Raw genomic sequence first — 288,358 nt, 5'->3', positions numbered from 1 at the left:
CACACAAGCTGACACCTTCATGACTTCACGCCCAGGAATCCAGCAGCAGATTCCTACATTATCTGGGTCTCCATCTTCCAATTCTGGGAGAGGGGAAGCAGTGGGAGGGTTATTTACCCAAAAGCATTTGTAGGAATATTTTTTTTCAGTCTATCAATCAACCAACCGTTGGATACCTACTTGTTTCCAGCATTGTCCTCGGCGCCAGAGAGGAGTTCAAAGAAGTGTAAGACATGGCCCCGCACAGCAGGCTCAAAGATTACGTGGGAGGGTTGGGTGGTGTACCAGTCAAGGTTCAGCAAGGAGAGCAAAGCCATGTTTCAGGGATAAGGGATTTGATGGGAATCAGACCTCACATAAATGTTGGAGTCACTTAAGAAGTGAAGTCTTGGAAGGTAAAGTCTGGAAGATCAAAGAAGGGTCACCAGCTAGACCACGTGTGGCTCTGATAGAAAAGTCAGAGCTTGCGGGGAAATCTGAGAAGCTGGGGTGGGCAGCCCCCAGGTGAGACGGCAAAGGGCGTCATGGAGGGAGGTTTGGGGAGCCATGCCTCTGTGGGTCCACGGCCTGGTACTGGGCTTGGAATAGCTACTGGTCAGCCAGGCCAGCAGCTGGGCAGAGGAGCTGGACACAGAGCAAAGGGGGCCTGGCACAAGCTGGGAGCCACTGGGCAGCTCTGCATCCGTCACTAGACGTGACCACAAGGAGCCTTCTGGGAGTGACGGCCATGCTTCACTCCCGGCATCCAAATCTCGTACAAATCTCTTTGGCCAGCTCTAACCCAGGGAAGGAAATTCAAGGAACCGTAGCTCCCAGCTTGACCACGTTGGCCCAGAACATTCTAGCACAGCTGGCAATGGGGAACTGTTTCTGAGCAAAGAGAATGGCTTGAAGAAGACAGAGAAAGCAGATGGAGTTCCCAGAAAGCTCCATGGAGGAGCGATGGCACTCACCGAGGCTCAAGGAAGAATATGATTTAGAATGTGCGGAAAGGAGAGGACAGTCAAATAGTTCCTGTTTAAATGTGGCTGCTTTTTTAATTTCCGTGTTGGTCCACGGTGTATACAGCTTTCACAGAACGCTGACTGGAGCCAGGGGCCCCTGGAGCTGGGGTGTAGCGCGGGGACAGAGAGATGGATGACGGGCCTTGTCCTGCCTGCCCTCCCGAGGAGGACTGAGCCAGGGTCCTGCTGCCCAGAGCTGGGGAAACGGGGTGTAGACGGCCTCAGCTTTGCATCCCACTGTTTCTGTGTCTCCTCAGAGACCACTCAGCATGCCTGCTCAAGAACAGAAGCCTGCTTTGAGAAGAATGAATTCTGTCTGGCTGCTTTTTAAGGGCAAATTTTCAAATAAAGACAGCTTTGCAAACAAGCAGCGTTTTGTTCTCCGCTGACCTCAGCCTATCAGCACCAGGGCCCAGTAGCCTGGATTACAGGTCCGATGAACTGGTGGCCCTGAGCACAGAGCGAGCAGTGCAGGGAAAGGAGGTAGAGCTGTGAGCTTCCACTGCGGCAGGAGGAAAAGGGGCCACCTCCAGAGGGGTCCCGCCATGGAAGGGCTGCAGTGGTGGCCCAGGTGCCTCACGGGGGTTGGGCGGGAGTTGCTTAAAGGGTGCCTGGGGCTCAGAGTTTGGAAAGGACTTCTGAAAAAAGGAGGTTGCAGCCAATGAAAAAATGGGCTCCCCAACGATGAATTCCAACCCTCAACCTGTTGCCATGTACCCCCAAAACCTCAGGAGCCTTCAGAGTCAGCACGTAGCATAGGAGCCTGGGACTCCTCTGGTCCCATCGTCCTGTAAACTGTGTCTCCTCATTTCATGCCATGATTGAAAGTAAGGGTTCTCCTGCAGGCTCCTACAGGAACATCAGGAGATTTCTTTGAAGCTATCTTTTCGTTATTTTTCAGGTCCTCTCCTCTAGATCGTCAACACTTCAATAGACTTTTCACCTTGCCAACCCCACATGTATGTTACTGCATGCGTGGCAGAATATTTTAGTTTGGGTGCTATACCACTAACCGGGAAAATTAATGTTAACATGCTTTTTAACTGGCACCAAGGAATATTTAGGTGTTTTCTGTCCCACTAGGTCACTAAGGTCTGACCCATTTCCGCTTCACAAAGGGCCTCGTTCCAGTCACAGACTTGAATAATTTATCTTTCCTCCCTATGTCAAGATAGTGGACTAGCTTTTCCTTTTTTTTTTTTAAGGAAGATTGGGTTTTCATCAAATGATCCTCCCATTTCGACCAGAGAGACATTGACATACAAACTGGCGGAAATACAAGGGACAGAGGAAGACATTAAATGACACCATAGGATGAAATAAAATCCAGACTGTGGGAAACTCTATAGGACAAATGATCCAATTTCTTCAACAAAAACAATAAAAATTTTGGAAAAAGAAATAAAGAGGAAGAAATTGTTATAGATAAAAAAAAAAAAATGATCCTCCCATTTCTTTTTTAACCAGCAGGGTAGCTGGACTCCCAGACCGGCTGGCACCTGGCTCTTCTGGGACACACAGGATTTCTCCCATCCCGTGGCCACCTGACCCCACAGAGTTCCACACCTTGCCGTTGGGAATGATGAACGTCCTCGACAAGAAAGATGCTGTTTCCAGTGGCCAAGAGGCTTTGACGTCCAAATCCCCATCGCTCGTTTCTGGAGACTACGAGGGGCCCGTGTGAGAGCACCACAGACTCAAATCTCTGAGCTGGGGGTCTGGCTGGAGTTCAAGTTCATGTGCCCACACGGTCCCTGACGACCAGCGCTTCCCTGTCTGCACGTGGGACCACCCTTGGCCCGCGGCCCCGCTGTGCTCGGAACTCACCTCTCTCACAGGCCGAGCACATATGAGGAAATCAGCACAACGTGATTTTTGGAGCCGTGAGAAGGTGCCAGTTCACATTTTCTCAGTTTACATCTGCTCAGTGGGGTGGTTCCTTCACCCACCACTGGCGTGAAGAAAAGCCCTCCTTGGTGAAGTCATTTGCCCAGAGTCTTCACTGCACCCGCTGAGGGGCTCTCCCCGCTCAGGGGAGCCACTGCAGGAAGAGAATGAGAGTCCTGGACGGAAGGAGTCCATGGAGATGGGAAGCCAAGGCCCCAGGTGGTGGCCTTTGACCCCCTGGAAGGGCAGCTTCCTCCCCGGCCTGCCCTGCCCAGTCTCACTCTGTTCTCCACATCCCGCTGTGTCCAGCCAGCTCCACCCATTCTCCAAGCTGCCAGAATTATACCTTTTCAATGTAGGTGAGATTACGTTATTTTCCTGCTAGAAACCACCCTCTGGCTTCCAGTGTCCTTGGTCTAAAAGAGGAGCTTTTTCAGAAATAGAGACACAGACGTAGAGAACAAACGTATGGATACCAAGGGGAAAGGGGGGAGGGTGGGATGAACTGGGAGATTGGGATTGATACATATACACTATTGATACTATGTATAAAATAGATAACTAATGAGAACTTACTGTATAGCACAGGGAACTCTACTCAATGCTCTGTGGTGACCTAAATGGGAAGGAAATCCAAAAAACAGGGGATATATGTATATGTATAGCTGATTCACTTTGCTGTGCAGCAGAAACTAACACAACATTGTAAAGCAACTAAACTCCAATAAAAATTAACTTAAATCAAAATAAGAGATTTTTCGGACCCCCTCCTCCTCTCTTCCCAGCCTCCCTGCCTCACCTGCCACCTGAACTTCCTTAGCTTCTTCCCTCCGGGCACAGCCCTTCCCCCGCTCTGGCTCAAACATGCTCTCCTCCCTGCTGGGCTGGTCCCCCTTCCCTCTCCCCCATCCTTCTGGCCAATGCCTCTGCCTAGAGAGGCCTTCATGACCTCTAACCCCTGCCTGCTGAACCTCCTGCATGGATTTTAGTTCTTCATTTGCCTAGTTATCCAACTTTTACCTCTCCCAACAGAACGGAAGATTCAAGTGGCCAGAGATTGTATCTATTTTGCCCACCATGGTTTACCTAGAGCCTAGTACCATTCCTGCCATGGTGGGAAAGGGTTCAATGATCATTTGCTGAGTGAACAAACGAATAAATGGACAAATGGTGTGGCCGTGACTTCTACATCCCGCTCCACCAGTACCGCTGGGTACTAGTCAAGGCACCGCACCTGGCCTCTCCTTCCTGGACTCAGGCCTGGTGTTTGTGGTTATGTCAGATTCGGCCCCCAGCCAGGAAATTTGCCCCTTCACCTCCACTCACAGCAAAAAGTGTGAGAATAACCCGACCCCCCTGTTCTAAAGTTAATGTCACCAGCGTTAGACATGGAAGGGCTCCCTTCCACAACATCTCCCCATTTCTCCCGCCCTCGTTCACTGATGAGCAAGACCCAGGACGGTCACAGAGGAGGTGATTGGATAGTCCATTCTAGAATCCTAGAACGCTCTAGAATCCCAGGAAGTTTTACTGCGGATGCACCGTCAGTCTCCCTCATGTGGTCGGCACTGTCCCCCTCCCTTGCTTTGGGTCAGTGCTTCAGATCCCAGGAGAGGGTTATTCTTATTTTCCAAGTCATTATTCACCTTAAGCTCTGATTTCAGAATGACTTTGAGACATAACAACTTAAGATTTAAAGCAATATTGATAAAGTCTAACTAAGCAGTGCTTTTGCCAGCTCTCCTGTGGAAACAATGTTTCCTTCATTTCCACTCTAAATATTTCATTTCTGGAACACCAGTCCAACAGGAAAACATGGCACTGGTGTTAATAGGTGCGCCTGAACACACTTGGGTAATCTGAGACTCTCTTCCGAGGGACTCCACGTCTGAGGGATGAAATTTGACTGAGGAAGAGGGATTCTCAATGACCACAGTAAATGAATAAATGATTTGATGACCACAAAAGGAATGAGTAGAATTTTCAGCCACAAGATAAGGCAAAGGAATTAATTGTTAAAAATGTGCATAGAAAAGTGTGTCTTAATAATAATGCTGTTCCAAAACAAAATTATTCTAATATAAACAGCCTATTTTCATATACAATAACAAAAATGAAGATTATTGGCCCCTATAGCTCCTTAGGGATTATTTGTCTGTGAGCAGCATATGAAGAAATCTTTGGAACCGAATCCATATAACAGAAAACATCTGTTTGGGCATCTTTCGATTACAATATGTTACAGGGGAGAAAAAACTGGGATTTATAAATACCAGTCTGACATGTAAACTGGCCATTTCTGATTTAAACGTTTCATAGACTTCCTTAGCAGAGACAGCTATGATGATCCTTTCAATTTTTCTTTTTTGCAATTCTTAAAAAATTTGCCTCCCCAACTTCTCATGTGGTGAATAAAGTAACCAGACATATAAACAAAGAATAACTGTGAGGCCAGGTTCAAAAACACTTGCCTATTAATTTGTAATAAGAGGGAGGAAATAGAACAACCAGGATTGACATAGTTGGAAAATCTTAGTCACATAATGTGAGTCATGATTTTCATTCTTCAGGTGGAGGATGGCAGGCTGTGAAAGGGGGAAGAGCTGCATCTTCCAACCTTTAAAAAGTCTGTGATCCCACGTGGCCTTCCAATGCTGTGTATTCTCCTCCTTCACAGCTAACTAAGCTCCCAGCCGTGTTCTCACCTGGATGGCCCCAGGCACTCGGGCTCCAGAAACTAAACTCTTCCCTGAAGTCTTCTGAGAGTCACCAGTGGTGTCCTGATGGCCAAATATGATGCATATAACACATAATGCTAAGACTTGTCCTGCCTCTCCAAATTCTCTCTACCTTGGTAGTTGTTCCCACTTCTTCTCCACCCTATCTGCAAATTTGTCATTAGCCTTTCACCCTTAAATCTTGGTGATTCCCAGAGCTATGGGCTGTGACCCCATCTGTCAGCCCCGGGGTGCGCCTAAGCCTGCTCCTCCTGCCCCATTCTCAACATCTCCACCGTGGTCCAGGCCTTCATCCTTCTCACCTGGACCACTGCATCTACCTCCTCATTGGCCTCCTCCACTCTAGCTTGGCATCCCCACAGCAACCCATCTCCTAATCATTCCCCAAATGCAGTCAGGACAACCAGCCTAAATGGTTTCTTCTTTCTCCCTGTTAAAATCCTCCAGTGGCGCTCCTTGGCCCTCAAGGTAAAGCCCAAACTCCTCAGCTTGCCCTTCCCCGTCTAGGCCCTCCTGGCCTGCCCTGCCTCCCATCCTGCCTTCCCCTACAGCCATCCAGCTCTTTTGGCCAGTGAGCAGCCGTGGCCTCAGCCCCTATCTGTTCCTGCTGCCTGGGATGCCCCTTTCCCTTCATCACCTCCTAACGCACACTCATCCTCTTAAGCCTCAGCCTATGTGTCCTTTTTTTCATGTCCAGTATTGGTTTTATGTGCCTTCTTTCCATTTTTCATTGATCAGTCTCACCCAGGTTTATGATTTTTATTCATCTGATCAAAAAAACACAACTTTTGACTTTGTTGATCTTCTCTATTCTGTTTTTTATTTCAGTATTTTCTGCTCTTGTTTTTATTATTTCATTTCTTCTACTTTCTTTGCATTTATTTTGCTTTTCTTTTTCTAATTTCTTGAGATGAGCACTTAGCTCACTGAGTTTTTTCAGCCTATAGTCTTTCCTAACATAACATTTTAAGATGAAGATTTCCCTAAAGGGAGTTGCTTTGCTTTGTTATATCCTGCATGCTTTGAAAAATAGTATTTTTGTTTAAATTTTTTTTGGACTAGTGAGTTATTTAAATATTTTTCTTAATTTTTAAATATATGGTGATTTTCCAGTTATCTTCTTGTTTTTTAATTGTGGTCATGTTATATACCTTGTCATTTTAATCCTTTGAAATTGTTGAGACTTGCTTTGCAGCCCATGCTGAGGTTTTGTAACTGTTCAACGCATACTTGAAAACTAGGTATATTCTCTCATGTTGTCTCTTAGTGTGTCAGCTTTTTAGTCATGCGTTTGAAATCTTTTATAGCTTTACGGATTTTTTTTTTTTTTTTTTTGCCTGCTTGTTCTATCAATTTCTGAGGGAAGTCTGTTACAAAACTCCAGCATGCCTGTGGATTTATCCATATCCCCTTCCAAGTCTTTCAGTCTCTTTTTGCTTCAAATATTTCAAGGACATATAATTAGATGCATATAAATTTTAAATTATTCTATCTTCCTGATGGATTGAATCTCTAGTCAAAAAGAAATGAGTCAATCTCCAAAAATTTTTTGCTTTAAGGTCAAGTTTGTCTGATGTTAATATAGATTTACCAACTTTCTTCTGGCTACTGTTGGCACAGTATAATTTTTTCCACTCTTTTACTTTCAGATTCTTTTATCTTTATATTTTAATTTGTGCCTTGAAAACAGAATATAATTTGGTTTTGATTTGTAGTCAAGTCAGAATATTTTTGTCTTTTAACTGAAGTATTTTGTCTATTTATATTTAATATAATTGCTAATATATTTGATTTTAAATCTACTGTCTTTCAATATGTTTTCTATTTGCTTCACTCACTCCATGTTCTTTTTCTCTCTTTTCTTGCCTTCTTTTGGATTGACTGTTTTTTATTAATTCATTTTGTATCATTTCACACTTAGTCCCTCATCAGTGACATGTCTCCCCCACTTTCCCTTGGCTCCCTTCTCTCATGTCCCTGTGTCCTTATAAAACCTATTCATCCTATAAATGGCTTTTGAATCCATTCTCACTTTTTATGCTTTCCATCCTAAAAAATCAAAAGTGGTTTTGTTCCTATATGAATTCAAATGACTCTTCCTTTCTTTTTTCAAAAAAAAACGAAAGCTCCAGTTGCATTAAACTAAAAGAGACTTTGAGAAACAATGTTAAGTGAGTGATTCATCATGCTGACATTAACTGGGAGAGCCTCCAAAGCACACAGAAGAGTAAATACCACTTAGAAAGACAACTTTTCATGTTTAAAATCATAATAATCATGTTACCCGTGTCCTCTTTGTTGAGGCTTAAAGTGCCAGGTTAAAAGTAATTAAGCTTCACACTCAATATAGAAATATATTCAGAAAGCCATCAATGTCTCGACTCTGTCTTTATTTTTATGATTCTCTAACCAGGACTGGCCCTGTTGTGAAAGAAGTGGCCCTGCACTGTAAATCCCTCCATTCCTCACTTCCACACGTGCTTGGCTTCCCTCCGCTCTCAGAAAAACCCAAAGGGATGTAAAACCCACAAGACTGAGCTTATTAAAGAAAAACCTCAAACAAAATCTCTACATTCCTCCCTTTTTACATATCTCCAAAGGAACCAACAGCCCTCAGTCCCACAGATGACCACAGTATTTCTATTCCGATGAAAACAAACACACTTTAACTGAGAAATCTTAAACTCCATGGCAAACAATAAATCAGGTAACTTCCCTCAGTAGAGACACATACTGGTAAATAATGAAGCAAAGAAAATTTCAAAGGGCATACATCCCCCCCATAATTCTCATCAGCTTTCCTCCCAGTGTCATCCACCCCACCTAACACCCCCCCCCAGTCAATAAACAACCTAAGTAAAACTAGCTGTTTCCTATGGAAATGTATATTTGTATAGGTGGAAAGAGAAATAGGGATAGAGACAGAGAGAGACAAGAGATAAAGATAGAGACGATAGAGACAGAAGAAGTGGGGAGATGGAGAACAATAAAAATGTGGTAAAGTGTTAACATTTGGGCGATCTGGGTGAAGGATAGATGGAAAATCTTTGTACTATTCTTGCAATTTTTCTATGAATCAAACATTATTTCAAAATAGAAAGTAAAAACAAAACCAAAAGCAACAACAAAAAATTTCCAAGGCTTCACCTTCAATTCATGAGCTAAAACACAAATCTCCATTCTCCAGCTCCTTTTTAAATAACTCACCACAAACAACATCACATCCTACAGGCAACTTACAAAGCAATCACATGTGTTGGGAGGTCCTTTTATGTCATTATGGTCAATCGTTCTTCCTAAAGCCTTGCCTTGCTGTCATGATCAGACTTTGGTGTTTTCCTGTTCTCTGTCAGAGATAGGTTAACAAATCATCTCCAGGCCAGGAGCTTCTGCAGATGCTCCCGACCAATAAGAAGAAGAAAAAAAAAGTTGAGAATTAACAAGGTTATCTTATAAAAGAGAAACCAAATTTTTTAGCTCACTAGCAGACAAGGTATGCATTAGCCTCTACTGATGTTTAGTGGTTACATGTCAAGGGATTGAAAAAAAGAATGAAGCAGAGATGCATACCAAAAATTGCACAAAGCTCACAGATGTATCCATGCTGTCACTTGGACACTGTCTCCTCTGGGCTGGTCTTGCTCAAGGTCAAGCTCCCCTACCGAGCTCCACATCCTGACCCTGCTCAGTCCTGCAGCCACGTCAGGTTCCTCAGACCATGGAAGCTTCAGAACGCCCATGTTAACTGCAGAGAGAGCATGATTTCCTCATCTACAAATTCTCACGTCTCAGTCGTTAATGCACAAACATCTCTCAGCCTCAACTACACAGACTTCATAAACTTTCTTTTGCTCCAGGTCTTTCTACTGCACAAATTCATCAACCGTAATAATTGGTGGAGGTGGAACCCTCACCAAGCCAAACAAACTCGGCAAGATGCCAGAAGCTTGCTAAGCCCTCTCAAGTGTGGCCGGGGGCTTACAGACTTTCCTGGGTTTAGGTAGGAAAAGCCATATCCTCCATGTTGAGGGCTCTCTGCATGAGTATTCCCCACTTCTTACTTTTCTTTTGTGGTTGCCTCCTGTCTTTCCTCTAGCTGGGTTAAAACCCATCCACGTGCTAAATATTTGCCTTGTTGGACCTTGGAGATTTCACATTTTATTTACTCACACGTGTGGGTTACAGTTATTCAGCAAAATGTGTCAATGGTCTGCCGCAGAGCTGGCATTGGGGTCGACCATGAGCCACATATAGCTCCTGCTGCCCTACAGCACATCTGTTCTCAGAAGTCACACTTCGGGTACGAGCATTTGACGGCATATCAGGTATCATACATTATCAGGTATCCGCATATGATAAGCATCAGCTCAAATAGTGTTGATTAACCCTCTACGCCCCCTCGCACTAGGCAGCTTTTTAAAGAGTGAACAAAAATGTAATGAGCACCTACAAAGTGAAGGTCATTGTCCCCAAAATGAGGGGCTGCAAGAGGTGTGAGACTCCCTAGCCTACAGGAGTGGGAGAGTTCAAACTCCCTTGGAGGAGATGAGACACAAATGTTTGAAAAAGCACCATTTTACGAAAGCCCAGGAGCCAGGAGCTCCCACTTCTTTGATAGAAGTTCGTGGAGGCAAAGCACCTTTCCTGGCAGAGTTCCAGACACCGTCAAAGCGACGGGAGAAAGGTTTCCAAGCCGAATTTCCCGAGGCTCTTCCACTCAGGCTACACAGGTAACTGTCTACCGCGCATTCCTCCAAAGACTGTGCCCGACCGGCTCAAAACCAGCTGCAGCCCAGATCGAGGCAGTGCGGGTCCAAGGGCGCACGGGAGCCCGAAGGGGGCGCGGGAGCCGCGCATGAGCCGCGCTGGGCGGTGGAAGGCAGCTTCGTACTTCTCTAGCTCCACGTTTACTCGCTCTGGAGGCGCCTCCCATCATCCCAGTCTGAGTCTCACCATTCGTTTTCTGCATTCCTCTCCCCAGCAAAAGGGGCAAACGATGCCAGCCCGAGGCACTGCTGCTGCCCTAGTGTCCCCCAAGCGTCACGCCAGCGCAATGACCCTGCCAAGGGCTCTAGTGCCCGCTGTGGAATGGGCTGGGGGGTGGGCTCAGGGCCGGACCACAGGGTGCTGTGAGTAACACACACAAGCTGTGGACAGTGCAGTCACCCCTCCGTGGGATGGCGGTACCGATCTCTTGTCACTTCACCACCCTGGTTCACCTTCATTCACTCCTTTCTTTGGGTGAGCTTTTGCTGAGGGCTTTCCTGGTCCCTCTGGACCGTGATTCCTGAGTGAAAACAGCTAAGACTCCAAAGGGACCCCTGCATCGCCGGCGCTGCCAATGGCTCGCTCTCATGCCCTCGCTAACTAGAAACCGCAGAGAGCCCGGCTTTGGAACCCGGAACGCTGGGTGCCTTTGCATGATTCCTTTTCCTCCAGGAAAGCAGACTCTCTGGAATAACTCATCCAGCCTGAGCTCCTGCTTGGCCCTCCGGAGTCTGGCCAGGCAGCGGAGCCCAATACTCACAGCCCTGCCCTTGACCGTGACCTCCACCCCAAGCACTGCAGGCCAGGCCTCCCAGAGCAGGAGCAGCGGGAGGGAAAGGAGACGTGGAGACCCTGTGGGACATGAACAGACTCAGACTCACGGAACCCCCAGCCCCTCCCGTGACCCCTGCCCGCACCTCCTCACACATACTGAGGCCTCCTTGGAAGGCTTCCGGGAAGAGGAGGAAGGCGGGGCTGCGGGCTTAGCCCAGGCTGAGTTGGTGTGGAGGTGATGGCCAAGGAGGGGGAACACTGATGCCAGGGTTGCCGAGGGTGCCGAGGCTTCTCTCAGGTTGGATTAGGGACCCCGAAGCCTCTGAGGGTTCGGGCACCTGCTCTCCAAGAGAAAGGCAACATAGACAGATGTCAGGGGCCATCCCAGAAGACTACAGGTAGAATGGGGACAGATGAGGCAGAGCTGGAGGAGGTGGCCGTGTGACACTCTCCCGGGCACCTGGCAATGGGGCCTTGGGGTCTCAAGTTCCCCCCACTTGCCCCAGCCTAGACCCTTGTCTCCCCCCCTTACCCACCTGACCACCACCAAGACCAGGCACTGTGGCCACTGTTGGTTGAAGTCAGATTGCTCTTCACCTTGGCTCCCACCTTGTCTCAGCTGCTAAGAGTCCTGGGGGCTCGAGAGGAAACAAGGAATTGCTGGTGCCGGCCTTTCCCTGGAGCCCTCTTTCTGCTCATTCTAGGCATTATTAACAGACTAATCCTAAATCTTCTGCTTCTTCTGGAACGCTGGGCTAAGGGGTAAAATCAATCAGCATCCTAAGAAGAGACAATCTTACTCTGGCCACATAGGCAGACAAGTCTGATGATTCCTAGTTTGCACCAGATCCGCGTACACTCACCACAGCTATTGTTTTCAGGCCTTTGCCTGCCAATCCCCTGAAGACCCACAGTGACACCTGAGGTAGAGGCAACCATCACACCTTCACAGAGAAGGAGATCAGGGGTCGGGGTTCTCAGCTGTAACAGGGCCTGTAAAACTCCACCTCATAATAATGTTTTGAAAATTAAATGAGATGGGGACGGAGATGAATAGGTAGAACTCAGGAGAATTTTAGAGCGGAGAAACTATTCTTTGCAAAACTGTACTATGCATTTGTCCAACCAAACCCATGGAACTATGCAACACAGTGAATCCTAATGTAAACTCTGGACCTCAGTTAATAATAATGCGTCAGGCTTCCCTGGTGGCACAGTGGTTAAGAATCCGCCTGCCAATGCAGGGGACACGGGTTGGAGCCCTGGTCCGGGAAGATCCCACATGCTGCAGAGCGACTAAGCCCGTGTGCCACGACTACTGAGCCCGTGTGCCACGACTACTGAGCCCGTGTGCCACAACTACCGAGCCTGCATGCCGCAACTACTGAAGCCCGTGCGCCTAGAGCCCGTGCTCTGCAACAGGAGAAGCCACCGCAATGGGAAGCCCATGCACTTCAGCGAAGAGTAACCCCCACTCACTGCAACTAGAGAAAGCCCGTGCACAGCAACAAAGACCCAACGCAGCCAAAAATAAAAAATAAATAAAATAAATTTATTTTAAATAATAATAATAATGTGTCAACATGGGCTCATCGGTTGTACCAAAAGTGCCACACTAATGCGAGATGTTAATCATAGGGGAAACTGGGCGGGGGGGATGGCGTGGTGTATGGGAACTCTGTACTCTATGCTCAATTTTTCTGTAAACATAAACATACACTAAAAAATGAAGTCTATTTCTTAAAATTAAATGAGGTAACATGCTTGAAGCATTAGCAGAGTGCCTAGCATATGAGCTACCGTAGTTATCACCCTTTCGCCTCCAGCCCAGGACTGGAAGTTTTCCCTCATGGAACCCGGGTGCATCAGAACATCCCCACCCAGACTTTACAGCCAATGAGGATATTTCCATAGGTCCACCATCCTCAGAGGCAACACTCCCTTTGGATATGCTGAAATGATGTGTCTGTGGCAGGTGAATTTTTGAAATTGCTAAGTATTCACCCTGTTTTTCTTGCCTGCAGGCCATGCTACCCAGCGAGCGTGTGACATCAGAGCCCCAGGCATAGAAAGGATTTGGCCAGAGTCACTGCACCACTGTCCCCACTGAAACACTCTCCCCTTGTGTTTTCACAAAATGCTGTCTTAATCAGGCTTCTCCAGAGATACAAGAGCAATAGGATATATGTGTTAAGAGATTTATTTTAAGCAATTGGCTCATGCAGTTACGGGGGCTGACAAGCCTGAAATTTGTAGGGCAGACCAGCAGGCTGGCAACTCAGCTGAGGTTTCCATGTTAAAATCTTGAGACAGAATTCCTTCGTCTTAAGGAACTTCAGTTTTTGCTCTTAAATTCTTAAGGCCTTCAACTGATTGGATGAGGCCCACCCACATTGTGGAGGGTAATCTTCTTTTCTTAAAGTCACATCTACAACATACCTTCACAGCAACGTCTAGACTAATGGTTGGCAAAACAACTGGGCACCACGGTTTAGCTAAATTGATACATAAAATTTAACCATCGCAACTATTGATGCTTTCCTAAACAAACAAGACAAGAATGGGTGTGTTTGGAAAATATTTGCATTTCAAATTCTCTTAAAGAGATGCCCATCAGAACGTTTCCATCTGACTGCCAGGCTGATGTGTGGATTCTTTGGTGCCCCTCTTGGCTTCGCCTCGTTATGTGGCCCACAACGCCACGTGTGCTTGGGGTTTGGGAGTGAAGGACACAGCACCGTGGTTTAAGAACCTGATCATCCGATGCAGAAATACGCTTGCCCGTAGGCATTATTTTGCATGCTTCCTGCAGCAACCAATCAGAGCTCTGTCCTGTTGCACCAATTGACTTAAGACCAGAACTTCTCCCCAACCAGACCCTGAGGAGCTGAAGTGCCCTCGCCTTGAGGTGGGAAGAGAGCTGGGGGTCAGCAGACACTGAAAGGTCATGGGCATTCCCAACAAACCCTTGGTTTTGGAACTCTCAGCCTTGGCCGAGCAGGACAGAGAAGCTCCTTCCCTTCTGGTGTCCACTGTGAGCTGCGACAGAGGGGTTCTACAGAGACCAGACAGAAAATCACGCTCGAAGTATGGAGAAATGAGATTAGGTCAGTTGATTATGACGTTCTTTGTACTGTGCCCATGAAGAATGGTGAGTGGTCAGGAGTTGCTGGAACATGGCCCGAGGTGGGTAGGTGGGAAGTAGGAGGCCATCATGGTCCAAACATTCTGAGGACACTCAGCCAGGCAGGGGTGTCTTTGTCTATAGGGCCAATCATAGGTGGGCAAGGAAATGAGCAGAGACGGGGTCCAGACAGAGATTGTCCTCAGGGGCTCAAAACTAATCAGGGTTCTGCCACTAGCCGCCCACTCAGCCTCAGGCAGGCCAACGTCCCCTTCCCCAACACGGCTGGCTCGCCTACCAGAGGAAGCCTCTGCTGGGTGGCCTCTAGAGGACCCTCCATCAGAGGATGGCCCTTCAGACGGGAACAGGTCTTGCTGGCCGAGCACACAGCTCACTGCTCCTGTCCTGGGACACAGAGTCTGAGTGCAGATCCCCAGCCGACAACCAGAGGAGGCCAATGGTGAGTTTCGAGAATCCTGGCAGGGGACAAGTCAATTACTGCCTGTCCTTCAAAGGATTAAAAATGAGAGCTCTTGGGCCAGATTGACCAGAAAGATTAACCTTTCTGAGTCTATTTCCTCACCTCGCTGCCTTCTCCAGAGTGAGGTCTGCAGGGTCAGACAAAAGCTGCATAGTGATAGTGGAAAGATGGTTACGTGTGTGAGAGAACTTTGAAACACTAATGCAGGCAACACAGGCTACCAACGTATTATCAACTGGACCAGACAGGGTAGGTATGGGCAGCTGGATCATTTGTTCCCTAAAAAGAGTCAGTCGAGACAGTCACCTTAGAACACAAGCTACCTGGGCTCATAGTTGGCACGTGCTTCGTACATTCTCAGTGCCCTCAAATAGGGTCTGCGGCACAGCTGACCAGCTTCTCCCAGCTCGAACCCTGCAGGGACTCTTATAAATCCCTCTCCTCTGCTAACCCCGCCCCCTCACTTCTGAAGATGTGGTTAAACCTCTTGCCCAGTGTTCTCTCCTTGCTGGCATTCTTTGTACTTAAAGCTCTGTAGGTTTGTCCTGTCCTTCTTGAAGGGTTCCAGTAGGACAGGGGGAACGTTCATGTAGCTCATCTGCCATATTTAAGTAAATATCACGCTGGCGTGTCATCCCTGATTTCTATTCCCTGGTGTAGCTTTGATTATTCTGTGAATTTTCAGGGAATTTCTGCTGGTAAAAGTGAGAGTGATCTCAGGAAATATTGAAGAACCAACTGCACTCTCTCACCCCGGAGAGGATGGCTCTGGAAAAGTCCTGTTTCAGACAACACAGTCAAGACAAGCTCACCTCTAAGGCAAGAAGCAGTGGGCAAGGGAGACCAAGGGCCTCAGCATCCCCTGCCCACCCCACCGGCGCTGCCACTCTACAAACTAGTCATGCGTGGCTGATCGATGGCTCCCTCATCCCTGACTCAGACAAGCATTTTCCCCTGGAACCCCTTTTCTTCATTCATTATTGTTTCATTTATTCAAGTAACTTTTACCAAGCACTTTCTAAGTGCCATGAATTGTGCTTTGGACTATGGACACAAAAATGAGTAAGACAGATCATCGCTATCATGGGACAAATATTACAGCTGAAGAGACAAACGTGGGAGCACATAATGTTGTCCTAGTGGGAGCTGAGTGATTGGAAAGGTTAGTTCTACCTGGAGTGGCTGAGGAAAGCTTCAAAGAGGAAGTGGGAAGGGTCAGATTGAATCAGACAAAGAAGAAGGTCAGACTGAATCAGACAGAGAAGGTGAAGAAATAGTGGACAGAGGAAGGGAGTAGACATAAACAAGGACCCCGAGTGAAGTGACTTCTGTTAAGTCCTATCACCTTGGTGTGAATTATGATGAATAGTTTAATAGGTCAGATCCAGTAAACAGCAGAGTACTGGGGGCTTAAAAACTAGAATATCCACATATCAATAAGTATGATACGTAAAAACAGAAAACAACAAGCTCTACGTTCTTATATTCAGCTTTGGTTAAGAATATAGTTGAAAGCAGAGGCCACAAGTTTCAACAGACCTTGACAGATTGAGAAAGCAGTTGACAAAGTTTATTTTGAGAATCCATGGCACTGAACTCACGGTCACATCTTATTACAAAGTTACGGCAGAAGGTTGGGAATAAGTCAAACCCCTCAAAAACACTCAAGGATATAAATGCTAACCAGTTTGACAAATTCTTATTTTGTATCTTGTCCAACTGAGTCTAGGCTAATTTGTTTGCAAGAAATTCTCCTGTGGGGACTTCCCTGGTGGCTCAGTGGTTAAGAACCCGCCTGCCAATGCAGGGGACACGGGTTCGAGCCCTGGTCCGGGAAGATCCCACATGCCATGGAGCAACTAAGCCCGTGCGCCACAACTGCTGAGCCCACATGCCACAACTACTGAAGCCCATGCACCTAGAGCCTGTGCTCCACAACAAGAGAAGCCACCGAAATGAGAAGCCTGCGCACGGCAACGAAGAGCAGCCCCCGCTCACCACAACTAGAGAAAGCCCGTGCGCAGCAACAAAGACCCAACGCAGCCAAAAATAAATAAATAAAATAAATAAATGTATTTTAAAGAAATAAAGATTTCTTTAAAAAAAAAAAGAAAGAAAGAAATTCTCCTGTGACATTTTGTTTGTAAATTCTAAAAGCCTTATTATTATCTTGTCTGTAATGTAACCTTTAATCTCTAGGCTGTGTTTGCTTTGCAGGGTTGTTATGGAGAATTGCATTTCCTCACTCTTGTTTGTTTTAGAAAATTGTATTTGTTATCAGAAGTTTATTGTACAACATTAGTTTACTCATCCAAATTATAATGTGCACATCAGCACTGTGTCAATTAACTCACTATCATGACCTCACTAATTTTATTCTGGAAAGTTCATCTGTATAAGTGGCTTGACTTTGCTTATGAATCAGAAAGTATCAAGAGTTTATCTTGGCTTTCACTCTACAGGCTGGTTTGAGAAATAAAATGGACCCTGATCGGATTCAGATTCATTCCTTTAAAAACAATGCAAAGTGTGTTTTCCACAACACAAATAGGTGGAAACTTCAGATGAATAATGCTATGGATGAATCTCATAGGCAGCTCTGAATTAATAGGTCTCTTTCAAACAAGAGCTCCTTTTTATACATTGTATGTACAGGTTTGCCCAACTCTCCTGAGAGGTGCTTCGGGAATAACCTGAGAGGGAGGAGAGGATTGTTCTGGAAGTCTGCCCTTGCTCATCACCAACTGCTGGACCAGAGCAGAGAAAAATGGTACTTCTTAACATCACGAGATGACACATTCCACGGGCGGGAACTATGTCTATCTTGTTACCACTGCATACCGCTTGGTAGCAGGGCTTGGCACACAGAAGGTGTGCAATAAATATTTGTTGAATGAATGAATGAATGGATAAACTAATTCCAACCTTCATTTCCTGTGGCATGTATTGAGCTGTAGAGCATCTTGGTTTCTTGTTTTTCCACAACACACGCAACCCCAGGCTCCCATGTTGAAGAAACCATTGTATAATGGAATTACCTTCTCATGGGGGAAGTGGAAACTTAAACAATCATAAAACATCACAGTTACAAATAGTTATCGTCCTCATTTTACTGACGATGGCTCACAGCCCAGAGAGAAGACACGGTTGCCTCTGTCTTCCTTTTTACCCCTCGTGGGACACCTGTTGTGAACCAGACACCAGGCCACATGCTGGGACCACCCTGGAGAGGTCACCGTCCACTAAGTGCAGAAGTTCCCAAGCACTGGTCCTCAGACCAGGCCAAGCAGGGCACACCAGAATCCCCTGGAGGCCTATTAAAAGTAGAGAGTCTCCATCAATGAATGCCAAAGCCATTGGGTGAAAGTGGTTGAGATTACAGGGACTAATATTGTCTCAAAATCTCTCTCCACAAAATCCCTATTAATTACAAGATGTAAAATCACTTTTCAGGGAGAAACCTGGCAGGGACCACCTTAACCAATCACCAAAGTTACCGTTTCCAGGAATGGAACTGATCAACTGCCAGGGCCTCTGGACTTGATGCACAGAGAAAGACACACTGTCACTCGTGTGGTATGACGGACGGCCCAGAGGGTACAACCCGAGCCCAATCACGAGGAATCAGCAGACACTCCCAAAATGAGGGACGTGTTGCACAGTCACTGACTTGTACTCTTCAAAAGTGCCAATGTCATGAAAACCAAATAAAGCCTCAGGAACCGTTCCAGATTAAGAAAGGCTAACAAGACATGGCGATGGAATGCAAGGCCTTGGGTTTCCTTTTTCTACAAAGGACATTGTTGGACCATTGGCAAAATCTGAATAAAGTTTTTAAATTAAATAATATTATTGTATTGGTGTTCATTTCTTAATTCTGATAATTATACTATGGATTATAATTCCTGGATTTTAGGGAACAAAGATATTTAAGGGTAAAGGGACATCATGTCTCACATCTGTAACTTTCTCTTAAATTGTTCAGAAAAAAACTTACACACACATAATCATGAACATATTCATGTGTGTGTGTGTGTGTGTGCTCACACAGAGGGAGACATAGAGAGCAAATATAGTAAAATGTTAACGTTTAGTTCCTCTAGGTGAAGTTATTTGGGAATTCTTTGTGTGATTTTTGTACCTTTTCTGTAACTTTCAAATTATGTCAAAATTTTTAAAACATTTACAAGTTGTCTACTTGGGCTCTCTCCTGGGAAATTTTGATTCACTAGTCCTGAGATGAGTTGGTGTTTTCATTTTTCATAAACACCCAGGTAATTCTGATACAACTGCCTACAGAAAAGGATTTGGGAAATGGTATGCACTGAGATTTGCTTACAATCACACAGCTGGTCAGGGACCAAGCCAAGACGAGATCCTCTCTTTCCCTCCCATCCTGGGCTCTTCCCACCATATTGCACTTTGTTAAAGTAAAATTAGGCACATTTTTAAGATTATCTCCAGTCAATAGGCATCAAAATTGTGAAACTAGGGGTAAACAAAAAAGAAGAAATGACCCATTCAAGTCAAATCCACTCAATGTTTGTACCAAAATTAAACTTTCCATCCTCTACTAACCCCAGAAAACCTGCCCCAGTCTCCTGTATTTCCTGCTGAGTCAACAATATTACCATCCACTCACTCACCTGGGCCAGAAACCTGGGAGAAACCTGAGACTCCTACTTCTCCATCAGTCTCCAAATCCTCCTGCCCTAACAGTTCAAATTCTATCTTCTTTCCCTTACTTCGGGGATGGTTTTGTTTCTCATCAGGACAACTGCAAAACCTGTGTTTAATTTTACTATGTCAAGTTCATTAATCTTTCCTTCTGCAGTGTCTAATCTGCAGTTAGTCCCATCCAGCAAACTTTTCATCTCAAATACTGTATTTTTCATCTTTAGAAGTTCAACTTGGATATTTTATATACCTTCCACTTCTCTACTTAATATGCTCAAGTATTCTTCTATGTTCTTAAATATAAGGAATACAGCTAAAACTATTTTAATGTCCTTGTCTACTAATTGAAGTGAATTGTTCTGTATCATTTTCAGATTTGCTTGCATCGACTGACTTTTCTTCTCATTATAGGTTGTACTTTCCTGCTTCCTTATAGCTTGATAGTTTATTTATTAGATTACAGATAATGTGAATTTTATCTTATTGAGTGTTAAATATTTTTGAATTTCTGTAAATATTCTAGAGCTTTATTCTGGGATGCAGTTAAATTACTTTGAAATAGTTTACTCATTTTGAGGCTTGCTTTCAAGCTTTGTTAAGGGAGACCAGAACAGCCTTTAGTCTCAGGCAAATTCTGCCCCCCGCGCCCCTGCCACTGCTGAGTCAAAACTCATTTGTGTACTCTGCCCAATGTCCCATGAACTCTAAGGCTTTTCCTCTCTGGCTGAAGGGAACACAGATTATTCCTACCCCTGTGTGAGCTCTGGCGTTTGTTCCTTCTGCTGCTTTCCAGTGGTTTTTTCCCCAGCACTTGGTAGAACAATTCTCAGGAAAATTTGTGTGCAGATGGAACCCTATGTTACCTGTCAAATGCCAACACAAGATAATGTCCAACTCCTTCCAAGGGTGGGGACAATCCTGGAGAAGCTAGCCCTTGCAGCATGGGCATGCTAAGCAGAGGAGTTGGACTGCAAGGGTTATATATTGTGTTTTGCATTCTCTTTCTACGTTGTGCTTTTCAGAATGCATGGAGGTGTTGGTCCACAACCTTGGGAAATTCCTGGGTGAAATGTGGAACTGGCCCTCATACATGAAGGGCAAGAAGAGACCAAAGGAAGAAGTAGACCACTATAGACTGGTAGGTGGCAGGCTAAATAAGCAAGGGAACTCACATACCAGGTTTGTCTTGGGCGGCCTCAAGATGAGTAGATCTCTGCCACTGCCCACCAGGATCTTGAAAGTTTAGAGACCTTAACAGGGTTCAGTTACATATACCCTCCAGATGGTCTCAGAACACATTTCTCTCTCAAGGCTGCACCCTTGAAAATGGCTCTGGCTGTGGGAATAGTGGGCAGAGCCTACATTCCAAGGGCAGGGGAGGGGGGTGAGCAATATTTTTTTGCCCAAGCCCAAGTCTCAACTCAACGACAGTCATGTCCTTCCAATTGTCTCCTCCAACAGGAGGTCAGAGCTCATACCTGCAGACAGCCAGGCCTGACCACTGCAATGAACAATAGACACCAAGCCACTGTCACAGTACTCACCACACACACCTATGGGGTCACACTTGCCCTGAAACGACAGTTATTTCCCAGTGATCTGTGTGTGTGTGTGTGTGTGTGTGTGTGTGTACCAGGAGTTCTTGGATCCAGAAACAGCACTATGTACTTGGCCTATACACAAAAAGAGCAGCCCTACCAAGCATCCTGCCTTGTGCCCCAAATTCTGGGGTTCAAAGTTCATGTAAAAAAAGAAGATTGGAGTCTTGTCAACCCCAGGAGGACTAGCTTTGTCTATATAAAATATGGCTCAGATAACATTAGAATCTTCAGTTCTTAGAATGGGAAGTTCTTTCCAAAAGAACGTGTCCTCGAACCTCACCAATTTTATAAACAGACAGAGCTGTTCTGGGAATTGATAAAATTCTCGGTAAGGGGATTGACTAGATGAATGTTCTAATATCAACCCTGCCCAATACGATCTCAAATGCAACTTACTGAAAGAAAACATAAATTAGCCATCCACATACTAATAGGATATTTCTTCATCCTAAAAAAAGAGGAATGTGATTGTTTTTGAATTTGGGTATCCTAACCAATCTAGGGTGAGCGATTCAAGTTTTTTGAAGTCAATTTATGGCCGGTGATGACAAGCGGAGAAGAGAAGGATGGTTGGTTGATTGAAGAAGAAACAGAAAAACAAGTGATTTCCCTCGAGAGCAAGATAACGTGATGGTGATGAGTGGTTACTTCCCCGGGATCAGGCATTTCCTTTCGGAGACCAGAGGAATAAGGAGATCAGCTTCCCATCACCCTGGGCAGTGAGGCTGGGTCGGGGAGATGGGGCTCCTGCCTTTGGTCTGGGAGGTCAAGAAATCACACGTCGTGATTCCAGTGCTGGTGTGGGTGTTGCGACCAGCTGTGTGTTTCCTCCACCTCCTTCCTCTCCTCTGACCCCAGTCTCCTCCCGTGCAGGGGAAGCGCAGAGAGGCAAGCGTGCAAACTCACTTAAATGCCTGGATTATAAATTGAATTGAGAAAAGCCTCAGCTATTAGTGCATGCCTCACAGAGGATGCAGGGACGAAGGCCTTGATGGGAGCCGATGGGCAAACACAGCAACTGCCATGGAAGGACCGAGTGAAGACACCCAGTCTGGAGTGACCTTCCGCTGTGCCCACAGAGGACTGGAGACCCTGCATTTACACCTCACCTGACCTTCGGGGCCTTGCAGCCATCAGTAAAAAGATGGCCACTCTTGGACACACGACCCAAAGGCCTGCAGGAAACCATTGCTATTATGCTCATTTTCAAAGGGAAAATTCCCTTTCTAGAGTGGGGATCTTTACCAAATTGCTTAGTTACCAAGTATGTGTTTGTAGTTATATTTATAAACTCAGTCCTTCCCTCTCCTATTTCAATCACCAGAAACCCTCTTGGTTTACTTCCCAGGCACGGCTTTCAGATCAGGCTGCCAGAGGTGCTGCTGTCTTAGAGCTGCACAGGGACAGCTGTTCCCCCAGCACAGCCATTGCCTTGTTCAGAGGCCAAGCTAACTCATCACAAGCTGTGCATCCATCGCCCCACTCCCTTCATGTCCCCAGTAGACTTGTGTTGAGCACCTACTGCGCCAGCCGTTCTGCTGTGCGCTGGGGATGCCTGGACAACGTGTAGTAAAACTTGACAACACACGAGGCTCAACCCCAGGGACCTGACATATCCTGATTTCTTTAATCCTCACAACAGTCCTATGGAGAAGACATCAATGTTCCCATTTTACAGAAGAGCCAATAGAGGCACAGACCACTTTAAGTAACGTGGCCAATGTCACAGTGTGACTCAGTGTTGGCGCCGCGATCTGACCCAGGAATTCTGATGGCAGAGCTCCTGCACTGTAATAAGGCCTCACGATCCAGCAGCAGGACCAGGACACACCCGTAGGTCATTAGTGCGGGGCAGCAGGCCGGGTGACGTCCTAGAGGTGGACTCAGGGGACCGTGGGCCACAGGCGGAACAACTTTACCTGGGGTCCTCTGCACTGAAGAAATGATGTCCCCAGTTTCTCTCACTGGCCTTTGAGCCCCAGAGCCATCATGACAACGTCTCAGATGTGCCCAGGGCTTCAAGACCAACTTAAGACATGCAGTGGTGAGCCAATGAAAAGTGGCCTGCAGTCTGCGTGCTGTGTGGACATAAGCCTCAACGTGGCCACTGTGCCTGTGGGTGGGTTCAGTACCTCCACAGCTTTCTTCCTGGCGCAGCAGAGAGGATGCGTCATCTAGAAAAAGTATCATTTAAGGCCGCGGCCCTGGACGCCTCGTTGCCCCCAAGGAGCTGCTCGGCCTGGCCCCTTAGCAGCTGGAACTTTCTCACCTTACCCTGTTGCTGAGCTCTTGCTCCCCACCCACCCTCTGGACCACAGCATCTGCTGCTGTGGACACACACAGGCCTTCACTCACAGACATTTATCAACACCTATCAGGTGCCAGGCGCTGGTCCAGGCGCCGGCAATACTGCAGTGAACAAAACAGGAGAATAACTGCCTTTGTGGAGATAGCAGAGGACAGATAACAAACAAAATGCCTAAGGAAAATATACCCCCTTGCTCTCCAAATCTGAACTGAGTTCCTATGTTCAAAGAATGTCAGTCAGACGCTGAGGAACGCTTGTGTAGAGTGTGATGATAAAGCTCTGCAGAGATGCAAAGCAGAGAAGGGTGAGGGGAATGCGGGGTAGGGGTGGGGCCGCAATTATAAATGGCCTGGAAAGGCTTCACTCAGAAGGGGTCTCTTGAGTAAAGGAGAGAGTGAGCCATGCAAATAACAGCAGCAAGGGTATTCTAGGCAGAGGGAACAGCCAGTGCAAAGGTCCTGAGGCAGGGGTGTGTGTGCCTCTCACGTCAAATGTTCCAAGGCTGTTGGAGAACCATCCAACTTTCTCCCCCTGAGCACAGTATCCTGGAGTCTGAGCGGCAAGCAGCAGGAGGGCTTTGCAGTCAAACAGAAGTGGGTCTGAAGTCTTGCTCTTCCACATACCAACCATGAACAAATGAACTTCAACAAATTCCTTCAACTTTCTGAGCCTTTTCCCAATCTGCCAAATGAAAAGTTACAGAACAGAGATGGAGCAAAATAAGGGGCAGTTACACATGTGCTTCAGGGGAAAGGAGAATCTCACTTTATCCCAGGGTACCATTTTCTGGGGCAGGGGGCGGTTTAGAGGCAGGATTCTAGAAGGGTACCTGGCTTCCTCATCATTCTGTTACCCACCTGGACACACCTACTGCCAGGGGTAATAATAATGACAAGAACCTCACCTACCGCCAGGGGAAGGATGTGCAGGCCACTAAGCATTGTCATGCCTGCTGCCTCACTGGGACACCTCAGCCACCTTCCAAGATTGGTGGAGGATCACCCTTGCTATTCTACTTGCACGTAAAGATGCTTGAACTGCAGAGTAGGGAAGTGACTTGGCTAGTCAGTGACAGAATTGGTAAATCAAGGCCATAAGATGGGATTTAAGGGCTCCAACAAAGGGCTCCAACAAAGAGGGTGGTGAACAAACAAATAAAATAAAAATAAAACGACCTCTTTCCTAACTTAGCTAAAGGTCAACCCCATCAGTGGTCAACTGAGACTCTTCTAACTTTGTTAGCTGGTCATGTTTCAATCTCATTTAATAGTTTATCTTCAGACTGCCTGCCTGGACCTATGCAGTTCTATCTGTAGAATCAGGAATCACAGCATTTCCAAGTTAGAAAGGCTGTTTGAGATCACTGAAACCAGCTCCCCCATTTTACAGATGACAACACCAAGGTCCAGGGAGGTTTGGTGGCAAGTCCAAGTTCCCTCTTCTACCAATGTAGAGCAGGGATTAAAATACCTCTGCTGTCTAGCAGTCTAAACTACTACTGCCCAAACCCTCGGGAACCTCTTCTCTAATGTCATGCTATTTTTGTACTAAACATAATATGCCCAGAGATAAAATTTCTGAAAACCCTACACTTAGTTCAGTAGTTTTAATCAAAACAGCCCATTCTCTTGTAACTTCCTAATTATGGTTTCTCTATTTGCTTCTGTGACTCCTTCACACTTGAGTATTTTTTACTGCCTTTTATACTCATTCTACATAAAAGAATCCCATCTATTTCTAAATGTGCCTTCTGTCTTTGACAGCATCTGTTGCTGACCATCCTATGACCTGATGGTCCACAGTGCCACCTCTAGACTTCGGTGTGTTTGAGGAGGGCATATGGCACCAACTTTGATAGTGATTTGAAGGAAGAGCTGAGTTGGGAGGAGAATAATTACGATTACACATTCTTTATTAGCCTTCCTTGTTCATTTGCTAAGAATAATGTTGAAATAAAACCTTCCAGGCTAGGAAGTTGCCTGTGAATGAACCCTTGGCATCACCCTTTTGAAGAGCCATCTCCCAGCATTCACAGATGTATGCAATTTTCTACTTGGTTAACTAATCACATATAAAATGGTAAAGCAAGTGCAGACCAACTAAAGAGAGATCTGAGGATCTGAAGTCTTCTTTTATTTAGCCCCACTGCCGACAACTCCGAAGAAGTTTGGTCCAATCACTGGGGCTCCTTTGTTAAGGACAGAAAGAATACTTCTTCCTTTGTAAGCAGTAATGTAAGAGCAAGCTTGTCATTACTTTGAATGACTCCTAAGTGTCCAACAGCTGCATCATTTTATTTGTTCTGAAAACTCAGAGGAGGCACAATGAACTCAACCAAAAGAGTGGGGATGGTGGGGGTGGAGGGGATTCAAGAAAGGCTTCCAGAAGGAGCTGAGTCTTGAAGAATATACAGGCACTTGCAGGCGAAGAGCAGGGGAATGGGCTTTCCAAGCAGAAGCAGCCATAGGGGCATGACAGTGGGGGTGTGAGGGGACCGCCCAGATTTGGTAGACGTGGCTTGTGATAGTCTTTCTCTGACAAGTGAAGGGACTCGAGCCTGTAGCAGGAGGGCCTCACTTGGGGTCCAGAAAGGAAGTTCTGGGAAATTTTGTGATCGTCTTAAAACTGTGTCTGCTTATTGTTCATAAACTTTTCAAAGACACATGTGATCCTCAATATTTTAAAATCAACTGCTGGAGAGGATGAGAGCCGTGGGGAGGTTTTTAAGGAAAAGATCAACCTGGTCATGTTTTTCCAGGTCTCTCTAGTGAGGGTGTGGAGAATAGACCCCAGGGGAGCAAGGCGGGAGGCAGGAAACTAGTGAGAAGAGTGATGGGGGGATCCCGGGGGAGAGGGTGGGGGGCAGGGGAACGAATCATGAACAACAGGAGGGCATGGCAGAAGAGTTTAGAAACTGACTGGGTGTGGCAGGCGGGAAAAGAGAGGAATCTGGCAGGGTCCCCTGGATTTCTAGTTTGGGTAAGAAGCATGATGGCGTCACCAGATGAGTCAGGGAAACCACTGTGAAACGAAGGTGATGAATTCAGCTTCAGACACTTTGTACTTAAGTTTCCCATGGGGAAGATGCTCAGAGATGATTAAAAATGCATCCAAAGCTTGTGGGGTGATCCGGGATATAGATAGAAAATGCCATTAACATGTATTTAGGTGCCAGTTAGAATAATGAAAAAATAAATTTTCTCTAGGGAAAAAATGAGGCAGGAGAATGCAGACAGGTAGGAGATAGAAGCCTGTGATACATCAACATTTAAAGAGTGGAGAAAAGGGCAAGTCATGAAGGAGGTGAAGGAAATGACCCAAGGAGGGTGAAGGAGGATCACAATGTTCGAAAGGAGTCAGTCCAGTAAGAGAAGGCTGAGAAATTATTCACTGGATCTTGCAAGTAGAAAGCTACAGGTCACCTTAGCTGGAACAATTCCACTATCTTGATTTAGATGGAAGAAAAATGGTTATGGGTTTTCAATGTTTGAAAAGTAATGAAGAAGAAACGGCTAGTGTCTTGGTCCATTCGGGCTGCTGTAACAAAATACCATGGACCGGGTGACTTATAAACAGAAATTTACTTCTCACAGTTCTGGAGGCTGGAAGCCCAAAGTCAAGGTGCCAACAGATTCGGCATCTGGTGAGAGCCCACTTCCAGACTGCAGACTGCTGACTCCTCACTGTGTCCTACATGAGGGAAGGAGCGAGGGAGCTCTCTGGGGGGTCTCTTTAGAAGGGCACTAATCCCATTCGTGAGGGCTCCACCCTCATGACCTAATCACCTCCCCCAAGCCCCACCTCCTAAGACCATCATATTGGGGATTAGGTTTCAACATATGAATTTGGGGGATGCAAACATTCAGACCAGCAATGAGTGTAAATCACCATGTGGAGAATGTGAGGTGAGAATGAAAGAGAGACAGTGGTAGCCAGAGATGGAGCAAAGCCCAAGGAGCTGGAGTGTGTTCATGCCTGCGAGGGGACAGTGAGAGAGGGAAAAGGACATGCAAACACTGGAAGGAGGGTGAAGCCCGAAGACAGGGGCCTCTGAGGAGACAGTGACTTTTGTGACATAGGTCAGTTTTCTTTTTCGTTTTTCTTTTGTATATAATTAAAGTGTGTGAATTGACAATGTGATATACGTATACATTGTGAAATAGTCACTACAATCAAGCTAATGAACACATCCATCCCCTCACATGGTTACCGTGTGTGTGTGTGTGTGTGTGTGTGTGTGTGTGTGTGTGGTAAGAACACTTAGGATCTACCCTCTTTGCAAATTTCAATTATACAGGACACTGTTGTAACCTATAGTCACCATGTTTTACATTAGATCTCCAGAACCCATTCATCCTGCATAACTGAAACTTGATACCCTTGACCAGAATCTTCCATTTCCCCTACCCCAGTCCCTGGTAACCACCACTCTACTCTCTGCTTCTACAAGTTCAGCTTTTGTAGATTCCACATATATGTGAGATCATACAGTATTTGTCTTTCTGTGTCTGGCTCATTTCACTTACTATTGACATAATGTCTTCCATGTCTACCCACGTTGTTGCAAATAGCAAGATTTCTTTCTTTTTTGAGGCAGAATAATATTCCCTTGTACATATAGACTGCACTTTCTTTATCCATTCATCTTTCAGTGGACACTTGGGTTGTTTCCCTATCTTGGCTATCATGAATACCACTGCAATCAACACGGGAGTGCAGGTATCTCTTCGAGATCCATATCAATTCTTTTGGATAAATACTCAGATGTGAGATGGCTGGATAATATGGTGGCTCTATTTTTAAAGTTTTAAGGAACCTCCATCCTGTTTTCCACAGTGGCTGCATCGGTTTACGAATCCCACCAACAGTGCTCAAGGGTTCCAATTTCTCCTCATCCTTGCCAACGCTTGTTGTCTTTTGTTTTTTTAATAAGCTATCCTAACAGGTGTGAGGTGATACCTCACTGTGGTTTTGATTTGCATTTCCTTCATGATTATTTGTATTGAGCACCTTTTCATGGATATGTTGGCCATTGTTTGTCTTTTTTAGAAAAATAGGTCAGTTTTCAATGGGAACTGGGGAGGGTTTTTTTTTTTTAATTTTATTTATTTTTTATTGACATATAGTTGATTTACAATGTTGTGTCAATCTCTGCTGTACAGCAAAGTGACTCAGTTATACACATATATACATTCTTTTTTTATATTCTTTTCCACTATGGTTTAGCACAGGATATTGAACATAGTTCCCTGTGCTATACATTAGGACCTTGTTGTTTATCCATGCTAAATGTAATAGTTTGCATCTACCAACCCCAAACTCCCAGTCCATCCCTTTCCCGGAACTGGGGAGTTTTAGAACCAAGTAGAACTTTAGAGTGAAGCCATCCAAGCCCTTCAATTGCTGGAAGGCGCTAAAACACATTAAGGATCTGGGCTGCCCAAGGTCACGGAGTAAGGGGGTGGCAGGCAGAGCTCTTTTTCCTCCAGGAGAGAACGGCTGTTCAAGTTTTCGTTCTTGTGCTTCTGAAAATAAGCATCTGAACTGCCAGTGGCAAGCTTCATGGGGTTGTAGTTGGCTGATAACCTTATATCTCTGCGTCCAAAGCTGAGTTAGCCACGCACGGCTCATGATCGATCACTCCCCAGAGACCATGGCCAGTGATATCTGCCAGGGGTCATCCCCACAATTAGTGTGGTTTCATTTCTTTGTCATTGACCTGGAAGAAAGAATGGAGAACACACCCGTCTAGCTTGATGGATGCTGCCGAGTGAGGCAGGGAAGTTAACATCTTGGAAGAGAGATGAGGAATTCAGTTACTTGGATGAGTTAGACAAACTTTTCGAAGGGGGAAAAACCCGAAAAAAACAAAAAACAAGACAAAGTTCGCCAGGAATGAAATTAAAAAATAGCACCACGTATGCACAGAGGATAAAGATTCTACAGGTAGAGCTCAGGAGGAAGAAATGCAACTATGAAAAGACAGTTGCTTTCAAAAGTCAGAAAATTACTTTTCCATTACCATCAGTTTTGGTCTCAAAATAGAAATAGTATTATATCTAATTTAGATCTTTGCTCTTCTAATTGAGCTTAAAAGAGCCAGGAATAAGCAAAAAAATGAAAGGAAATGGGAAATATACCCTACATAGGAAAGGTAAAGAATAGAACAAAAATGTTTGAGGACTATCACGACCGTCCCACAATTTTCTAGAAAAAGATATCATGTGAACATATCAATAAATGAACATAATGTCTTAAACTACTGTTTTACAGTATTCAAAGAATAAGTATTAAGGAAACTGGTTTGTCCTTCACTTTTTAAAAGAATTACTGAAGCCAGGAGCGGTGGAGTTCAGCTGGTCTACAGAGAAGAGCCTGTTGCCTGGAAGAGTTATCAAAATAGACAGTCAAGAGACAGTCAAGAGAGGCTGCAGAATTTCCTTCCCTGGAAATTGTTAAAAATAAAAGCACTTGGTTTACTGCTCGTGTAAATTCACATCTGGAGAGCAATTTGGTTATTAAATGTCTCAAAAGGCTTGTAAATATTCATATCCCTGACCCCAAAATTCCATCTGCAGGACTTTATCACAAAGCCTGAGTTGTAATTCCCACTCCTTTATTTAATGGTTCTGTGACACTGGATATCTCTGAGCCTGATGGATTTTCTTGATCCATTAAATGGACTAAAAATATCAAATCAAAAATTGGGTTGAGATAATCAAGATATGTACCTATGTATAACTGAATCACTTTGCTGTACAGCAGAAATTAACACAACATTGTAAATCAACTATACTTCAATAAAATAAATTATTTAAAAACAATCAAACAATGCATGTCCTATGTTTAGCATAGTAACTAAAAAATAATAAATGCTTAACAAATGATAGTTGTTTACAAGGCTATTCTTATATGCGTCCACTTAATTATGTAAAACTAGAAAATAATATTAATTGGATAATAGGTAATAAATTAAATATATATTGGTAAATCCATGCTATAACAACTGTTTAACTACTAAGATAACATCATAAAAGATTTGAAAAGTGGGAAAAGTTCATGATATATTTATTTGTGTATTCTGGTGCATTCTCAACATATGTAATTTATAAATCAATCTGAAAGCAATACCACAAAGTTTTCTCAGGGGTTTTATCTGGGTGGTGCAATAACAAGTGAATTTTTCGACGTTTATGTTTTCCTATATTTTCTGAATTATCTACAATGAACACACATTACTTTTGCCATCAAAAATTACAAATTGAATGTTCTATTTTAAATTTGGGTTCTAGAATTATCTAGCTTGCATGTATTATTAAGCTAGCATAACTCTGTTTTGAAAATTCCCTAAATATTGTTCAAAATAATCTCTGGGAAGAGGTTCAAGTTGGAATTTAGGGTTCTGCTTCAGAGCATGCAAAGACCCCCAGCCATTAAGTCCCCACCAGTAGCTACTAAGCAAGTGCCTGCGGGAGAGAGATGCTTCCCTAAGATTTAAAAATGAAGTGGAAAATCACTTCTTTCCTGTTTCAGAGAATAAGCCCGGAGTTTGGCATGAAGAAGTAGCTCAAAGGCTAGCCCCATCGCTACCTTTTTATCATTTGCATGACAGGGGGAACAAATGAGATTCTTAGAAGAGTGGCCGGGACCTCGTAGGAGACCAGTTTTGTTAAAGATGCGGATTAAGATTCATTGGAATAATCAAGCAAGCGTAGTGAATAAATCTCTTATAACTGAGCTGGGACAGGAGTCACCGGAAGTTGTAGGTCCCAGATCTATAGACTAAGGCCAATTGAAGATTCGCTCTGAGTTCAAATGTTAGACCAGTTTTAGATTCAATTCTTAGATAATTATTGGTTTTTGGTGAGAGCAATATAGAAGCTAAGTTAGGAGTCAGGAGTTTATTTCTTTTAACAGCTTACTCCATAAGAATATATACTCTACTCTTTAATGTTTGTATTTTTTAAATATAGTTTTCATTTTGTAATTGTGGTTTGGAAAATTCATTTTGTAAGTATGGTTTGGTATGATCTAGATCTCAGAACAGACATGTATATTACATCTTAGAGTTGGGAAGGCAGAAAGGGGCTCTGATGGCTGCTGCCCCCTGGTGGCAAGGTTCCAACACCGTAGACAAGGGGCACCTGTTGCAGAGATCCAGGTGACAGATGCAGCTTCAAGTTTAGAAACATCAGATTCAGGGATCAGTCACTGCAAATGTCCCACATTGATTTAAACACTCATCTTTATGAGACTTTACCACGATCCTTGCAGCTGTGTTCACGTCCCCGTATCTCTTGCTCTGTGAGGAGCTGGCCGGATGCTGCATTTGTGCTCGCCGCCTGGAGAGAGGCTGGTGAGCAGCCAGTGGGCAGAGCCCCATGGATGCTTCTGTGAAAGAGAGAAAACAGAGACACTTCCCAGAAACATGGTGAAAAAATCGCCACGCACAGCTTAGTGGCTAAAGAAATTCCGAAACGCAAGATAAAAACCAGGAGAGACAAAAGGTAGAGAGTTGATGATGTTCTCCTGCAGCTCCAAATCTCCACCTGTTCTCCGCCCGCTCCCACTGACCTTTCCTGCTCCACACATCCAGACACGCTCTCACCATTCACCTACCTTGAAGGCTTGTGACCTGAAGTAATGACTTTACTCCACCATTGCCCATCCATGGTGACCAGGAAGTGACTGGGTCCCCATGGGTCAAGGGAGTTGACTGAAGGGCACTGGAGGTCCATTCTGAGTGTGATCTATGCAGCGGTGTGACTAAGGTCAGCAGTGAGGACCACGACCCCAAGTGAACAAGAGCCCTGGGGGAAGTTCAGGGGGAGAGCAGAGACCAGGGGGATGACAGGTGGGCCCACCCACAGGTTCCCACATAAAGGAAACACAGAGGAAGTCTAACATTTCTGCCTAGGATCAGAACTCACATAGCACCGGGTGGCACACAGGCTGGTGAGGACAATTCATCGTCACCAAATCTCTATATACGGTTTATAATGGGAGCAGTAATGGTAGATGCAGCATGTTCCCTTCAGAGAACACGTGATGGGTTGCATGGGTGGCTATAAGTCAATCCAGGACTCAAGGTGAAAATGGCTCGACAGCCTCGTCTACCAGACAAAGAGGAATAAGTCATCAGACTAGGCTGACCTGGAATTGGAATTAAATGTGGAAAGAGTCGCCAGGATTCCAACAGAAGTAGGAGTCCTCACAACAAAGGCAGAGAGGCAGGAAAGGAAACCTTGAGGCTCTGGGGAGTCGTTGCCCAAAACTTCAACGACAACACTGGTGACTTATGTGCATTGATTGCTTACACTGTGAGCTTGACATTGAGTATCTCATCCTCCCCATAGGAAGAAAGGTCTATCGGGGTTCCCACTTTAGAGCTGAGGAAGCTGAGCCTCAGAGAGTAGCCTGTGGTGGCTTTGCTAGTAAGAGATGAAATCAAGGTTTACCCAGGCACCCTGACTCTAGAACTCAGTGGTTTTATTTTACTTTTTCCAGCTTTACTGAAGTATAACTGACAAATAAAAGTTGTATGTATTTAAGGTGTCCAACATGATGATTTAATATACGTATATATTGTGAAATGATTACTGCCATCAAGGTAGTTAACACATCCGTCACCTCACATGGTTACCAGTTTTTTTGCCTGGTGGGAAGTCTTAGACTCTCCTCTCTTAGCACCTTTCAGGTATACAACACAGACTTATGAGCTCTAGTCACCACGCTGTCCCTTAGAACCCCAGACCTTATTCATCCCATAACTGAAAGTTAGATACTTTTAATAACCCCACTCTACCAGCCCCTTCTAGGGGCCTCCCCACCACCTCCTCTGCATTTCAATCACTTCAAAAGTGGGCCCGGGTGTGCTTGCCTTGGAGAAGCAGTTTTCCGTGTAAATGGTGAAACCTGGTTTGTTTCCCTGCCCTCTCCTCCAGCTCCCTCTGGCACTGGTTACCTTCTACCCCCAGGAGCTGCATCCACTCTTGCTCAGAGGGTTGAGGAAAAGATAAGCCACATATTATGAGAAGTATAAAATGAAACGTAGGGTTAAACTCAAGTTCGCTTTAAAAAAAAAAAAGAGAGCAGATTGAATGGTGCATAATGGAGATAAAATGACGCAATACATGCAAGCCAAGTGATCTTTTTTTTTTTTAAACATCTTTATTGAAGTATAATTGCCTTACAATGGTGTGTTAGCTTCTGCTTTATAACAAAGTGAATCAGTTATACATATACAATATGTTCCCATTTCTCTTCCCTCTTGCATCTCCCTCCCTCCCACCCTCCCCATCCCACCCCTCTAGGTGGTCACAAAGCACCGAGCTGATCTCCCTGTGCTATGCGGCTGCTTCCCACTAGTTATCTATTTTACATTTGGTAGTGTATATATGTCCATGACACTCTCTCACCCTGTCACATCTCACCCCACCCCCTCCCCATATCCTCAAGTCCATTCTCTAGTAGGTCTGTGTCTTTATTCCCGTCTTGCCACTAGGTTCTTCATGGCCTTTTTTTTTTTTTCCTTAGATTCCGTATATATGTGTTAGCATACTGTATTTGTTTTTCTCTTTCTGACTTACTTCACTCTGTATGACAGACTCTAACTCCATCCACCTCATTACAAATACCTCCCTTTCATTTCTTTTTATGGCTGAGTAATATTCCATTGTATATATGTGCCACATCTTCTTTATCCATTCATCTGTCGATGGACATTTAGGTTGCTTCCATGTCCTGGCTATTGTAAATAGAGCTGCAATGAACATTTTGGTACATGACTCTTTTTGACCTATGGTTTTCTCAGGGTATATGCCCAGTAGTGGGATTGCTGGGTCGTATGGTAGTTCTATTTGTAGTTTTTTCAGGAACCTCCATACTGTTCTCCATAGTGGCTGTATCAATTTACATTCCCACCAACAGTGCAAGAGTGTTCCCTTTCCTCCACACCCTCTCCAGCATTTATTGTTTCTAGATTTTTTGATGATGGCCATCCTGACCGGTGTGAGATGATATCTCATTGTAGTTTTGATTTGCATTTCTCTAATGATTAATGATGTTGAGCATTCTTTCATGTGTCTGTAGGCCATCTGTATATCTTCTTTGGAGAAATGTCTATTTAGGTCTTCTGCCCATTTTTGGATTGGGTTGTTCGTTTTTTTGTTATTGAGCTGCATGAGCTGCTTGTAAATCTTGGAGATTAATCCTTTGTCAGTTGCTTCATTTGCAAATATTTTCTCCCATTCTGATGGTTGTCTTTTGGTCTTGTTTATGGTTTCCTTTGCTGTGCAAAAGCTTTTAAGTTTCATTAGGTCCCATTTGTTTATTTGTGTTCTTATTTCCATTTCTCTGGGAGCTGGGTCAAAAAGAATCTTGCTGTGATGTATGTCATAGAGTGTTCTGCCTATGTTTTCCTCTAAGAGTTTGATAGTGTCTGCCCTTACACTTAGGTCTTTAATCCATTTTGAGTTTATTTTTGTGCATGGTGTAAGGGAGTGTTCTAATTTCATACTTTTACATGTACCTGTCCAATTTTCCCAGCACCACTTATTGAAGAGGCTGTCTTTTCTCCACTGTATATGCTTGCCTCCTTTATCAAAGATAAGGTGACCATATGTGTGTGGGTTTATCTCTGGGCTTTCTATCCTGTTCCATTGATCTATATTTCTGTTTTTGTGCCAGTACCAAACTGTCTTGATTACTGAAGCTTTGTAATATAGTCTGAAGTCAGGGAGCCTGATTCCCCCAGCTCCATTTTTCGTTCTCAAGATTGCTTTGGCTATTCGGGGTCTTTTGTGTTTCCATACAAATTGTGAAATTTTTTGTTCTAGTTCTGTGAAAAATGCCAGTGGTGGTTTGATGGGGATTGCATTGAATCTGTAGATTGCTTTGTGTAGTAGAGTCATTTTCACAATGTTGATTCTTCCAATCCAGGAACATGGTATATCTCTCCATCTATTTGTATCATCTTTAATTTCTTTCATCAGTGTCTTATAATTTTCTGCATACAGGTCTTTTGTCTCCTTAGGTAGGTTTATTCCTAGATATTTTATTCTTTTTGTTGCAATGGTAAACGGGAGTGTTTTCTTAATTTCACTTTCAGATTTTTCGTCCCAAGTGATCTTAAACTTAACAACCCGGCACTTCTAAGGGGACAGTATTGGCTATTCTGGTGGTTTTTCTGTCATTATCCAATAAGCTAAAGAAAGACCTTTGGGCTACTTGCTTCAGCCAACTGCTACAATAACTGAATAATCAGTCCCACCATTTGTGGTTCTGTTACTAGCGTCCTTTCAAAAAGAGATCAGAACTATCCACTTATTAGCCTGATCAATGACTCATACTCACCATAAACCCTCTGGACAGCTTTAGTGGGCTTTTTACCCCCCTCTGAAAACACCTTGTTCTAACTGAACCACTCTGCAGAATTCAGTCTGTAATGGAGGAGACTGTAAAAGTAGCTGTAAACTTCTCAGATGAACAAGAATGAATGACAAAAATTAAAACAACAAAACTCTCTCCTGATCTGCGCAAAAAGAAGTAAATGAGGCAAAGACTTTTGGAAGAGGGAGAGAAAATAGGGCTGCAGAAGAGGCAAAGGAACAGAAACTTTCAGTGGGCGTGGATGTGTAGGAACAGGGCCCGCACTTTTGTCATGATTGTCACAGGGAGGTACAGAAGAGGAGGCTCCAAGGAAGGACTGACAGGTCATTTCTGTATAGAGTTTACTGCCAGTGCCAGTATTAGAAGAGACAAAATCCAAAATACCTGCCGGGGCTGCAGTACTTACCCTGCCTCATCAGCAGCGGTTGAGCCCATCATTCCTAGAAGAAACGAGCCATCCTCAGCTTCCATTCCTGAGCCAAACTCTGCATCCAACTCAGCAGGAGGATCCCTAGCTTAGGTTCTGCAAGCTTGAACACACAACTCATTCCAGACAACTTCCGCTGCACCGAGCGTTCATTCGTTTCAAAGCATTCACTCAAAGGTGTGGTCTTCTTCAGCAAAGGGCAACAGTTGCCCAGGCCGCCATCTTCCAGACAAGTATGCGGCAGGTTAAGGAGCCCTTGCTGGGAACCATCATCTCTAATCTTATCGTAGCTCCTGGACTTTCATGTGTTACTTTGCTGACAACGAGCCAAAGACCCAGCTGGAAATGTCTGTTTCCCAACCAGTATGTCTACAAGAACAGAACTCTCATCTCGAAAAAAGGGAACTTCCTATTTATCATGGAATTAGTTTCATGTTTTAAATGGGTCCATATTACTTGGCAAGCATTAAGAAATCTGTGTTTCTTTAAAAACAGAACTTTCCGTTGTACTGCCAAGGTAGGGATGAATCTTCTCTATGGGAAAATTCAGCCACAAAATACGTGGAGGACTGATCATCCAGATGTGCCGGGTGTGTACACTTGTAGAGCAAATAGCACTGTGCCCCCATTTCTCTATTTACAAAATAAGGTTGTTATCATCTTACCAGCCTCATTGTTGTTTCTATTTTTACACAGTAAAGAGAGGCTGATATTTCTTTGTAGAAAGTAAATTGGAATGACGATTTCAGAAATAAATACTAGTAAAAAAAAGATAATATTGTCATGATACATGAAGCCAGACGTGTGTCCTAGCATCTGTCCTAAGGTCAGAACCATGGACACTACCAAGGAAAATGGCAGACCATGGCCCTAACCAAATATGTCTTTGAACCTCCTTTAACCCCCATAAAAGGGTACAGCCTTACAGCTGCCACTTTTTAAAAGTTACAACTTCCTAGATTGATTTACTTGAGGAAATCCCATGGATGGGATAAATGAAATATAATTAGATGGGGCAAACTCAGCACCCTGCCATACAGATACCAGGTAAGCTCTGCGGGTACAGATACAGCGACATTATGGCAGTCACCTAATTCCTTCTCGGTGCCTGCCGCTGGCTGCCTTTGTAGTCCAATTCGTGTCATTTCTTCACTGGCTTTTGAATTACACGTCTCCTTTGCTCTTCTTGGTCAAGCAAATCTGTCTGAAGCTACTTTTGGCTGGCTCTTGCCCTTCAGAGTATGGAAGAATATGGTCCTTCCCCTCTTTCATGTGAACAGGAAGTCAGACTCTCCCCCAGCGGAATTTTCCCTCACTTTATCCAGGACCCTCTACGTGTGTGCCCTGCACAAATGGATTGACTTCGTGAAGATGGTCAGGCTCCAGCAGAAAACTACCCCTGAAACTTATTATGAAAAGCAGTTGTTAGGCTTCACCCTCAGTCAACTTTTTGTTTAGAGAAAACAGTGAGAGTTATTCACTTCTTCTTTGAAGGGATATGAACCGTCACCAAACCCCATGCGAGGCCTTGAGCACAGTCAGAGCTAAGAAATCTTTGCGTGCCCAGCACATATGTCAATTAAAGGTAAAGACTAGCATAACTCCTCTGTCTAACAGTATCAGTTTCTACTGGATCATCCGAGGCCTGCTTTTGCTCCTTTTGTCAACTTTCCAAGTTGCATGAAATAATCCTATTATTCTACCTACTGTAAACTCCTTCAGAGTTTTCTGTTCTCCGTAGTGCCTATCACACATCTTTGCCAATAGTATATAATGAATAAATTTAACAAACACATTAATAATCAGTGCAGTCAGAGATTCTTTTGGGAATGGTAATTTTATAAAATTATACTTGCCACAAATGTACACTTTCCAACTTTAACAACTTACCATGGCACTAAACAGACTTCCGTTTCCCCAATTTGCTAGTTGTTGTGTCTTTTGCATATATGAGCCTCCAATCTCTAGCTGGAAGATGTTTACAACATTCCCAGAAAATTCTTTGATTAATTTTAAGGCCTTGAGCTAATGTCAACACTGGAACCTGATTATACACGTAAATTTCAACAGAAATCGAGAGGTACCTCCCAGGGGCCATTAGCCTCTTCTTCCTGAGCAGAACCCCAATTTTTAGTTGGGATCATTGATTCTCCAGCCTTTCTAGCAGCTCAAGGTAGGCATGTGACTGAGTTTAAGCCAATGACATATGAGCAGAAATGCTGTGTGCAGCTCCTGGAAAGTGTCTTTGGTGGGAAGGGGCTGGCCCTTCTCCTCCTCTTTCCTGACGTCTAGAAAGAAAAGTTGTGTGGCTGGACCTGGTGATACAGACTCATTCCATTTCACCTTGGAAATGGAATTCACACATAGTAAGACACAGTATCGAAGGCAGCAGGAGTGCTGACACTTCGGGGCCGCCCACCAGCCCCCGACTGCCAACCTCTGGACTTCTACATGAGAGATAAAGAGGTCTACCTTATTCAAACTTCTGCTGGGGAGAGGGCTTCTCCGTTGCTCCCAGCCAGACCTAATTCAAAGCAAGCTCAACCTGACATAATAAGCCCTACAACCTTGCAGGTGTGCTCTTTAAGTTGGGGAAAATGTAGTGATGCAGATTATGCTTAATGAGTCCACTCGGAGGGACTCCATCAGTGTCAGCAGTTAAAGAAAATTCAAGTCCGCAGGGTCTAGCCCCAGGTAGAAATTTCTAGCATGCTTTACAATGTACAGCATAAACTGATTTAGCTCAATCCTAAGCTCACACCCATGTCAAAACTTCCCTCCCTTTAGGAGAGGTCCACATTCCTTTTGATGCTGGGTGAAATGCCTGTAGCTGCCCTCCAGCCCTGCCCGTTTTCCAAGTGGGACAGTGAGGGAGGCACTGAAGACCCTCTCTCCAAACGCAGTTCCTGTTCAAGATGAGCTCCGTTCCCGAGCCTTCGCCGGGGACTCGTCCCCTGCCCGTCCCAGTTCCTGAGACATATCATCCTTCAGAAATGAAGTTGCCTGAAGGGGGGAAAATGAATTAACGCTTTGTAACAGAATTCCCAAACAGTTGCAAGGCCCAGATTGATCCTTTGCTGAGATTAGTGAGAGGGGTAAACTGAGTATGGGTCCCCACTATCCTCAGACCCACACGGCCTATTCACAGGGCATCAGGGTTCACGCCCTTCGGAATACACACTTGGGGCTCCCTGGAGTCACTGGTCAAACATTTCTGTCTGAAACACATCAGGGCCCATTTATTAGCTGTAGCAAAGCTCCTAATTTCTTCTTTAAAAACAAAAAATCAAAAACTCGACTCAGTATGATTTCCCACATTCATCAAGCCACTGGGGCCCTCGCCAGTCAACTTCGGAGTCACCTGGTGCCCTTCAGATTACTAACAACACCCTCTGATTATTCACATACAAACTATTTTTAGAATACTGTGTAGTTGTTAGGGTGCTTGTAAACACAACGCGCCCCTGACCCCCTTCCCAGAAATAAGAAAACTCTAACCAATTAGACAGGCTTTTCTCCTAAACAGCGTCTGCTCTGAATCCCTACATCCTTCAAAACCTCCTAAGCATTCACCCTTCACCTCTCTCCAAGAGCAGGGCCCATGGACACATGATGTACATTCTCTTCACCCTACTCCTAAAGGTCCCCCCCAGGGCCTGATGCCTGCAAGGATGGGCCAGCGTGCATGCGGCCAGGGAGCTCGCATCTCCCTGCTGCTGGAATGATACCTCCCTCTTCTAGTGTCTCCTTCTGCCTTCCTCTCTCTCTCTGTTCTTCCCGTTTACAGAGAACCTCTCAGCCTCGTCCTCCGCTCCGTGCATTTGGAACTGGCTCTTCTTCGGCCCTGGCTCTCTTGTGCTTCCATGTTGCTTTCCTCCGGCAGGTCTCTGATTGCAGAGGCACCTGCTTTTCCCACCTCTCCCTTCTCTGAGCATCGCTGGAACGTCTCTCTAAGAAGATGTGGTTGTATGAGATAGACTGTGTTGAGGAAATGGGAAGATCTCACGTTTATTGAGCATTTACTATCTGCACATAGGACATTTTTTTGGCCCCTAGTACATTTTCTCATGTAATACTCACAGCCAATCAAGGTGGTTTGTATTGATATTCCCATTTTATGAAAGAGAAGAACTGGGGCTTTGAGTGGATAAGAGACTCTACCAAGATCATAGCATGTGCTGAAGTCAGCATTCAAATCCAGGGTTGTATGACTTCACAGCCTGTCTTTCCACTACAGTCTAAAATAGGATATCTCTAAAAAAATAAATAAAATAAAATAAAATAAGACATCTCTGACAAATACATTAGAAATTGTTACTATTTACCAGTTACCTAAAAATGCAATTCAATTAATTTTACTCTGGATCCATGGAATTAAGGCAGTGAGGGAAATAGTTTGTCTAATTTGGAAAAGAGAGAGAGTTGGGTTTTTGGAATTTTTTTAACTTGAAGTCCCTTAAGAGGGTAGCATGCCAATTTTCAGGACCAAGCTAAGAAAGAAGCATTTAAATCCTAATTTCATTTTAAAAGAATTAAGTGTTTTATTAAGGTCTAAAATAGAGCTTAAGACATAGAGTCCAAAGTTTAGCTATCCTGAATTTAGGCAGGAACAATACAACCAAAAAGAATTTAAGTAATAATCTGGATAATTGGGGGAAATATTTTGTAAATTTAATATATAAAATAAAGTTTGGCAACAGAAAATTCCCACTTCACATTTGTTATGCCAGCAGTGCCTTAGCTACATCCTTTTAAACTCATACTTTAGTTTCTAGAATTGCCAACTTCCTCTAACACCAATACTTATGGGAAAGGAAAGGACATTTGCTTTCTAATATGTGCCTTCTTTGTTTAAAGGAAAGGAAAGAAGGAGGGTTAGCCTAGGTGAACATCTCTAAGATTCTTATTACATATGTGGAAAATGGACTGAAATTGTCAAGAAATTGATTTCTATAAAACTGGGAGGTCTCCAGGCAGGAGTGACTGTGGATTTATTCTCAGCAGTTGAAGTCACTGGTTTATCCTTTTTCTTAAATTTTTCATCTTCAGCTTTCAGTGCTGTTGCCAAGTTCCATGAGAAGATGCTTAACGACACGTTACTGGGAGCAAAGGGCCCCTCTGTTGTATGAAAGTAATCTCCCCAGTCCCCTCCCCATAACGCCAAGGCCTTCAACAGACACATAAATTCCATTTCCGTATGTGGCCTGGAATGCTTGTTGTCATCACGCTATTGTGTCTGCTATAAATATTTGTGTTCTGGAAAAGCAACCGCTTATAGCTCCATAGGAAGCATGAGCGACCCTTGGCCTTTTCTCTCTTCCCATTTGTATCATCACCTCCATTTCCTTCTCTTCTGAGCAGCTTTAGGACTGCAGGAAATCCATAAGTGAACACAGCTCCACTGTACCAGAGAAAATTCCGGTCCCAGCCCAAGGCCCAGAAATGGGATTCAGTGGGGTCCTCCTAGAGCTCAGGCTTTATCTCCTCAGCATCCTGGGCTACAGCCTGCCCACGTCCCACCGGAGGAGAGAGGCAGAGAAGGAAGGTTAGGGAGGTCTTTATTGGGAGTGGGCGGGGTGGGACTACCATTAGTCCTGAGCCTCCAAAACCTCTTAATTCTGCTCAGCCTTCCTGCCTGCCAGATTCCAAAATACTGTTGGCTGTCTCACCACACCAGGGTGCTTGTCTCACATCTTCTTAAGTAAATACAGATCAGTGTTGTCATGAAGTATTTTAAACATACAGAAAAGTAGAAAGGATACTATAACAAACACCCGCTCTGCTCACCCAGATTTTTAAAGCACTGAGGACACAGAAACATCTGGGCAGGTGGATGTTCCAGATCAGCTTTGTAAGTCAACCCTGCCCCTGATTCACTCCACTGTCTGTTTTGGGCCGCCCAGGGGTTTGCATGGCATGTATCAGCTAAGATGTGTAAAAAGCATATCTAATTCTTTGAGCTGATGAAAGGTGCTGTGTAATAATGGTATATGCTCCTCCAACAGAGCTCACATCTGCTTTCACACCCAAAATATACCTGCAGCATCACCAGATGGAGGCCCTGAGGAAGGACTTCTTTTGCACGGATGCATCACAAATTGTGCTGACTTCAATGGTCACGATTATCCTAATTTGGAGCTGAAAGAAATCCCCAGGCACATCCAATGCAATTGTCTCATTTTACAGATGGCCAAAAAAATGACCCTTGTTTTTCCAAAGAAGACGTACAGATGGCCAACAGGCACATGAAAAGATGCTCAACATCACTAATTACTAGAGAAATGCAAATCAAAACCACAATGAGACATCACCTCACAGCTGTCAGAATGGCTATCATCAAAAAGACAAGACATAACAAGTGTTGTCAAGGATGTGGAGAAAAGGGAACGCTTGTGCACTGTTGGTAAGGATGTAAATTGGCGCAGACACTATGGAAAACAGTATGGAGGTCCCTCAAAAAACTGAAGCTAGAACTGCCATAAAATCCAGCTATCCCACTTCTGGATATTTATCCAAAGAATACGAAAACATTAATCCAAAAAGATATAGGCACCCCTATGTTCATTGCAGCCCCATTTACAATAGCCAAGATATAGAAGTAACATAAGTGCCCATCAACAGATGAATGGGAAAAGAAGACCATTGCATGGTCTATACATGCAATGGAATACTACTTAGCTATAAAAAGGATGAAATCTTGCCATTTGGGACAACATGGATGGACCTTGAGGGTATTATGCTAAGGGAAATTAGTCAGATGGAGAAAGACAAATACCTTATGATTTCATTCATATGTGGAATCTAAAAAACTAATAAACAAAAACAAAATAAATGAACAAACCAAGCCAAAGAAAAGCAAACACATTGATCTAGAGAACAGAGTAGTGGTTACCAGAGGGGAAGGGGCCGTCAGGTTGAGGGTGTCAAAATGGGTAAACGGGATCAACTTTACGGTGACGGATGGAAAGTAAATTATTGGTGGTGCACACGTTGTAGGGTACACAGAAGTAGAACTATAATGTTGTACACATGAAACATATAATGTTATAAATCAGTGTTACCTCAGTTAAAAAAATAAGTCTCAAAGGGGTTAAGTAGTGTCCCCAGGATCACATAAATACTTAATGGAATCAAGACTAGAAGCTCGTTCTCCAGGACCACTCAGTCTAAAGTTTTTCCTGTCATCACAAAATATTGCTTTCATGAAGAGTAAAGTGAAATCCATGTGTACTTGCCTTAACCATCGACAAAGCTAATTCAAGGAGCAAACGTGGTATTGGCTGCCCTGCCTCTTTTTGCAATGTTTGCTTCCTTTCAACCAGGTTCCTGGGCCCCAAGCTCTCTCCTGATTGCCCAGAATCAGCCCTCTGCAGTTTGTCCTCTGGGCTTACCTCACTTACCCCTTCAGCACCATTCTGGTCTCCTTCCCTCTGCCCTTTTCTGTGCCTGGCTACTCTGAACAAGGAGTAATCCCTAACAGTATTACACTGTTGGGTGAACGGCCCGCTGGTGGTCTTCAACCCTCACTGCACTAACACATCCCCTCCCACGTGACACCGAACCTCCTCCCTACCGTCATGGGCCGGGATCAGCTGACTGGGCCTTCTCCATTCTCTTTCCCTCCACTATCATATAATGTAAGGGCAGTATCCAAAATGCAAAAACACAAAAAAAGAAATAATATACTGTGATAGAGAAGGAAAAGACGTAGCTCATCCACTAGTAGAATAACCTAACACTGGAAAATAAAGAATAGGCTATAATTCTCATTCTTCTCTTGAGCTTATTTCCAAGTGACTAAATCTCCTGAACATTCGGTCAAGGCAGTGAAATTGAATCTGGAGATACCAAGAAGACTTTCACACCCACACTTTCATGTCAGGGAGAAAGAGGCATCTGGACTTCTGGTTACCTGGGGTCTTGATGCTCAACATGAATCCAGACTGCGTTTCCCAGGTGCCTCCTGACAGGCCCCTGCTCTGCTTGCACTGGCAGGACCTCACCTCAGGATGATAATAGTGCCTGACTCCACGCAGCCTGGACGATGGGGAGTAGCCCTGAGTCCTGGTCCGGAAAGCGGTCTGCCCATGGCATTCAGAGCTCCTCCATCAGCCACCCCAGAGCTCTGGGGAGACCTGATCTCCTGCCGTCTCTGGCCTCAGGCAGCTGCCCACTGCTTTCAGATGGACTCATGGGTTGGAGTAGCTGAATGCAAACATCCCTTTAACTTTAACATCCTGAGACTCTCTGATTCCATTTTTTGCAGAGCTGGGGCCCCTGATATTCTCAGAGGGGTTTCCCTGAGTTGGGTCCACTAGGCCCTAGAGAATCCCTCACTGGCCCAAAGAATCCCTCCTTTCTTCTCCTCACCTTAGTTCCCAAGTCCTGGCAGCTAGGCGAGAGAGGAGAAAACGTGCACGTGTCAGTGAGGGGACCCCCATGAAAGGGACACCTCGCCACCACTGACTAGAACATACTGGGGACCAGGCTGGTCGCTGGTCCTTTCTGAATGCCGCAGAGACCCTCATCACTCCCTCCATCCTCTCCAGAGAGGCAGGTTCAGAGATTACGCCGCCTCCAGACCCTGCCACGCCTGTGTAGCCTGACAAGTTACTTAACCTCTTCCAGACTCAGTGTCCTCCTCTAAACGAAGGAGGACAGTTAAACTTAACTCACAGGGCTGTTTGCAAAGAGTAACTGAGAAAGTATGTGTAACTCTCTTAGCACAGTGCCTGGTACCCAGGAAGCAAACAGTACGAGCTGCTATCATTCACCAGCGGGGCTCACAGAAGCTGAGGACTAGAATAATCTTAGGAGTATTATTAGATGGGTCCAAAGCCATCTTGCTTATAGTTCTCTCAGTTAAGCTGAAAACACTACCATCTATAAGTGTCCATTCAGCCTAATTCCCTTTCCAGAGCAGGCCCTCAGACTTGGGTTGTGTTTCACACAGTAGTTCCATAAATTTGGTGTAAAGCATCCTTCCCTTTCCTTTCCTATATTTTTCTTTTTCCAGCCCTTTGGATACTCAACAGAGCCTCATCTAAAACTGACTTTTGTAATCCAAAAGCTTGTAATGACTCATATCAAAAGCTTTCCCCTCACCTTCTCTCGTGAACTGCAGCCTCCCTTCTGACAGCTCATTGGTCCTCGAGAGGCAGGGGGGCCTATAAGTCATCTCAGGTATAGAAGCTAACGAGGGGCCACATCACCTGGCCTCAGTGACAGGGAAACAACTCACACGACGAACATTTTACAGCTGAGCTGAAGAAATGTGGCTTCTGCTCTGGATATGAATTGATAAATGGGTTTTCTTACTAGGATTCTCACCAGCTACCCTGACGCTTCTTGTCATAAGACACATATTCAGTATCCATTGATCCTGAGTCAGTTAAATTCAAGGAATCCCAAAATAAGGTTGCCGAATCCTTGGGTGAAAAATGTACTTAGAGGCAGTGCCACGTTTATGAAATAGAAATTCTATTTTCCAAATCATTTCAACTCAACACATATTTACTCAGCACCCTGTGTGCGAGGCTCGGAATAGGCATTTTCGTGTACATTTTCTTGTTTAACCCTCATACGCCCCAATAAGCAGATCTTCTTCTGTTTCAGTGAGTATTTCATGAAGGCAAAAGTGAACAACAGTACAGGGCAGGACCAGAGGCAAAAAAAAAAAAAAAACCAAAACTGAATTGTTATCAGTTCAGTATAGTATTCATACCTTTCTCAACTTACGTGATCTATGGAAAAAAAATGTTTCATTAGTGGCACTAAAATTCCATACAGTTTTACGTAAAAAGGGTTGATTAAAGTGGTTTTATTCTGAGCAGACAAATTTATGATAAGCCTTTAGTTACTATTTTATTTGCATTATCTTTTAAGAAGGCAGATGGGTAGTAGAAACTCAGAGAGGTCCTGTGAGTCACCGAGATTTTCAGATTTTAATAGTCCGCTCAGCGTGACCAAGACACAGCAGGGCCCAGGAGGGGGTCTTACTGTAGTGACTGTTAGACACGACTGAAAGCAGGACACACACGAATCCCTCCATCCCTCCAGGGGGTCTGCGTGGAGGCTGACCGTGACCCTGGGGTGCCGATCTCAAGTGGCGACACCGAGTTGTGAAATCTTAGATAGACCCGGGGTGGATGGACAGCTGCTGTCAATTAAAAACAGCCCAAGGAAATGATCGTTCTTATTGCTGGGTAATTTATAGCGCTCTCTCTGATCTTCTGCCCTGGGAACCATGTGCTTCAAGACATCTTGCACTGGGATGAGAACACCCGGCTACAATAAAGCCTTATTTAGGTTAGTGTTTATTGAGATGACTGGAGGCCTCCCCAGCCTGGGTAGGTGGGTTTCAGCAGGGTTTTGACAATGTTGGGAAAGCCGGTTCTCGGGTCTTGCCGTGTAAATAAAGACACATTTCTGTACCATCCAGTTGTGGGTTAGCCCCTTGGTAAGTTGCTGACATTCAGCTGAACTCTTGGGGGTTCAGGATCCATTGTTGGCTCCCCCTCCCTCCACCCAGCAACATCCTCATTTATTATTCATCCCTTTTATCGAGCTTTGCGTCCACATACTGTGTATGCTAATTTTGGATATTAAGCTAAATAAGGCATCAGTAGAAGGCAAATCTCCTGGTACAGATGGACCAAAAGAAAGATAATAATTTCTGTCTTTTACAGGAATTAGGCCATTGCTTCCTGCCAACAGTGCTGTGGTGGAAAGCTGCCTGTGAATAAGTATGTATGTTTCAACTTACCTGGGGTGCTATTCCCGACATGTGGACGCAGCAGGGCCTGTGGCCTTTGGAGGAGGTATCCAGGAGTGCGTCCTCCTCGGTGGCTGCCGAAGCAGAGGAAGGCAGCCCTTCCTGAGTCTGTGCACGCCTGGCTATCCTCTGCTTCCCAGTGGATTCTCCTGCATATTTGCTGATAGCAGAAAATGGCAGTATTATTTCTCACTGTAAATGGCAATTTCAACTCCCTGGTTTCTAACCTGCCTCTTGAGAGTACAGTCAGGTTCCCTTTAGGTGATCAACTCTGGGATTATGTTGATGCCTCAGGAAGAGGATAACCCTTATTCCCTGCCCTGGAGGTCCTGTCTGAACTGTTGGTCAGTATCTTAATGTCTGGTGGCTTGACATCAAGGTCTGAGTCAGCCTGAAGTAACCACCATCTTCCATACAGACCTGAGCTAGTCCAGCAGACAGACATTTCATGTTTGACATATGCCATCTTTTTCCAACTGATAAGTGCCTGCTCATCCTTCTAGCCTCTGCTCAAGTGTTAACCCCCTCTGAGAAGCCTTCTTGGGCTCTCAGGCAAAGTCTGGCATTTGCTTCTCCACAATCCCATAGCACTGCATGTATCATTAGCACGTACTGCTCTCTGTTGCAAAGTCTACATAATCAATTCTCTTCTAAAATATAAGATATTAAGGATGAGAGTCAGACTTCTTTATGTCTGTGCCCTAGGACCTACATAAAGACTGGCACATTGCTTGTACTCAACGAATTAACGTTTAAGTGTAGGGTTTTTAAACAGGGATGAATGGTTGGATCTTCTGGGGCAATTGTTCAAAATGCAGAGACCTTGGCCCTTCCCAAGACCTAATGGATCCAATCTCTGGGGCTGCATTTGGGTAACTGTGTTCTGGAGATGCCTTCTCAGATGAGTCAGATGCTGCCCATGATTACAAGCCTCTGCTCCTGAGACACTGCTCCGAATTTCATGCGCTCACGCTACTGACATCGCTCATGGTGTCTGGAAGCAGGAAGTCACCGTGAAGAACCCAGGTTCCAGAGCGAGAGGGATCTGGATTCAATTCGTAGCCTTAGTCTATGAGTCTATTGCCAACCAACCATAGGAACTTGGGCAAGTTCCTAAACCTCTCTGAGCCTTGACTCAGAGTTTGTAAAAATTAAAGGAGACTATGCGTAGTACATAGTAGACACCCAAGCTGGTGCTGATCGTGTCTGTAACAAATCAAAGTCTCGGGCATATTCTTTCCATCCAATCCTATCTATCATAATAATGATGATCTTTCGTATATTTGCAAAGCTTATTATTCTGCTCACAAAATGTTCACGTCGTTGACATCGTTTAAACATCTTAGTTACTCCGAGAAAAAACGGCAGAGAATGTCTTCTCTACTCACTTTATACATGAGGGAATTTCATTTCATGGAAGTGTAAAGATTAGTGTAACATTAGCTGTAAAGATTAGCTTTTCATTAGGGAGAATGAAAAGGGAGAGAAAGAAGACTTGATTATGATCAAATCAATGTAGACTTTTAAAGACTATTATTTAGTATATGTGGAAACCTACTGGCCAGGTAATTCAAAGACATCTTTCACTAAGCGTCTTTATAAGGAGAAGAATGGTTGGTAAGAATGACCCATGTTTACCTTCATCCTTGCTTTGCAGGTAAGGAAATATTCACAGATGTTATAAGGATGTTCCTTCTATCTGTCAGGCCCATCATTTGGTCTGATGGGACTGATGCCTTACACTTCACAAAGAGCTAATAGGTAATGGCTCAAGCAAAGAGATCACAGGAAGGACAGACATCCAGGCTGTGCTTGTGCTGATCCTCCTTCATCTTCTGAAGCCACGCTTTCTAGAAGATACTTGGCAATAAAAAATAGAAGAATAAAGATCGGGAGAGTTAAGGAGAGGCATCAAGACTGGGAGGGAGAAGGGTAAGCTGTGACAAAGTGAGAGAGTGGCATGGACATATACACACTACCAAACGTAAAATAGATAGCTACTGGGAAGCAGCCGCATAGCACAGGGAGATCAGCTCGGTGCTTTGTGATCACCTAGAGGGTTGCAATAGGGAGGGTGGGAGGGAGGGAGATGCAAGAGGGAAGAGATATGGGAACATATGTATATGTATAACTGATTCACTTTGTTATAAAGCAGAAACTAACACACCATTGTAAAGCAATTATACTCCAATAAAGATGTTAAAAAAAAAAAGACTGAAAACAGAACTGAAATACTTCAGCTATCTTTGATAAAGACCAGAAATCTCAAAGCATAAAACATTTTCAAACTTGCAACTGAAATGCAGAAAAAAAAATGAGTAGTAAGAAATGAAAGCATGCCCAAAGCATTGCCTCAGCTGTCTTGGTGTCCTCCCGAAACAGCGTTGAAAGTCTCTGTGCTGAGAGAAAAGCCGCATCTGGATGCTTTGGAGGCGTCCCTAATGACCTCATGCTCCTTCACTGAGCTCATCTTGGATGGCTTCATGAATAAGCAAATCATGTTTCATGTGCTGCTTTTAATATCCGTCCTTGTTTTCTGGCTTCTCTTGCATAACCTCCAGAATGATGTCAGTTCCAAACTTCCCTGAAAGACTATTTCTGGGGAGCTCTCATTTTGCCATTCTGATTTATCAGTAGACTCTGCTGAAGTCACCCCTTTGGTGAGTTTTTCCATGTCATGCTCCTCACAGGTAGCTGTGATGGAGACTGGCTGGTTGATCTTCCAGCTGCATCCCCTTCCCTCCTGGGCATCCAGCTGCTCCATTTCCCAGCATTAGGGGCACCCATGTGACTGAGTTCCAGGCAAAGGATGTGGGCAGAATGATGGACGCTATTTCCATTCTGGCCCATGAAACCCTCCCACATGCAATATGAGTTCTGCTTCAGTCCTGTTGAGTTTGAGGTGCCAGTGAGACATCCAGAGCTGTGTGTCTGGAGTTCAGGAGAAAAGTCTGAACTTGAGATCAAATCATTGACAGAGATGTGATTGTCCAGAGGCTGGAGAATGGTACTTCCAGAAGACCACCAGCACTTAATAAGTAAGGCTACCCCAAAAAGCCAGAGACGTATTCTAAGAAGGAAAGAGAAAAAGAAAAACAAGGTGAACTTTTCATGGAAATGAAGGAAGGAGAGAGTTTCCAGGAGGCAGTAATCAATAGTGACAACTGTCACTGAAAGTTCAATAAAATGAGGGGAAAAAAAGGTCTGTTAGATTTGCCAGGGCCAAGGTCTTTGACAGCATTGCCAGCTTCTGGTGGGGGCTGGGGAGTGGGGGCTTGTGGGTATAGAATACAGTCTTCAAGAGTTTGAGAACTGAAGGAGAAGACAGAGTGTAGACGGGGAGTGTAGATTCTTGATGTTTATGAGGGAAAGGAAGACAGAAGGAACATAGTACGGAGAAGGTATTTTAGTGGGAAGACAAAGTAAACTGGAAAATTGATCTGCATTATCATCCCAATTTTGTATGTGGGGAAAAGGGTGGATAAAGAGAGTAAGAAAGAACACACATACAAAAAAATTCAAACAATAATATACAAAAATGTTAAAGGTGATTATCTTCTAGTGGTAAGTTGATTCATGGGTTTTATTTTCCTTCTTTGGACTTTTCTATATTTTCCAAGTTTTCTACAGTGACTACTGTATTACATTGGTACCAATAACAGGTTTTGGTTTTTATTTTTAGTGACTCAAGCATGATTAAAAGCAAAGATCGAAGAGAAAGTGGTAAGAAGAAAAAGTGGGGAAGAAGAAGTTTGTGAAGCAAAATTGTAAGGGAGGTGGGAGAGCAGCAATTCAGCTTAGTGGAGAATGTTCTCGTCTGATACTTTATTTTCTCAAGGCTGTGGCTGAGGAAGAAGCGGGAAGGCACGGGCTAAAGAGTTCAGAGCTGGGAATTGACAAGAACATGGAAACACATGGTCAGCACTCTACCACGCACCCACCACCAAGAACCAGTGCCTTCCTGCCAGCAGCTTCTGATCTAGATTGTCCTACCTTGTCTCCTGGATAGACTTCTTGGGGCAGTGCTCCTCACTTGTTAGCTGTCCTCCTCCCTTCCTGCTACCAAAAAGTAATTTTCCTGTTCATCCCTATGTGGCCCTCCTCCAAGCTGACAGCATTACCTAGCACTCCATGAATTAACTCACCATGTGAAGCTGACAGTGTATAATGACTAATACTATTCCTTCTTACTGATGAGAAGTTGCATTTTAATAGAAGACATTTAGAGCCATGTGTTTTAATCAAGAGGTGGGCATTTCCACCTCTGTGGTGCTTGGGCAAGAGAGCCTTTTTTTTATTCCAAAGGAAGGGGAATGGTGGTTCCAGTTTTCTCTAAGCCCACCATCTAGGTAAAGGTGTAACTTGTTTCCATGTGAGGACAACCACACTGGTAGGTGGATTCTAAATACTCATCTGTTACAGACCACTTTAACTAACGGAAAGACAAATAATTGCATAAGAAAAGAAGATTGTATCCATCACATGTGTCTTTCAAGGACCAGGATAAAAAAAAGATCTTTTAAGAAAAACAAAAACTGAGAGAGTTTGCTAGCAGCAGAGCCTTACTAAAGGAAATCCTTAAGCATCTATTTCAGGAAAAAAGGATATTATTCCAGATAGAAAGAATGAGATACAGAAAGAAAAACAAAGAAAGGGGAAAATATGTGGGTAAATCTGGAAAAATATTGATATATAAAATAAGAAGAATAAGATAATAATAATAATGTTCAGGCTTCCCCGGTGGCGCAGTGGTTGAGAATCTGCCTGCCAATGCAGGGGACATAGGTTCGAGTCCTGGTCTGGGAAGATCCCACATGTCGCGGAGCAACTGGGCCCGTGAGCCACAACTACTGAGCCTGCGCGTCTGGAGCTTGTGCTCCGCAACAAGAGAGACCGCGATAGTGAGAGGCCCGTGCACCGTGATGAAGAATGGCCCCCACTCACCGCAACTAGAGAAAGCCCTCACACAGAAACAAAGACCCAACACAGCCAAAAATAAATAAAAATAAAAAATAAACAAAATAATGTTGTTGGGGAGTAATTTAAAAAATAGAAATAAAATACACAATAACAATACCACAATGTTAGAAGGAGTGATTGAAACTGAAGTATTTTAAGGACTTCATGTTATTTGGAAAGAGGGTTTAGTGTTGATTAACTTTACATTTTGATAAATTATGTATATTAAATGTCTATAGTAGCCATGTAAAGAATAGAAATAGAATGCATAACTCTTAAACTACCATAGAAAACAATGAAATGAGAAAAACTAACCGATCAATCCAAAATAAGATAAGAAAGGAGAGAGAAAGGAACATGGAAATGATAGAACAAGTAGAAATTATAAAATAATATAAAATATGGAAGTTATAAACACAAAATTTCAGTAATCACAATAAATGTAAACAGATTAATTTCTCCAGTTAAAGACAATAATTAACAGACTTTTAAAAAAGAAACACATTACAAACAAATGGATACAGAAACATTAAAAGGAACAGGGTAAAAATATATATGCAGATGAATACCAGTCAAAAGAAAACTATTGTGGTTATAGAAATTTTAGGAAAAAAATGGACTTTAAAGCAAACAGCATTGCTATAGTTATCGGGACACTACTTAATGATAAAAGATTTAATTTGATAGTAAGTTAAAATAATTCTAAACTATTATGCACCTAATCACAAGGCCTCAAATACATAAAGCAAAAATTGACAGAAAATATAAAAATAGATAACTCTACCACCGTTGCAATAGATTTTCATATCATACTCTCAGAAATTATGAGTCCAGGCATTCAAAAAATCAGCAAAGACATAGAAGATTTGAAAATAAAACAATTAAAAAGTTTAACCTACTAAACAGATAGAATATTGTACCTAATAGCTACTGAATGTATTTATAAAAACTGACCATATAGTGTGCATTATGCAAGTTTCAACACATTTAAAAGAATTGGTATCATACAGAACACATTTTATAGCAATGCTATCAATAAAAATTAATAACAAGGACATCACTAAAACTGCCATATATTTGAAATTAAGAAACACTTCTAAGTAATTTATAGATCAAAAATAATCAAAATGAAAACTGAAAATATTTTAACTGAATGGTAATGAAAATACTTCATATCCAAGCTTTCAGGATGCAGCTAAAGCAGAACTTAAATGGAAATTCATGGCCTTAAACATTTAGATTAGTGAAAAAGAAAAGCCAAAAATTAATGATATAAGCATACATCTCCAGAAGCTAGAAAAAGAACTGCAAAATAAATTCAAATTCAGTAGAAAGAAGAAAACAAAGATAAGAAGAAAAATTATGAAGCTAAAAAGAAACATACAAGAGAGAAGAACAAAGTAAGTCTTTTGGAAAGGCTAATAAAATGACAAACTTTGAATACAACTGATAAAGAAAAAAATAGAAATTATAAACACAATTAGGACATAAAAAACATAACAGAATATTAGGAAGGAAGTTTAGGAACAAAGTTGTACAAATAAAATTTGTAACGTAAATGAAATAGTCAAATTCCTAGAAAAATATAACTTAACAAAACAGAGTTAAGAAAAAATGAAAAACCTTAATAGTCTAATAAGCATTAATGAAATTATAAGCATTAATCAATAGCTGTTTCAAGGAACAGATAATTTACATTTTTGCACAAACTATTCTAGAATTCAGAAAATAAGGGAATGCCTCCTAACTCATTTTGTGAGGTCAGTATAACATAGATAGATGAAAGAGAGAGGGAGAAAAAAGAGCAAGAGAAGATAAACAATATAGAGTGTGATTAAGAATAAGGTGTCTTGGCTTCCCTGGTGGCGCAGTGGTTGAGAATCTGCCTGCCAATGCAGGGGGCACGGGTTCGAGCCCTGGTCTGGGAAGATCCCACATGCCACGGAGCAGCTAGGACCGTGAGCCACAACTACTGAGCCTGCGCGTCTGGAGCCTGTGCTCCGCAACGAGAGGCCGCGATGAGAGGCCCGCGCACCGCGATTAAGAGTGGCCCCCACTTGCCGCAACTGGAGAAAGCCCTCGCACAGAAACGAAGACCCAACACAGCCATAAATAAATAAATTAAAAAAAAAAAAAAAAAAAAGAATAAGGTGTCTTACAGATGGCCAACAAATGCATGAAAAGATGCTCAACATCACTAATTATTAGAGAAATGCAAATCAAAACTACAATGAGGTATCACCTCACACCAGTCAGAATGGGCATCATCAGAAAATTTACAAACAACAAATGCTGGAGAGGGTGTGGAGAAAAGGGAACCCTCTTGCACTGTTGGTGGGAATGTAAATTGATACAGCCACTATGGAGAACAGTATGGAGGTTCCTTAAAAAACTGAAAATAGAACTACCATATGACCCAGCAATCCCACTACTGAGCATATACCCTGAGAAAACCATAATTCAAAAAGACACATTCACCTGAATGTTCATTGCAGCACTATTTACAATAGCCAGGACATGGAAGCAACCTAAGTGTCCATTGACAGATGAATGGATAAAGAAGATGTGGCACGTATATACAATGGAATATTACTCAGCCATAAAAAGGAATGAAATTGAGTTATTTGTAGTGAGGTGGACGGACCTAGAATCTGTCATAGAGAGTGAAGTAAGTCAGAAAGAGAAAAACAAATACCATATGCTAATGCATATATATGGAATTTTAAAAAGCGGTACTGATGAACCTAGTGGTCGGGCAGGAGTAAAGACGCAGACGTGGAGAATGGACTTGAGGACACGGGGAGGGGGAAGGGTAAGCTGGGATGAAGTGAGAGAGTGGCATGGACATATATACACTACCAAATGTAAAATAGATAGCTAGTGGGAAGCAGCCGCATAGCACAGGGTGATCAGCTCAGTGCTTTGTGACCACCTAGAGGGGTGGGATAGGGAGGGTGGGAGGGAGACGCAGGAGGGAGGGGATATGGGGATATATGTATACATATAGCTGATTCACTTTGTTGTACAGCAGAAACTAACACAACATTGTAAAGCATTTATACTCCAATAAAGATGTGAAAAGAAAAAAGAATAAGGTGTCTGTCACAGATACAGAGAACACACTAGTGGTTACCAGTAGAGGGAAAGGGGAGGGGCAAACTAGGGGTAGGGGATTAAGAGGTACAAACTATTATGTATAAAATAAGCTACAAGGACATATTGTACAACACAGGGAATATAGCCAATATTTTTTTTTTATATTTATTTATTTATTTATTTATTTTGGCTGCACCACGACTTAGTTGCGGCATGTGGACTCATAGTTGCAGCATGTAGACTTCTTAGTTGTGGCATGCATGCGGGATCTAGTTCCCCAAGCAGGGATCAAACCCGGGCCCCCTGCATTGGGAGCGCAGAGTCCCACTCGCTGCACCACCAGTGACAGGGACATCCCTAGCCAATATTTTATAATAACTATAAATGAATTATAACCTGTATAAGGTGTGAATCACTATACTGTGCACCTGTAACTTGTATAATATTTTATATCAACTATACTTGAAAGAAAGGAAGAAAGAAAGAAAGACAAAGAAAGAAAGAAAGAAAGAAAGAAAGAAAGAAAGAAAGAAAGAAAGAAAGAAAGAAAGAAAGAAAGAGAAGGAAGGAAGGGAGAGAGAGAAAGAAAGAAAGAAAGAGAGAGAGAGGGAGGGAGGGAGGGAGGGAGGAAGGAAGGAAGGAAGAAGGAAAGGAAGAAAGAAAAGAAAGAAAGAGTAGGAAATAGAGATCCTTTATAAACTGTGCTTATTGAACAAACTGAAGGAGTATTTGAAACTGTAGCTGTACCTGTTGTCCTCCCTCAGCAGTGATTTCTGCAGGAGTGCCTCTGACAATTTCAAACCCTAAAATCGGATGCAAATCTATGCAATTCCAAGGGGGACTGGAAAGTTGGAGGGTCCTCTGTTCCACTCAAGTTATCACTAAGACATCTGCTTTTCCCCTACATATGGCCCCCTGGCTCTTGAGTGTCACATTTGGGACACAGTCATTTTTTTAACAAGGCTCAGAATACCTGTCCTGTCACACCCTGAGACCATGCCTTTCCGGGGTCCCGCCACTTTCCTAGGATGCTGTCAGGAACTTAAAGATCTCTCCCGACTTACTCCAATGTAATGTCTACTCCTATTTCTCCAAAATAAACTACTTCTTTCCTCAACCCTTTTCCTCTCGCTTGTTCTTGCTATGGTAGATATTAACAGCCTGCTACATGCAGTTTCTTAACCAAGCCTACCATAAACGCAAGTTACCTTAACCTCAAAGACAAAGAGAATTTAATTTTTTTAAATCCCCTAGGAGGGAGAAGAGAAATTTTTGTGTTCCATCCTCCTAGTGCATCAAAGGATGAAGAGAAAAATAAAACTGTTTCATTTCTTATGGACACCGTCCAGGCCTTCATTTGCTATCACACTTCAATCGTAAATATTTATTGAAATCAGTGGTGTGGGAGCCACGGGGCAACTGTGCCCTCCTGCTGTTTGTGATGGGGCAACTGGGGAGGGCGTGCTGATCGAATGCTTGAGATGGGAACACCTCCATCCTGTCCCTGTGAAGGAAGCCTGGGAAGGCAAGTGGGCAAAGGACAGACTCCACAAAAATCACACTAAACACAGTTGTGTAGACTTTGTTCCACTTAAAATGCACTGTTGACATTCTCTTATCATCAAAGCATATTCAGTCTTACTTGTAACGGTGGCTTAGTCATCCGTACATGTACATAACCTCATTTTGACAAAACAAGCCCTTATTGTTAGATATTTGCATTGTTTCTTATTTCTGGTTATTGTTTGTAACGCTTCAGTGATCATCCTTGTAAACAAATATGGCTTGTACCCTTGATATTCCATTTGGATGCATTCCTAGGAGTAAAATTGCCGGGCCAAAGGATGTAAGTCTTTTCTTTAAAAACACCGATAAGAGTGACAAAAATGCCCTTCAAAGGCTTGTGCCAATTTACATTCCCACTATCACTAGAGCATGTTAGACCAAAATCCTCAAAGGCGGATGTCTTTGTGTTCACGAACTCAACCGCAGTCTAACAAGATTTTCCTTGCAAGCATCTCTTAATCGGCTTTCACCACAGCATTACATGCTTCCAAATGCCAATGGTTTCTTCTTTTCCAGATGACAATACTCTGGGTAAACAATTTCTGAATTTGATAAATGGTAATAAACTGATATATACTGTGCATTTGCATTCAAATGAATAATCAAAGCTAACCTGTAAGTATCAAATACTTCATACCAGGCCTCGTTCTAAGCGCTATACGTGTGGATATATAAATCTTCACAATTCAATTAAATAGGTGCTACTACTTTTTGCAGATGAGGCATCTGAGACACAAACTATAAAACCTGACACCATACACACACACACACGCACACGCACCCCAAGATTTTTGTATTCTAGCTCATAGGAAAACCCCTCAAAATACCTGACCGTCAAAGTCTCTTCTGTTCTCACGTTAGTCAGTCCCTTCCCAGGTGGGGTCTGTGATGTCCTCATCTTTAACTGAGCTTCCTTCTCCCGGTAGCTGCCTGGTCCACACCATGATTGATTGAAGATCAATCCCATTGCCTTGGCCCCAGATCACCGGCCCCCTCACAGTGGTGATCTCCTGAAGACTGCTCTGCACAAAATCGGGGTGGAGGTCACCCACTGCCCTTGGCCTGAGGTCGTTTCCACGTCCGTGTCATCTTGGTGCTGGCACCTGGGGATTTTTTTTCTCATTCGACTGGAGAGTTTCCTGTTTCTTGGTATGATGAGTGATTTTCTACTGTATCCTGGAGATTTTGGGTATCACGTCGCCGAGGGCATGTGATCTTGGAAATGCCTGAAGGTACTAAACAGTGCCCATGCCACACTTCCCATGGAAGACTGCTTTCAGATGTCACTGATTTACCATGGCTCTCACAGGGACAGACCTATCAATCTTCTCGCAAGATTTTCAAAGATGGAAGATCACAAGGTAAGGATAATTTGTTCTTTCCCTCCAATGGGTGTCAATTATTATAAGGAAAAGAATCTAAGAAAAAATAACTTTAAATTCCCTCAAAATTCTCAAGTTTGAAACACACTCCTCAAAGGAAAGAAAGCCTCCTGTTTCTTGTTTCCATACCTCCGACCTATAAAGCAGGGAAAATGCAGAGTCTGCCAGGCCTTTTGCTAAGAGTTATGTACTATGACAAAGCCAGTTGTCACTGTCTACATGAAGTCATCTGGTCCTGAGCATGTTAGGCGCCTGGCTTAGAGGGGCGTGTCATTCCTTGAGCTATGGAATATTGTTTTGGCAAAAAGCAACTGGCTGTCTACTGTCACCCTTAGGAAACCATCCAATGCCTCCCCTCCTCCAGGTCATTGTAAGCACGCCTTCCCCTTAGAATCGCTCCCCTTGCCCTGGACATTCTCTGCCGAAACGTTCTTCTCCTGGGAGGGGGGAGGGGTGCTCCTGATGGAGCAGAAAGGTGTCAAGGTGACTGGCCCCTGATGAAGAAGCCTCTGTCTGTGCAGCAAGATGCAGTAGGTCCACAGCCCCGGCTGGCATCCTTCGGAAGAGCCGTTGGTGAAAGGGATGAGTATAAGGTGCTCTCAAGAGGGGCCAGGACTCCGAAGCCTTCCTCAAGCAGAAGGGCCTGTGCGCATACTGACGGCTCATACTTCTCCAGCTAATTCTACTTGAGAGCAAACTTGCCAGAGAAAACGGAAAAACACATCTTAGAGATAAATCAACATCAGTTCCAAGTTCCTGCTTCAATTGTTTTGCTTTGTGGTCTGCCCTTGCTCGTGATTAGATTGCAATGACCTACTGCTGTTCTCCTGGGTGCAATGATGAGGTCTGCCCTAGAGAGTTAACTTTCCACCTGGGTGGTCTGTCATAAAGTAGGTCCCCTTTTAGAGAATCACAGACGTTTAGAGCTGGAAGGAATGTTCTAGATCAATTACTCCAACACACTGCTTTTATTGAGGAAAAGATGAGGCCCAGAGAGATGACGTCACTAGCACACACTTACACAGCAATGCGGTTGCAGAGGCAGGAACGGTGCAGGGTCTCCAGAAGGTGCAGGATCCTTTCTACCTCAACACGGTAGATCCCTAGACTCTCTACAGTTTTTGGTTGAACCTATTTCAAATTTGGTTCCAAATGTTTTCATTTTAAATGGAGATACCTAAACATAATTCAAACCTCCGTGTACCTTTCTAAATTTCTCTACTTCTTTGGAGCAAATAATAGCCTACTTTAGAATTTAAGCCATCAAAATTTGAAGCATGCCTATCCTAACCCTATTCATCTGAAACAAAGGATTTCAGACTTTGAGATATTTGGAACTGATTTCAGGTCAATTTCTGGTTTGAGTTTAGCATCTTAAGCAAACGTTTCATGCGCGTCCTCTCCTTTGACGTATTTGGAGCCTGGAATTTGTAGTCATAAACATTCACCCAGCATGTCATCCTTATAACAAGCATCAATCTAACCATCATGGTAAAGATGGGATCAGTACGTTGGATATACTGATGACATTCTAGGCCAATAACAGAAAGCCAAGAAAGCAGTTACTAGATAGGACACATGTTCAACCTAATGTGGAACATGCTCAAATAACACACTGGATCTTGTACGTTTTCAATAAAGCAATAATTGGTCCATACCTGTACTAACAGAAAGATAGCTTTCATGTTTCTTAAAAAATATATGTTCTTTAGATAAAGGGCAATTGCTCATTGAATAAAATCTTTCACTGAATGTATATTTTGGAGACACTGTTTGTCCAGACTTGCTATCTAAGACATTGGTGTCTGTAGTGGGATGAAGGATGGCCCCCCCCCAAAGAGATGCCCACCCAGAACCTGTGAACGTGACCTTATTTGGTAAAAGGTTCCTTGCAGATGTGATTAAATTAAAGATCTCAAGCTGAAGAGACAATCACCAATTATCTGGATGGGTCTTCACTCCAACGATGTAGCCTTATGAGAGGAGAAGACACAGATGTGAGGGAGAATACACAGAGGAGAAGCTGGTGGGAAGATGGCAGTGGAGACTGGAGTCATGCTGCCACAAGTTAAGGAATGCTTGGAACCACCAGAAGCTAAGGGGCAAGGAAGAAATCCCCCTAGAGGTCACAGGGAATGTGGCCCTGCAGATATCTTGATTTTGGCGCAGTGATACTGATTTCAGACTTCTGACCCCAGACCTGTGAGAGAATCAACTCCCTTGGCTTGTGGCCACATCACTCCAGTCTCTGCCTCATTGTCACATCATCTTCTCTGTGTGGATGTCTAATCTTCCTCTGCCTCTCTTATGAGTACACTTACGATGGCATTTAAGACTCACCCAGATAATCCAAGACAATGTCCTCATCTCAAGATTCTTAATCAATCACACCTGCAAAGACCCTTTTTCCATTTACAGGTTCAGGGATTAGGACCTAATATCTTGGGGGCGGGGGAGGGGCAGGAATTAATCTGTCTACCATAGCTCCCAAATCTCATTGGCTTAACATAGCAAAGACCAAGGTGGATAAGTACCTTCCTCCACCTTGTGGTATGCCACCTGGGACACTTGGCTGCCGAGGTCATAGCAGCAAGGAAAGAAAAGAGATAAGAAAGGATTCCAGGCTTTTAATTACCTTCCCCTGAAATTGACTCACATCAGTTCTGCCCACAGTCCATTGACCAGAACTAGTCATAAGGACCCAACTTAACTGTGAGGAATGCTGATGAAATGGAGCAGGACCTTATGGTCCTTCCCCACCCCCGCCCCCATGTCCTCAGCCTGTCTTTTGTCTGTGGAAAAACTTTAGCCAAGGAATAAGTTTAATCAGAGAAATGAGAAAATGCAGTAACAAAGGAAAACAGTCCAACAAGACTAAATAATAATAGTTTAGTCATTAAGCAGAGTCAAGGACCGTTAATTCCTCCTCTATTATTTGAAATGTTTGCTTCATGAAATGAAGAAAACACGCATGAAATGTTTGCTTATGATGCTAAACTCAAACCAGAAATTGACCTGAAATCAGTTCCAAAAGGGCTATAGATAATATTCTGAGCCACATCCTGTGAGCTGTCTTATAGATACTGAAACGCCCACCAGGTGGAAGAAGTTAACTACGTGATGACCAGGCTGTAGCCGTGACATAAGCGGCCACAATTCCAAAAATTGGCCTCAAGAAAATGGGAAAAAACTGAGCCTGGAACTGAAGATTAACTGTACTTAAAACAATCAAGATGACACCCTTCAGAGCACCCCATGACCAATTTCAAAATGACGGTCAGAGCTGACTGTGCTGTTTCTGCATGTGGCCCCTTCCTTCTGCCTATAAAAGCTCTTGCCCCATGATCGTCAGGGTTGGGGGGAGTCAGCCTCTGGACAGGCGTCTGCCCTCCCCCCACCCAGTTGCCAACATCCAAAATAAAGCAAACTTTCCTTTCCACCAACCTTGCCTCTTTATTGGCTTTTGAGCGGTGAGCAGGCAGACCCCACTTTCGGTTACACTGACATATGTAAGGGGGCAAAATGGATATTTGGTGGGCACTAACTGTCTTTGCAACATGCTGAGAGGTCAGAAAATTATACAGAATCTGTGCCATGGGAGACAACTACTGCTTCTGTCACCCAACACAGTTCACTGCTCCCTCCACTACAGCAACCCCCTCCTTTGCAGAACTGCTCCTCCTCATGCCATGTGGTTCCAGTTTCAAAGGTGGCAACATTACCCAGTCTGTCCAACCAAAGTCTTAGTGTGGAATTTTCCTTTTCCATGTTGGAAATTGCACTAAAGTTGGTGCAATGCAATTTTGACACTAACTGCCCAGAGTTAGGTCAAATTTCATAGGTTAAGGGCACAGTCCTCTACAGATCACCCTCACTTCAGGCACCAGCTGCAAGTTGGGGGTCCCCAAGCCACCCATACTTCTGACCCTCTGCTACAGATACAGGGGTTCCCACCACCTCCTCAGGTTCGATAATTCACTAGGACAACTCATAGAACTCAGGAAAACACTATACAGCTTTATTACAGCAAAAGGATACCAACCAAGGCCAGCCAAATGAAGAGACACATAGGGCGCTATCTGGGAAGGTTCCAAATGCAAAGCTCTTGTGTCCTTGGGATGTGTCAGTCTTCCAGGACATTGACATGCTTGCCAGAGTTTTTATTGGGGTTTCATTTTATATGTATGTGATGGGGTCATTGGCTATGCGATTGAACTCAATCTCCACCCTCTTTCCCCCACGGGAAGTTGGGCTGATATCACCTGGCTCATAGCCCCAACCCTCTAATCTCATGGTTGGCCCTTCTGGCACGGCCAACCCCCATCCTAAAACTCTCTAGGGGCCAACCATGAGTCACCTCATTAGTATAAACTCAGGTGTGGTCCAAGAACCCACAGATGGATTACAAAGACACTCCTATCACTTGGGAAATTCCAAGAGTTTTGAGACTTTCTTCCAGGAACCAGGGACAAAGGCCAGCCAAATTCATCATACAACAGCTGGGATGATAAAAAATGTCTGTAGCTGCTGCTACCGGGTCACCTGCTTTCCACTCATTCCCTCTGCCCACCCCTGTCATCTACCACACAGAGGAAAACTCCTGTAATAGGAGAGAATAAAACCAACACAAAGAGGGAAGATGAGATGAGATACAGAGAGTGAGAGCAAGCCCTGACAACATAGTTTGATCTCTTCATTGCAGCCCTGTCTTTCCCCCTTACAGGAGTCAGTAAATCTCAACTCTTACTTAAGCCATAAGGAGTTGAACTGCCATCACTTGAAACCCAAAGAAATTAATATTCCTTCAGGAACATACCATCTGATTGAAGGGTGACATATACAAATGAAAAATTACATAATAATTTTCAACAGTTTAAAAATAATCATACCTTCATTTATGAGTAAGTACTGGAAGAGGAAGACAGAACTATTCTTCCCAAGGAAGGTCCAGGAGCTATGACATTTACCTGTATTCTAATTCTCACTTTATTCAACAAGATGCCAGTACTTGAAATGGCAGGACAACGTTACTATGAAACATATTTAAAGGCAGGAGGAACACAAGGAACTGAATTGGATCTTATTTTATACACCAAGGTGTTTCCCATCATCCTCAAGGGAGGGGAGTCTGTTGGAAGTACAGTGGAGTCATAAAATTCTGAAAATACATATTGCTTTTAAAAATATTAATGTGGGGCTTCCCTGGTGGCGCAGTGGTTGAGAATCTGCCTGCCAATTCAGGGGACACGGGTTCGAGCCCTGGTCTGGGAAGATCCCACATGCCGCGGAGCAACTAGGCCCGTGAGCCACAACTACTGAGCCTGCGCGTCTGGAGCCTGTGCTCCGCAACAAGAGAGGCCGCGATAGTGAGAGGCCCACGCACCGCGATGAAGAGCGGCCCCCGCTTGCCGCAACCGGAGAAAGCCCTCGCACAGAAACGAAGACCCAACACAGCCAAAAATTAATAAATAAATAAATAAGTAAATAATAAAAAATTAAGGAATTCCTTTTTAAAAAATTAATGTGTATCTTTCAAAGTAGATTAAAAAGTATATATATTTCAGTGAATGAGAGGTGGAGAGCAACAATGACAATCACAGAAGAAACAACATCTTCCTCTTCGCAAAACACTGGGAATCACTACTTTATACAATAGGTGTGTTTCTGAGAATCTCTGTGACACTCCTTGATTCGGGTCCTATTTTACCACTGATTATCATGACTATTTCAGATCGACAGGCTGCTGCGTTCAAATTGGCAATCAGCTGTGTGTCGTCTCCCCACCAGCCCTTGCTGGGCCAGTAAGTGAAGCAAAAGCAAGTACTGACCAGGCATCGTTCCTCCAGCAAGTATGTTTCGCGACCCCAGCAGAATCCTAATTTCGTAGTGGGTGTGATGAGTGGCGACAGGCCGGCAGAGCCCCACTTTGGGCACGTCTCGTCAGCGTCACCCAGAAAGCCTCCGGCCATGAGGGTGAAGCTGTCGGCTTCAGTGTGAATCGGCAGGGTTCTGGGAGACAGGCTCCACCTCCAGCATCAGACCATAGAGTCCGACAGGGAGCTTTGGTCCTAAGGATGTCCTTGAACCTGAGAAAGCTGGACAGGATCTGAAGCGCCTGGAGGGTGGGTGAGAGTGTGATTATTGACAGTTGATAGGCTCAGAGACTGGCATTTAGTGTCTGGCGAAATTATCTGTTGAATGAATCCCTCCAACTACACGCTGCGACATCCTTTGCAGTGCAAAGGCTCCTTTTGCTAAAATGACATCACCTCCATGGGTCTGTAATTTTGGTAAATTCTGAATCCTGGGAACAACATACCTCACACCTGAACTTTCCATGATGACCAAGTGCTTCCAGCACTGTGGTTTAGAAAACTGGAACTTCAGAACGTATACCAACAGCACCTGGGAATGCCAGCCAAGAACAGCCTGCCCAGAGGTGGGACTGGCAGAGACTTGAGAAATGAGGATAGTAAGTACCGTTTATTTGTGCTCACTACGTGCTGTGTTAGGAATTGTATAAATATTATCTCATTAATTCTCACAATGACCTAACGTGGTAAATATTGTTATGCTCATTTTACAGATGAGGAAACTGAGGCTCAGAGCTGTCACCTACTGACAAATAGTGGAACTAGGATGTGAGTGCTCGTTCAGCTCCAAAACCCACATTCCAAACACCTACTCCCAGGTAGCCAACACTGCTAATTGCCCTCCAGCTGCCACTACCCACCTCTTTAATACTTGCAGAACCCCAATTTTATACTAATTTTATACGAGCCAGCACCCCTTCTCCCCATGATTCAAGTAAAGTATCATTGGTCTAAGCCAGCGCTGTCCAAGAGAAATGAACGTGAGCCACAAATGCAAGCCACATATGTAATTTTAAATTTTCTAGTAGGCACACTGAAAAAAGTAATATAATAGAAACAATTAGTTTTTATAATCTGTTTTAATTAACCCAATATATTCAAAATTTTATCATTTCAATATGTAATCAATTTTTAATTATAAATGGAATCCTATAAAATTATAAATATAAGGTCAATAAAGAAATGAAAACAAAGCCCATGGAGAAGAGTGATGCGGTGAGGAGGGTGCTGCCTCAGAATGGTCAGCACAAACTTCGAGCAGACACAGAAGGAAGCGAGGAATGAGCCATGTGAATTCTGGGATAAACATCCGAAGTCGAGGGAAAACCAGGCGCAAAGACCCAAGGTGGGACTTCTGGGCTGGCGGGGTCTGAGGAATATCAGGAAGGCTGCTGTCATCTGAAAGAAGTAAATGAAGGGAACGCATAAGGGCTGAAGTAGGAGAGGTGGGGTCTGAATGAGGTAGGGCCTTCCAGGCTGCTGTACGGATGCTGGCTTTTATTACTATTATTATTTATTTATTTATTTAGGCTGCACCAGGTCTTCGTTGCTGCATGCGGGATCTAGTTCCCTGACCAGGGATCAAACCCAGGCCCCCTGCGTTGGGAGCACCTAGTCTTACCCACTGGACCACCAGGGAAGTCCCAGGATGCTGGCTTTCAATCTGAGCAAGATGAGAAGCCACTCGAGGGTTCTGAGAAGATGAATGGTATGATGTGGGATACCTTTTAACGCTCTCATTACTGAAGTGGGGCAGGAATGAGGGGAGCAGAGTAGAATCAGAGACTAATTAGGAAGCTATCTAGCTAGGCAATATCCCAGGTGAGAACTCATCATAGCTTGAACTGGGGTGATGAGAAGCTGTCAGAATCCAGATGTAATCTGAAGATTGTTAGTGCTTGGGAGATATCAGAGGAAGAGTGGAGGAGAAGCCCAAGATTTGTGGATAGAAGAAGTGAAAGAATGGAGTTGCCATTTACTGAGATGGGACAACTAGAGGAAGGGCAGGTTCGGGGCAAAGAAGAAATCAAGAACTCACTTTTGATGCATTAAGTTTGAGGTGCCAGTCAGACATTCCATAATCAAGCTGGATTTGTGGATTTACAAGGTGGATTTATGAGTCTGGAGTTTGGTGGAGAGGTCCAACTTGGAGGTCTAATGGGGGAGTCGTTAGCACATGAATGATGTTTAAAGCCATGAGCCAGGATGAGATCACCAAGAAAGACAACAAACAGAGAAGAAAGGTTTGAGGACTGGCCCCAGGGTATTTCAATATTTGAAGTCCAGAAAACCAGAAGAATCCCAAAGAGGGACTGAGAATCAATGTCAGTGCTACAGGAGGGGAACAGGAGAAGCCAAGAAAAAAGTGTTTCAGGGCAAGAGGACTGATCAAGTACATCAAATGCTGCTGATGAGTCAAGAAAGGAAAATTATCCACTAGGTCTGTCAGCACATCAGGAACCTTGATAAGAGTAGTTTCCGTGGAGTAAAGGGCAGGAAGTCTGATTGTGCTCACCGTCAGGAAAATGAAACTCAAAACCACAGTGAGATATCACCTCATACTTGTTAGAATGGCTACTATCAAAAAGACAAGAAATAATACATGTTGGCGAGGACGTGGATAAAAGGGGACCCTTGTGCACTGTTGGTTGGTATGTAAATTGGTGCAGCCACTATGAAAAAGAGTATGGAGATTTCTCAAAAAATTAAAAAGAATACTATCATATGACCCAGCAATTCCACTCCTGGGTATTCATCCAAAGAAAACAAAAACACTAACTCAAAAAGATACATGCACCGAGAACCTACTGTAGAGCACAGGGAACTCTACTCAGTGCTCTGTGGTGACCTAAATGAGAAGGAAATCCAAAAAAGAGGGGATCTATGTATACATATAGCTGATTCACTTTGCTGTACAGTATAAACTAACACAATATTGTAAAGCAACTATACTCCAATTTAAAAAAATTGTTAATGACCAAAAAAAAAAAATCTAACGTAACTTAAAAAAAACCAAAAAGATACATGCACCGCCCCCCACCCATGTTCATTGCAGCACTATTTACAACAGCCAAGACTTGGAAGCAACCTAAGTGTCCATCAGTGCATGAATGGATTGTTTTTAAATGTGGTATAATATACAATGCAATATTAGCCATAAAAAAGAAGAAAATCTTGCCATTTGCAACAAAATGGATGGACGTTGAGAGTGCTATGCTAAGTGACGTAAGTCAGACAGAGAAAGACAAATAGCGGATGATCTCATTTATGTGTGGAACCTAAGAGAAAACAAAACAAAGAAAAGCCCAAGCTCATAGACAGAACAGATTGGTGGCTGCCAGAGGCGGGGGTGAGGGGCGAGCGAAATGGGTGAAGGGAATCAAAGAGTACAAACTTCCAGTTATAAAATAAATGTCATGGGGATATAATGTCCAGCATGGTGACTACAGTTAATAATACTGTATTGTACACTTGAACATTGTTAGAGAATAAATCTTAGAAGTTCTCATCACAAGAAAAATATTTGTAGCTATGTGTGATGACGGAGGTTAACTAGATTTATTGTGGTGATCATTTATCAATATATACAAATACCGAATCATGTTGTACACCTGATACTAATATAATATTATACGTCAGTTATAGCTCAGTATTTTTTAAAACCTGATTGGAGAAGATTCAAAAAGAAAATTGAAGGAACAGAAAGAGAGTTAGTGAGTCGGGGCAACCATTTGAAGGAGTTTTGCTATAAAAAAAAATAAGAGGATTTCCCGGGTGGCGCAGTGGTTAAGAATCTGCCTGCCAATGCAGGGGACACGGGTGCGAGCCCTGGTCCGGGAAGATCCCACATGCCACGGAGCAACTACGCCCGTGCGCCACAACTACTGAGCCTGCACTCTAGAGCCCATGAGCCACAACTACTGAAGCCCGCGTGCCTAGAGCCCATGCTCCTCAACAAGAGAAGCCACCGCAATGAGAAGCCCGCGCACCGCAGCCAAGAGTAGCCCCCGCTCGCCGAAACTAGAGAAAGCCCGCGTGCAGCAACAAAGACTCAATGCAGCCAAAAATAAATAAATAAAATAAGTAAATCTATTTTTTAAAAAGTCAATTGAATTTTTTAAAAGAATAAGAGAAACAATTCTTTTAGGGTAGAGGTTTCAGGGCTTTTCAAAAAAATATTTATTGGGGCTTCCCTGGTGGCGCAGTGGTTGAGAGTCTGCCTGCCAATGCAGGGGACACGGGTTCGAGTCCTGGTCTGGGAAGATCCCACATGCCGCGGAGCAACTGGGCCCGTGAGCCATAATTGCTGAGCCTGCGCATCTGGAGCCTGTGCTCCACGGCGGGAGAGGCCGCGACGGTGAGAGGCCCGCGCACCGCGATGAGGAGTGGCCCCCGCTTGCCGCAACTGGAGAGAGCCCTCGCACAGAAACGAAGACCCAACACAACCATAAATAAATAAAAATTTTTTAAAAAAATTTATTTATTTGGTTGTGCTGGGTCTTAGTTGTGGCAGGTGGGCTCCTTAGTTGCAGCTCGACAGCTCCATAGTTGTGGCATGCAAACTCTTAGTTGCAGCGCATGTGGGATCTAGTTCCCTGACCAGGGATCAAACCCGGGCCCCCTGCATTGGGAGCATGGAGTCTTATCCACTGCACCACCGGGCAAGTCCCTGTTTCAGGGCTTTTGTATGTGCTTCTTTGTGTGTGTATCATTCAGTAGAGTGGAAATATGACTTTGAAGAAAGGGAAGAGTGAAAAAGACACAAGTGAAATTTTTAGATAGACATGATGGGCGAGCACCAGGGCACAATTTGGAAGAGTGAGATTTAGGTAGGATCACAAACAGGCCACCCATGATCTCTTGTTATGTAAGGGATAAATTGTGCTGTTTAAACCATTTTATTTCATTTTTCTGCTATCTACAGGCTGAACAACATCCTAGTAGAAACATTTCACTAAGAGACCCTAAAGGATTTTACCAAGTGAGTTATATGATTAGTAAAGACCTGGACTTGGAAAACCAATAGACCAACAGGCAAAGCAGACATTCAGGATCTTCAGAACACTGAGAGTCTCATCTGCCCTGGGAAGCCACCAGATTGAAGCCCAAAACAAGAGGGTTTCAAATGCTTTAAGAATGTATAATTTAACTCTGTTACCAATTTGTCCTACACTAATGACTCTCAATAAAAACAAAGGGCTGAACCTCTCCCAGCAAGTACATTCATCCTGTTCTGAGGTCATTCCCCTTGAGTAAGAAGCTCCCTTGGAAGTGGGTGTGTTTTTTGGCAGGAGACAGCAGGAAAGAGTCCCTCATTCATTTCAGGGGAAGTCCCCTGACTCCAACCTAAATTCAGTGGGGTTTCCCAGAGGTGGGAAAGGGAGGTCAGTTTTAAGGATAGAGAAATGAAATGGGGTAAGGGATGGGGACTTCCCTGGTAGTCCAGTGGTTAAGACTCGGTGTTTCCAGTGCAGGGGGCACGAGTTCGATCCCTGGCCGGGGAACTAAGATCCCACATGCCGCGCGGCCAAAAAAAAAAAGAAGAAATGACATAGGGAAATTAAGAGCTCTGCACCCACATTTCCAACATGGGGGGTGGGGTTTTCCCACACTGCCAAGCAATGCTCCGTAACACCAACTGGGTGTCCTACAATTCAGCTCCATTCTGACACCATCTACCTGGAGAGAGCATCAGATTCCACAGGTAAAGGGTTCAGTCCTACAAAACTGCCCTCCACTTCAGATGCCAAGAACTAGCCCAGGTTGCTACCCGTGCTTCTGACTGACTGGTTACAAATTGGAGGTTCAAACAATCCCCTCTAACTCAGGATACCAATCCAAGTCCAAGTTGTTACCTATACTTCTGAACAACTCGCCATAAGTCAGAGGTTCCCATGACCCACTTTTTGGGTTCTATTACTTGGCTAGAGTAGCTCAGGAAACTCAGGAAACCTATTTACTCCCTAGATTACCCGTTTATTACAAAGGATATTAAAGGTTATGAATCAACAGGCAGATGAAGAGATACGTAGGACAAGGTCCTGAACAAAGGTGCTTCTGTCATTGTAGAGCTTAGGTCCTAGCATGGTAGTACTTGGAAGCATTCTGTTTCCCCAGTCTGGAAGCTTGCTGAACCCCCTTCTTTTGGGGGTGTTATGGAGGCTTCATTACATAGGCATGATTGATGAACTTATTGACCCTTGGTGACTGATTCAACCTCTAGTCTCTCTCCCCTCCCCGGAAATCAGCCCCACCTTCTAGTCAAAGCACTTTGGAAGACAGTTTGGCCATTTCTTAGAAAACTAAACATACGCTTACCATACAATCCAGCAATTGCACTTTTAAATATTTACCCAAATGAACTAAAAACTTATCTCCATATAAAAAACTGCACTCCTATGTTCATAGCAACTTTATTCATAATTGCCAAAGCTTGGGAGCAACCAAGATGCCCCTCAGTAGGTGAATGGATAAATAAACTGTGGTATATCCAGGCAATGGAATATTATTCAGCACTGAAAAGAAATGAGCCATTAAGCCATGAAAAGACAGAGAAGAAACTTCAAAGCATATTACTAAGTGAAAAAAGGCAACTGAAAAAGCTACCTAACTATATGATGTTCAGGAAAAGGCAAAACGCTGGAAACAGGGTAAAGGTCAGTGGTTGCCAGGGATTGGCGGAGGATGAATAGGCAGAGCACAGAGGAACTACACTACATGATACTGTCATGGCGGATACGTGTCATTATACATTTGTCAAAACCTGTAGAATGTATACAACACCAAGAGCGAAGCCCAACGTAAACTATGGACTTCGGTTAATGATAAGGTGTCAATTGATTGTAACACGCGTACCACTGGGGGGCTGGGGGGTGGTGATAGTTGGGGAAGCTCTGAGTTGGGGGGCAGTGGGTATATGGGAAACTATGCATTCTGCTCAATTTTGCTGTGAATCTAACACTACTCTAAAAAATAAAATCTATTAAATTTTTTTTAAAAAGTTCATTTTGCTTCAGTTCAGGGAAGTTTTCTTTTATTGTTAGTATAATAGTTGCCTCTCTTTTTTCTCTTTCTGCCTCTACTATTCACAATTCAAGGTTTTAGAATCTATCCTCCAAGTTTCTTACCATTTGCTTTCTATCTCTTTTTCTCTTTGCCCTATATCAAGACATTTCTTACCTTTGATTTTCCAGGATGCTAATTCAGATCTCCACAGTGACTTTCCTCTCCTTCAATGAATCTACTGAATTGTATTTAGTTAGGAAATTACGATTTTCAGCTCTTGAAAGTCTTTTTTGTGCTATATTTAAATGTCCTTCAATGCCTTTTTGTTAAATTCAGATCGTTTTGTCTCTTCCAAGAGCTCTGTTTATTTTGCCTCATCTTCCTCTCTCTAGTGCAAGGTCTTTAGGGAGCTCTTGCTTTTCTGCAGTGGCTCCTGGTTTCACACACCACGATGGCAGCTGCCTCAAGGGCAGAGGACTCTCGCCTGTGTGGTCAAGGTCACAGAAGCAGAGGCTTTCAGTCCACGTCCAGCTTCAAGGGCAGGAAAGACCCAGTCCACCCATTTGGTTGCCTCTTGGCCTCTTCAGGGCCAGGGAGCCCAGGACCGCTCACAGAGAACTCACATCAACCTTCCCCCAGAGAATCCCGCAGAACCCAAAGTCCCCTTGCACCCAGCTCTCCACTAAGCCCAGCAGTTGCTTGCCTCAGAGGAAGTGCAAAGAGGCTAGAGTGGGGGCAGAGGGTAGGGGAGCTGTGTTCACTGGGGGGGCTTCCCAGGGTCCCAGCATGAACCCTCAGACAAACCATGACTTCAAATACAAGTCCAGGCAGGGGCAGCTTCAGGAAGTCCCCCAGCCGTTGGGTGGTACACACTGTTCTCTCTTTGTTGTTGATGGTATTTTGTTCTATCATGGTAGCCTTTCAGGGCCCTTTTCTTGTAGATAAGCCAGGAGGTCCACATCCAAGTACTGCACGCCACGAGGCACCCCTCAGATCATCCTGTCCAGTGGACTCAGCAGGCTCTCCAAATCCATATCCCTCAACTCTAGGCTATGCATTTAGATTTTATCTTCAAAATATCTCTCGGATCCACCCACCTCTCCTCATCTCTGTCTCTATGATCTTAATGTAAGCCACCATCATCTCACCTCTGTCCTGGTCCCTACACTGGCCTGCTAAATAGTCCCCTACAATTATTCTGTCTTCTTGCAACCCATTCTGTGCCCCTGATTAGAACACTGCCACAGCACTGTCCCCTTGTTGAGCTGGCCTGGAGTGAGGGAGGCGATGCCTGCCTGACGCCCACCTGGTGACACACCCTCATTCCTTCCTCCAAGCCCAACTCCCAGGGTTCCCAATGGCCTTTTCTTTCAGAACCACAGCCTAGGTCTAAACAGATACAACCATGGTTTAGCAGTATTTTACAATAACCAGGATATTTACATTTAGACAGTATTCTATACACTAGTTCTGTGATCTTTATAAGGAAAGAAATATGTTAGGATTATGTGGGACTTACTTTCTAACTACTTTTTGCAATTATTCAACCTTCTTATCATGAGCATATGTTTTATAATTTTTTTTTAATGTGCACTAAGACAAGGAAGTGTATTACTTTTTTAGAAATGGCCAAGGCTCCCCTCCCATCTGTGCATTAAACATTACCCCATCTCTCATCTTTGGTTTGTTCCAGAAGTCACACCTCCCACATCCACCCCCCGCTCCATCTCTGCTTGAGCCTCATTTTCCTGCAGAACCTTCCTAACATCTCTGCGCATGCTAACCTTCCCCCCCCAGTCCTATGCTCTCATGACGCAGTGCGTGTCTCTTTGCTGCAGACACTGATTTGGGTCCTGTTGCGTTGACATGATGAATATCTACCATCCCTACAGAGAGTGAGTTACAAGAAGGCATTTTACTCCCACCACCAGGCACAGAAGAGGTAACTGGTCAAGATGTGTTGAATACGTGAAATAAAGATGAAATGCACATCTGAATAGTTCTCTGCAGTTTACAAAGTACTTTGGTACAGAGTATAACATGTGACCTTCACAACTTCACTTTGAAGGCAACATCAGCACCCCTTTCTACAGAGGACAGAACAGTTTTCTTTGATTTAGTTCTGTTTTACTCCCCTGTGGTTTTTTTAAAACGCTATTTTATTATTCCTACTCTAATTTTTATTATTTCTGTTCTTATCTTTTTTGAATTTGCTCAATTGCTCTTTTCCTTACTTCTTAAGTTGAAACTCAGCTCACTGACTTATTAAACTTTCTTAGGTACATTTAAAGCCAAAAGTTGCCCTCCATATATTGCCTTAGCTACATCCCACAAACTGGGGTAATGTTTTTGGTATTATTCAGTTCAAAATATTTAAATTCCCCATTATGATATTTTCTTCAACCTAGGAATCATTTAGAAGTACCTGTTTAATTTTTAAAATACTTACATCACAAAAACTTTTTTGGATATCTTTTTAGTTGTTGCTCTCAAAATTTTGCTGTATTTTGGTCAGACTTTTTATTACTGATTCTTTGGTTTTTTTGAGATTTCTTTTATGGTCAAGTATATGACCAATTATTTTTAAATGTCGCATGAGTGCTTGAAGCCTGGAATTTACTTAGGGTGACCCACTTGGGTAGAGGGCTCTGGGACTTAGAGTTACCTGAGATTTCTCTTGAGAAACGTAGGTTTATAAAAGGGTTTTTTTTTTTCTTCCTTTTTAAAATTTATTTTATTGAAGTATAGTTGATTTACAATGTTATATTAATTTCTACTGTACAGCAAAGTGACTCAGTTATACATATATATACGTTCTTATTCATATTCTTTTCCATTATGGTTTATTATAGGATATTGAATATAGTTCCTGTGCTATACAGTAGGACCTTGTTGTTTATCCATTCTATGTGTAACAGTTTGCATCTGCTAATCCCAAACTCCCAATCCATCCCTCCCCTAGCCCCTCTCCCCCCTTGGCAACCACAAGTCTCTTCTCTATGTCTGTGAGTCTGTTTCGTAGATAAGTTCATGTGTCATATTTTAGATTCCACATATAAGTGATATCATATGGTATTTGTCTTTCTCTTTCTGACATACTTCACTTAGTATGATAATCTCTAGGTCCATCTATGTTGCTTTCGCTTCCTTTCTAATAACACTGTAATAAAATGGAATAAGTGTTTCTGCTGATATTAGTACATTGTTTGAGTCATTTGTGCCACCCACTGTGTTAATTAGCTGCTTTACGAACATAATCTTAGTTAACTCTTACCATACCCTTAGAGGGTATATTTTTATTAATGTACTCATTTTACAGATGAGCATACATGGCACATAGAGGTTAATCAACTTTCCCAAGTCAACTCCATGATAGAGCTCGTTCTCATCTGGGCTTATACGACTCCCACATCTGCGCTTTTAAGTACAGCCTGCTGGACCATCCAAGGGAGTGAGCTGCCAGGCCTCGCTGGGGCTGGCACTGTGGGAATTAGGTAATCCCCTCCCCTCCAACTAGATGAATCTGAGCCCTTTTAGGCTGTGGACAGCTCAGAAAAAAAGATACACGTGATTCCAGCAGGGTCTGTTTTCCCCTGTTTGGTTTTACAACAACAAATTATCTTCTCCTAATCATTTTCAGTTGGGATTAAATCAAGTTTCAATTGCTCATTAAAATCAGAAGCAGTGTGGGTGTTGGGATGAGAGCAGCTGGGCGAGAGGCCCTTGGGTCTCCCGGCCTGGACTGCCCCTCACTGTCCCAGGTGACTCCTTCACCTTCCAAGCGAGGGGGCTCTTCCCCATCTGGGCCACAAGAGCAGCAACACGTATCTTCTCTGTTTTAAAATTTATACAAGCCAGGGTTGCGTATAATGAAATATAGGTAGAATAACACCATTAAGACAGAAACAGGAAGCAAAGGAAAAGAGAAAAATCAGTACACCAAAAACCTGAGTTAATATGCTCACTTTACGTGAGTTTTCAAATTCACTATGAGCTTTCTGGTAACTTTGGCAAAAAAAAAAAATTAAATAAGTAAATAAATAATTGCATACATGCATACATACATATATATGTATATATGGTGGGTTCTGTAATTTGAAATAACTGAAAAAAGAATGCATACCATTTCAACAAGGGAGACTTTTGTTCTGATAGATGATCGCTAAGATCCCTTCTGGCTATGGGCTTTATTTTTATTTTATTTTTGTACATCTTTACTGGAGCATAATTGCTTTACAATGTTGTGTTAGTTTCTGCTGTACAACAAAGTGACTCAGCTATATGTATACATAGATCGTCATATCCCCTCCCTCTTGAGCCTCCCTCCCACCCTCCCTATCCCACCCCTCTAGGTGGTCACAAAGCATCGAGCTGATCTCCCTGTGCTATGCCTGGCTGTGGATTTTATAAGTGCTCAAAGCAAATGAAATTATCTCTTCTCATTTGGTTAGACTTGTTCAGATTGCTTATCTATTATTGACTATAAACATCACCTAACGCAGATATTAAACTAACCCATGTAGAAATAATCAGCCTTACAAATAGCTAAGAAACTCAAAGCAAAGCAACTCTGAGCCAAGGCTATATAGTGAAGGGTGGTGGTCAGAATTACAGGCTTTGTAGTCAGAAAGATGTGGGATTGTTAGGAATATTAAATACATCTAAAAAGGTTACTGTAGAGCCTGGTATATAGTCAGTTCTCCATAACCTATTATTTTTAAGTAATGGTGCACTTACCTTTCACTTTGGGCATGCTGTAATACAAACCAACGATCCCACCATCTGTCTCATAATCCACAGACTGAGCATACTTTAAACCCAGACTGCCTGGCTGCAAGCCTTGGCTCTACCATCTACCAGCTGTTTGTCCTCAGGCAAGATCTTAACCTCTCTGGGCCTCAATCTGGGCCTCAATTTCCTTACCTGTAAGATGGAGATGGGAATGATATCTACCTCACAGGATTGTTATGGTGATTAAATGAGTAAATATATGTAAAGTATTGAAGGCAATGCCTGGCACGTCATAAGAGCTATATAGATATTAGCGACTATTATGGCAACAATATATGACTATTATAGCAACAAAAGACGAACTAGGCCAACAAATAAAATACATATCCAAAACACTATATATTTTGGAAGATCTTTCCTAAGGGAAAAAGAGCCAGGAATTGAGATGGGAACTTGAATGATATTTATGTTTTCAATGGAGTACTTGGTGGGCCATATAAGATGCCCATATTCCAAAAGCTGAGAGTTTGTGTTCTGAAGGTAAAACTATTCCCATATTTGAATAATTCTTGAAATAACCTTGGAATCCTATGTGAACATACACAACTTTTTTCAGTCATTAATTCACAGAGACAATGTGGTCATGTGGAAATCAACTTTTTTTTTTTCCACGTAATTTACCTCCCACAATTTAATCCAGAAGCTGGCCAGTTAGATAGCACTCATGTGGTTAGTGGTTAATCAGTGAGATTTAACTTGCCACCTTCCCTAGAGTGGACCCACCCTACCCTGGAGACCACTGGAATGCAATGCAACCATCAATAGGTTTTTTAATCTTTCTGACTCTGTTTCTCCTTCTATATAATTGAAGGGCCACCTACATGATGAAATGAGATCACACAGGAGTAAGATTCCTCCCAGCACAGTGCCTGGCCCTGAGCAGAGGCTTGAGAGCTAGGTTTCCATCTCTCCCTTTTCCTCACAGGACGTGGCCTCTGTGGGGAATGGAACCTTGAGGTAGTTGACCACCCTTAACCCAGTGAGGGTCTGCGTTCAGGGCGAGAGCTTAGGGGGCCGCAGGGCTTGACTAAGCTCAGACCCCTACAGATGCCTGAGTGGAGTGGCAGCCTGTCGGGTGGGTTTGGGGGACCCGGGAGGGCCCACGTGGAAGGCGGCAACAAGGGGGAAGGTGGCCTGAGCCCCTCTCAGGAGGGTCTGCCTCGCAGGGTCGGGGGGCTGGGCAGTGAGGTAGGTCTGAGGCAGCAGAGGCTCCTCAGGGAAGTTCTGAAACGTTGTCTAGTGACAAAATCGCCCATCCCACGGCATCCTTACTGTTGTTTCTAATGAATTCCATGAATCTGTCAGGGTCACTGAGGTCACTTTGAAAGGAAGCGTGGAGAAGTGGGTGGCTTTCCTCTCTCACTGTTGGGTGACAAATAAAGCAATCTTGTTTTCTTTTCTGGCACGGGACTCTGTGAATATTTGAAGAAAGAATAGAGACCTTTTCATACAACCCAAGGCCTCTGTTTTCAGACTCCTCCGGAACTCCCGGGAGGACGGTACCTCCACGGCTCTTTCCCATCCACGTGAGAAAACAAGAACGCTCCTGGACGCAAGCTTCCAGGTACAATGGAGGCGCTGACTTCATTCGTGATTTTTAAAGCATGATCTGAAAACTTCTCCGAAAATGGAGCTAACGGCCCATGTGTTCACCTTGGTCACTGGACGAAAACAGAAAAGGAGCATCTTTCGTTGAAATGAAATCCTTTGAGCCTTGGGTGCTTCACAGTATGGGAGCCGTGCTTTGATGGATCCTGCAGCAAGAACCGTGGTAACTCAGAGACCCAGGAAGTCACCAAAGTCAGGAGGAAACTCCAGAGAAGACGAAGGTGAAGTGTGGCCCAAGTACATTAGCTCCAGGCTGGGGGGACCTTCAAAAGCTGAGCAGGACTGAGGCAGCTTTGCCTGAGTTCCCAGAATTTTCCTTACCCTCCTGGTTGGGGTACAGAGCATAATTTGTGGGTCTGGAAAAAGACACATGCTCATGTCACAGTGAGAATTCCATTCAGAGCTACAGTAACCTCGCGACTGCTAAAAACAAGGTTCAAATCAAGCGAACCAACCTAGTCCTGTTGAAACCGCTATCTTCCAGCTGAAATATTTGTTTTTTCATGGTCGGTTTCTAATTCATCATTACTTCTTTTCTAATTTATCATTCAAAATCACTTAAATCAGAAGTTTGATTTTGACCAATCAACAACTTCTAAAGGAAGTACGGCCTTCATCCTTCCCTTATTTGTGATTTACCACATAAACGCCATCACACATCCAACGTATCATTCAAGCAACAAATATGTATGCATGCATCTAGCACATTTCCTAGGAGACCGAGCCAAGAACAGAGTCATGTAAACAAGACACTAGCACACGAAAAGTTCAATAACAAGGCTAAACAATGAACACTGGATGTACAATGAGAAATCTATGTTTAACTCGTAAATAGTACTAAGATACAGCCTGATTTCAGTGCAGAGAATCAGCAATGATGCCTGGAGTGGGCCAGAAGTCTTGTGAGAGGGATGAATCTTGATTTGGGCCTTAAAAAATAAGGAGAAGTTGGAAAATAAGAGCGGCTAGGAGAAGACATTCCAGAACAGAAAAATTATGTGAATAAAGGCAAGAAATCTGAGCAGTGTTGATAAAGTTTCTTAAAGGAAAGTTTTGTAGCCTGATACCAGAACCAACCAGGGATGGAATTAATAGGAAGAATGCATCCCTACCTCCCCTCCTCTGCTGCTTTGCTGCTGCCCCAGGTCCTGGCACATGGGACCAGCTACATAATTTGCAGAACCCAATGCAAAATGAAAATGCACAGCCCAGTGGGGTGGGGAAGTGAACCTCCCCTTCCCTTGGGCCCATCTCCCCAACACACAAAAAATGGGTGACCCCCAAGGGATCGCAACCTCTGTGTGGGACATGCTGGGTGCCTGGACCAGGAGTGGGTGAGAGGCCACTGCCTTGCCCTGTCCCAGATGCCACGGGGCCTGCACTTGACTCTGACCCTCCTGCACCTACAAACAGGCCCTGCCAGGAGTAGGAAGTGGCAGCGGAAATGGAGCATGTACCTCCCCCACCAACGCCCCACGGCAGAGGGCAGCAGGGATCCCAGGCAGAGGTGTGGGGAAGGGGGAGTGGGGCAGGACCCAGGCCCCAGGAGGCTGGGTGCAGGCAGCTAAAAGCCCAGAAGAAGAAATTGCAGGACAGTCAGGCAATTGTGAAGGGTCAAGTTATGCTTTGAATGACAACATAGGTGATGAGTTCTGGTTATTCCCCTCCACCCCAGAGACCGCCAGGACAGTGGCTTTCTCAGCCTGGCTGACCCCATCCCGTCACTCTTTAGAAAAACCATCTACCAGTTAAGAGGTGATGAACAAAATCGAATCCTTTCATTCACCATCAAGTGATTCAATGCGCAAAGCCCCAAGTAACTTTAAACCTCAGGTCTTCCTGTTGTAGTTTATGTAACTTTAAGAATTTTCCCATTTTTGCACCCGTCCTTTTATTTAGTCTACCAGGAAAAGAGGTCAACTATCATATTTGCAACGAAAAGTCCTTAAGAGACATGAGTATCAATCTTTGTGAGCTCCTTCTGTCATATCCTTCCATTATTGGTGCATTGCTTAATTTTTAGATCATTTCATACCTTCCAAAAGAAATTCTGTTAATTTTTACTCACCACACCTGAGAAAATTCTGGGTGATTCTAGCTAAAGATTTGTCAATTTTGTTTATCTTTTCAATGAACCAGGTCTAAATATCATTTCATTGATATCTTCTTTTGTCTTTCTAGTCTCTATTTCCTTTATTTCCGCTCTAGTGTTTGTTATTTCCTTCCTTCTACTAACTTCGGATTTTGTTCTTCCCTTTCTAGGTCCTTGAGGTGTAAAGTTAGGTTGTTACTGAATATTTTTCTTGTTTCCTGATGGAAGCACTTATCGTTATGAACTTCCCTCTTTCTTTTATTTTTTTGATTTATTTTATTGAAGTATAGTTGATTTACCACGTTGTGTTAATTTCTGCTATCCAGCAAAGTGATTCAGTTACACATATACATATACATTCTTTTTAATATTCTTTTCAATTACAGTTTATTACAGGATATTGAATATAGTTCCCTGTGCTATACAGTAGGACCTTGTTGTTTATCCATCCTATACATAATGGTTTGCATTTGCTAATCCCCAAACTCCCAATCCAACCCTCTCCTTCCCCCGCTCCCTCTCGGCAACCACAAGTCTGATGAGCTTCCCTCTTAGAGCTGCTTTTGCTGCATTCCATAAGAGAATTCTAGAATTTCACTCTTTGTTTCAGTTGTCCAGAGAGAACCAGAGGCCCAGTAGCTTCCTGAAAGTGGGACAGAGCTTAAACACAAACAGAAAAGTCTTGGTTCATGGGTTTGGGGTCACCTGACACAATTCCAGGAGGAGCACCTGGAAACACACCTGAAGTTCCACAGAGGCCGATCCCTCTGTGAAAGGCTCAGAGGGGTGAGGGTCCCAGGGGGACAAGACAGAATGCCATTCACCCATGAAAACTCAGGTTTCCACAGCAGAAATAAAACATATGTGGCATGCTAATCTTGCCCTGTTTTGTTGCAAAGGCCTCTGACTGACCTTAAAAATACATAAAATAGACATGTTGGCCATCAGATGCATTATATTCCTGAATGAACCAAATATTCTACCGTCAATTATCTGATACAATCAGGCTGTTAGTCCTTCAGGCTTACAACACAAAGTTTTTCTTAAGGCAACTTGAAATCATACAGTATTTTCTTTGGCTGATGTTTTCCCCCAACTTTTTATTTTGAAAAATTTCAAACGTAGAGTAAGATGACAGAATCGTACCATGAATACCCATACCCCCTTCACCTAGATGCACCAACCATTAACGCTTTGTCATATTTGCTTGATCAAGCAGTATTTAACCCTAGAGGCACACGGGATGACCCTTGAGAAGGGTGAAAGGAGCCTCACACAGACCAGGACACTCTGATCTCATGCCAAAAGGTGATCTCTCAGTCATTAGGTGTGTTGAGATGTCTTTGGGCCTCTCCTTGGCTGAGGCTTGACTGCTCATTCTGGATTAAGAAACGAGATTAATTGAGGAAAAACGTGAATCGTACTTATGCAAATGTATTTGAGAAAATGTCAATAAATTCAGTAAATATAAAGCTTATTTTCACTTACTGGTGTCCATATTTAAAGCAAAACACTTTTTCAACATTTGCATATATCATACATTCACTCACCAAATATATATGAAGCTCCCACTCTAGCCGGGCCCAGCACTGTTCTGGACACAGGACACGGCCGCATGGTGAGCTCAGACCTCACGACCTTCACCATAGAGGGACTGGGACCGATGACGAACTAGTACAGAAATGCCACGTGCTCTGGAGGCTCTGGAGGCAAATGCTATGTGCTCTGGAGGAAATGAAGCAATACTTGGGGTGGGTTAGTGACTCCAACTCATTCCTTCAGGGTCACAGGCCCAGTGAGTGGAAAGAGTCAGCAACCATGTTCCAGAAACAAACAGGAGGAACAGAGGTGGGGGGAGGAGGTGAGACCAGAAATCATCAGGGCCAGATGTGTAAGGCCTCATTGCGCCTGGCAAAGAGCTTGGATTTCATCATAAATTCAGAGGAAAATCAAAAGAGGTTTTTATGCAGAGAAAGGGCACAATCTGACTTAAGTTGCAAAGGTCCCTCTGGCCGTTGTGCAAAAAAAGTGATTATAGGACCTGTATTAGCTTCTTCGGCCTGCCATAATAAAGTACCACAAACTGGGCGGCTTAAAACAACAGAAACTTATTGTCTCACAGTTCTGGAGGCTAGAAGTCCAAAATCAAGGTGTTGAGGGAATTCCCTGGCTGTCCAGTGGTTAGGGCTCCATGCTTCCACTGCAAGGGGCACAGGTTCAATCCGTGGTCAGGCAACTAAAATCCCACATGCTGTGTGGCCAAAAAAAGAAAAAAAATCAAAGGTCTCGCTCCCTCCGAAGTCCTAGGGGAGGAGGATTCCTTGCCTTTTCCAGCTCCTGGTGTCCCCAGGCGACCCTGGGCTTGTGGTAGCATCGCTCCACTCTCCACCTCCATCCTTACATGGCTGTCTTCCCTGTGTGTGTGTGTTTCCATGTCTCTTCTCCTTATAAGGACACCAGTCAGATTGGATTAGGGCTCACCCTAAAGATTTCATCTTCAATTGAATGCACCTGCAAAAGCCCTATTTCTAAATAAGGTCACATTTAAAATTTCCAGGGGGTAGGACTTCAACATACCTTTTAGGGGGTTGCAGTTCAGCCCATGGCCGGGGCACAGGAAGAAGCAGGGGACTGTTTGGGGCTCCTGCGGTGTACAGGTAGGAGAAGAGCAGCTGCGATGCCTGGGGAATGAAGGGGGGAAAAAGAGGTAAGATACAGGTTACGTTTTGTAAGTCTACCCACAAGACTAGTGGAGTGTGAGGGCAAAAAGCAATCAGGAGTGCCTTCTAGAATTTTGGATTACACTACTAGGAAGACGGTGCGGCCATTTATGAGATGAAAAAGGTAAGAGAAGGATCAAGTTTGGAGAACAAATCAACAGCTGTATTTGGAGCATGTTCAACTTGAGATGCCTTTTAGATGCGCCCATGGACCTGTCAAAGAAGCACTTGAATCTACTTGTCTGGATCTCAGGGGAGACGTCAGGACTAGATGTGTGAATTTGGAAACTAGCAACATAGGGAGCTTCATTTTGATTTGAATTTCATCATGAGTAGGACAGCTGAGACTTTGAATGAGAATAATTTTCTCTGTCTGACTTATTTCACTCATTATGACAATCTCTAGGTCCATCCGTGTTGCTGCAGATGGCATTATTTTGTTCTTTTTGATGGCTAATATTACATTGTATCCAACTATCATATGATATCACTTATATGTGGCATCTAAAAAAATGGTACAAATGAACTTATTTACAAAACAGAAATAGAGTCACAGATGTAGAAAACCAACCTAACCATGGGGGAAAAGGGGGGGAGGGATAAACTGGGAGATATGGACTGACATATACATACCACTATATGTGAAACAGATAAGTAATAAGGACCTACTGTAGAGCACAGGGAACCCTACCCAATACTCTGCAGTGACCTATATGGGAAAAGAATCTAAAAAAGGGTGGATATATGTTTATGTATAACTGAATCACTTTGCTGTACACCTGAAACTGACACAACAATGTAAATCAACTATACTCCAATACAAATTTTTAAAAATTTAAAAATAAAAATGTAAAAAATAAAGTGTTTAAAGTAACAAAAAAAAAGAAAAGAATTTTTAAGTAATGATAAAGGCTAGTTTAATCATTCCGTATGTTTTCAGAGAGTCATTACTTGAGGCTTCAGAGCTAAACAGAGAACGCTGTGGAGTTACTTGCTGACAGCTTAGTTTACATCGGATATTAGGAAACAAGGTGGATTGTGTATTGCTGGCTTTCTTACTCAGCAACTTGCAAAGCCCTGAATTTGGGTATCAATCAAGGGGAAGTAAATCCTGTGTGACATGAACAAAATTTTTCCATATTTTGAACAATTGTTCTTAAATCCAAAATAATCCGGACTTCCCAGGTGGCACTGTGGTTAAGAATCCACCTGCCAATGCAGGAGACACGGGTTCGAACCCTGGTCCGGGAAGATCCCACATGCTGTGGAGCAACTAAGCCCGTGTGCCACAACTACTGAGCTTGCGCTCTAGAGCCCGCGAGCCACAACTACTGAAGCCCGTGCATCTAGAGCCCGTGTTCCGCAACAAGAGCAGCCACTGCAATGAGAAGCCCGCGCACCACAACGAAGAGTAGCCCCCCGCTCACTGCAACTAGAGAAAGCCCTCGTGCAGCAACGAAGACCCAATGCCGCCAAAAGTAAATAAATAAATAAATATTTTTTTAAAATCCAAAATAATCGTATAAGAAAGAACGTGGCTCCGTTTTCTGATGTTTGACTGCTGACAGCTTTTAAGCCTCATCCCTCCTGCTGCCCCCTCCACCCACATCGAATAAAAAAGCCCGCGTGCTCCCTCTTTCGGTCCAGAGGGAGAGTCAGACCACAGAAGCCTTTTCCCATGCCCTGAACCTCACCCCAGCCCCGCCCCAGTAAACCCCAAGCCTGTCTCTCTTCCTTTCTCTCTCAAGACATTTTTGGACCAGCTTGGGAAGCCTATTCCGCCCTCCCCAAAAGCCTCGTTATGTGGGTAACAAACTTCTCATACACCCTCCTGGTGTGGGTCTGGCATCATCAGTCTCAACATCAAAATCCAGTTCTGCGTGGGAGTCCATCCCACTTGCTCAAAGTGGCTAAAACAAAACCCAGGAATCAATCATAAAGTATTGTTTAGAGTAGAAAAGAAACATTTAGCACTCCAATAGAAAAGACAGAAAGCAGCTGGGAACACTAATGAAACAGTGTCCAATAAAATAGCTGAATCCACAAGACAGGAACCCCACAAGCCTGGGACCACTCAGACCCCGACCCCCTTTGCGGAGGGAACGCAGAGCCGCGCCAGCAAAGCTCGGATTAAGAGCTGGCTGGTAGCTAGCCGTGTTCCAATTCTACAAATCAAAATCTAAATTTGAAAGAGAAATGTTAGTAAATTATAGAAATTTGCCTTACGTGTTTGGGGGCCAGAGGATGGGTGGGGAGGCCCAAGAGATGGAGACAGGGTTATGAAGCACAGAGTATGAGGTACAAAAATCACATCGTCCAACTTGTGGAATAAGACAAATGATTTTATTACCTGGAAAGCATATGTCTCTGTGGTTTAAATAATGTTTTTTCTAAACCACTTACTGTTTTCAGGCTAAGCTTTCTCAGAGTCAGTAATCTCTAAACATGTGTAATATCTTGATTCTACACCCTGCTTTTTGTACTCCTTTGGAGGAAATACGCACCAGATTACAGAAAGGCTCATCCAGGCCAGGGGTGGGGAGAGGGGGTCTGGTATAAAGGTCTCCACAGAGAACATGAGAAAACATAGCCCTTGTGTTGGTGCAAAAAAAGGGGGGAAGGGCAATCAAGGAACTTTGAGTTATGCTGTAGGAAGGCTGAGAGAGCTGAGTTCCAGCCCTGCTTCCATAACTGACCTTAGGAAACTCATTCAACATCTCGATTCCTCAATTTCTCCTCCATAAAACAATGAGGTTCAAGTGGATGGTCTCTAAGGTCTGAAATCACTACAGTTCCGTAATTCATGGTCTCTAAGCCAAAAGCGTCAGGCTTAAAAAATTACAAAGAGAGGAGACGTGGCCAGATTCAATCCCCTTCCAGCACGACCTTTTTTTTTAACCTGTGAATCCCTCTCAGTGAGATTCCAAGTCTCAGGTCCCCCAGTAAATCCTGGGGGACCAGCAGCCCCTGTTATTTCCGGGGCTGGAGTCGATGGGTGCCAGCCTCCCATCTCTGCCACACACCCCTTTGGAAACCCCACCAGTCACGAGGTGAATGGGAAATAACTCAGCCCTTCCAGCTCCTGCAGATGTCGTACGGGGTTTCTCCACAGGAGCTGCCAAGGTGCTAAGCTCCTCTCTGTAGTTTCAAGTGGCTGCTCTCGAAGAGCCCCAACAAGAGGAGGGATGCGGTGAGGCCAGCCCCAATGACGGAGCAACCGTAGTAGCCAAAGCCGACTTAAACCCACAGAATGTGGACCAGGAAAAGGCTGGTTTCCTCTCCGTTTTGAAGGCATGAGAGAAGCTCCTGAGAGCCAAGGAGTCAAGCTAAGAATGCTCTGAAGAATCTACATTTTAATATTTTCTACATCATGCTGTTGACCAGCCAGCCGCCTGGCACATCTGTTTCTAGCTGTGAAACCATTCGTGGAAAACACTCTAGCAAAGGCTCTGCTTTCCCCTCCGCTTGAATCCCCCCCTCAGGTCACTCCTTCTCCTCCAGGACCCCAGAAAAACCAAGACAAATGTGGCTGCCTGTGGTGAAGATGAACTGAGCTGGGTTCTATTGACTCAAGGTAAGACTGTGCAAAAGTCACCACCAATTTACATCTAAGCTGCATCCAGTTATACCAGGAAATAGAGTCAGGCTTCGCCTCCTGACATTATGGCTTTTTCCCTCTTGTGCCAAATCACGAGTCGTGATCTTCCTCCTCGTGATGGATGTATTGTTATGGAATGAGCTCCTCCCTCTTCCCTGAAAATGGAGAGATCTTCCCCCCAGTTTTTAAGCCCTTTTACCCCTCCTCTTGTCTACGAAGGTCTTCATCCACATGGAGAAGGTGACGGGCCTGGGAAGCTGAGGGACGTCATGCCTGGCCAAAAGAAAGAGGACTTTCACTTCTGATTACAAGATACACCCACAGGATTAGTGTTTCCCTCATGCTGTTTACATAATCCGAAGAGCCAATCAAATATGGAAGGTGCGTTCAGTCTTCGGGGAACTAGGATCAAGAGTGAGAAATGTCCCTCTGGCTTAAGAAGAGCCCGTGGTTAGCAGGTCACCTCTGATGAGAAGTTCCTAGTCCAGAAACACTGCCCCCCTGCACACACACACACACACACACACACACACACACACACTCGCTCTCACACACATCACGCAGGAGAACAAGCCCATGATTTGTACAAGAATGACAGCATCAGGACCTTCGACAAATAACGACAGTTACTCCCACTTGCCCTGGGCGTTGCCAGGTATTGTGCTGGTCATTCCCTTCTCTGGTCCCAGATTCTTCACCTTGGTCCCCTCTTTGCTGCCCCTCTTTCCCCAGCCCTGACACCCACATCCAAAAGTCCCCTCTGATAGATGTCAGTGCATTTCCATTCAAAAGGATGGATAGTGTGACTGGGTATTCCTCATATTTGGACTACAGGTTTTCTAGGAAAATACTGGTCATATGAAAATGTATCCCTAAAATCCCAAGAACAAAAAAATTGGTGAACAATACCATTTAGGCATGTGAATTAGTGATAACCTTAGCTTCTGCAAAGTCAAAATGTATAGGAAAGAAATTAATTCTTATAACTGTTAGTGTCCCCATTTCACGGGTGGGGACATTGCGATGGGACAACAGTGAAAGTAACTATTTGTATGGCTCCAGAGATTCGTCAAGTGTGAGCGTTAAGGCTGTGTTCAAGTCGTCCAAGTGGGAAAACCTGGAGGCCACGCCTGCAAACCGTGCACTGCAGACAGAGGCCAAGTCATTCATCATGCACATCTGTCTAATCCGCACTCCTCAGAAGATGGAGTTTTAGGGTCATCAAGGGAAATTTTTATTTTCTGAACCGGAGCCAGAATTCTCTTTAGGGAGGGAGATATCCTGACGAGTTGCTTTGAGTAGAAGGTGAAATATCTGCTCAGAGGAGCCCGAGCCACCAGGACAGGCTCAGAAGGAGGCAGTGGGGGACCCAGGAGCACTTTGCTCCCAACCAGCGACCAGTGGAAGAGAGAAGAGGGGAGGGGAGGAGAGGAAGCAAGGATGGGGGTGGGGAGAAGGCGGAGCCAGAGGCAGTGAGATGGCAAAGGATGGGGCAGCCGAGGAGCAGAGCAGTGCGGAAATCCCCCCGGCTGGAGGCTGAAAGGGCAGTAAGGGTGAAAATGTCTGACATCAAATACCATATGATATCGCTTTATATGTGGAATCTAAAATACGACACAAATGCGAATTCCCTGGCGGCGCGGTGGTTAGGACTCAGCGCTTTCACTGCCTAGGTTCAATCCCTGGTCAGGGAACTAAGATCCTGCAAGCCATGCAGCACAGCCAATAAATAAATTAAATAATAAATAAATAAATAAAATATGACACAAATGAACATATCTATGAAACAGAAACAGACTCACAGACATAGAGAACGGACTTGCCAAGGGCAGGGGGGAGGCTCGGGGGGAGGGAAGGATTGAGAGTTTGGGATTAGCAGGTGCAAAATACTATATAGAGGGTGGATAAACAGCAAGCTCCTACTGCATAGCACAGGGAACTAGATTCAATATCCTGAGATAAACCATAACGGAAAAGAATATGAAAAAGAATATATAGGTGTATAACTGAATCACGTTGCTGTACACCAGAAACTAACAACATTGTAAATCAACTATACTTTAATAAAATTTTTTAAAATGTCTGACATGACTTTTAAGTTCTGTGCCGTAGTACTAGGGTTAAAATTGACATAAGTGTTTTGAATGTTTCAAATGTTACTCATTTTCTTCCTTCTGTCAGATCTCATCTGGCTTTCCAATCCCAATCACCCCTGATGGTACACACCTGATCCTGTCAAACAGGGTACCTTGGTCCTTTCTGGTGTAAGACTCAGTCTGTTTCACATTATAACTACCCCTTTCCAAATCCTTCCTCACACCCTATTTCTCCTCAGCTTCTCCCCAGTGGTATCTCAGGCCTGACTTCATGACCCTGTGTGTGTGTGTTTGTGTGTGTGTGTGTGTTTGTGTGTGTGTGTGTTTGTGTGTGTGTGTGTTTGTGTGTGTGTTCAGTTGATGAAAATGCCTGTTCTGGTCCTCATAGCTGCTATGCTGACATCTTGAGGACATGCTTCTGCATCTACTGCCAGGGTCTCAGAGTTTTCAATGCTCTGATGTGTATCGTGAAATCTAGCCCTTGACAAAAGTGCTCATTGGCTGGCAGGGGCACTGCTGGTCCTGCTCATCAAGTTCTCTCTCCTTTAACGTGGCTAATAAGCCTCCTTGGAAGCCTGACATTGTCTTCAGAGTCATTAAAGACCACGCATGAAATATCAGCCTCTGGCAAAACTAACTCCAGATAGTTCCCTATTAATAAGTATGGTGTAACAGCCCCACTGGCAAGGGATGAAACTAACTGCATGTAAATGACTAACTGGTCTCAGTGTAACTGCGACCTTGTGCAGCTGAGCCCCGAGGAACACGAGGTGCTTTCTAGCTGGAACACTTCAGAACTTAGAGACTGTCCTTGCTGTTGAATTATAAAGAGCTTGTCTCACTGGTTTAACGTCCCCCGTGTTCCACACTCAAACGTAGTCTTAGCTAGAAACCTCAGTTAGGACATCCATTGCCCTGCAAGCCCAGAATGATAACCTATTGCCAGAAACCTGGTTGGGTTTTCCAGAAAGAGCCAATTTGCAGATTTAGGGATGCCTTATCTTCCTCTGATTGCCTCCTAGCCTCTTCCCCGTTCCACTCCACCAGATCCTTCCAAAAAGGAGGAAACGAAAGCTCTTACAGTCCACCAGAGCAAGCCTTCTGATGCCTTACGCATCTCAGGTCTGCAGTAAATATTTGTGGCTAAGAAAGATGCTGAAAACTGCTGCCCTGGACTAATCTCACCCTCATCAGAACCAGGTGAAGAAAAAGGGAAGGGAAAGGGTACTAATTTTAATGTGTGCAAGCAGTGCTGGGCAGTAGCATAGCGTAACTTGTTAGTTTATTATCTCTGTGTTACAAATGAGAACATACAGGCTCAGAGAGGCTATTGAACGTGTGCATGATCACAGCAGTAGGAAGGCTATGACTTGAACTCGTGTTTCTGACCCAGAAACGTGTGCTATTTCCACCAGATCCATTGCTCTGTGTGGTACTTGACTACAAGGCAAATGAAAAAAGAAGAGGTTTTTTAATAGACACCTTGATCAGACTGAAGAAGTTCCCTTCTGTTCCTAATTAATTGACAGATCTGATCATAAATGGACATTGAATTTATCAAATGCTTTCTCTCAGTCTACTGAGATGAAACTATGTTTTGTTTTTGTGTGTATATGTGTTTTTTTAGTTTGTTAACATGGTGAATTACATAGATTGATTTCCAAATTTTATAACAACTTTGCATTCCTGGAAAAAATTTATTATATTCCTGGCCATAATATATAATTCTGTTTATATGTTTTAGGATACCATTTGCTAAAATTTTGCCAAGAATTTTTACAACTATTCTCATGATAATATTCTTTCCTTATAGTGTCTTTTTGTCATTTTATTACTGTTTACTGTTTATTAAAAGGTAATGTTAAATAACATTGTAAATCAACTATACTTCAATAAAATTGTTTAAAGAAACTTTTTTTAAAAGGTAAGGTTAGCCTCATAGGGTGACTTATGAAGTATTCCCTTTACTTCAATTGTCTGGAAGAGTTTAGGTAGAACTGATATAATTTTTTCTGCAAATGTTTGTTATGATTGATCAGTAAAGCATCTGGGCCTGTAGTTTTCTTTGTGGGAAGGTTTATAACTACAAATTCAGTTTCTTTACTAGACTTAGGACTATTTAGGTCATCTATCTCTTTTTGAGTGAGCTTTGGTAGCTAGTATTTTTCAAGGACCGTATCCATTTCATCTAAGTTGTCAAATTTATTGGAATAAGATTGTTCAGAATAGTCTTTTATTATCCTTTATTATCTGTAAGATCTGTAATGATATCACATCTTTCATTTTTTTATATTGGCAATTTGTGTCTGCTATCTTTTCTTCCTTATCAGTATAGCTAAGGTTTACCAATTTTATTGATTTTCCCAAAGAAGCAGGTTTTGGCTTATTAATATTCTCTATTAATCTTCAAGTTTATTTCATTAATTTCTATATTGTTTCATTTCTTTTTCTTACTTTGAGTTTAGTTTGCTCTTTTGATTATTTGTTTGTTTCCTAAGTAGGAAGCTGAAATCATTGATTTGAGACCTTTCTTCTTTACTAATATAGGCATTTAGTGCCCTAAATTTCCCACCAAGTACTGAATTAGTGGCATGTCAAAAATTTTTATATGTTGCATTTTAATTTTAGTTTAGTGGAAAGCACTTTCTAATTTCTCTTTTGAATTCTTCTTTGATCCCTGAGGTTTTTTTTATAAGTGTGTTGTTTAATTGCCAAACATCTGGGAATTTTCCAGAGATGTTTCTGTTACTGATATCTAATATAATTCCATTATGATCAGATAGCATATGTTGTATAATTAGAATTCTTTTCAATGTATTGAGACTTCTTTTATGGCCCCATATATGGTTGATCTTAGTAATTGTTCTATGTGCACTTGAAAAGAATGTCTACACTGTTGTGGTGATGTGAAATGTCAGTTAGGTCAAGTTGGTTAACAATGTTGTTCAGGTCCTCTTCTATATCCTTGCCAATTTTTTTGTCTACTTGTTCTATTCATTACTGAGAGAGGGACATTGAAATCTCTGACATGATTGTAGCTTGGCTATTGCTCTTTGTACTTCTACCAGTTTTTGCACTATACATATTTAAGCTCTGTTATTAGGTGCATAAACATCTATGATTATAATGACCTCTTGATGAACTGACATCTGTATCATTATGAAATGACCTTTTTTTTAATTTACTTTGTTCTGAAATCTACTTTGTCTGATATTAATGTAGTCACCCCAGCTTTCTTTTGATTGGTGTTAGCATGATATATCTTTCTTCATAGCTTTACTTTTAACCTATTTGTAAATTTATAATTAAAGTGTGTTTCTCGCAGATAGCGTAAAGTTGTGTCTCACTTTTTATCCAATCCAACAATCTATTCTCCTTAATTGAAGTATGTATCAGTTTGCTAGGGCTGCTGTGACAAAGAACCACAAAGCAGGTGGCTTAAACAACAGAAATTTACTGTCTTACAATTTTGAAGGCTAGCAATCCAAAATCAAGGTCTCAGACAAGGTTGGCTCTTTCTGAAGGCTGTGAGGGAAGGATATATTGTTTAATTTTGCATGGTTTCTATTTCTGTGCCTTCAATCTTTTCACTAAACTGTTCTTCTGTAATGTCTAGTTTGTTGTCAGCCCCATCCAGTATATTTTTCATCTGAGACATTGTAGTTTTCATCTCTAGAAGCTCTACTGTAGTCTTTTTTATAACTTCCATGTCTCTAACTTTCAAGCATATATATAGAAAACAGTAATATCAATAATATTAATCTTTTAATGTGTTTGTTCATTCTAATCTGACTATAGTCAGTTCTGGGTTATTTTTAATTGACTGACTTTTCATCATGAGTTGTGTTTCCCTTTTTCTTTGCATGCCTGGTAATCAGGTGTCACATTTTAATTAGGTGTCACATATTTTGAATTCTAATCTATTAGGTAGTGTATATTTTTGTATGCCCATAAATATTCTTGAAGTTTGTTCTGAGACACAGTTAAGTTTCTTAGAATCTGCTTGATCCTTTTGGGTCTTGCATTTAAGCCTTGTCAGCCAGGACCAAACCAGTGTTTGGTCTAGAATTAATTATTCCCCACTATTGTAATCAAATCCCTCAGAGTACTCTATCCAGTTCTCCATGAGTTGTGAGTCTTTTCAGTCTGGCTAGAGGGAAGAGGCATTATTCTTGGCCCTGTGTGGACACTGGGTACTAGTTCCTCTAATCCCTTCAGACAGTTCTTTCCTGATCTCAGGCATCACCCATCCCTGGCCTCAGCTACATGGGATAGTGTGAAGGCAGGATAACCCTCAGACTCTTCCCAGCCTCATGAAGCTTTGTATCTGTTGGCTTGGCATGTCTGGTATCACCCCATAAGTAGACAGAACTTCTCCTGCCACAGTTAGACCATTTGACCTACAAACCCCACCCCACCCTCTATCCTATTTGCTTCTGGGTCCTCACCTTCAGCTGGACAAACCCCTCTCAGTTCCTTGTTTGCTCTCACTCTTGTCTCACTCTCCCAAGCAATAATGGTGGCGTGCCTAACTGGGCAGTACCCAAGGGTGAGGTCGGGAATAGGGTGGGGCCACCTTACTGGAAGCTGGCTGATGATCGTGAGAGAGGTTCGTCTGTGAGTGGAGCCAAGTCTAAATGAGTACCTGCTTCGGATCCAACATGAGAAAGGGAGTGGAGTTTAGTGAGGTCAAGAGGCTGGTGGAGAAGACAGAGGGGGAACTCCCTGGCGGTCCAGTGGTTAGGACTCCATGCTCTCACTGCCGAGGCCACGGGTTCCATCCCTGGTCGGGGAACTAAGATCCTGAAAGCTGCGTGGCACAACCATCAATTTTTTAAAACTTTTTAAAAAAGAAAGAGAGAGAGAGAGAGAGAGGGACCCAGGTGCCCCTGAGACAGTGAGTTAATAACAACAGACACTTATCTTTCGATCTCGAAGAAGCTAAAAGTACCATCCAGAAGTAGACACTCTTCTGATATTGCCATTAGCCTACCCTTCTCCTAGGCACACCCCCAGATACTCATCAACCTGTGGGGACACAAGAGCCCTGGTGGCCATGGCTCCAGACCTCTCTCCTCCCACTGAAGCTAACTTTCTGCTTCATCTACTTCTACGCACATCCGTACGGCCACATCTTTGACTTCATCTTGAAGTGGGCGCTCACTCTCACTGTCACCAAACAAACTAGCGGAAATAGAGATGGAACCAACCCTACCCACCCACCCCACTCTACCCCAACAAGAGTACTTGTCCCAGCCTTTGGCAAGGCCTTAGTAAGGCTCTGCTGACAACTAGCTTTCAGACCAGCATCACCCCCTGCAGACCAGAGATCACAAACTGGAAGCCCCAGGCCAGGTCTGGTCTTCAGAGGTATTTACTGGACCACATACTGTATTTACATCTTTAATTTCCAAACCTTTAAATGTCAGGAGGGTTTTTGTTTGTTTTTTGGTTTTTTTTATAAATTTATTTATTTATTTATTTTTGGCTGTGTTGGGTCTTCGTTGCTGTGCACTGGCTTTTCTCTAGTTGTGGTGAGTGGGGGCTACTCTTCGCTGTGGTGCACAAGCTTCTTATTGCAGTCGCTTCTCTTGTTGTGAAGCACGGGCTCTAGGCCCACGGGCTTCGGTAGTTGTGGCACGTGGGCTCAGTAGTTGTGGCTCGTGGGCTCTAGAGCGCAGGCTCAGTAGTTGTGGCACACGGGCTTAGTTGCTCTGCGGCATGTGGGATCTTCCCGGACCAGGGCTTGAACCCATGTCCCCTGCATTGGCAAGTGGATTCTTAACCACTGTACCACCAGGGAAGTCCTGTCAGGAGGTTTTTACATTAAAATATTAATTTACAACCTATCTTGAAAAATTAAAAGCTATGGCAACACTGGATTGACCTATGTCAATGACAACTTCCTTTAAATAAGCACTTGTGTCCGGGTGGTCACATTCTCCACCTGCTGGCTTCACTCACGTAATTTACCTGTTTGGTCCCCACAGGCACTGGAGATCGCTACCTCTGCCACAGGTGGAATCTTGTACAGGATAAACATAGGCAGACGCTTTTTCCTTCTTTTTGTGGGTGTCACAAACATAATGTCCAGATGTAAGACTCTTTTTTAAGGGAGCAAGGGCACAGAGCAGTCATACTAAATTATAAACTAATGACAAAACTCATAATTTTGCATCAAGAAGTACTACTTTTAGGCTTTTCCTCTGGGCGCCTCACCTGCTTCAATTCTCAGAACTATGATCTGTCTTTTGTCCTTTTCTTCCTTCTTCAAGATTTTTATTCTTAAAAGATTTGTTTTAAAACACTTATATACAGACACACAAGTTTTTGGCCACAGCATTGTCATTCTCTGCTTTTAAATGAAAACGGTATGGAAAACACATCACAAGGAAATTTTGAACCTTAAGAAAATGCATATTTTAGCACATGTTTTCAATTATAGTGGAATGAATTTGAAGCTATGGAGACCCAGCTTGGCACAGTGAACAACTGGCCTGTGATCATCCCCACAACTTTCATCGTCTGATACAAACCAGCCTTCCAAACAGAGCCTTCTGAGGTCAGCTTCCAAGTGTCATCTGGCCAAACCCAAACCTTTGACGAAAAGAGGAAAATATGTATTATCCACCCCTCAAGCTCATACAGCAGAGAATTAACTCAGGACATGAGATTCAGCCACTTCATTTGTCCTGCACATTGCATCTCAGAAGCACCAGCCTGCCTTTCCACCATCTTTTGAAACAGGAAAGCCAATTAGAGTACAACTTTGTTTTTCTACATGTGTTGGCTTAGAGAGATGGTTTGCTTTTAACACCTATCCAAGTTGAGTGAGTGTCTTTCCTGAGTTAAAAATGGCACAGTGTTATTTTATGGCCAAAGGTATTATATCTTTGAATGCATTATTTCTTTGAATGTATTATAGGCTGGAGGATTCCAGAGGCCAACACTAGACTCAAAGGATACTTGACAAGCCCAGCAGGAGTCAAATTAGCATGTACCAGGTAGACTCCAAAGGGTCACTGGTTTCAATGTCTTCCCAACCATTCTTTAAGAGGCTGGCAGTTCCACAGAAGTTCTCCTGGGCTGCTTCAAGGAGGAAAAACCAAGAGTAAGGACTCAGTTCCCAACCCAGGCTTCAACAAGGGCAGCTCTGGGGTTTTTTGGGGGTTTTTTGTTGTTGTTTTTTTGACATTTATTTATTTATTTGGCTGCGCCAGGTCTTAGTCGCGGCACGTGGGGTCTTCGTTGCAGCACGCAGGATCTTTTTTAGTTGCGGCATGTGGGATCTCGTTCCCTGACCAGGGATTGAACCCAGGCCCCCTGCATTGGCAGCGCGGAGCCTTAGCCACTGAACCACCAGGGAAGTCCCGGCAGCTCTGTTTTAATATTAGCCTATTTTGAGTAACATTTCATTTAAGGAAAAATCTGATGGATAAAGAGTTTGAAAACCACTACTTCAGGATAGATACCATTTGGGCAACCTTCCCTCTTAAAAAAATGTTTTTTTTTAATAAGTAGCACACATGACCTAATATAACTACCCCTTGCTATCTAGTGCTATTTGCTTCCTGAATTTAGTTACAGGAATCCAGACAGACACATCAGGCTGCTTCTATCGAGAGACTGCTACTAGGCTCACATCGTCAAGTTCATATTAAATCTTCAATTCATCACGTCATTTTGAGCTTTTCCCATTTTAATCACTAAACGTCAATCTTGAAACTTAGGAAGGATTACTGACACCCAGAAAGAGGATCTGACAAAAGACTCAACCCATCTGACTCATGCTCAAGTCACATCTAATACCCAAACCCCCTCAAATCATCATTCTAACAAAGAAAGTGTTTTAAAAGTTTTCACGCATTTGGATTTCTGCTCATGTATGGAGCACACAATCGAAAACACAAAAACACTTGGTTACCCTTCAGCTAAGAAACTGAGAAACGTGAATTCTCCTGCAAGCTGACACAATAAACCATTCTCGACTACAGCACCTTAGGTAACTGGGCTAAGCAAAAAGCCAAGCTCGGGGTCTAAAGGGAATGGGACACCTCAGGGCAATGGGACCCCACTGGAAGCCCTATATCCATGTTCCTCAAATCTAAAGCTAGAAATCATGACCAAACAAGTTCAAATACGCTTTGGGGAATATTTACACTGAATATTCAAAATCAGGACCAGCTTGGAATGCCCTGATTATACACTTGCCAGAGCCTTAAGTCCCTATGGGAAGTGTGGAGAGACCCAGAAGGGAAGCCTAGATGTTAGGAGGAGCCCGGGGAGGTGGCCTCACCATTGTCTGTCGTGAGCCCTGAGCTTCACAGCTGTTTATCACAGGTGGTCCCTGGACAGCTGTTGGCTGAGTCGGGAGAATGCCCTGCGATGCTCAGGAACACGGGCAAGAACTTGTGTTTGGAACCAGTTCCTAAAACTCTTATTCCACAACCAGAAAGTCCTGCGTGGCTTTTCTTTTGAAAACAAAATCAACATTTCTCCCTTTGCATTCCTTTTTGCCAAACATGCAGGTTTCTTTTGAACATTTTCCATCTGACCCAACCTCAGTTAATTCTGTACATATTTTCAGACCAACTTTAGCAGACACTCCCCGTTCACCAAGAAGAAGACATAACGTGCACGTGAGGTAGGTCAAGAGGAGGAGCGAGTACATAAGTACATAAGAGCGAGTACATAATAAGCTGAAGGACAGAGACCCAAACGGTGACCACTGCCAGGGTGACCGTGGCTGGAAAGCAGAGGCTATAAGCGAAGAAAAGCCCCAAAGGTATGCCTTTCCCAAACCTCAGCTAATCACCAAATTTCAACTTGTGTTTAAGGTTGTTCGTGTTCTCATAATTATAAAAGATGACTGAGGAAAGTTTACAGCCTTGACTCCTGTTAAATCCACCCTCTGCAATCTTAGTTTCTCCATCCAGGACTGGACACAAACACACCAGCACCTACTTCTGGGGGTGCAGTGTAGATGTCTGTGTTTAACAAGAGAACAGTCATGTAGTGTGACTTTCTCAAATCATTACATAGAATTATGGAAACTTTGGCACTAAGGAAACTAAGTTTTTGGTGAAAGTCCAAGAGAGAAAAGATATCAAGATGCAAAAGTTCCATTTTTCCTTTATTCTCCCATTTCATGAAATCACTTGTTTTCCTTCTTTTTGTCTTTCTTCAATGATTATTTAATCACCATATCTCCCAGTGGGGAAGGCAGGAGACTTCCAGCTTCAGAATGAGGGTGGGAATTGACATATAATTTCCAGATATCCGTACTGGTCCAAAAGAGCAGCCAGGATGACTAATTGCCCCATAAGTCACATATATGAAGGCCTGAATCCTTATTTCCTGGATCTGGAAAGTGAATTTTGTCAAGAAATTCTTTCCAATACCGTATGGAGGTCCCTTCTCCAGTTCAGCCAAGCAGTAGGCTCACAAGGTGAAGGAGTGAGTCTCAGGGACTGGAGAGAACTGAAGGAAAGAAGTTGAAAATTGGCAGAAGAAAAGTTGAACGTTCTCATTGGCCCTGGGCTCTCAGGTGCACAGGTATTAAGTCACAAAGGGGACACAGGTGAGCATTGTTCATGGTCAAAGGGCAGAGCAGAGGAAATGAAATTCAAGGAACCAAAGTATTATCACTTTATTCTATCCCATCAAACTTAGGAAATATTATTTATTTCCTGATTTTGCTAAATAAAATGCTTCTAGAGCTAACGTTGCATTTGGTTTCTTCATTTCCTTTTTCCTATTGGTATTTCAATTCTTGATTGGATGCCAGAAAATGTTAAATATTAGTTCCCATCTTCATAAATATTAGCATCTTAATATTAAAATACGAAGGGTAGAGAAGGAGAAAAGCTTGCCTGAGAGCACTAGTTCCAGAGGGAAATGCAGGGATGAGAGATAGCTCTAGGGTGTTTTGTTTTCCCTGCATCCTCCCTTCCAGGGTCAAGCAGCCAAATGCTCAATGGGACCCTTTACCCACCCAGGCAGGGCCAGTGCATTTCTTCCAGAGTAGCATCTTCTCTCAGGAATAATGTCTCAGTGCAAAAAACAAAACAAAACAAATAAACAAACAATGATTTTTTATCCTTTCAAGATGTGGACAAAGAAAAATACAGGGTGGAGATGGAGGCTTTGCAAATGAAAGCCAGGTTTCTGCATCTTTTGTTAAGAGTTTTTAAAAGATGTTATGCTCTCAAGATTATGTATTAGCAATCACATAGCAATCAGTATTATTTCCATTCTTATAAAGACAGCCCCAGACCTGTGAGCCTCTGATCCCAGTGGGGTTGTGGAGTTATTACCTTCAGGCAGGAAATCCTCATGTCTATAGACTAAATAATAAATAAATAAAGTGATATATGTACCACTTTTTCTAATGTTTGTCCGTGCTTTATAAATAATAAAATGCAAGTTTGTAGAAACATTACTAAATTCATATCAGCTTTCACAATTATATTTTTTGCACTGATTTGACATAAAAAATACATATAACTGCCATAAAGCAGATTAACTGGAGATGTCAGATTTCTTTCTTTTCTTTTAATCAACTTAATTTCAATTCTGAGCTGCCATCGCTCTGGATGGGCAGGAAATTCAAGCTATTCTTCTCCAGGTTCCCCTCACCCACAAGCAGTGCTAGTGCTACATCATCAATTCTCATCCATTCTCCACAGTGATTTTGTTAAGTGTGTAAATCTTCAGTGAGTTTAGGTACCACCAGGTGCTTGGGATCCAGTCCCACTGGGTACAACTCACAGCTTCTGAGGGCTGGCACCTGTCAGGACCAGGACCCCAGAACTCTCTCCACTCTGGGCCTCAAACAAGAAGGAAGTAAAATATATAGTGGAACAAACAATATTTCTATCAATTATTCTACTATCATCTTGTATCAGCATCTAACTAGAAGACAGAAACCACACTAATTTTAACAGGAAAACTTTATTATAAAGAATTATTAACTATAACAGAAGATTAACTATAAAGGGATAAAGAGAACTCTAAAAAATCCCCAAGGGATGAAGGAGAACGCCTAATGAAAGAACAAACTTGAAAAGGAGAGCACCCGCCTCCCGAAGGCTGGGATTCAGATCTCATTGGAAAAAGTGTGTTTGCAGCCCATTGAATGGTGGAGAGATTCCCTGGGCTCCCCTGAGCCAGAGCTGACCCACAGGGGCTGGGCAAAAGTTAGAAGACAGGGTAACATGGCCTGGGATTGGCAAGCTGGGAGCCTCCCACTGGGGTGTTGGTGGACTAAGCTACAGGCTAGGAACTGCAGCTGGACTGGCAAGCAGGAAACACCCCACCAGGATGAAGGAGCCTCGAGGCTAAGAAGCCAACCACTAGGGTGCCTGCTAGACCTACCAGCAGGGATGCCACTGAAACTCAGTGGAGGTGAGCACCACTGGATTCCCCCCTTGTGCCAACTTGCTGCCACAGTATGATTAAAACAAGGAACCACACCAGAACAAGGACTTGCTGCCCATCCTCCTTTACTGTCAGTCTAGCACTCTACTGACCGAGCTTAGCGATGCGCCAGCCATGAAGGGGAGATGCTTACAAGGCCCGGCTCCATGATCACAGAGCAAGCAATGAAGGGTGCATTTAGCGCTGAGCAGCAATAAAGAGATAACTAGCACACATATGAAGGGTCCTGAAAATGTTTATGTTACAGCAAGACCTCATGTTCACAATGATTGGGAACTCATGATCAACATTAAACAATAGTAAGTTGCCTTCCATTTGTTACCTGTTTCTAAGGCCAGGATTCCACCTCTGGTAGATGTCAGCTCTATGGACCACAGTTCCCCACCTTCCAGAAGGACCTGGAGGAGAGACTCCTGTTTTCTTTTCCAGGACCCAGTCCTTGTCTCACCCTTCCCCCAGGGTCCAGCCTTGTTACCTAATGCCCAAGAACCTGACACATTTAACAAATCTCCAATGTGAGGATTACACTTACTGCAAAGTCTATTTGAGGATTAAAAGGCAAAGACTAAAAAAATTCATATATATACCACCTAATCAAATTTTCAGTGAAATTTTTATTAAACCTCTTTTTTGGTACAGTTGCATATATAACATAACTTCTAAAAGTAGTTCACATGCTGGAATATATGCTTCTCTGACAAGAAATAAAATTTAATTATGTTGAACCACTGTAGCCATCTACAAAGAACACGCTTCACTATTACAAATTATACACCGGCCTGCCCAAATGTATCAGATTAGTTCTGATGGAAATAAAGTAAATTTTGGCACATTTTATAATTTGAAATTAAAAGTCTTCACTGGGTTACAAAATGCTTATGAATTTTACTGAGAGAAATAAATATTGTAAATAATGAGGAAAAAACATCATCTGCAAACATCACAACCCTATACCATGAGGAGTAAAATTTCAGATTAAAGGATTAGAATTGATGAAGGTTTTCAATGAAGTGATCAGAAGTGAGAAAACGTTTAAATAATTTTCCCATACACCAGCAAAAATGTATGTAATAAAAGGGAAAAAGACATTCCACTAGGAAAGTATCAACAATGGTAAGTACTTCAGAATAAAGAATCAAGAATTTCTATACCTTTCTGAAGAATAACTAGTGTCTAAAGGACGTAATCAAAGACCTTCCTGTAAGATTTAGGTCAGTGTCTAACACATAGTAGGCTCTCAAAAATATTTACTGCATTGACCGGCGCTGAAACCCTAACACATTTTGGCAAACTGACTTTGGTTTACCCAATCATATTTGAAGATACACACAGTTATATGTCACGTCTGTTGAGTTTTATCCACAGGGTTCTAAGCTTGATGATTTTGTTATCTAATGGTTTTGGTTTGAGAGAACCACCCAGGGCATGTGATTGGAATAGCACATTTGTGTAATAGGCAGAGTGGGGTATCCAGTGGAATGTCCCTCCAAAGCCCAGCAAGGCTGGGGCAATTGTCTGGGCAGAGCAGCATGAGTTGGTGAGGAGGAGGGAAGGCCAAGCTGGGCAGAGAACCAAGCGTGGTGAACATTATGAAAAGCTGGTCCAAAGCCCATGTAATCAACACCGGCACACACTCACAGGCAGCAAGATGAGGGGCAAGGGCTGCTCATCATCTGGACTAAAAATGCATCTAGACACAGAGTGTACAGCTGGCATAGTTAGAATATGGGTAAAACACTAGATTCCTCAAAGCTTCCCCATCTATGGGGACAGACGAGGTCACATCAATTGTAAGAATTACTGCACTGGTTCTGGCCTGTCTTTGCCAATTTGAGACCCCTAGTCCTCCAGCCCTGCCCCATGCCCCCCACATCTTTAGTCCCCCTCACCCCTCAGTCTCGGTATTTCCTCCACCCCCTCCATCTCCACCATGAGCTGCGGGACCCTGCCCCAGCTGCAGCTGGGCTCTCCTGGTGCCCAAGCTGTTCTGAGGCAAAAGAAAGCAGGATGCCTCATCACCCACTTGAGTTGCATGTGGGTGAGATTACTAGAGAGATTCCATGGTTCTCCATGTCTTACAGAGATTGTTAGTAAAACAGCTTCCAGGGCCAGATCATTTAACCAGGGAGACAAATCACAGCATCCATGGTGAAACCTGGAAGTACGTCTCCCCTCCAGTGATGGAGACTTTCCGACCCTGCCTGGCCCCTCTGCAGACGGGCAAACACACTTGCCTCGACCTCCTCCATCATCTGTTTGCCAACAAGCCCAAACTCCAGCATGGTCACCATTCAGATCTCAGAGCCTCCTCATTGGTGGGGCTTCCAAGAAGGGGCTGAAAGGATCGGCCATCCTTCCCCACCCCACAATCAGCAGCAGCAGCCCTCTTCCATAGTCTCTGATAAGTAAAAGAAATATCATCTCAATCTTGTAAAAAATACTCTGCAAATGCAGCTGTAAGGCAAGTCCCTGGCCTTATGCCCTTGTAGCTTGATGCCCATCTTAGACCCTCCCATATGAAATCCTGGCATCTCTGCCTCCAAGGATTCCCCCCACCAGACAGGCTTCAGTGGGGCCTGTCCAACTCCGGTGACAGATTTAGGGGAACATCTCAATTCTTCAGAGATTCACACCAGGACCCTCAGCACCTCCAGCCTAATGTCCCGCCATGAACAGCAGGGAAGCAGGAAAGCAGTGCCCTCCCAAACACTCTCTCCTTCCCCATGCAGTTTCCAAGGTGCACTTTCTAATAAGAATTATATTTAATAAAGAACTGGAGAGCAATGGATATTTAAAGAACAAGAATTTTGAAACAGTTGCACATGTCTCAAATTCCATTTGGCATTTGGAGCAAGGCGAATTACGGTTGTCTGAATTTTTGATCCAAAAGGAGGACCTGAATTATTTGGAGAGGTTTTTGGTTAGATTTGAGGGGGTTTGGGTTGGTTGTTCATTTACGGGGGGAGTGAGTTTGTTAGCTCAGTCGTTGGTTGGAATTTTAAATGATGGAGGCTAATTTAGCTTTGACAGAGCAAATTTGCCCATAGGAACTGATTTGAGGGGAAAAAAAAAAAAGCACATGAAAACAAATGCAGTGACTCAGGACTCAGGAGACTGGGAGGGAATATAAAAATATCCAGGGAAGACACTTGAAAGATGGGCCGTGAAATTTCTTTTGCACAAGTTTATTCTACCTATTTACCCATTGAAATATTTTCTCCCATGGGCCATTAACATGCTTTGGAAGGATGACAAAGGAAAGAAAACAATAATGTATAAGTTGAAACAAGATATATAACATGGAAATGCAAATATTTCATACTCTCGTACCAAAAAATGCATTATTATGCATAGATAAAACAATATTGTGACACCACTTCCTCCCCACTGACCAGATTTGGGGTGCAATGTTTTCTATTTAAGGTCCCCAAGGTAATTTACCATCAGATTGTCAAGGTCTCCACCAGCCTGCCGTGGGGAGTTTACTACTATACATTCCAAAGGGCATTGGGCCATCTTGTAAGCCGATAACAGAACACCATGAGGAGTGCTGTATAGACAAGGAAGCACCTTAGACATCAAGTCGCTGCTGCTCAGAGCCTCTGCCTCCTGCTGCTCTTCAAATGGTCCTTAATCTTTCTCCCCTTCGTAAATATTCACATCAATTAACCCAAAACATGAAAAATGTGCGCACATACCTCCAACTTTACAGTGTTTACAATAGAAAAAATGAAACAACCTGAATATCCAAAAGTTGAAGAATGCTTAAATTATGGTATGCCAACCCAATAGACTACGAGGAAGACATTTTAAATGATAAAGACTATGGAAAATGGAAAAATCAGGGCACCTCACACCTTGAGCTACAGGGTGGCCATAAGGTCTGGATCCATAGGCAAATGAACATAGGAAATGATTTGTTGACATTACATTACAATATGTGATGTATGAAATGACATCACATGTTATATTCAACGTCCTTCTCTCAGGGCAGTGCACAGGAAAGTTGTGATGGACACAGTGCATTAAGGCAGCATCTCCTCCAGCCCCTGTGCCTGCACCTGTGATGATCTGTGACTCCAATTTTCACATAACTAAACCTGTGCTTTTAGCAGATCCCAGAAGAAGTGATCAAGGGTGTTCAGACCTAGCAAGCATGTAGCCTTCTTCCACTGGCCATATCATCCACTCTGGTTTGGGAAATCAATCTGCTAACCACTCTGGAGTAATGGGGTGACATGCTCTCACTCAGTGATCTTCCCCAGCCCTTCAAGTGCAGGCATTAATTATCGGTCACTTAAAAGTAGTCAGATATGTCAGACAGCTGCCTATGTAAGCAGACTTTATGGGCACTCTGTCTATGGACCCAAGGATTCTGACATATCTGGACATGGCTTGAACACTCTTCAAGTACTGACCAAAAGTACCAAAAGCTTCCTGGAAAATGACTCATCTTTAAGATGAAAGGAATCAGGGACTTCCCTGGTGGTCCAGTGGTTAAGAATCCACCTTCCAATGCAGGGGATGTGGGTTTGATCCCTGGTCGGGGAACTAAGATCCCACATGCTGCAGGGCAACTAAGCCCGCACGCTCTAGAGCCCGCACGCCACAACTAGAGAGAAGCCCACACGGCACAACAAAGATCCCACGTGCTGCAACTAAGATCCAAAGCAGCCAAATAAATAAATAAATAAATGAAAAGAAATATTTTTTTTTTAAAAAAGAGAAGAACAAAGGTATCAGTGTTTAGAAGCTTGGTCCAAGAAAATCTCTTCTGGGCTAAAAAGTTTTTTGGGCTAAACTCTTCTGGGCTAAAAAACTCTTTTGGGCTAAACTCTTCTGAAGACAGTTTATCTCTCTGGTTGTCCCCAAAACAGCTCCCCAACAGCAAGATTTCCTGCCTCCTAGAGAGAGCAGGGCTGTGAATAAAACTGACCAAGATTTATAACAATCCTGGGAAGACATTGCGACACAGCTGTGCTATCTTAAAATCATGCAGCGTGGTGTAGCCTGACTATAATGCCACCAAGACCATATAGCTATGGCCCCAAACACCCTTGGGTAATGAAAATTAAGAAACACAAAGACCATTTGACTGGCAGAACCTTAGGAGAATCATATTATGAGCGTCAAGAAATATTTGAGACTTTCCTACATAATTTATGAACTCCAAAATTACAATAACTTCTTACCCCTTCTTTCACGTATTTTACCCTCATCTCAGTGTACACTGTGGGCCTAGTATGACTGGCTGGTATAAGGAAGTGGACAGAACCTTCTAAATAGGATGACTGTAAAATTTATCACCCAAATCAGGAAATTGCTGAGGATTTAAAGAAGCACTATCAGAATTATGCCAGGACATCAGGTATAAGCCAGGACTGTCCCAGGCAAACTGGTACATCTGATCACCCTATAAGTCTGCAAGTCATGGGAAAGAACGCTTGTGTTTCTAACTTTAGCCTTTTGTTCTAATCAGGTTTTCATCCCATCACATGCTATTGCTCTTTCAGATATATCTTTAATCACCCAGAGCAAAATCCAGGCTTTCACAGACATCTTGATGAACCCTGCCAAAACTAGAAAATCCAAAATAATAATCCAATATACAAAGATTTTTGACCTTTCCACCTGCACCCTTACTCCACAGAGATTCAGGGAGGCATGTTTTCTAACCAAAAGGAGGCAGGTAGTTCAAAACCATCCCACCTTAGAGGGCTGCCTCTTGTTCATTCAAAAAAACAGTTATTAAATGCGAGGCATCCCTTGAAGTGTTGAGTGATGCGGCTTTTAAAGAGTCAGGACCATCACCTGACTCACTGGGTCTTACTCACATTCAGTGAGGGAGGCAGAGGATGAATAAGGAATCAAACATATCATGCGGACTACCGTGAACCAACAGAGTCTACTTCAGTAAGAGAGCGCAGGAACGACATCTCTGAGAAGGTGACTTTTGATCTGACTGCAGGACGGACACTGGCCAGGGTGACAAGCCCCTTTCACAGGTCAAGTTAACTTGGTTTCCAGCCCTACACCAGCTTTTCCTGTTTCCTCCCAGTTTGCATAGATCACACATGTTAATGGCAGTGGCAGTGACCCCGCGATGGTTTTCTCACGAAATCGAATGAATACAGATGAAGAGGAAAAGGTTTTCATTGCATATTTGGGAAGACCAAGGAGGTTGGAATTATCACCACCAAGGAGTGTGGCTTTCATCACCAAGGTCGTCATGCTCCTCGGCAGTCCTTGGCTTAGGGATAGTAGATGAAGTCTGCACCCGGTGGAATGCCGAGGCAGGTGCTCGTGGGACTTATGACCACAGTCTTTCCCAGGGCAGCTTTGAGCTCATGTCAGTGCTAGAGCTGGCCTGAGGGGTGGTTGTCTGAACCCGTAATCTTCCCAGCATCATAGTCTCCACTGGCCACCATCCCACTGACCCATTCATTCTTGTGGTTAGACTATTCCTGGGGTCTGATATCTATTCGCCCTGCTGGCGGTTTTACACTGAGATTTCTTATTCCACCGTTCAGGACTAATTAGAATAATCGAAGCCTCTCTCTTCCAAACATGAGCCACAGATCGTTAAATCAGCATCAGTCTGGTTTGGGTGCTTAACATCAGCTTTCCACATTCCTCTTTTTTCCAAACTTTAGGTCGAGATTGCTGCTCTCCTTTCTGCAACATGTGATTTTTGGAAATGTAACAAAAAACAAAGTCTGAATAGCCTTCTTTAGCTGCAGCCCAGAACAGCCCAGAAGGAAATGGAATAATGAAGCATGTTCTTCTAGTCAGCCCGGGTTTGTTACCAGGTCCAAATGTGGCTTTTGCCTTTTATGATACTTAGATCATATCATTGATTCAAGCTCCATAGCCTAGTTCACGCTCCACTTTCCTTCTCTCTGTGAGTCTTCCATCCAAAGCCAGTTATCTATAATGGCATATTTTATTGGGCCATTGTTCACAGATAATTTACCCAATTGTTCTTTATTAACTCTCCTTAGATTGTTTTCAAATGTTTTCTCCTATTTGCCAACATAGGTAATATATTTTTCATTCCTCTTCTACACGTTAAAACACTGTTGGGACTCCACCGGCGGTCCAGTGGTTAAAAATCCGCGTTTCCGGGGCTTCCCTGGTGGCGCAGTGGTTAGGAACCCGCCTGCTAATGCAGGGCACAGGGGTTCGAGCCCTGGTTCAAGAAGATCCCACATGCTGCAGAGCAGCTAGGCCCGTGCGCCACAACTACTGAGCCTGCGCTCTAGAGCCGGTGCTCCAAGATGAGAGAGGCCACCACAATGAGAGGCCCGCGCACTGCAATGAAGAGTAGTCCCTGCTCACCGAAACTAAAAAGAAAGCCCACGCACAGCAACGAAGACCCAATGCAGCCAAAAATAAATTAATATAAAAAAAAAAAGTATTTCCAATAAAATTAATAAAAAAAAAATCCGCGTTTCCACTGCAGGGGAGGTGGGTTCAATCCCTGGTCAGGGAAAAAAGATCCCACATGCCGTGCAGTGCGGCCAAATAAATAAATAAAATATTGTTATTTGCCATATTATTTGAATCCTGAATAGTTTTTTCCAGGTATTCTTATCACTTAACATTCAACTAATGCCCCATAATACTAGCAAACTCTAAAATAGCACTTATTATATGTTCCGGGCACTGTTCTAAGGACTTTACATTTATTAACTCATCAAATCCCCTGACAACCCTCTAAATTAGGTATTATTATTATTACATTTAACAGATGAAGAAACTGAAGCACAGACAAGTTAAGTAACTTGCCCAATGCCACACAGCTAATAGTGCTGGGCCCATAGCAGATCTAATGCATTTGTTCTCGGCACTTAAACTTAAAAATAAAATTTCACATTCTTTTTGTCCATGTTTAGTGATCATCAAATTCCCTACTTATCTCTTTTCTGAAACAGAAGAAATAGATCATACGCCCCAAAATCATAAACATAGTCCAAATGTCATCCCCCTTTGGATTTACTGATTAAATTGGATTGGTTGTACCTCTGCTCTGCCAACAGAACGGGTAGTTCCCTTGCAGATAAATGACTTAGATACATTAGCTTTTCCAGGCCACCGGGCTACTATTTAACTCATTAACACTTAGGAGATTTTTTTATCCAAATTTTCTAGCTTGGTGCACCAAACTTTTAAGTCTACCTCCAGCTTCCCTTTCTTTTCTCATCCCTTAATCTTCCCTATGTGTCACCAGCCTCCTGTGGCCTCTTGTGTTCATGCCATTAGCCCAGAATGCCCTCCCCCCTCCCCCAACTTTTCTTTCTTTTTAAATTAATTTTTATTTTTCTCAAAGTTAGACATGTATATAATTTTTTAAGAAAAATAGTTCTATAAAGCTTACAATAAAGAAAAACAGCAGTCCCCTACCCCATTTTTCCCCAACCCAAGTCTTAACTACTTTCAACTCTTTGTGTCTTCTCCATATTTCTAAACAGTATGTTTGTTAAATGGATTAGGATTATGTTCATTTTCACGTAACAGAAAACCTTTCTACAGCGATAAACAAGTAAGGAATTTAATTCACGCAAAAAGAAGCCCAGGTGTAGACATTCCAAGGCAGGAATAATCTCAGCAGGTTCTTCAGAAACCAGGCTCCCCCCTCTCCATTTCACCATCCTTGCTGGTGACTTTCATCTACGTGGTCAAAAGATGGCTGCTGTACCTCCAACCATTTGTGTCCACATTCCAGGAAAAAAGAATGGGGAAGAACAAAGAACTCTTTCCTAGTAAGGCTTTGCCTTTTATTTGAAAAGGGATATCCTCTGCAAGAACTTCTGCCTATGTCTTCTTTAGTGTTTTCAAAATTATCAGTTATTAAGGCTTGGGGGAGGGGGAGTTTTCTGCTCTTCATATAGTGTCTCTATTTCTCCCAAGTTGCTTTTTTCTGTTTATGTCTTTGTCATTTGTTTGTTACTGATATGTCTTTAATGTTGGAAACTTTCCCCTAAGTCTTGTAATCTTTGTCTCCTCTTCCAATTTAAGAGTAAATCTCAACTGAAGTGGTTGGAATATCTGTGTATGGGCAGGACTCGTGGACAGGGGACTCCACAACAGAGAACCTGGAGTGTAGTTTTAATTTGACACATATGGTTGTCAGTATATGAACATCTTTTCTCTTGGGCTGCTTAGTTTCCCCAGAGAGAACTCCTCCAATATCCTGTTTAGGGCATATAAGCTTGGTTGCCAGCATCCTGAACATGGGCCGAGAAGGTTCTAAGACATCTCACTGTCCAGCATGTAGCCCTCAGCCTTAACTGTGCCTGGTGTCCTGAGTCCAGAGCGTGTGCGATCCAATGTCTTCTGCGATGGCATGGGTTGGGGAAGGAACCTAAATACCCCTGCAGACTTTCAACCAGCCCTCCCATCCCAGCCCCACCTGCATCCTCAGAAGTTCCTGGTCTCCAGATCCTGAGCCTTTCAGGGGTCCTGCTGCACAGAGGACCCCTGGCTTTCCTTCTCTGCCTACTTAGGTTTCAGCTGTATCTCTCTGCAGGTTGGTTCCCACTCACCCAGATGTTTTTTGGCTTCCGGAATATATCAGGTTCCTCTCTTCTGTTTTCTTTACCAGTTACAATTTTTTTAAGTTTTTAAACTACATGGTAGTTTGAATGAAGATTCCTGAGAAAGTACAGGTCAAGCCAGAAGTCAGTTTTTAGGTATCAAGAAGGTCCAGCTTCTTGGTCCAGCTCGGTGCTTTGTGACCACCTAGAGGGGTGGGATAGGGAGGGTGGGAGGGAGACGCAAGAGGGAGGAGATATGGGGATATATGTATATGTATAACTGATTCACTTTGCTATAAAGCAGAAACTAACACACCATTGTAAAGCAATTATACTCTAATAAGGATGTTAAAAAAAAAAAAAAGGAATGCAGAGTCGTTTACTCATGTATTATCTGAGGAAAAGTTAGAAACAGCCTAGATTCCTAATAATAGACCAATGGTTATAAATACATGATGGCATATTAAGTAATGGTAATAAATGGGGTTTTCAAGAATTTGAATGCCATGGGGAAATGGTCAACATAAACCACTGAGTAAAAAAGCATTATGTTCCCAAATATGTAACACATTTTTTGGAGAAAAAAACAACTAGAAATATCTCACCTAAAAATACCTTAGAGGGCTTCCCTGGTGGCGCAGTGGTTGAGAATCTGCCTGCCAATGCAGGGGACACGGGTTCGAGCCCTGGTCTGGGAGGATCCCACATGCCGCGGAGCAACTAGGCCCGTGAGCCACAACTACTGAGCCTGCACGTCTGGAGCCTGTGCTCCACAACAGGAGAGGCCGCGATAGTGAGAGACCCGTGCACCGCGATGAAGAGTGGCCCCCGCTTGCCACAACTAGAGAAAGCCCTTGCACAGAAACGAAGACCCAACACAGCCAAAAATAAATAATAAATAAATAAGTTATAAAAAATTTAAAAAAAATACCTTAGAAATGGTTGTTAATTTAGTGATCTTTTTGTCTTTGTTTATTTTTTAAAATCATCTAAAATCAGGATACTTTTATGACCAGAATATCTATTATTTTTAAACCCTAACTCCGTTTAGCTGTATAGCACAGGGAACTATATTCAATTTCTTATAACAATCTATAATGGAAAAGAATCTGAAAAAAAAAATATATATATATATGTATATGTATAACTGAATCACTTTGCCGTATACCTGAAATTAACACAATATTGTAAATCTACTATACTTCAATTTTAAAAAGCTAAAAGAAAGAAAAAAAAGAATGCAGAACTCAAGGCCAAGTTCACATGTCTGCTCCTCTGTGAAGCCGTTCCCAGCTTCCTGTCTGTTTTACCCCACCCAATAAATTAGCCACTTCTTCTCTTTTATTTCCATAGCACTCTGCACTTACTTCTGTCATCCCTCTTATCACTCCACATCATGATTACGGTCAACATCTTGAGTCATTAGGTAAAGGCTAATTAAAATCAAAAGAGATGCCACTATATACTAAGTTAAAATGCTTGACCATGTCAGGGGCTGGTGATGTGTGAAGCAGCTGCTGGCGGGACATTTCTTTAAGAGTTGAACACACATCTACAATAAGACCCAGACCTTCCACTCCTACGTACTGATTTACCCAAGAGAAATGGAAACATGTCCATACAAACTTGCATGCAAATATTGATATCAGCTTTCTTTGTAATAGCTAAAACCTGGAAACAATCCAAATGGAAATCACTGAATGGATCAACAAACTGTGGCATATCTGTACCATGCAATAGTGTTCAGTAATAAAAATGAGTGAATGCTTGATACACACAACCGTGCGGAGGAATCTCAAAATGATTATGCCAAGTGGAATAAATTATACAAAAGAGTACATGCTGTGTGATTCGTTGACATAAGTTTCTAGAAATGCAAACTAATCTGTAGTGATGGAGAGCAGATCAATGGTGGCCTGTGGATGAGGAGTCAGAGAGGGACAAAGAGGAGGGATTGTCAAGGGCCACAATGAAACTTTTGCGGGGATGGTATGGCCATTGTCTTGAGTGCAGTGATGGCTTCGTGAGTGTATAAGTCAGACTTCTGAAATTAAAAACTAAATGCATGCAGTGTACTGTATGTTAATTATACCTCAATAAAACCCATTTAAAAAACGGTTTGGGTGTTGGTGCAAGAATTGATAAAAAGATCAATGAATCAGAATAGAGAGCCCAGAAATTGACCTGTATTTATATGGGAACTTGGTATATAATAAAGATGCCATTACCAACCAGTGGAGAACTGATGAACCACCCAATAAATAGTAATAGGGCAGTAGACTTCCCATACTGAAAAGTTAAATTAGATGCATACACCTAAAACAAATACCGGATTGATCCAAGGGTCAAATATGACAAGAAGAAAATGGCTTAAAATTATTAGTAAAAAGTATAAGAGAATATATTTATGACTTTGGGGTAGGTAGGAATCTCTTAAATAAGACATAAAAAGCATAAATAATAAAGGAGAATATCGATGTTTGACTCCATCAAATGTAAAACTTCAATTCTTCAGAAGATACCATAAATAGAATTAAAAGAGGAGTCACAGACTGGGCAAAAGTCTTTGTCCTACATAGAAAAAACTGAAGATTAATATCCAATCTATGCTTCTTTAAAACTTACATTTCTCAAATATGACCCAGCAATTCCACTCCTGGGTATATATCTGAGAAAAAACAAAAACACTAATTCGAAAAGGTACATGTACCCTAATGTTCATAGTAGCATTATTTACAATAGCCAAGATACGGAATCAACCTCAGTGTCTATCAACAGATGAACGGATAAAGAAGAAGTGGCATACCCACACACACACACACACACACACACACACAATGGACTACTACTCAGCCATAAAAGAAGAATGAAGTTTTGCCATTTGCAGCAACATGGATAGAATTGTAGGGTATTATGCCATTTGAAATGAGTCAGACAAAGACAAATACTGTATGACATCACTTATATATGGAATCTAAAAATATACAACAAACTAGTGAATATGACAAAAAAGAAGCAGACTCACAGATATAGAGAACAAACTAATGGTTACCAGTGGGGAGAGGGAAGGGGGAGGGGCAATAAGGGTAGAGGATCACAAACAATTACCTATAAAATAAGCCACAATGATACATTGTACAATACAGGGAATATAGCCAATATTCTATAATAACTATAAATGGAGTATAACTTTTAAAAATTGTGAATCACTATATTGTACACCTGTAACTTATAGAATATTGTACATCAACTTTATTTCAGTTTTAAAAAAAGCTTACGAATCAGTAAGAAAAAAGCAAACACCCAATAAACACATGCAAAGGCAATGACTAGGCGACCCCTAGAGGATCCTTCCAACAAGGATCCTTCCAAACCTCCAAAAAACAAAGAAAAAAAAAAAAAGCTCAACTCCACTGGTAATTACAAGAGTCCAAATCAAACCTAGGACATAGCACTTCTCACCATGAAACTAGCAAAAATTTAAGAAGCAAAAACAGCTAGGATCCTTCCAACAAGGATCCTTCCAAACCTCCAATAAGCAAAGAAAAAAAAAAAAGCTCAACTCCACTGGTAATTACAAGAGTCCAAATCAAACCTAGGACATAGCACTTCTCACCATGAAACCAGCAAAAATTTAAGAAGCAAAAGTAGCTAGAGTTGGAAAGGATATGGAGAAATAAAAATTCTCATTCCGTCCTGAGGGTAAATTTTGAACAACTGCATTGGAGAGAGAGTTGGCACTATCTAATAAAATTGAAAATATGTTTATTTGGCTGAGGTGGGGTGGGAGATGGTGGTGACAGTGACGGTCCCGTACATTTGCACCATCTGTGTTCCCTGAAAGATCTAGACTGTCTTCATAAGCTCTCAGTTACAGGTAACTCATCTTCCCACCAGGCTGAGAAAGGAGATGGGCCCAGAATGAGGTCGCCCAGAAGATGAAAATGAAAGGACCATTTCGTTGCTGCTCTAATTTCTGCTCTTTGCTTTTCCACGCTGCCTCTTCGGAATCTTGACACAGGAGATCCTCTTTTCCTGCCATACTCTGCCCCTCTCCATGATGAGGCAGGCTTCATTCCACGTACATGACTGTGGCCACAATCCTTCTCAGCCATCAGACAACCATCAGTCTGAGCACAAGATCGTAACAGGCCTGAGCGTCACGCCTGAATGGGCGAAACTAGGGGAGAGAGTTTCCATCCTCACCAGCAGAACTAAATAGCCTTCCCACAAGAAAATAAACAATCCAACTTTTTCCATTTGTAGAAAACAGCAAAGACAGCTTTGTCAGTCTGTGGTATCAAGTATGCTGGTCTCCTGTGAAAATTACCTCACTGACCCGCCCTCATTACAGCTGAAAGTTGGAGAGGTTCCCTCGTTAGGGAGGGGGGCCGGTGCCAGCGTACCCACGCTTGTCACCCGCTGGCCCCTGGTGTGGCTTGATGTGGGTGTGGGATGGAGCGGAGCCCACAGCCCTGACCTCACCCGTGCCCTCCACGGTCCCCAGAGCCCACCAGCTCCAGACATCCCACTGTTTCAAGGAGAGGGACGTCAACACGTCATCATCCTGTAATTACAACACAAAGTTACAAATGTCTGTGTGCATCCATCACCATCAAACAGATTGTCTTTAAGTGTTTGTTTGACATTTATTTATTGAGGCCAATATTCACTGATTGATTTTCTATCATTGTAAGTGTACGTGTAAACAGGTTTGTGCCTAGTTCATTTCCACAGACCAACATAGAGTCAGTGTTTTGCGGGGGGAAATTGGCAAGTGTCCCACTTTTCTGCAGTTCTTTTTCTCTCTTTAGGTTTCTTTGGGGACTTTCAAATTTAGATGGTTCCAGAAGGCTAACAAAAGAGTTTTGATTTAGGATAATACAACCGTTTCTCAGTAGATAGAACAATATGTGCAGCATTTTCCGCTGGCCTTGACTTAGGACACCCTCACATCACAAAAACACAGGGACGGTTGGTGTCATGGGGGTGTTGCTTCAGTCCCACACCACCACCTCCTTCCAGGCGCTCTCCACCTGGGGGAGCAGGACCAATGTGTGTCCACTGACGGAAGGACTGACATGTCCTTGGAATGACTCCCATTGCTGATTTATTCCAGAGGTGGTGCAGGGCCCTCTGTGAATCAGATTCCTGCCTGGCTTACCTACCCATAAATCAGCTCTTATTTCGGTCTGAACCTTCCAACCTCACCAGCTCAGACTCAAGCATGAGCAGGCAGGACTGCCAGAACGAGGGCCTCCAGGAACATAGAAGTTGCCATGTGCAAATTTAAAAGGGTCCTCCTGCGGATACACAAGGCTGAGGGCTGGACCCACTGAAAGGCTGATCTCAGCCCAGCTCACCTCCTCAGCCGGGCACCTTCAGCCCGTGCAGAAAAGGTCATAGTTTTCCACGGCATCTCTGGCCAGAATCCCTCTTCTTTCACCTCAAGACCATCTATTAGCCCAGTTTTTCTTATCTTATCATTACCACCCTTCTCCCAAGAAGCCTTTTTAGACCCTTTTTTTTCCCGAATTGGGCCCCCCGTAAAATTTTAATACCTCATATATACTGTACCCCTATTCGTGGACTGAAGCCCTTTGGAAGGCCATAAACCATTGTAATAATCTAAGATTTTTTACTTCCCGCGAACAAGTTTTTGTGATTTCCCCCCATTGAGAGTGCATGTACTAACTGTTACTACGGTAGAGTCTGTCCTCTATCACCAGAGGAATCCACCTGCGCACAGGGAGTGTGGACCCAAGTCATCAGCAGCACTAAAATGACCGGTTCCTCACACTAGTCCCAAGCACCCTCCCTGCCTCGCTGCCCTGGACAGGGCACTGTCCGTGGTCCCTCAGCCCAGACTCCATGCCCACTTCCCATGCTCCCGCTGCCCTCACTAACCTCCACGCTTCCCCTGGTTTCCTTCTACTCCCGCAGGCTGCTTCCTGGTGTGCAGGAGAGAGAGATTCAGCTCGCAAGGAGATCTCATAATCTTTGAACACTTCATGAAGCAAAACCTCCTACGTCTTTAAGTTGGCAAGTTGATAAAGTAGTATATTTATTCATCCAATTATTTGTTGGTTCGGTTAATCAATCAACAAACATAAGGAGATGGTTCTGTGAGCAGGACGAACAAGATGTAGCCCTTAAGCACAGGACATGGGGGTTGGGGAGGCGGAGTGACTTCCAGAAGGAGCCGGTGCTTGACCAGGTCTCGAGGAGCAAACGTGACCTGGTTTAGACAGTTGGAGGGACGCCTGCGCAAAGACTGGGGGGACAGACGGAGCCTGACTGCTAAGTTTGGGAAAGTGCTCCAGAGTCCAGTGTGCTGAGTGCAGGGTGAGTGCAAGGAAACCAGGGCCCTTCTTTGCCTTTCATTACAGACTCTTAAAGTCTACTGTGTCGGAGAGTATTTCTACCCCAGCTTTCTTTTCATTTCCATTTGCATAGAATATTTTTTTCCGTCCTCTCACTTTCAGTCAGTGTATGTCTATCGCTCTGAAGTGAGTCTCTTGTAGACAGCAAATAGATGGGTCTTTTTTTAAATCCGATCAGCCACCCGATGTCTTTTTCTTTTTTTTTTTTTTTTTTGAATTTTTGAACTTTATTTAATTTCTTTTTTTTATACAGCAGGCTCTTATTGGTCATCAATTTTATACACATCAGTGTATACATGTCAATTCCAATCGCCCAATTCAGCACACCACCACCACCACCACCACCCTGCGGCTTTCCCCCCTTGGTGTCCATACGTTTGTTCTCTACGTCTGTGTCTCAACTTCTGCCCTGCAAACCGGTTCATCTGTACCACTTTTCTAGGTTCCACATACACGCGTTAATATGCGATATTTGTTTTTCTCTTTCTGACTTACTTCACTCTGCATGACAGTCTCTAGATCCATCCACGTCTCAACAAATGACCCAATTTCGTTCCTTTCTATGGCTGAGTAATATTCCATTGTATATAGGTACCACAACTTCTTTATCCATTCATCTGTCGATGGGCATTTAGGTTGCTTCCATGACCTGGCTATCGTAAATAGCGCTGCAATGAACATTCGGGTGCATGTGTCTTTTTGAATTATGGTTTACTCAGGTATATGCCCGGTAGTGGGATTGCTGGGTCATATGGTAATTCTATTTTCAGTTTTTTAAGGAACCTCCATACTGTTCTCCACAGTGACTGTATCAATTTACATTCCCACCACCAGTGCAAGAGGGTTCCCTTTTCTCCACATCCTCTCCAGCATTTGTTGTTTGTAGATTTTCTGATGATGCCCATTCTAACTGGTGGGAGGTGATACCTCATTGTAGTCTTAATTTGCATTTCTCTAATAATTAGTGATGTTGAACAGCTTTTCATGTGCTTCTTGGCCATCTGTATGTCTTCTTTGGAGAAATGTCTATTTAGGTCTTCTGCCCATTTTTGGATTGGGCTGTTTGTTTAATATTGAGCTGCATGAGCTGTTTATACATTTTGGAGATTAATCCTTTGTCCGTTGACTCCTTTGCAAATATTTTCTCCCATTCTGCGGGTTGTCTTTTCGTCTTGTTTATGATTTCGTTTGCTGTGCAAAAGCTTTGAAGTTTCATTAGGTGCCATTTGTTTATTTTTGTTTTTATTTCCAGTACTCTAGGAGGTGGATCAAAAAAGATCTTGCTGTGATTTATGTCAAAGAGTGTTCTTCCTATGTTTTCCTCTAAGAGTTTTATAGTGTCCGGTCTTACACTTAGGTCTCGAATCCATTTTGAGTTTAGTTTTGTGTATGGTGTTACGGAGTGTTCTAATTTCATTCTTTTACGTGTAGCTGTCCAGTTTTCCCAGCACCACTTATTGAAGAGACCGTCCTTTCTCCATTTTTTATCCTTGCCTCCCTTGTCATAGATTAGTTGACCATAGGTGGGTGGGTTTACCTCTGGGCTTTCTATCTTCTTCCATTGATCTATGTTTCTGTTTTTGTGCCAGTACCATATTGTCTTGATTACTGTAGCTTTGTAGTATAGTCTGAAGTCAGGGAGTCTGATTCCTCCTGCTCCGTTTTTTCCCCTCAAGACTGCTTTGGCTATTCAGGGTCTTTTGTGTCTCCATACAAATGTTGAGATTTTTTGTTCTAGTTCTGTTAAAAATGCCATTGGTAACTTGATAAGGATTGCATTGAATCTGTAGATTGCTTTGGGCAGTATAGTCATTTTCACAATATTGATTCTTCCAATCCAAAAACATGGTATATCTCTCCATCTGTTGGTATCATCTTTAATTTCTTTCATCAGTGTCTTATAGTTTTCTGCATACAGGTCTTTTGTCTCCCTAGGTAGGTTTATTCCTAGGTATTTTATTCTTTTTGTTGCAGTGGTAAATGGGAGTGTTTCCTTAATTCCTCTTTCAGATTGTTCATCGTTAGTGTATAGGAATGCAAGAGATTTCTGTGCATTAATTTTGTATCCTGCAACTTTACCAAATTCATTGATTAGCTCTAGTAGTTTTCTGGTGGCATTTTTAGGATTCTCTATGTATAGCATCATGTCATCTGCAAACAGTGACAGTTTTACTTCTTCTTTTCCGATTTGGATTCCTTTTATTTCTTTTTCTTCTCTGATTGCCGTGGCTAGGACTTCCAAAACTATGTTGAATAATAGTGGTGGGAGTGGACGTCCTCGTCTTGTTCCTGATCTTAGAGGAAGTGCTTTCAGTTTTTCACCATTGAGAATGATGTTTGCTGTGGGTTTGTCATATATGGCCTTTATTATGTTGAGGTAGGTTCCCTCTATGCCCACTTTCTGGAGAGTTTTTATCATAAATGGGTGTTGAATTTTGTCAGAAGCTTTTTCTGCATCTATTGAGATGATCATATGGTTTTTATTCTTCAGTTTGTTAATATGGTATATCACATTGATTGATTCGCATATAGTGAAGAATCTTTGCATCCTTGGGATAAATCCCACTTGATCATGATGTATGATCCTTTTAATGTGTTGTTGGATTCTGTTTGCTAGTATTTTGTTGAGGATTTTTGCATCTATATCCATGAGTGATATTGGTCTGTAATTTTCTTTTTTTGTAGTATCTTTGTCTGGTTTTGGTATCAGGGTGATGGTGGCCTCATAGAATGAGTTTGGGAGTGTTCCTTCCTCTGCAATTTTTTGGAAGAGTTTGAGAAGGATGGGTGTTACCTCTTCTCTAAAGGTTTGATAGAATTCACCTGTGAAGCCATCTGGTCCTGGACTTTTGTTTGTTGGAAGATTTTTTTTTTTAATAAATTTATTTATTTTTATTTTTGGCTGTGTTGGGTCTTCGTTTCTGTGCGAGGGCTTTCTCTAGTTGCGGCAAGCGGGGGCCACTCTTCATTGTGGTGCGCGGGCCTCTCACTGTCATGGCCTCTCTTGTTGCGGAGCACAGGCTCCAGACGCACAGGCTCAGTAGTTGTGGCTCACGGGCCCAGTCGCTCCACAGCATGTGGGATCTTCCCAGACCAGGGCTCGAACCCATGTCCCCTGCATTGGCAGGCAGATTCTCAACCACTGTGCCACCAGGGAAGCCCTGTTGGAAGATTTTTAATCACAATTTCAATTTCATTACTTGTGATTGGTCTGTTCATATTCTCTATTTCTTCCTGGTTCACTCTTGGAATGTTATACCTTTCTAAGAATTTGTCCATTTCTTCCAGGTTGTCCATTTTATTGGCATAGTGTTGCTTGTAGTAGTCTCTTAGGATGCTTTGTATTTCTGCGGTGTCTGTTGTAACTTCTCCTTTTTCATTTCTAATTTTATTGATTTGAGTCCTCTCCCTCTTTTTCTTGATGAGTTTGGCTAATGGGTTATCAATTTTGTTTATCTTCTCAAAGAACCAGCTTTTAGTTTTATTGATCTTTGCTATTGTTTTCTTTGTTTCTATTTCATTTATTTCTGCTCTGATCTTTATGATTTCTTTCCTTCTGCTAACTTTGGGTTTTGTTTGTTCTTCTTTCTCTAGTTTCTTTAGGTGTAAGGTTAGATTGTTTATTTGAGATTTTTGTTGTTTTTTGAGGTAGGCTTGTATAGCTATAAACTTCCCTCTTAGAACTGCTTTTGCTGCATCCCATAGATTTTGGATCATCGTGTTTTCATTGACATTTGTCTCTAGGTATTTTTTTATTTTTTCTTTGATTTCTTCAGCAATCTCTTGGTTATTTAGTAACGTATTTTTTAGCCTCCATGTGTTTGTGCTTTTAACGTTTTTTTCCGTGTAATTCATTTCTAATCTCATAGCATTGTGGTCAGAAAAGATGCTTGATATGATTTCAATTTTCTTAAATTTACTGAGGCTTGATTTGTGACCCAAGGTATGATCTATCCTGGAGAATGTTCCGTGCACACTTTAGAAGAAAGTGTAATCTGCTGTTTTTGGATGGAATGTCCTATAAATATCAATTAAATCTATCTGGTCTATTGTGTCATTTAAAGCTTCTGTTTCCTTATTTACTTTCATTTTGGATGATCTGTCCATTGGTGTAAGTGAGGTGTTAAAGTCCCCCACTATTATTGTGTTACTGTTGATTTCCTCTTTTATAGCTGTTAGCAGTTGCCTTATGTATTGAGGTGCATGCACCTATGTTGGGTGCATATATATTTATAATTGTTATATCTTCTTCTTGGATTGATCCCTTGATCATTATGTAGTGTCCTTCCTTGTCTCTTGTAACATTCTTTATTTTAAAGTCTATTTTATCTGATATGAGTATTGCTACTCCAGCTTTCTTTTGATTTCCTTTTGCATGGAATATCTTTTTCCATCCCCTCACTTTCAGTCTGTATGTGTCCCTAGGTCTGAAGTGGGTCTCATGTAGACAGCATATATATGGGTCTTGTTTTTGTATCCATTCAGCAAGCCTGTGTCTTTTGGTTGGAGCATTTAATCCATTCACATTTAAGGTAATTATTGATATGTATGTTCCTATGACCATTTTCTTAATTGTTTTGGATTTGTTTTTGTAGGTCCTTTTCTTCTCTTGTGTTTCCCTCTTAGAGAAGTTCCTTTAGCATTTGTTGTAGAGCTGGTTTGGTGGTGCTGAATTCTCTTAGCTTTTGCTTGTCTGTAAAGCTTTTGATTTCTCCATCAAATCTGAATGAGATCCTTGTCGGGTAGAGTAATCTTGGTTGTAGGTTCTTCCCTTTCATCATTTTAAGTATATCATGCCACTCCCTTCTGGCTTGTAGAGTTTCTGCTGAGAAATCAGCTGTTAACCTTATGGGAGTTCCCTTGTATGTTATTTGTCGTTTTTCCCTTGCTGCTTTCAAGAATTTTTCTTTGTCTTTAATTTTTGCCAATTTGATTACTATGTGTTTCAGCATGTTTCTCCTTGGGTATATCCTGTATGGGACTCGCTGCGCTTCCTGCACTTGGGTGGCTATTTCCTTTCCCATGTTATAGAAGTTTTCGACTATAATCTCTTCAAATATTTTCTCTGGTCCTTTCTCTCTCTCTTCTCCTTCTGGGACCCCTATAATGCGAATGTTGTTGTGTTTAATACTGTCCCAGAGGTCTCTTAGGCTGTCTTCATTTCTTTTCATTCTTTTTTCTTTATTCTGTTCTGCGGCCATTCTGTCTTCCAGGTCACTTATCCATTCTTCTGCCTCAGTTACTCTGTTATTGATTCCTTCTAGTGTAGTCTTCATTTCAGTTATTGTATTGTTCATCTCTGTTTGTTTGTTCTTTAATTCTTCTAGGTCTTTGTTAAACATTTCTTGCATCTTCTCGATCTTTGACTCCATTCTTTTTCCAAGGTCCTGGATCATCTTCACTATCATTATTCTGAATTCTTTTTCTGGAAGGTTGCCTATCTCCACTTCATTTAGTTGTTTTTCTGGGGTTTTATCTTGTTCCTCATCTGGTACATAGCCCTCTGCCTTTTCATCTTGTCTATCTTTCTGTGAATGTAGTTTTTGTTCCACAGGCTGCAAGATTGTAGTTCTTCTTGCTTCTGCTGTCTGCCCTCTGGTCACCCTATGTCTTTTGATTGGATCATTTAGTCCATTGACATTTACAATAATTATTGATAGATATGTAATATTGCCATTTTACTACTTGTTTTCTGGTTGTTTTTTTGTAGTTCTTCCCTGTTCTTTTCTTCTTCTTTTAGTCTGTTCCCTTGTGGTTTGATGATTTTCTTTAGTGTTATGTTTGGCTCCTTTCTTTTTAATTCTTGTGAATCTATTGTAGATTTTTGACTTGTGGTTACCATGAAGTTTATATATGTTGACTTACACTATATCTACTTGTTTTAAGCTGATAGTCATTTAAGTTCAAACACATTCTAAAAGATCTACATTTTTACTCTCCCTCTCTCACATTTTGTGTTTTTGATGTCATATTTTACATTTTCATGGTTACCCTTAAATGTTCATTGTAGTTATCATTCATTTTACAATGTTTGTCTTATAACCTTTATACTTACTTAAGTGGTTGATCCACTACCTTACTGTATATTTGCCTTTACCAGTGAGATTTTTTTCCCTTTCTATATTTTCTTATTTCTTGTTATAGTTGTTTCTTTTTCACATGATGAAGACCTTCTAACATTTCTTGTAAGGTCAGTTTAGTGGTGATGAACTCTTTAAGTTTTTGCTTGTCTGGGAAACTCTTTATCTCTCCTTCAATTCTGCATGATAATCTTACTGGGTAGAGTATCCTAGGTTGTAGGTTTTCCCTTTCAGCACTTTAAACATATCAAGCCACTCCCTTCTGGCCTGCACAGTTTCTGCTGAGAAATCAGCTGATAGCTTTATGGGGGGGTTCCCTGGTATGTGACTCTTTGGTTTTCTCTTGCTGCCTTCAAAATTTTCTCTGTATCTTTAACTTTTGCCATTTTAATTATAATATATCTTGGTAGGGGGTCTCTTTGGGTTCATTTTGTTTGGTGTGCTTTCTGGACCTAGGTAACTGTTTCCTTCTACAGGTTAGGGAAGTTTTCAGCCATAATCTCATCAAATACATTTTCTGTGTCTTTCACTCTCTTTTCTCCTTCTGGGATGCCTATACTGCAAATGTTAGTACACTTGATATTGTCCCAGAGGTCCCTTAAACTATTTTCATTTTTTAAATTTGTTTTTCTTTTTACTTTTCTGATTGGGTGATTTCCACTAATCTATCTTGCAGGTCGCTATGTGTTTTTCTGTATCACCTAATCTGGTGTTAATCCCTTCTAATGTATTTTTCATTTCAGTTATTATATTCTTCAGCTCTGTTTGAAACATAGTCTTGTTTGAAATATAATCTTCCCTCTTCTCATTTTGTTTAACTTTCTATGTTTGTCTCTATGAAATTAGGCAAAACAGTTACATATCCTGGTCTGGAAGGTGTGTCCTTGTGTAGGAGCATCTGTATGGAGTCTATGTGTGCCCAGTGGCTTTGATGGGAGGGCTGGAGCTGAAATGAGCACAGGCTACATCTTCTCCCTGCGTGTGCTGGCAGCCTCCATGTTGGTGGGAGGTAAGGCTGGAGTTGGAGGGGCTAGAACTGGAGCCATGTGTGAGCCTGGGCTTCTCCTATTGAGGGGTGGGGCTGGGGCCCAAGGGGCTAGAGCAGGAGCCCTGAGGGAGTTGGGCTTCTCCCTGGTGTGATGGCAGTCTCCACCTGGGTTGGGGACATGGTTGGGGTCCTGAGGGGTTGAAGCCACACTTCTGAGTTGGCTCCAGGTCTCCGAGCTGACTAGAGGTTCGAGCTCCTCACTCCTTACGGAGGATCCCCGAGCCTGTGATATCCCCCTCCTCTTCTGGGTCACCCACTAGGGGTGTGGGTCCTGAATAGACTGCTTCTCCTCCCCTCCTACCAGACTCCATGTGGCTCTTTCTTTACAGCCTTGGTTGTAGAAAAGCCATCTGCTAGTCTTCAGGTGATTCTCAGCAAGAGTTGCTCTATATGTAGCTGTGTTTTGGGGGGGTTTTATTTATTTATTTATTTGTTTATTTATTTATATTTTATTTTTGGCTGCATTGGGTCTTTGCTGCTGCGCAAGGGCTTTCTCTAGTTGCGACAAGCGGGGGCTACTCTTCGTTGCAGTGCGCGGGCTTCTCATTGCAGTGGTTTCTCTCGCAGAGCACAGGCTCTAGGTGCACGGGCTTCAGTAGTTGTGGCTCGCAGGCTCTAGAGCACAGGCTCAGTCATTGTGGTACATGGACTTAGTTGCTCCACAGCATGTGGGATCCTCCCAGGCCAGGGCTTGAACCCGTGTCCCCTGCATTGGCAGGCGGATTCTTAACCACTGCACCACCAGGGAAGTCCTGTAGCTGTGGTTTTGATGTGTTCATGGCAGGAGGTGAGCTCAGCGTCTTCCTACTCCTCCATCTTGATCCCTCTCAAATAACATAACATTTTGAGTTTATATTTTGTACTCTACAGTATGTCAACAAATTAAATAGTGATATTCACAGTGAACATTGTATAACTGCAAGTACATACACACAGCCTCCTTACCATAATCTTAACTAGAAGGAAAAAAATCACTGTTTGGGGAATGATGACACTTTACCGAAATTACTTTAACAGTATCTCCCTGTGGCAATGAAACTTAAATGCTTTGGGGTTAAGGTTTAGGATAAGATTTTAAAAGCCATTGTAATAACCATTAGGACCTAATAAAAATAATGAGCAAAACTTGTGATAAACAGGCATTACACTGAGGATATCACAATGGCAAACACTCCATATAAGTAAATAAGCCTATTAGCTATGCTGCACTACAGCCAGGCATACCTAATACCAAACATCTGGTTGAAAACAAAAAATAATCAAATAATAATGGCTGTCTCCAAGTAGTCATGGATTTGGAATATGAAATAAGATTTCCCATGTTAAGTTTTCTATTCCATGGTCTTTCTGCAATACAGCTTTGCTCTTTATCAAAGTCAGAATTAAATTTAAAAACCAAATTTTAGCATCTGTGTATTTTGCTACTTAAAAACTAACATATTTTATTTGTAAACCACTAGAATTGCTCTATAAATAGAACTAGAAAATAAAACACAAAATTGAATTTGAGGTCCTTACACTTTTTGTTAACATGGGCATTTAAATATTGAGACTCTCATACATTTTCAAGATACAGATTCCATGTTAATTTCAAAATCTGATTTTGAAACATAAATGCATTTCAAATGTTCACAGATGTTAGAGTTCAAAAACTCAAATTTAAGACACATACATTCTCTGGCAGTAGTAAAGTCTATTGTATTTTTGAAGAATTCACAGAACCTTTCAGAAAATGTTTGTGTAAAGTCAAGAAAAAAGTTAACTTGACACTGTAACTGAAGTCTGCCTCATGACAATTACAAAAGACTAAAAAACAGATAACTAACCTGTTTATTATAATCTAAATAAACACCAATAAGTTTTAGATAAACTATCTGATGAATAGTCTAGAATATATCAAAATGATAAACACCATCTCCAAACAAAATTTTTAAATATTTGACTTAAGTGGAAAATAAAAAACAATAGTCCTGGCATTCGCCCAGGACATGCATTCTCAAACTCTATTTATTTTACATAGTAACTTTCATCTCAAGAATTCCATCTTAATGTTAAAAATCTTGAAAATAACCAGAGGCAAACATTCTGCCTGATTCTCCTCAAAGACCTCTATAAGAGATTGTGTACCCATCAAAATTTAAAGACCAGCTTAAACAATTATGTTGGGCTGGCCAAAAAGTTCGTTCCGGTTTTTCCAAAACATCTTACGGGAAAACCCGAACGAACGTTTTGGCCAACCAACCCAATGCTTAACGAGTAACTCTTCTCTCTCTCTCTCTCTCTCTCTCTCTCTCTCTCTAGCTCTCAATCTCTCTCAATCTCCATCTCTCTTTCACATACACACACACACCCACACCCACATACCACCCCTTCCAACACACACACAAAGAAATTATACCAAATCGATTTTTGGGTCTAAATAAACAGACAGTAAATAACTATTTAGCCTAATATTTTTAAGCTACTGTCTGTCCTCTGATACATTTTTGGATACGCTCAAGTTTTTCTACACAATTAGTAAAAATTTTTTTCATTTCAGTAGTAATGCAAAAAATTTTAATGTAAGCGCTTTCTGGGCCATTGGGATGTCTGCTTTATGTCTGAGAATGCAAGATGATTTTATTTGCCATTATGTTTATTGATCACATGGTCACCAGGTAACAGCACTTACCGTTTGGTGAGCTTAGCAGAAATGGACTTAAGAGATAAAAAAGGCATTTTTAAGCCAGTAAAGGTAAAAGGTAAATTGCATTGCAGATGGCAGAAGGAATATATATTTTGCAATATTTTGAGAAAAGGAGAGTGTTGGGTGACACTCAGGGAATTGCATTAACTCAGAGAATGATGTGGAACCTGCCAAGCGAAAGACAGGAGCAGGGAGCAGGCAGTGTGATGTTCACAAGGGGAGGCACGACCCAGGTTCACTGATGCTGTCCATTGGAATGGCATTGGCTTCATAATTGTGTTGGCACTAAATGATATATTTATTTTATTTTATAGTTGTATAAGATCTGTAAAAAATGAGATGTTTATATAGGTTTATATTTTTATGTATTCATATTAAATATAAAAATTTTTTAATATAAAAAAGCTTAACTGAGTCTCCTGAATTCTTTTATCTACACACAGAAAAATGGGTTTTCTTATCAAATCTTACCATTCCTCTGAAATCTTCTTGTCTGCCTTTCCAACAGATTGGCAGAGCGGGGACATTTCAGACAATTGCTAAATCAGGACCAAAGCTGGGACCCCTGACCCACATCTTGCTGGCAGAAAATACAGTCTTGCAATGTATTCTTAAATATATAGATTTTTATCCAACAATATAATTGCTTATGGCTCTCTGAACAAAGGTTTCATAATGTTTGGCTCCAGCATTATAGCAGTAAAAAAAATAAAAATTATCATACTGATTTAATGTATTCATTCATTCAACCATTATTTACTAAGTATACAGGACAGTGTAGTGGGTTCTGGGGACACAGTGCTGAATTTTAAAGCAGCACCATGGCCTCTGCCTTAATGGAGCTTATGGTCCAGTGGAGAAAATCATTAGTAACCACACAATCATGCAGCCAACAAAGTAATAACCAACTATGGTATGAATTCTGAAGTCACCTACTGCTGCGAGGATGTTGTACAGATAACCAAGACAAGTCATCAAACCGATACTCTATTGCCAAAAAGGGGCCTTTGCTTTGATCAGAATGTTGATGTAGACTAGATTTCTGGCTGTCAACACAAAGAACACAACCTGAAAAGTCACACAAGTCACACTTTCCATAGTTGCTCTGAAGGCCCATCAGCTGTCCAGGGACATAGTTGACCTGATACTGCAAGTTGAAGAAAAGTTTCCCACTGAGGAGGAAGAGGAAAGAGAAGGAGAAGGAGAGAAAAGGGAGAAGAAGGAAGGAAGGAGGGGAGAAAGAAAGAAAGAAGGAGGCTTCCCTGGTGGCACAGTGGTTGGGAGTCTGCCTGCCAGTGCAGGGGACACGGGTTCGAGCCCTGGTCTGGGAGGATCCCACATGCCACGGAGCAACTAAGCCCGTGTGCCACAACTACTGAGCCTGTGCTCTAGAGCCCACAAGCCACAACTACTGAGCCCACGTGCCACAACTACTGAAGCCCGAATGCCTAGAGCCCGTGCTCCACAATAAGAGAAGCCACCAAAATGAGAAGCCCGCGCACCACAACGAAGAGTAGCCCCTGTTCACCACAACTAGAGAAAGCCCGCGTGCAGCAATGAAGACCCAAAACACAGCCAAAAAATAAATAAATAAATTTATTTTTTTAAAAAAAGAAAGAAAGAGGGAGGGAGGGAAGGAGAGAGAGAAAGAAAGAAAGGAAGGAAGGAAGAAAGAGGGAGGGAGAGAAAGGAAGGAAGGGAGGGAGGGAGGAAGGAAGGAAGGAAGGGAGGAAGGGAGGGAGAGACAGAGGGAGGGAGGGAGAAAGAAAGAGAGAGAAAGAAAGAAAGAAAGAAAGAAAGAAAGAAAGAAAGAAAGAAAGAAAGAAAGAAAGAAAGAAAGAAAGAAAGAAAGAAAGAAAGAAAGAAAGAAAGAAAGAAAGAAAGAAAGAAAGAAAGAAAGAAAGAAAGAAAGAAAGAAAGAAAGAAAGAAAGAAAGAAAGAAAGAAAGAAAGAAAGAAGGAAGGAAAGAAGAAAGGGAGGGAGGGAGGGAGGAAGAAAGAAAGAGAGAGAGAGAAAGAAAGAAAGAAAGGAAGGAAGGAAGAAAAGAAGGAAGGAAGGAAGGAAGGAAGGAAGGAAGAAAAAGAAAGAAAGAGAAAGAAGGAAGGAAAGAAGAAAGAAGGAAGGAAGGGAGGGAGGGAGGGAGGAAGGAAGAAAGAAGGAGGGAGAGAGAGAGGGAGGGAGGGAGAAAGAAAAGGAAAGAGAGAGAGAGAGAAAGAAAGAGGGAGGGAGGGAGGAGAAAACTGTGAGATGCAATGAAGAGTATCTTCCACACCCACACTCTCCATTGGCTCCCGTCTCACGCAGAGCGAAAGCTAGTATCCTTCCAGAGGCCACAGGCCTAAGTGAACTACTCCCCCAGCCCCCAGCCCCTCGCTCTCCAGCCACGCTGGTCTCCTGGCTATTCCTGGAAGCCACCAGGAGCCCACCCGACCCCAAGGCTTTCGGGGAGTGATCTTCCCCTGGATATCCGCTCCCCCCGCAAATCCCGACTGCAACACCACAGGGGACCTCTGTCCTTTAATGTTACCCCCATGTGGGCCAATGACGGCACACCAACGTGCAGTTAATAACTATGTTAAAATAGTTTTTGAAAATATATTGAGTACTTACTAGGGCTCAGGCACTGTGCTAAATGCTGCATATGAATTATTTGTTTAATTGGTGCTGCCACCCCGTCAAGGGTATTCTCACCCTATGTTGCAGGAGGGGAAACGGAGACTTAGAGAGATCAGGTAACTTGCCAGTGGTCACACAGGCGGCAAGGGGAATGACCAGGGTTAGAGCAAGGATTCAAATCAGGAACATGTCTCCGAAGCTCAAGCTCTCAACCACTGTCTTATACGGCTCACCCATTTAGGAAACGGAGCTCTACAAAACACCAAACGAGTGCAGTGTGTGTGGATAGCACTTCAGCAGTCCATCCAGTCCAAGAATGACTGCTAGGGGATCTAGCAAAACCTAGGGAACAGGTGCATTGCGTCCCCTTTATCATAATAATAGCAAGGAGGAGGAAGCAGATGAGAATGACAGTGAGAGAGCAAAACCTATCACTTATGAAGGATTTCCATGGGATGTACCGAACATTATGCTTCAGACAAACTCCTATAAATATTATTTCTTGGTTTTTATAAATATTGGTCAGCAGAGAGTTTGGGGTTTTACTCTGGGAACTATCTGAAGTGCAGATTATATATTACAAAGTACAGTCAGGTCCGCACCCCTTCACTTTGTCAGCTGGCTTGCAGGGGGTAGGTTTAGAGAACAAACTACAATGTGCACAAGCAGAAGGCCGTTCGCTCTACAAGGAGGCAGCCCTAGAGGCGGCAGGAGACGTGGTCTTCCCCAGAGGGCAGTTCTAGGTCTACTTCAGCCTGCAGACAAATGGACCCTTAAAGTCAAGTCGCAGGCCATGGACACCCACGATAATTCTCACCAGGCAAGTGTCTTTAATGAATCTTACCAAACGCTGTTTGCAGCCATTTTTAAAAATCTTAGTAAAGAGCCAGAAACGTCTTGAAACATTTTAACTTCCAAGAAGTTTAAAGCAATTGAGCTATGTAGAGTCATTAGCAACAAGCCTTGAAAACGACAGTTTAGGGACTTCCCTGGTGGCACAGTGGTTAAGACTCTGCGTTCCCAATGCAGGGGGCCTGGGTTCGATCCCTGGTCAGGGAACTAGATCCCACATGCACGCCACAACTAAGAGCTCGTGAGCTGCAACTAAGAAGCCTGCCTGCCACAACTACGACCCAGCCCAACCAAAATAAATTAATTAATTAAATTTAAAATAAAATTTAAAAAAATAAAATGACAGTTTAGGTTTTCAAAGACACTATCTTATGTTCTCTGACAATAATTCGATGTCTATTAAGACAGCTCCTAGTTATTGATAATGAAACCATGTCATCAGCCTATGGGATAATGCTTTCTATTCCACTTTCCACAACTAAAAACATGTGCCATCTAAGTTGAGAAAAATGTTAGACTAAAATATGAGAAGAAATATCTAAAGGAAAGAGCGGTTGAAGTTGACCATTGTTAGATGTCAAGCCCTGTCGTAGGCAATAGGGATACAAAATGAATACAGACCGATTGCCACCCTGGATAAACCCCAAGCCTTGTGGAGAGAAGAGATCTAGAAGCAAATCGTTACAATATAGACCAGCGAGTACCAGGACAGAGAGAGGGGCAGATAGAGCGCAGGGGAATGACCAATTTGGCCTAAGGTGTCAAAAAAAGGCACCATTACACTAAATCTTAGAGAATAGTGGATTTTCCCAAGAAGAGAAATAGATGGAGGGAACAAGTGAAATATTTAAAGAAATAAGAACTAAGACATAGAACCTACACAAATCTGATTACCTTCTCGTAGAAAGAAACTCCTTGGCAGGAAGTGGAGGTAGTCAAATCGAAAAGCAACATCATGGTTGACACCCACGCACGGTTGTCCTCAACTGCGGTTGGTGAAAATGTCTGAAAACTGAATATGGCATCCCGGTAACCTAAATAAATCAGAACAAAGGATTTGGAGGAAAAAAAAAAAAGAACTTGAAGCCTGAGCTCTTGCCTAAACGGAATTATTTTGTTGTGAGTAAGAAAGAGAACTGCTAACAGTGATTGAAATCAGCATACCTTAGAAACTCGCTGCTGGCTAATTTAGAGGCTTCCTGTTTGGAGCCTTTACAAGACTCAGCATGTAGGCTAAATACTCTATCCAGATGGATCAGACTCGCAAACAAAGAAAGGAGTGTTCTTTCCTGCATCACCATTTCCACAGGCTCTGTGATGCAGGGAACTCCTAACTACACCGTGGCAGCTTCTAAGGAAGGGAACATGGTCACTCAGTGCAGTGGTCATTCTGGACTGGGTCCGTCTGCTGTAGAGGGCATCACTGGAACAAGAAGTGAAACTTGAACGGTATCTGAGGCTTACGGGATAGTGACGCACAATTGCCAATGTTCTGACTTTGAAGGCCGTCTAGAGTCTGTGTAGGAGAATGCCCTTGTCTGCAGGAAATACAAAGTACTCGGTGGTGATGCCACCTCACAACAGCAACTAACTCTCAAAATATTCTGAAAAAGCTAAGGGTCTTGTACTATAATTGCAACTTTTAGGTAAATTTGAGATGGTTTCAAAATAAAAAGAATTTTAAAGTTTAAAACTTGAAAAAGTAAAAGATCATCTGTTCTCAAATGAACAAAACTAACAAGGTAATGCTCTCCTTTGGGGTGGGGAGGGGAACCCTTCATACTGTTCCAACCCACTCTGCTTTCCCATCAATCCTGTTTTTAGGAGAGCATGGAGGGGAGAAAAGCATAGAAATACTGCCACCTACTGGTGTAGGCAAATATATTTAGGGTAAAAGACAAAAAAAGGTTTTTTCTGGACAGGGGAAGAATGAAGCTTTTTATGGGGATTGACTTTTAAAGGCTATTGGAGACCGAGGCAAACAGGCCCTTTAACCTTGAGGCCTGCATTAGGATTAAATCTGAGACTCAGCAGATGGCAGATGGCTCTCTGGGTTTCAGATGTGTCCTGGGCGAATGGGGCGTTTAGGAGGAAGGGATGCATTCAAGGGGTACAATAGAGACACAAAATTTTTCACTCCCCATCCCAGCAAACTTGGAGAAGATGAATTCTCTAGGAAAGAGAAGAAATGGGCAAACTAGCTCTAAGCACAGATACCAGGCCAGGCCCCAAGGAGGAAAAGACTGCGAACAAGATCTAAGGCAGGAGGGTAGAGAAGATGGCGGAAGAGTAAGACGCGGAGATCAGCTTCCTTCCCACAGATACATTAGAAATACATCTACACGTGGAACTGCTCCTACAGAACACCCACTGAACGCTGGCAGAAAACGTCAGACCTCCCAAAAGGCAAGAAACTCCCCACGTACCTGGGTAGGGCAAAAGGAAAAAGAAAAAACAGAGACAAAGAATAGGGACGGGACCTGCACCAGTGGGAGGGAGCCGTGAAGGAGGAAAGGTTTCCACACACTAGGAGCCCCTTCGCGGGCAGAGACTGCGGGTGGCGGAGGTGGGGAGCTTCGGAGCCACGGAGGAAAGCGCAGCCACAGGGGTGCGGAGGGCAAAGCGGAGAGATTCCCGCACGGAGGATCGGTGCCCAGCAGCACTCACCAGCCCGAGAGGCTTGTCTGCTCCCCCGCCGGGGCGGGCGGGGCTGGGAGCTGAGGCTCGGGCTTCGGTGCTAGCCAGGAGGGAGTCCGGGAAAAAGTCTGCAGCTGCCGAAGAGGCAAGAGACTTTTTCTTGCTTCTTTGTTTCGCGGCGCGCAAGGAGAGGGGATTCAGAGCACCGCCTAAACGAACTCCAGAGATGGGCGCGAGCCGCGGCCATCAGCGCGGACCCCAGAGATGGGCATGAGACGCTAAGGCTGCTGCTGCCGCCACCAAGAAGCCTGTGTGCGAGCACAGGTCACTCTCCACACCGCCCCTCCTGGGAGCCGGTGCAGCCCACCCCTGCCAGGGTCCCGTGATCCGGGGACAACTTTCCCGGGAGAACGCACAGCACGCCTCACGCTGGTGCAACGTCACGCCGGCCTCTGCCGCCGCAGGCTCGCCCCGCCTCCTCCGTACCCCTCCCTCCCCGCGGCCTGGGTGAGCCAGAGCCCCCGAAGCAGCTGCTCCTTTAACCCCGTCCTGTCTGAGCGAAGAACAGACGCCCTCAGGCGACCTACACGCAGAGGCGGGTCCAAATCCAAAGCTGAACCCCCGGAGCTGTGCGAACAAAGAAGAGAAAGGGAAATCTCTCCCAGCAGCCTCAGAAGCAGCGGATTAAAACTCCACAAACAACTTGATGTGCCTGCATCTGTTGAATACCTGAATAGACAACGAATCATCCCAAATTCAGGAGGTGGACTTTGGGAGCAGGATATATTACTTTTTCCCTTTTTCCTTTTTTGTGAGTGTATATGTATATGCTTCTGGGTGAGATTTTGTCTGTATAGCTTTGGTTTATAATAGCTTTATTTTACTTCACTATATTATATCCTCTTTCTTTCTTTCTTTCTATTTTTTCTCCCTTTTACTCTGAGCCGTGTGGATGAAAAGCTCTTGGTGCTCCAGCCAGGCATCAGGGCTGTGCCTCTGAGGTGGGAGAGCCAACTTCAGGACACTGGTCCACAAGAGACCTCCCAGCTCCACGTAATACCAAATGGCGAAAATCTCTCAGAGATCTCCGTCTCAACATCAAGACCCAGCTTCACTCAACGACCAGCAAGCTACAGTGCTGGACACCCTATGCCAAACAACTAGCAAGACAGGAACACAGCCCCATCCATTAGCAGAGAGGCTGCCTAAAATCATAATAAGGCCACAGACACCCCAAAATACACCACCAGACGTGGATGTCCCCACCAGAAAGACAAGATCCAGCCTCATCCACCAGAACACAGGCACTAGTTCCCTCCACCAGGAAGCCTACACAACCCACTGAACCAACCTTAGCCACTGGGGACAGATACCAAAAACAACGGGAACTATGAACCTGCAGCCTGTGAGAAGGAGACCCCAAACACAGTAAGATAAGCAAAATGAGATGACAGAAAAACACACAGCAGATGAAGGAGCAGGGTCAAAACACACCAGACCTAACAAATGAAGAGGAAATAGGTAGTCTACCTGAAAAAGAATTCAGAATAATGATAGTAAGGATGATCCAAAATCTTGGAAATAGAATAGACAAAATGCAAGAAACATTTAACAAGGACGTAGAAGAACTAAAGAGGAACCAAGCAATGATGAAAAACGCAATAAATGAAATTAAAAATACTCTAGATGGGATCAATAGCAGAATAACTGAGGCAGAAGAACGGATAAGTGACCTGGAAGATAAAATGGTGGAAATAACTACTGCAGAGCAGGATAAAGAAAAAAGAATGAAAAGAACTGAGGACAGTCTCAGAGACCTCTGGGACAACATTAAACGCACCAACATTCGAATTAGAGGGGTCCCAGAAGAAGAAGAGAAAAAGAAAGGGACTGAGAAAATATTTGAAGAGATTATAGTTGAAAACTTCCCTAATATGGGAAAGGAAATAGTTAACCAAGTCCTGGAAGCACAGAGAGTCCCATACAGGATAAATCCAAGGAGAAACACGCCAAGACACATATTAATCAAACTATCAAAAATTAAATATAAAGAAAACATATTAAAAGCAGCAAGGGAAAAACAACAAATAACACATAAGGGAATCCCCATAAGGTTAACAGCTGATCTTTCAGCAGAAACTCTGCAAGCCAGAAGGGAGTGGCAGGATATACTGTGATGAAGTGGCAGGATATACTGTGATGAAGGATATAAAGTGATGAAGGAGAAAAACCTACAACCAAGATTAATCTACCCAGCAAGGATCTCATTCAGATTTGATGGAGAAATTAAAACCTTTACAGAGGAGCAAAAGCTGAGAGAGTTCAGCACCACCAAACCAGCTTTACAACAAATGCTAAAGGAACTTCTCTAGGCAAGAAACACAAGAGAAGGAAAACACCTACAATAACAAACCCAAAACATTTAAGAAAATGGGAATAGGAACATACATATCGATAATTACCTTGAATGTAAATGGATTAAATGCTCCCACCAAAAGACAGAGACTGGCTGAATGGATACAAAAACAAGACCCATATATATGCTGTCTACAAGAGACCCACTTCAGATCTAGAGACACATACAGACTGAAAGTGAGGGGATGGAAAAAGATACTCCATGCAAATGGAAATCAAAAGAAAGCTGGAGTAGCAATTTTCATATCAGACAAAATAGACTTTAAAGTAAAGACTATTACAAGAGACAAAGAAGGACACTATATAATGATCAAGGGATCGATCCAAGAGGAAGGTATAACAATTGTAAATATTTATGCACCCAACATAGGAGCACCTCAATACATAAGGCAAATACTAACAGCCATAAAAGGGGAAATCGACAGCAACACAATCATAGTAGGGGACTTTAACACCCCACTTTCACCAATGGACAGATCATCCAAAATGAAAATGAATAAGGAAACACAAGCTTTAAATGATACATTAAACAAGATGGACTTAATTGATATTTATAGGACATTCCACCCAAAAACAACAGAATACACATTTTTCTCAAGTGCTCATGGAACATTCTCCAGGATAGATCATATCTTGGGTCACAAATCAAGCCTTGGTAAATTTAAGAAAATTGAAATCGTATCAAGTATCTTTTCCGACCACAACGCTATGAGACTAGATATCAATTACAGGAAAAGATCTGTAAAAAATACAAACACATGGAGGCTACACAATACACTACTTAATAATGAAGTGATCACTGAAGAAATCAAAGGGGAAATCAAAAAATACCTAGAAACAAATGACAATGGAGACACGACGACCCAAAACCTATGGGACGCAGCAAAAGCAGTGCTAAGAGGGAAGTTTATAGCAATACAAGTCTACCTCAAGAAACAGGAAACATCTCGAATAAACAACCTAACCTTGCACCTGAAGCAATTAGAGAAAGAAGAACAAAAAAACCCCAAAGCTAGCAGAAGGAAAGAAATCATAAAGATCAGATCAGAAATAAATGAAAAAGAAATGAAGGAAACAGTAGCAAAAATCAATGAAACTAAAAGCTGGTTCTTTGAGAAGATAAACAAAATTGATAAACCATTAGCCAGACTCATCAAGAGAAAAAGGGAGAAGACTCAAATCAATAGAATTAGAAATGAAAAAGGAGAAGTAACCACTGACACTGCAGAAATACAAAAGATCTTGAGAGATTACTACAAACAACACTATGCCAATAAAATGGACAGCCTGGAAGAAATGGACAGATTCTTAGAAATGCACAACCTGCCAAGACTGAACCAGGAAGAAATAGAAAATATGAACAGACCAATCACAAGCACTGAAATTGAAACTGTGATTAAAAACCTTCCAACAAACAAAAGCCCAGGACCAGATGGCTTCACAGGTGAATTCTATCAAACATTTAGAGAAGAGCAAACACCTATCCTTCTCAAACTTTTCCAAAATATTGCAGAGGGAGGAACACTCCCAAACTCATTCTACGAGGCCACCACCACCCTGATACCAAAACCAGACAAAGATGTCACAAAGAAAGAAAACTACAGGCCAATATCACTGATGAACATAGATGCAAAAATCCTCAACAAAATACTAGCAAACAGAATCCAACAGCACATTAAAAGGATCATACACCATGATCAAGTGGGGTGTATCCCAGGAATGCAAGGATTCTTCAATATATGCAAATCAATCAACGTGATACACCATATTAACAAATTGAAGGAGAAAAACCATATGATCATCTCAATAGATGCAGAGAAAGCTTTCGACAAAATTCAACACCCATTTACGATAAAAGCCCTGCAGAAAGTAGGCATAGAGGGAACTTTCCTCAACATAATAAAGGCCATATATGACAAACCCGCAGCCAACATTGTCCTCAATGGTGAAAAACTGAAACCATTTCCACTAAGATCAGGAACAAGACAAGGTTGCCCACTCTCACCACTATTATTCAACATAGTTTTGGAAGTGTTAGCCACAGCAATCAGAGAAGACAAAGAAATAAAAGGAATCCAAATCGGAAAAGAAGAAGTAAAGCTGTCACTGTTTGCAGATGACATGATACTATACGTAGAGAATCCTAAAGATGCTACCAGAAAACTACTAGAGCTAATCAATGAATTTGGTAAAGTAGCAGGATACAAAATTAATGCACAGAAATCTCTTGCATTTCGATACACTAATGACGAAAAATCTGAAAGTGAAATTAAGAAAACACTCCCGTTTACCATTGCAACAAAAAGAATAAAATATCTAGGAATAAACCTACCTAAGGAGACAAAAGACCTGTATGCAGAAAATTATAAGACACTGATGAAAGAAATTAAAGATGATACAAATAGATGGAGAGATATACCATGTTCTTGGATTGGAAGAATCAACATTGTGAAAATGACTCTACTACCCAAAGCAATCTACAGATGCAATGCAATCCCTATCAAACTACCACTGGCATTTTTCACAGAACTAGAACAAAAAATTTCACAATTTGTATGGAAACACAAAAGACCCCGAATAGCCAAAGCAATCTTGAGAACTAAAAATGGAGCTGGGGGAATCAGGCTCCCTGACTTCAGACTATATTACAAAGCTTCAGTAATCAAGACAGTTTGGTACTGGCACAAAAACAGAAATATAGATCAATGGAACAGGATAGAAAGCCCAGAGATAAACCCACGCACATATGGTCACCTTATCTTTGATAAAGGAGGCAAGCATATACAGTGGAGAAAAGACAGCCTCTTCAGTAAGTGGTGCTGGGAAAATTGGACAGATACATGTAAAAGTATGAAATTAGAACACTCCCTGACACCATGCACAAAAATAAACTCAAAATGAATTAAAGACCTAAGTGTAAGGCCAGACACTATCAAACTCTTAGAGGAAAACATAGGCAGAACACTCTATGACATAAATCACAGCAAGATTCTTTTTGACCCAGCTCCTAGAGAAATGGAAATAAAAACACAAATAAACAAATGGGACCTAATGAAACTTAACAGCTTTTGCACAGCAAAGGAAACCATAAACAAGACCAAAAGACAACCATCAGAATGGGAGAAAATATTTGCAAATGAAGCAACTGACAAAGGATTAATCTCCAAGATTTACAAGCAGCTCATGCAGCTCAATAACAAAAAAAGGAACAACCCAATCCAAAAATGGGCAGAAGACCTAAATAGACATTTCTCCAAAGAAGATATACAGATTGCCAACAGACACATGAAAGAATGCTCAACATCATTAATCATTAGAGAAATGCAAATCAAAACTACAATGAGATATCATCTCACACCGGTCAGAATGGCCATCATCAAAAAATCTACAAACAATAAATGCTGGAGAGGGTGTGGAGGAAAGGGAACACTCTTGCACTGTTGGTGGGAATGTAAATTGATACAGCCACTATGGAGAACAGTATGGAGGTTCCTTAAAAAACTACAAATAGAACTACCATACGACCCAGCAATCCCACTACTGGGCATACACCCTGAGAAAACCATAGTTCAAAAAGAGTCATGTACAAAAATGTTCATTGCAGCTCTATTTACAATAGCCAGGACATGGAAGCAACCTAAGTGTCCATCATCGGATGAATGGATAAAGAAGATGTGGCACATATATACAATGGAATATTACTCAGCCATAAAAAGAAATGAAATGGAGGTATTTGTAATGAGGTGGATGGAGTTAGAGTCTGTCATACAGAGTGAAGTAAGTCAGAAAGAGAAAAACAAATACAGTATGCTAACACATATATATGGACTCTAAGGGGGAAAAAGGGCCATGAAGAACCTAGTGGCAAGACGGGAATAAAGACACAGACCTACTAGAGAATGGACTTGAGGATATGGGGAGGGGGAGGGGTGAGATGTGACAGGGTGAGAGAGTGTCATGGACATATATACACTACCAAATGTAAAATAGCTAGCTAGTGGGAAGCAGCCGCATAGCACAGGGAGATCAGCTTGGTGCTTTGTGACCACCTAGAGGGGTGGGATGGGGAGGGTGGGAGGGAGGGAGATGCAAGAGGGAAGAGATATGGGAACATATGTATATGTATAACGGATTCACTTTGTTATAAAGCAGAAACTAACACACCATAGTAAGGCAATTATACTTCAATAAAGATGTTTAAAAAAAAAAAAAATGATCTAAGGCAGCTCCCGGGGCAGCTTTGTGGGAACTGAATAGGTGGAGCTTCCCCCTGGATTTCAACCCAGTATGCACCCTCCTGGCCTGACGCCCTCGTAGGACACCCTTATGGTGGGGTGAACATTTAACCATCTACAAGTTATTTTGTTAATTTTTTAATTAAATTTCTACAAAACTAAACATACTCTGACCATATGATCCAGCAAGCACTCCGCTTGGTATTTCCCCAAATGAGTTGAAAATCTGTATCCACACAGAAACCTGCACGAAGATGTTTATAGCGGCTCTGTTCGCCATCGCCAAAACTCAGAAGCATTCAGTAGGTGAAGAGATAAATAAACTGTGGTTCATCCAGACAATAGAATGTTACTCAGCGCTAGAAAAAAATGAGCTCTGAAGCCATGAAAAGACCTGGAGGAAACTTAAATGCATTTTACTAAGTGAAAGAAGCTGATCTGAAAAGGCTACATAGTCATGATTCCAGCTCTATGACATCTGGAAAAGGCAAAACCATGGAGAGAGTAAAAAGAATCAGTGGCTGCCAGGGCTTTGGAGGAAGAGGATGAATAGGTGGAACACAGAGGATGTTTAGGACAATGACTCAATTTTGTATGATACTCTGATCGTGGGTTCATGTCATTGTACGTTTGTCCAAACTCATAAATCGTATAAAACCAAGAGTGAACTCTAATGTAAACTGTGGACTTCGGGTGATGATGATGTGTCAGTGTAGGTTCATCAGTTGTGACAAATGTACCACTCTTGTGGGAGAGGGTGACCATGAGGGAGGCCAAGGTGGAAAGGCAGGGAGTATATAGGAAATTTCTGTACTTTCTGCTCAGTTTTGCTGTTAATTTAAAACAACTCTAAAAAATAAAGTCCATTTTTAAACATTCCATCTCTATTTCACCAATAACCATAATGACAACTGAATATAACCAAACTAGAAAGAATAGACAATCGGGCGTATAGTTGCCCACATCTTTTCAGCATTTGAGGTGTTACAAATTCATGTGTTTTGAGTTAGATTTTAACGTGAGTGGGAAAAGGGAGCTCCTTACAAGTATTCAATTAAAACAAAATTGAAGTATTAATTTCTTCTATTTCCTACCTCTATAACCAGGAAATACGCAGATCTTATACTCAGTAAAAAAAAAAAAAAAAAAGAAAGAAAAGAAAAACAAAGTTTGTGCTTAGTTTAAAACCTCAAAAGGCTGGAAATTCTCCTTAAAATTCTTTAAGTACAAATGTCCCTTAAACTGAGATGAGGTGTTTTGAGTATATGAGAAGGTTTTATACAGTTGTCTTAAAGATGTAAACTTATTTCCTCTATCAGATTTCTTGAATCATTAGGACTTGACATGTTTACAGTAATATTATGATTCATACAAAGATCCACTACTCACGTGGAATGCTGAGGTACTGAAAAACAAATGAGAGAAAGCGCTTAAAGGGATTAGAGACTGCTGTGAACTGAACTGTGTTCCTTCAGAATTCACAGGTTGAAGCCCTAACTCACAATGTGACAGTATCTATAGGCGGGGTTTTTAGGAGGTAACTAAGGTTAAGTTAAACCCTAAGAGTGGGGCCCTAATTAGATAAAACTCTGGCCTTATAAGAAGAGGAAGAGAAAAAGATGTGTCTCTGCCCTACGAGGACACAGGGAGAAAGTGGCAAGCTAGGAAGAGGGCTCTCAAGGAACTGAATCAGCTGGCATTTTGATCTTGGACTTCCCAGCCTCCAGAACTGTGAGAAATAAATGTCTGTTCTTTGAGTCAAGTCTATGGTATTTTGTTATGTCAGCCCAAGCAGACTAAGACTGACAGAGTGTTAACTTCCTAGTGGAAAACTTATTCCATGAAGACAGCTACAACTCTTAAATTACCAGGCTCTATGTCCCTGTATCACTCCAACCTAATGAATATTAATCAAGATATTATATTTGATTTACATTTAGTTCAGGAGGATCACAAACTCTGGAACCAATAGGAAGCATAGAGAATTTCTAGTCTGCGGGGTTTCAGGCTGCATTGTGAAGACCCCCTTAGGGCCTGCCACATGAAGAGGAGAGCTGTGCTTTGAGCACCACCTATACCCTAGACACAGGCCCAAGATTCAGCTATGAATGGCCTTGACGATGCTTACATGCTAATGGGGAGACGCAAGTAATAAACAAGCAAAGGAATAAGTAGCCAAGAGAATTACAGACTGCCCTAGGAAGGAAATACATAGGATTACATAGGTCCGGGAGCCCTCTGTGTGGAAGGATGGCCGTGGGAAGAAGAAAAGAATGACTTCCCAGGAGGTGGGAACAGCAGGGGTAAAAGCCCAAAGGTACAAAGGAACTGGGGGGGGACTTGGAAATGCAGAGTCCAGGCCCCTGGAGTGTGAGAAGTGAGGGGTGGTGATGTGAGCTGAGATTGAAATGCAGGGAAGAGCCAGACCGTGCAAGGCCTTGAAGGTCTTGGTAAAGAATTCTAAACTTTATTCTAAGAGCAAAGGAATGTCACTGGCAAGTTTTCAGGAGAAAGAGCGGACACCTCTCAGATTATTCTGGTGTCTACAAAAGAATGAAGTTCTAGGGAGGTAAGATGGAAGCTGAAGACCCATTTAGGGGGCTTTTTGGAGAAACCATTTGGAGGAAATGCACGTAAGAGAATACAGATATGAGGAAGTTATATTTTGAAAGCAGAAATATCAAGAGTTGCTGCTAAATTGGATACAAGAGTGAGGAAGGAGAAGACTCAAGAGTAACTTAGGTTCTGGGTTGAAGCTATGAGATGCTGCCATTTACTGAAACGGAAAGACTCAAAAAATGAGCAGACTTGGGAGTAGGCATAATCCAGAGTTCCCTTTGCAGCAAGTTTGGCTGGTTGTTTTTTTATATATAATTTTTTTTTATTTTTTTTAAATTTATTTATCTATTTTTTAATATTTGGCTGCATTGGGTCTTCATTGCTGCACACGGGCTTTCTCTAGCTGTGGAAAACGGGGGCTACTCTTCATTGAGGTGCACGGGCTTCTCATTGCGGTAGCTTCCACAGGCTCTAGGTGCGTGGGCTTCAGTAGTTGTGGCACGCAGGCTCAGCAGCTGTGGCTCCTCGGCTCTGGAGCGCAGGCTCAGTAGTTGCGGCACATGGGCTTAGTTGCTCCGCGGCATGTGGGATCTTCCCGGACCAGGTCTTGAACCTGTGTCCCCTGCATTGGCAGGTGGATTCTTAACCACTGCGCCACCAGGGAAGTCCTTATATATAACTTTTTAAAAATAAATTTCTTTATTTTTTGGCTGCGTTGGGTCTTCGTTGCTGCTCACAGGCTTTCTCTAGTTGTGGCGAGCGGGGGCTACTCTTCGTTGCGGTGCGCGGGCTTCTCATTGCGGTGGCTTCTCTTGTTGTGGAGAACGGGCTCTAGGCGCACGGGCTTCAGTAGTTGTGGCTTGCAGGCTCAGTAGCTGTGGCGCACGGGCTTAGTTGCTCCGCGGCATGTGGGACCTTCCTGGACGGGGGATCGAACCCATGTCCCCTGCATTGGCAGATGGATTCTTAACCACTGCACCACAGGGAATTCCCTTGGTTGTTTTTTAGTTGAAGTAGAGTTGATTTACAATATTGTCTTAGTTTCAGGTGTAGAGCAAATGATTCTGTTATACATATATATGTATGTGTGTGTGTGTGTGTGTGTGTGTGTGTGTGTATATTCTTTTTTCAAATCTTTTCCATTGTAGTTTATTACAAGATATTGAATATCGTTCCTTGTGCTATACAGTAAATCCATGTTGTTTATCTATTTTATATATGATGGTGTGCATCTGTTAATCTCATATTCCCAGTTTATCCCTCCCCCTGCCCCACTATCCCCTTTGGTAACCATAAATTTGTTTTCTATGTCTGTGAGTCTGCTTCTGTTTTATAAATAAGTTCATTTGTACTATTTTTTAGGTTCCACATGTAAGTGATATCATATGATATTTGTCGTTCTCTGTCTGACTTACTTCACTTAGTATGATAATCTCTAGGTCCATCCAGGTTGCTGCAAATGTCTTTATTTCATTCTTTTTTATGGCTGAGTAGTAGTCCATGGTATATATATACCACTTCTTCTTTTTTTTAATAAATTTATTTATTTATTTTTGGCTGTGTTGGGTCTTCGTTTCTGTGCGAGGGCTTTCTCTAGTTGCGGCGAGCGGGGGCCACTGTTCATCGCGGTGCGCGGGCCTCTCACTATCGCGGCCTCTCTTGTTGCAGAGCACAGGCTCCAGACACGCAGGCTCAGTAGTTGTGGCTCACGGGCCTAGTTGCTCCGCGGCATGTGGGATCTTCCCAGACCAGGGCTCAAACCCGTGTCCCCTGCATTGGCAGGCAGATTCTCAACCACTGCGCCACCAGGGAAGCCCCCACTTCTTCTTTATCCATACATCTGTTGATGGACACTGAGGTTGCTTCCATGTCTTGGCTATTGTGAACAGTACTGCAGTGAATATTGGGTTGCGTGTGTCTTTTCAAATTAGAGCTTTCCTCTTTTCCGGATATACGCCCAGGAGTAGCAAGTTAGTTTTGAGCTGCCTCTTAGCCCCTCAAGTGGAGCAGCGAGACAGGAAGTGAGCTCTACAAGTCTGGAAAGTGAGCTGGAGCTAGAGTCGTCATGGGGCAGAGTGTTGGCCAGAAACACCAATCCAACTCAACTCGCCTAAGCAGAGTAAGGAACTAAATGAAAACTAAACACAATCATTTTAATGAATTTTCAGCTCACATAAGTAGTACACCCAGGCACTGGCTTCAGGCACCACCAGACCAGAGACTCAAACAGTGACATCAGGCCCTGCCTCTCCCTCCATCACTCAGCCCTTCCTTGCTTCACTCACTGTCTTCATCCTGCAGCCAGCTCGTCCCCTGTAGTGGACAAGGTGCCACCATCTTGCAAGCCCCTCCCAATAGGAGTCCTCGAGCAGAGAACACCTTTGCCTGCTGCCCCTATGTTGAGACTAAGGGAAGATTCTCATTGACCCAGTTTGAGTCATGAAACCATGACCTGAACTTTTCATGCACCCCCCAAGAAACGGAGAACTTGACTAGTCTGGTTCATGAGCCCATCTTGTGGACCAAACTAGGGAGGAGAGGGGGCAGAGCACAGGAATAGACAGACCTACCAAGCCCTGATGGGGTGAAAAAATGTTGTCCCCCCAAATAAACAAGGTAGTACAGTATATCAGACAGCAGGGAAGCCGCCGGGCTACTAGAGTAATGTCAGTTGCTGCAACAAACAAACGCCAACATTTCTATGCCTTAATACATTGAATGTTGTTTCTTGCTGGCATAATCTAGGTGTTCTTGCCCTCATAGCTCTCTTTGAAACAATGATTCGAGGATACGAATTTCTTCTCTTCCGTGTCTGTGCCACGTTTACAGGTGGCTTCCAAAATAGCAGCGTTCATGCCCAGCAAGCCAGTGGAAGGCATACGAGAAGGTTAAGAAGGCTCTTAACCACCTCTGGTCACAGCACAGAGCCTGTCATGTGGCCCCTCCTAGATGTAAGGAAGGTTTGGAAAAGCAGTGCCTGGCTGAGCGGCCACATCCCAGCAGCAGCTTTACGTGATGGGAGGGAAGCCCGTGCCTTCCCCGACAGAGGCATCTCACCCAGGTGCTGAGAGGCAGAGGCAGCAGATGTACATCTCAAGGAGCCCTGCACAGGGGCAAAATGCTAAATACATACGCACTTATTCCCGTCCATGCTTCTCTAGGCTTGTCTCTCTCACGACGGGACTCTGCTCAGAGTTCTCGACCCTAGATGCACATGGGGGTCACCTGGGAAAATTTTTAAAAATATACCCATGCTTGGACCATTTGACTCAGAGTCTTGCGTGGGTGGAGCTTGGGCATCCTTACTTGTGTAGAGCTCCTCTAAGGTGACTCGAATGAGCAGGCAGGATTGAGGACCACTTGGTTTAAATAAAGGAAAGACATTTAATAGTTTTAAGTAATAAGGAGAGGAACCAACTGTCTTTTAACATTCTAGTCTTCAAAAATTGGAGAAGAAATCTGATTATGCCGTTTGGGACAGGTGACCATCACTAGAAGGTAGACCTTCACTGGAGGCATGAGTTTGTGATGAACATCCCCGGCAAGATGACAAATGTTCACCAGTGTCCAGTACACACTGGACGTGGCGTTGGGTCATCAGGGGTGTGGGGCAGAACCCTGAATGTGGCAGTGTGATCTGAGGATGAGCAGTGAGAAAGTACTGTGACTACGACACCTTTGGGATTTTGTCTTGGAAGAAATAATGACACAAGCCCGTTCCCCAAAGATCTGGATTGATACGTAAAGGAACAGGAGGCACAGCTGATGGAGAAAGCCCTGAAGAAGGGGCATCGCTCTGGGAGAGGAGGTTGGGATGCACAGCATGAGAAAATGGGCCAGAGCACACCCCACGCAAACTCCAGAACTTGCCCCTAAATATCCCATTTTGTCTGAAATATCTCACTTTCAACCCCAAGGAAATATTCATTTGCTTACAGGACTCATGTAAAGAATCTTTTTTGTTTTTTTAATTAATTTATTTATTTATTATTTTTGGCTGTGTTGGGTCTTCGTTTCTGTGCGAGGGCTTTCTCTAGTTGCGGCGAGCGGGGGCCACTCTTCATCGCGGTGCGCGGGCCTCTCACCGTCGCGGCCTCTCCCGCCGTGGAGCACAGGCTCCAGATGCGCAGGCTCAGCAGCTGTGGCTCACGGGCCCAGCCGCTCCGCGGCACGTGGGATCCTCCCAGACCAGGGCTCGAACCCGTGTCCCCTGCATTGGCAGGCAGACTCTCAACCACTGCGCCACCAGGGAAGCCCCAATAAATATTTTTTTGAAAAGCCCTGAAACCTCTACCCTAAAAGAATTGTTTCTCTTATTCTTTTAAAAAATTCAATTGACTTTTTAAAAAATAGATTTACTTATTTTATTTATTTATTTTTGGCTGCATTGAGTCTTTGTTGCTGCAGGCGGGCTTTCTCTAGTTTCGGCGAGCGGGGGCTACTCTTGGCTGCGGTGCGCGGGCTTCTCATTGCGGTGGCTTCTCTTGCTGCGGAGCACGGGCTCTAGGCACGCAGGCTCAGTAGTTGTGGCTCGCGGGCTCCAGAGCGCAGGCTCAGTAGTCGTGGCACATGGGCTTAGTTGCTCCGTGACATGTGGGATCTTCCCGGACCAGGGCTCGAACCCGTGTCCCCTGCACCGGCAGGCAGATTCTTAGCCACTGCATCATGAGGGAAGTCCCAAAAATCTTACTCTTTAAGTATTTGGTGGTTAAGTCTAAAAAATTAGAAATTAAAGCCACACACCCTTTCCCATCTGATTCTTCCTTTTTTTCCTTTGGGTAGGGGATAGGGGGAATCTCACTTTTGGCTCCTCCCAGGCATTCTCCCAGAAAGGCTTAACCAAATAAAAATAGGCTTTTTAGGAAAAAATTGCTTCGTAAGCAGTTTTATGTTTTGGTACTGGGGAGGAAATGAAAGGGCGTAATTAAAACATGTAGATGGAGAAGTACATCAAAACATTGGTGGAATTGCTTTAATAGATCTGGGTATTTCAGCTTTTTCCTAAATGAAGACACTTCCCCCGGCCCTGACTTAGAACGTACACATTAAGGTATTCTTTCAGAATATCACGCACTGTTGTGGAAAGCACACTAAAGCAGGCAGAGGATCCCAGAACAGGCCACCAGAGTCCCAGGTACGAATCTGTCCCTGAGTCTGTATTCTCTCTGCCTTCCCTGCAGGGTGGCTGAATCACACAAGATAAAAATTGAGAAGCCATGTAAAACAACTTCTATGACAGCTATACTTAACAGTGCTCATTTCATGCCAGACCCCGTAACCTCACAAAAACCCATTATGGTCAGCTGAGAAGCTGAGGCACAGAGAGGTCAAACAGATTGCTCAGAATCCCAAAGCAGTAGAGAGATTGGCTGTTTCTTGTCCTTTCTGGGCACAGGAGTAGAGCTAAACTCTCTTCCTAGCCTTCCTTGTGTTTAGGTGCACTGTGGTCACCAGTAAAATATGAGCAGACACATAGGCACCACGGCCTGGCCCATAAAACTTCAGACACGTGATCTGCATGCTGGTTTGCACTCCATAGGTTCAATGACGGTGACAAGAGCTCCTCAGATGGCACTTACTGGGGCGGCAAAGCAGTAAGAGCTAAAGAGCCTGGATCCCCGAATCACTGCGCGGAAGAAAGCTCTGGCACTAACCAGAAACACTTATACACTTTACCTGAGTGAAAAAAAATCTATTGTATTTGAGCCATTATATATTTGGAGTTTGTTGTCAAAGCAGCAGTTTGTTACCCAAATTAATTCAAATACTAGGACCTTGAAGTGGGTACTGTCCCAGCCAAAAAAAAAAATTCAAACTGTGGCATGGGCTTAGTGGTCAGTGAGAAAATTGGTATCGGGAGCTGAAAAGTTAGAAAGCCGTGTTTCCCAGTGGTAGATCATGCGGTAAATCTGCTTCCTGCAGTAACATGAAAGGCACAGCCACTGCAGCTCTAGAATGTTCGAGAAGAACCAGACTGACCCTGTGTGTTGGCTTTTATCTCCGCCTTTAGCAAGGTATCATTGGTGCCTTCAGGAAAGAACTGGCCCGTCTGCAAGCAGAAATGAAAGGAAATATAGTTCAGAAATCTGGGTCCTCAAAGTCTGGGAAAGCTGACTACTTCTAAATCCCAAACAGTAAAAGATGTAAGACTGAAAAAGGCTTTGCGCAAATGCTCAAGTCTCAGCCCCAAAGCAAAGATGAAGGATGTCGGCTTCCCCCACGAGCTTACTGTTTTAACTACCTTTAGCTCAAGGTAGCTGCTCTTACGTTGACGGGGTAAGGAAGCAAGGATAAAAATTACTCACATCTACGTGGATGGACCTAGAGTCTGTCATACAGGGTGAAGAAAGTCAGAAAGAGAAAAACAAATACCGTATGCTAACACGTATATATGAAATCTTAAAAAAAAAATGGTTCTGAAGAACCTAGGGGCAGGACAGGAATAAAGACGCAGACGTAGAGAATGAACTTGACGTGGGGAGGGGGAAGGGTAAGCTGGGATGAAGTGAGAGAGTGGCATGGACATATATACACTACCAAATGTAAAATAGATAGCTAGTGGGAAGCAGCCGCATAGCACAGGGAGATCAGCTCGGTGCTTTGTGACCACCTAGAGGAGTGGGATAGGGAGGGTGGGAGGGAGACACAAGAGGGAGGAGATATGGGGATATATGTAAATGTATAGCTGATTCACTTTGTTATAAAGCAGAAACTAACACACCACTGTAAAGCAATTGTACGCCAATAAAGATGTTGGGAAAAAAACTACTCACATCTAGTACATCTAGTAAAAAATTTTCATTGTGGATAAAATGTTTATTGTGGATACTGGCACATAAAACCGGCTGCAAATGGGTTAGAAACCCACAAAGTTTTTAAGGCCAATGTATTGCCAAAGAAACGATGGAATCAGACTAAAAAAGTTTTTCGCTGTTTGAGTTCTTAAATAACCTTCAGACCTCTCAAACTTGTACTGGTAGAAATCAGGCCTTGAAAGCTAGGCATTCTCCAAGTAGAGGAAACTGCCGATCACCTCCCCCAGATGAACCATGGAGACCCCCCAAATTAGTCTCCAGAAGGTGGAGCCACAGTCATGAGAACCATGCACAAAAAAATTCCTCCCAGAGATAGAATTCATATGCCTTCTGGGTTTTTAGAGTAAAATTTCAACTACCTATCATTTATTATTCCTTTCCTACAGTAAAAATGATAAAGCATTGCAAGATTATAAATGTTTTGACACACATACTTAATACAGACTTCCTTTGATGGTTAACAGATTCTTTTATTAATAATCAAAAAGCTTCACACTTACAATATGAAAATAAATGCTTCTTTAATGAATAATTAAATGAAAACTCTCCAGGACCTTACAGGATTTTTAGTATGTACCATGTGTACCTTAGAACACAGGGCATTAGCCTGCTGGGATCATTGGGGTATGACTGAAAAAGAGAGACAGTGATTTATAAAACAGTTACCGAACAGCTTTCCCAAACAGTAGTTCCCCTGAAATTAAAACAGGAAACAAAATTTGTATTTATACCTAGTTTTAGATATGACTGACAACACACATCAATCTTAATTTTATGATTTTGATGTTACTTTTTAAAGGCACTCCACAGAAATTCAAATCTCATTTTAGAATCATGAATCTGAGCTGTGTAATAAAGTTGTAACTTCTCAATATCAAAGTTTAATTATTACACAACAGTTCGAGCAACAGATACTATTTCACAGACAGCATTTGTTCTGCATCCTGTTCCCCTGCAGCACCAATCATGCTAAGATTTTTGAAGCCCATCTATGACTAGAGCAGGCACTGCTGATTCAGTCACAAAAATCCTTCCTTGGTGAACAGTACTTGCTCTTTCCAGAAGAAACGGTTGTTTTACCTTTTCTGTTTCTTTTCTATTTTGAAAAACAGGGCTAAACAGAATCTTATAGAGTCTCATTTTCTGCTGGATGATTAAAATCTCTACTCTGTATGTTATCTTAGTCTCTTAAAATCCAAAACTGCAGTGGAGGACAGTATGCTTTCCCTTGTTCTCACATGATAAAATCAAAGCAAAAATAGAGCCCCATAGAAATTTCAACATTGAATATTTTTTTAACCTTAAAGCTTAATGAGAGTCCAAAAGCTTTATATAAGTCAGTAGTCTCTGCATATCTGTTAGTTCATGATCTGGAAGACTACTTGTATTCAAAAGCCCATCTTTCAAAAAGGTCCTATTTTCTCAATGGTCTGTTTACACAGAGTTCACTGCCTTGTTTATATACATAGGCATATATATGTGTGTATAGGGTATATGTAATCAGCCGTCTCACACACACACACTGCCTTGTTAATATACATATAGGCATATACATGTGTGTACAGGATATATGTAAGGAGCAGTCACACGACTCTCAGTTGTGCCCCATTAAAGCCATTTTACTGTGGTATAGAAAGGATGGCAGTCATAGTCTCTGAAGTGTGTTCCATCCACAAGCACACACACACATACACAGTTAACACTAGTCTCATCAACGCTGTTGACAATTCAGAAAGCCTAAATACTTTTCTAATTGAATTCTAAAAGAAAAGTGCCTTGAATTTAAATTTTTTTTAAAACTTCAGTCTTCAATATTGAAACTGCTAAGTCACTCCATTTTTCCATGGGAAAAAAAAACAGGATACTAAAGTTAGGGGGAAATTTTTTTAAATGAAAAAATAAACTTGAGAAAACACCCTGTTACTAAAATAGGTTTAAGGAAAAAACCTACATAGAGAAAATATTCCAATAGAAGGTAAAACCTGTGTGGGGTATCAGAATAGCATTACCTGTAATCATCAGATTAGAAACAAATGAAATCTTCAGTAACAAAACTGTGAAATATATTAGGAAATGTCCAATTGATAAAATACTATACAGCTATTAACGATAAGGAGAGAAGATGACGAAGAACATGGACCACCTGACACTGTGAAGCCAAAGACAGAAAGGACCCTGCTGCATTGCACAGCTCCACTCGCAAAAACTCAACAGGAATGTAATTTGACTGCCCTGTCACTATATGAGGGATACGGTTTTCCCTTTATTGGAAAAACCAATAAAACAATATAAAGCTTCTATCGTGATTGTACATTTTCTAGAAGAAACAAAAAACATCAAAATGGATGAAATAACTCAAAAACAAATCTTTGAAAATAAATGTTCCTGAGAGAGGCATGCTCCTGACTGCGTCCTGAAACCAATTTGTCTTTCATTACTTGGGAATGCAGGCCCTGACCCAGGTCTGGTTCTCTTGAGAGGGATGCTTCATGAGCAGGCCCAAAAGAAGAGGGGCAAGTGTCTGGCCAGCAGATTTGTGGCCCATCCCTATCATTGACTTTATTAACTAGGCCCTAATTTGTCCACTTTGAGCACTTTGACAACACACATTTCTGTGTTTGAGGACAAAATTTCACAGAAGTCTTTTTCTGTCTACAGAAAAATTCAGAGGCACTACTATTTCCTTCTCATAATAAAGCAATTCTCAATTAGCAATCAAGTTACATATATTTTTAATGACAAAATGGTTAGTGTTAATTAACCCTGTATAACCCGTGATCATAAGTAACTAAAGACCGCTGGGTGATGTCCACCAGAAGTAATACTGGACAGAGGATTACTTACAAGAAGAGCAATTTTCAGTAGAAAACTGAATATTTCCCTTGGGAAATAAATTTAATATTTTATTATTAAACGAATGGGGCAAAAGACCAGATTTTCTGTAACTGCAATAGAACAGGATTAGAAAGGCTTCCTTAGACACCCCAACAGTATAGGGATGAAACATTCTTCATGGTTTTATGATGAAAATTATAATCTCCTAGCTATTATAGCTCTCTGAAGAAAATGTTCAATCAAAAGATTAAATCATACAAAGCATTTAACATTTTCAAACAGTTGCCTAATAACAAGCTTTTAAAAGAGATTATTCACAGCACTAAATTATGTTTATCAAATATTTGAGTAAGCCACACTCAGAAACACTACAATGGAGCAGCTTACTGGTGTCTGTGGTTCTCTGCACTACTACAAAACTGGTCATAAAGAGCTCGATGTACTCAGTGTAAGGCTGATGTGTTACTTCTGGCCAGCCATGTATCTCGCAGTTACATTCTCCCAGCTGATTACATTCCAAATGGCTTTCAGATAATCAGGCCTGACATTTTTATACTGAAGGTAATAAGCATGCTCCCACACATCGATTCCCAGCAGTGGAATAAGACCTATTGGAAAGAAGGGGAAAGAAACAGAAACTATGAATTTCACTCTAAAACGCGGCATCTTCTCGCTTTAAACTTTAATCATCCTGTGCACACAAAACTACCCTTCACAACATTCTCATCCACTTTTCAGTTTCTCATGTAAACAGGAAATCTGCATAAGAATAAATATCCTAGAAAAAGATTTTAAACTTTACCCTTTGGCAGAAAATGTGATAAATAGTAAAACTAGTTAAAACAGACTTGGGAAAATCAACTAACCACAGTATTTTAACAGCTATTCTTAAAATATCAACAGATTTATCCAAGAGCCAGTTCTCGGTGGTCCTCCCTAGGGGTCTCAGGAAGGGTGTGTTCTCCTTGTGGGTGTGGCTGAGGACCTTCCGAAGGTGCTGAGCATTTGGGGGAGTCTATGGAAACCCTGCTCTGCTCCCCTGGGCCGATGTTAGTCACAGAGAATACAAAGCGTTTACGATTATACATATATGTACAGCTGAGTCGCCTTGCTGTAGGGCAGAAATTAACACAACGCTGTAAATCAACTCTACTTCAAATAAATAAATAAATAAATAAAAGCATTTATGAGACATAATAAAAATTAAGTTAACAAGGAAAACTGAGTAAGGCTTAAGAAAAAGATACATTATTTAGTTTCTGAAAAGTGTAAGTGAAGAAGTAGTTATAAAACATTCATTTAAGAAACCTCTCCAACTGAAAGCGCTCCTCTAGGAAGACAAGCATCAACCAGCATGTCTAAATCAATTGTGAGGTGCGTCACTAATAACTTAGAATTAAGGGAACAAAATTTATACATGATTTTCCCCCTAAATAAATCGCCATAACTTTCATTTATCTTTATTCCAATGGGCTTTCTTCAAGCAGCAGAGAAGGGGTCGCTAGGACTCACCTGCCAGTCACAGCCTCCTCAGTCAGGTACCTGACTCTGAGAGCGCTCAGGGCTCACACATCTTTGGTTGCTTTTCCAAATTCTGTGGCATCTCACTTTCCCTAAAGAGCTGTTTAGATTCTGGCTAATCTGAACATATCCAGGTTAGTGAGTCACAATAAGCAAGTCTCCTGACGTGTGTGGAGGTAGAAAATATGGCTGAGACCTACTGCTGATTGATGCTAAGGTATCACCTCACATCAGAGTTCCAGCAAACTGCTGGATCCTTATGACTATTTCCTAAAGAGCTTCTACTTCCATCTGGCTCAACATAAAAAAGGATTTGGTGAACCCAGCCTGCAGCTCCTAAGCCCAATCTTTTCCTACGCCAAAAAATCCTCAGGAAACTAGATGTCTGGAAACCTGAGCTCTGGTCCCAGTTTGACCACAGGTGCTCAGCAGAGGGGTTGAGAGTCCGAGCTCTGAAGTCAGACCCAGCCTATGTGTCTTTTCCTCCTTCATGGTGTTTATCTAATTTTACTTTTTTTATTCTAGTGCATACAATTATTATGTAGGCTGATACGAATTCTCTGTCAAATGAAGCAGAGTTTATGTTTAAAACATGTTTTGTTAACATATCTGTAAAACTACATGTGCTCATTTTATAAAATATCAAGGACTTGGAAAGATTTTTGCTCCCACAAGACTCTGGGTATCATCTACTAAGATCTGTTCAATTTACTACGTGCTCAGGGTAGGTTTAAACACTGCTAGTCTTCCATATTTCACGGTAAATGCTTTATAGTGAACCATCTCTCCCGAATAAACGTGTAATAATTCTTAAGCCTAACCTGTCGTTCCTTGCAGGGGATCCTGGTTAGAACAAGCAGCAATCTGTAAGCGTCCCTGTTCCTTATTGAAACCGAGCCAACCCCAGCCTGAGCCTTGGACACCAACGGATATGGCGGTCAACTTCTCTTTAAAGTTCTTGAAGGAACCAAAGTCACGTTTGATGGCTTCCAGCAACTCCCCTATTAAAAAAAAACCCAAAAACCACCCACAAATGAACATATGGCAACAATTACAATAAAATATTTTATTATATATATCCCAATATTCTTGTCAAATGGCCCCAGACACAACTAGAAACACATGGAAAACACTACATGACCCAGTGAGCCTACAAAACACAGTGTTATTCCTGTCCTGACACCAGGGTCATAACATCTCACAATTTTAATTTACGTGTTTGTTGCTGAAACATGTTAGAGGGATTTCTTCACTCACAGTGCTCTTTCCACAAGGAAAGAAATAGTATTTTTCATTAGCTTTCTTTTTTCCCCTCAACAGAAGATTTTACTTTGACTTCTACCCTACCTACTCTATGTTTCAATTTGGGAATAAAATGTTATGGGTGAGATCTGCTTCTTCTCCAAGGCAGCCTAGATCTTTCCTATCTCAACTGTATCATTTTAAAAAGAGTGATGTTGCCTATTAGTGAACTAAGGGTACACTTTACGAGTTATCACCCTTTTTATTCTGTAGCAATACAGAATACAATTCGAGACTGAGCACATCAACTAAGCCAACTAGGCCCAAAATATCACTTCTCTTACTTTATTGGCTTAAAAGTAATCATCTGTTATAAGCACAAATGATGGAATAAAGTGGTACCAGATAACACAAAATGGCAGAGTACCAAAACCTGTTGGCTGAATACAGGTGTATCTGGTATTCTGGTAACTCACAACACCTCAAAAGTATTAAGTCACGGTCTGAAGACCTAACTCAGAAAAAATAAATTGTCCAGCTTCCCACACTTATTCCTCCATTCATCTTTACTTCCAAATGAAATTGCTTATTTCAAGTGCACAAGATGCCTTCTAGAACATGATTAAAAACAAAAAAATGCCACAGGAACTTAAGGTACTTGCCAGAAGAGCAGAAACAAAGGAGGAGAGCTATATTTACACCCCATACCTTCCCTGGGGTGGGGAGGATAATCAAAGCTCTGGGTCTCTGCGTGCTACATAGGAGGTCAAGTAAACAAGCAGAGTGAACAAGATCATCAGCTCTGTACTCCCTTGTTACCTGCAGTTGTCCTGGAAAACCTAATTTTCTGGGACAACTGACTTTTTTATCAGTTAGGAAGAGTAGTAAAACAATAGCAAAAGGCACTATTCTATAATAACTTATTTAATTTTTAAAACAACCCTATTATTATCCCCATATCATATAGATGAAGAAAGTAAGGTGCAGAATAGCTAACATCTTGTCCCAGGGCCTAGAGCTAGTAAGTGAAAGCTCATCTTTTCTAAAAACGAAGTTTCTCAGTCTTTCCCTAACGTACAGTACATTTCAACCGAAAGATGACACTGTATGTGATATTGTGTGTGTATATAAAGTCTGACGATATAATTCCCTGAATGTATTCTCCACTCTTGCATGTGCCCCTTTGAAAATTACAACTTCGTTGTACTGCTTGCTGTGAAAGACATGCCATTATGATACCTCAGGGAGAATTAAGGTAACTTAAGAAAATCAAGTCATTCCTATCGTGCACAAAACGTAGCTAAGGTTGCACCAATCTAAACCAACCTTCGGGTTCTCCACCACCGTTAGGGCTCAGATTTGTCCAGAAAATGCTATGATTGATATGGCCTCCACCGTTGAACTTTATTGCAGGCTGTAGAGCTACCTGAGCTGTAACATCACCTGAAAGGTTAAAATAAAAACACATTTTTTTTCATTCTTACTTTTTTGACCATTCTAGACACTATTTTTTTTTCTTTGTAAAACGTCAGATGATTGGACCATTGTAACATCCCTATGGGTCCCAAAATTTCACAATTTCAAGACTCTACCCAAAAAGAAACCTTCCCCAAAATATTTGTCCCAATGGATTTTCAGTTCAATTAATACTGTACCAAACAACTAGTGAGAAGCCAGCAGGGGTGGCAAAGCTAGTAGAAAATTCACTCCTGGGCTTCAAAGAACTCGGTTTTCTTGGGTAGAAAAGATTTCAGTAAATGAAATAAGAAAGAGCACAAAGACAGAAAATAGTGGAATGCTATAAAATAGATGGTGCCATATACAGACTACATGGAAAATGTTCAACTCTCATTTTCTAGATAGACAACCATCCACTGGGAAATACTTCAATGTTACATTAACAAAAAACTCAACTTGTTCAAAACTGAACCCCTGATCTTCAACCCCAAACTTACTCATCCAAAGGCCTTCCCCACCTCAGTGAGCGCCAGCTGTTTTCTCAGGACATCTTTGACGACACGGTTATTTTTCATGCTAGTCCTCTCGCACCCCACGTCAGCCCACCAGCACACCCACCAGCAAAGCCAGCTCCGGAAAGCACCCAGAACCGCACCCCTTCTTCCTGCCCGTGGTGCCACCGGCAGCACCTCCGCCCCGCACTCGTGCCCCTGTCTCTCACTGGTCTCCTGCTTCCACTCCTGCCCCTACAGTCTATTCTCCACACAGTGGCCAGAGGGCTCCTCTAGACCCCCAACTGATCATGGCACACGTCTGGTCCAAGCCCTCTGCAGGCTGCTCTTCTCAGAGTGAACCCCAAGTCCTTAACGATCGGTACAGAGGTGCACATCATCCGACCCTCTGCGCCTCCTCGCTGGCCCAGCTCCGGCCACCACGGCCTCCTGGCACTTGGACGACAGGCCTGGCATGCTCCACTGACCACTGAGGCCTTTGCTGGAACACTTCCCGGAGACAGTCTCATGGTTCACGCCCCCATTTCTCCTTCAAGTCTCCACTGAAGGCTTCTCTAACCACGATGTAAGATGCACAATCCCCGCCCCGCTTCCAGACCACTTCCCCTACTTTGTTTTTCTCGATAGGACTTCAGCCCCGGCACACTCCATATTGACTTGTTCACGTGTCTCCGCTAGGAGGAAAGCTCCAGCGAGGACAAGGACTTTTGTGCACTGCCGTGTCCCCAAGGCCCAACACACTGCCTCACGTGTAGCAGGCACTCGTGAATGCTGAATGGAGTTTCACGGAAAGAAAATTCTGACCTCTATACTTAAAAAGAATGTCATATTTGAAGCTGTTTTTTCTACCTTGCTAAACATGGAGGCAAAATAAAATATTTTTCTTGATGCCTTCAAGAAGCTACAGACTAACGGAACTATTAGGAAAAATGGAATTCCCTTATTCAGTAAGTATTAAGTTCTTATGACTCACAAGATACCAAGAGGCAAAGTGAAGGGCACAGAGAACCACTGAGATCTCTGCCTTTGGGGAGCTTACATAATAGCAATAGAAGTTCCCTATTTCTGTTGTTGGGACACACGCCAAGAACACACGTAAGAAATGTCTTTTTCTGAAACAATAAAACCTCCAGTTTTTAGCAATTCAGAAAGGCGGAGAGGACCAATGATATCTGAATACACAGATAATCTTTGAGAGTTCTGTTTAAGATGTCAACTTTTGTTATCGTTGTTATGTTTATAAAATAACTTTCTGACAGATCAGTGTTTCCCTTACTGATTTTTCTTGGAGAATCACCCAAAAAATAAATGTAGGCTTTATATTGTTTTTTAATAAGTCAACCGTAACTAAATATTTCTAATGGGAAAGAAACATGCTTCTTGAGAACTAGTTTAATCACAATCTCTTAAAGTTTACTTAATCATTTTTTAAATTTTAATAGAAATTTGGGGGGGGTTAATATCTGCTTTTAAGAACACTTTTCTGAAGCTCAACATTTTCATTGGCTTCACAGACAATTTTCTGTTGAATACAATAAAAGTTAAGTACTTTTGTTTCAAAAGTATTTACATACTTAAATGCGATAAGATTGATGACGTTATTTTCCTTACACTCTTTTTTCCCAAATTTTCAAACATGAAAATTTAACTCCTTAATGATTTTTCAAATATAATTTTTTAAATAAAGGAAAGCTCTACAGACACTCATTAACTTATAGGCAATACAGTACAATATAATATAGTAAAGCTTTTTTTCCATTGGCTTTCATTAAACAAGCAAAGCTTGATTGCACAAGAAAAGGACTGAAATTAAGCTGTTTTAAAAATATTGAAGAGAAGGGTTCACGGATGTCAGATGTTGTCATGCAGGAAACAGTTTCACAACTGGGATTTATCCCAGCCTCTCCCCATTACCACATTCTTCCCGCATTTGTTTTTTCCTAAATCACAGAACCTCTTCCCGTACTCAGAACCTTTTCCTTTACCGTATTTGCGGTCCCTCTGATGATCGCAAGTAAATCTTCCAGAATGTGGTAACTTCCTCTTCTTTTTGTTTACCTATTACCTCACACACAACCAGACTGAAATACTACATTTTTCCACTAGATGTCCCCACTCAACAAGATGTCACAGTCTAAAATTCACTCAACTATTTCACAGGACTGAAATTAGATAAAAACATATTTAAGAAAAAAGATACACTTTTAACTGGGCAGCTTCAGCCATACATATAGCCTGGAAACACGCCTGTCAATTATTTCCCTCGTGCAAACCACTAACATTACTAACATTAACTAACAGATTGAAAGTGTAATGCTATTTTGTATAGAAAAGTTAAGACTTAGTACTCCCATACGCGCCCCCCAGATGCAAAACACAAAAAAAGTCCACGCACGACTGGTTTTGTCACCTGAGCTCCTTTAAAAAACAAATACCAACTCCATATTATATTTTCACTGAATTCCAAAGATTAGCAAATAAATACAAGCCTGTCTCAGTTCCCCCCCCCCCGAAACGGCTCTTCTCCTTGTGAATTCTGCTCCCTAAGTCAACGCGCGAACAGGTGCAGCGATTCTACTGAAAGCAGGGGTGGGGGTTTACGCAGACCCGCCTCGCCGCCACGGTTCCCTGTAACCGGTTTCTCGAAGTCCGGCCGCCCGGCACCCACCCTTCTCCAGCGCATCCCGATATTTCTCCTCGGCGATGTTCAGGTTGTTCACGTAGGCCGCGTGGTGCTTGCTGTGATGCAGCTGCATGATCTGCGCGTTGATGTGGGGCTCCAGGGCGCCATAGTCGTACGGCAGGTCGGGGAGGCTGTGCTTCCGCCGGGAGCCCAGAGCCCCCAGGGCCGGCACCAGCTTCCTGCTCGTGCTGGAAAGACAGCAAACACAGCCCGATCGCATGACGCGGGCAGAAACCGTTAACCCGCGTGCGCGGCTCCGCAGACCCGGCTAGAAGGACCCGCGCCCCTGGGGGGCCTTCCAGTCGTTGGCCCCCTCGCCGTCCAGTCTTTGCCATTAAACTAACGCTGCGGTCCAGCACCTCGGCGGCACCTGGACGCGCTCGGCGGACACCTGCCCTCAGGCCCGGCCTCTCGCCACGCCCTGTGACGCCGGGTCACCGAAGGTGCCCCGGACCCCGCGGGGCTGGCGCAAGAGGGGAGGCAGAGCGGGAGGCGGTGGGGGGCAGCGGCGGCCACCGCCGCGCCTCTTCGCCCGTGGGGCCGGGGCCGCGTCCCCGCTGCGCCCGCCGCCCGGCGCCTCACCTGCACGCCGCCCGGCACAACATGGTGGACGCCGCCCGCGGGCCTCTTGGAGCTCGAACCGCACCGCCGCGCTGACAGCCGAAGATGGGCTCGAGTTGCGGGCTTCGCAGTAAGTACACCGCCGCCCCCCGAGGCCCCGCCCCCTGCGCCCGCCTCGACCCCGCCCCCTGCGCTCGCCGCTTCCAACTCGCGGGCACAGGGGGCGAAGGGCCCCGCTCCCGCGCTCTGGGCCCAGGGGACGCGAGGAAGGGAGACCCGGCACTTTCCCCAGCGGCCAGACGAACCGCGGTGCCCCCCTGCGCGCTTCTGGGCGTATCGCCAAAGGAAAGGCCGCCGTCCCCACGCCGTGTGAGATGGTACGGCCCCAGGCTCCGCCCCGCGAAGGCACCGCCCAGCGCTGCCCGCAGGTGGAGACTCAGCTTGCGCCTGCGTGCGAGGGAATTGTCGGGGGTGGAGTCTCCGCAGTTTCTCTGCGGTCGCGAGGCCGCAGCCTCGGGGTCCGGGGACCTCCCCCCCGCTCGCGGAGGAAAGACTCGTGTTTCCCTGAGCGGCCTCGGAGCGCCCCAGCGGGCCTGTGAGGTCCCCCCAGGAAGGCGGGCCCTGGCGCTGGTATGGTGTAGGGCCAGTGTTCCTCCAACCACTGCCCGGAGTGACCTTTCTTTCCCAGTGAACTGACCTTGGGACCTCCGCCAGGCCTGATAATAGTGTTACCGTGCACTCACGACGTGTCAGGGACTGCGCTGCAGGGTTTACATACATTTATCTTTATTTCACCCCAGGAGAGGCATTGTTGATTCCAGGTGACGGTTAATGAGCTCAAGGAGCTTGATGAGCACGTTGCCCTGGTCACACCGTTAATAAGTGAAAGAGTCAGGATTAGAAACCAAAGTTCATACTTTCTTGATCACCAGGCCTTAGCAGTCAAGTTTTGAGTGCTTGTTGGGAGAATATAAAAGAAGTACAACAGAGGATTCCTTCCTGCAGTGTCCTATATCTAATGAGCTGTAAGTACCAAATGCTTTCTCAACAATTAACAAAACAATCCTGAATTGTGTAAATCCTCCCTGTAAAGAAGTTAGGAAAGCTTTACACTGTTACTGGCCTGAGTTGGGCCTTTACTGAATAGACTAATATGAAAGGGGGGGCTTCCCTGGTGGCGCAGTGGTTGAGAATCTGCCTGCCAAGGCAGGGGACACGGGTTTGAGCCCTAGTCTGGGAAGATCCCACATGCCGCGGAGCAACTGGGCCCGTGAGCCACAACTACTGAGCCTGCGCGTCTGGAGCCGGTGCTCCGCAACAAGAGAGGCCGCGATAGTGAGAGGCCCGCGCACCGCGATGAAGAGTGGCCCCCACTTGCCGCAACTAGAGAAAGCCCTCGCACAGAAACGAAGACCCAACACAGCCAAAAATAAAGAAATAAAGAAATAAAGAATAATCATAAAGAATAATATGAAAGGAAGCAGATAATAGGTGCCGAACAGAGTTTCAGTTACTTCCCTCCACCCCCTTCACAACCCTCACCCCACCCCTGTCCCAAGGATGACTAGGCTTTGGGAGGACCAGGGGGACAGAAAGGGGAACCACGGAGCAGGGCTTCACAGAAAGGGCGGGGCTTGCTGACAGTCAGGTGAATGTAAGAGCATGTCACCAGATGCAGGGGGAAATTCCAGTTGGGACCAGCTGATGGATGTCCTTAAAACTCAAACATGTGATTGGTAACAGGAAACTGAAAAGCACTTTAGCTGAAGTGAGGCACATTGAAAGCAGTTTTTCAGGCGAGCAAGTCTGGCATTGATTTGAGGGGCAGGCTAGTTAGAAAACTGTTGCATGAATCCTAGCATGAGGTTCTAAGAGCCGGTTTTAGGGTAATAGCTGTGGGAACTGGAAGGAAAGCATTTTGAAGGATGGAACGACAGAATTCAGTGACAGGTCAGTCACTAATAAAAGGGCTTGTTCCAGTGAGAACAAAATATCACTATTAGGAGACTGAGCCCAGTCAGGCCGCATCGATGTACTTCTTGTTTGTACTAATGATGATACTTTGAGATTTAAATTTACCACGCTCCCCCCACGTGCCCTTTTGAGCAAGCAACAAAGATCGGGTGTGGGGAAGTGACATTAGCAGTCAAGTAAAAGTGTCTCTAACATCGTATCTCTCATCAGCTACATCCTTCCAGAAGACGACCCCAATTGCAGGAGTAACCAGGATTGAGACCAAGGGTTTGGGGGTTACAGGAGGTAATGAGAAATTTCTTACACTCAGTAAACAGGCCTCTTTTTCTTTTATAGTTGACCACTATAAAAAGTACTCATTCAGTTGGCCCAAGGTGTTAAATTACTGTTGACTGGAGTCTGTCCCAAATTCCTCTGGCCAGCTCAGGATGTCATCTGCCACATCAGGGCACCATAATTATGGATTTCCCTTCAATAAACTTCCCAAGACTACTTCACACCCACCTTCAGACCCACCACAGTCTGGATCAACACATTGGCTGGAGGAGGAAACATGTGGGTCGAGAGGAATTCATTTTGAGCCAGTTATTAATTGCATTCGTATCCTAATAACAGATCCAGCTGCAGTGTCTCAAACACAGAAGAGTGTATTCCCTCATGTAAAAGAGATCTGGAGGAGGTAGTCCAGGGCTGGGATGACAGTGCCATGAAGTCATCAAGGAACCAGGTTCCTCTGTCCTCAGGGTTGCCTCATGATCCATTAAAGCTTCTAGAGCACCAGCCATCTCACCTTCTTTCCGTGAAGAGGGAAGGACAAAAGGTGGGCCTCAGCTGTCTCCCTTTTAAGGATCCTTTGTAGTAGATTCACCCAACAAATTCCAATCAGAATTTAGGTAGAAGGCTGCACCTAACTACAGAGGAGGCTGGAAAACATAGTCATTTAGCTGTGGACATTTCCAGTCTGAAAAAATGTGGAGGACTTCCCTGGTAGCACAGTGGTTAAGAATCCGCCTGCCAATGCAGGGGACATAGGTTCAAGCCCTGGTCCGGGAAGATCCCACATGCTGTGGAGCAACTGAGCCCGTGCACCACAACTACTGAGCCTGTGCTCTTAGAGCCTGCGAGACACAACTACTGAAGCCCGTGAGCCACAACTACTGAAGCCCGCGTGCCTAGAGCCCGTGCTCCACAACAAGAGAAGCCACCGCAATGAGAAGCCCGTGCACTGCAACGAAGAGTAGTCCCCGCTCACCACAACTAGAGAAAGCCCGCGCGCAGCTACGAAGACCCAACGCAGCCAAAAAATAATTAATTTTTTAAAAAAAGAAAAAAAAAATGTGGAATTCCTTAACTAAAGGGAAAATGAATAGTGGATTGAAAAATAGTCTCTGCCACATATCCTTCTACAAGACATATTTTCACATGCTTGGTTATGAACTCTGACCACTTATGGAATGACTTTAGCTACATTCTCTCTTTTTTCTCTCTCTCTTTTCCTTTTCACCCCTTGTATCACAAATCTTATCCAGGCAGGAATCTAAGTGAGGACTGCCGTACCAACTTTCCCTTTGCGTAACTGGGATTGCTAATAGGACCAAGAGTAGTACTTAAATTGCTAAAATGAACTCAGTGATCTAGGCTAAAAGAGAAAATGATGGTAGAGATATAGTATCATTAACAAAGGTTTCAAAGTGAGCTTTTTCCCCACATCATCGGGCTAATTATAATTAGATTGCATCCTCAAAGAACACATTAACTACTAGAACGGAAAGGGGAAGCTTGGCTCAGAATAGAAGTGTTTTATTGAACAAGACGGGTGGTCAGTTGATCGTATCCACAAAGGGCGAAGGGAACTGCCGTAACTGAGTAGATCCTCAGTGTGTGCTGGGTACCGGCTCTAATGCTCCACATCATCTCTTAATTCACACAGCATCTCTGTAGAGTGGCTCATTATTCCTCTTTTGCACAAAGATAGTGACTTGACCAAGGTCACACACAGAGCCAGTAGGTAGTAGAGCTGGGCTTCGAATGGACTGCTCTATTAACCCTGACATCACTGTGCCTTTAAACAGCTGCCACACCCTCTGCCACATCCCTTGCACCCAATAAAGTTGAACTCAACCCTGTCTTGTTTGCAGCTCAGTGTTTGAAACTTCCCCCTCCTATGCTGTTTCCCAGCTTATTCCTGTCTTCTCAACTCCTGATTGATCTCCGGCCTCATCTCTTGCAAATGATTCAGGTCCTAGCTCTTGGCCCTGAGGCTTGAACTGGTCCTCTGTTCTCCCTTGGGTCATTTGCCCCTTCAATCACATTTGCTTCTTAGCCTCAGGGAAGACCCTGCTTCCTGGAGCTTCCCTTGGCACCATCCCACCTGACTGACTTTCCCACCCTCGTCTATGGAGAGAATTAGACTGGCAAGCCATGAACCTGAGAAACCAGAACAGAATGGAGGAAGGGTGAAAAGAAAGATGGTCTCATATTTAGAGTCCAGGAAATGCCTCCATAAGATCCCTCCATAAAAACGAGGCAACGTCTGCCCCTTTAGGGGAATGAACAACCCACCATCGTCACCACTCCAGGCATGTCAGTCAGGGTTCTCCAGAGAAACAGAACGACTAGGTTGGGTGTATATATATCAAGAGAAAGATGTATCATAAGGAATTGGCTCATGCAATTATGGAGGCTGGCACGTCCAAAATCTGTAGTGAGGCCCGGCAGGCTGGAGACTCAGGAGAGCCAGTGGTGCAGCCAGTGTGAAGGCAATCTGATGGAGAATCCCTCTCGCTTGAGGGAGGTCAGTTTTTGTTCTATTTAGGCCTTCAACTGATTGGATGAGGCCCACCCACATTTGAGAGGACAATCTACTTTACCCAGAAATTGACTGACTTAAATGTTAATCTCATCCAAAACATCCTCCAAGTTGACACCTTAAATTAACCATCACACCAGGTAAAACACAACATGGGCAATGCATTCTGTGTAAGGGGTGGGGAGATTTGTTAGTCATTATACCACAGAATTCCGATTAATAGCCCAGGATTGATCATGGAGTGAGGTTGAATTCATGGGCACAGTTCTAAGACTAACTCTCAAGAGCTACCCAAGATGAATTGACACCAACCACTGAGGGCAATGACCAAGCGTAAGGAGCTCAGGCCAGCTACGTCTTCTGGCCAGCATATGCCAGGGGCTGCATCCCCACCCTGAGGTCCACTCTGAGGGACCAGAGGAGGTGTGCAGGATGCATGGCCTCACATACCACGGAGGTTCATGCCAGAACTTGGTCCACGGAGAACAGTATGGACACTGGGTCCCATCTCAGGCCTGTCCCAGCACTCTCCCCATCCTGGCCTGCATCACCTTACTCTGCTGCTGGCTTACATCTGCACTGGCCCTTTGGTGGGTAATTGGATAAAATCATGTACAATAAGCCTATAGGTATTTTTAACCTTAAGAGTATTAATTTAGTTTAAGGAACTAGTCAGCTTTTCGTTGGTATAAGGTGCTCTGGCTGATTATGAAAGAAGGCTGATCAGTTACTCTTTTATTGCGTTTGAAGAGTAGCCCCTCAGTGACGCACAGACCAGCAGATCTCCTGCTCTCCACATGCGCCCCGAACACTCCGGTCCCCCTTGAGCAGATATCTTAGTTGTATCCCAGACCAGTTTAGAACTTAATTCAGTTATCATGGGCTGTATTGTGTCCCCCCCATATTCATGTGTTGAAGTCCTAACCTCCAGTACCTTAGAATGTGGCCATATTTGGAGACAGCCTTTTTTTCTGTATCAGGCACTTTTTTATTTTTTTAAATTTATTTTTAATTTAATTTTTATTTTATACTGGAGTATAGTTGATGTACAATGTTGTGTTACTTTCACGTGTACAGCAAAGTGATTCAGTTATACATATACATTTATCCATTCTTTTTCAGATTCTTTTCCCATATAGGTTATTACAGAGTATCGAGTAGAGTTCCCTGTGCTACACAGTAGGTCCTTGTCGGTTATCTATTTTATATATAGTAGTGTGTTTATGTTAACCCCAAACTCCCAGTCTATCCCTCCCTGCCCCACCATACTAAGTGAAGTAAGTCAGACAGAGAAAGACAAATATCATATGATATCACTTATATGTGGAATCTAAAAAAAATGATACAAATGAACTTACAAAACAGAAACAGACTCACAGGCTTAGAAAACAAACTTATGGAGACAGAGCCTTTAAAAAGGTAGTTAAGGTAAAATGAGAGCACTGGCGTGAGCCCTAAACTAGTGTGACTGGTGTCCTTACAAAAAGGGGATAAGGACACAGACACACACAGGCCACGTGAAGACACAGCAAGCAGGAGGCCATCTACAAGCCAAGGCGAGAGACCTGAGAAGAAACCAACTCTGCCAACACCTTGATCTCAGACTCCCAGCCTCCAGAATTGTGAGGAAATAAATCTCTGTTGTTTAAGCCACCCGGTCTGTGGTGTTTTGCTATGGCAACCCAAGCAAACTAATACAGCAGGTCAGTAGTTTCTGTACAGCAATCTGGTTATCAAAATGTCAGCCACTGTGGAGTTTATCATGGCAATCACAGGGTCTCCTTCCCACCTGGGACTCCCGCTGGCCCTCCCCTCTCCTTCAGAGGCTGGCTGCACCCACCTGCAGGGGGAGGAAGGGGAGTCTGCACTCCGGAGGGATGGCCCTTCTCAGCGGGCTCCCACCTAGGTGTCATCTGGCCCCAGGTCCTAGCGACGCCAGCTCCAGCCACAAGGGGCCGAGGGAGAAGAAGTGCGATCTCTCTTGGCCTGACTCAACTCCATTTTAACGGTCCCCACATACGGCGAGTTTTTGTAAAAGGAGACATGTCTGTTTCAGCCTCACCCCGATTGGCTCTCTGCCACAGACCCCCTGCCCCTGCCCGGGCTGGACCATGCCTCTGTTTGGCCCCCGGCCCCTGTTCCGGGTGAATGCTCCCTTGACCAGTCGTGCAGCGCCCAGGGCGGTCTGGTTCATGCTTCCTCACCACGCTCCCTTTAAGACCAGCTGGTGCCCACACCTTCAGAAACGTGGTGACGAAGAGTGGGCTCTGAGGACTTCCCTGACGGTCCAGTGGTTAGGACTCCAGGCTTCCACTGCAGGGGGCACGGTTCAATTGCTGGTCGGGGAACTAAGATTCCACATGCCAAGCGGCATGGCCAAAAAAGAAAGAAAGAAAAGTGGGCTCTGGTGTCCAAGTTCACCCTCAATGAACAAGCTGCATACACCCCCTGACCCCCTTTCTCCAAGGGCGTGAGGGGGGAGCAAAACCGGGAAGGGTCAAGCCCAACACTCTGTCAAAGCCCGAGGCAGCTCTTATTTCTCCTCAGTCCCTCTTCTGTATTTCCTGGTGGGAAAAGCTGCCAAATCTGCCCAGCCCGCCCAGAACAAGAGCCTTTCCACCTCTGGTCCAGGCTTCGGGGATTTCATAATCTTGCTTTCAGTAGCAGCTGCCGCTATGAACTGAGCCGGAGGGCAGCTGAGAATGGATTTCAATCAGTGCTTTCAAATCCATGTTCTACTGCTGCTCACCAAACAACCCTGCCTGGACTGCCCTCTGGGCGCTAAGCCTGCTACGAGCTCGGCTGTGGGACGAGCCATCGTCCTCACCCTCGGGAGCTCTGTCAGTCCTGCGGAGCCTGTCACCCAGGAAGGACAGTGGTGTCTGGGGGTGCTGACAGGAAGGCCTGAGGCCACTCACAGACTGGAGACTGGGGTCAAAGGCCAGAACCTAGAGAGCAGGGGGTTCAACCTCAACCTCAGCGCTGCTGACACTTTGGACCAGGTAACTCTCCCGCTGTGAGGGCTGTCCTGCGTATTGTAGGCTATTCACCTGCCGCCCGGCCACTCCACACTAGATGCCGGTAGCCCTCACCCCCCTCCACTAGTGACAACAAAAATGCCTCAAGCGTGGCCAAATGTTTCTTGGGTGCCAAGTCATCCCAGTTGAGAACCACTGTCCTAGAGGTAAAACTACTAACAAAAACGTCAAACCAAGTGAGTTAGTCGGCAAAGAGATGCCAGATCACAGAAAGCAAGGTTGAGGAATAGAATGAGGGACCAAGAAGGACTCAGAAGGAGATCAGAGAGGTCCAGGCGCCAGGTGGGTGATGCACTGGGCACAGCTGGCCCGTTGCATGGGGTGCTACCCCAGCCCTTCCGTGTTCAAGTCTTCTCAGCCTCAATACAGTCCTGGCCTGAAGCTTGGTCTGATGAGCTTACAATTAGTAGCAAGACAAATAACTTCTAAGGGAGATTAAAGAAGTTTTTAGTAACTGTTACTAAGGAAAACATAGTTGGAGAAAACCTATAAATTGGAGCAAAGTTAGGCTGAATGATGACAACAATCTGGGAAAGAATGTGTGTACCTGCAAAAAAAGAAAAACATACACCATCACCCACAAGCTTCTCAATCAACAGGGTAAAGACAGTTGTGAAAAATTACTAATGTCCTTTGGGAGGCATTATTTGAGCAGCTGTGAGCAAAACATTGGGGCATTGGGCAAAGTGGGAAAACAGGACAGTGAACCAGATTTTCTTTCTCTTTCCCTTTCGTTCTTTCTTTCCTTTCTTTCTCCTTCTTTCCTTCCTTTCTCTCTCTCTCTCCCCCTCCCTCCCTCTCTCTTTCTTTCTTTCTTGACATCAATGGTTTAATGGAAGGGGGAGGGAAGCAAGGTCCTGGAGCAACACCCCACGGTGTTCGGCAGGACATGGAGGCAGCCTTCACTCCCAGGAGGAAGGGGAGATTACCAGTTATAGGGGAACTGACTTCAGGTGGGCTCATTAGTTACCAGGGAAACCAGCAGAGGGGCAAGCCCCTCACCACCCCTTTGATAAGAATAATCACCAGCTGGGGCCTGGGGCTAGTAGTAGGAAGGTCAGTCATGTGAGTAGGTGTAGGTGAAGCAGGCCCTGGTCGAGCAGGGGATGGACGAGAGCAAGAGAACAGCCATCCTGAGTGGCCTGGCCACACGCTCCACCCCTACGTACCCTGCACGGCCCTTATGATCTTGGTCCACTCCCCTTCCGCGACATCCCTGGGGTCAGGTATGTAGGGGACACTGCAACCAGATACCACAATACAATACAGACAGCAGCAGCCAAGGAGTATCAAGGGTAAGATACCTAGTATGCTCAGAACAGTCATTTGCCAGGATGTGGGCAAATTTTGGAGCCAAGCGCTTACTGGGTCAATGGAAAGGGAGTCAATGGCAGCAGTATCCTGTCCAGTTATAAGGAAGGTAAGGCCACCCCTGGTTTTCCCAAACCCAGAGCCACCTCCATAGGGAGGGGAAGGCCTGGCTTCAAAAGAAACATTCTGCTGCATGGCACAGCCAAGAAAATAAACAAGTAAATAAAAGAAACATTCTGGTGGCCTAGCCAGGGGTCAGCAGTCACAGTACAGATCTGTCACCCCATGCTATGTTGAGTGCCATTAGGGGTGGACCCATTAGGTCTTTCCAGACCAAAAAAACAGTTAATCCCACTAGTTGGACTTGTGTGTCCAGAAGCCAGACTATTCCATCCACTCCACACAGCATATCCTCGGGGGGCTCACGGGCAGTCAGTGGTACAGCAACATTTGCCAGCGGGGGTCCTTCTGACGTACTGGCACGCGGGACAGGAAGACGGTGAGAGTCTTTCTCCCCCGCTGCCTGCAGTCTCCACATAGTCAGTCACAGTGGCTGAGTCATGGAAGTCCAGAGGAGGACGACAGTGCCAGCTGGCTGAGGACCCAGGAATTAGACTCATTCCGCAGTGAGGCCAGCCCAGCTAGGGATGAAATGTAAGACATCTAACCGGCACAACAAAACCAAATTTCCAATTAGGCGAAAACCAACAGGAAAACCACCACACATAATAATAATAATAAATTAATAATAACAACAATAGCTATTGTTTACTGAGCACCTACATACCAGAATCTTTACTAACTGGTTTTGTTTACGGGTTTTTTTTTTTGCCACACCAGGTGGCATGTGGGATCTTACTTCCCCGACCAGGGATCGAACCCGTGCCCCCAGAATTGGCAGGCGGAGTCTTAACCACTGCGCCACTAGGGAATCCCCCTAATTGATTTTGTTTAACTCTCATGAACAGTTTACCAATTGTTACAAATAAAGAAATGGAGATTCAGAGACATTAAGTAATTTTCCCAAAGTCACTGAGCTAGAAATACAAGATTTAAACCTAGGTCTGTCTGACCGCAAGATCCACGGTTTTTCCACTATACCATGCTGGTTCAGGCAGAATAAATATAGTAGAAGCTTTTTAATAGACAGTCCATTTCAACAACTTTCCAGATTAACAGACATTCTCCTGTTCCTCTGTAGAGCATTCGGACAGATGCCCATGGCCCACGAATGATCAGGGCCAGAGCATTCACCACTGCCCCCAACAGTTTGAGTCACCTTACCAAGAGTCAGGTGTATTTGCTCCCAAAACAGATTCACGTCTAGTCTTATTTACTAGTTATTGAAATTATGTAATTTAATTAAGTACTCTGTAAACTGATAAAATATGAGTGTGAAAAGAAAGGAAGTTATTTTAATGAAAACTAAATTGAATGCTTTGAGAAGATAATAAAGGTGAGCCACTAAAAATAATCGCTGTTCACTTAGATGTGGGCAAAACAAGTATACAACATTGGGAAAATCATGAAACAGTTAAAGGAACAGATTGCTGTTTAGGTGCCTAAGTTCCCACTCCACTTCAGAGAACTGAAAATGGAAATCACAGGCCATGCATCAATTCTGTCTCTTCATTCGAAAAGTACTGAATGAATATGCATTTGCTTGTTTAAATTAAAATGCATTGTTGGGACTTCCCTGGTGGCGCAGTGGTTGAGAATCCGCCTGCCAATGCAGGGGACACAGGTTCGAGCCCTGGTCCGGGAAGATCCTACATGCCTGGGAGCAACTAAGCCCATGCGCCACAGCTACTGAGCCTGTGCTCGAGAGCCCGGGAGCCACAACTACTGAGCCCACGTGCCTAGAGCCCGTGCTCCGCAACAAGAGAAGCCACCGCAATGAGAAGCCTGCGCACCACAAGGAAGAGTAGCCCCCGCTCGCCGTAACTAGAGAAAGCCCACACACAGCAACAAAGACCCAACACAGCCAAAAATAAATAAATAGAATAATAATAAATAAAATGCATTGTTTAAGGTAATTGTGTGACATTTTATTGACTCCAACTTTTTTTTTAATTAATTAATTTATTTGGCTGCGTCGGGTCTTAGTTGCGGGACACGGGATATTCATTGCAGCATGCAGGCTTCTCTCTAGTTGTGGCGCGTGGGCTCCAGAGCGCACGGGCTCGGTAGTTGCGGCACACAGGCTTAGTTGCCCCGTGGCATGTGGGATCTTAGTTCCCCAAACAGGGATCGAACGTGCATCCCCTGAACTGGAAGGCGGATTCTTAACCACTGGACCACCAGGGAGGTCCCTAGAAGTATAACTGATTTACAATATTGTGTTTGTTTCAGGTATACAGCAAAGTGATTCAGTTACATATGAAAAAATATATATATATACATACACAAATATATCTTTTTCAGATTCTTTTCCATTATAGGTTATTACAAGATATTGAGTATAGTTTCCTGTGCTATACAATAGGTCCTTGTTGTTTATCTATTTTATATATAGTAGTGTGTATCTGTTAATCCAGAACTCCTAATTTATCCTCCCCACACATTCCCTTTAGTAACCATAAGTTTTTTTTCTATGTCTGTGTGACTCCAACTTTTTCGATCACACGGAAGAAGACTTTCATCTATTAGTGCTAAATGAAGAACAAATGTCTCTGTGACCGCACTTTGGAAGTTGTGTTTAAAGGTCTGGTCTTTGGGACGTAATGTCCATTTTGTTAAAATTTGAGTTTCCATTGGCCTGGTTTTCTTTTAGATTCAGCCTAAACTTTTCAAGTCCAAGGCAGAGATTTGGGTTTCTTTTCTTGTTTCCCTGGATCACGATGCAGTCCCTCAGTTTTCAGACTGAACTCCAAGTGAGAAATCCTCAGCATCAGGATGGTCTCCAAAACCAGGAGAGAAAGAGTCCACTTTAAACAACTGCCAGGCAAGACAGTGGTAGTCAGGGAAGACCCCCCCACACACGAATCCCCCCACTCCACCACCACGAACAGTACCAGAACCTCCACATTCCTGCAGCTCGATCTCTGGAGAAGTCTGAAGCCACAATGCGCTTGCTAGAAGGGGAGAAGCGCAAGAACAAGGAGGGAAACTTAACACCCACCAGCTTCCCACCTCTTTCTTTCACTGCGGGCTGCTGGCTTCCTACAGGCTTGTGCTGAAGGAGGCAAAGTCCCAACTTTAAATCAGAGTTTTATGACACAGGACTGGCCATTTACAGTAGTGCCTATGTTCTGACTTTAAGTGATTTTATGACTTTTTATTACCTAAGAATTTTTTTTAAAGTGGTCATGGGGCCAGCACTTTGGTCCAGGGGCAAGGAAAAAAGCAAGTCCACCAGGCCAATATAATGACACAATTGGGGACAAAAAGAAAGTCACTTTATGACCACATACTATGAGTCATTGTTACTCAATGTGATGGTAACACATCAATGCTACATCTACCAGAAATCCTCCCGTATTTCTGGCCTTTGAGTGGCCTTCAGATTTCCAGCACTAATCTGGATTTTTTTCCCCATGAGTGTGTCCCATGAGTCATTTTGGTGCAATTTTAGAGGAGAAACTTTGCTCATGCCAGCATCTTGCCTAAGAGTACCCATCCCCAATCAGCCCAAATGTGACCTTTAAATTTATAAAGGAGTATGCGAAGTTATAACTTAGATTCTTCTAGACATTTAATGGCTTCCTGAGTTGTTTTCAAACATTTCTTGAAATTCCTTTAGAAGACTATTAGTAAGGGTAGCACTAGCTGTTCTGACAGACAAACTCCCACTTCTCCAGGGTTTCCATTACACAGTCCAGTGTGCATGTTCCTGCCTTCCTCTCCATCAGCGGGCAGATGGGAAAGAGCATGAGGAAGGTTGTAATGGGCCCAGCCTGGAAGTCCCATACATCCCCTCTGCCCACATACCATTCTCTGCTCAGCCACACGCCACATCTGACTGTAAGAGAAGCAGGGCCACGTAGCTGACCTCCGTGACAAGGAAGAGGAGGAAATGGGCTTGGTGGGTATTTAACAGGTGTCTGTCACACACACAAATACATATATTAAGCATTCTCTAACTGGTAATTGTAATAAGTGTTAAGATGTCAATATTCACAGGATACCAAGAAATATGATGATAATTCTATTAGTCACTTTCTAAAGACTTTAGATATGCAATCAATGCACACTTGAGTTGAATGCCTAATAGCCAATTGTTACGATCAATGCTCGGTCAACAACAAATAGCACCATCACAGAAGGAACCTTTGAAATTCAAGAATAAATCTGGGGCTTCCCTGTTGGCGCAGTGGTTGGGAGTCTGCCTGCCAATGCAGGGGACACGGGTTCGAGCCCTGGTCTGGGAGGATCCCACGTGCCGTGGAGCGGCTGGGCCCGTGAGCCACAGCTGCTGAGCCTGCGGGTCTGGAGCTTGTGCTCCGCAACAGGAGAGGCCGCGATAGTGAGAGGCCCGCGCACCGCGATGAGGGGTGGCCCCTGCTTGCCGCAACTAGAGAAAGCCCTTGCACAGAAATGAAGACCCAACACAGCCAAAAATAAATAAATAAATAATAAAAATAAAGGAATTCCTTTAAAAAAAAAAGAATAAATCTGAAGTTTTATTCAAAATAAATAAAACTATTCTCTTATTAAAACATTCAGTAGTTGTTCAAATTTAAATTTAAAGTAATTTTAAATACTTGATATTATAATAATTTCTCAGCATGTCAGCTGCTAGATTACCAATGAGGTCATTGCTATACCTCATGACAACTGTCACTGTCAACTGAAGTATAACTGTGTACTTATTATTGCAAGGGTTAAATACCATAATATTTAATGGTGATTGTGAAAGTTAATTATAATCATGCATCTTATGTACAAAGATAATTATTACGAACTTTTAAAAGGTTAAATACATTTGAAGATAGGTTGAAAGTTGTAAGAATATTAAATATTAAGTGGGTAACTTTAGGAAGACTGTTGTATTCTTTTGAGTCAATAAATGTTTATAAGAATTTAAATAATGATATTTAATAAGGGAGGTGTATTTAGCTCCTTTAAAGTTCTTGTATAATGAACATGCATTTATACAACTAACTGATAGAATTTCAGTGAGCACAGAACATAGGAAGATTGTCACCCCATGCTACATCTAGGAACTCTCTAGAGTTTCAAATTAATCTGAACAACACGCCTTGATTATATGGCTGACGTCATTACCCCAGTTGAATATGGTGGTAACCTAAGCTGTTACACAATCACTTCTCCAGCACGAGGTCAGGGATGGCCCAAATGACAGTGAAGATAGCACTTGACTCCAGTTTTCCAAAGGCCAAGGCTTAAGCCAAGTACATAGTGGAGCTTAGAAAAATACCCTGGTCAATGCCATACCGTGGTTTATCCTTTAAAAACTTATTAAATACTTACCTCTTTTTAATGCCTTCTGGTAAGATTCCTATCCAGGAAAAGCACATGTGTCTGCTGGCTTTGATCCTGTATGTATTACTCATTCCCTTTTTCCAATGTCTGAGGCCTGCAAACACTTCCTGGCCCTCACCTGTCCCTTCTTCTAGCAGCTTGGTCCCCTTCTCTGCATCGGGGCTTCTGCCTGGGGTCTTACTGGGGATGTAACTAGCAGGTACCGCCACATGGCTCCCCCTCAGTCCTGCATCACTGCGGAGCCCTGCTCCCAGGATGGGCCTCTGAAAACACTTGTTTGCCTAGACACATCTAACTTTTCCATGCCTTCTGGACATGGCCTTGGACAGCCTGGTTTTCCTTATTAGGAAAGACTCTGGGGACACTGCAGCCCCTCTTACCTTGCCTCCTACCCAAACCTGCCCTCATTACCGTTTGGCTATTCCTCTGTCTGGGGCAGAAGCACTACTCAAACTTATTGGATTGTTTGGCTATATTCAGCATTTATTTCCCAGGAACAAAAACAAAATCCCCTTCCTCTGTATCTAAGGTTTCTTCTGCTGAGAGGGAGACTTATTATTCAGTTCAAGGGTCTGCGGGCAGAAAATAAGGATGTCCCAAATAGAGGACATTTTATCTAAATATCAGTCTGATGAAATTAAACATACTCTAGGTCACACGCTTCGCCGTAGTTGGGCCATTATTTTGCTAAAGGTTTCTATTTTTGCATATGTCCCTAAGGGAAGCCTGTTGTGTACATTTGAGTGGACTCTGAAATCAGCTTAACTTCATCCGAGTTGATTACCCCTTCTTATCTGTGCTGTTATTGAATCTCTGTGCCTCAGCTGTCCCATCTGTCAAACGGGACAAATACAAGCCCTTACTCCTCTAGATGTCTGGTTGTGAGGACTAATGAAACAATGTATGGAAACATCCAGCAAAATGTTGGCCATAGTTTCCCACCTCTCTTTCTGCCTATACTTTCCCCCGTATTTTTTTTCCTCTCCGGAAACCCAGCCAGACCTTGGATTTCCCTGAGCCCCCCACTGGGTGACACATCTCATACAGACTTTTCCCATCCCAAGAGGGACGAGCCCAGCTTTGAACTGGAACATTCTAGCACATTCCATCTGGGCTTCATCAGTCCCTTCTCCTGACTGCACACCCCCGCCTGCCTCCCCAGGTTGGGCTTGGTTAGTGATTTAACAACCCACATTGACTTGGCTTTGACCGAGGGCTTGGAAGCACAGTATTTACGTTTACATTTTTTGCTTTTGGTTCATCACTAGGTGGTGCTCTTTCCCAGAGTACTATAAAGCACTTCCTCTTTTGCAATTTGTTGAAAAGTTGTACCAAATGACTCTGATTCCAGTGCCAAGGTTGTGGGGTAATCCAGCCCTGGTGTCTTCTCCAATTAATCACATCCAGGCTCACTGGGGTTTAGATCAGAAGCCTTTGCAGGAGTAAATGGTGGAGACAGTGGCTGCTGTCTGAAGGTTCTGTCTTGCTGGGCTGCCCCTTCCCTGGTCCTTTGGTTATAGGGAGCAGGCTTTTGTTGGGGCAGCATGTTTTGTCTGTACCTGTTGTTTTTCCCAGATTGCCTGCTTCTGGGGTTTATGAAGCAAAAACAAAGCCCAGGGTCCTGAGGTCCCCAGCCAATGTGCTTGGTTGTGGTTGTTTCACATGTAATGTCTGGGATATTAAGTTGTGCTTAGACAGAGTAACATGGAAAAGTCTGTCTACTCCATTTCTCCAGAGGTGGAACTCTCCCGGAATTGTATTAGTGAAACCGAGTCTCCCTAAAACTGCGTTCCCCTGCTGAGTTCATGATTAATCTCTCTATCCCAAACTTTATTGCCTTGCTTGTCTCCTCTGACCTCAATTCCTTTCTTGTCTCCTCCAATCTCCATCCTGCGCTAACTGAACACTAACCAACCAGAGTCAGATGCCTGAGATTGCTGTATCAATAACGTCGTTAATGTACTAAAGTTGTAGTAGATCTTATCATCAACGTACAAACTCGGGTTGTTTCTCTGGGGCAAGATGAGCTCACAGACCCCGGAGCCACGGACCACCTGGCCAGGGAATGGTAAAGCGCAGACATCCTGGCTCCTAAAACCACGATTAGGAAACGTCACAAGTCTACAGCCATACCACCCTGAATGCGCCCGGTCACGTCTCGTCAGAAATGTCACAAAACGATGATTAATCCCAGTTTCTTTGTTCTTCCCCTTTAAAACATCCCTAACTCAAAGTCCAAGACAGAGTGGACCTGAGGCTTGTCTCCCACTCCCTTGCCTGATACCCTGCAAATAAGCCCTTACTTTGCTGCAAACACCCACTATCAGAGTTGGGCTTTCTGCACTGCGGCCACACGAGCCCTTGCTCAGTTACATTAGAAAAGGGCTTGCTTCCTGTGTGCAAGATGGTTTTGATGGGCGGCAGGGAACCAACTAGGACAAAAGATGAAGGCCTGGACTTGGCTGGCAGCACCAGACACAGATGAGTGGGATAGAGGAAAATAGTTAGGAGGTTAATAAAGGCAGGAAAGAGCAATGAAGATAAGTCTGCAATTGTTCCTAACAGACATCTGTAGCAGGTGGTCAGCATGGTCAGTATTAGAACAACTGCCCAGAGTCCAGTGCACTTCTCTGGCAGAAGCACAGATCTGCAGTTTGTCTTGGGGAATCGGGCATATGGTTTCCAGATGGACTGTCTCCTGAGCTAGTAGGTCTTTAATTGGTGGGGAATATAGAGCTTTCCTTTCTAAAAATTAGAAGAGGTTTCACTGAGTGTTCGACCCAACAGAATTTACCTGTTGCTCCCATAGGTTAAACACAGTTTGTGAGCATCAGAGCAAACAGAATAGTATTTTGAAAAGTTCTGAATATAAGGTTCTCCAAGCTCCTTATATTTTTAATGTACCTAGGTCTGTGTCTTGTAAAGTCTGATTTTCTGGAAGTGAATGATGGAATTGAAATGTCTGCTTTATCGCACTGCTGAACAATGAGGGCTGTAGTCATAAAGTAATGTCAAAACAACAATAAAGCAAAATGTTGCAGGAAGGATAATTATTTTGATGCGTGGGTTCAGTAAAGGAAACGCAATTCATATCTTAAGACTTTGAACAGTCAACTCTCTGCAGGTAAATTCCTTTATTTTATACATATATATATATATATATATTCCTTAGAAAAACCTAGCTTTGTTGGTAATTTTCCATTTTCTTTAACTTGTTTATCATGTAAATATGCTTTTTCTCTGTGTAAGTCAGGATGTGTTTGGCAATGGGTAACAGGAATCCTGATGGACAGTGGTTTCAAATATAAGGACATTCCTATTTTACTTCATAAAAAGCCCAACAGCTGGCAGTCCCTGGGTTGGTTTGGAAGCTTACCAATGTCATCCAGGACCCAGGGACTTTCCACCCTCTACTCTGCCTTCTTAGCAGGCTGGCTTCTGTTTTCCCACCTGGTACGTCACGGTCATAAGATGGTTTCTACACATACAAGCGTCACAGCCCCTCCCAGCCAGTTAAGAGACAAGAAGGGAGGGGGAAAAAAGCACCTTCTCCTCATGCACATCTCTCTTGTCATGGAGGAAACTCTTTCTCAGAAGCCCCAGGAGATAGCCGCTGGTCCTGGCCAGAACTGGTCAACTGGCCAATTCTGCCTGCAGGAAGACTGGGCGCCACTATTTGGTAAAGACCACGATGCCCACAATTGACCAGGGTTCTCAGCAGGGGCATCCTGCCCCCCCAGAGGGACTGGACATATAGAGGGGGCACTTTTGGTTGTCACACAAAAAGAAAGGTGCTACTGGCATTTAGTGAGTTAGTCTAGGGATGTTAAATGTCCTAAGATGCACAGTACACTTTTACACACACACAAAGATTTGTCTTACTCAAAATACCAATAGCATTCCTACTGAGAAACATTGGCTCATAGCATCCATAATTCATCTCATGGGCTGATGACTCAAACACAGTGAGGGGACCAAGAGCAAGAACATGGCTCCCAGCAGTGGTGCCATGGTACCCTGGTGGAAGGTGGAAGGAGGATGGCGTTGCTTAGTCATGCTGGCACACTGAATCCTTCTCAGAAAGCACTGTTATTTACAATGAATGGAGATCAAGACAGGGAAATTATCTCCAAGGGTCACCTTTATTTTTCCTAGTGAAAGGACTTCCTAGTAACTGGACAAGCCTGTTTCCAAGAACAGGTGAGTCTGAATTCCCCACACCTCTAGTATCTCTGCTCCCTGCTCCCACCAAGGATTCAGAATGATTGAAACCCAAATATATAGCTACTATTTGGGAGATAAAATCTCTTTGAAGACTGTACTTAATACAATAATGGCAGGTATCTAGTGAATATCTCTTGGGTATATGACAAATATATTGATTCAAAACAATACAAGGAAGCAAAGCCTGGAAAAGTGTTCAGCCTTATATTCAAAGGGATAGGTACAATGAAACAGCATTTTAAAAATAGTACTAGTGGGACTTCCCTGGTGGCACAGTGGTTAAGAATCCACCTGCCAATGCAGGGGACACGGGTTCAATCCCTGGTCCCACGTGCCACGGTACAACTAAGCCCGTGCACCACAACTACTGAGCCCACGTGCTGCAACTACTGATGCCCGCACACCTAGAGCCCGTGCTCCACAGCAAAAGCCACCACAATGAGAAGCCTGCGCACTGTATCGAAGAGTAACCCCCGCTTGCTGCAACTAGAGAAAGCCCGCACACAGCAACAAAGACCCAACACAGCCAAAAATAAATAAATTGATTATAATAAATAAAAAATAAATACATAAAATTTTTTTAAATATATAAAAAATAGTACTAGTAAAAATTATGATAGAAATCTAATCATATATAATTTTTTAGAGTACCTGTGGAGTTCTTTGTGGTCTCCAAAGACAAAGAAGAGTAATCACCATTAGCTTTTTTTTTAGTAAATTTATTTATCTTATTTATTTTTATTTTTGGCTGTGTTGGGTCTTTGCTGCTGTGTGCAGGCTTTCTCTAGTTGCGGCGAGCGGGGGCTACTCTTCGATACAGTGCGCAGGCTTCTCATTGCGGTGGCTTTTGTTGCGGAGCATGGGCTCTAGGTGCATGGGCTTCAGTAGTTGTGGCACATGGGCTCAGTAGTTGTGGCACACGTGCTCAGTAGTTGTGGGGCACGGGCCCAGCTGCTCTGTGGCATGTGGGATCTTCCTGGTCCAGGGCTTGAACCCGTGTCCCCTGCATTGGCAGGCGGATTCCCAACCACTGCACCACCAGAGAAGCCCCTGAACACTATCAGCTTTAATGGTGATTACAAAATGTAAGTATTAACTAAGTCTGAAAGATTAGGTAGATTGGGTTGGCATATTGCATTGCTGTTCACAGAAAAACTTTGTAAGAAAGTCAATGTAGAACCCACCAGCTTAGAAAATCAGTCTACAAACCTTGGTTTAGCTCCCGTATCTGTAAAACCACAAATCTCTACATCTGAACACACAATAAGCTAAACAAATAATGTCTCTAAAGCTATTGCTAGTGAGGAATGGCAGATAATCTGGTAAGGAAGACTGGAAAGAGCACTGCAGACAGAAAGAAAGGATGGAGCAAAGGTACTGACTCACGGAAGAGCATGATATGCTCAGGGTCATGATCACACCAGCTCTAAGCTCAGGAGAGTGGCTGTGAATCACTGCTACTTCTCCAAGCACCAATTCTGTCCATCTCCAGGCTCCCTAGACTTCTTGGGTGCCAAGGACAAAAGCTAGACTTACTGCAAATACCTTTTTTCTTTTGTTCCTCTGGTCTCCCTATTAACATTTTATTAGGTGGCTCCTAAATCAAAGTAGTAGGAATACAGGTTGTAGGCTAAGTAGCAGGTGATGGGAGAGAAGTGGCCAATTCACTTAAATCAATCGAAATCAACAGTATGTGCCATTTAAAACAAAAACATGTAAGTAACTTTCTTCATCCTTTGATATCTCATTTGAAATTGTAGCTTGAACCTCGGCAGATACTGACACGGAGGACTGTGCTAGGCCTAACTCAGGTGCTCAATAAATATTTATTGTTTATAGTTTCACAAAGTTTTGGGGGGAATAATTAATTTGGTAGCATCGTTAGATTTGCACTACTACCCTTTCTCCCGTATTTTCTGTAAATTGGAGGTTGTCCTACTATTTCAGATTCTAAATTTGACCAGTGCAGGTGGTGACCACCAGATGGCTCTACTATACAAGTGTGTTCCCTTTACAATTAGATTAATAACCTGTGGAGTGATATTTTGGTGCCACATGAATACTCCCATTTCCCAGCAATCTGTCATCTAAAAGTTTTATTATTTTTTTAACATCTTACAGTTTTGTCAGTTATATTTCATTAAAGCTGGGGGTGGGAGGAAATTGTTCAACTGGTTTTAGAGAAACAAGATTCAAATTCTTATTCTATGAATACACCTTCAGAAGAATTTTCTTATTCACCTTCATAAGAATTTTAAAAATTGATTTTTTCCAAATTAATTTGGACCCTTCTGTTCTTTAGACTTTAAGTGACACCACAAAACTAACAAGAGAAAAGATCGTTTTAATGACGTGCAGAGTTTCCATTCATTCAACAAAGGTACGTTGAGCATCGACGATGCAGCAGGCCCTGACCCGGGCACTTGAGCTATAACTTTACAGCACAGTCCCCTGTGAAAAGTGGGAATGCACCTGCCCCATCTGACTGAGATATGGCCAGGAATTAGCCATGATTTGCAGAGGGGCGGCCTGTCAACACGTAAGGGTTTTTTTAAATAATAATTTTAAAAATATATTTATTTATTTATCTTATTTATTTTTATTTTTGGCTGTGTTGGGTCTTTGTAGCTGCGCACGGGCTTTCTCTAGTTGCGGCGAGCGGGGGCTACTCTTCGTTGCGGTGCGCGGGCTTCTCATTGCGGTGGCTTCTCTTGTTGCGGAGCACGGGCTCTAGAACGCGGGCTCAGTAGTTGCGGCTCACGGGCTCCAGAGCACAGGCTCAGTAGTTGTGGCGCATGGGCTTAGCTGCCCCGCGGCATGTGGGATCTTCCCGGACCAGGGCTGGAACCCGTGTCCCCTGCATTGGCAGGTGGATTCTTAACCACTGTGCCCCCAGGGAAGTCCCACATAAAGTTTTTAAAGTCCATTAATAATCCTTGCCTGCATCAATTCTTTCTTTAGGACTTGCATAATAGTTACCTTCTAATTACATCATTTATTCTATATTTATTTGCTAGCACCCTATTGTAAAGAAGAGTTTTTCCTCAACCACCCAGAGTGAACCACAATTTTCCTTTTTTAAAAAAGGCAGGGCAAACACTATATTTCCTTTTAATAACTAATTTTCAGAGTAAGAAGCTGGTGTGATAGCCATTTCCAGTGATGGAAAAACAGTCCCCCTTTGTCTCTCATCAAGTGTAACTATAGAGTCACACATTTTTATCTATTCAGTATTTATAGTCAATTGTAGTCATTTTCTTTTTGATGCTAAAACTTGCCTTAAATTTGGCCTGTGGGAGACCCTTCAAGCTGGTTCCTGTGTCTTTTAAAAATTTACTTCTGGGGACTTCCCGGGCGGTCCAGTGGTACTAAGATCCCACATGCCACGGGGCATGGCCAAAATAAATAAAGAAATAAAAATAAAAATTTACTTCTGACGACTGAATATACAAAAGGACATGGCCAGACCACAAATGAAACAAGAATTCTGACCCACAACCTGCAACAGCATGCCCAGGAAACCAATCCCCTCAGCTCCGATAACCAGCCCCAGAATCCAGCCTGCTGTAAGTCACACTTGGAGGAAGTCAGATCGCTATCACAAGTAACAATCCAGGAAGATAAACAATGACGTATAACAATCAGCTCAAAACGGCCAGGACTTGATTTAAGATCTGACTGCTTCTCTAATTTTTGTCCCCACTTTCAACTCAGAACCAACGAGAGAAAGCCGAATATGCAGCCCTATCCAACCGCATAGAACGCCTTGCTTCTTGCTAGCCATCTCCAGCTCCTCTGTGCCAACAGCCTCCAACAGGGCACACCTGAAGCCCTTCTTTTTTCCACGGTGAAGGCTTCCCACTCCTCTGCTTGCCTTTGAGTCTCTGCCAAAATGCAAGTGATGATGGTTGACTCTCTTGCTATAGCAAGCTCTGAAGAAACAGCCTTTGCTTTTCTCATTGGGTTGGTCTTCACATGTTACTGAGGTTCATTTACACACACATGAGGGTAAAAGTTATATGAGGTATAATTTACATTAAATGCACTCATTTTAGTGGTACGGTTTCATGAATACTGACAAATGTATATACTGGGTAACCACCATTCTAATCATGATTTACAATATTTTCATCACCCCAAAAAGTTCCCCCATGTTCCTTTCCAACCGATTCCTGCTGTTTTCCACTCCTAGCCAAGCCTAGATTTGACTTCTACCCCTATAGATTAGTTTTGCCTATTCTCCTAAGTCCTGTTGACATATCTTTATTAACCTAAGCACTACCTTTATATTCAGGCACAACAAAATGTCTGACTCATCTTGCACGTTCCCTGCTCAAGAACAGGAATCAGCCAATTCTCCAATGAGCTCTGGTTCTATTTAGTGGAAATGGAATTTAGAAACCATGGCATGGCAAATGTGCTTATTGTTACTGTAAGGCGACCAACCATCCTGTTTGCCTGGGACACTTTCAGCTTTAACACAAAGTGCAGCATCTGGGGAAATCCCCTCAGTCCCTGGGAAACTGGGACAATTGGTCATCACCCTAGTGCTTCTAGGCCCTTTCGGTGCACAGAACTAGTAAATTTACTTTTTAAATCATATGCTCAAATTGATATATCCAATTTAAATGTATTACAGGTTTTTTCTGAACTTCCTTGATCTGATATTTGTACATTTTCTCTTACACTGAAAGTCTTGTACATTAAAAATGAAAATATTTGTATTATCCTACAATATACATACTTTCAAACCACAGCAACAAAATTACCATTAATTATAAACCACTGAGTGAAGCTGAAGATTCCTTTGCAGTTCTTTCTCAACCTTAGAATATATCTCACCACAGATAATTCTCTTAGAGTACTATGTCCAAAAGCCCTGCGGAATTAATTCCTTTCTCTGTGTAACAAGACAGTTGCATTACCAATGTGACTTACAGTTAAGTTTATTTTAATTTGCTATCAACTTTGGGTTTACTTTGTTTCCTTTTCAATGTACTTTTTGGCTATGTAAAACTTCAAAAGTTCAAAGTCAAAGAAGTCTTGCTTTTATTTCTTTCGCCTCCACCTTTCCCCACCACCCTCTATAGGTAACCATTTTTATTGTTTCTAGGATATGCTTCCAATTTTCCACATAGCCTGGGACGCATTTCAAAGCAACACATAAACGGCATCCTCATTCTTTTTTTTTTGGTTGCATTGTATTCCATGTTATGGATGTATGGTGTCTAACCAGTTCCCTATTAATGGACATTTATTTCATAACTTTTGCTATGACACTGCAACAAGTAACGTTGCCTACATGTTGCTTCTGTAAGTGAAGGTGTATTTTCAGAATAAGGTTAGGGTTTGAAGTGGAATTGCAAGACGTAAGAATAAGTGCATATATAATTTTGGTACTCCATAGGGCTTGAATCATTTTCCCATTCCCACCAGAAAATTTACGAGCACTGTTTCTCCACAGCTGTGTAATTTCAACGTGCATTTCCATTATAAGTGAGGACGAACAGACTTTTACGTTTCGCACCATTGCTGGTCTTTTGTGTGAAATGTCTGTTCATGTCCTTGCCCATTTTTCTCTTCGGATTTTGGTCTTTGACCATCTGGAGTATAGTTTAATCTCATCCCTATAAATCACCTCATTCCAGAACACTCCTTTGGGGATAAACGGTTTTGGTAAAACTGGATAAGGGCAGCCCAATCAAAAGATTACCTGACCCCTGTAGGAAGTATGAGACTTGTTTCATGTCTCCCAGGTAACACCATCGGTCTTATGCGACGGTCCGGATGACACACAGCCTTGCGTAAGGGCGTATATTCGAATTAAAAAACTTATATTATCGGGTCCATTAAAACCTCACAAGGTTCGCCTTCCCCTCGCTTCTCCGTTAGCAAGGTGCCCCTAGAGCTGCTGACATAGGTAAAACCTCCACGTACTAGACAATAGCTCCCCGGTTTCGCCTCGAGATTTCAAGGCGGGGACGAACCAAGCGTCCAGGAGGCAGCACTTCCTGACGGAAGAGAGAGCATCGGTTTCCAAATTCTCAAAACTTCAAACAGCGAGGGCTCACGAAGCCTCAACTGACCGGACTCCCCGCCCACGGCGGCGCTCCTTAGGTTGCACCTTGCCGCCAGCGCGCGGAAGCATCACAGATGGGTGCTGTACCGAGGAATGGCCAATCACGCGCCGCCTTCGCCCAGATTCCTCCGCCAGAGGCCGCGCCGCAGCCGCAGGTGGCCCGGCGAGCGCGTCCACCCGGCGCCGCCAATCGCGACCCCCGCCGCCCTTCCCGTGATGCCCCGCGGCTGACCTGCGACCTCGCGGCTCACCACTCCCTGCGGCCCGCTTCTCTCCCCGCCCCCGCCGAGCTCGCAGCGCTCCGGCGGCCGCGGGGCGTGCCACCAGGCGCAGCTCCTCCTTTAGCTACTCGAGGCCCTCAGCGGGCGCCCTCCCTTCGCCTTTCCTCCCCGCGGCTGGGCCCGGCGGGCGGGAAGCTGTGGCCGCGTCCGTGAGACAACTGGTCGGTGAGTGGGCCGGGCGCTAACATGGCGGGGCGGAGAAGCGGGCGGGCGCCGGCGGCGGCGCGGGGCGGGGCGGCGGGAGGAGCGGGAAGGGGGTGGGGCGACGGGACCTCGCTTCCTCCCTCAGCGCCATTTTGTGGCAGCGAGACCTGCAAATAAAGGGGAGAGCCGGGGCTGTGGCGGTAGGAGGAGCGCGGGGGCCGGCGGCAGCGGGGTCGGGCGGCCAGGGCAGCGACCGGGCAGCGCGGAGTCAGCCTATGTGACTGGGCGGCGCCGGCGCGGCCTCCGTCAGGAGAGGTAGGTGCGGGCCGCCCGCCGGAGCGGCGGCGAGGACCTCGGGGTCCCCAGGGCTGAGGCGCGGCCGCCCGGCCCGGGAAGGGGCAGACGGAGCACAGGGGGCGACTCGTGGTTCCCGGGCCCGCCGGCCTTCCGTTATCCGCGCCGCCTTTCCGCCTGCAGGGACACTTCCGCCACCCCGAGGCCATTTTACCTCAGTCCTCAGGGTCTCGGGGGCGAGGTGGGCGCTCCCGTGGGGCGGGCGACACCCGGAGGCCGCCCCCTCGGTGCGCGTCCAGTCCCCGCCCCGGTGTCGCCGGCTCCCACCTCGGCCGGAGCGCGAGGACTGGCGGCACGAACGAGTTCAGCAGGGGAAGGAAAGCACCGTTCGTTGACCACATCTCACGTCGCGCAGTAGCTTAATATTGCAGCTGCGTTGTCTTGTAGACTTCCATTTTTAAATGATGGCATGCGTTCTGAATTAAAAGAGAAAAATTATTTATTGAATTAGAGGTTTTCGTGAAATTTTCGAGTCTCACCTCGGATCCCTGTAAGGCTGTTAGTAATTTTTTAAACCATATTTTACTAGTCAGTAGGGAGCACATAGTGGAAAAGTCCAAGTTTGTTTTGATGAAGTCAGTTGGATATCTGATCCCAGAGGACTGTGTTAAAATCCTTAATAACCGTGTTTATAAAGCAAGAAACGATTCTTTTGCCGGAGATTAAAAAAGATAGAAAAATACTTTCATGATCAGGTTACAGTCCTGAGTTGTCTTATCTAGTTTTCCTTCTCAGAATTTAGTTAATTCCATTGTTGAGGAAGGTAAGTGGAAGTCACGCGTCTGTCACTACAAGTTCTACCGGGTTGTTTTTTTTTTTTTTAATTGAAGTATAGTCGATTTACAATGTTGTTAGTTTCAGGTGTACAACAAAGTGATTACCGGGTTTTTTATTTAAAAACTTTGACCATTAAGATTTCTATGACAGATAAACATGTTGTAGACACTTAAAACCCCATAAAAAGCTACCGTGAAAATCTTTTCAAGATGCTTAAATGTTATATATGTATACATGCCATTTAGTAGCATCTGATTAGGCAAGTTGGGGAAAGAAATTGCGGTCCATTAGAAATTGGGGAAGAAATTGGGGCTTGTGATAAAGATGAGGTTAAATTTCAAGGGTTTGGGTGGCTGTATTCCTAGAGTGCGTTCAGATTCTACGTTATCTTAAGCAGATAGCTATAGCTAAGAGATCAGTATTTTCACTTCTCAGTGGCGGAACTTAGGCAAACTACCTAAATTTCTAACTCCCAAAGGACAAAAGTACTGATAAAAGTGTATCCCAGGCACTGCTATTTTTTACTTAGCTCGTCTGATTTATAGAACTTCATAATATATAGCTTTCCTGATTGAATTTTGAGTATTTGTCAGAAATGAGTTGGTATAATACAGAAAATCCATAGCAGCCTTGTGGCATGGAGATGAGAGTTGTAATAATTGTATTTGTACAGTACGTTACAGCTTTCAGAGCCCGTTACACTCTTGTATGTATGTATAGGTGTAATATAGAATCCCCTTGAAAATATTCTTTGTTTAGAGGTCTTGATCATTTTCATTCAATTGTACATTATCTTGCTCTTGAAAAAAAATATTTTTCTTGCTCTTAAAAATTTTCTGTTGGATCCTTTTGCAAAGCAAGATGTAGATAGTATTTGGTTTTATTCTTGTTTTTATTACCTCCCATTTTTCTGCATCCAAGTGTTTTCTATTACTAAGCTTATTAGAGCAAAACTTTTCAATATTCCTGTAACAGTATATCCCATTAGATGTTAAGGCGGTGCATCAGGCTAGACTCAGTGCTATAAATAAACATTCTCAACTCTTGAAAACGTAGTTGGTGGAGTTTAATCTTTCCTAAATACACATTAAAATTCTCTTTTATGTTAATGTTAGTATTTTATTTGAAATATCTTTTGTCTGTATAGTATCTTTGTGGCACTTAAAACATAGACCTTTGTAGCACTTTGTGGGGCAGGCAAAATTGGTATCCTCTTTTTGCTGATTTGGAGACTGCAATCTAGAGAAAGTGACTTACTCAAGATCACATGACTGATACATAGTCAAGAAAAGTTGGTCTTCCAATTCCTAACAAGTACACTTCTACTACAGTGCCTAGACTAATACAGTGTCAGATTATTAGTTTTTTACGTTTAGTTGTGATTAGTTTCAGCAAGGTACATGATTTCTTACTGAAGTTGTGTTGGCTGGTACTTGCTTCTCTGTTAAGGGAGAACTGAGTTGCATAACTTGGGATCATAATGCTAAGAGCCAGGGAAGTACTGGGATCTGGGATGCTAGGCACCTAGCCAACCAAAACTGAACTCTCCATCATAAGCTGTTTCTCAGTGTAAAGGCATCAAGAGTAGATGGTGGTTCTGACAGTCTAAACTTAAGAGCTGTATTACCTCTGAATTATCCACATGGATAACAAAACTTTACGTAAAACCATGTTCTAGCCAATCCTCTTAAACTTGCTAAAAGGTAGCCAAATTGGTCAATTTTTGCTTTTTTTCTATTTTGCTTTTCTGCATTCTCTAGCTAAGCTTGATCATTATTGAGGATGGAGGAGTGGGAGAATTATCTATCTTCATCAGTTACCAACTTTTGTCCTAACCCCCCCCCCCCATTTTTTAGTAAGTAGCTGTTTTAATCTGAGTTAATCACCTAATGATTCATAACCCTTTTCATCATCTGGAAAATGTGATAAAGATGAGGTTATTCCATTGTTAGTTAGATAAAGATGAGGTTAGTTAGTTAGTTAGTCCTGGAAACTAACTTCAACTTTAAAAGTTGTGGTTATTAAATAAGTGATTCATAGCACTGGGTATATATTCATTTTTTCCCTTCAAGACTGAGGGTTCAACTCCAAATGATATTTCAGTCATTCTGTTTTTCTGATATGAGAATAGCTTGTTCTAAGAACCTGGACTATCCATTGTCTTTATGAATGTAGAATTAACTTTAGATGGTATTGTGCTTGTCAGTTGTGCTAAAAAAAAATTGCCTTGGGAGTAATAAATTTCACAGCACATGTGCAGTGAGAGAGTCAGAATTGAGAACCAGGTTCTATTTTGATTAAATAGTTGAATGTTGATGCTTTCAAATTTTAAGCCTGTTTCTAATTTGCCTTTTGCCACACTGTCCATTTAACTGTTGTGGCATATCATGGAATCTCAAGCAAAGATTGACTTTTCATCAGCAAAAGATAAGGGAGGAATTTCTTACTAAATGCTTATGTTTTGATTTCCCAAGTCACATATTCCATAACGTGTGGAGTGACTTGTGATTGAGAGTCAACATGTGAAACGCAAACATATATACAAAACCTGTATTTATCCCTGACTTACATTACAAATTTAAACATCTATTTTTATAAAGAAAATGTAGATATTCTTTAAGCAATGTGTAATTAGAATCTACCCAGCATCAAGCTTTTTAAAAGGAAGGAGAACATAAGCCAGTGTTAAAAATGTAAATAACTTGCTGTTTAGAATTCTGAAAATTGGGGGTCACCAAGAATTCTGCAGTGGGGCTTAGAGACAAAAACAGGAGCGGGACTCCCCTGATGGTCCAGTGGGTAGGACTCCGGGCTCCCTATGCAGGGGGCCAGGGTTCGATCCCTGCTCGGGGGAACTAGATCCCACATGCCACAACTAAGAAGCCCTCATGCTGCATGTGGCATTATTTCATTCTTTTTTATGGCTGAGTAGTATTCCATTGTGTATATGTACAACATGCACAGTTTTGAGATGGGAAGCCTTTAGAAGGATTTAACCAGAAGGCTGACATATAGGTACACATTTACATACTATTTAAGTATGTTAAGAGTTCAAATGGCTCAGATTTTCTTGTACCTTTTTAATACGTTATTAGTATGTTACTGATATTTACCTACTATTTAGCATTGGACAAATGGGAAGTTCAAAGGAAATGTTAAACTTGAGTTGTGGATTCCAAGAGGTTGCAGTCTAGTGGAGTGAATACACATTAAAACCATTTTAAAATAGAAGTAGTCAGCCCTCTGGAGATAAACATGGTGAGAGTTTGTTTCCAAATGCTTGGATTCACTCTAGAGTCACGTTAGGATAGTTAGTCACTAAGCAGCTGTCTGTAACTTGCAACAGAGATTATAAACTGGGTGATAAGGGGCCTAAAGTAGGCAGGGGCCAATTCAGAGAAAAAGAATACCGATTTTTAAATCGTAGAAATATGGCCATGTCTTCATAGGTATTGGTTGGGCATAGAGACTTGATCAACTCCATCAGCCCAGAAACAAATGATAAATGCTCAGGTTTTTGTTTTACATCCAATGATAAGACTATCAAAGAGGGAAGAATTAAGCCAGTTAATTTATGATATGATCAATGTATAATTTTTTTCCTTAAAATGTACTGATTTCTTCAACTCGGTGTACCTAATCTGAAAATCAGGGTTTAATGACAGTATGATTAGAATATTTGAATTGGGATTGTATGTAATATAAAAAATGGTCTTGAAAATCATCTTCTTTTGAGGAATCGCAGATATTCACTAAGAAGTCAAGTAGCTTTTAAAACTCAGTTTTACACTGTAAATTCTTTGATTAAGTTATTTTTGTGTATAATTGACATGTTATTTTCAGGTGTACAACATAGTGATTGATGTTTATATACATTGCAAGAGGATCACCACATAAATCTAGTTACCATCTGTCACTATACGTAGTTACAAAACTTTTTTTCTTGTGATGAAGATTTTGACTCTTTCAGCAGCTTTCAAATCTACATAATATGGTATTATTAACTATAGTCACTGTGCTGTACATTATATCTCCGTGACTTATTTACTGGCTACTTATTTGTTTGGAGTTTGTAGTAAGTATGGGTAGGTAAAATAAACTAAAAAGAAAGTTTAAGATGTAAGGGAACATTTATGACTTTGCTGCTAGAAAGGATACCTAGGAATAACTTTAAATTAGCTTCTTTTTGTTAAATTTGAATATTAGGAAATAGCACAAGTATTTTCAGTAAGCATAATAAAGTTAATGAGAGTATTTCTGTCATTAATCTTTTTCAACAGGATTAAGTGAATTTTATGTAAATTTATAAAAGAAGCTAATTTTAAGATACAAATTATTCTGTGACATGAAGTTAAATAATGTAGGGATATTCTTATTAAGGTGTAAATACCTTCATACCTGCATTGTGTAGTGATGAATTATCATGAGGATGATAGATTTGACCTTACTATAACAATGTTAATTCTGTAAAAGGAAAGGCTTAGCAACAGGTATTACCCTTCCTCTATCTTTTCAACAAGATGCCTGAGGCCAGTATCGGACTTCAGCACAAACCTATTACTTCTGCTGCCAGATTTGTCTTTCACAGGGCAGTTGTAAGAATGCATTGAAAAATTGTATTTCTTCGGGACTTCCCTGGTGGTCCAATGGTTAATTATATTTCTTTCAATCCTTTGTGGCAACATTACAAAGAATGACCAACTTTTTTTTAAGAGAGTTTTAAAAAATAACCTAATAACAATAGCAATGTAAGATGTTAACAAAGGAGAAACTGGGTGCAGAGTGTATTGGAACCCTGTAATATCTTTGCAGCCTTTCTGTAAATCTAAAACTAGTTTAAGAGGTATATATTTTTTTTCACATCTTTATCAGAGTATAAATGCTTTACAATGTTGTTAGTTTCTGCTGTACAACAGAGTGAATCAGCTATATGTATACATTTTATCCCCATATCCCCTCCCTCTTGAGCGTCCCTCCCACCCTCCCTCTTGAGCATCCCTCTAGGTGGTCACAAAGCACCGAGCTGATCTCCCTGTGCTATGCGGCTGCTTCCCGCTAGCCATCCATTTTACATTTGGTAGTGTATATATATCAGTGCTACTTTCTTACTTCATCCCAGCTCCCCCCCACCCCACCCCACCCCGTGCTCTCAAGTCTGTTCCCTACGTCTGCGTCTTTATTCCTGCCCTGCCACTAGGTTCATCAGTACCGCTTTTTTAAATTCCATATATATGTGTTAGCATACGGTATTTGTTTTTCTTTCTGACTTACTTCACTCTGTATGACAGATTCTAGGTCCATCCACTTCACTGCAAATAACTCAATTTCATTCCTAAAAGGTTTATTTTAATTTAAAAGAATAACCTAATGATTTCGTCATAACTGAGTTCAGTAATAAATTCGTTTGAAAAAGCCAGTATTGTTTTCTTTCTACCTTAACTGGAAGAAAATCAGTTGACTTTCCTCTCTTTACTCCTTTTTCTAGGATTCAAGATGACCAACGAGGAACCTCTTCCTAAAAAGGTTTGTTTTTTCAGCAGTTTCTAAGCACTTTTTTTGACTAATAGAGTTGAAGGGACTATCCATATTGTTTGCTTGTTTACTCCCTTGTCTTATATTAATAATAGCATCATGGGTGTATAATGTGTGAGAAATTGTACCTAATACGTAATATATTTTTAGAATATTTTCAGCCTTTGGAAAACTTTTGTAATAATGAGATCCCCATGGTCAACTTGTAGCCTTTATCATATGAATAGTCCCAGCTATGTAACTACAAATAATGTCAAACTAAGAGATTATTTTACAAGATCCTATAAGTTACTTATTTTCTTTTTTTTCCTAACTTAAGTCCATTTGGTTGTAATGCAGAACCACTTCCATATTTTTCAAAAGTGTTACAGCTAGTTGGTTCTTAGATTCTACCATTTCCTCTGAAGTTTTATTTTCTAGTCTCATTTTCCCCATTTCATCTTCAGTTTAGTCACTATGACGCACACACAAAAGAGGTTACAAAAGAATAACAGTTTCTAAGAGGTATTTATAATCCAGTTGGGAGAGTAGGGTTATGTGCTTATTAACCAGTGAATATTTAAGTGGACAATTTAAATAGTAAATGTTACGGAAATTTCTGTTCTAAGTTTTGGGGTCAAGTGCTTTAACAATCTTGAGAAATACTGGGTGCTTTTTGTTAGGCTTTTAATATATTCTGGTATAATGATTTTCCCCTTTCTGTTTTCTGATAGTAACGTTACTGGTAAATGCTACAATTTGAAGCATTTTTATAAAGAAAAATGTTTTAATATCTTTTAAGGGAAATTAATAAGACTTAATTTTATATTAAAGTAGGAAAGGTACCTCAGCTTTACAATCTTCTTTTGGTATAGAGAAAACATTTCATATTTCTCAATTTGCAAAGCAATTTCATCTCATTAGAATATTATGCCCATTTTAAAGAACTTTTTATTTTGAAATAATTACTGATTCATAGGAAGTTGTAAAGAAATGTACAGGGAGGGGGCTTCCCTGGTGGTGCAGTGGTTAAGAATCTGCCTGCCAATGCAGGGGACATGGGTTCGAGCCCTGGTCCGGGAAGATCCCACATGCCGCGGAACAACTAAGCCCATGCGCCACAGCTACTGAGCCTGCGCTCTAGAGCTTGCGAGCTACAAGTACTGAGCCCATGTGCCACAACTACTGAAGCCTGTGCACCTAGAGCCCATGCTCTGCCACAAGAGAAGCCACCGCAATAAGCCTGCGCACCACAAGGAAGAGTAGCCCCTGCTCGCCGCAACTAGAGAAAGCCCGCGCGCTGCAACGAAAACCCAATGCAGCCAACAAAAAAGGGCTTCCCTGGTGGCGCAGTGGTTAAGAATCCGTCTGTCAGTGCAGAGGACATGGGTTCAAGCCCTGGTCCAGGAAGGTCCCACGTGCTGCAGAGCAACTAAGCCCGTGCACCACAACTACTGAACCTGCACTCTAGGGCCCACGAGCCACAACTACTGAGCCCTCGTGCCACTACTGAAGCCTGCACGCCTAGAGTCTGTGCTCTGCAACAAGAGAAGCCACCACAATGAGAAGCCAGCGTACCGAAACGAAGAGTAGCCCCGGCTCGCTGCAACTAGAGAAAGCCCACGCGCAGCAACAAAGGCCCAACGCAGCCAAAAATAAAATAAATAAATTAAAAAAAAAACTTTATAAAAAAAGAAATGTATAGGGAGGTTCTGTGCACTCTTCACCCAGCCTCCTTCAGCGTTAACATCTTGCATAACTGTCAGACATCTTGCATAAGAATATCAAAACCAGGAACTTGACATTGGTACAATCCACAGAGCATATTCAGATTTCCCTGGTTATGTGTGCATTCTCTGTGTGGCTCTATGCAGTGTTATCACTTGTAACTTAATGTAAACAGCACCACAACCAAAATAGTTACCTGAACCATTACCACAAGTCTTTCTTATGCCATTTTTTATAGCCACATCCATCCTCTCCCACTCCATTCTTAACCCCTGGCAAGCACTAATCAGTTCTTCATTTCTAAAATTATGCTATTTCACAAATGTCGTATATGTGAAATTATGCTGTATTGTTGCATATGTCAGTTGTCTGTTTCTTGTATTGCTGTATTTCATAGTATCATGGTTTACTATTCACCTGTTGAAAGACATCTGGGTAGTTTCCAGTTTTTGGCTATTACAAATAAAGCTGCTGTGAGCATTTGTGTACAAGTTTCTGTGTGAAAATAAATTTTCATTTCTTTGGAATATGTGCTTAAGAGTGCAACTGTTGAGTTGTATGGAACATCCATTTTTAGTTTTAAAAGGATTCGCCAAACTATTTTCCAGAGCAGCTGTACCATTTTACTTTCTCACCAGCAATGTATGAAGGCTCAGTTTTTCTGCATCTTCACTCAGTGTTTGGTGTTACCACTATTTTTTTATTTAGCCATTCTAATAGGGTGTAATGATAGCTCATTGGGTTTTAATTTGCATTTTCCTAATAATGATACCTGTTTTAAAGATAACAAATAGTCCACCTTTTAAAAACTTCATTCCAAAAAATAAGATTTTTTTTTAAAAAACGTCTTAGTATGTACTGAGCCATTTAAGTTTCAGACATTTCAGTACAGGCTTCCTTTTGGGAGGAGCTTTGTGTGTCTTTGGTAAAAAGAGGGGATTCCTAATAACAAACCAGCAGTTGAGGGATTAAAAGTTTGATCCTATCTTCATAAAAATAAGAATATAAGTGCCAGTGGTGGTTAATATTTAAAACTTTTAGAAAGAGCACTTAGTTTGTATCATAATTCTCTTTATAGGTTCGACTGAGTGAAACAGACTTCAAAGTTATGGCACGAGATGAATTAATTCTCAGGTAAAATGTTCTTTTACCAAATAAAAATCTTTCTATAGAACATGATGTTGTGATTCTGTACTATAGTGTTTATCTTAATGTGAGGTTTTGTTTTTAATGTTAATACATCCTCAAATCATTTAATATATTTTTTGAACCTTTTTCCTATGGCCTGTTTCTTCATTATATAAACATTGGGGAAAGCATAACACTTTAAAGAACTAAAGCACTAGCTTGGGTAACTTCTAGACTGATAGGTAACCTGAATTTTTTTCTTGTAGAGGGCAAATATTCAGAACTTTAACTTGAAAAGCATTTGTACTTCATATGTATAACTTGCTATGGGGAAAGACCCTGCTCTCAGGAAGCTTTCAGTTTACCAAATGAATAGACTTGTTTTGATGTAGTTAATTTTTTTACTTTTCTGCATAACATATGGAAAAGTTGTACTCCTTAAGGATATTCTTCTCGTTGTGGAAGAAATATATTATTTACTGGTGAAGCAAAGTTACTCTTTCTCATAACTGTGACCTTGGTCAACTCATTTAACTTTATATCTTTCATTTTATTATCTGCAAGTTAAAGCAGTTGGATTAAATTACTTTTAAAGATGACTTCCAGCTCTGAATTTCTGTGGTTATCTTAAAATGCCTTACTAAAGCAGATTGTCAAGTACAGCATTATATTACTCATTTTTCAAATGTAAGAAATCAGAAAATGGGATCACGCATGTTTTGTATTTTATAACTTAAATATATTCTTTTTGCATTTTATCACTATGGTAAGTTTTTTACGAGGTAACTTTTAGATCAAAATAAAATGAATGTTTTTCAGGGCAACCTGCAAGTTCACTGAACTTTTTCCTCTAGAAATTTCAAGGAATTTTTACTTGAGGAACTGAGTAAATTTAACAGAGTGGAAGTTGGGGAGAGAAAAGGTGGTTTTATGAGAGGGAAACACAGATGACATGCTCCATTGTTTCCTAGAGCCTGATAATTTCCCACCCTTGTTGACTTAACTAGCTACTCTATTGCAGACATGCTCTTTATTTTCCTTTACTGTAATCTCATGCATAGAACAGTTTTTCTATTGCATACCTTCATTTTCCTGCACATAAAATTTAAATACTTAGTATTTTAAAATACTCTTGCCCTTCCCTGCTGATGTAGACGCTTGTGGTATACTAACGCTCGTGTTGATGTTCTCTTTGTACCTCTGATATGGTACACTCCTTGCCTTTTATCCTTTCTTAGATAATTCCTCTGGTTAGTATGTGTCGTTTCTTGATTTAACTGTTGGGGGAGAAATCGGTACTATAATCTTAGTTTAAAAATCAGGAACAATTTTTTATGTTAAGTTACCTTTAAGGTTTTTAAAATCGTGCAATTTATATTCTTGAGGTCAGTTGAATTTCTTTATTTAGGGACTTCTCATTTATGACTTTTAAGTAGGTTTTTTCCTCATTAATTCTTTTTGTGATTTTAAATTAACTGCTAGTTAGTCTTTTTTTTTCCTACTTGATGAGGATGTTTGGTTTGAGCTTTTATATATATATATATATATATATATATATTTTTTTTTTTTTTTAATTTATTTAAGGCTGTGTTGGGTCTTTGTTGCTGCACCTGGGCTTTCTCTAGTTGTGGCGAGCGGGGCCTACTCTTCATTGGGGTGCGCGGGCTTCTCATTGCAGTGGCTTCTCTTGTTGTGGAGCACGGGCTTTAGGCACTCGGGCTTCAGTAGTTGTGGCTCGCGGGCTGTAGAGCGCAGGCTCAGTAGTTGTGGTGCACAGGCTTAGTTGCCCTGCGGCATGTGGGATCTTCCCAGACCAGGGCTCGAACGCACATCCCCTGCATTGGCAGGTGGATTCTTAACCACTGCGTCACCAGGGAAGTCCCTGAGCTTTTATATTTCTCATTTCCTCTAAAATAAATAGTTCTTACATAATCTCCACAAAACATCTTTATTCATCCCAAAACGTTGAATGAACTCCTTTTTGTGTCCTAGGTTGTAGAGGCCGTAAAAATGAGCATGCCCTTGGCCTAGTCTTTATGTAGAATGGATTAGCTTGATATTATGGAATATTTTTGTTCATTGTGTTGTAATGTTAATAAATCTCATAGCAAACTTGTCTAAGGTTTTAAGATTATAAAAATATTTTCTAAAATCAAAGTAAATTTTAATGAGCTGTAACTGAAGAGCACTTTGAAAACAGCTCTTCAGTAAGCAAGGTGGCAGACAGCTTACTTTCTAGGAGCAGTTGCTTACACGTAAGACTGGGGGAAGTTCGTTATCTGCAGTAATTACCAAGAGCAGCTAATATGGCCTGTATTTTGAGGGTAGAGGAATATAATGAAGAAAGGTCCTGATGGCATATGGCACATATGGAAGTTGTTTCTGCTAATTAGATATGCTTTTGAAAAATAGTATGTTCTCTTCCCCCCCCCTTTTTTTTTTTTTTTACTTTGAGAGACTCACATGGTATTTTCACTTAAGAGCCGAGATAACCTTCAGTCCCTTAAAATCAGGCACTTAAAAAAAATTTTTTTTAATTTAATTTTATTGATTTTTGGCTGCGTTGGGTCTTCGTTGCTGTGCACGGGCTTTTTTCTAGTTGCGGCGAGCAGCAGCTGCTCTTGGTTGCGGTGGGCAGCCTTCTCATTGCAGTGGCTTCTCTTGTTGCAGAGCACGGGCTCTAGGCACGGAGGCTTCAGTAATTGTGGCACGTGGGCTCTGGAGTGTGGGCTCAGTAGTTGTGGCACACGGGCTTAGTTGCTCCGCAGCATGTGGGGTCTTCCCGGAGCAGGGCTCGAACCCATGTCCTCTGCATTCGGATTCTTAACCACTGCACCACCAGGGAAGTCCCTAGGCATGTTTTTTAAATGCCTTTTGTTTGAGGTGGACAGCATATCTGAAAAGTAGTGTTAAGTTTTTCACTCAGCTTCCATAATCCAGGCAACATGCTGAACATCAGTGATACAAAGTCCTGTATGGTGTGTGATCTGACCCACGGGAACACTGCTTGGTATATTCTCAGCAGGGAACACTTTTCTCTGTGTTTCCATTTACCTAACTCTTGTAAGTTGAGAAGGAATAATTTTGAAGTGACTTATTTATTATGGGTTAAACTAGATTTATAGTTATCTCAAAATGGAAGAGACATTAAAATTCATGCAGTGGAATTCTCAGTATTAAAGCTTATGGATGTGGTTTTCTAGTATATTTAATAAAAGCAATTTAAACATAACAACTAATATGGATTTATTTTTGTACTAGGTGGAAACAATATGAAGCATATGTGCAAGCTTTGGAGGGCAAGTACACAGATCTTAACTGTAAGTTTAAGTTTTAGCTTCCTAAAGACTATGTGACTATTGCCTTTTAGATTGTTATAAGCACAGGATAACTGGTTTTACTAAGTAATTTTTATTCAAGCATTTTATTGAGGAACTCTGTCCAGGCACTGTGTTGGGTGCTAAGAAATAGGTGAATGAGACATGCTCTCTCTTCTTGAAGAGTTCGCAGTCATTGGAGAAGACCAACCTGCAATAATCTTATAATAGCACCTCTCTTTTAACTGAACTACAAAGTTCTAAGAGAGCATAGATAGGGAAATTCACAGCTACTTGAAACTTTCTTTGATGTGTCCCTTCCACAGAGAAATTTCAAGTGAAGCATGAGTTATTACTCTAGAAGAGAGAAGCAACCAGTATTAAATTTGTGATAGCTTAAATTGTAACAATAGGATATAACTATGTACTTATGGATTTTTCAACATCTGCTAAAAATAATACAACAAAGTTTATCATTTCAGACTAATTTAGTCTTTGTCACTTTTCACTGAGTTAGAGTACTATTTGTGAGTATAAAAACCAGTACACTTTCCCAAGTTCAGAAAGCTTAATATCCTAAAGTCTCAATTATTGTATGATTATAGTATAATCCATAGAAGTTGTGAACATTATGAAAGCTTAAAGTAATAATTGTCTCTGCAGTTATGGGCATGTTTATATTGAATAGGTTAAAAACGGTACTAATCAGGACTTTGTGAATACTTCATAGTATAAACAAATGGAAATAAATGAAGTTTCCTGGTGTTTGTTGGTAACAGATTAGACCATAACAACGTAATCCCGTCTAGCATTAAGTGGCTGTGGACCCGTAAAACAGCACTAACTCCTGAAAGAGCACTCATGATCAGAAACAAATTTCATTGTTACAAAAGCATTGATAGAATAGAAAGTAAAGACTTAAACTTTTTACCTTGGTTTTTATCATTGTTCAAAGGCAATCAGAACTTTCTTTTGGTTAGTTCAGTTTGATCTTGAAATTATATTTCATGATGTTGGGGTTTTTTTTTTTCCTTTAATCATCAGCTAATGATGTAACTGGCTTAAGGGAATCTGAAGAAAAACTAAAGCAACAACAGCAAGAGTCTGCACGCAGGGAAAACATTCTTGTAATGCGACTAGCAACCAAGGAGCAAGAGATGCAAGAGTGTACTGTAAGTATTTCACATGTTTTAAAGTCTTTTTGAGGAATTGGGGTTTGGATCACATTATGACTTGTATTCATTCACATTAAGCTAATTTTGTATACTTAATACGAATTATAGATGCACATTTTGTTAAGGTAGAAATGCTTTGAGCTTAAATGTGCTAAATGTAAAATTTTGATAGATAACCTTTCATCATTGGATTTTAAAGTAATTTTTCTGTGGCCAAGAAGTCAAAAATCTTAAGTTATTCTCTGAAATCTCCATGATTTATAAGAATTAGTATATTGGTTCAGATATCTTTAAGTGATATCTGAGGGTATAAGCAGCGTTTACTCTTTACTAAGCAAGCCGTCTGATTAGTTTCTCCTCTGCTGTCTTTACCCCTTTCTGCATAAAGTTATTTTTCTTAGTATCATCAACTTCTACCATGTCTTTTAATTCTTAATCTTTCATTTGTACTATTTGCCATGTCTACATAGATCTGAAATCTAATGGTATATTTGATCCTTTAGCTCTGGGATTGAATTTAGAGTCAGTTTTATGCTGTCTTTGACAGTCTTAGCCCTTTCTTTTAATGTTTGTATGTGTCAGTTATATAAAATAGGGGCAGCTCTATTCCTGTTGTTTCTAATCTTTTTTTTTTTTTTTTTTTTTTTTTTTTTCCTTTCTTTTGTTTTGTTGTTTTTGGGCTGCACTGCGCGGCTTGCGAGATCTTAGTTTCCTGACCAGGAATCAAACCCAGGCCCCTGCCGTGAAAGTGCTGAGTCCTAACCTCTGGACCGCCAGGGAATTCCCTGTTGTTTCTCATCTGAAAAGCTGAAATTTTCCTGAATTTTTTTGTGTAATCTCCATTTGATAGTTATTAAAATCTAATGCATAAGGCAATATTCTGGTCACTGGAGACTAATCATCTGTGGGGCACAGTTCTGTTTCTTCTCTCACCAGTAAGATGTTCTTTCGGGCTTAATCACAACCCTTATTCTGCTTGTGCAGACGCTGTCTGTTGTCCACATTTCCACAAAAGTCTTTAGTCCCTTTTCCTTCACTTTTTCTTCGCTGTGCGGCATGTGGAACCTTAGTTCCCCGACCAGGGACCGAACCCGGGTCCCCTGTGCCCTGCGTTGGGAGTGCGGGGTCTTCACCACTGGCCTTCCAGGGAAGTCCCCTTCACTTTTTCAGAATGACTTCTTTACCTGTTAAAGAGTAGCTTCTGTTATTTTCTCTATCGTCTCACCACTCCTTTTGTTTCTGCCAATTTAGTTTCCATCTGCACTGCCACTGATATTTTTTCTGTAAAGTCACTAATGAATGTATTAGGAAATTTCTCTTTCTCAGCACTCATATGCCTTTACTTTCCCTAACTTCAACTATTGACCATTCCCACCTTTGGCTTTTTTTTTTTTTTTTAACCTAGATACTTGGTTCCAAGAAGTCGTAACAACATTTTGAATATAGGGTTTTTGTTTTTGTTCTCCTTTTTTTATAACACCCACCCATCCCATTCGATTGTTTTTTTCTCTTAGGATTTTCACGTCTAATGGCGTGAGTAGTACTTCTCAAGTGCCTAGTCTCAAAACCATTGAATCCTTTTTTGTGTGATACTTGGGACTCTAGGTTCTACCATTTACTCATTAATAGTTTTAGGTTTCCCTGTTAACGTGGCACTGTGCCAGATGCTTACAGATGCAGAGGATGAATCTGACCTTCAGAGTGCTAGCAGCTGGTAGAGTGTGAATAGATGGTGCCGATGATAATGTCTCATAAAACCAGTGCCTCTTGATTTCTTTCTGTCTCTTGAATCCTATTCTTGACATCCTAGTCCAGATACTCCTTAGCAGTTGCCTAGATCGTGTGTGCTGTTGACTCACCTCAGTGATGCCACAGCCGTCCCATATAACACTAGCAGCTTCGATCATCTTATGCCTGATCAGGGCCTTTGGTGATGCCTCATCACCCTTTTGCCATCTCAGCCTATATTTAGGATTGGTTTCACGTAGAACCGAACTTTTCCCAGCCACAGTTTTTTACAGCGCTTCTCTGCACAGGCCAGCCGAAGAACTCAAACTGCCCTTTCAGTTGGAACACAGCGAAGTTTTGCAGAGAGGGCAGCAGGAGCAAACACAGGGACATGGCAAGCGTATGTGTAGCAGATGAGGGCCGTTCACTTCGTAATCTAAATACTGGTAACTGTGTTAGTGTGAGAGAGGCAGTGTTTCCTTTAGTGATAGCGGTACGTGGTATATGTTACATGGCATGCTTTATTCCTGTTAGATTACCTCGGCGGCCGGCGTTACGGTGAATAAATGGGTGCACTTTCTGGTTTAAAACGAGTTGCTTTTACAATTCCTCAAGCTGAAAGAGGGAAAACTAGTTCTGTTTGCTCAGTGAAATGCTAGTTAAATATACCCTAGTATATTTGTGTCTTGTATGGTAGAAATTAGCTGCTTAGGAAGAGTGAGTTTCAGCCCTCGTTAAGGGTTCGCGTGGAGCAGGGTCGTGAACCAGGTCTACTTTGGGTGTGAAGGAAGTGATGCCTTCAGTGCCGATAAACTGTATCCCGTCCGTTAGAAAGGGACGTTTCGTGTGCTGGGAAACTGTACAACCAGAGTTGAAGCTGAAGGTTTCATATGTAAGTAGAGGGATTTGGTATGGTGGAAAAAGCCCTCGATTGGGAGTCAGGAGGCTTGAGAACGAGAATTCTCGTCTTAGTACTGGCACTGAACTAACCGCCCTTGCCCGGACAGTTAGTTGGCTTAGTCAGTCTCTCAGAAGTAAGCAGTTTGGACCAGGTCGGTCACCTTCCAGCCTTACAGTGCTGTGATTCAAACCTGCTTGGAGGGGAAGAGAATGAATATGTGCGTAATTTTGGGTTACGGTGCCCTTTATAAAGCTGTAATGCCAACTCGTGTAAATGTGTAAGTGCTATACGTTTTGAAATTTAGAAATGCAAAGATGTTTTAAATTATAATCTTGTACCTGGTGTATTTTTAGGGAACTTGTACATAGACTGATTTCCCATAAGCACAGATTTACTTTCCATAAGTCATATTTTAAACTTTGCTTTTTTCCCCCAGTGGGCATCAGCATTTTTAGTAAATATAACAGTGATTGATTGATTGATTGATTTTGTGCTGTTTCGGTTGCCAGCGTGTTAGTCTCCTCATATTTGAAGTTTCCAAACACGGAGTGCAATCAAATGGCCTTTACCTCCTACATGGATAACCTTAAACAGTTTCGTGGGGTTTTTTTTTTTTTTCCTTCTTTTTTGGCTGCGCAGCTTGCGGGATCTTAGTTCCCTGACCAGGGATCGAAGCCAGGCCCTGGCAGTGAGAGCACTGACTCTCAACCACTAGACCCTCCTGACCAGGGAATTCCCAAATAGTTGTTTTTAGTTTGTAATTTTTTTAGAGGACTTTATGATCAAGGGGGGAAAGGACTTAACAAGCAAGTTGGTAAACCCAGTGAATGAAAGGGAGTTTATCTCATCTTCTTAGGTATGTTTCTTTTGATTTGGTAGTAATTGGGGTTTTTTTTTTGCTTTGCACAGACTCAAATCCAGTACCTCAAGCAAGTCCAGCAGCCTAGCGTTGCCCAACTGAGATCAACAATGGTAGACCCAGCGATCAACTTGTTTTTCCTAAAAATGAAAGGTGAACTGGAACAGACTAAAGACAAACTGGAACAAGCCCAAAATGAACTGAGTGCCTGGAAGTTTACGCCTGATAGGTAAACAAATCATACTCCCCAGTCAAGACTTCCCTGACAGTCCCACTACGAGAAAGCTGTGGTGGGACAGCCGAGTACTCGTTTCCACACCAAGACTCAGACTTCTTGAGCCAAAAAGCCACATTCTTACACTGTCCAGCTTGTAATGGTTAATGTAAAACTTACCAGATGAACCTTGTGTTTCAGCTTTTTTCTCTTCCCCCTCCCCTTGCTTCAGAGGCCTGATGGCGTCGGACTATTCCGAAGAAGTGGCCACCTCCGAAAAATTCCCCTTCTAGAACGTGTAGACACTTGAGAAATGTTTCTGTTTGAAGAAAATAGAGGGAGAAACAGAAGTCTTAAGTCTGTGGCACACTGTGTCTTCAGACAGTTTGGAGGAATGAAAACCTAGAGATTTAAAATCATGAATTGAACATGTAAAATTCCAGTAAATGTAAAGACGGAATATGCATCGCTCTTAACCTTGAGCATAGTGACTTAGAGACACTGTATATCAGTTTTGCCAATAAGACTGTGGACTTCGTGATTGTTGTTGAACTTCTGGGTCGAACTCAAATGAGGTGAATTTTGCCTTTAAAGGGTTTATTTGCTAAGAACCAACTTAATAGTCATGAGAGAATCAAATAATAGATGTCAGTACAAGTAGTTCATATATTTAACCATTTAGTTTGGGGCTCCGTATTACTTGATGGAGCCTTAAATCAATGTGGTTTTACTCAATGGTTTGTTCTTTGAATGGTTGCTAATACTGTAGATAATCTTACTGAGGACTGTACAAATAATGAAGGTGTGGTATCAAACTTCAGGTCTAAACTGTTTGAAGCATTATAAACATTCATTTCACAACCAGATTGTATAAGGATATTAGCTGTGACGAGACTCACTGCGTTATTTTTTTCAGTAGTGAAATTTATTAAATCCCCATTCCATTCAACAGGCACATGTTGAAAGAGCATTGTCGTTGGTGTTAGTGGGGGAATGTGTTCCTTCATTGTATTTGGGCCTTTTGTATTGCACTCTTGATATTAAATTAAATGTGCCTTGAAATAGTTGGTTTTTTTTTTGGTTTGTTTCGGTTTTGTTTTGTTTTTTAAGTTCAAGGATTACTATGATGATTTTGTTGTACTTCTAACATTTTGGTTTTGGGGGGGGGGGCTGTGAGAGCAGATTGATTTCGAAAAAATTGTTGCTGTGCTCTTCAAAGTGAAGGAAAAGGCTCTGTGTCTCATTTTTTAAAGACCTGCTTTTTTTCCAGCTGGTATCATAAAAGACAAGGAGACTTGACACTTGTTGCTTTTTGACACCTTGTCCCAGGATATTGCAGTAGACATTAATGTGGGACAGCTTCACAGGGTGCCTGCCAGAAGATTGGGGACAGAATGTATTGGAACTGTGGGCTGGCCTAAGTGAGACATTTTGTGAATTGGAGAAAAAAATATATATATAGTGATCATTTCTAGCAAATTCATTTGATCATTTAGATAAAAGAGGCATTATTTTCTTCATGCTTCCATCCAATCCTGGAGGTGAATTTTTTCGTCAGATCATTCTGTAAGTCACCAATTCGAATTTTCACTTGGTGATAATGGAGTCTAAGATGAGTGGAAGATAAATGTTCCAGATTGCCCCAACGTTTTAAGTGCAGTTTTAACAAGGGTGACTTAAGTTCTCTCTTAATCATTCAAATCAATTGTAAGTATCTTGTATGTGTGTGCTTTAGGGAACTGGTTGTGGGGCAGAGGGTGGGCTGGAGAAGTGGTTTGTGTGACTTCACGGCAAGAAGTCGCTTCTAAAATTCTCACTGCTTGTGGGGGTTGGAGGGTAAGTAACCAAGTCTGTTTGAAATTGGCTTATTGTGCCCGAATTAAGGCTTTTGTGTCTATTGTTATGCCATTTAAGATCACAGTAGAGAAGGCCTATGTATTCTTGGTAGTTCAGGAAATAATTCGTAAAAGGTATCATTAACGTGTACTCAAATTTAGCCAAGCATCTTTCTTTGCCACTTAGGTAACAGTCACCTTGACGTGGGTTTTTTCTTTCTTCTTACTGTTAAAAAAATTTTTTTAATTAATAAGGTAACACATGCTAATGTATAAAATTGAAACAGTGTAAAGAAAAGTGGAGGTGAAAAGTGAGTTTTACTCCTGGGTGTGACCTTGCCCTTCCCTGTTGTATTCCCCGGGAGTAGTAACCACTTTTAAATTTCTTGGGTATCGTCAAGATAATTTGTATGCATATACGGTAATTATATATATATATATAGATTTTAAACAAAGGTGACATACATGTATACATACATACAGATGATTTGTACCAGGGCTTTCCCAACCCCACCCCACTTTATCCTTGGGCATTTTCCATTTTTTACTATATTTAAATTACTTACCATTTTTAATGGTTATATAATATTTTCATTGTATTAGTGAATCATAATTTATTTTAATTACCTATAAATGGGTTTTTATTTTGTAAAAAGTAGGCTATAAGCCAGAGTTCATCGGGTGGTATAAATACATCACTAATTTGAAACAAGTAGTCCTCAGTCAATGCTCTGTCTGGAATAATTCAAATAGAATGGGTTGTGTGGGTTTTGTTTTGTTTTCTACTTTTTTATTCTGTTTTAATTTTAAGAGAGAAAGATCTCATGAATTATGTTGTCCACTTTAGTTAAAATATCTCATACATGTGACAGTGCGTATATTTAGAGTAGTTAGAGGGATATATTGCAGTGTTTTGACAGTTTTCAGTTTGCATTTAAACATTTAGGTACTTGTGTGTACACCTCTTCAGAATACCCTGTCTCCCTTCCCCTTGATAACAAAGCAGCGTGCAGTGTCCATTCTTTTTTATAAATCATTCTCTTAAGTTATTTCCTATTATATTTTCTTTGTGGGTTGTTAGATTTTTTTTTGTAAAATTATTCCAAAGACAAGTTACTTGTAATTGGATTCTTACCATCTTTTGTGATATGATGAACACAACACAAATTTTACATGACATAGTAAAATGACGTAAAGTTACAGAATGTTTAAAGAACAGCAGTTTTGTGAAGTTTTGTTTTAAAGTGATCACTAATTTTAGAAGTGGTAGGATTATTTTAGAACAGGCATTTATTTATAAAAAGGCATGACTTCATAAATGAAATATTTTTTGCATTAGAATTTGTGATACTTTATATGAGGTTAAGTCGGGTCACAAATTAATGTATTGATTTTACAATTGTCTGTGTTTTTAAAAATTCATATAAAAGATTTCTCAGGTTGGTAAACACCGATGCCGTATACTTTGCAAGAAAGCAGTGTTGTGGGAGCATAGGCAGTAAAGTGGAAGGAATGCCCCTGTCTTAGATGATGGTGCGTGTTTCTTATTCCTCATTTGATTTCTAAACTCTTGTTCAGTAGAGGCTAAAGTCTGAGGGTGCTTATAGGAAACGGGGGATATCTGGAGCTATAATAACAATGAACAGAAATATCAGCTAATAAAGTTGCAGTGTAGAGAAAAAACCCTTATTACCACATGCTAACTCATGGTTTTCATCTGAGGCTCCTTTGCGCAGTGGTACCCCAGGTTTTACCAGAGATTTGTGTAAGGAAAATGTATTAAAAACTTTTGCTTGAATCATACTGGGTAAGAACATGTGCTATGGATAAAAGAACCTTGCAACACTGAGCCAAAGAATGAGAATCATTTACAAGGTGCTCCCGTTTTAAAACATTTTAAAAGTGTGTGTACAGCAATTGCAAAAATGCAATCAAAAGCCCCAGTAACAGTGTCTCAATAAAACTTCACTGCTTTTCTTTAGCCTCATTAATAACAGAAATAATGACTTTTAAAGAGTTTCTAATTTAAGTACATAATTGTGATGTTACCTTTGAAACTTGGATAGGGACAGTTTGATATTCTTGTGATGGAGTAAAGTTCAGAGTGACCTTATTGGTTAAAAAATTTTTTTGCTGACACTTTCTATTTTCTTCTTTTAATTCCTTTAATAGGGCTTTCATTTGCCTGATACACTACTTCAAATTCATCTCATCCTTAATAGTAATACAGAGGATGAACATTGATTGCATTTTTGCAGTTGCTGTGTATATGCACGTAGGTCTATATAGTACATTGCACTAGCACTTGGTAACTAATTTGTTGAAAGTATGGCACTCCTAATTTGGCAGACACTTACATATTTGCATTATTTATGATAAGTAACGCCAACCTTATTTTTGTGTCCTAAGGGTAATCTTTTCAACATGGATGAAATCTTCACCACATACCAATATTAAAATTTCAAAAACTTTCAGTTTAAGACAGCTCAAAAGTATATATATCATATGAAATTAAATGAGGGATTGGTGAATAGGAATAGTCTTAAGGCTTTTTAAAAACAGTTACTGAACAGGCCTCACTTAATGCAGTAAATAAACATTCTTGTGAGAACTGCCTATTAAGAGGCATCCTTAAAAATGCTGATCTAGCAGGAATAAATATACTCTCATTCATTTATATATTTATAGGTGCGGATTTTTATATATTAGGTATTTTAAAGACGTTTACATTGTGGTTGATGTTGCGTTTACCCTTTCAAGAACTTTTCTGTTCCATAAAGCTAAGTACCTTAGTGTTTTACTAATACTGGTATATCTAAAATGTGTGTTAATTAATTGGCCTGTTTCTATTTCAAATTATAATTTGGGGTAAAAATAGATTTCAGAATCAGTTATTAATAGAAACAAAAAGTGGCCATTTAGGTACTTTTTCTTTAGGTTTTTTTAATTTTTGCTGCTGTATTGGCAAAATACTGCAATGTACAAGATGGATGTGTTCCAAAAAGAAGATGGTAATTGTAGGGAGGCATCTGCTGTGACATAGTGTCATGTTCTGTACGTGTTACATCTATCGTCGTAATAATCGCAAGCAAAGAAGGTTGTAGAGAGTTTTGTCTTCATTTTGTGATGAATGGCTCTTTCCTTTACAGCCAAACAGGCAAAAAGTTAATGGCGAAGTGTCGAATGCTTATCCAGGAGAATCAAGAGCTTGGAAGGCAGCTGTCCCAGGGACGTATTGCACAACTTGAAGCAGAATTGGCTTTACAGAAGAAATATAGTGAGGAGCTTAAAAGCAGTCAGGATGGTAAGGGGTTTTTTGAAAAGTTTGGTTAACTTTGCACTGGCTCTAAAATACTGCCAGGCATGAGTATTATAGATGAGAGTCTGTATATGCTCATCTCTGCCAATGGTTCTATAAAATTATAAGTGAAATATTTCCAGTTGAGTCAGCAAACAAAGCCATTTAATCTTAGCGGTCCCCTCACCCCCTGAATTGTTTACTGTGCAAATTTCATAAGAAGTTTTTGTTTTTTAGGGGTGGGATTTGGCAAAAGATAGAAAGGCTGTTGTATTACTAAGGCATTATGTAGCTATATAAATTTATATTCAGTGCTTAAAAGAGGGAATATCTTCATTTAACCGATTTCTGTAAGTGTAAATCTTGAAAGTATTTGGCTATTTCCAGGGATCTGAAAATACATATAACTGATTGTGGAAATTCCCTGGCGGTCCAGTGGTTAGGGCTCGGCGCTTTCACTGCTGGGGCCGGGTTTGATCCCTGGTCAGGTAACTTAAGTCCCTGCAAGCCGCACCGCATGGCCAAAAATAGAAAATAATAAATAAATAAAAGTATATAGTTGATTTTACCTTTTAAGATCCTATTTAGTGAATAAGATGTAACAGTTCTTTGCTAAGACAAATGGAACTTAATTGTCAGCTGCCATCTCTTTTTTTGTTGGGCAAGTATAGTTTCATCCATGCTGTTTCTCCTTTGTGAGGAAAATTAGTAGTAAGAAAAATACCCAAGCTCTGGAGATTAAATAAATTGCAAATTTGTAGTTAATTGCAAAGAAGGTCGCTAGTCAAGCAATATCTTTAAAACTGCCTTTTCAAAGTGATGGTTCTTAGCTCTCACTATTTGTAAATATAGTAAATAGGAGGTTTTGTATAGTAGTAAAGGAACTCCCCCCCCCACCCCACCCCCAAGGCCTTTTTAGAACTTAATAGACATCCGTATTTTTATCAGTTTTCAAGAGTTATTTTCTCTGAATTTTGTTCTTGGATGAGGGATAATCCTTGGTGACTGCATAGGCTTCTTTGGCGTATTAAGAGTAGAGGACCGCACTTCCCCAGGGGCTAACCTGCTGTGGAGCTGAGACATTGGCTAGGAGGATGAGGTGTAAGGGGCTGGACGTGGGGCCCCGTAGGTCAGCAAACGTGGAACAGATTTTGTGGGTTGTGACCAGTTTTATGTGGCTAGATAGTTTGAATAAATTTCAATTTGGTTGCTTTAATATATTTATTTTAAGCTTTTGCCTTCCTCCCCAAAACAAACTCATTGTTGAATGGCTATTTTAAAATTCCAAGCAAAATTTTAAAGTACTCTTTTGTGATTTTATAATTTTCTTTGTTTACTTAAACATTTACTGATTGCCTGGCTTTGTGCAGGCACTAAGAAATATTTTTAAATATGTTAAAAGAGATTAAAGTAGGTTTGACTCTCCTTTGCACAGAACTGAATGACTTCATCATTCAACTTGACGAAGAAGTAGAGGGTATGCAGAGTACCATTCTAGTTCTTCAGCAACAACTGAAGGAGACGCGCCAGCAGTTGGCTCAGTACCAACAGCAGCAGTCTCAAGCCCCAGGCCCGAGTACCAGCAGGACTACATCTTCTGAGCCTGTAGGACAGGCAGAGGCCACAGGTAAAGACTGCAGTCGTCTGGCCAACGGACCAAGTAATGGCAGTTCCTCCCGGCAGAGGACGTCTGGGTCTGGATTTCATAGGGAGGGGGACACAGCCGAAGATGACTTCCCTTCTCCACCAGGGAATGGTAATAAGGCCTCCAACAGCTCGGAGGAGAGAACTGGCAGAGGAGGTAGTAGTTACGTAAACCAACTCAGTGCGGGGTATGAAAGTGTAGACTCTCCCACGGGCAGTGAAAACTCTCTCACACACCACTCAAATGACACAGACTCCAATCATGACCCTCAAGAGGAGAAAACAGTGAGTGGGAAAGGTAACCGAACTACGGGTTCCCGCCACGTTCAGAATGGCTTGGACTCAAGTGTAAATGTACAGGGTTCAGTTTTGTAAAATTTTTTCCAGCGAATTTTTATACAGTGTCATTTAATTTGGGAGAGGATACTGTCCGGAAAATTAATTCATACTTTTGTCACAATTTGCCTTTTTTGTGGGTGTTTTTTTTTTTTCTTTTTTCCTTTCCCTTTTTCTTTTTTTTTTTTTTTTTTTCTTTTCTTTTTGCTTCAATACCTCTGCCACTTTGGAAATTGTAACAATTACTTTGAATGTTGCTAAAAGGACATTTTGTGTAGGGTCAGGTTATTTTTATATGAGTTAATGTGAAGTTGTAAATGGAAATCTTTCCTTAAAGTGTAACACAATGATGTCTGTTTAAATCTGTGTCTCTCCTAGAACCTGTGCTGTGTTAAGGGCATTCTTCTTCATGCTGTTATTGTACTTAGGCACCATTCAGACTTGTTAGCGTAGATGTGGGTTTATGACTGCCAGGTCTGCCCAGTACAGTAGTTTTATCACTGAAAGTTGGACTTGTTGAAGGAGTCCTATAGTAGTTTCAGTGTTAGATACAGTTTTTTCCACCATACATCTGTGCATTTCCTCTTTAGGTGACTGAATGTTTAAGAAATTTGTGTGCATAGTTACTCAGTTTTTATGAACCGTTGTATCCTGTTAATGCATATTGCTCTGTGACTCCAGTATATCTTACCTGTACTGACCAAACTTAAATAAAGATTTTTATTGTAACTCCTTACACTAGTTGTTTTTTGTTTCTTTATGTGTGTTTAGCATTTGTCATTTCTTTTCATTGGTTTGCTGAATGTCTACTCATTATTCTTCAACATACCACAAAGGTGAAACTTAAGTCCATGCATAAATTTAATTGTGAATTTAATTTTTTTTTAATTTATCCCTTGTTTTGGAAAATGAACTTGGAGTTTAGGACTACACTTTAATGTTTTTTCCTGACTTGTAAAAATAATTGTTAAAATACTTGAAAATACAAAAAATATAAAGAAGAAAATAGTCACCTAAGTATTTGTTAGGTTTTAATTGAAAAAGTAGACTTTGTTTTTGTGAAATGATTTCAGGTAATTAGGTATCTCTAGTCAGTGATGTTTGTGTTAAAGTATTGGCCACTTCTACTGATTTGTACTAATAATATCTGCTCATATTACATAGTAAGGGTGTAGGGTGTTAGAATGAAGGTGAAATGTTTTTAAAGAGGTAAGACAAAGTTTGCTTCATTTCCTGTCATGTTAAACATTAAGTATCAAGGTCTATGGAATTGAATGGCTTTAGAATAACTTTTCACATATGTGGTTGAGATGAAATACGATTTTTGCTGAAAGCAAAATATTTTCTCGTTTTAGATACTACTTGTAATATAATCAAGGAACCTCAAAAGTAGAGATAATGACATTTGAAACTGAGGTACAACTTACTTGAAAATAACTCCTATGTTGCTGCTTGTTTAGCTGGCATACAAGTGTATCTGGTCTTCATGGTGTATGTAAAATACTGCACTTCTTACCTTTTGATTAACCTTTTGTGCAGTCTTCAAATAAAAAGATCCTACACAATTTTAAATAAATTTGCTTATAAACATTTTGGTGTGTACTAAAATACTAAATATTCCCTTGGCTTTATTAAGTACTGTGGGCTTTAGCTTTAGTTTTTGTTATGTATATCCTTTTAACTTGCTCAGTTTAAACAAAGATGGAATTTCTCTTCCTTTTGGTGTTACGTAATCATTGGTGTGTGCAAAAAAATTATTCAACTGGTGATAAAATTTTATGACTAAATTTAATAGGCCTGTTACGTGTCATTACCAATTTTCAGATTTCTGTTGAATCTGCATTAATGGATGAATGACTTGGGCAGAGAGGACTTAAGACTGTGCAGAGTCAGTATTCTTCATTTCTGGAATTGGATGCTTTATTTGCTGGTACGACTATGATAAAAGAGGTGGTAAATCATAATCTAGGTTGAGAGAGTGACCTAGATTTGAATGGGTTTGGATCCTGGCTTTACTGTGTGTCTACTTCATGGCTTGGGCCAACTGCTTTCTCTGTGGCTCAAGTTTTGCCCTGTAAAGAGCAATAAATAAGTTAATACATGTGAAGCCTCACAGCAGTGCCAAGCATGTAGTGACTGCTAGTAGATGTTCGCCAGTACTATTGTCTTGAAGTTCCAGTCCTGATGACAAACTCTGCCTAGGTCACACTACTCCAAATATAAATTTTTATTGTTTGGGTAGTTCCCACCGAAGGATAAAAGATGATAGCTTTAATTGAATGGATTGTAATATCTTTGATGGAAGAGTGAAAAGCTGCCTGTATTTACTTGCATTCCTTAGTTACAAGTGTGTTTGTTAACTCCTTAACGCTGGACAAGTGCAAGTGCCTAAGCATTCTTTTGATGAATCCTGGAAATGGAGAAACGCAGCTTTTGGCAAAAAGCTTGCTGAGTACTGCCAAAGGGGTAATTTTATGGGCAGTCAACTTGGATAAAGCCCAAGATTATAAGAAAGTTCCACTGTCTCTACTTGAGCATTATTTCAGAGAGAGTTTACTGTGAAGGTAGCAAAAAAATGCCTTAATGTTTTTTGACATCTATCGAGTACTTACATGGCGGAAACTGACAGGTATTTTATATGCATTATCATTTTTAGCATCACCCCATGAAACAGGCACTTGTTATCCCCACATACAGAATAGGAAATGCACTTAAAAGGGTTACATAAAAAGCAAACGGTTGGTAAACGTTGGAGCTGCCCTCCAGGGTGCCGTCATTAAAGCTCCCTGGACAATACCAACCTTAAGGCTGGCAGCTGAACCAGGCCAGGTGCCAAGAGCTGACTGGACGCTGCGCCATTCTGCCTCCCTTCATCTTGAGCAGGAGGGAAAGATGTACGTGAGCTTCTAAGGATGACATCTCACAAGCCGTCTGGACGGTTGCTGTGCTAAATTAAATAAGAAACAATCACGAAATGGTGATGCAGTGATGGAAAAAATGCAGATTACAAAGATTCCAAGTACGTAGCTCAAGATGCTAGCTCGCCAAGGTAAGAGGGTTCAGGTAAGCATAATCTCTCGGAAGTGGTTAATTGAGCCCTTGACGGAAATGATACCAGTTGGTGGACAAAAGGATTGAGACTATTTCTAATAATGTCTGGCACTATTAGAGGATGTACCAGTTCCCATCTCTTCACGTAAGATTCAGTGGATACTTAACTGCTGGGACCATTTTAATGAGAAAACTACGTACAAGTGCTTGTTACATAGGGCTCACTAGACCTTAGTTCTCTTGGCCTCTCAGCTGTATTGGATGCAGCTGAGCACTCTAGTTTCAGGGACACTTTTGCAAACATATGCAAAGCCATCTTTCTGACAATTTTCTCTCAGATGTTCCTGATTTCTCACTAATAGTGGTTTGTCTCCTGTACCAAATCATTGCCTACTGCTCTTCTCTGATGACACTTCCTTGGGAGTTCATTTATTCCGTGAGTATAGTGAACACTTCTTACAACGCTGGGTAATGTCACTTCATTCCCTTTGAAGCTGGATCATGAGGGAGATGTAATTTTTAAAAGGACTGTCCCCCTCTTTCACCTCTTCTTTATTCTGAGTCCCTATCTGGCCCATACGTAGCTTGGAATAGGTACGAGGACTCCCTCGAGGCCAGGTGCCGAGCAGCCACTCACCAAAAGCAAGCAACTGTCTTTTCAGTTTTTGCTGTTAGGTTGGTTCTGAATGGAGCCTCCAGGAAAGAAACAAGTGAATACATTCCTTGCATCCAGAAGAATACAGTCATAGTCATTCATATGTGTAAGGCACTGGGCATAAAGAATATATTAGTATTCATTCCTATGTAATTATAATGTGCTAGGAGCTCTGCATAAGGCAGTAGAACAAGATCACTTTGCAAAGCTTATAGAGTCTAGTAGACGAGACAGATGAAACTAGGAATTTTAACATGGTAAGTAGAAAGATACGTAGAACATGCTAAGAGGCATCAAATGCAGGAGATAGGAAGGCTTCCTGGAGGAAGAGAGGTCCAAGTAGAGTGCCACATGGTAGGTTGGTTAACAGAAGAAACTCACTGAGATTTGAATAGAGAAAAAACAAAGGCTTGGAGAGGTGGATACGATGGGTTTGGTTTCGATGTGAAAGTTTTATTGGAGAGGGTCTGTGTGCTCGGGAGACAGGAGAGAGAGACTTTGGAGCTGTCAGCATAGAGGTGATCACTGAAGCCATGGGAGAGACTGGTGTTACCCAGGATGCCCGTGCAGAGGAAGAACCATGGGGAATATATTAAGGGGCAAAGTAAGCCCACAAAGGAGACTGAAGAGTGGCCAGAGATGTAAGGGGACACTGAGATAGAGCATGAAGTCGAGGGACAAGTTCCTTAAGTTCTTTGGAGACTCATGTTCCGGAACAGGGAACACATTCCAGACAGAAGACTGCTGATTCTATCACTACTCCAGACCCTAAGGATTTCTCCTGACCACCATTATCCAAGCATTTCCTTCACCACAGGGGCTATGCTCTAGTTATCTTCTCTGGTTTATTTGGCCCGTCCGCGTATCTCTGCAAAGTCTTAATGGGGGTTCCCTGGCCCTAATGAGTTTTCAATCTACTTGAAAGCTCTTCAGAAGGATTCCCCAGTCTTGTCAACAGTCTCCTCTCCACAACCCTGTAAGTAAGTTCTCTTGCTCCAGTGTTCTCAACAAGCTGCACCGCCCGCCTAGAAACTCTTTCCTTCCTAGCGTATTAGGCTATTCTCTTTGATTTACCGAACATCTGAAAATCTCAGCTTTCTACCAGGAAGTCAGCCTGGATGAATGAGGATGCTTTCAGTTACATTTAACAGAACAATACCTAACTCAGGCTGGCTTGAGCAATAAGGAAAATTTGTCTCACATAGTTGGAAGATCAGAGGTTGAGTGGATTCTAGATTGGTCTCGAAGATGTCCTCAAAAGGCCAGAGTTCTTTCCATCTCTGTTCTGCTGTCCTCAGCGTGTTGGCCTTGCAATCATGCTGGCTCAAAAGGTGGGTGCAGCAGTTCCAGGTATCACACGCAGACACCACAATGTCCAGAGGGAAGAAGGATCCATCTTTGTATCTCTTAGAAGTGAGAATACCTTTCCTAGAGCCACCCAGCAAGTTTCCCTTCACATTTTTGTGGCCAAGATTAGGTCACGTGGACATTCTGAAACCACTGGCCACGGCTAAGACTAATTATTTGGAGTAAAATGAATGTTAGGAATCAAGCACTATAACGGGCTTCATGGAAAGAGGTGAAAAATATCAAGTCTATTTTTTTAAATGGTTTAAACAGAGTAAGTCTATTCAGCTTTGAAATTCCAGCCATCTCTGATTACCCCACCCAAGTACTTACCCTTTACTCAAATACATCTTGTCAATATTGAGAATTAATGATTGTTCAATCTTAATTATTACTCAAATATTTGTAAAACCCCGTATCTATGGCAAACTCCAACCTCTCTATATGCAGCCCTTGGGGATGGTTAAAGCTCTTGGATAATATCATGAAAATGCATTAACATCTATTTGATAAGCATTAAGTCCCTACTGTGTGTCCAACACTGTCCCAGGGGCTAGAGAGAATCAGACAAAGCAAGACCTCTCTCTGGAAGACTAGATCGTGGGGTGTGTCCAGGGGGAAACAGCCAGAGCTGAGGCTGCAAAGTGGGCCAGGTACTGAGGTTCCTATATAGAACTCTGAAAGATTTTGAACTTTGCCCAGTAGGGGATAGGAAGCTGGAAAAAGTTTTAAGCAGAAGAGTCATCCAACCTGTGATTACATGCTCCTCGCCTTCCAGATTGTCCGCAGTCAACCGGAGGAAATCTTTTTGATCTGTGAGACACTGGGACTCTCTGGCTCTCACACACTCATCGCTACAGCTCATCTTCCAGTACAAGAACTTGGCAAGTGTGGCCAGCCCCACGGAAGGGTACGGACTCCTCCCACTGTTTGCACAGAGAACCAAGTTAACCCCCAAGTAAACGAATGATTGATTATTGGCGCCCAGGCAAAACAAAGGGGAACTTTAGAAGCCACGAGAGCAAAAGCTCACAAACAGAATGGCCCGCGGGCCTGCAGTTGGGAGGATTCGCACCAAATTCTCGCTGCCGAGATCGAGAGCCCGGGCTGAACGCGGGATACTCTGGTCACCCCACTTTTCACTGACTCCAAAAACATTAAATTCAAAAAAGACAACCTTATCCCCCCCAAAACAAAAACGTCAAGACAGAAACTACAACACCGGGGTGTTCAGATAAACGTCTGAACTGCTGGCGGGATGCGTGCCTGTGAGTTCAGACTCCACAGTCCCGCCCCCTGCCCGGCCCAGCTCCGCCCCGCCCTCGCGCCTGCGCACCGGCGCCCGCGGAGGCGGTGGGCGGGGCGGCCTGAGGCTCCGCCCCCAGCGCGGCGTGTCAGAGGCGGGGCTGGATCTTGCTCACTAGCCGGCTGCACGGGGCCAACCGTAGCTCGAGAGGCAGTAGTGCGGCAGGATGAGTGCAGACTCAGACCCCGTGGTTATCGTCTCGGCGGCGCGGACCATCATAGGTGAGTGGTCCGCGGGCCCGGCGTGGGGTTTGAGCCACGAGCTCGGCCCGTCCCGGCCCGGTCGCGGGGACCCTCGGCACCCGGCGCCTCGCGCCTTCCTTGGCCCGCCTGCCTGCCTTCCCCGCCCGCCTTCCCCGCCCACTCCTCGCGCGGTGAGGTCCACTCCACTCCGAGTGTTCTGATTGGATTCTTGGGTAGGGCCACTGCGCCTCCCGGCTCTCCCATTGGCTGGGGAGGCCCCTGATTGGCCAGCCTCTGGAGACGCCACCTCGGCCCTGTGGCCTCAGGGGCGGGGCCGCTGGGTGGTGGGTGCCGGGGCGCTGGGTAGAGGTCGCGTTAGTCAAAGGAGGATTACAGAGAATTGCCCAAATGTCCTTAGTGCTGTATAGATTTCACAGGCCGTGGACTCGGGGGAGTGTGGACCCCTCTTGTTAGGAAAGCGTGGGCCGTGCCCATCCGCTCGGATTTGGGGAGTGGATGTGTAGGTTTCTCGCGGGTCCGCGGCTTCCCCGCACTCCCTGGGGGCCGCCTCCCCGGGATTCGGCTGCTGCGAGGCACCCACGCTCCTCTCTGTGCCCAGACGAGATGCGGTGGGCGCCTGCGCAGGGGGAAAGCACCGGGCCGCCGGTCCCCCGCCGTCCTGGGCGCGCTCTCCATCGCCCTCGCGTTCCCTTCTGTTCTAGGCTCCTTCAATGGTGCCTTATCCACCGTTCCTGTCTATGACCTGGGCTCAACTGTCATCAGAGAGGTCCTGAAAAGGGCCGCTGTGGCTCCCGAAGAGGTATCAGAGGTCATATTTGGACACGTTTTGGCAGCAGGTAACTCCTCAGTGACCCCAGCAGAGAGGTCAGGTTGTTGGAAGCAGCCCATTAACCCTCCCCTCCCACGGCCCCCCACCAACACTCAGAAGCTTGTGTTCTTGCCTCCGTACATTTGCTTACGAAGTTCCCTCTGTTAGAATACCTCCTGTCGCCCCTCTGTCAAGCCCCATCAGTAGCTTCTCTCCAGCTTAACACTAAGCGTCTTTAATATGCTTTTCCTACATGATCCTAGATCACCGTCCTCCACTGCCTTTTCTTTCTTTAGAAGCAGGGTCAGCCTGACACATGGGAGAGTATGCAGGGCCTTCCGTATTTCCCTAAAGTGTCACACATTCAATAAAAATGTATTGAGTTCCTCTGTGCCCTGCACTGTGCTAGGTGCTGGGGGTAGAGCTCCACCAACACAGGTCAGTCCTTGCCCGCATAGGGCTCACTTCTGAGCCGGCGAGGTGGGTTGCTCCCAGACGGGGGCGCATCACCCGTGGAGGGCTGGCGTAGGTGAATCACCAGTGTTCCAGCTCACTTCTGATTCCCACTAGGTTCACAGAGCCACGACCACTGAGAGTGCCTAATTAGTTATTCTTAACTAGTATCACGCTCATTCAGTAGCATAAATTCTAATTAACTCCTAGTGATAATTGGTCACGCTCACTTACGGCCAACTTTTGTCTTTACCTTATCTGAGACCCGGCCCATTTTTCTGTGCATTTACTTTGTAGTTTTGTAGTTCTTCTTCCTAATTCTCCTTTCTCGCCTTGTCCTTTTGGGCGGCCTTAAAAGTCGAAGCACGCCACTCTCTCCTGACTCTCCAGGACTTTAAAGCATATGAGTAACTTTACTGGTGGCCCAAAGGTGGCCGCCTTTGGGCCACTCCGTCCTTTCTTCTTCCCAGACCCACGACTTAGACGTACTCTGTTGCCATAGGGTCCTTCACTCCTGGTTTCTGTTTTCTCTTCCGTATCTCACCTCTGTGGTATCTCCACACAATTATAATAAAAATAATAGCTGTGTTTGTTGAGGGCCTGCTAAATGCTGGGCCTTTAAAAGCCCTGTGTTTAGTGCTTTCATTAATCCTCTCAGGAAGTCTATTGGATCGTATTCTCTCCAGAATTTTTACGAAGGAGTAAATGAAAGTTTGAGAGATGGAGTAACTTATCCAGGATCACAGCCTTCAACCCACATCTGTCCTACTCCTTAACCCACATCTGTCCTACCTCCTACGCAGGTACCCTCCAGGATCATGTAACTAGTGTTTACTGAGCACCTGCTGTGCTCCAGGCTCTGTTCTATCAGCTGGGGGCAAACAGTGTTCATATCAGATAGGAATCCGCAGTCTCGTGGACCTCACTTTCTGCTAAATGCTAGACCATTAGTTAATTATGTTCAGCACTACTCTAAGTACCTGAAGATGGGGATTATGAATAAATACATAAAATTTTTATGAAGGAGTTATTTACTTAAATACAGATGTAATTCATTGTAGCTTAAAAAGCAGGAACCTCAAATAATGTTAATGTCTTCTTTATTAACTAGTATCCTATGAATTTAATTCAGAGAACATTTATTTATTTATTTTTGGCTGCGTTGGGTCTTCGTTGCTGCGCACAGGCTTTCTCTAGTTGCGGCGAGCGGGGGCCACTCTTCGTTGCGGTGTGCGGGCTTCTCATTGCGGTGGTTTCTCTCGTCGCGGAGCATGGGCTTAGTTGCTCCGCGGCATGTGGGATCTTCCCGGACCAGGGCTCGAACCCGTGTCCCCTGCATTGGCAGGTGGATTCTTAACCACTGCGCCACCAGGGAAGTCCCAGAGGACATTTTGATACTGTTTTTTTAATAATTTTTCCTGGGACTTCCCTGGTGGTCCAGTGGCTGAGACTCCGTGCTCCCAGTGCAGCGGGCCTGGGTTCAATCCCTGGTCAGGGAACTAGATCCCACATGCATGCCGTGACTAAGAGTTCCCATGCCGCAACTAAAGATCCCGCATGCCATAACGAAGATCCCGCGTGCTGCAACTAAGACCCGACACAGCCAAATAAATAAATAAATATTTAAAAATAATAATAATGTTTCCTGTGTCTGTTTTCAATATCAAATTTTAGGCTTCCAGCCTAATCCCAGATTAATAACACCGTGATGAATATAATCTCTAAATTTTTCTCAGTGACCCATTTGCTAGTTCTTTTCCAACAAACTCACCGAGGAGAGGTGTTCGGTACGGGTATACCTGAAATTTGCAATAGAGCGGCCACTGTATAAACACTGACCTGTTGATGACAGATAATGGCGACTGAAGATATTTGAAACTTTCCACTCCATCCCCTTCTCTGCCACTTTGATTAACTTAAGTATGTGATGTATTTCTTCCCATTCCCTGAAGGAAGTGCCCACAGCTGAATTATAGATAGGTATTGTCAGTTCTGATTTTGTACATATCTCGTTACGTAACCAGTTAATCATGGTGTGATGAATATTAGGCAAGGAAAGAAGTGCTTCTTAGCAGAGGTTTCCTCTTTTAAGTAACTCTCTTATCCTCCCAGGTGTCTTAAGCCATGATCAAGGAAGCAAACAGCCGTCCGTAGTTAGAAACAGGATTAATGCCCAAGTTCTGCCTTCTGTTTATAAGGGAGTGTGTGCTTATTCAAGCCCTAGAGAAAGATCAGGAAGACAGTTCCTTCTTACAGTATTAATAACTTCTTTGTGGAGAAGAAGGCTTATGTTCATAAATTTTTTAATTTTTTGTTTCACTTTATTTTTTGGCACACAGCATGTGGGATCTTAGTTCCCCGACCAGGGATCGAACCTGCGCCCCCTGCATTGGAAGCGTGGAGTCTTAACCACTGGACCTCTAGGGAAGCCCTGAAAGCTTATATTAATAAAATATCTGTAGAACAGCACAAGAGAATATGTATTCAAGGGTCAGACTGGGACGGGTGTGAGGTCCACACAGGTCTTTGCCTCTGCCAGGAACTTGGCTTGGCTGGGAAGCGGCAGGAGACCCAGTTGGCAATCTCCTGATTTTGCATTCACTTTCTTCCCAACATTTTATCTTTCCCTTTGATTGCTGAGAGGCCTCTGTGTTCCTTCCTCCAGGCTGTGGGCAGAATCCTGTTCGACAAGCCAGTGTGGGTGCCGGAATCCCCTACTCCGTTCCGGCGTGGAGCTGCCAGATGATCTGTGGGTCGGGCCTGAAAGCTGTGTGCCTTGCAGCCCAGTCCATCGTGGTAGGAGACGCCAGCATTGTGGTCGCGGGAGGCATGGAAAACATGAGCAAGGTAAGGCCTCTGAAGGGATGGCTCTCGCTGACCTCTCACTGATAAACTCTTGTCCACGGCCATAGCAGGGTAGACCGATGGTATCAGAGCTGGAACCAAACAGGGAACAAGTAAAAAACGCATTGAACCTTGATCCCTGCCTGATTATTATTCTTCAAATTGGATGGGAAATCCAGGTTGAAGAAAAAGCCTATCAACCAGTGTGACTGGAACAATATATTTTTTTCTAAAATGTTACTGGAGCTTCCCTGGTGGTGCAGTGGTTGAGAATCCGCCTGCCAATGCAGGGGACACGGGTTCGAGCCCTGGTCCGGGAAGATCCCACATGCCGCGGAGCAACTAAGCCCGTGCGCCACAACTGCTGAGCCTGCGCTCTAGAGCCCGCGAGCCACAACTACAGAGCCCACGAGCCACAACTGCAGAGCCCGTGCACCACAACTACTGAAGCTGAAGCCCACGCACTGCAACGAAGAGTAGCCCCCGCTCACCGCAACTAGAGAAAGCCCGCACCCAGCAATGAAGACCCAATGCAGCCAAAAATAAATAAATAAAATAAATAAATAAAAGTAAATGTTACTGAAGCGTAAAATATTTTCTGAATCAAACCTATAACATTAGTCAGTTGATATCCTTCGCTTTAAATTTCTTTCTCATTGTGAGGAAAAGTTGAAAACACATGATGCCACTTACCTTCCTGCACAGGACAAGGAGTATTCCAGGGACCACATTTTGTTGACCTTTGGTAAGCACAGAACATGGAAAAGAGGACCGCTGAGTAGTGCCTTTCTCCAATAGGCTTGCCACGTGGGATTGGTTTCGCCAAGTTCCATCCCTCAAATCGGCACAGTGGTGAAAAGGAAAAAATACATCCCCTGCTGCCTGCAGGAGTTCAGGGTCTCACCTGGGGATCCCACAGGCAGAGGTCGACTCAGCCCCACATTTGCTGAGGCTCAGGAGGAGGCAGGGTGAAAGTAGCAAACATAATCTGAGTGATTCTGATGGGACCGTACTAACAGCTGTGCTTTTAAACATGCAGACGTAACAGCCCTTAGTCTTGGTATTATTCCCAATTTACAGGTAAGGAAACTGAGGCCCAGAGCCTGGACTCCAATAGAGATCTTCTGACCCTTAAGTCTTTCCATTCTGTGATAGCTGCTATTGAGTTGGTAGGAGTTAGGAGGATCCCCTACTGAGAAATCTCCCCCTATCAGTTAATTAAGCAACCTGATTTTTCTCACTGTAGGCATTATGTGTCCCATCAAAATAAGTAACACATTGTTACCATCACTTAAGCCCTTTGATGAGCTCTTCATTTAATGGATAACTAGTTGCTTCTTTGGAAAGAATAAGTGAGCTTTTTAAGGAAATAGGACACAGAATGCATAGGTTTGTTTGATGGAAGACTGGAAATGGGTAGGAAGGAGAGTAATGGGTTTCCAGGAGTAGGAAGGGTGGAGTAGCCTGTTGATTCCAGGGGTCTTCAGGCCCTGGGCCCTGGGTGAGGAGGAACAGGGACTGGAACGGGGGAGACAGGTCACAAGGGGGACTAGGTGAAGACTGAGGGATCACTGGAGAGTTTTTTTGTTTTTTTTAAATATATTTATTTATTTATTTTTGGCTGCGTCGGGTCTTCGCTGCTGCTTACAGGCTTTTTCTAGTTGTGGCGAGCGGGGGCTACTCTTCGTTGCAGTGCGTGGGCTTCTCATTGCGGTGGCTTCTCTTGTTGCAGAGCACAGGCTCTAGGCGTGCAGGCTGCAGTAGTTGTGGCTCGCGGGCTCAGTAGTTGTGGCTCGCGGGCTCTAGAGCGCAGGCTCAGTAGTTGTGGAGCATGGACTTAGTTGCTCCACGGCATGTGGGATCTTCCCGGACCAGGGCTCGAACCCGTGTCCCCCCTCCATTGGCAGGCAGATTCTTAACCACTGCACCACCAGGGAAGTCCCACTGGATAGTTTTGAGTGGGATCCTAAGGAGAGGACTAGTTACAACCAAGCCTAATCCATTTGTATTTATTGTTTCCAGGCTCCTCACTTGGTTCACTTGAGGACGGGAGTCCGGATGGGGGATACACCACTAACTGACAGCATGCTCTGTGATGGGCTTATAGATGCATTTCACAACTATCATATGGGCATTACAGGTAAGGCAAACATGGCTGAAAACATACTAACTGTAAAAAGTTTTAAAAAGATCCTATAATAATCGGCTTTGCAGGTGCTCTCCTCTTTCAGGGCAGGGACCGTGTCCTAATCATTTTGTATCCCTGATGACAGGGATAGTTCCCATTTGATGAACCAAAGTGGGGACGTATTCCCTCTGTCCTTTGTGACTCCTTGATTGTCAGGGAATGTTAGTAGTGGGAGGTGCCTCAGAGTTCTTCTGGATCAAACTCTCACTTTACCATATGACAGAACAGAGCTCACAAATAGTGGCTTTGTGGCAAAGGCAAGATCAGAGATAAACTAGTACTCTTGGTACCTAACTCTGTCTTTGTTGCACTACGCAGTCAGGTCTTCATCCATCTAGAAGGCTCCTGTGGTCTAGGTGTACTGGCAAAGCAACTGGAAGATCAAAAGAACTCCTGTCTTTACTGCATATAAATGTAAAACTTAAGAACATTTTAAGTTTTGAGTTAAAGAAACCAACCCTGACAGGTTAAGCATCTTGCTCAAATGTATGGCAGTGGCTCTGGTTCTGTGGGAAGAATTCTTGTGAAAAAGATAAGGAGGGAAAGGGCGAGGTTCCAAGCAGAGGGAACAGTGTGTGCGAGTGCCTGGAAGGGAGGGAGGGCTTGGACGTGTGGGGACAGTGAGAAGTTCAGGGCATCTCTGTCACTGTGGGACTGAGAGCCGCAGCAGAGACGGCTGGGCATCGCGAGCGATGTGTGCTGTACTAGGGCCTAACGTGTCAGAGTTGCTCAAAGTGCCATAGTCCAGCTAACTGCCTCAACATCACCGGAGATGGTCATTAAAAATTTAGCTCCCAAGCCCTTTCCGAGGTGTCATGGACTGAATTGTGTTCTTCCAAAATTCCTATGTTGAAACCCTAACCCCTAGGACCTCAGAATGTGACCTGTACTTGGAGGTGGGGCCTTTTCCGGGGCAATTAAGTTGAAATGAGGCTTTTAGCATGGGCCCTAATTCAATCTGACTTGTATCCTTATCAAAAGAGGAAGAAATACCAGAGATGTGGGCGCAGAAGAAAGACCATGTGAGGATATAGTGAGAAGGCTTCCAAGGAGAGAGCCCTCAGGAGAAAACAAGGCTGCTGGTGCCTTGATCTTGGACGCCTATCCTCCTGAATTGTGGGAAAATAAATTTCTGTTGCTTAAAAAAAAAGGATAATGGCTCAGGCCATGATGTAGTAATTAGTAAAGACTAGACCTCCTACTATAAACAAGTATAAGACTGGTCAGAATATATCAACCAACTGTTTTCAAATGTTGGCCAACAATCATGCAAAACTGAGCTTCTTGAAAGAAGGGAAAGACCCACTATAACTAGATTTCTACCTGGGGGTGCTTTCCAAACTTTTTATCTGGGGAAAAGTGGCTTCAAAGAACTGGAGAAGTAGCGATCAGAGTTTGGGGCTGCTCAGATGGCTAAGTCTGTGGGGCAGAGCACTGGAGAGAAGGCAGCCATAGAGAAAAGGAGCTCCAGAAATCTGCCTAAGGGTCCCCTTAAGGCTTTGGCCAAATGTTTAGCTATGTATGTTCAGGGCAACACTCTACAAGGCCTAGTAGAAACAGCTTCTAGGAAATTGAATGGAGATTTTTTTTTTTTTTTTTGGCTGCTCCATGTGGCATGCAGGATCTTAGTTCCCCGACCGGGGATTGAACCCATGCCCCCTGCAGTGGAAGCCTGGAGTCTTAACCACTGGACCACCAGGGAAGTCCCTGAATGGAGATTTTAGATGGCTGGGGGACATAGAAGTTTTGACCAACAAGAGTAGAGACTTTACTGAACGCACTGGACACTCCATTGACATCTAAGAAAGGCCACAGCTTAGGGTAGGGCCCAGGGTAAGGGCTACTCTAGACCCAAACTGATTATCTTAGAAACAAATTTCAAACAAGCTTCTGTTGCGCTTCACAGACACTGTGAAGGATTGCCGCAGAGCACTCTCAGGCCACCAGCGAGCCTGCCATTGTTGGGCCTCAGTGCTTGTTTAAAGGTGAAAAACTTGAGCTACCGAAAGCCAGTTCCTGAAAAGGTTTGGTTTTTGCTTTCTTTTTTTTCTTTCACAGCTGAAAATGTAGCCAACAAATGGCAAGTGAGTAGAGAAGATCAGGACAAGGTTGCAGTTCTGTCCCAGAACAGGACAGAGAGTGCACAGAAAGCTGGCCATTTTGACAAAGAGATTGTACCAGTTTTTGTATCTTCTAAAAAAGGTGGGTATATAAGTCATAAAGGTTTTTTTATATATATAAATTTATTTATATTTTTGGCTACGTTGGGTCTTCGTTGCTGCGCACGGGCTTTCTCTAGTTGCGGCGATCGGGGGCTACTCTTCGTTGCGGTGCGCGGGCTTCTCATTGTAGTGGCTTCTCTTGTTGCGGAGCACGGGCTCTAGGCAGGCGGGCTTCAGTAGTTGTGGCTCGCAGGTTCAGTAGTTGTGGCTCGCAGGCTCTAGACCACAGGCTCAGTAGTTGCGGCAGGCAGGCTTCAGTAGTTGTGGCACGTGGGCTCAGTAGTCGTCGCTCACGGGCTCTAGAACACAGGCTCAGTAGTTGTGGCGCACGGGCTTAGTTGCTCCGTGGCATGTGGGATCTTCCCGGACCAGGGCTCGAACCCGTGTCCCCTGCATTGGCAGGCGGATTCTTAACCACTGCGCCACCAGGGAAGCCCAGTCATAATGGTTTAAACATCAACGGGGCTATTTATAAGTAAATTATTAATATTCAAAAGAATAACATATAGGAACGTTTACACATCGTGTCTGTTATGTCTTTCAGGTTGCAAAGAAAAGATATATTCAGGATAGATCTGAATGTGAGGGTGGGGGAGGAGACATGGGAGGCTGTGTCAGCATCCAGACACTTTTCGCCCAGGGTCTCCACATGGCTGTGTAGATGGAGCGTTTTAGGAGAAACTGGAGAAAGCAGCCGACCTTTCTACGCCTACAGGCTCAATCTCCTCTGAAGCAAATGTCCATTACTTCCTGTTGCTTCTGTGTGCGTTTCATACTTGAGGGTGGATCTTTTGGGGTCACTTAGCTATTCTCTAAAATGCAACGCTCTAGTCAAGTTCTGTTACTGATAACTGACATCGATTATGCCCAGCCTTTATGAGATTGGCTTTGACACCCTAGATCCAGTCAGTCGTAACCGGCAAAGACCTATATACCCCAAATCTTAGCAACCTTTTATACAAAGAAGTCCCTGTAACTGCCTTCCTCAGAAAGGGCTGTCTGGATATGGAAAACACTCATGAAGACAGTGCTAATAAAATGTCTTAACATACAGTAATTTGTACTAGTAGTGTGTACCTTCCTATTGGAATGAAAGTATTTTATAATAAACCTTTTCTTCCAAATGTGAGTCCTTCTATATCGTGTCTGAGGAACTGTACTAATCTTGGGTAATGATTTTCCCTTTTCTCAGGTCTCACTGAAGTTAAAACAGATGAGTTTCCTCGCCACGGGAGCAACATGGAAGCCATGTCTAAGCTAAAGCCTTGCTTCCTTACAGATGGAACAGGAACTGTCACCCCAGCTAATGCTTCAGGTTAGATTTTCTGAAGGGCAGTTGTGGGAGTATTATCTTCTGCTAGGTCTACTAAGTTAATACCTTTTTAATTTCATCAATTATTTATATACAAATTATTCTAAAACCTTGTTTCAGTTGCTTTAGGAAAAAAATGTAGTTTTGATCATTTGTTTCTTCATATTTAGATTTATGACTTAACCTGTACAATATACTGAAGAATGGATTTGGTTTCCTTGCAGTATCCTAACGAGACACACAAGCGAGAAAGCAAATTAGGGAACTCCAGATTTTATCTACCACCTCTGTCCTTTTCCAAAACCAGGAACTCCCATTACCTCCTGTGAGGTCTGGGCTATTTCTTCCATTTCTTTTCATTAATCTCCCCCCGCCCCACTGCTTTAATCTTTCCACTCTTTATCCCATTGGAATGTTCTGTGGTGTTATATCATCTTGTCGAGAGGTATTAACTTAACCCATGTCTTCAGGTGTTGGAGAAAGTAGACACAGGTATGTAACTTAGTGAGCACCGTTTTGGAAATTAAGACATTCATATTTTACAGGAATAAATGATGGTGCTGCAGCTGTGGTTCTTATGAAGAAGTCAGAAGCTGATAACCGTGGGCTTACACCCCTAGCACAGATAGTTTCCTGGTCACAAGCAGGTGTGGAGCCTTCCATTATGGGAATAGGACCAATTCCAGCAATAAAGCAAGCTGTGAGTTTAATTTCCAATGTTAGCACCTGTCCTTTGTTTTGTTGCTAAAGCCTCTTTGGGACCAGACCAATAACTTGTAAATGCTTATTAACTTTTACCTCCTTCAAACCTTCGCTCAGATCCTTCCCACTCCAAAATGCCAAGACTGAGCTTGACTTTATTTTCATATTTATTCCTATCAATCAGGCTTCATTTGCATTGTCTCAAAAGGAGACATCCTCCCATTGGCCTTAAATGAGCTTATTCATTTAATTGTATCTATAGTGTTCTTTCCTTGCCACAAAGAGCAGCCAGCATTTGGATCATGTGCTTTATAGGGCAACTAGTTCTGCTCTATAACCTCACGTACACGTAACAGGTGTTAAGTGGTTCAAATGTGAAGATGATAGTATAGAATTTCTAAGGGGTGTTTTATCCTTAAACCTTTTAGAATTGGTGTCACCAAGGCAAAATGTGTTACCACTTGGAACTCAAAGTGGCATTTTCAAGAGATCCTTCAATATCATACAGTATATTCTGCTTCTACATCTACAATGAAGAATGGTTCCACTTGAGTTTTTAGACCTCTCTTCCATTAACCTTTCCTTTAGGTTGCAAAAGCAGGTTGGTCGCTGGAGGATGTTGACGTATTTGAAATCAATGAAGCCTTTGCAGCCGTCTCTGTTGCAATAGCTAAAGAACTTGGATTAAACCCAGAGAAGGTAAACATGAGCAAGTAGTCCTGAAGAGAGCTTGCAAATGAACATTCACAATGCAATCTTAATATTGTAAACAGCAAAACACAGGATGTGTCCCAGGTATTGGCCATACAGTAATGGGTGGATACTAGGTAAGTTCCTGTTGGGACTCGGGAGTTCACTTATTTTATTGCTTCCTAAGGCAAAAAAACTTGTGTGCATGAGTTCACTTCCCACAGGAAGAGGGTATTTTAAGTCTTAAACTAAGGTAGTTAGAATGGATGTCACAAGGGTACAAATCACTTCCTAAGCAACTTGAACTAAAAATTGAATTTGAAAGGGTAGTTTACCGGTATGACATTAAGAGGAAAAAGACAAGTTTGGGATTCTAACTTTATGTCCAGAGAAAAATAAATGATACAAATCTGATTGATTTACCTCTTAGGTCAACACTGAAGGAGGAGCTATAGCCCTGGGCCATCCTCTTGGAGCATCTGGCTGCCGGATTCTTGTTACCCTGTTACACACAATGGAGCGCAAGGGTGGACATCGTGGTGTTGCTGCCCTATGCATTGGGGGTGGGATGGGAATAGCAATGTGTGTTCTGAGAGGATGAAACTGCTTAACAATTAATTATGCTTAAACTAAACTTGAACCTCGTTTCTTTTTAAACTAATAAAATACTAAGTTAGTGAAATCAGAGGACCAAAGTGAGGATGGAAAAACTATCTCCCACTTCACAAGAATTCCAAGACTTGACAGCTTTTTGCACTTTAATGTGTAATACTCGAGGTACAACAAGATAACTGCATTTAAACATTGTCATAAATAAAAGAGGTCAGTCATCAAGGGCTCCAGAGTGAACAGCATCTTCGTAACCTCCATGCTTATCATCTTTGCTTTCTGGGTGTAATTTAATAAGATCATCAATTCGAAGAATGGTAATTGCAGCTTCAGTTGCAAATTTCAAACTTTTAACTTTAACTATGGTTGGTTCAAACACCCCTGCTTGTTTGTTGTCTCGGGGTTTACCATTGACCAAGTCAAGACCAATCCTGCAATTTAGGAAAAAAACCTATTAAATGGCCTCTTTCATAATTCACACCCATCCTATTCCACCCCTTTAAAAGTTGACTAGGGGGACTTCCCTGGTGGTCCAGTGGTTAAGACTCCACATTCCCAATGCAGGGGGCCTGGGTTCAATCCCTGGCCAGGGAACTAGATCCCACACGCCACAACTAAGAGCCCGCACGCTGCAACTGAAAATCCCACACGTCGCAACTAAGGCCCGGCGCAGCCAAATAAATATTTAAAAAGTTGACTAGGTGGTAATCTCATTAGTGCCAGCTATTCCATTCAAATGTTAACCTTGGGAAACGTTGGGACCTTACAGTAGATCCCTTTAAGTCTAAAGTAATTGATTATGGATAAACAAATTCAGCACTGAAAGAGGTGTAGAAAGTCTAGATGATAGTAAAGAAATTGTTTCTAAACATCATTTAATTATCTTAAAAGGAGGTTGCTTAAAAACAGGTGTGGACCACCCAAAAATAATTTTCTCTCTGGAACCTTCCTACTGTAGGTAAATGACTCTACCCAGAGCAGCAGGGAGAGGTGAAGAATCCGATTTGATAACTAAGACACACCATTGCTAATAATCACTAGTCATCACCCTTCATGAGTTTAAAACAAAAACCAAACGACCATATCTGATATACAGATGACAATGAAAAATGATGACAATGAAAAATGTTAAGTATGCTTACCATTTTAGATTTTTGCGTTCGGGGTTAACTTGAGCCTCATTATGAAAAGCTCTTAATTTTGCAACCAGATCTATGGAGTCTTGGGCAGCATTAACTGCCAGAGTATTGGGAATAACAAGAAGAGATCTTGCAAACTCGGCAATAGCAAGCTGTTCCCGGGAGCCCTAAGAAGAAAGACAATGAGGTGTCTTCACAAAAGGAAGAAAATTAAAACCCACAGCAGCAGCTAAGGTCTCAGAAGAGACGTATTCACATGAACGAAGTGCCGTGCCCTTCTAGAAACGAAAACGGGCTTCCGGACGTTCTTACCATGCTGGTTGCGTAGTTTTCGAGGTATATGGACAGGGCCGCTTCTACGGCGCCGCCACCAGGAACCACAGATTTCGACTCCAGAACTCTCTTCACCACACAAAGCGCATCATGTAAAGAGCGCTCCATCTCGTCACACATGAAATCATTTGCCCCGCGTAAGATGACCGATGCAGAGGTACGAGCCTTAGTGCTATTTAAAAAACAGTGAAATTCTCAAATCAATGCTTTAATAAATCTGTGCATAAATTCAATCTAAGTGCCTTGGTTAAATCCTGCTTACACAGGACATTCAGACATGGAAGCAATGTCTAGACCATGGAGAAGAGATGAAATGGTTACTTCACCTCAATTTACAATGGCCCAACGTTATTTTATCCCATGCGTATAACTGCTTATGTCACTGAAAGACTATATAGCAGCAAATAAATGGGAAGGTGACCTATTTTCACTCATTAATAAATAAAATCTGTAGAGCTTTATAATTTAGAAAGTAGCTCTTACTTTTTAATCAAGATCAGTTCATCATCGCAAATTCTCTCCTGTACCACCTCTTCTGCTTGTCCCAACATTGAAGCTTCAAAAGTTTCTTCACCTTCCAAATTGGCCAGGGTCGACAGAATAGTTGCTATTAAAGTAATTACAAAGATCTGTAAACACTGTTCTTTCATGAATATTTTCAAATCCTGCCTTAGATTCAGATACATGTATTTATGATAGAGATGACATATAAAGGTAAGTTTAAGGTTAACGTTTACAGTTAAGCATCAGGCAAGCAACTGTCCTTTTATCCTAAGATGGAACCATGTCACTTTGAGGTGGAGCAAGTAAAAGAACTTGCCCAGTTACATAAAAACACGCCTCTATACATATATTTGTAGCACAAAGCATTAAGGGAGTAAAAAGTAAAAACTGTTATGTTTCTGGAACTGCTTATTGTTAACATCCAATGTAAAGGGACATGGTCCCGTGTAGTAACAGTATCCGAGAGCCAGCAGGAGACTCACCTCCGGAAGCTTTAGCAACGCGTTTAAGGTCCCTTTTTAAAACTCTTCGAACTGCCATAGCACCAGTCTCCACAAAATACTTCAGACACATGTCGTCAATTCCACCAGTGGTTAGAATAACATTGGCACCAGTTGCCAGGATCTTCTGGATTCGCTCCTTGGCGATATCTGATTCTCTACAAAGATGAAGTATTTGAGTAGTAACCCAAAGTTATCTGCTGTGTTTTTTTATGTTAAATATAGCTCGAACTTCCATTAAGTATTTTTCACAAAATAATTGCAGATTAAATTATATTAACTAGGGACTTCCCTGGTGACGCAGTGGTTAAGAATCCACCTGCCGGGACGTTCCTGGTGGTGCAGTGGTTGAGAATCCGCCTGCCAATGCAGAGGACACAGGTTCGAGCCCCGGTCCAGGAAGATCCCACATGCCGCGGAGCAACTAAGCCCGTGCACCACAACTACTGAGCCTGCACTCTAGAGCCCACGAGCCACAACTACTGAAGCCCGCGTGCCTAGAGCCCGTGCTCCTCAACAAGAGAAGCCACCACAATGAGAAGTCCGAGCACTGCAACGAAGAGTAGCCCGCGCTCGCCACAACTAGAGAAAAGCCTGCACGCAGCAACGAAGACCCAACACAGCCAAAAATAAATAAATTAATTAAAAAAAAAAAGAAAAAGAATCCACCTGCCAGTGCACACGGGTTCAACCCCTGGTCTGGGAAGATCCCATGTGCCGCAGAGCAACTAAGCCTGTGCGCCACAACTACTGAGCCTGCGCTCTACAGCCCGCGAGCCGCAACTACTGAAGCCCGCGCACCTAGAGCCCGCGTTCTGCAACAAGAGAAGCCACCGCAATAAGAAGCCCGCGCAATGCAACGAAGAGTAGCCCCTGCTCACCGCAACTAGAGAAAGCCCGTGCACAGCAACAAAGACCCAATGCAGCCCAAAAAGAAAAAAAAAAAATAACTATTCTCTCCCTTCTATGACCAGAATTTAAATCAGTCCGATTTACAGAAAAGGGATTAAAAACTACCAGTTAGCTCTCCCCCACCCCAATCTGAGTTCTTAACCAAGAACTGTGGTTAGAAAGGAAGCAGTGTCCCTGCCTTCAAGGATCTGGGACAACCAAACTCCAGGGCTAATGTTACTCAGTGCAGTACAGAGATTACAAGTGCATGAGAGCCATGTATCCAGCCTGGCAGGTGGGACAAGGAAAGTTGAAGGTCTGGAGTTAATAGAGGGGTCCAGAGTTGAAACTGCAGGTGGGATCAAAAAATGAAGAACCTTGTAGGGACGTTAAGAGTCTGAACTGAGAAGTTGTTTAATATTTTTAAGTGAAAGTAACGTTATCAATCGGTGTGTTCAAAAGATGAAGGAATGAAGACAACAAGGCGATAATTGGAGGTGAGTCTGAGAATAGATGGCTTGAGCAGAGAAGTCAACGTTTATGGCTTGGGTAACTGGGAGGTTCAGCCACTGACTCCTGGAGTGAAATAAATACTAAAAGGTTGGGGTGCAAGATGACAAAAGAGTTCCTGTTTCAACAAGATGAGTCTGAAGCCCCTGGGATACTCAGGTGAAACTGCCAGAAGAAAATAGAAATCACAAACTATGAGAAACATAAACAGATTTGAAAAATAGCCAATATATAGACAGTTGAAACCTTTTTACTTATTCAAAGAATAGTAGATGAGATCAAAGGATCTTTAAAGTGAAATGAGTTAAAGGTGAACCTCAAAATAAAACTCTCTGTATATACACTAAACAAATACTGTATGTCAAACATGATACTAAGGATGGGGGCTATAAAGCAAAGGAAATCATTCAAACTCTACCTTCACAGAGCTTACAATTTAAGACAAATACATAGTTAGAAACTGTGGTTAAGCCCCAGGAAGACAAAGTACAGGAGCTCACAGCAGAGAATAATTCAGATTGAGGGGGAAAGAAACGCTTCTTTGAGAGATTTATCAACTAAAAAATAAACAAAAATTAACCAGCCAGGTCTTCCCTGGTGGCGCAGTGGTTGAGAGTCTGCCTGCCGATGCAGGGGACACGGGTTCGAGCCCTGGCCCGGGAGGATCCCACATGCCGCGGAGCGACTAAGCCCGTGTGCCACAACTACCGAGCCTGCGCGTCTGGAGCCGTGCTCCGCAACAAGAGAGGCCGCGACAGTGAGAGGCCTGTGCACCGCGATGAAGAGTGGCCCCCGCTCGCCACAACTGGAGAAAGCCCTCGCACAGAAACGAAGACCCAACACAGCCAAAAATAAATAAATTTATTAAAAAATTTAAAAAAAAAATTAACCAGCCAAAACAAGTAGGCACAGAATATATTTTGGGCAGACGAAGGAACACTCTTAGGGGCCTGTGGAAGTAGAGCTTTGGTGGATTCTAGTTTCAGCCGTGCTAGAGCACAGTAAAAAGAGTTACATAAGGAATTTAAAAACCTATCCTAGAGTGATGGGAAGCCTCCAAAAGGTTCTAACGAGATCCACTTGGCTGCTATGAGGAGAATCGCCTGGGCGGGAATAAGACTGAAACCAAGACGACCAGCTTGGGTGCCTCTGCAATAGTCTGGGCAAGAAAATGGAAATGGAAAGCAGGTGAATTTGAGATTTAATTTATAGATAGAAATCAAGCGGTCTTGATGACAGATTAGAAAGGGAAAGAGTATTAAGTAAAAAGGAGTTACAGACACTTGCCAGTCTTCTGCCTGAATAGAGGGGTCCCTAACTGAAATGGCAAAGAGCAGATTTGGGGGTATCATCACAAGTTCAATTTTAGACATAATGACTTTGAGGTGCTTAAGAAGCATTCAATCAATTAAAGCTCAGAGAAATAGATTTGGGAGTCTCCAGCATAGAGACGTTGGCCACCCAGGCACAGGAATACAGATGAGGTAGTATCACAAAGCTGCTCTATCCTCCGAAAGTCTTTCAAGCAGTCAAAGACTTGATAAAGGTCAAGTGGAAACTGAACATGTCTAATGAATTTCACAGCAGTGATCACTAGTGACCCGATCAAGCGGTCCTCCAGTGGAGAACACAGTTTAAAAGGGTGTGAGAAATAAAACACCAGGAAGGTTTTTGTGTGAATCGCTCTTGTGACATCTGGCTATAAAGAACTGAGGAAGGATAGAGAGTAACTGGAACAGGTGGGGGCACAAGAGGCTTTTATTTAGGGATGAGAGGTACAAGTGGAATCCAGAACGGAACGAAGAGTAGAATTAGCAGTTGAAGATGCAGTTGAGAAAGAATAGAGGAAGCAAGACTCTAAAAGCAGAAGGCAACAGGATCTGGAACACTTATTCTAGAGGGGCTGACCTTTGATGGAAAGAGTACACATGCAGATAAATTTAAGACTACATCTTGGGACTTCCCTGGTGGTCCAGCAGTTAAGACTTCGTGCTTCCACAGCAGGGGATGCGATCCCTGGTTGGGGAACTAAGATCCCGTGTGCCGCATGGTGAAACCAAAAATCGAAGAAGGAAAAAAAAAAGGAAGTACATCTTCCCAACTAGCTCTCTAGCATGCCAGTCGATAGATACGGCCATATGAACTACCTGGTAACTGGCAGAGTCAACACTATACTGTTTGGTTCTTGTACCACTTCAGGAAATACATTCCTGGATGTATCTTCAAAGCCTTAATATCAATATACTCATAAAACCAAAATTCCATAAAATGTTGATTTTCATGTATCACCCAAATCTCTCTTAAATCATCACCATGTTTTCTAATTTTCCGGGCAGTTTAGGTAAAATATAGTTTGACTTCAGTTAAGACTTTGGTTAAAAATGTTAATTTTTAAAGTCCTCCAAGACACTCACACTTGAAAAAAAACACTACTTGCCTAATCATCATACCCTGCTACCTATTAGACCTACCACTCATTCTTTTTAGTTTACTGTCACCTGCTCTAGAAAAGGGTACTTTACAAACACCCCCTGTCCAAGGTCAAAAATGAATCTCTCAACATACCTCTGTCTAATCTGGTCCAGTTTTTCAGGGTCTGTAATAACCACTTGTACACCAAGCTTCATTTTTGTTTTTTGCAGGCTGAAGTCAAGGCAAGCAATTTTTGCATTAACTATTCTCTTGGGCATGCCTAAAATTGAACATAACATTAAGTACCTTTATAGTAACTATAATATTGTTACCTTTTATAAACCACACCTATCCTTAGAGATCTGAAGATATTTTAAATTGTTATATGTAAACACACGAATTTAGATTACTTTTAACCTTAGAAACAAACACTTAAGTGGCATTAAACACACGTGCTTTCTTTTAATTTGCGGTTTTCTTAAGTTATATGTAATTAAACTACAAAAGAGGAAATGGCAACATTATGTACCATTTCCTTTTTCTCTGGGCTTCACTAAAGAACAGTAAATGCACATCCTGGATAGTTCACCTGAAAATGTAGTTATACAGTCCACAAACAGCTAACTTTATCCTTCAGTATTCTCGTTACATGATCAAATCAAACCATTAAGCCTTACCCTGGGATCCCACCACACAGTTGAGTGCATAGCCATTGATGAGCATACTTTCCATCTGACTTCTCCCATGGGCTTTCAGAATATTAATGGAATTGACGGGATAGCGAGGCTGGCCTCTGACATCCGTGTATTTAACAGCAAGTACAGCATCTACCACCATATTAGCAAAGAAATCACCACTTCTAAGCCAACAGTTAAGGAGAACAAGAGACTCGGGATGGACAGTGGGTGCACATGAAAATCAAGGGTAATTCAAAGGCACTTCCTTTTAGCAATCTCATCAAAAAAACAGCCATTATCTATGCCACCAAAATGTTAGAGTACTATTTATCACTATCTGCATACTACTTTTACACATACTTCGTATTACCTTTCCCCCTAGGAAAGAAGGGAACAGGCAATTTCAATACAGCATCATCTGGCACAAAAACTAACACAGCATCTTACTTTTTAAAAAGCCTAAACTTTACTGGACCATCACAAGGATACATTCCAATGATTTTGGAAGACATCGATGTCTTAGCAGCATTGATCAGGCAATCCTTTCCAAGTTCATCAGTGTTAATAATTAGGTTCTCATTGATATAACGCACTGCTTCCCTGTTTGAAGTGTTGGGAAGAAAACATAAATTCACTACTCAAAATTTTTGCTTTATCATTGTGTCAGGATGTCAGAGGCATCAATTTTCTGTTCAGCCATTTCATATAGGAGGAGGACACAAATAATCCTCCCTCTTCAGATCACGGCAATTTTAATCTATCCCATAAGCATAGCCACTAAATCTATTATTAGGAGATAATGTGGTAGTCAAATGGGAAGAAAAGGATACTGGCCCAACTTCTTACTTCAAATGTTAACTACTTAAATGCTAAAATACAACTTTTTCAAAGTAAAATTTAGCCATTAATTGAAACATTTAAAGAACAGACTGTTGGCAACTATTACATCAAATAATATATAAAATATTCTCTGAATGTAAACAATCTTACTTGCAAGCAAGTCGATAGCCACTAATAACTGATGTGGGATGAATTTTCTGTTTGACTAGTTCATCTGCATTTTTTAGAAGTTCTGCTGCAATAATAACCTGCAGAGAAAACATCCATTACTCTCATAATAGCCTGACATTATGTGCAACACATATGTAAAAACAACACTAACACGCATCAGATATTAAGAACCAGAATGGTAACGGTGGTGAAATGCATAACTGCTTATTAGAAACCAGAAAAAAAGACACCCCTACACGGTATTTTATACGCAAATGGCTAAAGCCAGATAAGAGTCAGAAAAGTGTTCTGGCCAATAAATTACTTCTACAGTACAACAACAGGAGACACATCCATTACTCTTCAAGATGAAGTGCTCAACATAAGCTAAATGAAGAGCCTGACCACTCAGATTATCTGTACTATTTATTTATTTATTTGGCTGTGCACGGCTTGCAGAATACTAGTTCCCCAACCAGGGATTGAACCCAGGCCCTCGGCAGGGAAAGTGCGGAGTCCTAACCACTGAACCGCCAGGGAATTCTTGATCTGTACTATTTTACGTTATTATTTAAAAAATCATCCTTCTAAGGACACCAAAAATTATTTTTTAATCAAAAAAAACTTTGAAAAAATTTTGTCTGCATCTTTTGGGGGAAATTATAGTTGTATTTAAAAAATTATGTTATCATAAACAAGTTACTTAACAAAGACCATTATCGTTATTTTAGAAGAGATAGATTCCATTCTTCCATGGCTTAAAGTTTAATCTAGAAACAACCATTTTCTAGCACAAACCATTGCTTGTTTCTTTACAGCAAATTATTATTTGCTCCTCACCAAATAATAGTGTTTCTACTACATCAGGGTGCTGGGTGATCTTCGAGGAGTTTAAATCATGTTACTGATCGCGTTTACAAACTTTCTCAAACTCCCGTTTGAACTCATGAGATCACTTGTCAGCCTTTAAAATATAAAAACACGTTGTTTTTAAAAATCTGGTAATGTTTTAGGAATTCCTGGGCCTCAGGCTGTGAGGGGAGGAGAAAAAAAACAACACTTTTTTTCCTTTAAAAAAACACCATTAAAAAAAATTCTGCGTGATGCATGAATAGCAGCTGAGAAAAAATTCGTAAAACTCGCGAAAACATTTAAAGTAAGGATTATATTAAATTATCTCTTAAGTTTCTTTTCTACTTGAATTGTACAAACTAGCTATAACCACAAATCTTCAAATTTTGTTTCTGAACCACTACCCTCAAAACAAATGACTTACCTCTGGCTTCACTTTCTGAAAATTTGATTTTAAGAGGAATACTAGTATTTAGCCATTAGTCCATTAGTCTTTACCTACCACGGAGGTAGTTCCGTCTCCCACTTCTTTGTCCTGCAGGTCAGCGAGCTCGCAAAGAACTCTGGCTGCAGGGTGTTCCACCTCCAGCAACTTCAGGATGGTCGCACCATCATTAGTAATGGTTACATCCTAAGAAATTTCCCGGGGAAGAAAAAATGACATATTCACCCACAGAAACAGAATGTCCCCTAAGTTAGAACACCCCATTATGATACATTCACCTTCGGTATACCTTTCACCACTAGCATCCTGATAAAAACAAAGAATTTACAAAGCGAGGTGTTTATGAACCGTCTTTTTTCCTTAAAGTGACTAACACAATATTTAGATATACTTACACCAATATCATCCACTAACATTTTATCCAAGCCAACTGGACCAAGAGAACTTTTCACAATATTGGCAATCGAAGCTGCAGCCATGACTGTAGAAATGAAAGAAAGAAATGAAATTAGAAAAATCCTTGATTCCAAGAAACAATCATTTCACCCTAAAAAAAAGTAAGTGACACGCAACAGCCTCTGAATTTTTCAAAACTACAAATCCGTCCCAATTTGAAAATCAGCTATTAAAAGTCTAATATGGGGAGGGGAGTGGCTAGTAACATACAGTCTGAATTCAACCGCCAAGGGGACGCCAAGTGTTGTAGAGAGTACCCACTCCATTGTCTCACAGAATTAAAACATAATCTACCCGTCGTCATTTCAGATTCTGCCACTCCACACAGAACAGGAAAAGACACGTATCAGCCTTTTCCTTCAGACTCTGGCAGGTTTAAGAAAAAAAAGTTTTATTAAAATTAACAAGCCTTTGTGAATCAAAAAAGCGGTAATCCAAAGGTTCTGACTATACTTCAAATTTGTTCATGACAAAAAATAGGAATCTATCAAATGACGATACGATGGACTGGCATTCGTGACTTCTGAAGTGTAAACGATCTCAACAATGCGTTAAGCGGTTAAAGCTCACTAGATAAAATGAGTTTATCATTTAACATTCAACAAAAACTTCGTCAGCTAGCTCTGTTACAAGAAGTGGTCAGCGACAGGTCGGGTAGGGACTGAATCTGCGGGGGGACAACGGGCAAGTCATCTGAAGAGTGGCCGATGGCCATTCGCCCCTCAGTAAAACGAGCCACTAAAGCCAGTTTTTCCTGGTGAATGGCCCTAAAAGGAGACCCAGAGGTTGCAGTGGACGCCCTTCCTGATTAGCATCACGACAGAAGGCGCAGGGCACCCAGGTCCCTGGGACTCGAGGCGCGACGGCACGTGTCGGTGCGCGGAGCCCGCCCTCCAGGCCGGGGCGCGCCTCGCCAGCCTCACGACCGCAGCACCCGGGCAGTTCTCGTTAAAACCGCGCTGCGGGGAGAGGGCGCTGCCGCCCCGAAGTGCCGAGACCCGCCGCGGGTCGGAGACGCCGCCCGTGCCTCCCGGGGGGCCCTTTGTGGGGAGAGAAAGAAAGACGTGACCACGGCAGCCACGGCCCCAGCGAGGCAGGGGAGGGTGGCGCACTGCCGCGGGCCCGCCGCAGGCCTCGCCCGCCCTTACCGTTCTGGGAGCGGATCGCCTCCCCAGTGCTGCGGTCCCCGAACACGGACAAGGGCCCCTCCATCTTCGCGGCAGGGCACACGTCGAGTTTCACTCACACCGCGGGCAACAAGCGTCTTGTCCCTGGGCCGGGCGGCGGCCACAGCAGCGGCGACGGCGTGGAACAGGCCCGAGCGACGCCGCAGGGGCTGCTGGGAACCACACTCCTCCCCGCTTCCGGGCCGGGCCGCGGGGCAGGGTGGGAAAGAAAAATGGGGAGGAGGGTGGAGAATCGTGAACGCGCAGGAAGTGAGGAACCTGAAGGGGGCGGATCCAGCACTTCCGCTCACTTAGAGAGCGAATGAGAAGGGCGCGAAGGTAGGAGGGCGGAAGTCGGTACCTCGGACCGCTGGAGGAAGGGGGTGCTGGGCCGAAGTTTTCCCTACTAGGCACAGGTTGCGCGTGCGCGTTTGCACATTCTAGTGCCTTCTAGAAAAGGTGGTCAGTAGGGCGGAGCTCTGTGACAGAACGGGGTTGTGGGGCCGTGTATGGGAGAGCCGGGGTTCTGAGCGAGTCTTAATTGGTGGTGTATAAACCGGCGCTCTTGTTTTCCTTAAATGTATGAGCTAGCTAGGAGAGCACGCGACAAGTAGCAGGCTTTGTTCCCGGGCTCACGGGTATAAGCTCCATGGGTCATGTGGGAAAACGACAACCACCCTTTCTGAAAACTGCATCTTGCGCTGCCCCGTCCTCCCAGAGCCCAAATGGCGTGTGCGTGTGTGTCCGACAACGATCGGTCTATGCTTTGCGACCCGAGGGCCCAAACGAGGTAACAATAATGCCATCCCTACCTTGGACGCGGGACGCCCCCGATGAGCTCGGCCCAACTTGACGGACCGTGAGCCAACCACCAAGCGCGTTGCTGCGAGGTGGTTGGTTGAATCCGGCGCCTTCGTGCGCCCCAGCGTAAGCGCTGATTGGAGGAGCGGAGATGACGGATTGCCCTGTCCCCCACTCAGCGGCAGGGGGCTTGTTAGCGCGGGTTCGAGGCGTCGATGACCTTACGTTCTCCTAAGGCCTTTCCCTAAGTTAATATGGCTGCGGCCGGCGAGCCGTTGGGACGCCGGTGAGGAAAGGAGGCAAAGTCTTTCCGAGGTTTTAGCTACGATTCCCCTCAGCAATGGCGCTTCGGTCGGGGTTCTGGGAGCTGTTGCCGGTTTGCAGGAACCCCGGTAATTCATCTTCCCACGTCTCTGATTACTCCCCAGGGTCAGCACAATGTGCACATGCAGGTCGTCTTTTGCATTCAACATATACCATTGAAAAGTAAACGAGCTAACAGCATCGTGATGACACTAGTAGAAAATTAAGGACCAGGGTCTGTGATGACTACACCCCGTGACCGAACATACCTTTTGTCCCCCTTCCAGGGCGCGAAGGGTGAGAGGGAGAGGATGGGGACAAGTTAGATCATATTTTTGTTTTGTCCGTTTCGTCATTTTTTAAAGATCCGTATGGTTGTTTACGTTCTTAGGGTGTCGGGTGGCAGCGCTGTCGACCAGTTCCAAGCCAGCGGTGAAGCCTGAAGCGGACCCCGAAGGAAATGAAGCTGTTGCCCCGGAGTTCACCAACCGGAACCCCCGGAATCTGGAGCTCTTAGCTGTAGCCAGAAAAGAGCGGGGCTGGGGGACAGTGTGGCCCTCCCGCGAGTTCTGGCACAGGTAATTAACTCTGCTAGGTATTGACCACAGAGCATGCACGGTGCCCTGCAAATTGTTTTCATCCGTTCATTTAAGGAACGTGCCGGGTAACTGCTGGCGATTCTCCTCTCAGGAAGCTGACTTGCGCTGGGTCTAGGAGGGGTTAGTGGAGGGGGGCGGCAAACAATAAATACGTAGGTGTCATGGAGGAAACTGAAAGAGGATAAAGTTAGAATGGGGGACTGGTTGACTAAGACCCCTCGGAAAATAGGAAGAAGCCAAACTATCTGCCAAGAAGAGCGTTCCCAGCAAAGGAAACAGCTAGGGTGGGATGAGCTTGGCGCGTTTGGGGAACTGAAAGGCCTGTGTACCTGGAGCTCAGAGGGCCAAGAGGTAAACGGAGAGGTAGGTAGGAGACACATCATTAGCTCTGTAAATCAAGGAAGCGCTTTAGACTTTATTCTCACTGCAGTGGGAAACTATGAGGGGATTTAAAATTTGAGCCCGAATGGAAGATCATTCTGGTTCCTTTGAGGAGAACAAATTTTTAAGGGGGCAGTGGTAGAGGCAGGAAGAACATTTAGGAGTTTATTCTTTGTTATAAAGATGGCTAGTTATTGAATGCTTTCTCTTTGCCAGGAACTGTGCTAGGTGCTTTATATGCATTTTCTCATTTAATCCTTAAAAGTACTTTTTGAAGCAGGTGCAGTAATTTCCCCCGTTTTACAGGAGCAGGGGAATTGAGGCTTAGGGAGACAGGAGGGGGGTCAAAGAAAGGCGGCAGGCAGTTCGTCGTCAAAATAATCTGAATTTTGAATCCTGAATTTTTTTTGAAATACCCAAACTATCACTTTTACTTAATATTTGGATTATTTAAATAATTGGAGATCTGTTTCCCCCCTTTTTTCCCTATCTCTCCATTCACAGTATTATCAGTGTAAAATTGGAAGTGACCTTGGAGATAATGAGTCCTACCCCTTTGTTGCACTAATGGTTTAAGACAAGGATCAGCAAACTGTGGCTCCTGGGCCAAAGCTGGCTTGCAGGCTAAATATTGTTACACTTTTTAGAAAAGATTTTTAAAAATGCAAAGAATATTTTGCGATGTGAAAATTGTGTAAAATTCAAAGTTCATTATCCACAAAGAAAGTCTTATGGGCACCCAGCCACCACTCATTCTTACCTGGCTGTTCTGGTATTACCGTGGCTGAGTTGAGCAGTTGACCCATGTTGTTACCTGAAAACTAGGTTCGCCTCTTGGTGGATGTCAAGCCAGAAGACACAAGCAAGCCAAAGATCAGGAGAAGGAAGGATTTATTAGTTGCAGCAAGTAAGGAGAACCCCGGGGATCTTCCCCAAAGCAGGGTCACCCGGAACAGCAAAACTGGGGGAGCTTTAAGCTAAGGGTACAAGCATATTCCTGAAGGGGCTTGAGCAGAGGAGAATTCAGCATGGAATTGGGGCCAGGGTCCACAGAGTCCTAGCGTTAGTTGATTGAAGTCACAGGGGTCAACATAGTCATTTCCATCCTCCACCTGAGGATGGAGAAACTTAAAGATGGTATCAGATTGTTATATATTTCCCTTGAGGAGGAACTAGGACTCTGTTTTACCGCTGAACTCTTGTTTCTTGACTGCTTTTCCTTTGTCCCTGCATTCCCTTACTTCCCTTAAGATCATTAATTACCGAGACCTGTTCAAGAGCAGGCGTTGTGGCCAGGCTTAGATCACAAAATGGCTTAGGCCAAAAATGGCTTCTCTTATGTGAAGAAAGCCACGCCTAGTTCTCTTTTTCCAGGGACCCACGACCCTCTCTGCTTACAATATGGCTTACAAACCATAAAATATTTACTATCTGATCCCTTACAGAGAAAGTGTGTTGATCCCTGGATTAAGAGATTGTGATTTTTACTAGGGCTACCAGCGAAACTAGGAGTAGAACCCACATTTCTAAATCTAGTGCTTTTTATGCTATTTCACACTAAGAATCTTAGTATAATGTTTGATTTCAGTGTTTTCTTTATCATGAACTTAATTTCTAAATGTGTAATGTATACAGATGTTGTAAAATCCAAAAGGGACTATAGTTTCTGTGTATCCTTCTAGAGCCAGTCTTTGCAGATAAGTATGAACTTGTATTTTTTCATTATATATCTTACCACATCATATACATTGTTCTGCATTTCCCCACCCACCTCCTTCACCACCACCCCCCAACACACACACACACACACACAGACACACACACACACTTAAAAATACATCTTGGAAATATTTTGTGTTGGTTGGGAACATTGGCTCTGGAGCCAGACCCCTGGACTTAAATCCTACCTAGCTTCATTACTTACCATTCATTAGTTGTAACCTTGCTAAGTTACTTAACCTTTCTGTGTCAGTTTCTGCAGCCCAAAAAAGAAAAAAAAAAAAGAAAGAAAGAAAGAATAATGGGATTAGTTTGAGACATGAGCTATACCTGTAAACAATTAGGACTCCCTGGCACAGTAAGTGTTCAATAAATGTTAGCAGCAGCAGGGTCATAAATTGCTACTTTGTTCTTAATTATGTGAAATAACTGTTTGAAGTAACTGTGTAAAATAGCGTCGCCTTACGTTTAGGTCTTTAATCCATTTTGAGTTTGTTTGTGTGTACTGTGTTAGGAAGTGTTCTAATTTCATTCTTTTACATGTAGCTGTCCAGTTTTCCCAACACCACGTATTGAAGAGGCTGTCTTTTCTCCATTGTATATTCTTTCCTCCTTTATCAAAGATAAGGTGACCATATGTGCGTGAACACTATGACATAAATCACAGTAAGATCCTTTTTGACCCATCTCCTAGAGAAATGGAAATAAAACCAAAAATAAACAAATGGGACCTAATGAAACTTAAAAGCTTTTGCACAGCAAAGGAAACCGTAAACAAGAAGAAAAGACAGCCCTCACAATGGGAGAAAATATTTGCAAACGAAACAACTGACAAAGGAGTAATTTCCAAAATATACAAACAGCTCGTGCAGCTCAATATCAAAAAAAACAAGCCAATCCAAAAATGGGCAGAAGACCTAAATAGACATTTCTCCAAAGAAGATATACAGATTGCTAACAAACACATGAAAGGATGTTCAACATCACTAATCATTAGAGAAATGCAAATCAAAACTACCATGAGGTATCACCTCACACTGGTCAGAATGGCCATCTTCAAAAAGTCTACAAACGATAAATGCTGGAGAGGGTGTGGAGAAAAGGGAACTCTCTTGCACTGTTCGTGGGAATGTAAACTGATACAGCCACTATGGAGAACAGGATGGAGGTTCCTTAAAAAACTAAAAATAGAACTACCATATGACCCAGCAATCCCACTACTGAGCATATACCTGAGTAAACCATAATTCAAAAAGAGTCATGTACCACAGTGTTCATTGCAGCACTATTTACAATACCCAGGACATGGAAGCAACCTAAGTGTCCATCGACAGATGAATGGATAAAGAAGATGTGGCACATATATACAACGGAATATTACTCAGCCATAAAAAGAAACGAAACTGAGTTATTTGTAGTGAGGTGGATGGACCTAGAGTCTGTCATACAGAGTGAAGTAAGTCAGAAAGAGAAAAAAAAATATCATATGCTAACACATATATATGGAATCTAAAAAAAAAAAGAAGGTTCTGATGAACCTAGGGTCAGGACAGGAATAAAGATGCAGACATAGAGAATGGACTTGAGGACATGGGGAGGGGGAAAGGTAAGCTGGGACGAAGTGAGAGAGTGGCATGGACATATATACACTACCAAATGTGAAATAGATAGCTAGTGGGAAGCAGCCGCATAGCACAGGGAGATCAGCTCAGTGCTTTGTGACCACCTAGAGGGGTGGGATAGGGAGGGTGGGAGGGAGACGCAAGAGGGAGGGGATATGGGGATATATGTATACATATAGCTGATTCACTTTGTTATACAGCAGAAACTAACACAACATTGCAAAGCAATCATACTCCGATAAAGATGTTAAAAATAAAAATAAAATACCGTTGCATGGCTGTTTTAATTAACTGACTCCCTATTGATGATTATCTTTTATGATTTCAAACAGTGTTGAAATGAATTGTCTTGTCCATGCAATTTAGCAGTGAGATTGGGCATATTTTCATGGGTTTAAGAGTCATTAATATTTTTCTTTTCTGTGAACAGTCTGTCCACATCCTCTGCCTATTAAGTTACTGGTCATTTTCTTATTGATTATAGGAGGCTTTTTATATACTATGGAAATTAGAACAATATAGGATTTAAAAATATTTTTTGTTTCATTGCTTGCCTTTTGACTTCACTTTACTGTTTTGTTTTTTTGTTTTTCTTAGCATGCAGAAAACTTTGTTAATTTTTTTTTTAAACAAAAGCCACATGATGTAGTTTGAGGTCATGTTAAATAGCTTGATCTAGTTAAGTAGGCTTATCTTACTTTGACATTACTTAAAACTTCTCCCATGTTTTCTTCTAGTACACTTATGATTCCTGTTTTTATATTTAAATCGTTAGCTAGAAAATAAAAGCATATGGTAAGGGGACTTCCCAGGGGGGTTCAGTGGTTAAGACTCCACACTCCCAATGCAGGGGGCACGGGTTCGATCCCTGGTCAGGGAACTAAGATCCCGCATGCCGCATGGCGTGGCCAAAAAATAAAGTATTTCCTTCCTTTAAAAAAAAAAAAAATAGCATGTAGTAAGTATATTTTTATCCAGTGCAGGGTCAGCAACTTAGCTTTGCCTCTTCAAATCCTTTTTTGAAGTAGATGCTGTGTAAATCTCAGCAGTCAGAAATACCAGATTTCTCCTGGATAGTTGAGGCTAAGTAGAAATGTTTGGTTTATTGCTGATGATATTCTCATAAGAGCAAGGGAAAAACACCTTTCCCAAGCAAAAGCCAGGTTAAGTATGCTGAAGTAAATGAACTAGACATTACATTCTTGAGAAATATTTTGGCATTTATTCACCTGAAATCATTTATCTTTAGAATTCTTTTATGATTTTATGCTCTCACCTCGTTTAGGTTGCGAGTTATAAGGAGTCAGCATCACATAGACGCGCTTGTTGAGCATCGCAATGGCCAGGCTGTGGTTTCGGCATCCACTCGTGAATGGGCCATTAAAAAGCACCTTTATAGCACCAGAAATGTGGTGGCTTGTGAGAGTGTAGGACGAGTGCTGGCAGAGCGGTGCTTGGAAGCAGGAATCAACTTCATGGTCTACCAGCCAACTCCTTGGGAGGCAGCCTCAGACTCGGTATTTTTGTTTTCATGTACTTAGTTAAAAGGTATTGTGTTAATTCTTGACACTAGATACTTACATAATAATAGTTCCATTTATTAAGTACTTTCCAAGTGTCAGACCCTGAGGTGAGTATCCTGATGTGCATTACCTCACAGCAGCCTATAGCGTGTCAGGACTCATGTTCTGTAGGTCAGCTGAGGCTGGCTGGCCCAGTCCGTGTGGCACGGGGCAGGGTTCAAACCCACGTGACCGATTCCATAGCCATGATGTTGACCACTCTGCTTTCCTATTCATACAGTAACATCTTGTCTATAGAATATTTTAAAATGCTGCTAATCCTTGACATCTCTACATCCTCTTTTTTCTTATCTGTGTCATTATTAAGGTCACTTTCTGAAAAACCAGTGTAGGCTGGGAAGTTAGCAAGGATCAGATCAGTTGTTTATTTCTCTTTCTCTTGGGAAGTGAACTATTGTCAGCTTGTGGTGTTGACTTAATCTTTTCCGTTTTTTCCTGATCTTCAAAACCAGATGAAACGACTGCAGAGTGCCATGACAGAAGGTGGTGTGGTGCTGCAGGAGCCTCGGAGAATCTATGAATGAAGCAGAAGCGTTGTTTGATACTTGTAAATGTAAAGCTGTCAGCTATTCATTCATCAGAAGAGAGCCTCTAGAAGAACCGCCAGCTTGGACGTCTTGTACAATAACCTAACAGCGGAATGTTATTAGTAGTTAAGGTTGTCATCTTCTCCCCTTCTGTGTGTTTGTTTTAAATCCAGAGCTAAATTTTTCTCTCTCGGACGTGAGAAGTATCTGAGAAGAGCTGTTGCCAATTATAATTAACTTTTGAGGAACAAATTAAATGTTGTTTATAAGTTAAAGAATAAAGGTATATTGTGAACTCTTATTTTCTGGTTATATGACATTTTCTCTGCCTTTGAGCTCACTGTGGCATGGGTACACATAGGTTTATGCACTTATCACCGTGGCTGGGTCACAGTGGGTTGCCGCTCAGGGTGTGGAGGTGTTTTTTTAATAGGAGATGTCAATATCAGTCATTTTATTATAAACAGTCATGTGAAGATAAAAGGGGCAAATCCTAACCTCAGTTGGGCTCCTGGATCCTAACAGAACCAGCTTTGAAAGAAGAAAGGAATGCCATGAGGAAAGGAAATGGGCAGGGTTAGTGTATGCTAAGTTTGCCGTCAAGTGAAAATTTGTTTGGTAGGATTGGAAGCTTGAAGTGCATTGAGGTCAATTTAAAATTGAAGTGGGGTAGATGGGAATCATGGCGGGTCTCTTAAATGAGTGACTAAATTAAAGTAAGGTGTTAACTGATTTTGGCTATTTAAGACAAATGCGAAGAGGAAGAACCAGTAAGCAGTTAAAGTGGCTTCTAGAGCATTTCCCCCCTACATTTGAAATGTGTACTCCCAATTGTATATTTATACAGAAGTGAAATAACATCGCTATTGTTAATCTGAGTATTAAGTGTATTATTATTTTAACAGGAAATATGTATGCACCAACATTTTTTAAAAGTTTGATTCATTCTGAGAGGCCTTCAGAGTGCAATGGCTTAGTAGTCCCCTTTTGATCAACAGATACCCCAGTGGAGACATTTACAAGTATATAGTATAAGTATAATATTTTCTTCCCTCATCTTAAAGATTGGAGCATCTCACTTTGAAGACCACAGTTCTAGAAGGCTGTTCAGACAAGTCTAGAATTCAGGGGAGGATGCAAAGAGGACCACGGACTGGAGTAGTGTGGCTTTGGAAAATGACAGTGACCAAAATAGGGTTCACCTGTAAGGGACGCCATAGGTAGGGATTTTCTCTGCAAGGCGTATGATGTAGATCATCTCTGTACCAAGAACTCCTTCAGTTTGATGGGCAATTTTTGAGGCTTCGTGTGGCAAGTTTGATGCAAGGTATTACAAAGGCAGCAATGATGCAAAATAGAGAGGGAGAAGGCGGGGTGTTGGGGAGGAGATGGAATAGACCGATGTTGGCGGCGATGGCCAAGTTGGGAGGAAGTGCGGATTTGGAAAACCGACAAGATGCGGTCCCTCTATCCCCGCACCGTAGCTGCAGTACCTGATCTACTGCAATTCCTTCAGGTGCTGTTTACTGGTCCGTTCCTACTGTTTCAGGCTCTTCTTTTTCCTACCATTCCTCTTCACATTCTACCTAAATGCTATTCTCCCCTTGCAGGGATTGAGAAGAAATTGCTGCGGAGCAAGGTAAATGGCCTTTGAGCTCCAGGGCGGAGTCGTAACTAAGCTTCCCTTCACCCTAGGGGGGCCAAGTGTAAGATCAAACGCCCGTGGGCGGGCAGGTGGCCGGCGCCGCCCTCCGCCGGTCAGAGGCCCCCGGAGCTGGTGGTGGCGCGCGGGGGGATCCGGTTTCCCCGCCGCGAGCCCTTTAAGGCGGCGGCGCGGCGGAAGCGCGTGGCAGCACGTGGCCGCGCTGGGCGCCCTCGGCCGAGCTGCGTGGCCATGGACGTGGGCGCCGATGAGTTCGAGCAGAGCCTCCCTCTGTTGCAGGAGCTCGTCCTGGGCGCGGACTTCGTGGGTAAGGCGCCGGGATTCCGGGCCTCGTCGCCGCAGCCCCCTGGCCGGCGGGAGGGTGTGGCTCGGGCGGGACAGGGCGGAGAGGTGAGGCCCGGCCGGGTGGTTGCCAGGCTGCAGGGGGCTCAAACAGGGCCCCTCCGAAGGACAGGGGGGTTCCTTCTCGGGCCTGGGGGTTGGGATGTTAGGCAGCAGTTACAGCCTTGGCCCCAGTGTGGTCCAGGTGGAACGGGGTGGCCTGGCTTGTCCTTGCGTTGGCTCCCTCTGTTCTCCCTTCTTGACCTCACCTGGCCTCTTGAGCACCAAGAAGGTGAGCCAGAACTTTTGCCACCTGCAGCGTTTACAGCACCAAGAGCCTTGCGATGGCCTGTGCCTGGGGACTCTTGTCTTTCTTGCCTCCCCTGCAGGTCTAGACATAGAGTTCACCGGCCTTCGTTCTAACCTGTCCGGGCCCCAGCAGATCAGGTAAAGCTAAAACTGCCTTAGAGCTGAACTGGAGAGGTTCTCTGCCGCGCCCTTCTGGATGACACCCTGGCCGGCCGGCACTGTTTCTCGACGGGCACCCTGTTGGCATTGGGCGGGCAGGACAACATTTTGTGTGGGGTCTGGGGACCTGGCCCTTGTCCACGAAGCGCTGGTTCCCTGGTTGTAACAAGGAAAGGGCTGCCCGTGGTTGAGCGGTGCTGATCCAGCATGGGGGCTGTGCTGCCTTGATGCCATCTGCTTGCCTCTGCACTGAGATGCCTATGTTTTCACAGTCTGTTTGACTTGCCATCAGAGTGGTATCTAAAGACCCGTCAGAGTGTTCAGCAGTTCACCATCTGTCAGATTGGTGAGTTGAATCTTCAGCTGTTTCTTATAAGTTACTGAAATAGAGACTTTTTTCTTTTTGTAAATTGTCTTTGTGTTTCCTACTGGCAAAACAGCTTTGGCGCCTTTGTGAGACACTGGCTATCGTTTTGCATGCTCCTTTGGTTTTTGGCCGTGTCATGCCTGCGAGACCTAACACTTCAGAATAAGCAGAAACGTGATCTCCATGCCTAAATCAACATTAAGGAACTTGTACCATCTTTCAGGGGGAAAATTTGTATGTTTTCTTTAAACAAAAATCATATACAAGATCATACTATAAACCTGTTGTTCTGCATCTTTTTTTTTTCTTCCCCACTACTGGGGTTTAGAGATCTTTCTATATCAGCTTATACAGAGTTCCTGTTCGTTTTTAACAGTTGCATAGCACTCCAAACTGAATGTATCTGTTGGCTCTCTCTCCTAATGATGAGTACTTTGATTACCATTTGTATGTGATGAAACAGGGTTGCATTGACTGTCTTGGTGTTTATATATTACCGTGCATTTGTGAATGTATGTGTTTGGTATACTTGTAGCAGTGGAGTATGTGCATTAAAGTATTGATTTGTTGTCAAACTATTGCTCTTCCTACCAACCATCTGAGAAGTTTACAGAGACTTACACTAACAGGGAATGTGTCTGTTTCCCTCACTCACACTGGGTATTACCAGTCTTAATTTTTTGCCCACCTGGTAGAGGAAAAATGATCTAAAATTATTGTCCTGATTTACATTTTGAATACAGGATCAACAAACTTTTTCTGTAAAGGGCTAAACTAAGTATTTTAGGTTTTGCAGGCCATACTGTCTCTGTTACAACTACTCAGTGCTGCCCTTGTGAATGAGAAATCAGCTGTAGTTAATACACAAATGAATGAGCATAGCTGTATTTCAATAAAACTTTATTTACAAAACAGGTCATGAGACATTCTACTGATTCTTTTCCTGTGAATGATGGTGGACACCCGTGTGTGTGTGTGTTTTGCTCTGTGTCCTTGTCCTTTGCTATTTTTCTATTGTGATTGTTTTTCTTAATTATGAGACCTCTTTGAAAGTAAGGGAAACAGCACTTAGATGCGTTTGTATTGTTTTCCCCCTACTTCGAAGTCTTTTTCACTTTGTGGTCTTTTTAGCAGTACAGACATTTTAAAGCAATTAAATGTATAAATCTTCATAGATTTTAGTGTTTCCTCTTATTTTCTTTTATTATCCCTTTTTTCTCTTTTTTTTCCTTAGTGTTTCCTCTTACTAGTTTTAAAACCATAAAAGTGTCAATTTAATATTCTGTCTTTGAACAACCATTCACAATTATATTTCAGTAATTTCCGTGTGAATTACAATTTGACAGTTCTCATGTTTTTTTTGTTTTTTTGTTTTACACTTCTTTTTTTTTTTTTTGAACACTTTATTTATTTATTTATGGCTGTGTTGGGACTTCGTTTCTGTGCGAGGGCTTTCTCCAGTTGCGGCAAGCGGGGGCCACTCTTCATCGCGGTGCGCGGGCCTCTCACTATCGCGGCCTCTCTTGTTGCGGAGTGCAGGCTCCAGACGTGCAGGCTCAGTAATTGTGGCTCACGGGCCCAGCTGCTCCGCGGCATGTGGGATCTTCCCAGACCAGGGCTCGAACCCGTGTCCCCTGCATTGGCAGGCAGATTCTCAACCACTGCGCCACCAGGGAAGCCCCAACAGTTCTCATGTTTTGACTCTTTTCTTCATTTCTTTCTTTTTTAGAACTTATCCTAAAGCTTGTACAATAACTTTGGGTGCAAAGTACTGTTCAGAAGTTTTTCTGTAGTTAACTTCTGGTAGCTTTTCTTTTGGTATTCATTCCCTTTACCATCATTCTTCTAGGATTGTCTGTGTTTTCCAGTATTGAAGGCGAGTCAAACAAGTATGTATAAAGACCTCTGGCAAAACGCATGGCTCTTGCCCATTTATCTTCTCCACCTGCTCCCCCTTCAAATTCTGCTTCAGGCTCTGAAGCGCTTTGGCCCCGGGTGCTCTGTAGACTCTCCTGCTTCTGTGTCCTCCACCCCTCCTCCCCTGCCGATGCCGGCTGGTCCTTCAAGTCTCTCAAAGCAGCACCATCTCTGGGGGCCTTTCCCAACACCCCTGTCCCTTTGGTGCTCCTTTCCCATTTCCTTGTCTCCTGTGTGTGCCTTCAGGATTGCAATTAACAGCGTTATAATGAGGGTGATGTACCTCCCAGACACCAGCAGTCAGAAAGGATGCTGAATGGCAGCCCCACTGTCTCAAATAGGGCGTCAGAGTTTGTTCCCCAAGGGCAGGATCTCTGCCTTTTTTCATTGGCCACCCCCGTGCCAGCAACAGTGCTTGAAATATAGCTGACATTCAAATACAGTGGGCCCTTGAACAACACAGGGTTTGAGCTGCATGGGTCCACTTATACTCAGATTTTTTTCACTAAAATGACGGTACCCATGTGTAGACACAGGGCAGACTGTAAATTATAGGCGGATTTTGACTGCGTGAACGGTTGGCGCCCCTAACCCCCATGTTGTTCAGGGGTCAACGGTACTTCTCAAGTGGAGGGAAGAGCCCCCTCTGAAGCCTGCTGTGTGAGCCAGAGTTCTAAAACTGGTTTTCTTCTTTTTCTCCTTATGTGTATTTTTTTCTAGGTATGTAGCCCATTCGTGTAACTTCTTTCTCTTCCCTACAACGTTTGGGATTTTGGATTCAGAGTTCTCTTTCCAGGCTTCTAGTGTTCAGTTTTTGAATCAGTATGGCTTCGATTATAACAAGGTACAGCATCGGAGGAGGGGACCGGGAAGGGTTGAAAGGCTATCTAGCCCACGGGGTCTGAATCCATTTCCTGTCCCCTTTCTGACTTGTCCTCGAAAAGCGTACAAGGAAGGTTTCTTTCCACTCTGCTGCCCGCACGGAGGGTGCCGCTGACTAGTTTCCTTGTCTGTTCCTATCTTTAGTTTCTCAAAAATGGAATCCCGTATATGAACGAAGAACAGGAGAAGAAAATTAAACACAACATCCTGACTGGGAACTGGAGAGTTCGCAGGTAAAGCCTGCTTCTCCGGGTGCTTTGCGGGTTTCTTCGCTGCTGGTGTGTTTCTGGCTTTCCTGTGCGTAGACGTGCCGTCTCCAGGACAGCGTGACCTCACTCCATCACCTTTAGCTGGCGTGGCTTCCTCGACCTGCGCTCAGCCCGAAGTGCTGGTGATGCCGTTCTTAGGCCTGAGATAAGAAACCTCTCACTGTGTAGCGTGTGATTTTAGCGTTTAACAATGAAGGGGAGAAGGAACTGACTGTGAATTTGGTACTCAAAGAGGCAGGAACTCCATTCCAGCGCTAGAGGGGAAAATGGCTCCGTTGGCCTCCCTGTGAGAGGTTGTGTTGGCCTCCCACGTGATCTTAGGGATTTTTCAAGGTAAATCACAGGTAGCCTTGACCAGGTAGTCCCATGCCTTGGCTTGGGCGTGTTGCCCCACGTGCTTGACGCGGCTGTGTTCCCCAGGGCAGGATCTCTGCCTTTTTTCTCTGGCCTCCAGTACCTGTTGTTGTACTTGAAACCCAGCCGTGCTGGAGAGCTGGGGCCAGGCCTGCACAGCCGCGCTGTGTGCTGGAAGGAGCAGGTCCCCCGGGCCCACACAGGCCCTGCTGTCTGCTAGTTGTGTGGTTTTGAACCAGTCCTCTAAGCCCTTTGAGCTTGAGACTCTTTGCCTGTGTCAAGAAGGGGTTAAATTAGACAGCTTTTAGTTCTGGAATGTTATGATTATCTGGTCCAGATAATTATGTAATGTGGGAATTTTTTTTTTTTAATCTCTGTTTGTGGTTTTATATAAAAATACCTTTTGGAAGGGAAAAACAACTTGAATTTTTAATCTTCTGTTATTTTCAAGTGTTGGAGAAAAGTCTTTCCTTTTCTCAACATAACATCGTGTTCTTCTATGTCTAACGCAGGAGAAGATGTACTTACCAAAGTTCCTGTCTTTTCCGTGCTTCACCAGATGGTGCTTTTTCACCTCTGAGAGCAGAATTGAGAAGACAGGCCTGATAGTCGCTCAGTGCTGGCTCCATCCCAGTGCCCTCCCGCCCGTAGGCCCGTCCGAGGGAGGGACGGAAGGGCTCCTGAGGACAGACCGGAGGGTAGAGGCCAAGCGATTGGCTTCCTGTTGCAAAACAAGACTCGGAAAAGAAATGGTCTTTTGGGGGTCCATTTTCTTGCCGAGATCACAGTGTTAAAACGGGAGCCTTCAGAAGCCTCTCCCACGTTGGCGTTGTCTCATGGTTCTGTGGTCTTCCCCAGCATTCCCACTTCACTGTGCCCATTTTCAGTTCTCTGGATAAAGACCAAATCAAGGTGGTGATTGACGAGGTGACGCGCTGGCTGGACCTGGCAGAGGAAGGCGACTGGATGACCCTCCCTGGTATCACTGGTAGGCAGGAGGTGGCTCCCCGACCTGGGAGCTGTGGAACCAGCCGCTGTCACGTGCTGGAGGATGGGGAAGCATCCCTTCTCCCCCGGTGGATCCTGGGCGGCAGCTCAGCAGACACATGGTCCTTGTGGTTAGATAGAGCCCCGACCTCAATTCGGAGGTTGAAGGGTTTTCAACCGATCCTGAATTTTAAGGTTGAGGGAGTAAAGTTCCATTCAGAGCCATCCTTCTCATCCCAATCCTTGGTGCCCTATGGACTCTTGCTTTACTGTTGTTAATCTCTGAATTTCTCTGAATTTCCCCCAACGGTACGATGTGGGGTCACGATGAGCCTGCCCTAGATTAGCGGTTCTCAGCCCTGGTCGGTGGACCCCAGGGGTCTCTGAGACCCTTTCCAAGGGGTTCACAAGGTCAAAACTCTTGTCAGAATATCACTCGGCTGTCACTTGCCATTATCATTGTGCCATTTGCGCTGACGGCCCTGCAGCAGCGGTGGCTAAAGCGGCCGGCACCTCAGCACACGTGAAGGGAGGCGCGTCCGACCACGCTGGTAGTCGTATTCTTTGTTACTGCTTCCAGTTTTAAAAAATTCCAGTTTTACTTGGAATTTAGTGAAATAATAATTCTTTGTAGTGAAATAATAATTCTTAATTTTACTAAATCTCAACATTTGATTGCTCATCTTTTAAAATATTCCGTGTATCAAAATAGGTACAGAAAAAATAAATGTTCATGAAACATTGCTGCTGCTTACCGAAGTACAGCGGTTGTCTTGAGCAAAAGCACTTGTGCAGGTTTTTGTGTTGAGAGCTGAATTAGCTCCCTTTTATTTACTTATTTATTTAAAGGCATATATATATATATATATATATATATATATATATATATATATACACACACACACACACACACATTTTTTTTTTTTTTTTTTTTGGGCCATGCTGCATGGCTTGTGGGATCTTAGTTCCCCGACCAGGGATTGAACCCCGGGCCCTCCCTCGGCAGTGCAAACGCCGAGTCCTAACCACTGAACCGCCAGGGAATTCCCCTAAGGAATATAATTTTTACTTGAAGGGACTGACTGTTTATTTCAATGTGGGTATTTTCAATCACTTCCTCAAGTGAAAAAAGTAAGCCTTGTCTTCAGGGAGACTAACTCACAGTATTTGCTAGAGATGAAATTTGAGCTTTCAATAAAAGACTGGAATTTTGGAAAACTTGCATCTGTCACCATAAGCTTGACAGCTTTATGAGACCTTTCTAATGAGATCAGTGGCCATATGTACAAGTGTCTTTTGATGGTATTGTATGATATGTGAACATTTGGACGATGTGTATAACTCAGGAAACCAGTGTTCTCCAAATAACCACCGCAGGATGTTACAAAATCATGGGCAAAAGTGTAATGGGTTTATTATTTTTTAAACCTGGCAATTTTGAATTTCACGTATAGTTTTAATTTCTAACATGATGAATATCAAGACCTGTACCCCCCACACACACAAAGACTCTTTGGGGTCCTCAATTTAAGAGTGGCCCCGAGATCAGAAACTTCAAGAAAGCTGCCCTAGCTCATGCCGTGCCATCTCTGTTGCTTGGCCTTGTGGGCTTGGGTATACCTAAGAGCTTTCTTTCCACTTGATCCATCCGTCTCTCAGCCGCTTTTCCTCTCGGGCTTCTCGAGGGGAAGGTGGACTGCTGTTCCAGGATCTGCAGTGGTTCTCTGCAGGCCTTGTTTCCTTGTTGTAGGCTTCCAGGCCTTTGAGGTCCAGCTTTTGCTGAGGAAGGCCCTCCCTGACATCTGGACGGTGATGAAAGACGAGGGGGTGAGTTCCCACCTGGAGGGGGGCAGCCTCGGTGGCTCTATCATTTCTCTCTCATTTGGCCAAATCTGGCCTCTGTGAAAGGCTTCTTCTCCACCCCTCCCTCTCCTCCCTTTTGAGATGAAGGACCACTTTTTTGGCCCCATTCCCAGGAACCCAGGATACAGGGACCTTGTCTCTACTTCTCCTTGCAGGTGACAGTGAAGAAAGTGAGTAAACAACATCGCTGGTATCTTGAGAACACCTCTTGCGATCGAGAGAGCTGTTGGAAGGAGAAGATTCTTCTCTCTGCGAGGGGTTTTTCGGTGTTTTTCCAGATGCTGGTGAAAGCCCAGAAGGTAGGGAAAAAATATCTCTTTCCTTGGTCTTTAGCAGTCTTTTGTATTTTTGGCTGTAGGTACTAATGGGTCCTTCGACAGTAAACTAAGATTCCTTAAGATAAGTGACTTCCTTTTTGTTAACTGGCCTTATGGATCTAACCTTGCTTTCACAAAATCATGACAGATTAATTTGGGGAAAGACTGTCCCTATGAAATATTACTAGTTCTTTGCTCCTTTCAGACACATGGGCATGTCAATACTAATTGACCTAAAACTACTTGGGGACTGCACATGTCTGCTTCACAGCTTAGATTCCCAGTGCGGCCCGGGCCCCGAGTCCCTCTGACTCGCTGCTTTGCTTTTCTGGCATTTAAGCAGTCAGGCTGCCTTTCATGGGAGTGGAATGCAGATGGGGATGGGATTACCATGTTGCCACAATGCAGTGGGTTCTAAAGCTACACCCTCTGCCGGAGACAGCAGTTAGTCTATGGCGTCTGTTTTATTTTTAAAATTTCATTTCTCTCACCTGTCGATTTCCTCCAAGTAGCCCTTAGTGGGACATAATATGATGATGGATCTGCTGCATCTCCATGAGAAGTTCTTCAGACCTCTCCCAGGTAGGGACAGACCATCCTTCTCCTTCCTGTGATCTTAGCTTGCCATCTGGCAAGGGGATTGGCCCAGAATCGTGCCCCTGAGGGAGCCCCTACACACACAGCCATCCCCAGGGCCTCACAGGTTTCCGGAGAGGTCGGGTACATCTGTGCCTGTTACCATTTTCCTGGAGCTGGGGGACTTTCTCCGGGAGAAAAACTTACATTTGAATTGATACTCTTCCCCCCCTGTTACGGAAGTTGTTCAGTCTCATTGCATGAGACTTAGCAAAATCAGAGACGTGCAGGGGACGTGTAATCACAGCTATAATCCCGACACTTTTTGCTTTTCCCTGTGTTGTGGCTTTTTACATATTTGACCACACTGCATATATGATTTTGACTCTGGCTTTTTTTCACTTGCCAAAAGCATTTATTTATGTCATTAACCTAAAATCATTTAATGGCCACGTGGTACTGTCTTATGCCTGTCCCAGTCTTTTCCATGACTGATGCCATTGGACACACAGAAATGTGACATAGCAGTTAAAAGCGTGCATTCAGACGTCACGTTGAGGCCTTATCCCACCCTTGTTATGTGCGATCTCAAGCAAGTTACTTTAACGTGCCTGTTCTGTTTCCATGTCTGTAAAACGGGGGAAATGGTATCAACAGTATCGATATCAGAGTTGTTAGGGGATTAAATGAACTAACGATGTACAGAAAACACTAGTGTAGATTGAAAGGGGTGAGAAGGTTCTGGGAGAGAGTTCTCTAGGAAATGAATTGATAAAAAAGACACCTCAGTTTGAGCATCTTGAGAGAACTGGGGGAGAATTAAGGGTAAAATAATCACTCACCAAAAAACTAAGCAAACAACCAAACAAAAAAATTCCTGGAACAGAAGCTGTGCCAGAAAGGAAGTCATTGGAGGAGACCACCTGGCCCCTTGGTTAATAATGCACAGGTGCTGGCAATGGTGAGGGGTACGAGGTAGAATGGGTGATTATTTTCTTACCTCGTGGGAGTCAACAGTTAGTGAGTGCCCCAAACCGGGAAATCACCGAGCAGCATAAGCGTGTTATTTAGAGACGTGGGAATAAACACCCAAAGAAAAAATTGAAGGTCGTTGCCTTTGGGGAATAGGAAATGGGAGGGTAGTGAGAAGAGGGCTAGCAGAGGGGTTTGGGTTTGTTTGTTTTGCAGACAACTATATGCAGGTATAATTTTGATAAATACGTGAATTAATAGGTAATTTTAATCAAGGCACTTACAATTTTTAACTTACTGGATTCTTCTTTGAACAGTTATTTACAGACTTCATATCTGTCTTTCCAGTAATACCTCTTTCTCCCTTTTCCATTGGCTAGAGCTTTGCAAATTGCATTAACTAATGTTGGCCTGAATTTAGGAAAACAGTTTAGCTTTTGCTGTTACAAATGGTGATGTCAGGTTGGTTTGAGATTCAGAAATCCTTGAGGATTAGGAGTAAGGATGTTTTCAATTCCTATTTTGTTTTATTTGCTTTATTAGCCAGTGTTGGTGACAAGCTAGATTGGAGAATTTCTTCCCATTTTTACCAATGAACTCACTTCTGACTATCTGGGTCTTTCCCTTCAGAAAGCTATGATGAATTTAAGCTGAATATCCACAACCTATTTCCTGTTCTCATTGATACCAAAAATGTGACAAAGGATATCTGGAAGGTAATAAGTTAAACTGCTCTGGGGAAAGGAATGCTTCGTTTGTTCCACTGACACTTAGCTTTCTCGTTCTTTTCAAAAATTGTTCCTTGAACCCTTTTCTCGTATTTTACAACCAGTGTTGGTTTTCTTTTTTTATTCTACCACCTCTGAGTGATACTAGCTTATGTGTGATTTTTTTTTTTTCTTTCCTTCATTCAAGTTCTCATGTTTTGACTTATGGTGTGTAGTTCACGGGCTTATTTAGATGGCACAGCAGAACAACTTGCCCTAGAGCTTGGTGTATACACAGTGAGTGTTTGCAACGTGCTTAAAGAGCGTCAGGGTTGGGGGCAGGGATCCCACTTGAAAAGTTTTATCTTTACTGAGCATTAGGGCCGTGGGATTTCAACGCAGACACATTAGAATCACCTGGGAGGGTAAATACTGACACCCAGACCCCACCTTCAGCTCCTCTGGTGTGGAGGGGCAGGGCTCCCACTTGAAAAGTTTTATCTTTACTGAGCATTAGGGCCGTGGGATTTCAACGCAGACACATTAGAATCACCTGGGAGGGTAAATACTGACACCCAGACCCCACCTTCAGCTCCTCTGGTGTGGAGGGGCCGGGAGTGGCATTTCTACAGCTGCCAGGTGACTTCTGTTCTGCAGCTGAGGTTGTGTGGAGAAGGGAAGCACCCAGCTGGTTTAGAAGTTAAAACTGAGGAACCAAGAAAGGGGAACCAGATCAGTGTTGTAAATAAAGCTTTAAGCTGATCAGAATTAACTGTTCAGTAAGGAAACCACAAAAACGGCACTGGGTTACGTGGTACATCTTTGCCCAGAGACACACGTATTGCTCGTACCTCACGTATTTCTAGCTCTGACGGTGTTCTGTGACGCTGCCCATCTCCACGGAACGGAGTCCTAGGGCGAAGCGGGAAGGACGCGGGGGCTGATCTGAGGCAACTAGTGCAAACCAGTCTCCTCTGCACACGAGAGGAGGTGAACTCTAGGCCTTGGTGACCTGGCAGTCCCTTAGAGTACCTAGTGCCCTGCGTAGTGTGTCCTTGGCCACGGTCTTGTGCCTTGGAGTCCTGTGTTCCTCAAACCCCTAAAACACTGTCTTTGAAGGAAGTTGCTGTGTTGTGTTTGTGGCAGTTTTCTTAGGCTGGGTTGCCGGGTCCCTTATAGGAAACCCAAGGACACTAGGCACCCTGACATCCGAATTAAGGAATAAAGATAGGTGTGTGTGAAGAGAGAGGAGTTTATAGGAGTTTGCATTTTCCAGGTCATTTTAATGGTCATTTGGTAATACCTGAAGCAGATAATAAACATAACCACAAATGTCTTATTCTCCCAAATTTGTTTTCCATATTATAGGAACTGAATTTCCCAAGGGCTTCAAATCTTTCAGAAGTTTATGAATTCCTAAGCAGGTAAGGAAGCTGTTTTTCGGAGCTGCTTATAGATCAGGGGTTCTCTCTCACTTGGGGCGATTTTGCTCCCCAGGACACATTTGGCAACAGTGAGATGTTTTTGGTCGTTACAGATCAGGGGTGCTACTGGTACCTAGTGAGTAGAGGCCAGGATGCACAGGACAACCCCCAACCCAAAGAATTCTCCAGCCCCAAATGTTACTGGTGCTGAGGTTGCGAAACCCCCTTCTGGAGGGGAAGGGGCCTGGTAAAATACCTACAGCTGTTTAATTATCTGGTGTTTTCTATTGGCCAGGGTTTTATTTTTCCTGTGATCTGTTTGATTATTGGAGTGATAAGCTCCATGGGAACAGATTTTGTTCTTCTTTTGGACCCTGATGTCTCTCTCAGGCTACAGCAGTGCGAGGCATAGTAGGTGCACATTAAACACCGGGGTGAGTGAACGGTCCTAGTACCTGGTGAGTTCCTGCCCTTCCTACAGGAGCAGCGACCCCGTCTTCCCTCATGTCCCAGCCACGCTGCGGGCGTGTGCTGGCGGGAGTGTGTTGCCTGGAAGGGCTGGAGTGGACGGGGGGCTGCTCTGCCCGCTCCTTTGTCCCCAACTGGGGGGACCGGCGAACCAGAGCGGGGAGAGGGTGGCGTCGGCGGCAGTTGAAGGTGAGACCTTTTTGAAAAGAAGCTGTGTCTCTGCGGCTCACTGTCCTCCAGCCACCGGCACGGGGGCCCCTGCAGATGCCCGGCCGGAGCCTCGCTGGCCTCTTGACTCTCCAGTAGATGCTCTTTTCTACTCGTGGCATCAGTTATTTCCGACGTGCTCGTCTCCTCTGGCCCCTTATGCTTCAGCTCTTCCTTTCTCGGACGGCCCTCCTGGTCCTCATTTCTAGGAAGGAAACAAGAGGCCAGAGGCGGGAGTCCCTCAGCCTACTGCAGACACGTGTGCAGTGCTGTCGTCTTCGCCACTGTCTCTCCCGTCAGCCCGCACGCAGGAACGCCTACCATGTACGGGGCCAAGGCACGGAGGGCTGCCCTCCCGCGGCCTGTCTGTCCTCCCGGCCCTGCACCTTCCCTCCACTCAGCAGCCTCCCTGCCCTTCGCGCCCCCCTGACCCCCGCCGTGTCCTCAGCCTCTCCCTCTGCATCAGCATTTTTCTTCTAACTCAGAAAACATGAAGCTCCCCTCGGTCTCCCCTCCTGCCACCACTGTCCTTGTCCTCTCTTTACAACAAGCCTCTTCAGAGGCCTCGCCTTCTCCTGGGCCCACTGAGGTCAGGTTGCCGCCCCTCCACGGAACCCGATCTGGGTATCGGGGCCCAGCTGATGGGAAGATGCACACAGGCGTTTGGAACAGGGCGCGGCAGGCGGTCGTGCTCAGTGTTAACTTCTCTCTGGCGTCTGACACCCTGGGCCCCTCGCCCCCCTTCCCTGCTGTTGCGCCCTCTCCCGGCTTTCTCTTATTTTCTGGTGAGTGTTTTAATCTCTTCCTTGCGGGCTCTCGTTCTTCCACGCGTCCCTTACATCTTTCCAGGGTCCCCACTGCCCTCTTCGTCCTCGTTACCGTGCCCCTGGGTGACTGAATCCACCCGCCCCCAGCCTCGGCGACCACCACGTCTGTGCCGCCGCGGCTCCGGACTCCTCGCGTCCTGACCGTCTTCTGGTTGTTCCTGCACCACGTGGCCGCAGACACCTTCTGCTCGGCGCTCCCCTCTGTCCATCAAAGCCGCTCCCGTGTCTGGGGCAACTTCTGTCACGTCCTGACGGCGCCAGGCGCTGTGCCGATGGCTCCTGTGCAGGTGTGAGAGAGAGTCTTGGTTTCAGTACGCAGGCTCTGCACCGAGACTTGCTGGGTGTGAATCCCAGCTTTGCCTCTCACTAGCTTTGTGAGTCACCTTGAGAGTGCGACTTGACCTCTGTGTGCCTCGGTTCTCCCATCCGAAATGAGGAAAGCACTGCGCGTAGCTCCCAGGCTGGCTGTGAGGATTCCACCGGCTCACACGTGGGAGGGGCTTCGAGCCGTGCCCTGCGCTTGGTCCGCACTTGGGAAACGTCAGCCGCTGGGGTGGTGGCCGGCAGGCCCCCAGAGCGATGGCTGCCTCGCGGCTTAGGAGCAGATGAGGAAATTAGGCTTCAGAGATGTGAAGCGTATAGAGAGGTACCGATAGATTCTGTTGGAAAACAGATGGAGGGAAGGCTTCCCTGTCGAATGCCAGCCCCGTTCACCCACGTGCCAGAGCTGAGACCTGGAAGGGGACCCAGAGCTGGGCCACCGGTGTCTTCTAGTCGAGGCCTGTCGCTTTTACTCCCTAAACGTCCTGGAAACGGGTTCCTTTTTCCGCACCCCCAGGATCATTGCCTTCCCTGAGGCCTTTATTTCTTTTTCCAGTGGTGGTAGCAGCCCCTCCCCGGTTAGCTTGGTGGCCTGACCTACTTCATCTGCCATGCTGCCACTTGAGTGATCTTTTAAAATGTGAACTTGACCATTTTTCTGGTCAGAGTCTTCCTGTGGTTCCTGAAGCCCCACCCGTAACGTTCGAGCTCTTTCCTGGCCCCTGCCCTTCACTGCGGGCTTCGCCCTTTCCCTCGCTGTCTCTGCCTGCTCTTCTCTTGGCTTGAAGTGCCTGGCGCTGCCCCATTTCCTCAACCAGGTGAGTCACTGGGGTTCAGGACTCTCCTGTAGGACCACCGACTTCAGGAAGCCTTCCCTCCCGAAGGCCTGTCCCTCGATAGCCAGGCGTGCACTGCTCACGCCTCGGGCGTCGCATTTCTAGGATGCGCCGGACAGCAAGCTCCCGGGGGCAGAGCCAGCATAGGGTTTATCCTGATGCCCAGGCTGGGGTCCCGCGTCTGGTAAATGCTCAGAATGACCCGGTTGGAGCCTCTGGCTCTGCTGTTCTTTCATCTGTCCCGTCGCCTGGTTACCAAGACCTGTCTGCCCATGCCTGGATCGGTGTTTTGTTTTGTTTGTTTGTTTTATTTTATATTAGAGCTGTGTTTTGTTGTGATTTTCAAGGAGTTCCAGTACTGAGGACATTTTTATTTGTTAAGAGGATGAGGGGAGAACAGAAAGGATTGTTGTCAGTGAACGTTTTTTATCTATTTTTCTTCTCTAATAGTGACTTGAATCCCGCCAAGAATTCTGGGCCAGTGATTATTCACGCGAGGAGATGTGAAAAATACGGTACGTATGTTCGCCTGAGGCGTGCTCCTCCGAGGTTGGCACGGCTTTGAGGTGCTGGAGCTCAAGCCGGGTCTCCACGTGGCAGGTGTGGGAGGGCCGGGTGGGGCTTTTCCCGCGCCGTGTCCATGTTATAACCGCCCGATCGAAAGGAGCCATGCCAGACGGCGTCGGAGGTCCCGGGGGCGTCCGTCTGTCCGGAAGCCCTGTGCTTCCACCTCCCGTGGGCGCTCTTGCTGCCGTGGGGAGGTCCTAGGTCAAAGTGGGGTATGGCTGAGAGAAGGGTGTGTGGCCTCTGCAGGAACAACCGTTAGCTGGCTGTGTGTGCACAGCCGACGTGGGTGTGGAACCGGGGCGGGGTTGGGGGAGAGTCCTTTCCCGGGCTGTGTTCTAATCGCTGCTTGACTGTCTCTCCTGCTTCTGGAAAAACACTTCAGTTGAGACCAAGTATCCCCATGAAGCAGCGTACGATGCCTTCCTGTGCGGATCAGGTGAGAGTTGCTGCCCTTTTAAAGGGAGACCCTTGTCTTGTTTTCAATCATTCTCCGCCATCCCTGGGCAGCCCCCCCCACCCCCGTTTACTTCCAGGTGGGTGGCACATGTGGAAATAAGGCCTGAGTTTGCATATTTTGATAAGGTGATCAGGTTGTGCCTTGATGTCTGTCACATTTCTAGCTTCTTTTTTTCCAGTTCTTTTGAAAGTGGCCCACTTGCTCCTGTGGAGAGTGCATGGGTGAGTGTTCCCTTCATCCTGTGATCTCATCAGTGGTCAGGACTTGTTGAGCCCTCACTGTAAACCAAGACCTCGGGGCTCCCACACTCTCCCAAAGAAGGAGGATGCAAGTGTCATTGTGTAAATGACACATTTATGGAAGCAGCCCTCCTCCATAGGCGGCCTTTCCCAGCCTTCCTCCCCACCCTGGGGCTGGTCCCGGCCCCCCTGCCTCTTGTGTCGGCCTTGGGAAAAGTCACGGTCAGGACGCCGAGGCAGTGGGTCAGGCTTGGGCTCCGCACCCGCCCCAGTGCTCCCAGGGCCGTGTGCTTGCTTTGTCTGTTGCCCTCCGGTTTCCTCGTATCGTGTAAACCGCGGTGAGGTAGGAGGGCAAAGCATATAGGCCAACACATGATCCATCCTCGGGGTTCACACAGGCTGGGGAGAAGGGCAGTGACTTGGAATAAGGCGCACAGGGGAAGGGCTCTTAAAACCTCAAATTGGAATCTGAAGTGCATTTTCTCGGGGCGTCGTCATCCTGGATGCCTGCAGTGCTGGGCTCGTAGGCACCAGCCCCTCACGTGGACTGTGCGTTCTGTGGCACCATCCTTGCTGCGTACACATGTTAAGTCGGATTTAGGGACTTCCCTGGTGGTCCAGTGGTTGAGACTCTGTGCTTCCAATGCAGGGGGCCCGGGTTCGACCCCTGGTTGGGGAACTAAGATCCCACATGCTGCGCAGCACGGCCGAAATAAAGTAACAGAAACAAACAAAAAAATGCAACATGAGACACCTCGTGTCATAAATTCAAGAGGGTATTTAAAAAAAAAAAAAAGTAGGATTTAGCAGGCCAGGGGAAGGAGCTGATCAAAACTGTGTTTGGGACTGACTTAAACGTTTTCAGACTGTCCCCTGTTAATGTGGGTACTGCCTAATTTGTCTGTTTTGGTAAAGGGTATTTATTATACATAGAAATAGCCTGTGACACATTGATGTGAGGCTTACAGCTTCAGTAAGAAACCCCCGCCCCCGTCTCCTTCTTCCCTGTGCTCTGACTGTGAGGGCAGCTAAGAGCACTGGAGCTTATTGGTGCCTTGGTACCTGGACCCTGTGTCCTTAATTTATTTATTTTTTAATTTTTTAAATTTTTTAAAAATTTTAAAATTTATTTATTTATTTATTTTTGGCTGCATTGGGTCTTCGTTGCTGCTCGCGGGCTTTCTCTAGTTGCAGCGAGCGGGGGCTGCTCTTCATTGCGGTGCGCAGGCTTCTCATTGCGGTGGCTTCTCTTGTGGCAGAGCACGGGCTCTAGGCTCGCGGGCTTCAGTAGTTGTGGCCCGTGGGCTCTGTAGTTGTGGCCCGCGGGCTCTAGGCTTGCGGGCTTCAGTAGTTGCGGCACACAGACTCAGTAGTTGGGGCTCGCGGGCTCTAGAGCGCAGGCTCAGTAGCTGTGGCGCACGGGCTTAGTTGCTCCGCGGCATGTGGGATCTTCCCGGGCCAGGTCTCGAACCCGTGTCCCCTGCATTGGCAGGCGGATTCTTAACCACTGCGCCACCAGGGAAGCCCCAATTTCTTTTAATCCTCAAAACCTAGGAACCCTCCTAGGTTTAGAGAAGCTCCGTAGCAGCCAGGCCTGCCTGGTGCCGAGGGCTGTGCTTTCTCACGGGCCGGTGCTCAGGTGTGTGGTGGTGTCCGGGTGGAGGCGAGGCTGAGGCAGGACAAGGCTGTGGGGCGAGGGACGGCGTTGGGAGTCTCGTCGAGGGGCGATGGAGTGGACCTTCCTCTGAACAGGGCCCTCGGTCATCCTCTGAGCCTGGGGCTGATGTTTGTGAGCCTAGGGACCTTTACCAGACGGCCACCAACAGGTGGTGACCCCTGGAAGTTCTACCTTGGCTCAGGCCGTGGTGAGAGCTCATGGGTCGTTTGGGGGAGGCCCCCCAACAGAAGTCCCAGAACCTGTGAGGGGAGGAGGGAAGGGCGTCTCGGGCAGCGCCTCGCCTGTTGTCACCGGCGCCGTAGCTGCGGCCGAGGACGTGGGACAGCCCCCTGTGGGCCTGAAGGCTTTGGGGCTTTCTGTCCTCGTAGGGTTCTTCCCATCCCCGAGCCCTCCTTCCCGCTGTACCTCGACGTGCTGGCTCCCTATGTGAACCAGGTGAATCTTATCCGAGCCAGGGTCCCCACGATCGTAAGTAGACTTCATTTCGCTCCCCCCATTCGGAGGCTGGAGGCAGCTTGGGGCTCTGGGGTCTATCAAGGGCTTCTGACGGCCACCAAACGCGGCCAGAGAGGGTGCGCACGCCCCACTAAGCCTGTTACTGTCTCCTGTGTTTTCCCGCCTGAACCAAGGTGAGCTCGCTCATTCCTTCCTCCTCTCCTCTCCTCTCCCTCCCCGTCCCCCTCCCCACTGCACACAGGGCCTGTCCTAGTTTCTCTCTCAGGATTTTCCAGCTGGGTAGGTAGTCAGTAGGAGCTGTGGAAAAATCTGTTCTCCTCCCTGTCTTCTAGAATTTTTCGGGTCCAGATTACCCCAGTATCCGCCCTCCCATCCTCGTCGTCACCGTCAGGAGGTGGCCCGGGGTCAGCGAGCAGCAAGTCTACCACGAGTTTCAGAACCTCGGCAAGTTTGACGTCAGGAGACTGGTGGGGAGCCAGTTCCTGCTCCTGACCAATAAGTTTAAGGAGTAGGTGCCTCGGCTCTCAGCCCCCCGCTCTCCCACCCGCGGCCACGCCAGCCTCTCAGAGCAGGTGTGGTGCTTGCGCGCCTGACCGAGCCCTTCTTCCGGCAGCACCCGGAGCATCCTGAAGGAGTACAGGTGCCACCCCACCCTGCAGGTCTCCCTGTACCGCTACTGGAGACACTCCCCGAACGTCAGCTGCCTGTTGCAGTAAGTGACCAGGACTGAGGCTGCTTCGGACTTGCCGGCGGTCCCAGCTGGGTGTGAGTCGGGCACAGCTCACTAGCCGGCGTGTGCTGGGGAAGGGCTCGTTGACCAGCACGCTGGACCAAACGTCATTCAGTTAACGCTCAGCAGACGTTGCTCGAGCACGTGCTGTCTTCGGCACCGTCCTGGGTTCCAGGGCCTCATCCGTGGGTGAAACAAAACCCCCCGTTCTCGTGGAGCTCGCACTGGAGTGGGGGGGTAATAAACGAGTGACCTGCGTGGTCTGTTAGGGGTCGGGAGGCGGGAGGGCTGGCCTGGGGGGAGGTTGCTCTTTAAAGGAGAAGATCGGGGCCCTCATAGAAGGCTGTGGGGGGCGGGTGTCGCTGGTGGGGAGTGAGCCAGGCAGGGCGACGCGGGCGGGGGACGGTGTCCAGGCAGAGGAGGCAGCGGGAGGGGCCCTCTTGGGGGCGCGGTGCTCCTGGTGTGAGGAGGGGCGGTGAGAAAGCTACTAGATGGGAACAAGGAGTAGCAGGCAAGGCTGCGGAAGCCGGCGGGTTGCGACCAGCAGAGGGCGCGGCTGAGGACTGCAGGAGAAGCTGGGTCGTCCGCCGGAGGTTCGGTGGCGCAGGGCTCTGCGTCGAGACGTTGGGAGGACACAGGGCAGGGGGACGTCAGGAAGCCAGGTCACCTGGTCACACCGTTGGGCTGCGGCTTGGACTGCTTGGTGGCAGAGCGGGGGAGTCGGGGGTGGTGAAGGTGGGATCGGACAGACGGGAGCAGGGTCAAGTTGAAACCCAGGGTTTTTGGTCTGAGCAACTGGGAAGGCAGAGCTGCTGCTAAATGAGCTTGAAGGATTTTGGTTTCCCGTTAGGAGCCAGACCCGTCGAAAACCGCATCCTTGAAGAAGAAAGCTTGGCTGCTAGGCAGTCTTCTTCCTCCTCAACCTCCAATGTAAATCACTAGGGAAGGTGCCCTCTGTGTCCCAGAGCCATTCTAGCCTCGAGAGAATGTTGGCGCCGGGAGAGGGATGGAAAGAAAATACCATCCGGGCGAACGTAGTCGGGAAGGAAGAGGGGCCAGCCTGCGCCGGCGCTCTCACACCTGCTGGGCGCACGCGGGGCTTCCCGCGCCATCCAGGCCGCTGACCCGTGTCATTGTCTTGCAGGGTCTGTGGCGTAGTCACCACCTGGGCCTTTGTCGCGTTTCTCCTGGGAAGAGCTCGCCCCTGAGCGCAGCAAGGCCGCCTGCAGTCCCGTCCTGTCTCCGCGCGATCCCGGGGCTGCTGTCCTGGCTTGTGTTTGTTCAGATCACATCCTACTTGCATATGGATCTGCACGGTCCTTACGAGGAATTTTGTTATGTGTTGAATGTGAAATTCTGTAAATATTATCAATGATAAATCCTTTGTATGTGGCCAAAACTTTTCTTTCTGTAAATGACTGGGAAGAAGCCACACCTCTGGGAATTTGAGCTAATGTTGTTTGGGATGAGAAGGAACAGGACATAAGTGGAGAGCCCAGAGCTGGGCTGCCATTTGTGGATTGGCAAATTGGGTGAATTTACTGCGTTTCTGGTCAAGCAGGGCATTTACAGGGACACGAAAGTTACTTAAGTTTTGGTTTGCTGACTTGGAACCCAGGGCAGGAGTGGCTCCCTCTTGGGCCTAGAAAGTTATTTCGATGTCCTCATACATCCCCTCCCGTGTAGGGGGTGGGAAGCAGGTGCATCCCTATCTGGTCTCTGTCGGGATGGGGCCCCCCAATCCCTGCTCAGAAAGACCCCAGGCGGGGCCCCCGGGGCCTGCTCACTCTCTCTCTCTCTTCCCCACCCTGCTTCCTGGGGGGCAGATGGAAACGCTGGTTGATCTCTTGCATCCCCACTGCACCTCACTTTGTCGGGAGGCCCCCTGCAGCCATTTCTGTCACAGCCCCCTTAGCCGACTACTTGTCACTCCGGAAGAACTAGTACTGTGTCTCCTGACGCTTAGGACAAGGACCCATTCCCACCGCCCTGGTTTATCTCTTGAACAGTCTAGATGTAGTGGCCTCCAATGGTCCATCCTTCCTGGTGAGGTTCACACGACTTGTTTAGAGGTTTGATCACATTCCTGCATCCCTTTAGCTTTTACTTACCTATGCATCCTGGTCAGGGAGATTGACCCTGCAGGTCTGAGTGACAGAAGCGCTGGACCCCGGGCGATGGGAGGGGAGATTGCGCTGGACTGATGTCACCAAACCGAGAACTTCTCACCGCAGTGACTCATGGGAGAAACTTGGGCTGCCTGTGGGACAAATATGGGTGAAATTCCACTTTTATTTCTGAATTTGGGGCCTGTTTAGATTATAATATATTTATATCCTTTCTATGCTCTTTATTCAGATGGATACTCTAGACTTTCTGGAAGAGAACATTTTTTTCTCATCCCAACTCTTGTCGTACAAGACCTACGACTTATCCCTACCCAGGACGACATAAGGGGATTCAGAAGAATAAGATCATTTCAGGATCTTTTAAATGCTTTTAAGGATGTTATGTTGTCCAAGGATGCTTTGAATTTTCATACTGAGCGCATAATCGTAATGACAATAATAGCTACTACTCGTTAAATACTTAGGTGTACATTGCTCTACAGAGATTATTTCTTTAATCTCCACATCATCCTATTCCTCCACTCATCCATTTATTCCATTCGACAGATATTTATTGAGCGCCCACGCTTGCAAGGTGGGGCAGCACTCCAATCTCTACTTGACCTTTGGAACAGTTCAAGGACAAACATCAACTAGGGTGTAGGAGAAGTGTGGGTGATAGCTGAATATCGGGATGTTATCCTGAGCAGAAAACGAAGGAACTTCATTAAAAATCCCTTTTGAGTGCTGCCTCTTAGAAATTCAGAATATCTCAGTCACCGACTTAAAAATAGCCTATTTAACTAATTTGGGGTTTGCCAAGGTAAAGGGACCTTCCCTTGTCTTTTGGGAAAAATTTCCCTAAAGTAACCGTTGAAGAGAGAAAAATCCACTGTCCTACAGAAGCAGGGAAACAGAAGAATAAAAATATTCATTAGATGACTTCCATTTTGTAAAAACCTAAATCACCACTTGATGGCACCAAAAAATAAGAAACCCCAAAGGGCTTCTCACTGCCTACCGGTAGAGTCATTTAAGACTCCATTTTTCCCTAGTGTGAGGGAGGGATGCTTTTCTTTGAAATATGTTTTGAGGTTTTTTTTGTTTTGTTTTTTTAAGAAAGGGCCACATTGTTCTTTCTTTCTTTTTTTTTTTTTAATTTTTATTTATTTATTTATTTATTTAATTTTTGTCTGTGTTGGGTCTTCGTTTCTGTGCGAGGGCTTTCTCTAGTTGCGGAGAGCGGGGGCCACTCTTCATCGCGGTGCGCAGGCCTCTCACTATCGCGGCCTCTCTTGTTGCGGAGCACAGGCTCCAGACACACAGGCTCAGTAATTGTGGCTCACGGGCCCAGTTGCTCCGCGGCATGTGGGATCTTCCCAGACCAGGGCTCGAACCCGTGTGCCCTGCATTGGCAGGCAGACTCTCAACCACTGCGCCACCAGGGAAGCCCCAGTTTTGATGTATTTTTGTTCTCGGAAGAGCTTGTCACATGTGACTCTCTCTTCCCCTGCCTGGGACGGACATCACTGCCCAGGCTGGAGTTTAAAACAGTTTAGAAAATGATGGCTCAGACAGGGAGGAGGAGGTTTCCTGGGTACTTGAAGGCGGGGCTGTGAACGTCAGTAGGTCTGGTCTGGAGGACTACAGCCTGGAGTGTCGATTTGAAGACAGACTGCAGTCACTCAGGGGCTAGTGCTGGTCAGGAAGTCCTAGCAGAGCTGGCGCGGGGCCTGGGGAGGCGAGGGGCACCAGAGAGGGGGACGCTTGACACGGACCCCAAGAGGAGGGTAGCCCAGAGGGTGTGGGACCTGCAGGAGAGGTGGCCCCACGCTGCTGCTTCCTCCTGGCTGGAGGGGCCCTTGGGCGCCCTGCACGGACCCAGGGGTGACCGTGGTGGGCCGGTGTCCCGTAGCAGCCTGGGATGAGCCCCTGCTTCATTGCGCAGGGTGAGAACAAGCGCTTGCGTTTCCGCTGGGGCTAGAGGTGGGATGCAGCAGGGAGACGCTCCAGAGCCAGGCCAGGAGGGCGCTGTGGAGGTCCCCAGACCAGCAGCTCAGGTGACAGCTGTGGGGAGCGCTGTTTCCGGGGCAGGGACTCCCCCTCCATGTGCGCCCGAGGCCTCACTTCCCTGGGGCCGCTTCCAGCCAAGGCTGAGCTGCAGGATGCTGGGGCAAGTGGGACTCCCCTGACAGCCAGCTTGGGCTCAGGGATGCCCCACTGGCCCTGCTGAGCCTTCTGCAGCAGGTCAGGGCGTGTCCACCAACTGTCCTCCCCGTCCCTTCACTCAGGGTCAGACTTGCCTTGTGGTCTGGCACCTCTCCCAGCCGTTGCTCCCTTCCCATTTCCTCTACACAGGCATTCCCCCCATACTGTCCTTGTACCTTAATCCTACCTTCTTGTTTGCCTCTCAGGGGCCCTGGGCTCACACAGCCCCCTGACACCACGAGGTCCCAAAGCTGCCCTTAACGTGCAGTGCTGTCTCTACTCTGCAGAGGGGAAGGGAGAGAAAGACTGGGTGGGACTCTGAAGTGACTGAACTGAAAATCTTAATTGCCTGCTTACCTGAAAGAAACAATTTAAGCTAGAAGAGATGAGTAACATTGGGGTGCCAAGATTAAGGATTTTTCCAGAACAAAGTGGTTACGGGAGTTTAAGCTTGGTTCTAGAAAATTAAAGACGGATGTATTTCTCAGTACCTGAGTCAGAGTGGCTCTACCTCTGCCTGAGTCATTGCACACGGAGCCTGTCTGGGCCGCTCTTGACTGTGAATTTGGGGCCACCTGAGCTGCCTCTCACCTCTGTGGCACCATCGCGATGGGCTGGCTCCGGGTCGCTGCTGGAGTGGAGCACGGGGAAGGGAATTACCTCTGAGAGTGGATTGAACGCTGTCCCTCCCAAATTCACAACCACCCAGAACCTCAGGATGAGAACTTACTTGGAAACAAGGTCTTTGCAGATGTAACTGAGGGTCGAGCTGAGGTTATACTGGATTAAAGCATAACAATAAATCCATGGGGGCGTCCTCGTAAGAGACAGAAAAGGACACACAGACACAGGGAAGGAGGCCGTGAAGACAGAGGCAGCGAGTGGAGTGCTGCTGCCACAAGCCAAGGGGTGCTGGGAGCCACCAGAAGCTGGAAGAGGCCGGGAAGCTTCCTCCCTAGAGCCTTAGGAGGGAGCAGGGCCTGCTGACACCTTGGTTTCAAACTTCTGGCCTCCAGAACGATGAGAAAAGAAATGTCTGTTGTTTAAGTCACCCACATTGTGGTAATTTGTTATGGCAGCCCCAGGAAACTAGTACACCTCTCTAATACATTTATACTGGGAAGAACAGGCCCAGCCCTAGCAACTTTGAGGCTCAGATAAGAGTACAAATGGAAGCCCACACCCTCTACATCTAAATATTTAAATGTTATAAAACAAGCTACCCTCCATACCCACTAGGATAGCTTTTATTTATTTATTTATTTATTTATTTATTTATTTATTTATTTATTTTATTTTTGGCTGCATTGCGTCTTCGTTGCTGCGCGCGAGCTTTCTCTAGTTGTGGCGAGCGGGGGCTACTCTTCGCTGCGGTGCACGGGCTTCTCATTGCGGTGGCTTCTCTTGTTGCAGAGCACGGGCTCTAGGTGCGTGGGCTTCAGTAGTTGTGGCATGTGGGCTCAGTAGCGGCTTGTAGGCTCTAGAGCTCAGGCTCAGTAGTTGTGGCGCACAGGCTTTGTTGCTCCGCGCCATGTGGGATCTTCCCCGACCAGGGCTCGAACCCGTGTCCCCTGCATTGGCAGGCGGATTCTCAACCACTGCGCCACCAGGGAAGCCCCCAGGATAGCTATTATTAAAAAAAGAAAACTACAAAATAACAAGTGCTGGTGAGGATGTGGAGAAACTGGAAGTCTCGTACATTGCTGGTAGGAATGTAAAATGGTGCAGTTGCTGTGGAGAACAAATTGGCAGTTCCCCAAATACTTAAATATGGGATTCCCATTTGATCCAGCAATCCCACCCCTAGGTATATACCCCCCAAAATTGAAAGCAGGGACTCTGCACCCATGTTTGCAGTATTATTTACAGTAGCCAAAAGGTGGGAACAACCAAGTGTCCGTCGACTGCCACATGGATAAACACCATGAGGTCTGTCCATACGTGAATATGATTCCGCCTTGAAAAGGACATTCTGACACGTGTTGCAACCCGGATGGACCTTGAAAGCATCATGGTAAGTGAAATCAGCCAGACATGGACAAATACTGTATGCCTCCACTTACAGGAGGCGCCCAGAGCAGTGAAACTCAGAGAGAGAGCAGACTAGAGGTCACAGGGGACGGAGGACGGAGGGATGGAGAGTTAGTGTTTAATGGGTACAGAGTTTCAGTTTGGGAAGGTGAAAAAATTCTGGAACTAGATAGTGGTGATGGTTGCACAGTATGGTGATTGTAGTTAATGCCGTTGGTGCCCTGGTGCTCCAGGGTCCTGGGTACCCAGAGGATGACCTCCGGCTTCAGGCGGACCCATGGACTGGAAGGGAAGGGTCACTGGGGGCCTTTAAATTGCGGGGCTCAGGGCAGGGGCCCCACTTCATCAGGCCTAAGGCAGCACAGGACAGTCTGGGACACCTGCTCCCTGTGAGGAGGATGTAGTTCAGACTGGAGAGGCCATTAAGCCTGACCCGGACCTTTGTTTCTCTTTTTGGACCCGCAGAACCCGGACCCCTGCCCACCCTGGGGGCGTTCCGCACCTCATGAGAGTCTCACTTTCCCAGGCTCCCTTCCTGTGAATCGAGGCATTTGACCTTGGCGCAGTTAACCAGATTTTTCTGGTCTTGGCTTTGTTTGGCTGCTGGTGACAAGAAGGAGGAGGGACACCGAGGCTCCTCTCTGGTGGGGGGGGGGGGTGTTTAGGGGGCCCCAGGGCAGCGGGACTGGGCGCCTGCAGGGGTGAGGCAGCAACTGGACCGCCTGTGGCTTTAGCGAACGATGCAGCGGTGTCTTGATGGAGCTAATTCCGCTGCACGATTTTAGCATCACGCAGTTGTTTTGGGCGTCCTTACTTAGCCTGGATTTTTCTGTCCTCCCGGAGATTCTGTGAGCTAGCAAATGTGCTTTTAATAAATCCCCTTTCTACTCAGATTAGCTGGAGTCTATTTCTGTGGTTTGCAGTTAAGAACCCTGATACAGGTCCCTCGGCACATGTGGAGTCCAGGGCCGGAAGTATATGCAAAGTACCTCCTGTGTAGTTTTAAGTGAAGTATACCAAGCTATTGATTGCAGAAACGTTCCTGAAAACTAGATGGAAAGAAGGGTATCTGGGCATTGATCTATAATGTAGCACTCTTAAAAAAGGACGTCCTCCAAAAAACCCAAATGTCCACCATTGGGTGAATGGAGAAACAAAATGTGCTACATACACCTTCCATTCCATACGATAGACCATTATCCAGCCTTTAAAAGGAATGAAGTTCTGGGACTTCCCTGGTGGTCCAGTGGCTAAGACTCCGCGCTCCCAATGCAGGGGGCCCGGGTTTGATCCCTGGTCAGGGAACTAGATCCCACATGATGCAACTAAAATATCCCACGTGCTGCAACTAAGACCTGGGGCAGCCAAACAAATAAATAAATATTTTAAAAAATAATAAAAGGAATGAAGTTCTGACACATGCTACAACACGGATGACCCTTGAAGACATCGTGCTAAGATGGACATTGTGTGGACACGGCAGGGCAAATACTCCATGATTCCACTTATATGAGGCCCCTAGAGCAGTTAAACCCATAGAGACAGAAAGTAGAAGGGTGGTTGCCAGGGCCTGGGGACAAGGGCAAACGGGGAGTCTTTGTGTAGTGGGCAGAGTTTCAGTTTGGGAAGATGAAAAACGTCCTGGAGGTGGATCGTGGTGACGGTTGCACAACAACGTGAATGTACTTAATGTCAGTGACCTGTACCCTTAAAGATGGTTAAAATGGTAAATTTCCTGTTGTCTATATTTTAACAAAAATTACAAAAAAAGATGTCCTCCACAGGGAAGGTTTTGTGTATCAGAGTCTGTCTGACAGTGAGACTTGAACCCTACATCAAATTAGATTTCCTAAGTCAACTTGCCCCTTAGAAACTGGTTGCAAGAGGATGTGTGGGGGGCCATCTTTGTGGTAAGGACCGTCCGTGGTCCCCTCACGTAACCGCTCACTGGAACCAAAACAGACGCAGACGGTCTGAGATGAGGTCGTCTTAGCTGACTATTATTTCAGGATTCGGCATGGACTGAGCTGCAGCCCTGAAGCTATGGATGCCCATTCCTGCAGGTCCCGTATGTAGGTCACTGAATGTCCTCCTCAGGAAAGGCTTGAGAAAATTTGGGACTCAAAGAGGTCAGCAGATATTCCTGCCGGAAGTCTGGTGAGGATTCATGGCTGAGAGCCCCCATCCCCAAAGCTGAGAACTCTGTGGAACTAGGCAGCTCTGTCCCACTTCAGCCAGGGCAGGAGATGGAGGCGGATGTAGGTGGGATGGTCCTGAGCTGAGGGTGTTAGTAAAGCTTTTGTCTCCGGGCACCTCAACGTTTGACTGCGAACTAGAGTAGAATAGTAGAGCTTCAGAGCCGTGTTCCAGGGTGGTCTTTCCTCTTGATAAATGTTCATGGTTCTGGAGGCATCAAACGATGATCGTGGACTTCTGGAAGGCACGTTCCTGGTTCAAGATGGCAGAATGTGGTGATTGTATTTGAGCACCTTGAGCTTGCTGTATCCAGAGGGGGACAATTGACCCCAGGGACATTTGGGTGTAGACTCTTCAAGACAGCACATCACAGGTATTAATGTGTCCAAACCTCTTGTCCTAGGAACTCCAGAGCACAAGCCTGGGTATGCATTGGTATGTCTGCCCCGGTCACGCGTCATGCACGAGTTGGATCCCCCCTGGGCCAGGATCCCAACATTTCAGGGTAAGGACCTCCTGCTAGAATCCTCTCACATGGGGGTGATGCACACGGCATGGACCTCAGCTGGGGAAGGGCAGAAATCCAGAACCGTCCAGCAGCCACTCCCAAGGGGGCCTCAACTAGGGAGATTTAATTAAACTTCCTAAAGATGTTGGACGATTGCTTGTCCACAACATCCGTGGCAGTGATGCCACAGACGTCTCAGGTTTGGGGGTCGGGGGAACCTAGGCTGCCTGTCTCTGTCTGGAAAGAGCCAAGACACAGGAAACCTCATCCAGTGGCAGCTAATTTTAGGGACAAGCAAAGAACTGCGTGAGTGGCAGCTGCCGCGTCCTGGAGCTGCTCAGATGGGAATAGGCAATAGCTGGGGGCTGGAGGGAGGGCTTGGGGGCTGTCGGGGGACAGAGTGTTGCTGGGGACCCAGCGGCTGCAGTATAGGAGCAAGACGGTTAACTGCTGAAGCCCCTCTGTGTCCTGTCCTGGGACAGTTTAGGGCCTTATCCTAATTGGTTACTGTTGTGAGCTGAATTGTGTCGCCCCAAATTCAGTGTTGAAGCCCTAGCCCCCAGCACCTCAGGATGTGACTGTATTTGGAGACAAGTTCTTTAAAGAGGTGATTAAGTTAGAATGAGGCCCTTGGGGTGGGCCCTAATCCAAGATGACTGGTGTTCTTATAAGAAGAGGAGATTAGGACACAGACACACACAGAGGGACGTGAGGACACAGAGAGAAGACGGCCGTCTACACGCCAAGGAGAGAGGTCTCAGGAGGAACCGACCCTGCCGGCACCTTGACCTCAGACCTCCAGCCTCCAGGACTGTGAGAAACAAATTTCTGTTGTTCCAGCCCCCCAGTCTGTAGTATTTTGTAATGGCTTCCCTAGCAAATGAATGTACCCGTAAGTAGGGGAGGAGGATGAAAGAGGGCAAGACATCATAATCCACAGAAAAACCTGCTGCCCATTAGGGAGCGTCCTACCCTTGCTTCAGGAAGTAGAGTCAGAGCACCTGCGGGCAGGGGGTAGGGCTAAGAGCACTTCGGGGGGCGTGCAATAAGCCATCGTGCACCTCGGCTTATCTGCTGCCACTGGGGAGTCAAGTGGAAGGGGCCGCAAGCAGCCCCTTGCTGGTCCATTTCTGGAGGCAGAGACTGGAGATAGAGTCCCAGCTCCTCTCTTGGGGGAACCCTGGGCCCACAGGTTTTCTGATAATCCAACTTCTCACCATTGCGCCCTGACGGCTCCTCCCCAGCCCCCAGCCCGCATTGCTCAGTACAATCATTGACTGAAGTTACAGGGGGAAGAAAGAGGCTGCAATCTGCCCAAGACAGAAAGATCAGGCGCCTATTTGCAGAGCACTTTTTCCACTGACAGTGACTAGATAGATGGTAACAGGCTGGGAGGAAGAAGGACCCTGTGGACCAGAGAGGTGGGGGCAGGGGCTGGATTACAGCAGGGGAGGCGGGAGCCGCCTGGGCGGGACTCAGCCCTGAGCCGTCCCTCTCGGCTTGTCCCCGAGCTCAGCTGTCGCCCATGGCACAGCGAGACGCTTGTCCATCTGTGCCTGGGGCACTGCCCTGCTCTGCCAACCCCTTGCTGAGCGGACAGCCTTCGGCTCCGCAATCCTCCAGAGCAGAGTGGGACACTTGACATCTTTGGACTGATAAAAGCACGCAGGGAAAACCCTGATCCCAGCTTGCGGGGGACAAAATAGAGCCTCTCTGTGACTGGTCAGGTGATACACGGACTACATGTTTGCTATTACAAAGCCATCCACCAAAAATGCCCAGTGGGTAATATGCCTGAGTTTCCTACCCTCTCCCTCTTTCTCTTTTCAGGAAAGGCTCTGAGCCTAGAATGTTCCTGTTCTAGAACTTTCTAGAACTTCCACCTCAGGTTACTCCTTTTGCAATTCCAGGGTATCAGAACTATTTAAAGGATTGGAACGCAACTCAGATTAATGATAAAATTAACCTAGGTTGCGCTTGGCTTGACCTGTATCGATAGGTCTCTGCCCACCACCCCGACCTCTCCCCGGGGGTTCCAGGGATTCTCTGAGGGGTGGAAGTGCACGTCCCAGGGGTCACTCATTTTTGCCTTGTGCACGGAGGCCTCTGCTTTCTCCATCACCCACTGCTTTCCTCTCAGCTCTTGGGGACCACTTCTGCGCCACCCACCTCGGGGCTCGGAGGGCGTATAAAAGCCAACCTCTCTGACTCAGGGATGGTGACCAGAGGTGACCTAACACATCCTTGTCAGCAGAGCACAGGAAGAATGTTCAAAGGAAAATGCTGAAAATCCCTAATCTCATTTTGGCCAATAGCACAACCTCCTTCTCCTCCGGCACATTCTGCTAAGAACATGAGCTCGGTGGGGGTCCCCCCCATCTTGTTTCCCTGGCTCACCCTTGCATGGTGATCGGTCTGCGGAAATGAGGAAGGAGCAAACACTGAAAGCACAAGGTCAAGGTCTTGGAGAACCACACACCTAGCGGTCAAGTCTGAACGAATGGGAGTTGACTGTACTTTCCTCTTTACCCAGAACAGTGATTAAAGTTGGGACAAATTAAGGTTGATTTTAGTTATTTTGCCTAATTTACACTGTTGTAGGCTGGATGTTTTCATTTTTGTCGGATACAATTTTTATAACCAAGCATAGGGCCACTGGGTAGGTCTAAAGGAGCCACGGTTGCCAGAAATATTTAACTATTGTTTTCTCGGCTGCGGACGCTGAGCGTCCTTCATTAGGGCAACGTATGGAGATTGACTTACCAATAATGAGCCTGTCGTACGTGTTATTTTCAGACAACTGGAGCAAAGCTAGTTGGATGCACTTTCACCTTTGTTACTTGCCACCTAAATCACCTAGCAAGTACACAGTAGGCCACGATAGGGCACTCTGGTTTTAAAAAGAGAGTAGCAAGTCCCTCTAAAACACAGCAGGAGTGATGACCGAGGACCCTCTCATACCCTAAACAAACGGAAGTCAGCAGCATGATATCGTGATACATTCAAAAGGGTTTGCTAGGTGCTAGTTGTGATGAATGGAGACAGATTACTTCAGCAAACTCTCACCCGAGGGCTTAGGAGTTTCACTCTCAGTTACGTGAAGCCGGATATTTGTCTAACCATCTAGCAGTGTTCAGCCCCTGGTGTTCTCAGGAAGCGTAGATGTGGTTCCTTCCCCAGATGACGTGCTGTCCAGCTGGGGAAGTTAGACTAATACTCAAGAAACAATTAATAAACAACCAATACTTAAAATTGTGGTACCAACTTTACACATAATTGATTTATTCGACTAACTCTTTTGCTCAGCCAGTACCAAATGAGAAAGGCATGACCTCTGCCTTGAGGAGCTAAGTGTTTGGGGGAAAACTGACACATAAACAAGTACCTCTAATAAAATAATTTAGTAGGTACTGTCATAGAAGTTAGAGAACTCTTCTGCATGAGTCCAGAGTCACAGCTACTTAGGTTAGCTACTTGTGGTAGTCCCAATATTTAAGTTTCTGTCATTTGAAGGTGACTGATTTTTTCAGTCTCCTTGAGGAAATTGTAGGCAGAAAAACATTGTTTGCCAAAATCCGCAGTCATTGGCAGAAAAAGGACAATGAATACCAGTTTAATGTGCCCAAATTTGACCTTTGACTAAATTCGTAATTTCAAACATTCTTCTTTTAAGCCATGTGGGGCATTCGCAAAGGCAGATCAATGATGTGTCTTCAGGCTTCCTAGCGGGGACAGAAAACCCCCCAATTACACTCTTTATTGTGTTCTATTGACATAAATGAAGTGGCAGCTGCTCAGAAGAAACTCAGCTACTCCTGACGCAGGAATCGCCAACAGGAGACTCTGGAGGTACGGCGGGAAGGGTGCTAGCCGGTTCCTACACGAACACGGTTTTGATCTTTTCATGTCTCTTTTCTCATAGAGCCTCTAACTGCTGGCTGATGAATATCTCCAAAGGGTAATTTAGAAATTGCAGTTTTATGAAGGGCCGAGACAATGCTGGCCAAGAATGCAGGGCTGAACCCAGGGTAATATTTAGAACATCCAGAGTGATGGACAAATTCCATGTCCCAAGGCAATGCTCCAAAAATACTCTTTCTCACAAGTGGATTTTTTCATGATGTTTGGACAAGAGAGAGCGCATGATTACAATCTAGGTAAGGAATCTAGAGGGCAGAGTGTCTGTGTTGCAGATTTGGTGCTGACTCAGAGCAGGAGGAGACGGTCCATCTATTACCGTTAAGGAAACTGCCCAGTGCTGTGTCTACACGGGTGACCACCGCACCATGAGTGTCCCCACTGCCCCTCGGTGCCGAGAGCCAACTAGATTGAGGACCGCTCGCCCCATTGTGGGTCACTTTACATTCTCCCTGCAAAGGTGCTGGGCAGGAAGAGTCTTTCTGGAACATTCCAAATACTGAGGGAAGGTCCGGGGAGGCTCAGGACTGGGGACCTAGCCTCCCACAGCTGGGTCCAATCTGGGTTCAGGCTTCTCCCAAGGTGCACCCAGGAGGGCTGCTTCCACAGATTCCTGTGGGGCTGCTTCCCCCCATGCGGCACCTGCTATGGGCTCTGCTCCATGGTGTTCTCACGGGCCCTGCCACGCTGGCCTGTCTAGTTGGAGGAAAACAAAGGGCAGGGAGTAGAAAATGCATTTCTCTTTAAGATTTGATGTTTTAGAAACACGCTCTGAAAGTAAAGATCCTTACTTGGGAGAGACCCAACCGATGCCGGGCCAGGGTAGGTGAGGAGAAGCAGGGCGAAGAGTCCCCGAGGCTGATGGGATTCAGATCAGAGCTCTGTTCTCAGGGTTTTATCTTGGACTTTTATCTGGCCAGTGAGATCTGAAGTCCCTTTTGCAGGACTGGAGGACAGAGGGCGGGGCCAGCCCTGCTCTGAGACCCTGTCAATCAAATGGATGGGATAAGGCTTCACTCACCACTCCAGTCAAGTTCGCTAGTCCAAATTTCTAGCAGACCTGAAGCTGTTCTGAGGCCAAATGGTGAACCAAGACAATTGCTGCTAAATGACTTGCCCACCATTTTGAGGACCTGCTGTCTCCAGCCCTGACTCTGCGTTCTGTCCTTTTCCTACGGACATGAGCGCCCGCAACTGCCCCACCGTTGCCCTTCTCTCAGTCTGAGCGGCCTACCCCCTTGCTATGCTAACTCTCCGTTTTTCTAACACTAAGGGGAGCTCTGGGCTTTTGGGGAGCACTTGATGGCCGTCTCCTCATAACCAAGGGCTCAATATCTAGGGTAAAGTAGAGGTCCTTCCAGATGAGGAGAACATTCTAGGATGTGACTGGAATTCACTGGGTGTCCCTGGGGTGGACCCTGAGCAAAGCATACGTGGCCTTGAGAGGGTTTAAAACTTAAGAGTAAACTCTTGATGGAAGAAAGGAATTCTCCCACGTGGGGGTCTACTTATGGGTTCCACCACCTAATGGGTCTACCACTCATGGGTTCTCCCACTCATGGATCCACTCTGGGCCTCCTTGGTTACCAAGCTTCCTCCTCCCTTGGTCCCATAAGGTCCTTCCCCAGGCCTTCTCCACCATGTTTCCCTGTTGTTTGATGGGAGAAATTGGGATCTTGCTTCTGTAGGAAACTTGTGGAGGCGAAAGATGGAAGCTCTTTCCACTCTGGACGTTTGGGACTCTTCATTTTCCGGGGCTCCGTGGGCTCCGTTACCCCTTCTCTCTACACTTCCCTCTGCCCAAACTCTCCCTACCTCTCAAGAGGAGGATGTTTACTCACAAAGACAAGCCAGGCACAGAAATAGCCAACCTATTTGTGGCTTAAATGCAAGCAGTTTTATTTTTACAGAGTTACCGTATTTTCTCTAAGTATAACTCATTAGCTACCACAGTGAAATTCCGGCTCCATCTGCAAGGGTTCCTGCTTGCGTTAGTGGTGCCAAGTACTCACAAAACGATCGGTGCCTTCCACTGCCCACTCGATCTGGGGGCAGAGAGCGCCATCTCTTCCAGGCTCCCCCCGAGCGGCTGCCCCCCACCCCGGGTCCTCTCCCCCTGCCTGGACTCCATCCGACCCCTCCAGGCACCACTCCCTGCTGCCTTGCTCCTCTTTTACCTGCTGACCGTTACCAGTTTCCTAATGGGGCAACTTGTCGTCCTCTGCAGGATGGACGGAATCCTCTGTTCTGTTAGGAGCTGGGAGAAGCAGATCGGTGAGGCCCTCTGTTCTGTTGACTTAAATCATGACGTTGGAGGCTTCCTTCCCGTTGGTCCCTCGGCTCAGGGTTTCATAGCCCCCAAAGGAACAGGGTGAAACGTTCATAAGATCTGGACGGTCCCTGAGCTTCTGAGAAGCGGCCAACGTGGAGCCCAGGAGCAGAGCACGCCACTCTCCTTCACTCACTCCTGTTTCCCTTCCGGTCTCTTCCTTCCTGCCCGTGCCCTTGGCACTTTCTCAGCCAGCCTGTTCCTTCTCTCCCGACCTGTATTTGCTTCCCCGTGTCTGATCCCCTCTCCTCTGACTGCTCCTTCCTCTCGACCTGGCCATTTGCCTTAGGCTGTCCTGGTTTTCCCTGCAGTTTCTGATGATCCTCTGGGAAATGTAAAGGTCTTCAGGAGGCTGACCTTTCCTCCCTTGGAACATCAAATCCAGGTAATGAAAACGCACTGAGTTCACCCGATTTTTGATTTGCTGCTCAGCACCTGCCTACCTAGTAAATGCCCTGACCTCACCTTGTTTTGCCTGTGGCTTGAGGGTCTTCGGGGACGTGCCCTGGTCACCCCTCTCCTCTTCCCAACGGAGGACAGAGCCCCAGGTCAGGTTTCCCACAACACCAGTTTGGCTCGCCTTTCGTCTTCCTGCTTATGAAAATAGTCCGAGGAAAGCTTCATCTGTGGGTTCCTAAGTCTGCTTTCCCACAGAATCTGAAATTGCATCCTTGCCCTCTTTTGATGTAATCAGTCCCGGGAGTCCATGACTACTTTGACACAATAAGCATGAAGGAATACTTTTGAAAAAAAAGAAATAAATGCTGCCATGAAGCGGGGAAGGGTCTTCACCACAGGGCTTGGCTACTCAGACCATGCAGAAGCCTCGGCTTGGCCTTTGCGCCTTCACCTCGGGTCTGTTGACAAAGGGAACGGGGGTGGCGGGAGGGAGGGAACTTGACCGCCTGGGTGCGAATCTGCACCTAACAGAAGCAGCTGCTCCCAGGCATTGTCTGTGAACCAGGCTGAGAAGCAAGCTGGGCATTGATGCTTGTCCAGCCCTGGGACGTAGCTTCTGGGCTCGCTCTCTCTCTCTCTTCCACTGCATCACGCTTACACTCTCATGTGGGCATGAGACTCTCTGAAAATGGGTTGTAGGAAGGGAACGAATATTTAATTATTTAACAAAATGTCCCTCACTGTGCAGGTGTCTACCTATGCCTCATTTAACCATTGCAACTTTTGTTTGTTTGTTTTTAAGATTCTTTTGATGTGGACCATTTTTAAAGTCTTTATTGAATTTGTTACAATATTGCTTCTGTTTTATGTTTTGTGTTTTTGGCCGCGAGGCATGTGGGATCTTAGCTGTGTGTGGGATCTTAGCTCCCCGACCAGGGATCGAACCTGCACCCCCTGTATTGGAAGGCGAAGTCTTAGCCACTGGACCGCCAGGGAAGTCCCTAACCATTGCAACTTTGGGTGGTCATGATTAGCTCCATTTTACAGGGGACAAAACTGAGTCTTCCAGAGCTTGGCAGACATCGCTTGGTTAGTTACAGGCTGAGTCAGGAATTCGAGCTGGGTCCGTCTTTCTGCTGCACACGCGATGCTGCCCTTCCGTGCAGCGTGTCTCTGGGCCATCTGCCTCCTCAGCCCTGGCTGGCGCTGGTCGTTCAAGGGGGTCAACCACCTCACATGATCACCAGCTTCTTCCCATCGCGGATCAGTGTGAAGATTTTCACTTGCGTGTGTCACCGAACGATGCCGTTTGAAGCACAGCTTCTGCTGATAAGCGTGGGACCATCTGCTTTGCACTTCTCAAATATTTTCAGCAGTGGGAGAGCGGCTCTGATTTCTTCGGAGAAGGGAGGCTGCAGCCATCCTTGGAGGACATGCTGGGACCGGAGACCCTGCGGGCTGGTGGGGCAGCAGTGCCCCAGGATGCGAATGACCAGCCTTCCTGCTGCCACTTCTGACTCTCCCCGAGCAAGTGGACCTAGTGAGTCTGCACCCCAGTTTCTAATGGTGTAGCTACCCTTGACAACCAGAGTAAGATTTTCCCTCTTCAAAAAGCCATTGCCCGGGCCACTCTTTCTGTGCTGGTTGTTTTCATAGTGTGTTAGATGTTTGGTGTTTGTTGGCAAAAACCTGTCTCCTCCTGCCTTTGTTTTGGAAAATTTGCTTCTTTGCTGCGTTAGCTGTCCCCAGATGTCGTTTTTCAACTTCGGGGTTGAAACTTCTGTGTTAACTTTTTCTTTTTGACTCGTGACAGGGGACCAGAGTCTTAGGATCCATTCACGAATCTGATGGTGGACTTGGAGGTGCTCAAGGTTGTTTAATGGGATGTGATAAACGATAAAGGGGTTGGGGTATGAAGGGATTGTTAGTGCATTTGATTCCTCCGGGGAAATCTCTTGGCTGGAGGCTGGATTGATGTTCCTCTGCCTTTCCTCAGGGGGCACCAGCATTAGTATTGGTTTCTGTGGCTTCTAAAGACAGGTGTGCGGCCCACGGGCGGCGAGGTTGCGTTGAAAAGAATCTCCTGCTCTTTGATATGAGTATCTTGGCAATATTTCCCAGGCAGGGTGGGGAGGGGAAACTGGGGAGAGAACGTGCGGGGTTTTGTCCGATCGCTATGTAGGCAGCAGTGAGAGGGTGGAAGCAAGCCTGCCTCTAGCTGCCTCAGCCTTGGCGCCGCGACACGTGAGGCCAGAAATTCTTTGCTGTGGGAAGCTCTTCTGTGCACTGTAGGATGTTTAGTAGCACGGCTGGCCTCGGCGCACTAGATGCCAGTAGGTTCCTCCTCTCAGTGGGACCATCAAGATGCCAAATGTCCCCCAGGAGAGAAAGTTACCCCCAGTCCCCCCACTTCTGAGACGAGTGGTCTAAGGTGATCCTGCTGTACACTTGGAAAGGGAGCAAGGAGTTCCTGCTTCTCTGTGCAGTTGGCTCAAGGGTTAGGAAGCTGGGAATGAGGCGTTTAATATCAGGACAGATGTTCCTGCCGGCACATTCCCATCAGATCTCGTACCTGCCATGGAAATTCCATCTCACAGATGGGTTTCTGTTTGTCCAGGTTACTGCACACACACAGAGAGGAGAATTTGCCTTTTCCTCTGGAGCTGCACACCTGGAAGGTCCAGCCTAGGGTCAGGCCTCTCCTTTTTGTTGCCTAGGAACATAACAAGGTTTCAGATGGCCTACGCTGGACACTCATTTGGTTGGCTTTTCTCTCCTTTTCTTTCCTTTCCTTTCTTTTCCTTTCCTTTCCTTTCCTTTCCCCCTCCCTCCCTCCCTCCTTCCTTCCTTCTTTCCTTCCTTCCTTTTAAGACTGACGTGGTAGACTGAGAATTCAGGATCATGGGAGCACTGTGGGCAACTGAATGGGAATGTGGAAGAGGATGCCTGCTTCTTAGATCTTTAGAGAAAACTTCAGCAAGCCTATACGTAGAGCACTTAAGACTCTGCCTTATACCTCATTAAAGCTGAAACTCCGCACAACTCTGCCTTCTTTCCTTCTTCTTGCTTTTGTATCACCTTCGCTGATCATCTGTTCCTCTCACTTTCATTGAGAAGTAAATGCAGGTAGCAATTTGGAGTAGACCTGCCAGCCCACATCCTTAAACATCTATGGAAACCACCATTCTTGTTTTCCCTGCTTGTTGATTTATGATCTCAGTTTGGCGTTTCCATGAGACTCGTATTGGCAAAATGCTCTTCAGTCTCTAGCTTTTTTTACACCCCAGGCTTCCAGAAATACAGTAAACTATGTGCCAACTATGTGAAGGACCTGAGGTTCAGAGGGGCTAAGCTGCTTTGTTTAGGACTCACATCTATGGTCAGTTTGAGTGAAAGCATGGCTCCGAGGCAAAGCAGGCTAAGTACAGGCAGAATAGACAGTCACCCTACAATGTAGTTGGAACAATGTCCAACCTCTTTTTTCAAACATCTCTTTTGCATTCAGATGCCTTACTGCCTACAGTTCTTTTGATGTTTTCGGGGAGGGAGGTGGGTGCTAAGTACACCCTCTCTCATAGCCTGGGGCTTGCATGAGGTGGAGGAGCCTGAGCAGCCCAGCTGGGGCGAGAGAGGTAGCAGCGACATGGCAGGACAAGGAGGGCATCTGCGTGGCGGGGGAGGGGATCTGGAGCCAAGTTCAGAGCTTCTGCTGGGTGAGGAGTGTGTCCCAGGGCAGGAGACAGCGGCATGAGGTGAAAGGGCATCAACAGAATGAGGAGGGCGTCCGGGTGTGGGTGGAGGACGGGCGGCGGCGGACAGAGGAGATGGTTTCCCTATTCATGGATTGATCAAACAGGTAAATGCCTTGCGGACAATGGGAGTCAGGTTTCTTACCATCAGAGATGGGAATTACGAATACGGAGAGGAAGAACACTAAACTGAACTCAGTGATGGTGGAGCAAAATTGGAGATATTGGTGTGAAGTCATTGGTAATCAATACACATGTAGAAAGTTATGGAAATATGGATGTCAGTGCATATATGTATGCCTGTACATATATATTTATATACATATACTCCTTAGCTCTGTCCCCTGAGAGGGCCTGGGAGCAGTGACACCTCAATAGCAACGGGTACACCCCACATCCAGATCTTGGCTTCTATATACTCATCTCTACTCAAAGGAACCAGGGCTCCTTGGAGAAATGGCTGATTCTAGGGACTGGTGCAGGGACATACAAGATGAGTAGTGCCTGGTAAAACATCCAGTTTTTTGGCTTGGCAGACTAAAAATACCAGAGGAAGTACGGAACAGCAGGGAAGGTCTGATTTCTGTTTTGGATCAGCTGAGGTTGGTGTGCTGTTACGAGAGGCCCAGTAAGAGATACCCAGGGCTATTAGTTATAGGGTCTGATCTTCCGGAGAGCTGTCTGACTTAGAACTGTAGATTTGGATTTCATTAGTATGTGGTAACAGTTGAAATGAGGGGATTGGATGAAGCCACCCAGGGAGGGTGAGAAGGGAGGAGGGCCAGGAATGGAGCCTGGTGGCCCAAAGGGAGGGTGAGAACTGACCCAGGAAAGGAGACAGAGAAGAAACTACAAAGAGACAAGAGAGCCAGAGGGGAGAGAGCGTGTCTAGGCAATGGTGTCGTCTCTGAGACCACAGCGAGGAGATGGAGTAGAATCTCATAACACACTTTGTATTGTGTGTGGGCAGGGATGCGGGAACGAGATTACGTCTTACTCCCTTTTGGGGGACTTGTCTAAAAGCGTGATGCTGCTGTCTGGACCGTCTCACTTTTATTGTTTTCTAATAGAGGTGTTTGTTGATAGTGGGGACGACTACTATCACCAAAGTGGTCACTCCACTTTGCAGAAGAAAGTCGGACGAGAAGAAACTGAAAGCAACTCATCCCTGTCTGTTTTTATTGTTGTTCAGTGTTTGGCACTGGGTAGATGAGATGGTGCTTTAATAAATAAACATCCATCTTCTAATAAATAATAGCATTCTTTAATAAACAAAGAGTCCAGTCCTTGAGGCTTTTAATAAAAATCTTTACTAACAGTCAAATTGATTGTGGTAATCCCTTCTGGTGACATTAAGGCCATTGTTAAATGTCCCCAAAGTTCTACTAGCCACATGCGTGGGTGAGTGAACTTCACACATAGATGAACTGTTGACAAAAGACTGGAGTGGGGAGGAGAAATAGTGCCCACTTGGACCTGGGCAATCTAGGCTCTGGTTCTGGCTTGGCTGCTAACTAAATATGTAATCTCGAGCTAGTTATGAGCTAGCTTCCTCACATGTAAATTAAAGAGTGGTTTGCAGTATCTACGTGATTCCTTCAACTTCTAAACCTCAATTATCAACAGAGGACAGGCAGACTTGTAACAGTCAGGAAGTGTGTTTATGAAAACTCCAAGCTGTATCCTCTTACATCTTCTATCAAATACCCCAGTTTCTGGGGAAAAGAATTTCCAACATATTTGACAAAGTATTATATTTATGAAGAATTCTTGCAACTCAGTAAAAGAAATGAAAAAATAATGTCGAAGAAGAAATTCAAATGACTGTTATCATGAAAAATATTCAAACTCATGAGAGATCAAATAAATGCAAATTAAATCAAAATACCTTTTTAATCACCTATCAAAGTTGGGAATTTTTTAAAACGGAGATGTTATGGGGACAAAAAAGTATATATGCTGTGAAAAAAAGAATTCTCATACCGTGATGTCAGTATAATTCATACCGTTTTTGGAAGACAACTTGTTAAAATGTTTTAAAATCTTGAAAATTATTTATACCCTTTGATCCAGCAATTCCACTTTTAGAAATATGTCCTAGGAAGATGATGAAAGATGTGCACAAAATTTGCATCCAAGAGAGTTCATTACAGTGTTTTGTTATTTTGAAAAAATAATAGTGAAACATCAGAAGAAACTGGTATGTCCAAAGTTAGAGGATTATTACAAATAAATTATGGTACATCCAAATAGCGATGATTAAAGTCATGTTTTTAAAAGTAAAGGCTGACAGAGAAAATGTTTACAGTATGATATTGAGCGAAAAAAAAAGCAGGCAACCAAAACAGATTATAAAATGCAATCTCAAAAAAAAAAAAATGCAATCTCAGTTTTAAAAGAGAATGTGTGTGAGACGGAGAAAAAAAGACTAAAAAGAAACAATCCAAAATGTTAGATCAGGTTAATTTTGAGTAGTGGTTTTATGTGATTTATTTTTCCTACTGAATTTTTCAAATTTTCTTCAATGAACACAAATATTGTTTTATAATTAGAAAAAAGGCAATGATAAAAGTTAAATCCCTCATTTTGTTTTAAGATTAAACAGACTATAGGACTTCCCTGGTGGCGCAGTGGTTAAGAATCCGCCTGCCGGTGCAGGGAACACAGGTTCGAGCCCTGGTCCAGGAAGATCCTACATGCCGTGGAGCAACTAAGCCCGTGCGCCACAACTACTGAGCCTGCGCTCTAGAGCCCGCGAGCCACAACTACTGAGCCCGCGTGCCACAACTACTGAAGCCTGTGTACCTAGAGCCCGTGCTCCGCAGCTAGAGAAGCCACTGCAATAAGAAGCCCACTCAATGCAATGAAGAGTAGCCCCCCTTGCTGCAACTAGAGAAAGCCTGTGCACAGCAACTAAGACCCGACGCAGCCAAAAATGAATAAATAATAAATAAATAAATAAATAAATAAAGATTAAACAGACTATAAAATGAGCCTGTTGGGGTGAGCCCTTGGGTACTGGGGGGCCATTTAAACAGTACTGGCGGCTACTTTACTTCACAGTGGACTTTGAATGTGGAGACAACACAGTGATTTCAGTCCTAAGTTGGCAAAGTCATAATCAGAAATTAGATGAGTCTTTGGAGGAAAAAAAAAAATCCTATAACATTAGGAAATGTGATGCCTTCAACTCCTAAAGTAGGAAGGATTAGAGGCAGATTAGATTAGATTTATAACAGAGAGGCTATAAAAGGTAAGGTCTTAAAAAGAGGATTCAGCCCCAAGGCAGAGTGGGAAGAGCTCAGAGTAAGAATCCTCAAATTAGTTGAGAATGTGTGTATCTCACAGTCTCTCTGAGCTCACTGAAATCTTTCCTTTCATACGCACCTCAGCTATCTGAGGCCAGTATCCTGTGCTTTCTCATCCGGAGTCTTCTCAGGGTGCATCATTTTGGGTTTGGCTGCTTGGTGGCAGGGTGGGGGAGGGGAGGGGGGGGTGGGGGGGAGCATCCTGCCTCCATCCTGAGTTCCCTCAGGGCTCACCATCAGGGTGGCTGTAATGTGATGACTTGATGGCTGCAACATGCTTTGTTTACTGATAAGGCAGGCGATATTTTTCCTTCATACTTAACAGCCTCCCAAGCTGATTGAAGGATCCAAAGCTAACACAGAGGGAAGATGCCTTGAACCCTGAAGTCCTAGGCAATGGCATTCTCACGCTCCACCTTACTGCTGTCTCCCTAGGACTTGTAGGGAAGAGAGGCTGGGAAGACGCTTCTCTGATGCTGCCGATAGTGCTTCCCGGAATGATGCCATTTCCTACATAGTGGGGTTTCTACTGCTGTGTTGCTGTGTTACCAACCACGTCAGGGACACAGAGTGCTATTAGGATACTCTCCTTCCATCCGGGACAGTCACGGTTGGATAAACGTGCATCACTGCAAAGATGATTGCTGCCTAGAAAGAGAGCTGCACAAAGAAGATGCTGTGTGTGCCTGGACAGAGAGCCCGTGGTACCAGAACTGGGTTGACAGGGAGACAGGTTACCCATAGCAGTTAATCCTGCAGTGCGATTGCTTCCCCTCATCTTCACTGCTTTCTGAGCTAGACGGTCTTTTCAGCTCGCAGCACTCACCCTTCCACTCTCCTTACCCTTCCTGACCTCAGACGTCTTAGTCATCCACCAATGGAGATGAATAGTATGCAAAATGACCCAGGAGCCTGGAGCAAGAAAGGGTCTGGGGGTGGTGAGCAGGTAGGACCAGCTGCGTTCAAGGCA

The 288,358-nt window shown here is 43.9% G+C and overlaps 6 protein-coding genes, 1 long non-coding RNA gene and 2 other non-coding genes across 18 annotated transcripts; 4 read left to right on the top strand and 5 right to left on the bottom strand.

The window, feature by feature from the left end:
• Positions 1 to 79,614: 79,614 nt before the first annotated feature.
• Positions 79,615 to 131,443, bottom strand: LOC137769590 (uncharacterized). Of its 3 annotated transcripts, none has more exons than XR_011075007.1 (5): positions 131,046 to 131,443; positions 129,273 to 129,412; positions 81,902 to 82,005; positions 80,875 to 81,575; positions 79,615 to 80,703 (listed from the first exon to the last, which is right to left on the bottom strand). It is a non-coding gene; the product is annotated as an uncharacterized lncRNA (long non-coding RNA). The 3 variants fall into 3 exon arrangements; XR_011075009.1 differs by having other exon boundaries at positions 80,875 to 81,069; positions 131,046 to 131,440; XR_011075008.1 differs by having other exon boundaries at positions 80,875 to 81,049; positions 131,046 to 131,438.
• A 16,045-nt stretch (positions 131,444 to 147,488) lies between these two features.
• On the bottom strand, positions 147,489 to 183,064 carry SOD2 (superoxide dismutase 2). Of its 2 annotated transcripts, none has more exons than XM_068551582.1 (5): positions 182,964 to 183,064; positions 157,276 to 157,478; positions 153,964 to 154,080; positions 152,217 to 152,396; positions 147,489 to 150,482 (listed from the first exon to the last, which is right to left on the bottom strand). In XM_068551582.1, the coding sequence occupies exons 2-5, from the start codon at positions 157,361 to 157,363 to the stop codon at positions 150,337 to 150,339; spliced, it is 531 nt and encodes a 176-aa protein (XP_068407683.1). In that variant the 5' UTR covers positions 157,364 to 157,478; positions 182,964 to 183,064; the 3' UTR covers positions 147,489 to 150,336. The 2 variants fall into 2 exon arrangements, with proteins under 2 accessions (XP_068407683.1, XP_068407682.1); XM_068551581.1 differs by lacking the exon at positions 182,964 to 183,064 and adding an exon at positions 157,873 to 157,985.
• On the top strand, positions 182,895 to 208,686 carry WTAP (WT1 associated protein). Of its 5 annotated transcripts, none has more exons than XM_068551578.1 (8): positions 182,895 to 183,173; positions 189,773 to 189,810; positions 192,605 to 192,660; positions 195,916 to 195,974; positions 197,016 to 197,143; positions 200,685 to 200,863; positions 205,833 to 205,987; positions 207,417 to 208,686. In XM_068551578.1, exons 2-8 carry the CDS (start codon positions 189,781 to 189,783, stop codon positions 207,998 to 208,000), a joined length of 1,191 nt encoding a protein of 396 aa, XP_068407679.1. In that variant the 5' UTR covers positions 182,895 to 183,173; positions 189,773 to 189,780; the 3' UTR covers positions 208,001 to 208,686. The 5 variants fall into 5 exon arrangements, with proteins under 5 accessions (XP_068407679.1, XP_068407678.1, XP_068407677.1 ...); XM_068551577.1 differs by having other exon boundaries at positions 182,895 to 183,177; XM_068551576.1 differs by lacking the exon at positions 182,895 to 183,173 and adding an exon at positions 183,309 to 183,471.
• Positions 208,687 to 214,415: 5,729 nt separating this feature from the next.
• On the top strand, positions 214,416 to 226,578 carry ACAT2 (acetyl-CoA acetyltransferase 2). The gene is made up of 9 exons (XM_068551620.1): positions 214,416 to 214,541; positions 215,225 to 215,359; positions 218,450 to 218,631; positions 220,651 to 220,768; positions 222,875 to 223,018; positions 224,231 to 224,353; positions 224,896 to 225,050; positions 225,641 to 225,751; positions 226,173 to 226,578. The coding sequence occupies exons 1-9, from the start codon at positions 214,487 to 214,489 to the stop codon at positions 226,341 to 226,343; spliced, it is 1,194 nt and encodes a 397-aa protein (XP_068407721.1). The 5' UTR covers positions 214,416 to 214,486; the 3' UTR covers positions 226,344 to 226,578.
• TCP1 (t-complex 1) lies at positions 226,483 to 238,103 on the bottom strand. The gene is made up of 13 exons (XM_068551619.1): positions 238,039 to 238,103; positions 237,209 to 237,421; positions 236,000 to 236,085; positions 235,662 to 235,790; positions 234,308 to 234,405; positions 233,807 to 233,917; positions 233,318 to 233,499; positions 232,794 to 232,920; positions 228,810 to 228,985; positions 228,307 to 228,430; positions 227,803 to 227,995; positions 227,494 to 227,657; positions 226,483 to 226,782 (listed from the first exon to the last, which is right to left on the bottom strand). The coding sequence occupies exons 2-13, from the start codon at positions 237,270 to 237,272 to the stop codon at positions 226,566 to 226,568; spliced, it is 1,671 nt and encodes a 556-aa protein (XP_068407720.1). The 5' UTR covers positions 237,273 to 237,421; positions 238,039 to 238,103; the 3' UTR covers positions 226,483 to 226,565.
• Positions 228,108 to 228,239, bottom strand: LOC137769771 (small nucleolar RNA SNORA20). Its single transcript, XR_011075082.1, has one exon. It is a non-coding gene; the product is annotated as a small nucleolar RNA SNORA20 (small nucleolar RNA).
• Positions 234,000 to 234,137, bottom strand: LOC137769773 (small nucleolar RNA SNORA29). The gene has a single exon (XR_011075084.1). It is a non-coding gene; the product is annotated as a small nucleolar RNA SNORA29 (small nucleolar RNA).
• Positions 238,104 to 238,244: 141 nt separating the features above from the next.
• On the top strand, positions 238,245 to 245,062 carry MRPL18 (mitochondrial ribosomal protein L18). Of its 2 annotated transcripts, none has more exons than XM_068551622.1 (4): positions 238,245 to 238,419; positions 238,722 to 238,908; positions 243,937 to 244,019; positions 244,687 to 245,062. In XM_068551622.1, exons 1-4 carry the CDS (start codon positions 238,368 to 238,370, stop codon positions 244,752 to 244,754), a joined length of 390 nt encoding a protein of 129 aa, XP_068407723.1. In that variant the 5' UTR covers positions 238,245 to 238,367; the 3' UTR covers positions 244,755 to 245,062. The 2 variants fall into 2 exon arrangements, with proteins under 2 accessions (XP_068407723.1, XP_068407722.1); XM_068551621.1 differs by having other exon boundaries at positions 238,255 to 238,419; positions 243,937 to 244,168.
• Positions 245,063 to 246,655: 1,593 nt separating this feature from the next.
• On the top strand, positions 246,656 to 265,842 carry PNLDC1 (PARN like ribonuclease domain containing exonuclease 1). Of its 2 annotated transcripts, XM_068551332.1 has the most exons (19): positions 246,656 to 246,731; positions 247,135 to 247,192; positions 247,486 to 247,559; positions 249,430 to 249,469; positions 250,218 to 250,341; positions 250,524 to 250,612; positions 251,890 to 251,990; positions 253,740 to 253,816; positions 254,008 to 254,151; positions 254,682 to 254,751; positions 256,348 to 256,433; positions 257,793 to 257,848; positions 260,958 to 261,022; positions 261,457 to 261,510; positions 261,710 to 261,752; positions 263,817 to 263,916; positions 264,237 to 264,412; positions 264,518 to 264,616; positions 265,779 to 265,842. In XM_068551332.1, the coding sequence occupies exons 1-19, from the start codon at positions 246,656 to 246,658 to the stop codon at positions 265,840 to 265,842; spliced, it is 1,596 nt and encodes a 531-aa protein (XP_068407433.1). The 2 variants fall into 2 exon arrangements, with proteins under 2 accessions (XP_068407433.1, XP_068407432.1); XM_068551331.1 differs by lacking the exon at positions 246,656 to 246,731 and having other exon boundaries at positions 246,909 to 247,192.
• The last annotated feature ends 22,516 nt before the right edge of the window (positions 265,843 to 288,358 follow it).

Source organism: Eschrichtius robustus, chromosome 9, assembly GCF_028021215.1.
Source record: "Eschrichtius robustus isolate mEscRob2 chromosome 9, mEscRob2.pri, whole genome shotgun sequence".
Lineage (NCBI taxonomy): Eukaryota > Metazoa > Chordata > Mammalia > Artiodactyla > Eschrichtiidae > Eschrichtius > Eschrichtius robustus.
This window is presented reverse-complemented; position numbering and strand designations above follow the sequence as displayed.

Bases quoted from the DNA above. Each gene is read 5' to 3' on its own strand.
- SOD2 (XM_068551581.1), bottom strand. From the start codon at position 157,895: ATGTTGTGCCGGGCGGCGTGCAG. The intron at 154,081-157,275 runs GTGGGTGCCGGG...TTAACCTTTCAG, and splicing joins TCGGGATGCGCTGGAGAAGG to GTGATGTTACAGCTCAGGTA. The intron at 152,397-153,963 runs GTTGGTTTAGAT...TTTTTTTAATAG, and splicing joins CGGTGGTGGAGAACCCGAAG to GGGAGTTGCTGGAAGCCATC.
- WTAP (XM_068551578.1), top strand. From the start codon at position 189,781: ATGACCAACGAGGAACCTCTTCCTAAAAAG. The intron at 197,144-200,684 runs GTAAGTATTTCA...TGCTTTGCACAG, and splicing joins AAGAGATGCAAGAGTGTACT to ACTCAAATCCAGTACCTCAA. The intron at 200,864-205,832 runs GTAAACAAATCA...TTTCCTTTACAG, and splicing joins TGGAAGTTTACGCCTGATAG to CCAAACAGGCAAAAAGTTAA.
- ACAT2 (XM_068551620.1), top strand. From the start codon at position 214,487: ATGAGTGCAGACTCAGACCCCGTGGTTATCGTCTCGGCGGCGCGGACC. The intron at 220,769-222,874 runs GTAAGGCAAACA...TTTCTTTCACAG, and splicing joins CTATCATATGGGCATTACAG to CTGAAAATGTAGCCAACAAA. The intron at 223,019-224,230 runs GTGGGTATATAA...CCCTTTTCTCAG, and splicing joins TTTTGTATCTTCTAAAAAAG to GTCTCACTGAAGTTAAAACA.
- TCP1 (XM_068551619.1), bottom strand. From the start codon at position 237,272: ATGGAGGGGCCCTTGTCCGTGTTCGGGGACCGCAGCACTGGGGAGGCG. The intron at 236,086-237,208 runs GTAAGGGCGGGC...TCATTTCTACAG, and splicing joins GGCGATCCGCTCCCAGAACG to TCATGGCTGCAGCTTCGATT. The intron at 235,791-235,999 runs GTAAGTATATCT...GAAATTTCTTAG, and splicing joins TGTTAGTGGATGATATTGGT to GATGTAACCATTACTAATGA.
- MRPL18 (XM_068551621.1), top strand. From the start codon at position 238,368: ATGGCGCTTCGGTCGGGGTTCTGGGAGCTGTTGCCGGTTTGCAGGAAC. The intron at 238,909-243,936 runs GTAATTAACTCT...CACCTCGTTTAG, and splicing joins TCCCGCGAGTTCTGGCACAG to GTTGCGAGTTATAAGGAGTC. The intron at 244,169-244,686 runs GTATTTTTGTTT...CTTCAAAACCAG, and splicing joins GGGAGGCAGCCTCAGACTCG to ATGAAACGACTGCAGAGTGC.
- PNLDC1 (XM_068551331.1), top strand. From the start codon at position 246,909: ATGTTAGGCAGCAGTTACAGCCTTGGCCCCAGTGTGGTCCAGGTGGAA. The intron at 256,434-257,792 runs GTAATAAGTTAA...TCCATATTATAG, and splicing joins TGACAAAGGATATCTGGAAG to GAACTGAATTTCCCAAGGGC. The intron at 264,617-265,778 runs GTAAGTGACCAG...ATTGTCTTGCAG, and splicing joins AACGTCAGCTGCCTGTTGCA to GGTCTGTGGCGTAGTCACCA.